This window comes from Oxyura jamaicensis, chromosome 3 (assembly GCF_011077185.1).
Source record: "Oxyura jamaicensis isolate SHBP4307 breed ruddy duck chromosome 3, BPBGC_Ojam_1.0, whole genome shotgun sequence".
Taxonomy (NCBI): Eukaryota; Metazoa; Chordata; class Aves; order Anseriformes; family Anatidae; genus Oxyura; species Oxyura jamaicensis.
In genome coordinates this window covers 70,613,385-70,901,742 of record NC_048895.1, presented here as the reverse complement: position 1 = coordinate 70,901,742, position 288,358 = coordinate 70,613,385, and the positions used below count along the sequence as shown (strand labels likewise).

Sequence of the window (288,358 nt, the reverse complement as noted above, 5' to 3'; positions counted from 1 at the left end):
CAAAACACATACATGCTTTTCTTAACGGTATTTAAACTATTTCCAAGGATGCTTTATAGATGACCACATTCCTTATACGTTTATTGCTTGTAGATACTGGAATTTTATAAAAGCTGTCCTTGAAAATGTGCCACTTAACCACAGATAGGTGAAAGGTGCATCCTTTTTCTACAGCTAAAGTTGCTGCAAAATACAGGAATTGTAATGATTTCACAGCTCTAAGAGAAAATATGTTCAGGCTTTAGCAATTCAAACACTGCTTAGCAAAAAGGGATTGATTTTGTTTTGGTTTTACAGTCTTGAGAGATGAATGGTATCTCAGCCCATTATCTGTAATACAGTGCCATGCTTTTCAGTGTCTCTTTGTGCCGTAACAGTCCTATGGCAGCATCCCCTTGAATCTTAGTATATATAGCTGCTTCTTGTTTCTCCTTCCAATTAGAAAAAAAATTTAAAAAGAAAAAACAAACACAAAAACACTGGTTTTCACTGTGGTTTAAGCCATGTTCATTACTTTATATGATAAAATGATTGGGCATTAATTTTCAGGTGCCTGCTTGATCTACCACGAGTGTACTGCAGCTGCTAAGAACACTTCATGGTGCTGGTGTCAACTATTTACTAGGCTTGTTTAAAAAAATATAACAACACACAAACAAGGACTCCTAGCTTAACGCTGATTGAATTACAAATTTTCAACTGTCTGAATATATCTGCAGCCTAATGTATGTAAAGCAGTAATTTAAAAGGAGAATATGTTCATTGCCCACCCAAGTTCAGTTGCACAAAGGATTCCAGAGATGCTGGTGTGCGTGTACTTCTGTTCTTGTGATATAAAGTTCCAGTTGTCAGCTATGTGAGAAGTTCTGAATCTGGTTACCTTGCAGAAGCTGAGGAAGGGGTGTGTGAAGTAATAAATATCCTTGTTTATAAAACTAAGAGTGGGCTGTGTTGGCAATGAAGACTAACATGGTGCTTTTTTGACTCAAAGTGCTAATGATCTTTAACATCCAAATGTTATAAATCTATATGGACAAGAGAAGTATCTCTTGGAGAAAAGTGTGTTTTTCCCCCAGAATTTATTTCAGTTGTTTCAGTGTGTTTGAAGACTACATTGAAATAAAATACCAAAATATACACGTGGAGATAATGACTTCAGTTTCTTTTCTTGTCTGTTAGGAGGTACGGCCACAGGTTTAGGACTGTCATTTCTGAGCCAGTGTTTCCTTGAGGCCAGTCCAAAAGCTTGAGCTGTGTTCTGTGACCCTGTTCAGACTGATGCTCATGCCCTTAGGAGCAATAACTCCCAGCACTTCTGTTGATACTTTCACCTCCTTGAGAGTTTTGCTCTCACTTGCAAAGCCCACTGTCTTTGTTCTCTCACTCAAATTCCTTTCCAAAAAGACTCAGACATGATCCTGAAATACAATCTTTGTAATGTGCACGCCACTGCAGCTACAAGAGGGAAGAAGGTGAAAGAGCTGTACGTCTGAGATAACATGTAAGGTAGCTCCTCATTTTGGTGTTGAGTTTTGGAGATTTTTGCACGGGGTCCTAGGAGGGTTACATTGGCCTTCACAGCCTGGCCAGTCATTACTAGAATAAACCCCAAAGCGTGTGACCTGTCAGATCATAGTATTTTACAGTAAGGTGAAACAGCAGCTTCTCTCAAAAGGTATTTCATTCTCCATGTGCGTTTCACCCTGTCAGTACTCCATGAATAACCACACACCCAAGTACAGCTCATTGAAGAGAAAGTGGTGTGATTTAATAGTTGCATGAGTATTGCATTATGTATGAAGTTCCATTTGCTGGCATGTTTTGAATCTGAGTGATCACCTGGAGACCGATGTGGAAAAGAGAAAATGTGCTTGGCTCCCACATGCCTCCCTCTGTCTTTTATATACTTAAAAAATCTAATTGAGCTTGTCACTTCTGGGGGTGATTTAAAAGTAACGTGAAACTCGTGCAATATGTTACGAAGTATTTATGAAAAAAAAAAAAAGGTGCATTAAAATTGCAACCCTTGCAAATATTGATATTCAGCAGTTACCTAATGGAGCTTAAATTTGTGGTACAAAGAAAACCCTAATCAGTCTACTAGAGTCAAGTAAAAGAGCACTGACAAAAGGCTGGAAAAACAAACGTTTCATGAATTACTGTATTTCTGGAGGAGTGATACCTGCTTCTTGCCATATCTGACCAAGGCTTCACTGTAACACTTAAATTCCCTTACTTTGAATATACTCATCTGTGCAGAATTAAGGGGGGGGGGGGAGCGGTAATAAGGGTAGGACGGACAAGTGTATGTAATTAACTGGCTTGGACAGCCCTTAGGTGTTTTCCCATTCTATGAGCAGCTGTGCAGCTGGGGCTAAGCCCAGCATGGTTTTTAGGCACTACAGCAGCAGCAGAGTGTGCATTTGTGGTCTTCCTGTTGTAGTACACAGCACATAGGAGATAGTATGCATACTGCAACCTCCAAATCCCCTCTGAAACCCTAGGATGCAAGAGAGCGCTTCACTTTTGTATTCCTTGCCAGTTTAAGTGCTCCTTTTTCATAAGGGTTGCCTATTGCTATCCTATTTTCCCTATGTTTCTTCTGATTTTTAGTTCATTTCTTTTTTATATTTATTTATTTATTATTTCTCTTCCCCTTTTTTCACCAGCTATGGTTCGGAATCCTTTTTCTTACTCAGAACCGTGACACAAGTTGCAGTTCTCCCTCTATATCCATCTCCTCCTTTTGGAACTTTCATTTCTTGAAAAAACTCCCTAAATCCTATTCTCTTACTGAAAAAAAACTTATACTGAAAAACCTTGAATCCTTCTTCAGCAATCCATCTCTCTCCTGTTTTAAAGGCCGGCTGTGCCATCATCTGCCCTGCCTGTTTCCCTGCCTCCCGTGGTGGTGCCAGACGTGCATGTTGTCTCTCTTGGGTTCTCCGTGTCTCGGTAACACGTTCGAGAGAAGTGCTCAGCTTGGGTACAGGATGTTAGTGCTTGAACAAATTGCAGACATCACTTAAATCTTTTCCTCCAGAGGAAGATGAGAGCTGCTCTGAGAAAGTAAGACAGCATTTCAAGTAGTGCCCTTCAGTTGCCTCTGGCCCTGCCATAGCAGTGTGCTGCATCCCACTGCACGGAGACATCCAAGGGGGAAGGAGGCAGTTTTTGGCTCGTACTCCCAAGCAAGTGGATCCTGCCTTTTTCAGCGAGCTGCTGTCAGCACATCTCGAAGCTCACTGCCATGTCCAGTGAGGGACAGTGCAGTGACAAGCCTGGCTGAGGTCCCTCAGGGGGTTTGATCCATTCAGCTTGGATGCCTCTGTTCCCTTCCAGAGCCTCTTCTTTAGCAGTGGGATCAGCACAAGGCTGGGGCTCACATTGCCACCTTCTGTGGCTGTTATCTGTGCTAAAACCAACACTAACCATGTCACAGGCTTGAGCTGGACTATGATTCCCACTCCGTCATGGCTGTGTCTCCTCTCAGTCCCCAGCACAAGTGGGGAATTCCCCTTGCTGGGTCTGTCGTGCAGGGACATGCTCACACACACTACATCTGATGGCCTTTCTGGCTGCTCCGGTTCCACAGGGGAGGGTTCTGTTCTTTCCCAATGACGGAAAAAATGTGGATTTTGCTATTGCCTAAGTATATCAGTACTCTAAACCCTGGAATACATTCAGAGTCCCTTTCACCGAATTCAGGAGGAGATTGGTACACGTCGACTTGTGTGAGCAAAGGTCAGATTTAAAAGCAACTTAGCATGCTTAAAATCAGCCCAATAACCCATTCCTTAAAGCACATATTACCGTATCCTGGATATCTTGACTGAATGGGGTTAAAAGGTGAGCTTTTGCATGTCTCTAAGCTACAATAAAATGCAGCTTCCATTATCCTCTCCCATGTGGGGAGATCAAGCCGAGGGCAGGACAGTGGTGGCTGCTGTCTGCAACCTGCCCAGCTCGGACTCTGCAGGCTTGTGAGTAGCTGCACTGCTGCTCACCAGTGCTGGTAGAGACCTGTGGGGTGGTTAGTGCTTTAGTTTCCCTACGGTTAGTGGAAGCAGCCAACGTGAAGGTAAATTTATGCTTTTGTCTAAACCTGCCATCCTGATTTCACTCCAGGGTTTTTGTTTGCCTGTTACTAATACATTCAAAATTACTGTATATGAGTCACTATTTGCATATTTAATTTCAGGATTTTCTGCCTCAGTAATGGTAAATTGAGAGAGCAAAGTTCCTAAATTGCACTGAAACCACCGATGATGCCTATGGAAAGTAGTGTGACCGTGCACATTTTGAAGGTAGGTCCCATCGGTAGGTATATAGCAGCTGGCTGGGCTACACCTACACAGCACCACCTCAGGATGCTGCACAGGAAGATCTGGGAGCAGACCTGCTTCTTTATGTCACCAGTCTGTGGCATCTGACGGCATCCGATGTTCCAGACAGGTCCTGTCCACTTTTCCAGGGATTTCTGATTCAGGTGGCCCAAGGTAATAATTTACCGTGGTAAAAAACATTACTCAGAATTGTTCTAATAGCATGATAAAGATGCTAAGAGAGCAGTGTATGCACTTTTTTTTTTAGGTCTAATCTGTATTACTAATACTTTGCTTTGCTTGTTTTATTACTAATATATTCAGAGTTGACGTCAATGAGTCACTTGTTTAATTTTTTTAAAAATTTATTTTTCTCCATACTTCCCTGGAAATACAATGTACATCATAAGAGGAGAAAGGAAATGAAGAAACCAAGAAAAATAGTAAGATTTCTACTCTCATTCAAACTTAAACCCATCTCATCATAAGCATACATTCTCCACAGCCCAGAAATCCTGTAATAGCTTCTCCCATAGCAGGAATAAATGTTCTGTGCCTCTCTCTTCCCGTGTTTTTGCCTGTTCAAGTTATTGGATAGCAGACTCAGGATGTTCAGTCGTGGCTGTGAAGCTGAAAGCTCATTTGGGAATTCTTGTTTTCCTTCTCCCCAGCACAGAAGGTTGTTTTGTGGGACCATGTGCTCCTGCTCATCAAGAGAGGGACAACTCAGTGAAACCTTTCATATCAGAAGCAGAATTTTAAGGAGCTAGTAGTCCTTTACAGTGGGCTTCACACCAGGGGTGAGCAAGAGCCAGTGTGCATCCCAGTGAGGCAAGGGGAAAAGCAAAAAGGGCAGACAAGGGAAGAGCTAGAGCTGTCTGGGCTGGACCTCAGCGAGGTGTGCTGAACGAGCAAGACGATGCACAAGGAAGTGCAGCTGGGAAGGCCATAATTCAGTTGCTAGGAGCTGCAGAAAGGCACTGAGTGACTAGCCCTACATGAGCTAGCACACAAGTCTGCTTTCATGTTGTCAGGCAAGCGGGCAGGCTGGCGGTACAAAGCCTTGCGGAGCCCCAGCTGAGCGCGCGAGCATGGGCCCACCACGCGCGGGCCCACGTGGGGCCGAGGCCTTGCTGGGCCGCAGCACGTGTACAGCTCGCAGAGAGCCTGCAGTTGAGACATGCCCAGCACCCACATGAACTCTGACAGGAGTCACAGCAGTCGTTTGGGAGATACATGTGCTCAGCCTGATTTGAATTTCCAAAGGTCACATTTGTCACTCTGGCGTACCGCGGTTCTCATTAACAAGCGTCTCCAGCTGGCCCTGTGCGATGGCCTCAGAGCGGGCTGTTGTACGCAAGCAGGGTGGCACAGGGCTGCCACTGAGGCTGAGCCACTCTGGACAGAGGCAGGCACACCTCTGGAACAGCACCTCTCTAAAGTAAGGGCACAGGACACATCAGGGCAAGACCACATTGCCAGGAGTACGTGGCACTTGTGCTCTATTACCAGCCAGTGCAAAAAAAATTGGGCTGCTGAGGGTCAGCAGAGCTAGTCGGTGACCAGTGTCTTGAACCAAAAATGTGTCTTCGCTGCTGATGGGTGGGGGTTGCTTCTCTACCCATGCCAACAGCCTTGTTCAGGGACCAGCTCTCCCCGACCCCTCTGAGACTCACAGAGCTTGGCTCAGCTTCCCCTCTGCCTGCTGACAGCAGATTCTCCTTCTGCTGCCTTGGCTTGGGTTTCAGATGAGCATTATGTTATGAAATGGCTTTTCCAGTAACACTTATACCCTTAGAGAGTTCAGAGACCCATCCACTTCCCACTCATTAGATGTTTTACCTTCAAAGATTGGGTTTGAATAGAGTGTTAGTTTTCCCTGCGGCCTCTGAGCACAAGCCCCTCGATTGTGTGGGAGCATCGCTTTGCCACAGGAAAGCATCCATGGCCTGAAGACAAGTCTACCTTCATTTTTTATCAGAAGTAATTGGTCACAACTGGAGAATCTTCACTTCTCTGCCATGTAAATGCTGTGTGACCCCTCATCTACCTAGCATATCCTGCTTTCAGATGTTCAGTGCTATGAGTGCCTGACAGATCACTGAATCTCTTCATCTGTTTTAATCATCAGTGCATGCCTGCTCCATGCTCCCATTTATTAAATGCTGGATGCAGAGCATACTGTGGATACCACAAATATCTTATTGGATCAGGTTTTTTCCTAGATGGGCTCTTTACATCTTATTTCATTTTATTTTATTTACAACTTCCAATTCACAGCCATCTTTCCATCATTGCTGATTTTGTGAATTAATCTCCATGTCTCTGGTATCATGGGTTCAGGCCACCATACCTGCTCTGAGAGTTCACAGAATTGCCCTTCACCTTCTCAGCTCTGTAGTTGCAGATGTGAAGCTGGGAAGTTTAGTCAAGGGTGCATTCCTTTCTGATTCTTCCTGTAGGCATTAGTTTGCTTATTCGTTGTCATTTCTGGGCTGCAGATTTGAGCTGACTTGCAACTAGATGTCTCAGTGTATTTCCCCGTATATTTTCCTTCTGTTTAATTTTTTCTTTTCCTCAGCAGAGGCTCAGTGATTTTGCCATTAACTTTGTCTGGCAGAAATAGAGGCTGCAGGTAATAAAGGCAGTTAAGACCCTTTCCACATTCTCAAAGGTTGTGACTGACTCAAATTGCAGCTTGGCCTGAGTGCTCCAGGTGCAGTCCTGAAGTATCATTTTAGGGACACTTCATTACATCCTTGTAAGGGAACAGGCTATTCAGAAAAAGGCCTAGAAGACATAAATGTAAAACAGCTGTTCTCTTCCTGTAATTTCATCAAAGACCCATCTCCTGCAAATGTCTCTGCTTTCTCATACTGCCACCTGAAATCATCAATACATGGTCACCCCCCATGCACCAGGAGGTAGGCCCACGTGCCTGGTGCAGCAGAAGATTAGAAATGGTCACAAAATCCATTCTTCTTCTTCTTAACTGTATGAACATACTTCAGACTAAGCATTGCTGTGTCTGTGCATGAGCACAGCCAGTGGAGATGGGTACTTTCAGTGCAACAGCAGCTTGTGTTGGGTTGTGGGTCAATAACAGCAGGAGAGGGGAGGTGATTTTAAAGAGAAAAACTTTTTTCCCAATCCTTGAAAGTGATGCCCCATCCCTGGAAATGTTCAAGGCCAGGTTGGATGGGGTTAGGGGAACCTGGTCCAGTGGGAGGTGCCCCTGCCGATGGCAGGGGGTAGGAAGTAGATGGTCTTTAAGGTCCCTCCCAACCCAGACCATTCTGTGATTCTGTGATTCTACAGAATCCCCTGTAGTTGAATGTTTTTATCTTCCATTGGAGGATGGTTTTCCAATACAAAACAAAAACATCAATACGCCATCAACACTACAGAGAGTTTGATACAGTATGATTTTTTTCAAAGGAACCATTTAACTTGAGCTAATTATTATATCCATCTGTAAATCCTCAAAAAAAAAATCCTCAATGTAAGTGGCTTCTTCATAAGCTCAATATGTTCTTCAGTTTCTAACTATGGAACAATCGCAAGCACCCCTATAAAGAAATTACAAGGCTTTAATATTTGGACATAATGAACACACATTTCTCTATTTCTCAGTTCCTTTCTTTTTGCTGGCAGAAAGAGATTTTCCAGGACTCTAAGTGCTGAGGCTTTAGAGCACGTTTCCACTCAGCTCGGCATCATTTTGCACATTGACCTGTTGTAACTCAAAACATATATGGAAGGGATCATAAGTGGGAAGTTTCCAGTTTTCATCCTTGCTGAGAATTGGTCCCAGGGTTTTATGTCATTCTAAGCTTGCTTCACAGTGCCACAGCACACACTCTTGACGGGCTCTCCGTAGCACTTATTCTTTGAGTCCCAGCTGAAGGCTGCAGCCCTCCTCTTTGCTGACTGTGCTTTTTGCCCATGTGGCTGGAAAGCCTCCTCACACTCACGTTCTCTCTCTCTCCTTCCTTTCTTCCTCCTCTCTTTTACAGTAGCTTAATCCTGTAGGCATGCCATGCTTCACAGACTCCGTCTCAGATATTCTTCCGCAAGGGTTTTCTGGAGATTTGTCACTCACTTTAATGTGCCTAAAAGCTGTTGCTCACAGTTCAGTCCTGACAGAGCATCCTTCATGTGAAATGACACTAACATGAAGGGGGCTGCCTGTTGCTTCAGCTACAAAGACTACCATGGAGCTTCAGCTTCAGAAAAAGGACAGTAGAGAGAAAGCATGAGAGTAATTTCATCTTTGGTTCATAGATAAAAATTCATTTTTAAAGACATGGATATCTAGGGCCAGCTCTTTCTCACATTGAGCATTGTGGGAATATTGCTTTGAGTTCAGTAAGAATAACATAAAACCCTAGGATGTTCGCATAAAAGACTTATAAAACGTTGGTAGAATTATGTAATACTGTATGTGTGTAGTACTTGCCTCATGTTGTCCAGCAGCACTGCTTTGAACAGCAGCAGCAAGGTTATTGTTTAACCACGGGCATCATTCCAGCAACACCCTGGAAATCTCCAGAACCATAGACGTCTCTTGCCTGCTGTGAAAGCATTGATTTTTCAATATATTTTAGGTAAGAATAACTGAAAGGATACATTGTGAATCCTGTCTTCCATTTACTTAGTGCTCTAGAAAGCACAACCAACAAAATCAATTTCCCTAAGATCTTTGTAAAAGAAATGGTCTCTTTCCTGGCCAGATCCCAGGCTTTCTGGTAGTTGCTCTCTGTGCACTTCTGTTTTCCACCTGGTTCCTACCTTGACATCTGAAAACAATGACTGTGTGATGGTCACCTGCGGACAGAGCAAGGTGGCTAGACAGCAAAGCAGTCATCTCTAGGTGTTGATACAGAATGTGAAGAAAACCAGTGTAGGAAACAGAATGATCAGAAACTTTGCATCAGTTTCCACATTTGTAAATAGTAGTTTGGCATATGGAAAAAAAAAAAATCAATGTAAATGCTTACATGTTTTTTACAAAGAGGCTGTGAGTGACCTAGAAAAGTAAAATCTCTTGGTATCAGATACGGATTCTGACCTGTACACACTTACAGAGCAGCTCTCTGAAAGCTGCCTTTCATGCTAACAGTTGTTACACAGCATCAAGCCTGCAACAATGCTGGTCAAAATGAGGAGCACTTTACTGTGAAATAAATAGCATTTTACTGTGCTCCCAGCCATACGGAAACCCCAGCTCGACAGCCACTCTATAAAGACTCTGTCTGTGGGAGGGGATTAATGCATGTACGTACAAGGAGGCTGATGAGTTCTGCATACCCTGGGTTACTGCACAGGGACCTGCAAGGGTCAGGAGGTATGTGGTGTGCATGGAGTTAGACATTGGCCAAGTCCCATCTGTTGCTTCTCTTGCAGACACCTCAAATTTTTCTCTGTGCTTCTGCTCGTACTCTCTCCCAGTTGACCAGGCAATTTTGGCCAGCAGTTTAGGTGGTCCAAAACCAGAACCGAGTGAGTGGAGTCATGGCCTCCATCACCACTGCTTCAGACCACACAGCAACCCATGGTGCTGCAAGCTGTGCCCTTCTGCACCAACCATCCACAAGGACAACATGAAATTTTGCTGATATCCTCTGGTACAAGGCACCAGGTCTGGAGAACACTTCATTTACTTCAGGTTCTGCTGGGAATGGGGTGTAATTGTTCTCCCTATCTTATTTTTTCTTATTTTATCCCACCTGACCCTTAACAGGCACATTGGAGGGACAGTTTTTTGAGTTGAAAGAGTTGAGACTCAGTCTTATCAGGCATGAAATAACTTTCTGCTTAGGCAATAAAGAACTTCACTTTCTCTCAAACCAGTGAGCTCAATAAACCATACATTGATCTGAGAAGAGAATCATTAACTTCCAAAAAAGAGGGAGTATATTTCTCTGAAATGGAGTTAGTCCCATTATTGCTGAAGGCCAGTCTGCTTAGATAAATTGACTTCTAGTGACTTAGAAATCACAGTGAAAATAGTGTCTGGTCGATAGTTTAACAATTAGTTTCAAGGAATACAGGCACTGTTGACCTAGCCAGAACCAGACAAAGGCCATTGTGGAAAATGTCAGTAAAACCCAGTATGAAATAGCCCAGGTTAAGTATGAATCATCAAGAGTTAATGACAGAAATGACATTTTCTTTTTAATGTTACTCAATAGGAAAGCACAGGCTTGCATTCGTTTTGCATTTTGAATGGTTTGACTTACCTTTCACTTATTTTGAGCTGAAAATTGAGAACAGCCCTGATGAGAAGGACCTGGGGGTGTTGGTTGATGAGAAGCTCCACATGAGCCAGCAATGTGCACTTGCAGCCCAGAAAGCTAACAGTACCCTGGGCTGCATCAGAACAGCGTGGCCAGCAGGGTGAGGGAGGTGATTGTCCCCCTCTGCTCTGCAGAGAAACCACACCTGGAGAGATGTGTTCAGCTCTGGGGCCCTAGCACAAGAAGGACATGGAAGTATTAGAATGAGTCTAGAGGAAGGCCCCAAGGATCATCAAGGGTCTGGAGCACCTCTACTATGAGGACAGGGTGAGGGAGTTGGGGTTGTTCAGCCTGGAGAAGAGAAGGCTCTGGGGAGACCTTACAGCAGCAGCTTTCCAGTGCCTAAAGGGGGCCTACAGGAAAGATGGGGAGGGACTCTTCGTCAGGGAGTGCAGTGATAGGACAAGGGTGAATGGTTTTAAATGAAAAGAGGGTAGATTTAGATTAGATATTTGAAATAAATTCTTCACTCAGAGGGTGGAGAGGCCCTGGCACACGTTGCCCAGAGAAGCTGTGGATGCCCCTTCCCTGGAGGTGCTCAAGGCCAGGCTGGATGGGGCTTTGGGCAGCCTGGTCTGGTGGGAGGTGTCCCTGTCCATGGCAGGGTATCGGAATTAGGTGATCTTTAAAGTCCCTTCCAACCCAAAACATTCTGTGATTCTGGGATTTTATGAAAATGTGCTTAATTTAGAGTCTTTATCCTGTGACATCTTATCTATCATCTGTCATATATGGTGCACAGAGGCATAATAATTACCAGAGTATTCAACCCATCACAGCCCCTATGCATTAGCATTTTGCTCTGAAATATACACCAGAAATTGTGCACATTTATGAAACACTTCCAGGCATGCAGTTGTATTTCCAACTTTGATTCTCAGTGGCAACAGAGGCAGCAGTGGCCACCAGTATGTTTCCTGATGGTTTCCAGAACACTGGTTTTGGTTGCTACAATTTTTCATGGCAGGGCAGCAAGAAATTTAGAGCTGTTGTTTTCATGCCAGATCTTCAAAGTATATTGCTGCCTGCTATAGAGAAGGCATGGTCCACCCTTCAGTATAATTATAACCCAAACTGGGTAAGTCACTGTTCTTCTGTGTCCCAGAAAAACTCATTCATTCAACAAGCCAACTTTGTTTATTTGGGCAATTCTTGTATCATTGCTGGGAAGAAATAACAGCATTTTTAGATCTCACACGCGTTGTTTAGCCTTGATTAGGATCCTGAGGGCTTAGTGTCAAGCTCTGTCTGCTCTGGGCTTTCTGTCAATGACAATACTGAAATACTTGTGAGCAAGCATGTGCCTGAGTGCTTTGCTGATGGAGGGCTGGGCCAAGCCCTCTCCCTCTTCCTGCTGCCACCAAGTGCTGGGAGTGAAGGAGATCAGCCATGTTCATCAGTAAAAAATATTTTAATTAATTAATTAATTGGAGGGTGACTGATATCACCTCCGTGCTCCCCAGGCCATCTTTACATCCCAGCAATTACATTGATTTCAACGGAGGCAGTGTCTGTTCAGCAGATATTTAGCAGACTGTGGCCATGACTCAAAACACTGTATAGCCTCATAGGTTGCTCATAGGGCAGGTAAAGAAAGAGTTATGGTACAAACTGACAGAGGGTAACTTGAAAGTGGTTATTGAGAAGTTCACAACCCATCCGAACCACAAAGCTGCAAACAGCAGGGCTGGCTGCCAGGTGAATGGGTTCCTCCTTTTCTCTATGCTCTGCCTTGAATCTTGTTGAGATGGAAGAATCTTACTATCTGGCCATCTGTTGTGGTTTAACCCGGCCGGCAGCTAAACACCACACAGCCGTTCGCTCACCCTCCCCCCTCCCTCTCTGGGATGGGGGAGAGAAACGAGAAAAAACTGAAACCTATGGATTGAGATAGAGACAGTTTCTTAGGACAGAAAAATAAAATAATAATAATAATACGTACAAACAAGTGATGCACAATGCAATTGCTCACCACCCGCTGACCGATGCCCAGCCCAACCCTGAGCAGCTGCCCCCCGACCCTGGCTAGCCACCCCTAGATATTGTTCAGCATGACGTCAGATGGTATGGAATACCCCTTTGGCCAGTTTGGGTCAGCTGTCCTGGGTCTGTCCCCTCCCAGCTCTTGCTGCACCCCCAGCCTGCCCGTTGGCAGGACAGAGCGAGAAGCTGAAAAGTCCTTGGCTTAGTGTAAGCATTGCTCTGCAACAAGTAAAACATCAGTGTGTTATCAACATTAGTCTCACCCTAAATCCAAAACATAGCACCCTACCAGCTACTGGGAGGAAAATTAACTCTCTCCTAGCTAAAACCAAGACACCATCACAAAAAATGCCCAGGCCACCCAGCAGCTGTGTTTGGCCCATGCTGGACTACCTGTACACCACGCACGTGTTTGTGGGGATGATTTCCCAGCTAGAGAGACAAGAGCACTGCCACGTGCAGACCTCAGTGGCGTTTCATACAATGTGCAGTTTATACCAATAGCTTGAAATGACAGGAACATGAAAAAAACTCGGCAGCTGCTTCTGACTGCAGTGAATACACAATACCAGGACTTCTTTTTATTTATTTATTGTTTTTCTTTCCTAGTGGGATCAAGCAGTTCATCATTTCCTGCACTAAAGGGGGAGGCTGGACCACAATAGCCTGATTTCTCTGAGTTACGTAAATGCGTTTCAAATCTGCGTGCTTCAGGCTCGTACTCATGCTATAAGCAGAGAGCGGGGTGCCTGCAGCAGGATGGGGCAAGGTTTCCCCTGGGGGAAATCTAAGAGCAGGGAGCAAATGACTGGAATCAGCATTTACTAAGTTTGTTCAGCGTCTTTCGAACACAGCTGCCCTATTGCTGCATTTTTTTTCCACAGACCTGGAAATAATAACCTTTATTTAAGTGTTTATATTGAGCCATATCAGCACCGCATGTTCCAGCATCAAGGTTTTGAAAGGGTATTTGATATGAGATGATTATTTGCTAAGCCATCGGGTTCGAAAGTAGATTTTTGGAAATAGGCATGACCAGGGCTGATTTTTTATTTTTATTTTTTTATTATTTTTTTTTTTTTGACCTGCAAACAGCCAAACAGCTTTTTAATACTCAGCAGTTTTGCCTCTTCCCTCTATGGTGTCTCTTTGTAATCAAAGTTGGGACCAGAGTGCATTTCTGAGCACCGGGGTACTCAAATCTTGCTGTCCTTTCTCAGCACAGCAATTCCTTCCGAGCAATATTTTTGGTTTTCCAGGTGTCCCATCTGTTACCTTGTGAGGCCCAACTGCATTTGTGAAAGATTATGTCATAATCCATGTCATTATGGTTACACCTTGGTCTCCCTTTTCAATGCTGTACTTACTAAAAGAGTCAAGTACTCAAAAATAAATGAACGTCTATTTTGTTGCATTTTGGTGCTAAAAATAAATGGCCATGTAATTAAAGGCATTGCAGGTAGCATTAAATTATTGCTATGCATAATTAAAATGCATTCTCAAACTCTTCAGCTTGGATTTCTGGTGACTCATCCAGTGTTTTTCCCTCTGTATCTGGATATTTTTGGAGCATGGATGCATTCCAAGTATTAAATCTCAATTTAGGCAGGATGAAAGAGATAACAGTATGTTGGGGCAGTGTCCAAAATAAAGCCAGATTTGTATCAGCTGCTTTGGTGGAGATGGCCCCTTCTTTTCTGCCTCAGCATCTTGCCTCCTGGTTCTCACGAGCAGTGGCTGGGACAGTGTAGTGGGTTTATGTGGCAAGGTTTTGGTAGCAGGGGGCCATAGGGGTGGCTTCTGTGAGAAGGATCTAGAAGCTGCCCCATGTTTGGTAAGGGCCCCACTGCTGACCAGAGCTGAGCCAATAAGTGATGTTGTTTGCGCCTCTGTGAGAGCAGATTTAAGACAGGGAAAAAACGCTGCACCACACAGCAGCTGAGAGAGTGAGAGGAGTGAGGAACAGCCTTGCAGGCGCCAAGGTCAGTGAAGAAGGAGGGGGAGAGGTGCTCCAGGCGCCAGCGCAGAAGTCTCCTGCGGCCTGTGGTGAGGACCATGGTGAAGCAGGATGTCCCCCTGCAGCCCATGGAGTACCACGGTGGAGCAGGGTTCCACGCTGCAGCCCGTGGAGGAGACCACGGTGGAGCAGGTGGACCTGCACCGATGGAGACTGCGGCCTGTGGAAGACCCCTGCCGGAGCAGATTCTGGGCCGGACCTGCAGCCTGTGGAGAGGAGACCACGCAGGAGCAGGTGACCTGGCAGGAGCTGCTGCCCGTGGGGGACCCAGGTTGGAGCAGTGTGCTCCCAAGGGATGGACCCCGTGGTACGGACCCATATCTGGAGCAGTTCTGGAAGAGCTGCTGCCTGTGGGCAGCCCACGCCGGATCAGTTCAGCAAGGACTGCATCCCGTGGGTGGGACCCCACAGCACAGGGGACGAGAGTGACCGAGAAGGAGTGGCAGAGAAGAATTGCTATAGACTGACCATAACCCCCACTCCCTTGTTCCCCTGCGCCGCTCGGGGGGAGGAGGTGGAAGAGGGTGGATGGGGGGGGAAGGTGCTTTTGGTTTCTTTCCTTTGTTTCTCACTTCTCTAGCTCGTTAGTAATAGGCAATAAATCTTACTGTCTCCCTATGCTGAGTCTGTTTTGCCCATCACAATAATTACTGCGCGATCTCCTTGTCCTTATCTCAACCCTTGAGCCCCTTTCATCGTATTTTCTCCCTGTTCCTCTTTGAGGAGGAGGAGTGAGAGAGCAGTTGTGGTGGAGCTCGGTCGCCCACCCGACTAAAACGATCACAGACAGGCTGGGTTTTCTCATGTGCTTCTGAGTCAGGATTTGCAGCTCCCTTTCCGGGTCTGCCTTGCTGCCCTGCTCAGGGACCAGGCCTTGCAGCGAGCCCAGTGAAGTATCCACAGGACAGCTGCATCCCCACATCTCTGTTCCCAGCCTGTCCCTTCCTGTGGGAATGGCGAGCATCAGTCCTCTGTTTACCCCACCCAGGAAAAACCTGTCTGTGAGATTGTGTCCTGCAAATCAAACCCCAAGCTTATTAATGTCAAATCAGCTCATGAAGTAACTGTGATCGCTACTAAAGAAAACACTGAGTCTAGCAGTGACACACAAAAGAAAACGATTGTGATTGATTTGGTGCACACCTGTGGTCACATGTGAGTGCCCAGCAGTGCCTGAAAGCTCGAGTGCAAACCATGCCCATAAAGCAAGCACCCCCTGCACGTGGTTAAGTTCATCTCCAGAATTGCACTGGGTGTTTTCAGGTAAATTAACTAAAAAATATTTTTCACCACAGGAGTGCAAAATAATTTAGAAAGATGTCTGCTCTTGATGGTCTACAAAATGTCTTTAACAAGAGGTGAACTCTTCTGACTTTCTGGACATTTTAAGATAAACATTTTAATTCCCTGAGATAATAAACAGAAACTCATCTATGTTAGCATTTTAAATGTCAAAAGGCAGGTGAGTGTCATTTTTGGATGGCTACCTCAGTGATAAGGGAGCTGTTTATCGCGTCTTTTGACTCCCACTAGGAATTCACAACAAGATTTCCTGAGCAGTTTAGTTTAGATGCCAAAGATGCTAAACAACTTGACCAGGGGGTGATTCCTGAGAGTAAGTGGTGTTGTCCTTGATGGTGCTGAATGGATCTTTGTGAGATCCAGGTTTAAGGTATAAAGGTATAGTATCAGTGTTTGAACGTGCAGAAAGAGGCTGGGCTCTACCTGAAGCTTTTTTGGCTAATGTAAAATTCAGATGGGGAATAGCAGAAGGGCAATAAACAAGAAATGGTTCAGGTCTTATGGAAATCTCCAACGTGCAGTTGATGAGTTCTTTGATGAGACAAAGGATGTCCAAAAGATGCCAGCAGTGGGATGAAGTAGACGAAACATTAAGGAGTCCAGCGCTCAGCATCCTTCAAGAGCAAGACAGAGCAAGGGGAACACCTTGTGAATCCCCCCTGTGTGTATAGAACAGGCAGAGCAGAGCGGCAAACTGTGGGTTGGGGTCTCCTCCAGCTTCCCACTGGTGTCTTCCCGCTCCCAACCACAGTGCCTCCAAAGCATAGTGATGTGCTGCTCTGGTGCTGTGGTGCTGAATTTGTTTTGGCTTATCAGCTTTGGCTTTTGCACCTCGAAGGTGAAAATCAGGGTCTGATGGTCATGATGAAACTCATGCATATGATTAAGACCTCATAGGGGTCTTGTTGAAGAGCAGGACATGTTCTTTTTCTTTTATGAGTGTATGTGCATATAAATAGGGCCTAATAACATGATTAAATTAATTCCTCTTGTTGTTATGGTAACACACATCTCCACACTGAGTGTATGCAACAGAGGTAGACTGTAACGCTTCCACGGGAGCAGATTATCATGCACGCATTTTCCTTTTCAAAACAGATTGTGGAAAAACTGGCCCAGAGCAGCTTGCAGACTAAGCAGTGTTCACATCTGAGATGTGAAGCCCCTGCTTGGCACGCAAGCTTGCAGCTCAGGCTGGTTTCCAGGGCAGGCGAGGAGGGCATCAGGAGCGTGACGCAAAGCCCGTGCCCTTTGGACACATCTCTGTAACAAGGGTTCATCAGCATCAGGGTGGGCTTTTTTTTTTTTTTTTTTTTTTTTTTTCCTCAAAAAAGGCTCCCCAGACTTCCTGAGGAGCAGAAGCTTGCAGGGTGGCCAAGGACCCCAAAGAAATGCTGTTGCTTCAGCCTGGGGACAGCTGGCAGGAGGCTTCTTCTGGGCTCTGGTTGCTCCCACATCCATGTCCCCAGGCTAGGTGTTGGCCATGCAACCAACCAGCTCCGCTGATGGGAGCTCTTTTGGAGGCAACTTGGCCCAAAGAGTATGGTCGTGAGGACATATGCCTTTTTACATTTTTTTTTAGCCTTTATTTTAATTTCCAGCCCAAATCTGAGCACATTGATACAGAAAAGTTTTTAGGGGAGGGTTTTTAGGGAAGCAAGTGGAAACTGATGAACTTGACAAGCGTCCCATTGGAAGCCCGAGCTGTGTTTAAGCAATTAGCTATTTATAAAAACATATATTCATAGAATAAAATCAGCTCAACAGCTTAAAAAATAAAAAACAAACAAACAAAAAAAACCAGAAGTGTAATTGACCTATTGGACCCATTGCAAAACATATTATTTATCACTTGCTTTTCTAAGTCACATTTTGCTCCACTTTGGGTTTGCTGATCTCTTTACACTCACAAAGATCCTTGCATTGCAAACCTCTAGGGAGCATGCTTCGTGAGTAAACGCAGAAGTAACATCAAGGAAGCACTACTGTGCACAAAGGAGCAGCTCTGCCATGTTTCTGTCTGCCTTGTGCTTGGGGGGAGCTGCAGGCAGGGTGTGATCTGGCTGGGATGTACCATAGCCTTCAAAATGTTGAGGGCATGCAGGGGAATGAGCTGGAGGAACTTGTGCATTTTGTTACTTGCAGGCAATTGGCAAGCAAGCAGTCATCCGTTTACAGACCCCATAAAATGCAATTAACCCCTGGTGTCAGCTACCCCCGGGTAATGGCAGGGGATTGACACAGGGAGGTAGCAATCAGCTAGACAGCCGCACCTTCACCATGGGGTACCATAGGTGACCACTAGGTCATCTCAGAGGACACAGCTGGCACCTCAATAATAATTATAGAAATAACAGAACAAAAATAAAATTAAACCAGCTGTGCAGAAAGAAAGAAAGAAAGAAAGAAAGAAAGAAAGAAAGAAAGAAAGAAAGAAAGAAAGAAAGAAAGAAAGAAAGAAAGAAAATTCTTTAAGACTGTTCTGGAGGAAAAATAAATAAATAAAAAGAAAAGAACCACCTGTTTGCTGGCAAGCAGCTTAAGCACTGAAGCATGAATTCTGAAGACCATTCCCCTAAAACAGAAATGCAGCTAAGCATCCTGTGGCATTGCTGAAGGCATTGCAGAGCCTGGTAGGAAAGGTGTGAAGTAACTCAGAATCACAGAAAGGCTGAGGTGGGCAGGGACCTCCGGAGGCCATCTACTCCAACCCCTGCTCAAGCAGGGACACCCAGAGCTGCTTGCCCAGGACCATCTCCAGGTGGCTTTTGAGGTTATCCAGGGAACCTAAGAGCTGGAAAGACCCTCCACCCCAATGCTCTCATTCAGTTTAATCCTACTGATTCCTCCATGCTCCTCAGAGCCTGGCTTATCATGCATCTTTAAAATGACCGCTAATTTCCATTTTAACAAAACAGTCTGTGCTCCGTAACTTAGACATAAGTGTGACTATCTGTGGTGACTCCCCATTCCTCTGAGTTGCAGCTTCCATAGACGAGGCTTCCCTCTCTAGGCTGAGCTTCCGTGAGTTGCTCCCAAATGGCTCACTTAGCCTTTAATTGTAATTGAAGTGCATTTTATTACCTTGCAACCTTTCAACCAGATGATCCCTCTCCTCCTAGGGCAGTACTTTGTCTTCTTGCTCATTACAACATCACTAATCTTTGTGCTACCTATGAACTTTACCAGTTGTGGTTTTGATTTTTTCTTATCATTTTCTTTCTTGTTAATATTACATGATTCAAAAAATAATAACAATATCAGTGTTAAAATCAGTGACAACAAGGGTCTTGACTCTCCCTTCACCCCTATCTGCACTACTTGCTGCCACCTGACAGCGAGTCCCATTTTCACCCCTCCACTCTTTGCCTGGTTAACACCACATCACACAAATATCTAACATCAGCAGTATGAGGTCAAACGCTTCGGAGAAATCCAAGTGTATGAAATCCAAGTGTGTTTTTCTGCATAGGGGTGTTTATCTGTCTAATCTCACCAAAAGGGGAAAGAAAAAAAATGTTTCTGTGATGTGATCTATCTTCTGAGAAACCATGCTACTCACATCGGGTAGTTTTCAGCATGCCACACTCACTGAGAGAGCTGCCTTAGCATCTTCCTTTAACCAGGATGTTTTCTCCCCAGTGAAATACGTTGTGGAGGGTTTTTTTGACCTTTTTACAATATTTTTAGAGGCGAATCCTCAATGTCACCCACAGAACACATCTGAATGATATTCATGTGGCATCAACATCTCCACCAGTAAATTTATGTTCCCAGTCATTGCTTTACCTTTTGGAAAACTGGCCATTTTAAAGCCCTAAATATACATATGACTGGTTGGTATCGCATTCTGTTTGCACAACATAAATGTCAACAGAGCCTGACCAGGGGTACCTAGGCAACAGCTAATTTTTAGGTCAGTGATTAACTCTTCTTTGTCAGAATGTAATTTACCATCAAATCATCTCTTGCTGAACATAGCAATTTCTGGATTATAAAAAGGACTTATTGTTATTTTTAGACACTCAAAGTCAATTTTTACCACTGGCTGCAGGTGAGGTTTGCTATATTTTCTCCTGGTTGCACTGGTGATCTCCACAAGGGGAGCAGTCTCTTGGGGAGGCTTCCCCATGCTCAGGGGTTCCCAAGAAGAAGTGCCAGAGGAGCAGCTCCCTACCACAATGCTGTCATTGTAGTGATACCAGGAAGCAACTGATTTGTACTTTTTATGGCACATATTCACACTTCCTTGATTAGATAAAAAGTAGATGTTACCAATTAGCACATATATGAAGAGAATAGTAAAGTATTGATGCTCAGCTTGCATTTTGCCCCTTCCCTGCCTCTCCAGAACACATTGTTTCTTTCAGATCTCTACATTTTTTTTCTCTCTCTCTTTGGTGAACTTCTAGTGACTCAACCCATAATTTTATTTTAAAGCTCTCTATATTACAGCACTGTGCTTCAAACTCATTTTGCCATCATATAGACATTTTTGGAAATAACAGTAAAATCTGACCCCTAATGGCATATGGTAAAAAAAAAAAAAAAAATCATTCTTGTGGTCATCCCAGGAAATAGGCCCCTCTGCGGGGATACAGGGATTAAGCAGTCACCCTTCTTCCTGGAAAATTTGTGATCTATATCAGTAGAAGGCTGTGGTTTCTTTTTCAGTGAAGGCATATAGATGTTACCACAGTAGAGCTCTGTCATTGTGTTTGCTGAGCCAACCGAGTGCATGCTCACTCCTGAGCGTTGCTCTGACTATGGATTTTTCCCAGCTGATCCTGCTGCCTTGGGAAATGCAGCCATCCAGGCCCCCAGCCTCTGCCCTGTAAGCACTCTGCAACATGAAGAACTTCAACCTTGTCACCTGTACGTTTGACTTACTTCTGTATTAAAACTGGCACCACCAACCAACCACCAACCAACCAACAACCAACCAAAATAACAAACAAAGAATATACACACAAGAAAAAATCAACACTCACTGAGAATTTACAATTCTCCTTTACTGCCTCAGCTAAATAATCATCAACTTGTTTCTTGCTGGCAAGGACCCAGGCTGCTGAGCAATAACAGACTTGTTTTGAAGTTGCTTTAATTTGTTCTCTCAGAAGAAATGTCTTTGCTAAGTGTTGCCAAGCAGGCATATAAAGACATAAGAAGCTGTATTTCTTTAAAGAAACAGAAAACTATATTCATATTTGGAAAAGTCAAAATATGTAGAGCATGAAACATAAAATCATATATAATATTGGTTTAAACACGAGTCATTAATATCTCTAAGTAAAGTCTAATTTGACATTTGATACATTGGACTGGGATGTATGGATCTGTGCTTGTGATGCCCAAATCCCAGGCCAAGCACCCAGAACTACATTTCCCACTGGCCAGCAGGGAGCTTTCTCTCTGCCCCACCACCGTCCCCCACCACTTCTCTTCAGCAGCTCTGCACCCATTTTCCTGTCACTAAAATCCAAGATCCTATGTTTTCTTTGGAGTTTTTTTAGTACACAGTCTTCTACAATGTCTGTGGTTTTGTACATTGTAGTGAGTCAAACCCATCCAGTGTTTCTTGGCTATAACCTTGCAGTCTGGGAGTTTGGCTGATCCTTAGAACAAGTTGCCTATGGAGGTGAGGCAAATCGGTCACTGAAGGCTTTTAAGGGCAGACTGGACACCCATCTGGCAGGGATAGCTTAGGTATGGCTGATTTTGTATTGAGGCTGTGTGGAGATGGACCGGGGCAAGCACATGGAAGAGAGCATTCCTGCAGCCTCATAAGATGAGGGAAGGTGTGGATTTTGGTCCCATCTCAAAGTGTTGTTTCTATATTACATACACAAACTATTTAATGTTGTACAGTTGTTGATCCAAATATTTGGTAGGTTGTGTGGTAGTTTATTTGGGAGCTGTGATGTAGGAGAACTGGACCTCCATCTCCATTTCCAGGGGGAATAGTTTAGTCAGTAGGTGAGTACATAGAGACGGTCAAACATACAGAGCTAGTCCAACATTCAGAGGTGGCCAAACATTCTCTCCTAGCTTTAAAAATAAAAATAAAAATGGATGAATAAGGCTCTAGTCCTTAAAAGCAAGGACAGTTCTACCAGTTTTGGGAAGAGAGCTCTGACGCAGCTCCTGCTCAGTCAGAGGTCTCTTCTGCATTGAGACATCGCTGCCTCCTTTAACACATCCCTCTGACCAGTGCCACAGAGGTCAAAGTTGATGCTGAGCTTGGTCCTTTTCCAGTTTGGATCCTATTCTGAGCTTTACCCATGCAACGGATCCTCAGCAGGTGGATTTCTGGCTTAAAAATACATTTTCTTCTATTTAGTCGGGGGCACTCATCTGTTTTTTTTTTTTTTTCCCAAATTTTTTTATAGAAACTAGCCCACAGAGCTGATTTTGGCCTGCAGGAGGAGAAATTGCAGGCTGCTGACAATGGGACTGTCTTCTAGCAATTTCTGAAAGAGCAATTTCCCTGAAGATCTATATAAGGGAAGATGGGCACATTGCTTTTTCCGCAATTAAATTTATTTTTAGATTGCATTCTAAGATCTGGAAAATTGTTCTCAAACTTGTTATTAATTTTAAGGCAAAAATATATACACCCTTCCACTCGGTAACTAATCAGGAGTTTACAGGATCATGTGAAACAACACATATTTTAGTGAGATTGTGAGAAAAATCTCAAATAATTTTCTTCAGACAGGATCTTCTGTGGAACTATTTTATTCGTGATTGCAATGGCGGGCATCCTGTCAATCAGGAGCACATTTTAGAAAACAACTCATAACCTTTTATTCCCTATTACCTGATGTCTGATCACCTCCCCTGTTTCCTTATTGGCTGAGTACTACAGGTTCACAAGCTACTCGAAGCTCCTCTATACCATATATGTACAATTTTTCTTTTTTTCAACCCTTTAATTTCTTCTTTCTTGTTTTGAGAACTTGTGATCTTTGTTTTACTGTTCTCACACTGCTCACTCTCTTTTTCTCAAGCTTCTACCTTATTTTGGAAAAGGGAGGCTTTTTACTGTCCACTTATCTGCTTAGCATTTCTCCTTATTATGACTACACAACTACCTTGGAATAAAGAAAAATAATTCTCTACTGCAAAAACACAATTTTGTTTCTCACAAGATAAAAGCTGCATCTTCTTTTTACAAAGTTACAGTCAGCTTAGCTAAACTCACGACTTCCTCAGATGTGTAGAAAAGCCCCATAACAATTTAAAGGCTGGTTTGAAGCCATCTAAAAGCTTGGAAAGAAAGTTTCTGGAAAAGTTTAAAAGAATGTAAACAATGAAAAAAGTTCCTTCCCCATTCTGCTTGTTCTGATGGTGGAAAGAAATAATCTGCAACCAAGGTTATTCATTGCTGGATGTATCATCAAGTGCAGTGGAAGGAAAGCTGTAAAATATGTGTATTTGGCTTTAGTACTTTCGTCACTAATCTGCAGAAATAAACAGAGTGGACCAGAGGCTATTTTTTTTTAATAAAGGTAAGCAACAACCATGCCTTTCTTAATGACCTATATACAAACCTGTGTGCAGCACTTTAAGCATGCACGTGTTGCTTCCAAATGTTACTCCTTTGGAAACTAAGCCAGCTCCTCCAAAAACTGTCAGAAGGTAGACTGACAGATGTGTCAGTTGTTACTCAGAAGTGTAGAATGCTTTCATATTCACTGGGTCCCAAAGACTATACGATTGTCCAAGCCCCCCTGTCCCCCAAATAAATGATGTCTCCAGGTGGTGAGCACTCCAAAGTGTCTCCCAGGGGAGAGGCCCCACCTGACTAAGCTCGAGAGCTCAAAGCTGCTTCAAAACCTCATCACATCTGAAGTGACAGTGGGCAGGAGGAGAAGGGTGCACAGCCTGGGACTGTGCCACCACCAGCTACAGGAAGAACCAGCAGCTGCAAAAACCAGTGGGGCAGGGAGAGGGGAGGCTGGGGGGGATCATACCCCAGGATACAAGGAGGTTTGCAGGCAGAACTGTGGCTGGTGGGCTAGCAGAAGTAGGAGTGAGTGAGAGAGAGACCTTTTCTACTGCAGTGTTTACCCTCTGTCCAAGATAAAACAGAAAGTGAATTTGTGAGCTTTCAAAATGTGTACAGCTCACATAAGATAAAGGAAAAAGTCAAGAGATATTTGACAGTCATGTTTGTTTGAGAACTTTCAGAGCTTCAATAAAGTGTCCATTGGGAAGAATTAATGAGAATTCATAAGTCTGACCTTTCTCTTTTCCTCCAGTGCTACCTAGATCTTAAAACCACCATTTCTAATCCTCTGTGACAGTGTCTTAAACTGGAGACTAACTTGCTGAAGAGTAAATTTAAGAGATTAATATTTTTTCTTCCTGGAAACTTCAGTGGGGATTTATGATGCTTCCAGGACACTACTGCTGTCACAGGTTGACCTCTCTCTTTATTTAGCTTTAAATTGTAGTAAAGCCCTTTGAGAACCATAAATGAAATCTCCTAACAGTGTTAGCTATGCTTCTGTCTTTTTTTTCTGCAAATATCCACAGTTATATTTTCTTCTCAATGAAAAAGAAATGCATGATAGTTCAAAAATTCTTCAGGTTTCAACCAAAGTTTCAGTCTGAATTTGTTCCTGACATTAGGCAATTATTAGACTAATTATTTCACCTGTATACATGACATTTGTACTTTTACTTTCTGCTGGCAATTCAGAGACTGAACCAGCTGTAGTAGTACTTCCTAAAGCACCCATAAAATCCATCTGAGAAATGCAATTTTGTAAATGCAGCATAGTAAGATGGGATTTTTTCACCCCAGGCATGTGCTAGAAAAAGTGTGACAGTTGTGTTTCTGTGCTAACACTACTGTGCAAGTAAAAACAGTTTTAAAGACTTGCTAGCAGACTGACTTTTGTGGACATTATCTGGGTAAGAGCCTGAGAAGATGAGCAGAGGATACCTGGTCAAAAAGGACTGAAGACAAGGTGCATGCTCAGCAAGAAGCATGGTCAAGAACTGCATGGGAAACATGAAGTGTGGTGGAGAAATGGGACTGCGTAGGATACAATTTAAATTCTAAATGGCACCTGACTCCCTCTGAGGTTTATTTCATCAGTAGCTTTTGTAATGCAGTATGTTTGCAGGTGGACATCTGTCTAAATCCAAACAGTCAGCTGGGAGTAATGCTAATGAGGAAGTGGTCATCAGTGACACTAGGTGATGTGGCTGAGTTCACCAAGTTGGGAAAATGATAAACTTGAAGAGGTGCCTAAATGGATTCCTAAGTGTTTAAAACATCTTTTTGCACCAGCTGCATAGAAAGCTCTGAAATGTCAGCACTGCTTAGCTCACCATCTGTGTTATCCCTACTCTCTCTTCCCCTCCTCCCTCTTTTATTTTAAGGTTTCTTTATATTGCCAGAAGAAAAATGACTCTCAAATATTTTCCGCATGTTATTGGAAAGATAAATTTTTGAAGTGCTTTTTTTGTTCCAACTCATGCTATGTAAAGCACATTTAATAATACTTAACATTTAGTCAGCCTACTTATTAATCATTAAAGAATACCAGCTATCAAAATAATCCATAGTTAACTGAAATTAAGTAATCACATATTAAAATTACACTGCAGTGTTGCTCAGCTTTCAGAACAGATGGAAGAATTCAAGCAAAGACTTTTAGGTCATTTATTTCAGCAACTTTTTAATTTTATTGCTGTTTAATTTTCAGAAATTTGCTAAGATAATTCCTTAGCTATTTTATACATTCTGCTTAGGCATGTGCTGTTGTACCACAGCTTTTTATTTTTAAATTATTCCATGACATCTGTGGATCCAGTCTCAGATAGGAAGCCAAGATGAAAACATCTTGATGGTTTTGTCTGGCCAGGCTCCTCTCTCCACTGCTCCCGATGTTGCTGTGCTAAATGAACATGACTGCTGGAGCAACCAGGTGGAGAACCCCACTTGGCCTCATTTACACCCAATGCATGCTCACCTTCCATGTGTGTATGGGACAGCCCAAGGAGAAAAAAAAATGTTTTGTCTCTGGACTCTTTCTGTAGACTGTTACCCTGAATGACTGCGTGCTGCAGCTTTATGAAGTTTTAAGTAAAGAAGCACATCTGTCTCAAAACCCAGATGTTTTATGCCAGGTTTATCTACTCTTTGAATGCTTATCTCACCAAAATCAGTTAAAATTAAGGCTACTCCAGATGGCTTACCTTTAGTTGGAATGACTGATGCAAGAAGCTGCGCTAAGAAGATAAAAGATCTTTAGCAATTATTCTGGAAATATGCACTGGAAATATACTCTGGAGACTCAGAGCAGTGTTTGCAAAGCACAGTGTCTAAGAACCTGACACAGACCGTAAGAACACCCTCTTCCTGAAATCTAGAGAAATACACAGGACTAAAGAGCCAGAACTCAGAACACACTTGACAATAAGGAGCAAAGTCAAGCTGGACATATGAATCTCCTTTTGGAGGTACCCTATTATGCTTGACCAATTCTTTTATCTTGTAATTCAAATTTATAAATCACATCTCAATAAATAACTAATAGGCAGATGCTTGTGTTAGTGCTATAGCAACCAGCTTGTCAGGAAGACAGAACAAAATACAAGGCAAAAGTCATGTGGATGTGTAGACTATTCTTAAACCTTCTTATAGCCAATTTACTGCAGTTGTAAATGATGTAAAGCCTGGGTGGGCACAGTAGAATATATGGAGCACTATACAAAAAAGAGGCTGTGTGTGCAAGTTGCAATGAAGGAAATCCCAATTAGAAAAAAATGAAAAACAAATCTTTATAGCGAGGGTGAAGCCCTGGCACAGGTTGCCCAGGGAGGCTGTGCAATCTTCCTTGAAGATATTTAGACTTGACTGAATGAAACCCTTAGAAATGACACAGAACTGACCCCCACTAATCCCTTGTAAACTAAATTATCTGAAATTCAGTGTTTCAGAAATCCTTGGACACAATGTCTTGGTTTGTTTGTAGAGAAACAAAGTGTCCACGGGTTGTCTGGATAATAGTATTTATCTTTCAGGATGTGGATCAGGATGGATGTAATGAATACTGACATTCTAATTCCCTTTAAATGTGTCCACCTTTAATGTGGCATGGCCTATGCGTCTTGCTCATTTGGACTGTTGAAGACAGTAAACACATTTTCTTTAATGAATTTTTTGAAATTGTGTCTAAGTGGCTTACATGCTGTTCCCATAACTGAGATGTAATTCTATTTCCACATTCTTTTGATCAGCAGTTATAGAACAAACATGTTCTTCCAGACTTTGGTACCTTTTGGCTTGTTCCCTTAATAACTAGAAAAGCCATTCTGCTGCAGATGGAACTACCTGCTGCCTGTGTTTGATACTGGCTTGGGTAGTGATTGGCACGACACAGTTATACTCAGTTTCATCAATTAATATGCTTTAGAGAAGGTACCTTAGAAAGCAGTGTGGGTGCTTGCACTGGTAAACAGTCTGTTAACTCTAAAGTAGGCATTCTTCTGAGAGGATAAATGTGAGACAGGCTTTTTCACGGCAATTTCTAGTACTATTTTTAAACATTTACATTCAGTGGTATACAAAGCTCACAGCTAGGTTCAGAGCCATTATAGTAAGTGCTGTACAAACATAAAACTTAGCCTATTCTTCCTATAAACACACTGCAGCTAGCATTGAGAGCACAAAAACATACTGATAAAGAAGTAGTGAAGAATGAAAGAGGGGAGGAATGTTATTCTCTCCAACAAGCTGTAACAACAAGCATTCATTCCTGTGCTTCTCCAGCTCATGTCTTCTGAACAAACCTCCTCAGTCCGGTTCTGTGCAAAACCATTCGGAGTGCAGGGCTGAGAGCAGGCACCAGCACTCGCCACTCGTACCCCGGGACAGTGAAAAAGAAGGAGCTGCAAGCAAAACGCGAGGGGATGCTGAGAGGAGCCCTCTCCTGCCTGGGGGGTTGTTCAGCAGCCTGCTCCGCACCTTCACGAGAGGACAGAACGGGAGCTGAAGTGTGACTGAGCTCAGCTCATTTTCACTCCGAAAACAAAAGCCTCCGACCGCGGGGAGCACGACCGACACCCTCTCTGCCCCTTCCCCCGTGCACACCCCGCCACCAGGGGACCGATCCCCCCCCGGGGGCTGTCCAGTGCTGCCGGAGGGTGCCCGACCCACTCTCCCCGCCCCCCCCGGAGCCCTCCTGCACCCCCCGTTCTCTCCTCCAGCCCCGACGGCGGAGCCGCGCTCCCCGCCCCGCCTCTCCCTCCCCCGCCGGCTGCTTCCCCCGCCCCCTCCGGAGCCCGGCGGCGGGCCCGGTGTCTCGGGCCCTGCCCCCGGCGGCGGGCCGACATTGACGTCAGCCCAACGCTGCCCGGCCCGCCCCCGGTGCGGCCGCCCGCTCCCGCCAAAGCCAAAGCCGAAGCCGCAGCGAGCGGGAGGGCAGGGGGAGGCGGCGGCCGGGACAGCGGCAAACTTCGGGCAGCGCCTTCAGCACCACGGACAGCGCCTTCAACACCATGGACAGCTCCCATTGAAGTCAACGGGGCGGGTGGTTTCAGCACCACGGACAGCGCCCATTGACCCCCAACGGGGCGGTTTCAGCACCACGGACAGCGCCCATCGACCCCAACTGGGCGGTTTCAGCACCACGGACAGCGCCGTCCAGCCCCGCGGGCAGCGCCGCTGACCACAGCGGTGAGGGGGCGGCCCCGCCCGGCATGCGCGCCCCCCGCCCCGCCGTGCTGCCGCTCGCTGCCCCTGCCCCGCACAGGCGGACCCCGAGGAGATGGAGCCAGAGCCGGCCCTGAACGACAGCCTGGCGGCGGTCCCCTGGATGCCCGCCCGCGGTGGGAACGCCTCGCTGGAGCTGGCGTCGCGGCCCCCTGCGCCCACCACTATCAACCCCTGGGATGTGATGCTGTGCGTCTCCGGCACCGCCATTGCCTGCGAGAATGCCATCGTGGTGGCCATCATCTGTTACTCGCCCACCCTGCGCACCCCCATGTTCGTGCTTGTTGGGAGCCTGGCCACCGCTGACCTGTTGGCCGGGCTCGGCCTCATCCTCAACTTTGTTTTCCAGTACGTGATCCGCTCTGAGACCGTCAGCCTCCTCACGGTGGGCTTCCTCGTCGCCTCCTTCGCTGCCTCTGTGAGTAGCTTGCTGGCCATCACGGTTGATCGCTACCTCTCCCTCTACAACGCCCTTACCTACTACTCAGAGAGGACAGTGCTGTGCATCCACACCATGCTGGTGGGCACCTGGGGGGTGTCCCTCTGCCTGGGGCTGCTGCCGGTCCTGGGCTGGAACTGCCTCCATGACCGCTCTGCCTGCAGTGTTGTCAGACCCTTGACCAAGAGCAATGTGACTCTGCTGTCCGCCTCTTTCTTTCTCATTTTTATCATCATGCTCCATCTCTACATTGAAATCTGTAAAATAGTTTGCAGACATGCCCATCAGATAGCTCTTCAGCAACATTTTCTGACTGCATCGCACTATGTTGCTACCAAAAAGGGAGTGTCTACTCTTGCTATAATTCTTGGGACTTTTGGAGCAAGCTGGCTACCTTTTGCCATATACTGTGTGGTCGGGGATCCCAACTACCCTTCTGTGTACACTTACGCCACACTTCTACCTGCTACCTACAACTCCATGATCAATCCTATCATTTACGCCTACAGAAACCAAGAAATTCAGAGGTCCATGTGGGTTCTCTTCTGTGGCTGCTTTCAGTCTAAAGTGTCCTTTCGCTCCCGATCCCCTAGCGATGTCTGAGTGACTTTTCTCTTTGTAGTACTGCACCAAGTGACAATCTACTTAGTGAATTATTACAGTGCCTGTTATAAACTTCAAACTATGTCGTGAAGTCATTGGAAACATGCTTAAATATTAGCACTTTATACAAGTTTGTATTTTTGAGAGTGTTCAGGGTATGGAATTTTCAGTTCTGTGAAAAAATGTGGTTGTATATTAATTTTCACATCACATTTGTAAGGTGAAGACATTCCGATACTGCTTAATTATAGCACCTTATTTCTAGCTGCTGACCTGCCAAAACAGTGTTGCCTTTCTGAAGGGCAGAGAGAAAGAAAGTTGGGTTTTGTGTTGTATTAGTGTGTGTGTGTGTGTTGGGGGAGAGGGGGTGTATGTATGTATGTGTGTAACAATACATTGCTGCACAATGTTGATAAATTATAACATTTTGTACACAAATAAAAGCATTTAAGATGTAAAAATATTGTGTGTTCATATGATTTTAGAAATGAGAGAGCTTGAAAATTTTCCATTTAAGCAAAGTCCATTTGTTTACTTTTGAAACTTTACCAGGTAATTCCATCTAAAGAGATCATCATTTACTATGGAGATGAAATATTGCACCAAGAAAGGAACCTTTCTCTTTGCTTGCTTGTTTATTCTCTTCTTTTTCTCGGGCAAATGGAGAGCAAAGAAGAGAACAAACTCCTTTTTATTCTCCAGTGAACAAAGAAACAAAAAGCCCAGGCAAATAGGCTGCTAATTACAATAATTCTCCAGGTTTCCAGTAGCTTTCATCTCCAAGTTGTAAGTTAGCCCTTTATGACAACGCCATTTTTAAAAGTTATTAAACTGTGGGGAAAAATCAAACTCTAAGCTGTGCTCTTTTTTTCCTCTTATAACTTAACATTACAGTGGGGAACAAAAGAAATAAAGGCAACAGTCTCCTTTCCTAAAAGCCTGCACAGGGCCATAATAAATTGACTTTTCTTATCACCCACAGTTCTGTGGATAACATGAATTGTTCCACCCCCTCCTTTTTTTTTTTTTTGATTGTGTGCTGCAGAAAAATCATTTAAGTGCATCTTTGCTGTCTCCCTGTCTCAGAGCAGTATGCAGTTTTCTGATAATCCCATAGCTAGCGGCTTCAAAGAGCCCATCAGAGGTCAATGCTGTTCAGATTTTGGAAACACTTCTTCACTCAGGTTCAAATTCACAGGCAACAGATTTGTTTAGAGCAATAACATGCACATAAGATTTCAAAAGTGATGTTGCTGCTTATATATTTATAGTTATGCTACATTTTTACTATTGTTATAGTATAGTTTGTTACTCATTTAAATTTGTATTCAAGGGCTAAAACAGATTAATCTTATGTGCATAGTGCTATATAAAGAGTTTGGATTGATGTGTTTCCCAGCTTATGAGTTGGTACCACACCAGGCACTTGCCTGATGAAGCAGCCAGGGCCACCGAGAAGCTGTAAATCAGTAATACTGTTCTTACATGAAAATAGTTATTATGAAAAAACAGTATAATTTCACTCATAATAGAAAGACATTTCATTTGAAGTGTGATCTGATTGGAAAACTATGTTCCAGACTCAGGTAGCTCCATTATTTTTATCAGTTCTAATAATCACAAATATGACATTGTAATTGATAAATACATTCAGGCAAGTAATTCTTCAGGGCACCCTTGTGGTGATGTTACAGATGTGATATGAAGCAGATCTTATGAGAGGTCAAAATGCTGATCAGATTAAGAATTCTAAAGTTGCTACTGAGAATTTTTTTTCCTCTCTTTAAGCCATGAAAAAGAGCAAGACCCCAGACCCCAGAATTTTCGTCTTATACATCTAAACCACTGGATAAAACAGAGAAAAGAATGACCACTAGCCCTGTGGTGAGGTGTCACAGAGCATACCTAAACTCTTTTCCCTCTGCAAAATCAGGAAAATTGTGACCAAACTGTTGGCTGGAAGTAGATACTGGTATTTGACATGCTTCTAACAGTGCCCCAGTGCCCCAGGAGAGTGCCAGTTGCTGTCAGCCAGAGATCTGCACTGGCAACTTGACCAAGTGGTGATCAAGTGATGGTGATGGTAGAAAACACTTGAGCCTTCATCCTGGTCCTGCTCAAGCAACGTGCATAGAGCATAGAGTAGGTCAAAGATGCTCCATCACCCATGTTAACTGCCAAGAGGTAAGACCACCAAGTGCCTTCGACTGGTGAAATCTGGTAAAACTTTCTGGTAAAACTGGAAAACTTACCATCTGCTAGGCTTTAGTTTCCTAAATATTTGGAAAGAAAGAAAATGCCACTGGGGGAAGTTTTCTTGTGTCTACTTTTAGATGCCAAACTTAGGGAGACAGAATCTGCTAGAGACCATCACCAATACCCATTTCCCTCTATTAATTTTATCAGAAACTTATTTTCACCACTAATTCATTAAGTAGCTATAACTTGTGTGAAAATTAGTTGTAGAAAATTTAGATGGATAGAATCTTATTTCACTAGTAAACCACTTAATGGAGGAGTGAGAAGGACTTGAAACCTTATATGAGGTATGTTGCTATTTTTTTGTCCAACATGTATTTGTTCTGTGTTTTATTTTGTTCTGTTTGTTTGTTTTCACTATATGACCATGCTTTTACTTTAGCATTTCTCCCAATGATTTGCTGTGTCTACAAAATAAAGCCGAAGCCCTCCTGCCAAAAGCACAACACTTTCAATGCATTATTCCCCTCTACTAGGAAGTGAATTTGTGTTCAGCAAGGATAATCATTTTGCTCGGAGGATCATTTACAAATGTTCTTCTACATATCATCTTCAGAAAGCTTTTGCTGACTCTTAATTTCTGAAAAAGACTAATACAAAAAGGCAGAGAGGATTTTGGTGTTTTTGGGTTATCCCTGAGAGCGGAACTGACATCAACCTAGCTGCAGTAAAATATGGCCTTACATTTCCAAAGAGCATCCTCATCTGCAGGGATACATGGGCAGAATAACAGAAAGCAGGCTACATGATCTCTGTCTCCTCACATTACATCTCACTTCAGATAAAAAGGACCTGCAACCCCTGGTTGTATTCACAATTCCTGATAGAGCAAGTCCAGAAATTTTGGATAGCATGGCACCTATAGTTTTCTTGCTGAGTTTTTTATTGAAAAGGAAAACATGGAACAGCAAATGCGTATTTGACAAATGGTGTTACATTTGCAGTACCTGGGTCCCCAACATCTCATGTTGTCAGACCAACGACATTTTTACCTTGGTCATGAAATGATTTTTTGAAGAAAAAAAGAGAATTCCTGGAATCCCCATTGCTGGTCCATTGCAAAACATATCCTCTTAATCCCCACACAGACCTGACAAGGAACCAGCTGCCCTTCTGCCATCACTGTCTGTAATGCTGCTGAGGACAATCACATACTGTGTGTCTGATCTTGTATTTCCACAAGTCAATGGGCAATTTGGTCTGCATAAGGACTGCACAATTGCAACAGTAATTGCCAATCTTTCCTTGTACATGTGGGCCCATGTGCTCACTATTTTTCAAGTTCTTACATCAGTGGAGCTGTCTTTCAGGGGAGAAAATATATGCCTAGTTAGGTGCAAGGATCAGGCGAACATTTAATAATGATATATTATACGCAGCCTTAACTGGACATGAAAATGAAATTCCAGTGTTGACACACTTAAGATTGTTTCTTTGTGGGTTTTTGTTTGTTTGTTTATTATATATATATAAGTAGATTGTATATATGTATTGAAGTATATATATATATTTATAAGTAGATAACATCAACCTTCATCTAAAAGCTACTACTCTGCCCCCACTAAAAGCAGTGTTTCTATCTATTACACAAGAACTAAGACGATGACAGTATCTCATTAAAAGCTTCCAATTTTGAGGCAGGAAGGTCTCAGCTCTGATTTTCATTATAATCTAATAGTTTATTACTAACCCTGAAAATCATACAAGACTTGCAGTGCCTCTAAAAGGCCAGATTCTGGAAACTACTTGTGTGAAGTGCCTCTCCCTGTGCCCAGCTCCATCACTGCAGTAGGGGTAATTAGAGAGAACAGCACAGCTCCTGTGAGCAGGAACTGGTCAGGAGCTGGTCCAAAAGCAGCAAGCAGTGCTTGGTTTTCAGTAGGGTTTCTGCTGCAGTCAGTGGTGTAACACCACCACGAGCGGAATGAGAACGGCTCCGCAGGCTGCTGTGTGTGAATCACTGTATATTAAAAAGCCAGCTGGATTCAAAATCACGGGTCAAACAAAAACCCTTTATTTAGCTAACCAAAGAAAAGGACAAAACACTTTAAAACCTGAAAAGTGAGTATGTACATATTCTTATGAATGTAATGAACCACAGGTACTAAGTAACACAGCATGGCAATAGAAGCTCTCATCTCCATTCTGCTGCTATAATTTTAAAAGGATATATTTTTTTTTTTTTTTACAAGAGGTACAAATAATTTCTGATAGTGCAGCTGCTCCTAAGCTCTTCAGCCATCTTTTGTGATATTCATTTGAAAAGAGGAACGGAGGATAAAAAGGACCATGTTTTCTCTTTCCAGCTGCTTCACGGCACAGCAGAGGGAAATCTGCGACCGAGTGGGTGCGCCTCAGCTCCGCAGGGAGGCAAAGCACATCAGGAGCACACCACAGTCCCAGAATTGCTTGGTTGCAGGGCTGATGCTCTGTGGGACACCGAGTTGCAGGGTGTCTGCCCATCGCTGGTTCCTAGTCAGGGTGATACGAGTAGACACCTTCCTGGGAGCTGCTGTGGCAGGGACAGCTGGAAGCTCAGGAATCAGCCCCTGGATTGCTGCATGGCAATGATGCACAAAACTCCCCTGGGTGGAAATCCAGCTTGCATTCCAGTGCCCTCTCCGTGTTCAAACCCTTTCCTCTGAACACACAGCGCTCTTTCCCAATGCTCCCAGGGGAAACATCCCCCCAGGGGCAGTTTCATTTACTGAGGGCAGCAACCCGGCATCGAAATAATCAAGCTGCTGCTGCAGCGCCTGGGGAGCTGGAAGCACTAAGCCGGCAGTGACATTCGATGTGGCAGCCCGTCCAGGCGAGGCAGGTCTGCCTGCCCGTGTCAAAGACTCTGCTGCAAAAACATAAAAAGAGGAGGGAGCCGAAGCCATGGCGTGGTCTCTGTGCAGGGCCCACATTAAAAGCTGTTGGAGAAGAGCTGTGTGTGGTCCCTTCCAGCTGTGTGTTGGTGCTGCACAAGAGAAACAAGACCAAAAGTAGTCCTTCACTGCGGCATCATTTGTGTTATCATTAATCCTAGACACCTTGAGTGGACAACTGCAAGTGCAGGCAGAACCCTTGAGCCGCCCAACTTAACATAGAGCCTTGACGAGGAATAATACACTTTTCTCTCTGTCTTTGAGTGCAATGAAGTTACAATTTGCAAGACCCAGACTTGGTAATGTTACCAGAAGCACAATAAGCCTTGTCTGTCCCTTCCTGCCTCTCTGTGCCCCTGACAAGAGGTGTGGGGCAGAACAGGGCCATTTCCCCCACAACCCAGCACAGCCCACTGGGGTTAGTCCATGTTCCTTTCACTTCTCATTAAGGAACAGACATTTTCCTTTGTTTTCAAGCAAGGGAGTCTGTGTTTTTATGATGGATATTTATGTCTCAGGCAGGAACATTTGGCATCCAATCATGGAGCATCAAACTCAGGAAAAAGATAAAACCAATTTTAAAAAAGTAACAAAAATTTGAATGTCTCAATGGAACACAAAGCAGGAGGTGTCCTCAGTGTCTTGGACAAATTCCATCTATATTTGTTGTTTTTTTTCCATGTCTCTCCACGTGCTTTATCTCATCCACACTGATGGATTGCTGCTCTGCTGCTTGACATGACCCAAGCTCTGGTTCTTGTCTCTACATCTCCACAAAGCTGCATGTCGTAATGGATATTTTTGTTATTGGAGCATTTCCTGGAGGTGTTTGCTTCCTGCAGAAGTGTGATCCAATACGAGCTTGCGTTTGACCTCACTCACAGCTGTGCAGGTCTTCATAATGTGGCTGATGGTCACAGCAGGAAAATATCTGGGAAAATATCTGCCAATATTTGCATGCACTTTGCTTCACAGCTTTTGCCCGTTGCTAGTGCACACAGGTATGAGAAGAGTTGTTGAGTGGAAACAGCAAATTTGAATGAGTGCTAGGGGAACTTTTTTCCGAGTTGAGCTTTCTCTCTCCATAGAGAGATCTCTTTATAGTTAAGCTGTATCCTTGTATTTCTTCATAAATATGTAAATAAGAGTTACAGTTATGCAATCTAGAAAAAGAAACAGTGCTATGTAAATTGAGTTCCTGATTCTGAAAATATCTACATGTTTAGCTTCACTCAGAAGGGAAAGAGGATTATTCTTTTTCCTTGGTTTTCATGTAAAATTTGTAGGATGGCAGCCCCAAGGGGTAGATTTTTAAAGAGCAGTATCAGTGCTTAAAAGTGTGAATAAGAGACTTAGGAGCAGAATTACAAAAAGAAAGCAAACACTTCTATTCCTAAAGGTGGGCTCCTCAGAAATCTTTCTTTCTGGCTATAAGAACAAGTATCAATTGCTTGCTCTTCACTTTTATCCTCCAAGCACTTAGAGATGGGCACCAGCCTGCAGGCTGCCCCTCTCTGGGTTCGAGGGATGCTGGCAGCAGCCCAGGTGCTCCTGAGGCCTGACAGGGCAGCTCAAGGGGAAGGAAAGAAAATCTGAGCTGGGGGAGCATCTTCCTGCTCTTTTCCTACTGCTCACTCTATCTCTGGGCTCTTTTAAAACATTTCTTCCTGGGAAGGAGTTTCTCCAAGTGGCCTGCTTGCTTCAGTTTGATGCTGAATTGGAAGAGAGGTCCTTCAGGATAAGTTTGGAAAAAGCTTTTAAAAATTAGCTTGAACTTTCTGTCCTTCTTGAGAAATGGCTCATCCTGTATGGACCAACTCTCATTTTCTCACTGACAGGGTGATGGCATGCAGGTAAATAATTACATTTAAAACTGAGGAAGAAGGAGAGATTCTCCAAAATGAAGATTGTTTGAATAAAGGTTGAGTCTTCTATAAAATGTAATTAGATCTATGACACTCTTTGAGTGACTGATTTTTTTTTAATCATCACCTTCAGTGACACGTTATCCTTTGCATCACAGTGAGATGTGATTGTATACCTGCAGGCAGATATAATTTGTCACTTCTAGTTGGTGTTGCTTTTTATAGAAAGAAGTGCATCTAGGTAATATCAGGCTCTTGTCAAAAGAAGTTTCTTCTGTTGGAAATTGAATACAAGTGTATCAGTAAATATGGGGACCTTGCTGCTTCCCCAAAACAATCTCTGATTTTTGACATCGTGCTACTTCTTCTTAATGAGTAGGAAGTTAGGTTTTCCTTTTTTTTTTTTTTTTTTTTTTTTTCATGATTTCTCTAAACAGTTGAGTATTCTGTTAGATGTACTTGTGCAGTGGCAAATAAGGAAAGCGGGAGACAAATAACTTAAGGTTTTAACCTTTCTGTACACTTGCTGTTCTATAAATGGGCCATGGAAAATAATAAAATTGATTGAATTATGCTGCCAAAATAGACACTTCAGAAAGCCTTTAGCAGGGAGAGTTTGGGGACTAAATGTGATCAGTGAGCCAAGGACGAGCCCAAGACCTTGAGTGGCTCCTCAGCTTGACGTGGCTGAAGATGGACTCCTTTCTCCTTTCCCCCCACAACCTGAGCTGCTCCTTGCAGTCAAAGGCAGTCTCATGGGAGACAGGTATGAGCAGAGCAACCCATCGCACAAGGTCTCGGTCATGCTGCTCGAATAGTGAGCCATAAGGTAATCAGAGGCTGCCTATTTGTGAACTGGAACAGCTAATTGCATTATTTTCATCTGAAATGGAACTGGAGAAATTACCCAACTTTGCTGCAGTTGCTGTGTTGTCAAGCAGCATCAGTTCTGCAGGCTCCCTCAGCCAGGAGACAATAGGAAAATACTGTAGGAAATTGTGTGTAGGAAATAAAGACCCGGCAGCTCTGCGAAGCATCACCTCCCTCCCACCTTATTTAGGTGAGTGCCCCGGCCACCCACCTCTGTGCTGAAAGCCACCCCTACACTAGCAGCACGTGGCAGCCATTGTGCCAGCAGGAACGTCTCCAATTTTCTTCTTTCATGAGGTATTTTTAGAATTTAGGAAAGGTTCTGGCTCTGCCTTCGCAGTCATTAAATCTGGGATCTGTTGCCTAACCCCTAGGATGTCTGTTGTATCGGTAAAAGCTTCCTAATAATGCACTGCCATCCTGCCCTGCTTGGCCTAAAATGACCACTGGCTGCTTTGTCAGAAGCACGCTGAGTGTGCCCGATGCTTGGTGATGTCTGTGCAGCTCCTCTGTCATGCAAGCAGCAAAGGTCTCCTTCCAACAAACTAGTCTCTTACCCAGGTCACCTGCCAAGCTACGTGGCTGTGTTGGCACCTCTCTTGCCATCCCCTGGTGCCTCAGGTGGTGCTGAGCAGAGCAAAGCCCCCTGTGCCCACCTCCCACTTTCATCCCCTCTGCAAACTGAGGAGCGCATAGGTCATGCTTGGTGGTGCCAGTCCCTGTGCACCACTGTGCATTGGTTTGCTGGCCTCAAGAAACAGAAAAGGTTTTATCCTGCTATGTGGAGCATCTCTAACAGGTCAGAGCTGGGCACCTGCATGACAGCCTGTGCTCTGTTATTCTCCTCTTCAGTAGGGGAGGAGATGATGGTGTGAGAAGATGAGGCAGCAGTGAAACTTGTTTGGGAGCTAGCAAAAAAACATTAGTAGAGTTATTTTGCTCTTGGAGCAAGATATTTGTATAGGAAGCACAGGTAGGATGCATTTCTTCATGTCTTCTTTTAGGGAAGCTCCATGTGTGTCTGTTCCTCTTTCTCTCTCTTCTTGCCCTGACAGCCCCTTGGTCTTCACTTCTGCAGTTCTTCCCTGAAAACACTGGGAAAATGTTGGGTTTCCTGCCCTTGGTGTGAACTGCCTGTGCTCAAACACATCTCCAGGTTTCCCTCTTTTTGGATGGTGCTACTGCTTCTCTTGGAGGGCTTTCACTTGTGAGGAGTTGTGTAGACGTCAGCTCAGAGGGGACTGCTCCCCCTAACACTTCTGTTCCATTCAGCCCTTGCTGCAACTGGAAAAACCATAAATAAGAGGGATGCATGGGCCAATCTGGCAGAGACAGAAGCAAAAATAACTGGGTTTATCATAGCTGCAGTTTTTTTTGTCTCCTGGTACTAAGGAAAATCAGCACGTTATGTCCCTAATGTCTTGGGTTCTGTCACCCAGCCTCAGGCCAGCCTGCACCACTGCTGGGATCACAGCCAGTGAGCATCTCACATGGATAGACAGCTCTCTTGCAGATATGGGGGTGATGCTTTGTGCATCCTCACTCTTACACATTGATTTGTGGCCAGGATAACCCTAAAGTGCCTGCCGTGCTGCTGGGCCTCCTGAAGGACAAAGTCAAGACCAGCCTTTGTGGTGTGATGGGCAGTGCAGTGCCCTGTGAATCATTTTCCTCAGGGAGGGGAAGGGCAGGTTGATGCATGCGTGGTGATGAAGCCCCACCTGTTTTTATGTTGGTCTAAAAGTACACCACAAGCTGCTTTCCCATGTACCAAAGAAGTCAGAAAGATTTTGCTAGAGGTGAGCACTCTTCCCCTTCAGCCGTACTCCCACCGGTGGCTCCCTTGTCATGAGGACACACACCTGACCAATCAGGTCATGCACACCCCGAATCTGAGCAGGTTGTGTCACTCAGGGCTGCCTTCCTGAAAGAGACATCAGTGCCCAAGGCACACCAAGGTGAATCACCCTCAGAGAGCCTCCAGTCAGGGTCTGCACTGTTCTGACTTTCTTAATCAGAAACAGAGAATGAGATATCCACGTTTATCTCCTTAAATGTCTTGCCCCCAGGCAATAGAAATATCTTTTACGTGGTCTAAGACAGCTTTTGCATCATCTTGCCTTCGCCCCGTTCCCAAATACCCTACAATGGCACTTATGACTTCTTCTGTCCTGGCATCACCTCTGTTTTTGCTTCCACACAGAGGAAAAGTTGCTGTTCCTGCTTCCCGAGATTACTCTCAGAGGGCCTCACTTTAAAATTTATAGCCTTATATAAAGCCATCTCTACAATTTCTCGGCTGTTCCAGCACTCTGGGGTATCGATTGGCTGCACTGCACTCGGTGCCATGGTTAACCTGCTCTGTTCCCCCTGTTCACCCTGGCCAAAGGAGGCAGAAGGGCTGTTACTCAGCACAGTTTGCTGTCAAGCTGTGTTTCTCAAGAGCTACATACACACTTCATTCATCACGTAAATATCGGCCTTCCTTCTGCAAGCTCCTTTATGCTGGGACCCTGTAGTAGCCACTTCTAAGTTTCAAAAAATGTTCTTTTGTAGAGAGATGTGGTGGGAACATTTATGTGTTTTCTGTTATTCTTCCGGCTTTAATTGCTAAAGTCCAAATAAAGTGCTTGGAGCTGGAGTAGACACCTTGACCAGTGAATCTTTTTTATTTTTTTTCCTGCTTGTTTTTTCTCTTCTGCCATCACTGAGCTGGTTTTCTTTCTTCTTTTTCCTTTGAAATCATGTTATGGTGAAGTAACATGCTTCAGCTATAAACTGTTTGTCTTTTTCCCTGTTTTGCACCGAGGTTAACTAGTTGTGTGCTCAGGCCATGGTGTGGGTTCCTCAGCCCTTCACTGACACAACTAATCAAAAGAGCAGCTACAAATCTGACCACAGCTTTGTGCAAGCATCTTTTGTAACTGCAATAAAGAAAAAAATTGTGACACCACCCCAACTCTTCTTCATTCCCTCTCAGAGGTGTTGAGTCAGCGTCACAAGCAAGCAAAGGAGGAGAATTTGGTCTGGGTAAAGATTCAGTAGCTCTTTGCAAAAGTGCCTGTAAAACCCCAGTGAGGGTGGTCTCTGGGGTGTGCTGCCTGAGTGGCGGGACATCCTGGGTCATATTTCATGGGTCTTGGGCTTGGATGGGGGGTGGTTTGGCTTCTTTGTATCTGCCTTGGGTAGTGGAGCTCATACAGCATCTACACACCAGAATGGATTCCACACAAGCAAAATTGCCTATGGATAAATATGGTGAGGTGGTTTGTTCATTTGTTTGTTTGTTTTGTTTGTTTGTTTTTCTTTTTTCTTTTTTCTTTTTTTTTCCCAAACATTTCCTGCAGGGTAACAGCATCTTCTTAATCAAATACTGATCTCTGAGTTTCTGTGTGTATATATACACATCTTTTTTTAAATCAAGTTTTCTTTTGTTGGATTGCCTTGCATGAGAGCCCACTGCTAGGACAGAGTGCTACCAATCATCTATCACACCAGGAGGTGCTTTGTCACATTTCCTATTAACGACTGCACCCAGCTGAACTCCAGGCTCTTGTAGAGAAATGACCAAAGTTGTCTGAGGACAGCTGTGTCTGCAGCACTGCTGGTCAAGCTGAAGGGCTCATCTTCTTGGAGACACCGCACAAAAAGACAAGGGAATAAACCACCTTTCCTCTTCAGCTAAGGCTGGGTTTGGAAGCTGGTGATGAACAGATAGGAAAAATGTCACAAGTGAAGTGATTTCTGTGGAGGTGCTCTTTATTCCAAGTTATCTACTACCGGTGGGAGGGAAGGGATTCTGAACCAACGTGGGCTCCTAGGAGCAGCCCACTGGACCCTGCTCACCACTGCTTGTCTGAACGCTTCCCATCAATACGGTGTGAACAACTGCTTGTGGGACAGGAGAAAGGCCTCCAGCAAGCAGGGGCTGATGCTGGAAAAAACAGTGGGATGTGGAAGGAAATCTCCTTGAGATGCTACGGTCTGATCAGCTGTACGTGCTCTGTTCCTGCTGGCATAGCACTATAGAGACTGCAAATTAAATCATAAATGATGTGGATAAACAAATGGGGTCAAATTCTAGTCCCCGACGTTAGGACACTCCCATTAATTTTAAGTAATGGTAATTGTAATGTAATGATGTCTGGCAGCAGAATTAAGGTGGGTGTGCACGTGCATATGCACACAAGTCAGCGTCTGTAAACTCAAGAGGACAGAGCTTGTGGTTTTGAGAGAAAGGTCAGGGTAGGAGGGATTTTAAGAGATCATCTGGGTCCCTTTCTGCTCAGGTCATTCAGGGAACCTATGGAATCTAACAGAAGATATTGTCATCTCTCTGGGAAATTTTGGTAACGCTTCGTTGTGAGAAAACTGGGGTAAAGAGTCTTCATGAAGGTTGATCCCCCAAACTGGCAAACAACTCAGCTAACTTTTACAGCTGGCAAATACAGAGCAAATAAGGAAATCAATATGTAATAATGCAGCAGGTAACAAGCTGATGAGTGAGAAGCTGCGTGTGTTCATACAGGACAGATCACATCTGACAAAATCGATAGCTGTCTTTGTCAAAGCTATAGGCTTGATGAAGGCAGTAGGCATTTATCTAAATTATAGTAACTTTCGACAAGGAGCCTCGCAGAAAATCTGTGGGGATGCAACCTGTTTAGACGCTCATGCTACTGAGCTCAAATTAGTCAAACTGAGGTAGTTTTTTTTTTTTAAAAAAAAAAAAAAAAATGTATTCAGTTTTCTGGAGCCTGAGGGACTCTGACAGGCTGTGTTCTGAGTAAATGTTGTTGTGGGCCAGGTGCTGGCTGATACCTATGGAGCTGCACAACACAAGGGACTGCAAGATCTTCCTTGCCTTATACACTGTTTTACTGTCTGAATTTATTTAACCTTATGGGCTTTTACTGTCATCAACAAAGGCCTTGAATGACCTTGTGTTAACGACAGTTCATAGATGTTCAGGTGCTGAGGATGAGATGTTCAGGCTCTTATAGGAGGAGCCCCACGCAGAAATCATACCCATTCTCTACCCTTATTTGAGTGGAAGCCTGTGTGTGGCATTAGAGCTGGGTGGCAGAGCAGTTTCACTGAGGCAAGTGTCACTTGGCTTTGCCTTTCCGAGCACACGTGAGCTCCATCCCATGGACAAAATGTGCAAAGCAATGCAAGAGCTGAAGGAAGGAAGGAAAGGGGGAAGGCTTCTTCAGGAGGGTGGAAATGGTGTGAGGGACTTCATGGAGATGCTGGTTTCTGGGGCAGGATGCCTCAGGGTGTGCCTGCACACAGGTTGTTGATACAGAAAAAGGAGATTTCTGCCTGGTGTGGCTGGATGCAAAATTCACTGCACTGACTTTGCTGCAGGACTCAAAGTATTGTGTCCACAGCAAAGAGTAGGTTGCTCACATCCTTAGTACATGGCCCTGGTCCATGGCCAGGGCTGGAATAAGGGCTACAGACCTGACTCATTGATCTTTCAGTTTTGGCAGTTCACGTCTGTTCACAAACCTTTGCTGTGGATGCACCTGACTGCTGTGCCCACAAGCGCATGTGGTGCGTGACCACCTGCCAAATAAAATGTAGTGCCTTTAGTGATATTTACTTCTCGTGTCTCTCTGTGAACATCAGGTTAATAAAGATGGTTGGCACAGTCATGTGCTTGGCCATGAGATCATGTTGGTTTATGGCTGGCTCTTCATAGCTTTTCCTCGAAGAGAAGTGGAGGGGAGATTCTTACAGCATTTTCTTTTCATACTGTTATGATTACTCCTGTTAGGAAGGTATGTGGCATGGTAACATGCAGTTATCAGCAACAATAAAAGTCTAATCCACAGACAACTAGTCAAAAGAAAACTAGCAATTTAATCAACACCATCAGCCTGATTTATTGCAGCCTGTAAAAGGACAATCTGTGCTTAAACAAGCTGAGGAAATCACAGGCACTGATATCTCAATATCCGGTTGCTGATGGAGGCACAGCTTCCACTGTTTACCAGAAAAAGTTTACAGAACGGGGATCAGGTATTTAATTTAACGGGAACCAGTGGACTCTTTGTCTCCTCATTTGTGCAGTCGCTGAGGGGTTTCCTTGTCCAGATTTGCCCCACGCACAGAGGTATCCCCAAGCCCCTGGCATGGGGCTGCACAAATGCTGGGGTGGGAGAGGTGTGTCTCCAGATCCTGCTGGCAGTGAGGATGAGAGGTTTGGGCTCCATCCTGCCCTCCCTGGGGCAGCGGGCTACTGTCAGGTCTTGCTCCTTGTATAACTGTGAGGAAGAAGGTGGCACACCCAGCTTTCCACTAATTCACCCCCATCAATCTGACTTCAGCCCAAGCAGGTCTTCCACACAGCTAAAATGCTCCCTTCCAGAGAAAATAAGCAATATTTGTTCCTTTTGCTTGCCTGTCCAGGCCCACGTTGGGCATCTCTGCTGAGGCAAGCCAGTTCCTGGAGCCCCTGGAAAGGACAGGCCTTCCAGGCGGTGGGCCAGGCGCGTGGCTGCTCTCTGCTGTGGGACACGAGGTGGCAGAGAAGTAAGGACCTGCCCCAGGAGAAGGTTTGGAAGGTGCTGCAGGTCTGGAGGGCGTGGAGAAGCACCCCAGCACCCCAAAAATGTGTCCCTGCAGCAGCAAGTCCTGCCAAGGCTTCACCTTCGGCCTGAGGATGTGGTGAAAGGGTGCAGACCTGCGCAGCATTCACAGATGCACGGCTGGCCACCATGACACCTGCTGGGAGTAAGTGAAGCTGTATGAAAGATGATAGCAACAGATTAGGAATGACACCTTCTGTAGCATCCCTGCACACTGAGGGCAAGGCAAATTTGGTTTTTAGGAGCATTTTCTGCAGCTAGGACCCTGGGCTGGTCGACTGAAGCCCACAGAGGGATTGAAGCCTACAGAGAGACTAAATCCTCCCCTAAAACTCTGCTGCCTCCTCTAAAGGAAGGCATGGCAGAGATCTTGCTACAGGAACCAGCTCAGCCCTATGCTTTTCCCGGGCTGCAGCCTCTCCCAGCCTGTGCTGTGTCAGGTACAGGGCTGGGGAGGGAGCCTCACCATGGCCCCATGGGGAGGCTTCCAGCCCTGTCCCCTTGAGCATCACCATGGGTGACACCAGCTCCATGGGAGCCCTCTCCTTGGGGCTGCCTGTCCTTGCTGGGGACTGCGGAGACAGAGCTTGGGGGGTCCTGGACTCCATAGGCCCCATGGGGGGAAAAGGTGCTGCCTGGTGAGCCCCTGGGGGTGCTGCTCCGACTGCTGCAGCCTTTTGTTTGTGAGAAGGAAAAGGAAAAGGAAAAGGAAAAGGAAAAGGAAAAGGAAAAGGAAAAGGAAAAGGAAAAGGAAAAGGAAAAGGAAAAGGAAAAGGAAAAGGAGGGATAGAAGGAGGAAAGAAAAGAAAAAGAAAAAGAGAAAGAAAAAGAAAAAGAAAAGGAAAAGGAAAAAGAAAAAGAAAAAGAAAAAGAAAAAGAAAAAGAAAAAGAAAAGAAAAAGAAAAAAAAAGAAAAAGAAGGGCAGACGGCAGGCAGCGGCAGCCACCAGCAGGGTGATGCTGCCCCCTCACGGGCCGCAGCCCTGCTCCACCCCCTGGCCTTGTGTTTTTTTTTTTTTTTTAATTATTTTTTATATATTTTTATTATTTTTTTATTTTCCAGAGGTTTACCAAGCAAACAGCGGGAGACAGAAGAATTAAAGCTATAAGTAATCTGCATACAAGCAGTAATTACCATGAATCAAAATCTCCTTCACTTCGGCTGGTTATTGTTTCCCCGATGATGCAGTGCTCTGCGCTGACAGTGCCAGGCAGTGCTCGTTTTCACCAGAATGGTAAATAATTTCCTGCTGCGAATACAGCACTGTATCAAGCAGTTTAGTGACCGCATAAATCCAGCTAATGAAGCTGGAGTAGAAGGAGAGGGCTGCCGGAGCAAAGCACCTCGAGGGCATGTGCTGGAGGGGACGAAGCTCTCCCTGCCCACTCCCACTGAGTGCCAATTCCCAGTGTAAAAGGGTGCTTGGGGCTCTCTGTGCAGCCCAGAGGGGGGTGGTGGCCACCTGTGGCTGCAGCTACACAAACCCACACAAAGTGGGGCAGGACTGTGGGCCCCATATGCCCCAAAATGCCTCCTTGCTGCAGAGAGCACAATGGTGATGCAAATGGGGCCGGCAGGGTCCTCCGGAGACCCTCACGTCCTGGCATTTTGCAAGCTCTGGAGCTGTGGCATCTCAGTGGACAGCTGCAAAAAGCAATTAGGCAGCCAAGCCTGGCCTGAAAATACTCAGGGTTTAGGGCTGTAACCCTGCTGCATTAGCCTGGCCTGTGCGCTGCTTTTGTTTAGGTCAGGGATCATGGGGTGGGGGTGGGGGGGTGTTGCTAGAGTTATTTCTGGCTAGTTGGGAAGTGCAAAAGGTGTAGCAAAGCAAGGTGTAGGCAATGCAGTACCAGGGGAGGCCATGTGCTCAACAGGAGCAATATGGGGAGCCCAGAGGAGCCCTGTTCTGGTACTTTAAAATTGTGATGGGGAAAATGGCTCACAAAGGAGTGAAAGTGGCTAAAATACAGTATAAAATAACTTGAAGGGAAATTTTAGGAAGTTTTTCTTTTAGTGATACTGCTATGATGCTGCGTTAAAGTACCTTGGTTCCAGCAACAGCAAACACTGGGGCTGCTGAGCTCATGTAAGTGGTCTGCTAAAAGACAACACTGTGTCTCTTCTTCACCTGCCAACGCACAGATGAGGGTGTGCAGCACAGTAAAAGCCGCCCAGAAGATAGCACTCTAACATAGCACATCAGAACACCAGTGCAAGGAAGACGTGGGAACAGACTGGAAGAGGTGGCACAGCTGACCGGTCAGGCTGGCCACACACCTCTGGCTCCATCTCACCTTGCAGAAGCCCTTGGACTTTCTGTGCACCCCTGGCCCATAGCAGCACCCCGGGCTGGTCCTGTCCTTGCTGAGCCTGCCAGGGCTGCACGGTGGCTGCATGAAACTGCGGGGACATTTCAAGCTTCCTTACTGATTTTGAAGTCTTAACTCGAGGGAGACAGCTGGAAAGAGCAGGCAATAAGTGAGGGGGTGGGAAATGGAAACAACATGTCTGTAGGGGGCCCCCGGCTCCCGAAAGCGAAGCTATTTAGCTACCAAGGATAGAAATGAGAGAGGGGAATATTCAGCCCTGGTTGGCAAGAGATGCTTGATGCCTGCTCACAGCGCAGCCCATCACGGGCTGGTGGGACTGAGGTGTGAGAGCCCGCTGCAGAGCCCACGCTTCCATTTGCAGCCTCGGAGCAGCCCGAGGGTTCACCCGGCAGAGCAAGCAGGGATGTGCTTCAGGGCTGGGAGCCGCTTCCAAGCTGAGGTGATCCCGGTGGGGCAGAGGATACCAGTCGCAATGAAACCGGGGCCAGAGGTGCGTCTGGGTGCTCCAGCCCCATGGCACCTTCCAAAGCCAGCCCCAGATTACTCCGTGAACTCATCAGGCTGGCGCCGGTGTGTCAGCATCCACCTGAGTGCTAAGCAGTGCACTCTGCCACAGGCTCAGAGGGATGGTTTTATTGACTAAAGTTCTTTTAAAAAATGCCTCCTGCTTGTTTAGCACCAGTTTCATGGGAGATTACATAATCCCTTAATGATACTTCATATTTAAAGGCTGCTGTTCATGCTGTAATGCTAGAAAAGAACCAGAATTACGTCTCTTTGTCATTTCGGCTTCTTCAGTACTTGTTCCTGCCCATTTATCTATTTATTTTCAGTCTGTGAATGATGGCTGCTTCATTGTTACTACTTTACCTTTTGATAAAAATCCTAAATAACCACTTTCGTAACTCCTTAGTCTTCCGTTCCAGTTCTGTTCCCCACTATCTTACGCTTCTTCTTTCAATGCTTTTACTTTGTTCTTTTTTTCCCAATTTTGCAGGAGAGGAAGGTCATTTTTGACAATCACAGACTACAGTTCAAGAAAGGTGAGAAGTTTAACAAAGGTTTCTCTTCACTTATATTGAACAACATTACCAAGGCATTATTTCTGTGGCAGACTTCGAGTCTTTGATTTTAACCAACTGCTGTAAATGTACAGAAGTAAACAGCAGAATCTATAAACAATTCAATACAGGAGACTTGATTTAGTAGCTCGCAAGACAAAGCAATCAATAATCTATTATGCAGCTAATCACTGGCATTAACAGCCTCGTGGCCCTCTGAGCAGCATTCCACCAAACGAGAAGGGCAGAGAGAAACCCCAGTAAGAGGGCTACAAATCACGGGGACTACAAAAAGAAACCAGTTTGAGTAGGTCCATACATGCAAATACTCACATTCAACCCTCACCTCTCACTACTAGTGAATCACGCTATTGCTATCTGGAGACTAGTTGCTATGGCAGGAAGCTGTAGAGATGGCAGAAGGCCAAGAATCCTGTCTTCGAAATCTTGACTGAACTTAACTCTTGACTTTTCTCCGACAAGGTTCATTACTTTGTGCGACTCTGTCATATTAAATGTGTGCTTTGTCTGCCCTGGGTACCAGTCTGGAATGATACCATTAATCACCGGGACAGCAAAGCCAGTCAATAATAACCATTTGTCAATAAGGACCTTTTTTTATACCTCCTAGTCCGTTACATGATAGCTGCCGTCATGTAAGGCTCCCCCCTGCAACCCCTCCGTGTGCTTTATGCTACAAATACACCCCGTCCACAGAGCCTGGGTGCACTCGGAGCATAACTACCGGCAGATGTGACAGTGCAACGAGAGCAACTGCTGGAACAGTCACAGCTGAGGCACTGAGGAGATGCTGCTCCAATTCAAGAGACAATGCAGGCTGCCATTTATAATATCCACCAGGAAAATCAGGAGTTCAGAGACCTTGGACAAAACCAGGTACAAATATCAACTAAAAAGTATTTTCACAACTGGCAGAAGTTACCTAAACATGGTACGTAGGCAATGAGCTCCCTAAAACATAGATCTGGATCCCTACAGCATGTACATAGCACTTTTGCTTGAAGATATCAACCCTTTTCAGCTGTGCAAATGACATCTCACATTTATTTATTGGGCCAGATTTGGTAATTTAGGATTGAGAACCAACACTATCCAATAATCACGCAGTGGTGCTTCAGACATCTTTTCTTTAAGAATTATGAGGAATTATTAAGGACACGCATGTTGCAAGTTAACTGAGAATGGCAGAATAAACCAGATGGCATTATTGCCTCAACAACTATCAAAGAAAACAGTGTATGGAGAAGAACTGCATCGATCATCATAAACACAGACTCACAAATTGTGAGGATGCTTTTTCTCCTGCAAACACAACAAGGGCATTACTGTTGCAGTGGAAAAAGTCTTCAATATAGGAGGCTGTGTAGAAAATTGCAGTGGAGCCTGAGATGGTGACAGCAAAGTTTGGAGGGCTGCTGTAATGTATTCCTACTCGTCTGAGCTTCTGGAGTTTTGCCCAGTCCCAAGAGCAGGTTAATAACCACATGCCTCTGCAAATCGCTCCTACAGAACATTTCATGTCCCACCTTCAGAAATCTTGTTCCAACTTTCAACACTATTTTCTCTCTACTGTGTAATTCCATTTTCCAGGAGCAAGCAAAGCAGAGTGCTCTTGCAGTCTCTCACACTTCCGTTATCAAAAGGTTTTTGACTCTGTGTTCGGGTTTGAAGGAGTTAGTACAGAGAACAGAAGGAAAAACAAAAGCCTTGTAACTATTCAACATGCAGTCAGTATACTCCTGGGTAGCACTTAAAAATGACTTTGCAGTATTATCCATGTTCTTTGCAGTCTTTCACTGACCATGATTTTGACTGCTGCACCTCCCCTTCTCTCAAGATACATCGATGGTAAAGCTTTAAAAAAACACTTAATATAGCTCACAAGTTCCCACTTTTTTTATTTTTAAACTAATGGATCACAGTAAGATTTCATCTTCTTGTAGATATGCATATACTTTTATCGTCAGATGATGCATTTTCTTGTTTAACACAGGCCCTTTGATAAAGTATACGGTACTCACAGTAACTTTGCAGACCCCAGATTAAATCTGTGAAATCCAAGTATCTCTCTGTTATAGCAGTGAAAAGCAGGTTTCACTGAAAAAGCAACTACCAGGAACATTTAAAATGAACCATTTATTAAATCAAACTGTTATTTTAACAGTTACATAAGTTACACAGCATGTTTAAGTCAGAAGATTTCACAAAGAAAAAAAAATTAAACTTTTATTATGCAGGCAAAAATCGTACCACACAATATGTACCTGGGAGGGAAGAAGGGAAAGGGAATCTCTAAACATTCAAATAAGGCCATAATTATTTAAAAACAACAATAAAACAATAATAACCCCCCCCCCCCCAAATCCATTTTCCTTTCAGTGTGTTCAGTGCTGCTAACTATATGTACTTTTAGTGTACAGATGTAATTGAGGCAGTGATAGCTTGATAGCTAGGTTTAATGTTTTTAAAACATTCTAGAAGTGGAATAAGGCTCATTAGTACATACAGCTGCCCTTGGAATGTCAATCTCAGTTGCCTTCATTAACTTAAAATTCACAAAGTGCACAGTTAAGATATGCCAAAAAATTGAAACTGCTACTCTAACAACAGCTGCCCATGCTTAATACTTAGTGGTCTATTGGAACAAAGTATGTTCCTTCAAAAAAAAAAAAAAAAGATGTGTAACAAAAGCCACTGTAAAACATTTAGTTTCAAAGATGCACTAGGAGTTTTTTGTAAACTGAAAAGTAGAAAAACATGGATTAATTATGTAAAGAAAAGAATACAAAAAACACTAGAAATGACCATCAAACCTTCAAAGAACAAGCACCACAATGGACATTAGCATTCGATTTTGTAGTGTACAGCAATGTATTAGTTTTACTCTAACCAATCCACTTCATCAAATTCTGAATCATCTTCTGAATCACTGTATTCCACAGCAATGCGACGAGAAAGTATAGTAGCAACATCATTCTCAATACGCTCATGTTTAGCTTCTTGTTCACGTTGCTCTTCAACTTTGCGCAGCTGAATACCTGAAGAACATCAAAACACAAAAGCATTACCGTCCTCCTTTATCATTAAACAGGGCGTTTAGCTCCTGACTCACAAAATGCTTTGCAAGCAAAAATGAAAGATGAGGACATTGTCCTCCTCAGCTGGACGTTCTGTCAGAACTGCTGTTGCAGACATGACCATCAGTCTTTCTACTGCTTCAGATGCCCCATTAAAAATACACCCATGCTCTTTAGTACCATTCTAAGTGATTAAGCTGTTTTACTATTTGCTTTTCAAAACATTTTTGTACTCTCTTCGTGGTTTCAATTGAAAGTTACAGCTATCTGAGTATCCTAACAAGACAGGATTCCTTGTAACTCAGTTTTGACCACGTAATGGCCTATTTTGAGATAAATCATTACTTAAGGGTGAAACGCAAAGCAGAAATAACATAATGATACAGCAAAAATGCCAGTAACTTAGTTAAAAACATGACAGATATTATATATTTTGGGATTTCTGTTCACAACACTATAGATTGACACCATCTAAATATGACCTAAATCCTGTACTTAATACTCCCTGTTGTCAGCCAATAGTACTTAGGTGGAATTTAAGCTATGGTAACTTAAGCCTCTGTTCCTTGTGCAAGACTTGGTCTAAAGCCTTTTCAGGGATCAACTGTGTCAGAAGGCACTTTTTAAAAATTATTTTTGCTCATATTTTCTACTACTGTTGTATTTAAATATTATTGGTTGGAAACGATCCTTCTTTACTCAAACGTTATCAACTCAGGTGCATATAGAGGCTTTCAAAATTATTCTGAATTAGTGATATAGTCTACCTACAGACATGGCAGTACAATACTGATTCTGTACTGTGGTGTAGATGCATGAGAAAAACAGAACAATGCAGTATGAGAAACGTTTGAGAAAGATTTACCACTCAAAGATACCACAGTCAAACAACAGCACTCACAGTACAGCAGGGATTTTTCTGGCCACAGGCTGAAATGTACGGCTTGTACATCCAGCTCCTTCCCTAGATGATCAGGAAAACGTTGCCCTGCATCTCTCACTTGTGCTTGCCAGCAGGGGACTGTGCAACTGTTCCACTACTGTGCTGAGACATGTCAAAATTAGATTCTTAACAGCTCAAGTCTTCAGCAACAATTTCTGATTGTCATTTAGATGTCGCTGTAATATGCTGATAATATCAAAACTGAAATGTCCATTATCTGTTCTGCTTTTATCTAGCAGTCTGTGAAAAAACAATGTTTTTGCTTTCGTCGCAATCTGTAGGCTATCAGAAATAGGTACATTTCCAGGTAAACAGAAATGAAGAGATAATCTTCATAGATCATCTATAAACACATGTACAGCTTTTTAACCTAACATTAACAGAAAACCAGTTTTGCCAACCAAACTAAAGATCTGTTAAGTGCTGTTACAAGCTGAAAAAGTATGTCTGCTTGGCAGTGTACACACTGCAGAGAACAGAAAACAGAAAGAGTTAAGATGTGCTCCTGAAAATTAACTTCTTACAGGTGAAATGTTCAATCTTTCAAAGCTAATGCATATTTAGTACATTTCCGAGACCATTCTTTTTGTTGCTTATTAGCCAAAGATTACCTTTTCGTATTGCTTCCAGCAGAACGCTTCTAGCATCACTGATTACAGGAAGAGTTGAAGGATGGCGTTTGGGTTCAGGAGCAGGAATCACTTGGGCTGGTGGAGATGGAGGCATCAGGGGGGCATGAGGGCCAGGGACAATGGTTGTGGGAGGAGGGTGCAGAACAGGGGGAGGGTGAGAAAGGGCTGCAACTGTGACAGGAGAGGAGGGTCGAATACCAGGAGGAGGCAAGGGAGGAGGTGGGGGTGGTGGAGGAAGTCCTTGTACTTCACCTTGGGGAGCAACTGGGTGAACTGGTACAGCTTCACAGACTTGTGCAGCTCTAGTGACAGGGGGAGAGGGTTGTGCTAGGGGAGGAGCAATTGGAGGTGGAGCTGGATGTAGGACTCCAGGAGCTATCTGGAGAGGAGCTGGTGGAGGTGGCACGGCTGGAGCCTGCAGAGCAGCGGCGGGAGGGGGTGGAGGAGGTGGGACTGGGGGGGGAGGAGTGGAGGTCATTGCAGCTCTTAATGACGAAGTGGACAAAGCAGATGGAAGAGGTGGCGGTGGTGGAGGAGGAGGAGTGGGGCTCACAAACACGGGTGTTCTGCCTGTTGCTGGTGATTGAGGCCGGTTTTCTACCAAGCCAGGTGTGGAACTGAAATAGCCAATAACAGACCAAAAGTTATTAAAGCTGGAAAGAACAGTTAGAGATTCATTTCTGCAACTTAAGAATATTGAACACTGCCCATTAAAGAGTGTTATGTACTAAAATTCAAGGTATTTGTACCTCACATACAAAGAAACCTAATTCTCAATACAGAGTATGCATCAGTCTTCCAATGGACCTTTGCTCACATCCAGCTATTAACTAAGTTTATACAAAACTGTATCTTTATCAGATGTTTCCTGTGCCAAGTATTACTCTCCCCTTCCATCCCTAAATTAATCCAAGTTATTTACCTGAGGTAAGGGAACTAGCAGTTGATTAACTGCTTCAATCCACACACCTTAAACCAAATCAACCAACCAAAACCAAATTTTAAAAAAATCTTCAAAGCAGTGAGGAAGAGTTGAAATACATATTTAAGATTTGATGACAGGGAGAGTGAGGCTTATATCAAAGGTCATCAGCTGTATCTACAGAGAGGTATATTTACATGCTACGTAGTCATTAGTGTTCAATGAATAGGCAAATCAAAGAAAACAAATGGGAACAGTACAACTGCTTTCCTGAAAAATTACTAGAGTATTTCTTTCATCTGCTGTGGTAGAACTAATCTAAAGAGTGTTGCATTTCTGTGTATACTATCCTGAGCAGTAAAAAGACATTATTTTCAAGAGATTAACATCTCGCTGATGATAACTGTCCTGTATTCCAAGTTGTATGTACCTGACCCTACACTAAGATTTTGAGTATAAAAAACAGGGGAGTGAAACATTCTAAGTAGGTATCCAGTTTTGTAAAAGCATAGAGAAAGAGAAAATTAAAACAATTGAGAAAAAATGTCGTTGGAATTTAGCAAATGTAATGTATGTAATAATGAATATATAATTTCATCAGGTGACCTTCTTACCACAACATTTTCTTCCTTTCATATATGCTGAAACACAGCTCAGTAATACAAATGTTAGATTTCCAAATTTTCAAAATTCCAGTGCTAAATCCAGAGTTTCCATCATCGTTCAGAAAAATATTTTCCAAATAGTTTCCCTCAGAATGTAACATAGTCAAAATATTGATGGTTAGGTGGAGCCTGTCTCCAAAATGCCACACTATGAGATTTAGATTTAGAACTCCTCTCTCCCAACTCCTACGTGGCCCTGCAGCTGTGGAGATGTAAGGACTATGGACTGACACAGAATGTGTGTACTGCCTGGGCTGCATACAAGTAACATAAATAACTGTTAGTGGGGTGGTGGGATACTAAACCTCTCCAGTAAATTTGCATGTGGCTTGATCACTCCTTTCACTCCTTACCTAACACAAGGAGGCACAGGTTTCACATCTCCTGCTCCATGCATGGGAGGTGGTGGTGGTGGTTCATGTGGCCGGACCAACACGCGCTCCTCGGCTCTGTTCAGAAGTTCAGACATCTGGCTATAGGGTAATGCAGAAAGAGAATACGATCCATCCATATGGTCCACATATGCTTGAGATCTGTAGGAAAATAGCAAAAAATGGTCCAACGTAAGTTTTATTAAATCTAAATATTATTGCCCTTAGCTACTATTTTATATTTCAGTTTTGGTTCTGAATTCAAGGATCTTCTCTTCACCAATGCTGTGTATTATACTCTGGCTTTTTATAACATATCCCACCTTCCATGCCATTGCTTCTAGCAGCTCAAACAGGCTAGAACAGATATATCAGATAATTCTGATATCTGAAATCTGGCTTTTGACAGATATATCAGACAATTTCTAAGAGTGTGATCTTACTGTTGATTAGTCACATTATTTTGAGTTAGGTAAACATACTGATACAATCAGGAATATATATATAACAGACTACTATGCAACAGGCATCACACTTGGTAATGGTTTCAGCTCCTCAATCCCTACATATGAACAACCACATTCTTTTACAACATTCATGAACCATCCATTAAGTGGTGGAATTTACAACTGAATAATTCAGTTGAACTCGTCAGAGGTTCTATAATCCAATAAATACGAAGAACATACTACTTCAGACCTAATATTTTGTAGCTATGCAACAGATATAAAGAAGATAATCTAAAGGCCTACTATTGGGTAGCAGAAGTAAATACAGGTATAAAAAAGGCAGCTTAAAATGATTCAACTTACTTGTTAATGACAACTTTTGACACTCCTTAAGGATCTGATCAGTTAGGAAATTTTAATCAACTACTCAATTAAAAATATTAGTATCAGTTCAAATTTCTCTATTAAATTTAAATGACATGTTTATGAACACTGTCCAACATTTATAGTGGTGTACTCTGTTTCCACGTACCGCAACCACTGTAGTATCTATGCCCATGAAGTCCTCAGGGGGCAAAGCTCTTACTGTGTTGAAAAGCACTGTGCTGTTCTGTATCTGAACAATATCTTCTGCACTGGGAGTGCTCCCAAGCACTACAGCATTATTCATAATTTCATTATTGTTAGTGAGATAATGGTCCTGGACATAAAAGGACTCCTGCAACAAGTGTCTAATATGGAATTTGGTGTACAACACAAAAAAAAATGACAGCAGGCAAGTGTTTCTGTCAACTACTTGACACATCAGTTTACAAAAATAAGATACTACAAAGCTGTTCCCAGAAAAATGCTCATTGCCATAACTTAAGTAGTACCCTACTGCCTGGCCTGAGACCATTTTTACTTTATGAACTCAAAGAGATACATTTTCTACAAGCAGGTTTTTCCATTTTTCAGACACAGAACACTGTCACCTACAGCTGTTACAATCATCTACTACTACGCTTAGGTTTGTTTGAAAGCTTTATGGAGTTAAACAGAATACTCCCTTGGCTGGTGAAGGAAAGGGGATTATTTTTTTAAATAAAATTTTTTTTTGGAGAACAACAAATCAATTTTAACTAATAATAATAATAATAATAATAAAACACGCTAACATTACTTGTCAGCCTTCTTTTTTTCTCAGAATGGACTTGCTATTTGATAAGCACCACAAGAGGAAACAATGGAGGTGTACCATGTAAAATGCTGCTTCTAGCCACCTGCAAATACGTGCTGTGAAATGAGAATCCAACGGGTTGGATTTCATACTAGACTGTAACCAGAAACATCAATCAAATCTTGGATTTGCTCAGCAATTGCATCCGAGTTCCAGGTGGACATTCGTTCACATCACACCCACCATACAGTCTTGGCAATGTCTGCTATAAGAAAGATCAAGAGACTGGAATAACAGGGATTTTGTAGGTCAGGGCTGGAATGTAGGGACTACACTTCCTTCAAGTCACAGATGGATGACTTCAGTAACACGATAACAACATTTCTTTAAAAGATATACCGGCTGAGAATTTTAAAATTGGTTTTTGATAGAGCTAAATCAATGATTTTTAGTGCATTTCAAGAACAGCAGTAGTATCTCATAATCTACCATTCCTCAAGCATGTTTGCTATATAGTACAAATATCTATACTTAATATAGGATAGAAAAAATAAAGAGTAACCTTGATTCAAAATGTGAAGCTGGGCCATTAGCAACTTCAATATGCTTATGTAAGAGGTTAGCATCATCTTCTGCGAGCTCTGGACCTTGGGCTAACTTCTGCCACTCTCTCCGTCTGTCATGAGGTGCCCTTGGCACTTTTTCTGGTTCATGAGGACGGTCCAGATTTTTCTGCTGTAGGAGAGTTGTGCAAAAAAAAAATAAAGACAACTAAGACAGTGTTTTTAAATTAGTTGCATTTAAACATCAGCCACAAAATAATGAAAAAAAATCCCAATTCGAGTGCAAGAAAAAAATATAATTTCAGTCTAATTTCAGGATGTGTAACCAAACAGCATTCTAAGAGGCAGAAGCTTCAACCTAATATATAATTTGCTCAATAACACACTGAAAAATAATTGTGCAAATAGCTTCTTATACTGTCTGAAATGAAATTCCAGATCAGTTATATTTGTTGTCTCTGTGTTGAAATATACAGAATAATGGTGAAACAGAAAGTAGCATTGCCGTTTCAGGATTATTTGATTTTAAGAAAATATACACCAATTACTCAATTCCCACCAATTTATTCCTAGTTTAGAGTAAACATATTTATAAGGATTTCATTTTTTCTCCGTCTGTGAGGCTGTCAGAAGTTTGCAGTATTAAAAAGTGGCCTAGTGGAATCCCTTATTCTTGCTGTAGTCCTCCTTTTGCTCTTTGTTAAGGCATTGCTAGAAGACTTACACATTCTGACCAACATGCTGTTGGTTACATTAAGACAGCATAAAAGCTCTAGGCCCTTCCATATTATTTTATTATTAAATATTTATTTGTTAAACTTGATGGCACTGAATGAACACAAGTAATTTTGGTTGAATGAAGAGAACCGTAATTATCTCTGTAAAGTCTGAGTTGCTGTTCATAGCATAACCAAAAATGTACCACATGCTACATGTGCAAGTAAACCCTTTACAGGAAGAAAAAAAAAAAAAAACAAACAGGACCTCTACAAAGATAACATATATACCTTCTGCTTCCTCTTTTCCTTTCTTTTGTCCTCAGTGTCCTGCAACATTTTTTCCTTCCACAAGTCAAAGAAGTATGAAGGATTGGTATAAAACTTCAAACCCTCTTTTCCATCATCCCTGTAATACAGTCACCCGAACAGGACATGCTGTTTACTTGACAACACATGAATTCAAACATTAAGGCAAAATAAAGGCATATTATGGAACACCTAGTATCCCAGGCATATATCAGTATCTCTGACATATTTCGCTGATGATGAACATTAAAAAGATGAACATCGACCTCCTATGCCATCAGTCTTTACCATCGTAATTTGTGTTCAAGGTCCCAATTTTAGACAAGTAACTAATACAAACTGTAGTTAAAAAAAAGTATCCTAAATAAGTGAACTCCCAGTTCAATAACTTAAATCTTGCCCTACAAATTTTAAGTAAATTTGAGTGCTAGTGTTGCACCTACTGATTTAAATTAGCTTTGGATCAGCAGACAACATCAACTTCCACTAAACCCCTTTCTTTCTACATATTTAACCAATTGTTTTCTTCACTTCTCATCCATCATCATTTACACGGTTTAATGTATACAAATCAAAAAGGCTTTTTATTACCATTGTTAGATTAGGATAAAATCTGACTAAATCTGAGTAAGGTTTTAACACTGAAAATGTCTTCTGCTGCTTGTATTCCTCAAGCAGCTTCATAGTTTTCTAGTGTGGCTCCTCAGATATTGAAGTGCTACTCAACATGAGCAAAGTGACTGAATATAGCATAGGTATTACAAAAAAATCAGCTAGAAATTGGCTTTGATTTTTTATATTTTTTTTACACTAACCTGTAAGGGGTGAGAATGTTAAGTGGAGGAGGCTGCTCACAAATGTCGTAAGTTTCTTGCAAAGGAATAGGCAGAGTTTTGCGGTCAAACAGCTGCTGATCTTGAATTGTGGAACTGCGGAAAGCTTTCCTCATTGTAATGTCCTGCAATGACACTGAAAGGGGATAATGCCATTTAAAAAAAAAAGCCATACATAGTTTATTTGGTTTAATCTGGAATTGCTTAATGACAGTTAGAATATAAATATTAAGCATTATGACTATTATCTTATGCACAGCACAAATGCACGTTCAGCAATATAAATTCTTCTAGCACTATCGCCAGGGCAAGATACTGTCAGATTATGTGAAAAACATACTTATAATGTTCTAGTTCATTACCCTTTATTTAGCTTCCTAGAAAACTTTTGCTCACCTGGACAGATTATCAGAACTCTCTCTCTCTTCAAAGCAGTTCAACAACTAGCTTAACATAGCTGTGAAATACAATTCTGTAGTTCAGAAATACCCGATAGCATCTACCAGCTACATTTCATAATCCTTTTAGCATTAAAACATCTCTCTCTATTTTGAGGTGATTTTACCTTTGCCTGTCATTAACATTTCTGTTCCTTGCATGTAGGCAGCAGCTCGTCCAAAGGCCCATGGAGATGCCAAACCAGCAAATCACTTTAACTTCTACTGATATCAGTGAGTTTTAACGGGAGGTGACACTTTGTTCCAACACATAAAAGTAGTCAAATGCTGGTTTTCTAATCAGACTGTTTAACTGAGATGAGACCACTCTGTTTAATTCAGGTGAGACACCTTGAGTTTTTAAGTACACTAAATGAGGAATAATCAATGATCATTATGGAAGATTCAAAAGAAAAATAAAACTAGATGAATTCAATAGATTAAACAGGGACTTGAAACATATTGACTTTCTGTTGCTAAAGCCTGCCTATATTTTTCTATCTCACAATCACTGAAATTTAGAAAAGGATCAATGGAAAAGTGGCTACTTGATGAAACCTACACCTTCAATTCCTGGAACAGTGTACCTGTTCAGTCTCTTGTTACTGTTTCTCCTTGATGGTCATATACTACTACTGTGAAGCCCAGCTGTGTCTCAAGACTTACATTGTAGCCTCTGTCAAATAAGCTAAATAAATCAGCAGCCCTTTTCACTGGCTCAGATATTTTAAAAAGTAACATAAAATCATAAACCACTGATTCTGAAAACAAGCAGATTTAGAACATGATACAGAGAGACCATTTTCATTACGGTCATTTCATTTATTAAGAAACATACGTATGTGTGTGTGTGTATATAAAATAAACATATATATATTTATGCTGACAGTAGTGCCCTTTTACCCAAGATGAGAGGATGCCTCCCCCACTTCACTTCTTCAGAGAAAATCACTAGGGTCTTTTCCAACATTTTTTTAAAGACTGCATTAGCTTAAGCTGAAAGCTGTGTTTACTCTGCTTCCTAGAACACATACAAGTGTATGTGCATAAAGACACAGACAGAGCTGGATTTCTATTGTATAATCACAAAGGGGCAGAAGGCAGTATTTTTTTCCAGAGGGCTTGCAATTCATGGAATGTTCTCTCTTCTTAACCTAAAAGTATTGGCAGCACCCTTTGTGAGGTTAAAGATAGGATTTATGTGATTTTCAGTTTGGCTTTTGAAGTTTATTGAGTTGGCAAGGTTGTGTGTGCTGGAGAAGTTTGCTCCTCTTTACCCTTAGATTATATTTCATTACAGTATCTTTTATCCTTTTAATACCTTTAATTAGCTGCTCTGAAGCCTTTTTAAGTGTGTGAAAGAAGTATTATAATGTACAAATACCAGCTAGGACTCTCAGTTTCTACAGGTATTTTTGCACTCATAAATAACCATACATATTTTGTACCTGTCATGAAGTACATGTTTTTTTGCCGGCAAAAGTTCACAATTGAAATAAAAGAACTAGGGTTTGCCTAATCTAAAAACCCATTTTTATTATTATTATTATTTTTTTTTTAGAATCTTTTATGTTTTAGCTGTTTTTCAGGTTGCTAGTTTTGCAAATCTCAAAGATACTTGTTCAGAGTTGCCTGGCAATCTTGCAAGTCTTTAACTGCCTGTTATTTATTGGAGACTATGCCAGTAAAAAAAGCAAGTTAGTATACTTCACTTTGAACCTGTCAACATTCTGAAAGCAATTAAATGAATTTATTGTACTAAATATGAAGTCAGTTCTTTGTTTTAATACTAAAATATTCACAGGGTATGTGACACCATATTATTGAGACATACATTATTCTATAAACTCTTTATTTGCATTCCATACTTGATCTCTAGTGAGCAAATACAGCTGGGCTTGTTCATAATCTCCATTTTCTTATTTTAATTTCTACTTTTTAGAAACATGTACAAGGGAACATCACACCCGAGGATAATCCATCAATAGCCAGTAAGTGTAGATTACTTCCTCTCTACTAGGCTAAAGAGAAAAGATCTTCAGAGAAAACACACACTGCTGAATTCCAAACAGCCAAAAGCATTTCCAGCATTGATATTCAAAGAAAGGTATTCAATGAAAAGCATGCCATTATTCAAAACAACTGCCTAAATTATGATATTATTAAGGAAATGAAAGGGCACAGAACACAAAATACTGAGAATTATGACAAAATACTGATATAACTAGCCTACAGAAAGGGACTGGGTAAATGGCACGTTGCAAACAAAGGATATAACCCTGGGCACAGTATATAACCACAGTTTGGCTCACAAAGACACTTGTTTAGCTTGCCAGCTGGCTAGGAAACTGCAGCACCGTTTGTGTGGCTTCCCACCTCCAGGGTGGGAAAAACGTGAGAAGCTGGCTGGTCATCTGGCCACTTAGCTTCGTCTGAGTGACAAATTAGAACAGCAAGAGAGCAAATGAGTTGTATATATGATATCAGGTGTGGGGAGATGGGGGACACTGAAGGAGGAGTTGGAAATACTGCAGGGATTTAACTTGATGCTGATAAATTTAAGCCTCCAGTTGCCTAACTCCTAATCAGTGGCAAAGTCTTTGTACGGCCCAAAATCTTACATTTTGTATGGCTACATTTCTCGAAAAGTCCACCTGTTACACCACTTGTGTTTACTGCTATGTACAAAAAGCAGGTTCTATTATTTCCTTAAAAGTTGAGGTGCTCACAATTTAGTTAAACACCCGTTCAAGAATTTGAATAAATGCCAGTTTATCTGTTCTTGGGACAGTATGAAAAGACCTATTCTACCATCCAGTCTGTCTCTAACCACAATATTTTCCATGTAATTAAGAATTATTTGTCTCAGAAAGCTAAACCACCAGGATTTTGTACACCTGGTTTTGAAAAAGATCTAAGTCCATTTTTATTCGTAAACGAAAGCAAACTGGAAAAAAACAGGTATTTAAATTGTGCTTGAATAATACACAATAAAAAGCTTTCTTCTGGGCTGATCTACAATGAAATATGAATATGTACTACTGATGTGGCTTTTAATAATGTTTTACCTCCCATTAAGCCTCTCTTCAGATTTCTCTCCTCTTAGTATCATTAAAATGCAATCCCCAATTTGTAGTAGAAGTTAGGTACAGAGCACATCAGCGTACTGACAGAAAGTAGCTACTTTTACATTTCAAAGATATTTAATATTACATTTTATCTCACCATAAGAAAAAAAACTGTTAAGACACCAGATGTTTTATTCATTTAAACTCACTCCAACATACAAAATAATATATGTTCCTTTTGGAGTTTACACTTTCTGCAGAATTTCATCCTGAAAACTTCTTTTTAAAGACCATGACCTTCTGAACGTCACATCTATAATTCCTTGCAGAATTGAACGACTGTGAGAACTTACATACAAATCAATGGATTCAGTTGTCTACAATTCCCTTCCTCCATTCAAAATTTTACCCAGTGATTTGAAAAGTGCATGGAAGAAGGTATGACAATATAAACATCTAATGGACAACATGGTCTTAAGAACCCAATTAAAAGTAATTAATGGGGGTAGGTGTCTTTGTGTTTTACTTGTTTGTGTGATTCAGTTCCTGAATACAGTGCAATCCTGAAGTCTGATTTTCACTTCATAAATATATATAACTAATGATTACATGCTTCCTCAAAGCCCAGAACCTCACACCTACCAGGTTTCTCGCCCATCAGAATACTTCTGACTAGTCACTGCAGATCTAACGCTTGCTAAGCAGAGAGATTGCTTCTCCAGGATAGAAACAACTTTCCTATGGGCTTGTCCCCAAGACAAGCAATCAAAATGTTCTATCATAGTCGTAAAAACAACAGCAGCTCAAGCACTTTTTGGTAGGGAATTTATGTAGCTTAACTACCACAGGTAAACAAAGAGAAGACACAAATGCTAGAGCAATCGTTTTAGGAGGGCTGAGAAGTTGCTTTAAATGCAGCACGTGGCACTAGGAAGCCCAGAGCAGCACGTGAGGGAACTGAATCACCCAGCTGCATCAAGCAGTGAATCTGCTGGTGGGTCTCAACAAAGCCGCTACATTATTCAACAAATGACATTTTGTCCACATCCCTCTTTAAAAACAAAGACCAAATTATGCAATATCATGGCTTTGACACTGATCTATTGAGCCTTGGACACACGAATTTAGAACTGATTTACTTACTAAATAACCCCCAAATTGAATCGAGGGCTAAGAAAACCGGAAGAAAAAGCAGAGAAGCAAAAGAAAGCAGCTGGAGCTCAGCCATCTGCCAGGATCTTTGAGAGGGGCACGCGCTCAAATCCAACGTTCAGTTGCACGGAGAAGTGCCAAGAAAAGGATCCTACTACACAGCTTAATTGAACAGTCTTTTTCTTTAGTTGACTTTGGTGGTAAATTTGTTTATCAATTCATTGACAACAGTGTTATTCTCCATGTTAATGTGTTATATGTAGAGCTCTTGACCCAATTTTCATGTGCTCCCTGTTCTGAACTTTTATTACATTTATATACAATTCACCAAATTCCTCTTCAGGAGGCTAGAGATGGTGAGCGAGCTGCCTCTTACAATTGGATTTACTATCCTTTGCCCTGAGTCTCACAATGGGCTGACTACACTGATCTGAAAGTTAACTGAGTCTCCCATTTTCCTAAGTACACAGACTACAGTTACTTTGTAGATGCCAAGCAATTCTTCTGTGACAGAAGGATTGTGTGCCAGGAGTCAAGTTCTTCAGTACACAATCTTAATCTTGGTTTCCTTGGGTTTTATTCTTTCAGATATTGTAATAATTCCAATAATTCCAAAACACAAACTATTCAAAAATTCTATAGCTTTCTTCTACTTTGACTCTTACCAGAAACACCATGTCAAGTATCTGAACCTTGTTCAGTGAATCTGACTTGCGCTGGTTTTCCTCGTGCTGCTTAGCTTTAAATGAATCTTAATTTTTTTCCTCTTGTGTAATAGCATTGGGCCCAAAGGAACACATTACATCTTCTATTACTGCCTGATGGCAAAGAACTGTCAAATGAGACTCATTTTGCAAGCATAGCCCATTTTACACAGGCTGTTAGCTCAATAGAAGTACTGAAATTTGCTTAATCCTTGCAGATTGGGTTAAGGAAAGGTAAGAAAGGTAAATCCAAATGTCTTCCACAAACCTTCGTGCATTACCAGTCTCCAGCTATTTTAGCTCTGACCAAGACTAAAACAAGATCGTTTGTGATAAACTACTAAATTTCAAACCCCAAAGAGGATACTGAAGGTGAAAAGGTTTCCCAGTCCCTCATTTTTACAGAAATAGAATGTCAGGTTTCCTCTCATCTCTTTTGCTCTCATCTGGTGACTCATTCTGGGCAGACTTTTGTGAATAAGGAACGCTGGGGATGGCTCAAGGACTGGATATTCTTAGTTAATAAAAGCAGTCATATAATAGCTCCTGATGCTGAGGAGTGCATGTGTTCCTCCAGAGTACTAGCAGTCATTGCTCTTTTCGCAGAATCATAGAATCTACGATTCTATCTCTTATGGAATGAGAGACAAATCCAGGGTATCAGATTCACGTCACAATCAGCCACTCTGGACTCGATCAAGTAGACCTCTTTGTAGCCCTGTTTCCTTTAATTGTAATGTATCAGTCTCTTTTCTTACATATGCAGCTTAGCAAACACATATGCAGTTCTGTGACAAGATATTGATCTGGTGCATTCAGTACTACAGACTATTTAAAAATAATTCTGGCAATTCTCTAACATCAAATAGGCATGAATATGTAGTTCTGAAACCTATAACCAAACTTGTCAAAGGCCACTTACACTGTAAATTACAAATTTCCATCTCACTATCCTGTAACATCCTTAAGACGTTTCTGTATGATGGTCTCTTTATTTTCCTGGAACGTGAATGCCTGCCGTGCCAGATGTGCTGTATCACCATAAATCCCACTCTGATCTAAAAGAGTAACTAAGTTCTCTAGGGTAAACGTGGAAATGACATTAACACTCCGGAGTATTGCAGCTGTTAAAAGATTACAATTGCTGACAATTTGTTACTGTACACTAACAGACTTGTGTCATTATCCGATCATAGTAAACATGGTATTTTATTGGAAAAAGAGGTGTATGCTTATGATTTATGTTCAGTTGTCAAGAGACTTGGAAAATCCCATTAATGTAAGAATTCCCCTAGGCAAGTCATGGTTTTCTGGAAAATCTGCCACAAGCTGTGAACAGCTGTCTTTCAAAACCTTGTGATGGTTTCGCTCGGGTGGGTGACCGAGCTCCACCACAACCGCTCTCTCACTCCCCCTCCTCAAAGAGGAACAGGGAGAAAATACGATGAAAGGGGCTCAAGGGTTGAGATAAGGACGAGGAGATTACGCAGTAATTATTGTGATGGGCAAAACAGACTCAGCATAGGGAGATAGTAAGATTTATTGCCTATTACGAACGAGCTAGAGAAGTGAGAAACAAAGGAAAGAAACCAAAAGCACCTTCCCCCCCATCCCCCCTCTTCCACCTCCTCCCCCCGAGCGGCGCAGGGGAACAGGGGAATGGGGGTTATGGTCAGTCTATAGAAATTCTTCTCTGCCGCTCCTTCTTGGTCACTCTCGTCCCCTGTGCTGTGGGGTCCCACCCACGGGATGCAGTCCTTGCTGAACTGATCCAGCGTGGGCTTCCCACAGGCAGCAGCTCTTCAAGAACTGCTCCAGATATGGGTCCGTACCACGGGGTCCATCCCTCGGGAGCAAACTGCTCCAACCTGGGTCCCCCACGGGCAGCAGCTCCTGCCAGGTCACCTGCTCCTGCGTGGTCTCCTCTCCACGGGCTGCAGGTCCGGCCTGGAATCTGCTCCGGCAGGGGTCTTCCACAGGCCGCAGTCTCCGTCGGTGCAGGGCCACCTGCTCCACCGTGGTCTCCTCCACGGGCTGCAGCGTGGAACCCTGCTCCACCGTGGTACTCCATGGGCTGCAGGGGGACATCCTGCTTCACCATGGTCCTCACCACAGGCCGCAGGGGACTTCTGCTCCGGCGCCTGGAGCACCTCTCCCCCTCCTTCTTCACTGACCTTGGCGCCTGCAAGGCTGTTCCTCACTCCTCTCACTCTCCCAGCTGCTGTGTGGCGCAGCGTTTTTTTTTCCCTGTCTTAAATATGCTCTCACAGAGGCGCAAACAACATCACTTATTGGCTCAGTTCTGGTCAGCAGTGGGGCCCTTACCAAACATGGGGCAGCTTCTAGATCCTTCTCACAGAAGCCACCCCTATGGCCCCCTGCTACCAAAACCTTGTCACATAAACCCACTACAGCTCTGAAATAAATGTCACCCAAACTACAGAATCTAAACTTCCTTAGCTTGATTTTGCTAATAGTGAAACTTCAACATAGGTAACAAAACACAGCCTGAGAACATGCTTCTGGCTCGATGCTTTGTTGTTCCTGTATGACATGCCACCATCATACCTAGACATTTAGAACTGAAACAGCTTTCTGTATTTTAAAATTGGAACCCATAAACAGTCTGAAGTTGTTTTTCATGACAGGATGTTGCTCATCTTCCCAGATCTTAGCCATAGATCTAGAACACCCTAAAACTGGGGTTACAGGACCTTTCATAGTTTTATCTGTAACCAGCAGATATCCAAGGAAGGTAAAAAGGTGTCATGATATTTGCACATTAGCTGGTCATTGTTCTTATAGCAATCACAAAGTCCACACATCATTTCAATCCCGTAAAAAATCTATTTTATAAGCACAAGCCATATCCTACTGACTGTTAGAAGTACTTGTTTTCTCAAAGCTACCAATGTTTATATTGCTGAAAGCTATTTAGGAAGAATCCAAGGGAGTATATATCATTGTAAATGGAGCTATATAAGTTCATACAAAACATTAGATGGTATCAAGTTAAGTGCAAAAACCCTATCTGGACAAATGGTTACATTCCATGGGAATGAGTAGGAAAGTTACTATGGAAAAGAATAAAGATGCATTCCCAGGAATTCCCATAATATTGCAATTTATTAATACTACTAACACTAATACGTAATGCTACTGAAGTGACACGTACTCCTATAGCAATTTTTATGTAAAGTTGTTGGTAACAGTAGTGTTCAGTAACCATGAAAATTTTGAGCTCAGAAAGCTGCTCAAGGCTATAAAAACAGCCAGTAGCAGAAACAGAAATGAACCTCACTTTCAAGATGCTCTGCTCTGTGTTCATTTAGATACAATTTAAGCTATTCTTATTTCTATTTCATGTATCAGTGATTTTAGGGGGATGAAATAAGAAGTCTTCAATGCAGACATTAACTTACGTTCTTCTTCCTTTGGATCAAGTTGCGTAACACTGACAGATAGGCGATCCACACGTTCTTGTAGGGAGTTGACTCTAAATGAGAAACTGTGTGCTTCATTGAAAAGTTCACCAAATATATCTTCAGCATATTTACCTGAAATAGGCAGGAAAATACCACAGGATGAGTTCGCCTTTAGAAAGATTTCTGATAATTATTCTCCTTAAATAAGTAAAGGTAAGGTGCGTGAGTATCAGCAGTAACAATCTGTACTTACTAAGGTATTTAAGAATGCTTGAAAAGAATAAATAAAAGTTAAATATTTATCATAAACAACATTTTATACTTTACAGAACAGACATAATGTTGGGTAAAACTGACTGAACTATGCCAATACCCAAAGAACTAGATTATTAATTTCTTGGATATGTATTAAAGGACAACCTATAGCTTCTGTATGAGCATTTACTCATCTTTCCAAGTGAAGTTTATCTCAATGTTTCTCAAAATGGTGTACAGCTTCCACTCCTACAGTTCAAAAGACCTTTCAAAAATGAAAGAGCAGATGTCTACATCTAGGTTACCTAGAACCAGCCTATTCAAAAATATTCATTAAATACTCATTAAAAGAATGGCTTCTACTTTGAAAGGTTAAAATTCTAGTAACTGACTAATTTATACTGAAGAAAAATAGTCTCCTTTGTTCACTTTGATGGACATCACAAATTTAGCCCAACAGACCAGGAGATTCAGGTGTCATGAGAAAAGGCTCAGTAACAATTTTTCTTCTACAGATGGAATGCTCTACAGAGTGCTTCTAATGCACCCTGAACTCAGCTTGAGTAGTCTGAAAAAGCCACTGAAAAATGCACCAGGCTGTCTATCAAAATCTGTATCCACATTATTGAAACAACATGTGATAGCTTTTAAAACATCCTATCATGATGTACATATGTTATTTGTGTGCTGTTTGTGCACTTGCGTTGGTTTTGGAAGTATAACTCTCACAAATTTCTAACTACCTGGTCTGCACACAAGTTCTCACAAGTACAGCAGGAAAAGCTATTTATGAAATCTCTGCCTTCACTGCACAATAACTGTGAAGTATACATAAAAATGAGGACACTTAAAGACATCAAAAGGACAACAATTAAATCCCTCCAGGTAGTGTGGAAACTACTTAAGGATACCATGTGATGGGTACAAGGCCAGTATACAACCATTTTATTAAGACTTAGGTAATGGCAATAAAAAACAGCACAAACACAACAGAATATAAAGGGAGAAATTCGAAGACATGTACAAATGAAGAAAATAGAAAACATCACAAATTGTGGCATATTAAATGAAAAAAAGAACAACAACAACAACAACAACCAAAACTAGCCTGAGGAACAACTAGCAAACTACTAATAAATATTCCTTCAAACACATGAGGAACAAGAAAGCCTGCAAAGGATGCAAAGGAGTCTGTAGAGCCAACTGATAATGAAGGTATAAGAGGAGAACTCAGAGAAGACAAGATCACTGGAGACAAGCTAACTTCACACCTTCCACTGGTGTGGAAAGGAACTGCTGAGATCCTCATGCTAGAACTCTTCTTTGTGGGAGACTTGTCAAAGAAAACAAAGTGACTATATAAAAAGTAAAGAAAATATATTGACTAAATGAACAGGAACAATTTGTAAATCTCCTTATAACTCACTGGAAGGTGGCAAGTACAACATTAAGTTCCAAAAAATTTTTAATAGAATACATACCTTGAGAGCTTCAAGCCGGTAAGCCTGATATCTGGACAATTTTGTATAAATCATTATGAAGAACTGAATTAGGAGCCACCTGGATGACTTGAGAAGAGTCAATGCAGCTTTTGTAAAGGGAAACCTCTGTAGGTTTACAAGCACACAGATGGAGTGCAATGATCTAGTTAGATTTCCAAGAGTTTTTAAAGTCCCTAGTCAAAGCTTTTTAAGAAAGCTTAACAGCCAGTTAAGTAAAAGACATGGCACAGATAAGTAATTCCTCAAAAGGTATAAAACAGAGGATAGGAGTAAATAACTGGGTCTTCACAGTTGAGAAAGGGGAGGTTTCATAGCTTTCTGTACTGGGATCTATGCTATTCTAGATAACTGCAGATGACCTAAAAAAAGAGAGATTAAAGTTTGGCAGTGATACTAAGGCATGGAAAAGAAACAGAGCATTAGCAAACACATAGAAATCCAGCTGGTTGAAGAGGCTTCCAAACTGGAAGCAGTTGAAGGCTGAGAGATTAGTAGGAGGGAAGTATCACACATGCTTATCTTGTTCTTATTCTTCTTGAGGCATCTGTTACTAGCCACAGTGAGAAGCAGATGAAAGGTACAGCCGGTCTTAGAACCGTATGTCTGAGGACTAGGCCACAGTAAAAGAGATGGAAAGTTAATAAAGGCCATTTAGCTGGCAACTCACCTAACACAAGACTTTCTAATATACGTCTTGAAACTCTGAAAAGTTTATGTTCTTTAACCTGTATCTGAAGCAAGAGAAATTACTTAAAAATGAGATCCACTCAAGAGCAAGATTACTAAATTTTTAATATACATTTACTATAAACAGATTTAATCTATTTCTGATAACATATTCAGATATATTCTAATTATTCAATTTAATTAGACAACTCATGTAATATTCAGAGACATACAAATTAAAATCAAGCATAAAATTTCACATATAGATGTATTTGAAGGCTAGTTTGTTTTATCTATATCATTTAATCAGGGTTACAATTCATCTACCTCATTAATGAGCTCCAATTGCAAATAATCTGTCTCAAGATCTTTTTAAAATTTTGCATACAGCCACAAACATATTGCACAGAATAATTTGCCTGTGCTTATGAACATTAATCCTCGAATGGGAAATACATTAAAAACAACCTGTCGTGTTTGAAGTGGTATGCAACCACAATGTTGTCTCTACCTACATGCCTGTTGGCAGTCTTCTTTGTTTTTCGCTTGAAGCATATTGAACTAAATGAGTTTTCAAGCCAAACAAAACATTTGCTTTTAGTGAAATGTATAACTTCCATTCAAATGAATACTATGCATGAATGTATGTACACAAGACTTTTAATCCAGTATTTATTTTGACGTCTTTGTGTGTATTACATACAAATGTAGCTGCAATTTTGAATGGTTTACAAAAATATATGATGACAGGTGATAACAGTGAACAACACAAGGTGTCACAAAAACTCAAGTAACTTACAACAAAAACTTTCAAGAAAAAAAAAATCCAAACTTATTGGCAGGATGCTCAGTATTCAACAAACACAGTTGCTCACGTTCCAATGAATGAAGAGGTTAGAATGGTAAGAATCAAGATTAATGTCATTATATAAAATTAGTCATTACCAAAGTATTATTAGCAGTGTAGATCACTTACATCATTATGAGACTGTTTGATCAAAAGCTCTACTCGTGTTTCACGCAGTACAATAGAGAATGACAGATAATTACCACAATAAAAATAATAATGCTTTAGGATTTTGGTCATAGCTGGATACACAATACCAGATTAAAAAAATCAGTGATTTGTTTACCTATTAAATGGTAATATAGTCTTCTGCAAATGATAATATAGTTTTCTTCAACATCTGTGAAAATCTTATTTTACTGTATTTGCAAACTTGCTTAATTGACCAGAAATATACCTAAATTTGCCATTTTCAAAAGGCATATTCCCTCAAATATTACCAGCTGTCCTTCTCAGTCCATCATTCTTTTATTAACAAAGCACAAAGTTCTTTTTGCTTTAATAAGAGGACACACTAGCATTTATTTTAAATTCAGGAATGCATTTATCAGCTCATTCTCTTTGCAGCTTCTTGTCTCAAAGGGCTCTATTCATGGTAACTTTCAGTAAGAAAGTGACACCAGGATGCAGCTCCCTCTGGTGTCAACGTCCTTTTTTTGTGACAGGCAAATATGTCCTGGAAGTGACAAATAGTCTTTTCCCCAAGAATGTATGCATGATAGGCTTTTTTGGACAACTCTTCTCCTGACATTTAAAACACCTACAAGCTGAAAATGGAATAATAGCTAGTAGCGATTAGGTGAAAATAGAATAAAAATAATACTGCTTATTGCGTTCCTCATTTTTTTAATTTAAACACACCAAAACATGTATCATCCATTCCTGTTCATCACCATGGCAATTTAGCATACAATGGCTTATAAAATCTGAAAAAACTATGGATCAGTTTTACAGTTTTCAATCTTTCACCATTTTTCCTCTTCATTTAATTTTTATCACCTAGTTTTTCCCTAAAATTTATTAAACATTTGCCCAGCACTGACTTCTGTGCAAAAATTAATCTCTAACTATCCAATACAGTAATAGGCAGGGATACTAAGGTATAAGAAACACCATTTTTGATTTGTTCTCAGGGCTGGGGACATATCAGATGAACTGAAATCAACTACAATCCCTACACAGTGTTTTGAACCCTATTTGAAACTAACTGAAGTGTGGCAAAAGAGAGGCCTTGTAAGTCTTAATACATTGAGTTGTACGAATTTATGGAATCACACGTATACGCTGCAAGATTGGGTACAAATTAATGGTCCTTCTCAAAACTCCAGTCCTTAAATTCACCTCAATTACTGCATTCTCTATGCTGTATCCATCTCCAAAACTTAAGGAACAGGTGTTTGGAGTACCATGTCCAGTTCTGGGCTCCCCGGTACAAAAAAGACAGGGACCTCCTGGAAAGAGTCCAGCGGAGGGCCACAAAGATGATACGGGGCCTGAAGCATCTTCCCTATGAAGAAAGGCTGAGAGACCTGGGTCTGTTCAGCCTGGAGGAGACTGAGAGGGGATCTCATCAACGTGTATAAATACCTGAGAGGGTATATTTATATTTATGTGGGAGACAGAAGGATGTAGCCAACCTCTTCTCAGCTTTTTCTTTTCTTTAAAAATGCAAAAGTCCCAAGCCCTTTGACTGCACCTAAAGCTGAAACAGCATCCCTCAGATCTGTTATGGTATCAGCAGCCTCTAGGAACTATGGTCTAAATTTTAAGTAACTATCTGAATAAATAAACTCATCACTTGAAGTGCTCAATGCCACAAAACACCATCAATCTGCAAATTCAAGAAGATGACCAATGTGAGATGCAATGAGTGGGACAAACAAAACCAAGACAACTGTTAAGTGTTGCCAAAAATATTACTCTTTATTAATTTAGTCTTAACTTCTTCATCAGACTTCTGGAACTCAGCATAGGGACAGAAAATTAACATGTACACAAGCAAAATCGAATCCACCTATCATTAAAAAGTATTGATATGCGTTCATAAAATGCACATATAATATATAAAATATTTAATATGCATTTAATAATGTTTTGACATATTTAACAATGTATAATGTATTTACCATAATAAATTGGAAAGATGTTAATATATAAAATTTAAAAACCTCAGAATATTATTACAGTTTAAAAATATAGGCTTAGTAATTTGCCTTTTCAAACACCTGTGGAAATTTATCAACTATCAGACAGAATAAGCTAAGCATTGGGTCTGTTACCCGTTTATATGCTATCATTCTTTGATTTCTATTATTTCAATTCCACTCTCATACGAAACAATATTTTTGTCCAGTACATTTTGTAAAAAGAAAAGCATAGAACAAAGGCAGCAGTAAAACCCACCCCCATGTCCTACTTCATTCTTTTCCCAACATTCTACATTATGCAGATTTACACTACTAGCTACAGAATAGTTTCTTCCTTCATCATATAGCAAATATATTAGAAAATAATCTTTCAGGATAATTACCACATAAGCCAGTATGAATATATAACCAGGGTTCCTTTATGCAGAAAAAAAAGAAAGCTATTCTTTCTATTAATATATTTTTTCATCCTCAGTTAATTTTGACATATAACTTAATATATCCGGTGCCTGTTGATTCAGCTTCTCATCTTCACTACATTAATTTCATTTAATTAAATGCTTTAGCAAAAAGGCAAGGTATATCAGAGTTTCACTGAAAACCCTAGGCTTGATTCTCAATGGATTATTTCAACCTCACTGTTCAGTGAGGTTGCTCTGTGGCTAGGACTAAAGTTAAGAGACTGAACTGTCTTCCAGGCTTGGAGATAAGATTCTTGGTAGATCCTTGAAACCGTTAGTGGCTGTGGATGAGCAAGCTCTGGACAATCATGTAACTAAATATAGTTCATCTATGCTAATTAGGAATCTATCATTATGAAGGTGTAAGAGCAATCCATGAGGACTGGCTGTGAGGATTGTAACAGTACAATTGTACTATTGAAGAGACAACCTGGTTCCTTTAGCTGGCAAAGATGAACCAGGAATTTATCAGACAACCCGACCAGGATATCAAAAACTCTGGGGCAGGTCTTATGCTTTTTGTTGACATCTAAGCAGAAAAAGGCATCCTTCAAAAACCTTTAGTCACAGAGGTCTGAGATAACATTTCTCATCTCCCACCAAGGATACCATGAAGTAAACTGGCTGAGCTTATCCATTCAGTGCTCAGAAAAACTGGGAAAGACTGCTGGGAGCTGACTCTGGTGTTGAAGGCACTGGTCTTAACAATCACTTCACAGAGAAGTCTAGCTGTTCCTTCAGTGCTTTATGTAGGCAAGGAATTAATGACTTGTATGACTTCACACTACTCTGATTTCTAACACAGCTGTTTTCAATGAGAAATTATTGACCATTTGCTCACTCCCTCATTATCATTTGAAATGGAGATGAATCAGCATCATATTGCTGACACTGTTACTACTGGAGAGACAATATCAAGAAATCACACAGAATTCTTTGAGAGGATGGGGTTCTCTGAAAAGCACTCTAAGCCTTCAGTTTTTGAGCCCACCAGTTCCCTCATCCCATCTGCATAAAGACATTTTCTCCAGTATTCTCTGGTAATCATAGTAAAACAAAGAAAGAGGGGCAAGAGAAAATTCACAGAGAACACTAAATATTCTTGCAAGCACAGTGAGGAGGAGGATTCCCATAGCAGGAACGTGCTGTAAGGATTCTGCTAGTTCTGAAATACTGACTGAAGTCCTAGCTGCAGGTCTGCAGAGACCTGCTTCTCATCATGCAACATGTGGGGGCCTCACCACGTGAAGATCGTGTCCAGACATAATGGTGAGAGAGAGGCTGGTCTTGAGATGAAGAGGCTTGGTTCTAAAGATTCATTGCAGTCCAGACACCTTGATGGTAAGTATTTCTAGAGAAACATTTCCCATTTATTGAACAACACAAAGCTTTGGCAAACTGAAGGTTTTCTGAAGTTAGAAAATGTCTCTTACAAGACCAGCAGTGTTTAAAACCCTCTATAGGATGGCATGGTAAGCAAAAAATAAGGAACAAAACTTAAAGAGTTGGAGCAGAAAAAAAGGGGTATGAATAATATATTCAAAAGTAAGCATTTTACTCCTGAAAAGTTACAAATAAGGTGTGAGGAAAAGAAGTAACTAACTAGGACAACAAGGTAAATAGTACCGAGAAAAGAAAGGAAGGGAGGAAAGGTTACTGAAGTTCAATGTTAATTGAAAATTATTTTCACTAACATTAAATGCACTCCAGCTTAGCAAACAGTGTTATTCAGCATCCTCTTTCTTTATAGAAATGTAAAAGGAAAAAAAAAAAGGAACTGACATCTTGCTACAATTCAATAAAAGCTCTGGTCTGAATGCTTGCAATATAAATATTCATAAAAGGAACATACACACAGAAAAAATACTCAAAAGGAGAAATTTTCTCCTCCTCATATGGGAGTGTCAGAGACTGGGAACAAGAATGAGCACCATCAGTTAGGTTTCTTATGTGATAGATTTCATTTACAAGGAACAGCTGAATAAAAGGAAAAACAAGATTGGTTGATAGTTGTGAACAAAGAAGGAGGTTGTTCCCAGACAAGAGAACTATTTATCCATCATCTAACAATGGCACAGCTGCGCAGTGCTCTCGGTCATGTTTCATATATGATGGAGGATGCTATAGCCTAACATACACTAACACAAACCAACACAGGCAGTACTGGAGTAAAAATGCATCTGCAACATTGCTGAAAAAATAGGTACGCACTTCTATAAAGCAGATATAATCACAAAGCAAGAAATAAAGGGAAGAATGACTAGGAAATAAACAGTTACTGCTGCTGTCCAGAGAGTTTCTGTTGCCACAGCGCTAAGAAACGCTGTCAGAAAGCAGGTCCTTTTATCAAGTTAGAGAAAGCTGGGAATAGACAGGGGGGAAAAAAATAAAATACTTACTGGCAATTTTGTATGTAGCGTAAAGACAGACCGATATGTTTTCATGTTCCAGAGAGAAAGGCAAGGCCTATCACTCAGAGTAGATATAAGTATTTCTGTCCTTTTATCTCTATTTCTTTTAAAGGTCAATGTTTTTTTTCAGCTTGAACAATTAAAAGCAACACATCAAATAAACTAGGAAAGGACTCAGAATTTGTATGAAGACACATAGCAACTATTGCTGACATACTGATGTAAAGCTCTTCATTTTATATTAAAACATTAAAAACCCACAGAATTCCTATCACTTTAGAGGTATAGTTTCTGCAGATATGCTCTGCTTGCACACAGCATCCAAGACCACAGAATGGTTGAGGTGGTAGGGGACCACTAGAGGTCATCCAGTTCAACACCTGGCTCAGAGCAGGTCCCAGTAGATCCAGTTGCTGGATTAATCCCATCAAATTATTATGAAGAGCTCCAAGAATGGAGATCTGTGTACATGATAAAACTCTACACTAAGCTTTTCTAAATAATGTTTTTCAGTATCATTTGAAGTACTGGAAGCTCTAATTTCATCATAGCGCTATTTGTCCAGATCATTATCAGAAGAAAGGTTAAAAGAATGCTTGGTCTCGAGAGTCATAATGGCAGGAGATTAGTCCTCTATTTGAGGGCTGGTAACATAAAAATCTTACAGGCAGAAATGAAAGAGTGCTAATCAGGTTAAAGAACATTCATTTCAATTTGCATAACTTTACTGTCAGAAGCAAAAGCAGCTTTAGTTTAAAGGAAATTAAGCCCTACCAGAACACTAAGTTTCAGCTCTCGGAGAGAAATCTAGCTCTGTCTACAACTTGAAGGCTGATTCTCAAGCACACCCATTTATCCACAGAAAACAAGAAGGGAAGGACTGCAGAGAAGCTGGTTGCCAGGGGACTGCTGCAAAGCTATGCCTGCTGGCTGTGACTCACAGATGACTACTAAAATTTATCTGCATGTCAGCAGGCTTCCCTGTATACTGGTAACAGTGAAACACGAGGTGCAGACTGGTTACTTGGGTTCAAGCATACAGGAGACAACATTCCTGTGCCGGAAGAACTCCCGAATCTTTTCAAATCTGTACTGCTATAGGTCCAAACAGAAAGAAAAAAATAAAACAATAAATCAAAATACTTTCAAAAGGTACTCATATTTTTATAACAAGACCTCTGTTTTTATAGAGCAATCCTCAGTATTGCTGAGAAATAAAGACTAATTTGCAAAATGCTTGCTATTTAATTCCAGATTAAATGTTTTTGTTAAAAACACACAGAATAAAACAAATGCATACAGGTTGAAAAACTAAATCAGTTGATTGTATTAAACTCCAAAATGGAACATTAGTTATTCAGTAATTCAGTTGGTATAAGCACTGTCCACAGAAAACTGCAAACACCATGATGCTGTTTGGAAAGAAGAACAAAAGACTGAAATAACAGGTCCTGGTAATCAGTGTTCTACTTATTAAAAAAACAGCTCTGAGTGACCTATTCTGTGCTTGCTGCTGCAGAGTAAACTGGTACCTTTTCTCTCCTCTTTTGCCTTCCTTGTTATCTCCAACATTTTGTGCCTTCCTGACCACTACTGAGTCACAAGCTCATGACAAACTCCTCCCATGTGAAAACAGCTAATTTAGGGCTCATCATTGTGTATGCACGGTTCATGTAGCACCACACTCCTCTTACAGAAGAGGAGTTTACATAATTACTGTTACATTTCCTTGAAAGTGTCTCTCTATCAGTGCGATACGTTAGGCAAGCTATACAACAAATGCAGGACCATTCAACAGGTATTCTTTTATTCTTATTTTTATCCCCTGAGTTCTTTCTGTTCTAATATTGCATCCTGTGAGGAACACCAAAGGACGGTGGGTTTGTTAAGCTTGGAGAAAAGGAGGTTGAGGCATGACCTCATTGCTCTCCACATCATCCTGGGGGGGGGGAGATGCAGAGGGAGGTGCTCATCTTTTCTCCCTGGTATCCAGTAACAAGACACATGGGAATGGCTGAAAACTGTGCCAGGGGAGGTTCAGACTAGACATTAGAAACAACTTCTTTACCAAGAGGGTAGTTAAGACACTGGAACAGGCTTCCTAGAGAGGTGGTTGGTGCCCCACGCCTGCCTAAGAGGCATTTAGGTAATACTCCTAATGATATGTTTAAACTTTTAGTCAACCCTGAAATAGTCCAACAGCTGGACTCAATGATCTGTGAAGGTCCCTTCCAACTGAAACTATTCTATTCTATTCATCCTGCACTCTTCCTGAACAGTTGTAGAAACGTCAGGCATGAGGTAGGTATAATCAAGAAAACACAGCAAATACTGCTGAATCTCAAAAAAATAAGCACTGACACCATGCTGTTGGGTTGGAAGTTGGTGTTCTTTAAAACTGAAAAGCCAAGTGATTGGTTAAGACCTCGGATGGTGATCATCTATTGCACCCTGACCCTACATGTTCTTGGTTCACTGAAAAGAATTTAAACAGTTAAATTATTTTCCTCCCTTTTGCAGCACCTATATTAATAATGTTCATATTTATGTGCTGTAAGCATTCCTGTCTCAATTGCATAATTCAGTGTCCTCAATTAGGGTGCTACTAGGCTGAAGACACTAACAGCTTTGAAAGGCTGCCAAAGCACAGCACTGTACAGTATACCCTCAAACCAATAACTAAATCAATCTAATTAACAAATTAGGCTGCATCACCTATGGCCATAAGATACTGAGGAGCTGAAAGGCTTTTCACTTTCTGGATTTATATGCATGCACACTTTAATATTTAATGTGCTGGTAGTCTGGAAAATACTAGTATCCTAGTGGTTAAAAAACAACCGCAGTATTGGAAATTCAAAATACTACCGTGCTGGTGCATCTGACAACTTTTTAAAGTTGCTGTAACTTCAAGAAAAACAAACAAGTGAGCAAACAAAAAACAACAACAGAAGCCAGCTTTTGCAGAAAAACTCCTTCAGAGTTCTAGAGCTTGTGAAATATTCACTCCTTTAAAACGCACCAAGGGAAAAATTGTTGACAACAGAAGGAAGAAAAATCTTTAATCTTTAACTGTTTGAAAACCTATGTAACAACTACATTTCTGGATTTATTATTTAAAAAAAATACCTTTATTCTTAATGACCACCACAGGATGAAGGGTTTAAGTTAAGAGAATTAAAACAATCCAGTGATATATATTCCCCATTATGTCATGTTCCTTACTCAAAAATTGCTCTAAGGTTAGCAATTACTGACTTCGTTAGCTACCAGATATCCTATTATGTCATATTCCACTGGTAGCAGAAATATACAGCTGAACAGTTTTGAGATGTGCTACTGGAGAAATTCAGTTTGAAGCCTAAGCTTACTTTCACAGAAACTGATGCTATTCACTAGTCAGAAAAGGAGTAGATTGAAGACTCAGCCACAATTTTCAGAGAATGTGAAAAGGTGTTCCTACTTCAACCACAGAAACAGCGAATGTAAAATACATCAGTTCAAAATACAGCTGTTAGGACAAAGTACTTACTTAGGCTACTCAGCTGTCTGATTATATTTGCCAAGGAGATGTTGGTGACACATTCCAGCTCATTCTTGATACCTCGGGGCAGAGCTGTGTGGCACAGATGCCTGGGGTCTATGTTTCTTTTTACCAGCGGCATTTTGAAATGTATCAGTGGACCAGGAAACCTGTAAAGAAAGGACAGAAAATACTGTAATAAGTTAAATTATATTTTAAATTCAGATTACGTCTAAATTAAATAGACTCATCCTAACAAGATAAAAATACCTCCACAATACTGACGGAATTCATTACTCAGTAAATACATAAATCTTGTCTTCTTTGCCCAATGAAAGACTATTTCATTCTCTATCTTTAAACCTTTACCCAAGTCAGATGCCAGTGAAGTGACAAAGACAATTCATGCTTCCCTGAACCCTTCCCCCCCAAAAAAAACACACACAGAAAAATCTTCTCACTATAAAAACATTAAATAATTTCCTTCTTGATAGATTGCTTCCTTATTCAGGCCAAACAAAGTCCAGCAACAAATTCCCTTTAATATGTGATTAGTTTCCTATTCCACCTGCAAGGCACATATGATCCATCCGTTATGTAATGTTATATTACTAGCAGGAATCATCCTCTTGTCTAAGCATCAGTAACAAATCATACCTAACCAAGGTAAGAAAAGAGATTTCCCTTCCACCTGTACTGCTACTGTCAACAAATTTAGCTGAGCTAGGGATGCCTCTTCCAAATACAAAAGTCTCCTTGGTAAATTTATGGTACAAAATCCTCCATGACGCAGAAATCCTACCCCTCCACACCTTTTCAAATCCACATATGTTACATTAATCAAAAGCCTTCACGAGCTCTGCAGACAGTGTAAGAATCATCTCCGGCTGTGAATCCCAGACTTGTGATTTTCTGCTCCCACGGCACCGACTGGAAGGAGTTTCCCAGTGGGCAAGTTGTATCTGCAGTATCATCCTGTCTTATTAATGCTTTTTTTAAAGTTCATTTACTAAAATTTTTCTTTATTAAAAATGGATTTCCTAGAACTCTGTACGATTTATGTTTTCTGCCTTGTAAAACCCTGAATGACCAACAGAAAGCCCCTACTTGATATCCAGAGAACAGTTATATGTGGTGTTGGGATAATTTAGCCTCCCTTCCCACTGTGGAAAAGATTGCTCTTTCTCAAGACAGCAAGGCAGACGTGTTTTCCACAATGCTCCCTGCAGACTGATTTCCTCCATAGGACAGTCTGGCAATGCTTTGTCTGTCCTCTGCTTCAAAGCTTCAGCCCCAAATGTTCCCAGGATGCAGCTGCACCTTCATGCTGCGCCACAAAACACGTTTTCCCTATAGTATTTATTTAGCCATGGGTATCTTTACTCCTCATAATGGAGGTTTTTTGGGGGGAGGAGTAAGAATCCCATAAGGCCAGTGGTAGTAGAGCTGAAATTCTGTTGCCCTAGAAAGCAATAGTGAATTAAGAGTCAATGAAGATGGTAACGGGGCACCTTCCCCTTGCAGACTGCTTAGATTTCTCCTTGCCATTCTTTCTGGGAGGCTATTCTTTCTCTGAAAGCTGCACTTGTAACTGAGGAACCCAGGAAGGATCATTAATTCTACTTGAGAAACTCCCCTGGGCTTCCAGGATCTGACTAGACATCATTCAGTGCCTTTCAACAACATGTCTACTCCCCTTATTTTCTTCAGAAGACAAAAATATTTTACTCCTGATTAAAAACAAAATAATTTCTGTAGTCACTGCTTAAGATGATACAGTTCTGAAGGTTTTGGAATTTAGTTTCAATATTAAAAGTTTAAATACATGAAAGCATGCATAGGGCAGGGGTAAATTACAGGATCAGATTTTTATTTTCCAGGAATATCCCAAGTCTTTCTAGTACATGAATGCCAAAATACCAAAACGCCAGCTGTTACATATGAGCTAAATGAAGAAAAAAAAAGTGCAAACAAGAACATTGTCTCAGACAGAGGCATTGAGAAAGTGCTGACAGTGAGAAGCAAGGCAGATCAAGCAGGACCCCACCAGAAGAGCTTCTGCAGTCTTAGGAAGATACAACGCCCATAGGAGCAACAAGCATGTGAACAACCCTGGTTCGTTACTGCGGTTCCCCAGCAGAAAATAAAGGAACTATTCTGTCACTGTAAAAGTAACACAACAAATGACATGCGAGCAATGTTCTACAGAAACAATTAAATATTAATTCCAGACTTAAGCTCTTTCTTGATTACTACTTTAATGATACTGACAAAGAAGGTTAGTCTTTGAAAGAGAGAACCAAATGCATATGAAAAGAAACTTAATAAAAGTAAAAAATCTACATTAAAAGAAACTGAAATAGTTATTATTTCTATCTAATACAGATATGGGTTATAAAAAATATCATTAAGAATAAAAAGATGATGGTAGTGCCCTTTTTCTAGGGTTACTTAATTGAGACAATACTAAGTGATAATATTGCTCTCCCCCTTGATTTTATATCCTGCATGAAAAAACTTGCCCAGTTTATAGCATGTACAGATCATAAAGTTTCAGATGCTTAAGTGACAGATTCTCTATAAAACTGTGTGTAATAGCAATAACAAAATCTTAAAGAAATTTTAGCCCACTGCTGGAGAGATTTTAAGTAATAGCATTTGTGTAGTGCCCCTTACCTTCCTCACTTGCCTCTATGACAGGATATTTGACAAAATAGCTGAAAAGACACAATATTGGCCCACATGTTTTCTCCAATGGGCATAAAAAAGCTGGATAAGCAAAGATTTGGCCAGAACTCCCTGGATCTCAAAACGTACAACTGAACCTGAATAAAAGTCCACTTAGGACAATAGAATTTTTTGACCTCTCTGGACTTGTCAAAAAATCCACTCTGCCCTTTTTTCCTCCCCAAACCACAAATATCATTTTCTAATAATATCTGACTAAGGCAGTTTGTTCTACCCACAAATGTAGAGGAAAAAGAAAAGGTAACACAGGGAACAGTAAGTATGGTATAAGGTAGAGTTTTAAGTACAAACAAACTTGGAAAAGAAATAAATGCCAGAAGATAAATGACACCTTCCAAATCATGCATCACGTTTGAAAACTACACAAAAACCGAACAGAGAATATTTCCCCATTTCCTACAGAAACAAGAACAAGGAGGCAGCAGGGAAAATATCACTCCAACATGCTTCAAAGGGAAACACATTTCACACGATGTTTGGAACCCACTGCTACAGGAGCTGTATACAGCAGAAGTACCTGTTGGTAATTTGTCCACAACAGACCACATAGTCTTCGCAGTTTGTGGCAACCACTAGCAGGTCTTGATGATTCCTCCCCAGCTGTATTTAGTGATCCCAGCACTGGGAGCCCTCGCTCACGACACAGGTGTGGGACAGCAAAAAGAGCTTTACCATACCCAAGCAAAGTCTAAAGCTGGCTTTCCTAATGCAGATCTTATCAAGAAAGCTGGCAAATTCTGAAATCCCTGAATGTATCGTGCAGCTTTAGAGCTATGAAAAAGGAAAAAAATAAAAAATAAGGAGCATCACAACCCGATATATCCTGTAGGTGAAAAGCAAAAATTGCAACCCTTCCCCTCCCAAACCATACGTTACCCAAGCCACTCTAGCTGCAAAGGAAAAAAATCCTTCTTAGATCATAACATCTTGTTAGCGTGTTGCTCTCAATTAAGCCCCGGGAACTATAGATAAGGGTGACCAAGCAGAGGAGAGGAAGAAGCCTGTCAGTGCATGAGAGCATCCCTCGCTTTGAGAACGGTGACCCAACACCAACCCAGAGGCGCGGTTCTCGCCCTGCCTGCCAGGTGACACCTCCAGGCAGGGACACAGTTCCCTCCTCCCCACTCTCCCCTACAAATCTCCGGACAACTCCTACGCAGTGGCACTAGTTTACACTCGATAAACTGCAAATGCTCTGCTTTAAAGGGATCTTAACAGGAAACTTGTCTTTACAAAGAGAGACGGATCTCTTTCGCAGAGCCATTATTGAAAACTCCCTCCCTCACTTCCTATGCATCCTTTGAAGCACTCTGACTCCACTTGAGAAGCCAACTCCAATCTTTATAATGCTCTCTGCTACTCCAACACTTGTACAACAGCTGGCACAGTCTGCCCCCCCATGCTGAGAGGACAAACGAGCACAGAGTATGAGCACCAAGTGTGCATACACACTCGGCACCTATGTGTTTTGTTTATCTATCATGCTTTCCTATGTGATTTTTACAAGTTGGTAAAATGCTCCCGTTGCCTATGGCTTAAAGAACTGCAAAGCAATGTCAGTAATGAAAGGCAATTAATATCTTCTTAGAAGAACAGCCTTAATGAGATTTGACTGCCCTTCTTTTCAAAGGGCAAGTTGTTTCGTGTCCTTGAAGCACCGGCCGTGACACCATGTGTGATGACTGCCCTGCCACCTCTACTGCTGAGAGCACCGTGGTGTCGGACACTGCTGTCACTGCCCCTTAACACTGTCCTGGAGAAGCACCTCAGAAGTGCAAGATGCATGGAGAAATGTTGGATTACTAGAAGCTTGCGAGGAGCTGGAAATGTCATTTGTCACAACTCCAACTCCGGTTTTCTAGCAAGTAGCAGTACTTTAAGTAGGAAAGCACACCATTAAGGTGGAGAAAACTAACTAATCTGCCCAACATTGTAACTGGTAGTGAAACCATACTTCAATTTTACTTTCAGAAGACTAATAAAATTTCACAGCCACAGCATCTTTTTAATGAAAGTTTACTTCTGATTAGGTTACACTTTGTCAATACTAAACTCAGTTTAGTTTCTTAGCATTAATGAAAGACATTCATCTATAATTTTTATGTAAATCAATAATGCAGCACTGGAATGTCCTTGCTTTAATGGGTTTAAATTTAATTCCAACCATTTTTATAATGTATCTTTATGGCTGAGTATTACCATACTTGTAATTTCTCTAGCAATGTACAACAGCAATGCCTTTCATATGCCTCATTTAATGGATCACATTCTAGCTGCTGGCACAATAGATCACAGTCTGAAAAGTAATAACCGATTTAACACTTCCCTGCCCCACCTTCCCCTTAGAAGCAGAAATAAAGTATGCAATAGCTTTTATATTTGCCTATATAATCATGCACTAACCACATCTATGCTAAACAGACTTAGGGACAGAATGAAAGTAGTTAATAATCCTCATACTTCTCACATGAAAAATCTTTCATTTAATACAAAGTTCTATCAACTTTATCACCAGAATTTCCAAAACTAAGTTTCTGCAAAAATAATTCTACATACAAGTACCAATAACATCCTCAGTTACCACTGGATTTGCATAACTGAAAACTCATTTTGTAAATGTTAATCAAGCAGCCTTTAATTATCATCAAATTCCTCTATCTTTGCTTATGACATATACCTTAATCTTCAATTACCTTCTTCAATTCAGACACGTGGTTTTCCTTGAATTTGGTCTCTTAACATCATTCCACATACTAGTAAAAAAAAAATACAACACTTCATACAGCTGTAAAATTTCATTACAATTTTGGTCTGAATATATCTCACTGCCCGTGACACAATTGTTTGGGTGTACTAACCTCAGACATTCTAATAATGAATATCAAGAAGACCAACGAACACCAAAATGAACTGCAAAAATGTTAATTAATCTGGTAAAGTATCAAGACTGTACCAGTTAAACAAATCAAACTCATTCTCTTGTCTGTCAAACTTTTAATTATACCAATTATACCACCACATATCCCGTTATATTATTTGCAGGGAAAAAAAAATGAATTTATAATATACACCACTATTACTGTTGTAATTACTGAAACCAGAACAATTACGGAAAGGCAGATGTACAAAGACTTCATTCACCCAGGTAACATCCTGAAAAGAACCGATGCCAGCCGCGTGGGGTCCTGCAGTAAAGTAGGCCATTACCTGCTACTCCCCGGTCGATGCCATGATATTAAAACTCCAAAGGTAATCCATGTCTCTTACAGATTACATCTTGGAACTGATGACAACTGACAACTTAACTTGACGATTTAACAGGAACCTGTTAAAACTAGAGTTCTGCAACCTTTCTACAATGAACCATGTCCCAGAATGAAAGACTTCTCTTTGGAACTCTTCCCTCAAATCTCACTCACCTACAACTTGCTCTCAAAAAGACTTTGAACTGCAGATGACTAGGAAAGGATGACTTTATTGTAACTAAAAATCAGCGCCAAAGAAAATAAATGGAAAATATGTTACTAGAACACAAAGTTGACATCACTGCCATTTACACAAATGAGTAAATGTAAACTATTCATTTTGCATCTTGATACCTCCAGTACAGGATTGTTCAAAATGGTTGCCTCATATTTGGTCAATGTAAAGTCCAACTGCTATGCAGGGTATATAAAACAAGTTGATCCTTTTATTTATCTTTTTTTAAACCACAGAAAATCAATAACAACATTATTTCTTATTTTATTTGTAGTCGTGAATATAAATGATATTGTTCCCGAACTAATACCAATAAAAGAGTCTCAAACTGTTCTCTTAATAGTCTGTTGCCATATTGAAGGTAAGATTGTGCAGGGCTGGATTAATATGTTTATGGGCCGCTGAGCTCTCTCAGTAGTGTTGTACAGGAAAGTATTTGATTTGCAAAATAATAAAGAACAGACTGTAAAGAAACAAACCTAACTCATAAAAATGGAAAATGTATTTTAAAATTCATTTGCAATTTTTATTCTATAATACTAACTGATGTTTGTACTGTTTTAATTAATGTGTCTTTGACAATTACTGTTTTCTTCCTATAGAACAACCTTTAACCATCTCAGTACATCTTTCACATGAGATGAGGAGAAACTGACAAGGCAGTCGCAAAAATGGGTAGGACTTGAGTTCTACTAAATATCTAAGGCATAATCACAGAGTGCTTACATGTGACTTTTCAGCTTCTACCATCCAGCCAATTTCCTCCCAGGTGTGTATCGTAAGACCGCAATCTTTCTCATGCATGCTTACACACCTCAACACAGACATATATACTCATATTTACAGCACATGAAAAAATATTGAAAATTATGGCTTTGATTATAGACACAAACCACAGCTACGTCCACTTGCTTGCCAAAATTTACAAGTTTCACCTTTACTCAGCCAGACAAATGAAAGAAAATTGCAATAATTTTTAATACCAGAAAAAAAAAATGTATTTTCAGCTCTATTGATTGTGACTATCATGAAATAATTTATCAAAAATGAAGGTGATTTTTGGAAGCTATGGGTGAGAACAAATGGAGTTATTTGTATGTTGACTTAAGAGCTTTTATATGTGATAAATTTGTTTTTCAATAAGTCTTAAAGAGTTACTGTTGCTGAGATAACTCCAGTGATGGCAGTATGTCCTGGAGTAAATAACACCGGAAAATACACCACCACTTGTAACAGTACAGTACCACTGCTGATGTGGCAAGCGCAACTTCGTTAATAGAAACAGCTGTAAGCTTCCAGGGGAGGAAGCAGACATACCACCTCAGAACTTTGGCTACCTCAAGGTTTAGAGGAGGCAAAGGTACATTTTCATGGAGTGACATGCTGCAGTTTGGGTCAAGTCAACCAGCCACGTGTCACAAAACAGCACAACATCAAGCAGCAAAACATTTCTACTGAAAGAATGATTCCAGGAGAGAAAGTCCCTTAGGACTCCCAAACCACATCCACTTTTGTTGGGTTAGATCTGTAAAGCTCAAATCCAGCTACAACCCACTGGATGGGTTTGGGCATTCTCAAGGCTGGACTGGGCCCAACCACAGGACTGAGTGTATGCAACGGAAGGGAGGGAGGCTTCTTGCACTCTTGTCTGCAATTCTTCCCACCCTTGTTTTGGTTGGGCTGTCACTGGCCACAGTTGTCTTGATACACTGGTGACAACAGCAGTTACCATCTCTTTTAGACATTTATCTCTTCTCTTCTCCTCAAGCTCTTACGGAAGATTTCACTCTGATCATCTGTAAAGACCAAAAACCTAAGGGATCCTAAATACAAGGAGAGACTATTCAGCTCAACATGTGCTACTTTTTCCCAACACAGGTGCAAAATACAACAGGGTTACATGAACAGCACACCAATAGTGCAAGTCTCTTCCCTTTTGTTAAAAAGAATTCATATTAATGAGGTTTAATTCAATCACAAACAATTCAGAGCACAGCAGTTTCCAAACTGTGGCTTTTTTAAGATAGCTTCTTTCTACAAAGTTAAACTTGGCATGATTTCACATAACTGAAACTTTTTCTTTTGCCTTCACCTCTGATTTTCTGTACTGTAATATAAACAAGTACCTACCAATTAGACAATTTGTTAGGCATTGATTGTTTTTAACCATGTTGCTTTCATCATGTTTTCCATCACCAGAAGTATCCATCTTCCTATGGTAAATGTCTTTCAAATGTAATTTGATTATATTAAACCTAACAAATCACAGTAAAAGTACAAAAAAAAAAAAAGCACACCATAAGAGCACATTTATTTGATGTCTCTTGCTAATAATTGCAAAAACATTTTTGCTCATCTTAATAAAGAAACTATTAAAATTAAATGCTATTGCAAAAGTATCAAGTTCAACACTTACTACCCTGAACCATACGGCTGCTGGGGGCTATGATGAACTAAGCCAGTTGCATTTCTTGCTCATAGACAAAATTCAGTATACTGTTAGATGTGACACTATTTAGCAGGTGTACAGCAAGAAACATTTACGTTTACTTTCCATTAAATATTTTAAGCAAAAATCAAATCAAAAGTGTACTTTTTTTAGTGCAACAATTTACTTCCTATATATATATATATAACAAAAAACACATAACACATGAAGAAAAAAAAATCTGATTTAAAAAAAGCCTACATATATTAAATAAAAATAATAAAAATATGTTTTTCAGGTGTTAGAGTGGAATGTAATTTTATATATTGTTTTATAAATTGTTTTTCTCTTACAATTCTACTTCCAAGTATCTTTAAAATAAAACCTTTAAAAATACCTTCCAATATTGAAACTACAGTATTAAACTACAATGAAGACTCACAAAACCAACCTTGTGAATAGTTCACAGATGAGAAGGATTGTCCCCAAGCAGACGCAAGCTCTAATATCTTACTACAGAAAAAAGGATAAATGAAATCCAATATGTGTGTCTATATATTAATGCAGAAACATTGAAGTCATGGGGTACCATATTGCATTTTATTGTTAGGATATTAATCAAGGCAAAAAATGGACTCCCTACACTTGTATTTCTATTAAGCTTTTTGAACAATTAATTTAAAAAATATAAAGTATATGCACAATTAAAGATTTATTTGCATTGTATATATGCATAAACATGCTGCTAACACTAAATAGTAATCTTTCAAATTATTACATGCAAAATTTGAAAAAAAAAAAAAAAAGAGCTGCAAAATTTGCTATCAGCATTACTAAATATAATTCATATTATCCTGAACTCATTAATTTTTCTCCTAGTGAGCCTCTGTCAGGTCATTTGATTAAAAACAATTTTGGAAGTATCCTGGGCTCTAATTTAGGTACAGCCAAGAATGCCCAAATTAATTTTTGATTACAACTTTTCCTCCATTCCCCAAACGCTAAAACTGTATTAATGCATAACATACTCTGCGATTTGAAATTGCTTTTTGAGACCTGCATTTTATCTGATGACATTTTTTCTCTCGGCATTAATCTCGTCTTCCTGTTAACAGCTTCTACGCATGGTGTACAGCACAAAAGCCCTGTGATGGATTGCAACAAAAGCTCTTTATAGTCTTGACAGAGACAGATCGCTAATCCAGTGTTAATTTAAAACCCGAATCTTAATGCCAGAACTAAAAGCATAGCTTCTGTGGTTTCAGTGTATCTATCTTAAGATATGCTTTCCAGAAAAACTGTAAAAAGGTGGTATATTTAACATATTCACAGTTACCTTTCTCACCAGCTCAGGATAACACCTACCATGAACACAGGTGTCAGTTTTATAACCTAATTTTCCCAAATCAACGCGAAAGCCAATCTGCTCATACTGCTTTCAAAGGGACGGCATTCTGTGATAAATATTTAAGGAGCTGGTACCCGAACAAAGCTGCTACAAGAGGTACCCGGAGCTGCCCGGCACCGGGCAGACAAGCAGCACCCACTTGGGCCCGGCTCCTAAGCGGCACGGCACCTTGCGGCCCTGTGGGGCAGGGGGAGCGGAGCCCACCTCACAGACAGCGGCTGTGGCCCCGTGGGCAGCCCCCACGGGCCCTGGGGCACACCAGTCCTCACACAGAGGTATTAGGATTCCAGGCGTGCAGCCCTGCCTTAACAACAGCGCTGGCGCTACGGAGGAAACCGAGCGCTCGCCCCCGGTGACCAAAGCCTTCCCTTTCCTGCTGGCGCGAGAGGAGAACCCCCCAAGGCAGAGCCATTAGGAAATAATTATTCCTTTGGCACCAGGCTGCAACTGGTAAATATTAAATTGAAAGAAACAAGTGGTTGTGCATGGGTGAGGAAAGAAAGGACGGGGAAATACGACGGTCTGTGCCTTTCATTGTGTTGACCTTGCTGTTGAATCCGAGAAGGAAATTGGATGCTAATGAAATAATAAATAATGTCAGGAATCTACACTGGCACCACAGGAGCCAGTTATGCAGATGCAGCACATTAATTCAGCATTGATAAACAGCACCCTAACTAGTACTCTTAGTACTAACTACTCATTAGTCCTAACTAGTACTAAGCTGGTAGCATGTGCCTACAACAACTATCGGAAGCTTTCTGTGCCTCAAAATGTTACTAGAGGTTTGAAGATTGTCTGTGAGCACTGCAAGAGCCAGAGATAAGCCATGTATTTAAAACACAAAGATTGTTAATGCGTTTCAGACCATTGCACCAAAACCAAGAATGACAGATTATTGGGTTTGATTTTCTTTTTCACGGTTTTAAAGGAGGAATTAAGATACACCAAGTATCAAGTAGGATGCACAGATGTGAAATAATCACCTATTATTACTGCCTGAGCTTCTTTGTAGATTAATTTTTCCTTTTTGTGAATGATAAAACTCATAGGGATGGATTTGTTGCTAAAAATGTGAACATGCATAAACAACACTGCGCTGTGTACTGCCATTTATGCTACTTAATGTGTTTGAACAGACATGCTACTGGAAAAAGGTATGAACATTCACAGTGTTGTTTACTTTTGAACAGGAATGTTATTAAATATTCAGCAGTCCAGATACACTGACAATTCATATTGTTTAAGGCTAGAAACTGATCATTTGATCCTTCACTCTTTATCATGTCAAAATTCTCCACTTAAGTCAGTACTGGATTTGCTAAGTAAAGAATGGAGAACTCAAGCGTGCTTCCTTCCCATGCACTGCAGAGCTCCTTGTGACAACGCATTTTCTAGTACTTTTCCCATTCAGTTATCATCATTTTAGATATTAATTTCCAGTAACTTCTTGGGTAATCTCTTCTACAATCAAGTAGACAGGAAGATATGTCAATTTTCGTTTTCTCTCTTAGATTTGTTCCCCTGTGCTTTCAGATTACTCATATTGGTTCTTCATAATTCCAAAAGCATTTAAATACCTCATAATTAGGTATGTAATTTCCCCTAAATTTAAATACAAAAATTAGTCCTAGCCAGCATTTACTTTCACTGTTCATGACCGAATTAGAAAAGCAACCTTGCCAGGAAAGGAAAAACTATTACAGAGAAAACTAACATTTTTGTGAACACTGGAACTAATTAAAGCTGGTCCTCTCAAGGTTTGTGTGTCATGGTTGATTGTGAGCTTTAACTAAAGCTGTTCCCATAATCGGGATATCTGTAAGATGTCTTTCTTCTCTGGTTTCCTGTATCTATTTACATGTAAACTAACACCATCACCTTTCCATTGCCATTAACATTTGCAAAGATGCACATTTTCATAGTATGGGCAGGAGTTTAACCAACAATCTTCCAAATATCTGTTTTCATATAAAATTTGGGTCAAATCAGACAGTGGTTGACAAATCATTGGGATGAAACGGGGATCACAAACAGATAAGGAATGACTGCATTTACCTCCTATTCTTGAGCCACAATACTTCAGAGGGTTTAGAAACTTAACTTTTAAAGTAACTTGATTTTGTACTATGCTTCAAACAGCACTTTCTGAAGTTACAAGCTTAAGTGACAGGAGTCACTAATGTGAAATAAGAACATTTCTATATTCATGCATTCTTGTACTTCCTGATTTAAACTGGATTTGGGGTTGGAAATCCATGGGAATGAAAACTACAGTCACTAATCTGGAAGAGTCACCTCAGTTTCAAGCAGAGACAAACTATTCACATTTGGAGGCTTTGTGAGGGAACTCATCTTTACAGGGTCAGAAGACTGTTTTCAGTTATGCGCTCTTCCGGAGGCATTCTTAATAGAGAGACAATAATCACATATCTACAAGGCTTACTTGAACCAGCAAATGGCACACGGCTTTTTTGGTCACATTTACTTAATTTGTTGAGTGGCCCAAAATCTGTGTGCATATATTTATCAGGGAAAATAAGGTGTTCTCCGTCTGCAATGAAAACAGTTCTCAGGATCATTACGTGTGACCATCACAAGTCTGCCGAGGAGCAGCTGAGGGAACTGGGGTTGTTTAGTCTGGAGAAGAGAAGGCTCAGGGGAGACCACAGTGCTCTCTATAACTACCTGAAAGTGATTTCCAGGAAGCCTTTAACAAGCAAACAGAAAAGAGATATGCTTTTTATACCACTGAAGACATACTTTCTGAGTAAGAACATAACAGCCACAACACCATACCCTGATAATGGCCAGATCACTACAGGCTAGAATCTGTTTCCTGCCAGACAGAAGAAATAGGAATATGTCCTGAAAACCAAGAGGTATGGGCCAGTATCTCTATTGATGAGATAACATCATCACATCTTGCACATTAGCTTGAACCAGCAAATACAGGCATTCAGATTTTGCTGATCCATGGTGAGTCTTTTTCTCTTTGGCTTGAGAAAATAATTGCAGTAAAGTCTTTTCCTGAAAAGGGCAGGATTAATTCCATCTCTCACTGGTTAGAAGAGTAGATTCTTGCTATTTCAGTCTTTTGGTTAAAAAAAAAAAAAAAAAGAGAGAGAGAGAGAGAGAGATGGTAAGACTAGAGGATGCTGGGGAACCACCCCTCAAGGTGAAATTGCTGATACCAAGGTGAAAATGCTGATCCCAAAGAGGTGGCAGGAGGAAGAAGTGAAATTATCTCCTAAGGAAATATCCAAGACGATGTTTGAGGTGCAATGAACACTGAGCACAAAATCGTTGCAGTGGAAATGCTGTCTTCACCACTGATGGTTATGAAGTCTTAATAAAATAACCTCCTTTGAAACTCAGGAGAGATTGAAGAAAATGTTCAGAAAAATACATCTCAGAACCAGGGGAAATAATCCAGAAAGAATACCAAGGTAGCCACTGAGTCCTTAGGAGAAAGTTAAAAGAGCACCCATTCTGGCACTAACTATCCTCCACCAAAAAAAAAAAGGACATGTAAAAAGAAGACCTTGTGTTAGAGGAAAATTATGCTTGTGCTGGGAAACATAACTGCTCCATTTTTTTGCCAAAAGCAAACATTCATAATAGGCAATCAGCACTATTTTGTAATTTACAAATTAGCATGTTTTCATTAGCGTGCTTCGTGAGTGAATACCACCACAGGCAAAGAAGTCAGCTATAGATGTGGAACCTGCTATTTTTTATGGCTGTGTTCTGCCCAATGTATCCCAGATAGTTCAAAATCCTTAACTAATAGGGAGTACAAACCAGAGAATACATGAGAAGGACTTCGAATACACGTAAGGGCTTGAGATGATTTGGTAGGTATCCTTGGGCTGAATCTATAGAACATCAGGAACTCTACATAGTCAATGAAGGTTAAAGAGTTGCCGTTTGGTGACACAAAAGTGAGGCAAAATACAATAATCAGACAAAAACAGATATTGGGAAGGAATCCCCCTATTTCCCAATTTAAGCATTTGTGAAAACAGATGATTGAAGTACATGTGAAGCCAAAGAAGCTGAAGGAAGGGTGTCGTCTTCACTTACAGCAGGTCTCATAACCCTGAGGTGAGACAGAGGCCACTTCCCATGCCAGAACAGCATAGGTGCCATTTGAGCCAATTCACCGGGTGGAATCACTCCTACAGTGCTGTAGTCTTATGCTGCAAGATTCCCTTCACACTGTGACAACGGCTTAGACTACGGCTTTCAAGAGGTTTGAAAACAAATGCCATTTGAGGAGGAGACAGGGAATTTGGGTAGCTACACAAGTCCTTCAAGTGTCCTTACCTTAATACCACTAGGGAATGAAATGTACCATGTCTCAGATTTACAGATGTCTGAGACAACCAGCCTACAGCATTCTGCAGTCTGGCACTGAGGCTTTAAAGTTCCAGCAGGAAAGCATCTCTCTGAATTCTGGGTTACCACTGAACTTGAAGATGCATGAGCAACTAATAAAGCAGCTCCAAGAACATTATGGCACCAAGGGCTGTAAAGCACTGAGATGCAATACAAAGACGTTTAAAGCAAATGACAGCCTAAGCATATCCATGGCGTATTTTTGAAGGGGAAATACAAATGCCTATGTGAATATGACTTCATCTACTGTATCACAGGTAGGAGAACTCCACTGATCAATGCCAGGAGATTAATAAAAATAAAACAAGAAGTTTTATTCCTCCTTAAAATAAAACTTCAACCTACAGGATCTGAGGCACTGGGGCTAGGGAGTATAAAAGGCACCACTGTGACTAGCATCTCCAGGGAAGTTTCACAAACATTCACACACAGTGGAAGCATTCATACAAAGATCAGTGGGAAGACTTTACAGCAAATTCAGACAGTCGTCTTTTTGTCAGTAAAAGCTAACAAAACTAATTAAAATATTCCTCTGTAGTAAATTGTTGATTTCAAGGAGATACCAGTTTTGTGCTGCTAAAATTATTGGCAGCTAATTTACAATGATCTAAAAAGATGCTAAAAACAGACTTCTATTTTTTCCCAATCAGAATAAGAAATAAAAGCTGTAAAAGAAATAAAAGCTGTAAATAAAATCCTTGCCTTACCCTATATACTAAAATGACAGACACAGTGAAACAACAACTGCTTGGCTCTTCTGCAAGATCTTTAATCAAAACCTCAATCAAAAGAGCAGAAAATAACCAAGAATGAAAGCAAAAAGCTTGCTCAAAAAATACTTGCTTTAGTGCAATCTGAAAAGAAAATAATGCTGCTGATTGCAACAAGTAAAAGCTCAAGCAGCCACCAAATGCCACTTGCATTACTTGGAGATCAACAGTACAAAAGAAAATAGAGATGGTCATGCATGTAACAGAGTACGTAAGAAGTTTCTACTAATGGCCTGGAGATATTTTGCAACAGCAAGCAGCAGAGAATATCACACTGGTGACAAGACTGACACTGCTGTTTGTTCACTAAACAAATGTGTATTTTTACAGTTACATGTAAATACTGTGATAGGACCCAATGATGAGCTCTAAAGCATGTGTTTAAAAAACTGTGGTTAATGTGGTTTGGCATAATATTATTTCTGCACATTTCACAAAAAAATACGCAACCTTCATCAATGCTTTTATAACCACAACCTCAACTTAGTAGTGCTCCCAAAGGGCTAGACTCTCAGATGGGTAAAAATACTACCCAAATTGACACCTGAACCGATGACTAGAAAGACTAATAAAATTATCTACTCTGACTCACTGCAGCACACTAGGCACAGAAACACTTCCCTTTTTTTTTTTTTCAGCAATACCAGAACTTTTGCTTTGAACTACATGCAGAAAAAAAAAAAAAAAAAAAAAAAAAAACACTCAAATAATGGCAGAGATTCACATGCTAATTCATTTTTGGGGTTGGGGGGAAGCCATATGCAAACAATTAAAAATAAACTTATTGTGGTAACATCATTCTTTAACACAGTGTTTCGACTCTATTTTCTTTTCCAATTGATGTTCCCGGCTATAATTGAAGACGGCTACCAGCTTAGATAATATTTAACTCAAATGGCAACTCCTACGTACTTGGAGTTACTCTATTAGTACTGAGATGATCCGTGCCATGTGCATGTTTAGATGAACTAAGATTTAACTCACATAGCAACTCCTACATACCTGGAGTTATTCTATTAATGCTGAGATGATCCGTGCTATGTCTATGAGTCGGTGGGAGGAAGGGGCACAGTAATTTGACTTTCAAAATTTACAACCCAATCATACATGGAACCGCTTTCCTCCCAAGAATTAACCAGAAAGAAGGTAACTAAAAGGAAGACAATTGGAAGAACAAAACTCTTCTGTTCTGGTATTGAACTATATTGCAAGCTCAAACCATCTTCCAATACACAGCTTGTATCAGACACCACAACAGGGAGAGTATTCTGCTAATAAAAAAGGAAAGGAAGAAAAAAAATAAAGCAACCATATACAAGACTTTGAAGTAACAAAATTAAACTGTTATTTTGCAAATATTTAGAGAATTTTAACGGTAAATAAAAAGGCTCAAAGTGATTGCCCAGCACTTGCAGTCATACAGCTACTCATAATGTAAGTTCTAAGTTTACTGAGCCATACTTATTGTCTATAAAGCATTTATTCCGTACTATTGCTGAAACTCAAAAACATTACCACTTTTTGATGACAGAGAAGCATTTTGTCACACAACAAGATAAAGTATAGTAGTATATTTGTGGATAAGTAACAAAATTATTACAGAACACTTACAATAAAAGTGTAACTTTCAGTGCAAGGATAAGGAGATAATTGTTCTCTGTTACCAGTCAAGGTAACAGAAGTACCAACTAAACTGAAACAAAAGGAAACAAACTTTAGGAACAGGCTTTTGTGACTACAAAAGCAGGTATCTTCCCTTCAGAGGTACTTTGCTTTGAAGTACAAAGCTACTTTGCTTTGCTTTGAAAGGCAAGTCCGTAAATGTTTCATTTACTACTAAGCTTTCAATCACTACCATAATTTTCTAGTGATTTCTAATAGCCAGCATTTGCTTCACATTTTGCTCAGTCAGTAAGTTTCCACAGGTCTCAGAAGTCTGCATGAGACTGATGTATTCTGTCTTCAAGAGGCCCCAGTTTCCTACCTGCCACTTCAGACTTCCTCAGCAGCCACACATCTTGTCTAAGTGTAACTGTCGATGGGAACACCAGCTTGAAAAATCTTTTGACTTCTCATCAGGCTTGCTGAAATAGTACTGACAATAACATATTAGGTACACTGCAGGAATCCACAATGAGCTCATCCCAAGAGTGCTCTCATGGAAGTTTTAAAAGACTCCAACAATCACAAGGCTGAGTACACAAGCAGGGAAAGCTTCAGGTCATCAGCCCATCCCCTCATTCTAAGGAAGGATCAGTCAGTCATATGAGTTAAGTTATTGCTAACAAATGATCGGTCAAACCTGTCCTTGAAAACATCCACTGGTGTCTCGGAGAGTTTGGCAAAATCCCAAAGAAAGCTGTTATAATATTTCATAGAGCCACAGGTCAGCCGCACACTTGAGAACAAGTATCCTTCATTTTAGCTGGGTATTAATCTTATTCATACCAAATAAAACTACTGGGAAAACACAGGAGAAAAGGTGGTGAGGAGGGGAAAGTTCTCATGGCAAAAAATAGCTCATTTAGGAAGAGAGAATTGTTTTTAGCTACAGGCTAAGGACACTGCTCAGAAACTTGTCTTGTCTGAGTCTCTTCTGTGCTGGTGCAACAGCCATGGGGCAGTGAGGACGACAAACTATAAAGATGCTTGCCTCCACCAACTACTGTGCCCCTTAACCACCTCTTACGTGGAAATACTAGCCTTACTCTGAAATACAAATCCTGCCTGCAAAGAAAGGCAACCAGATGAGCAAACCCAGCTGTCTTTTCACGGCCAGGATTTCTGAACTTTGAACACAACAAGCTCCATTTCTGAGACCACTTCCTGCGCTTGTGATACCACTGTTGGTACAAGTTTCCAGTTGTGCACTACCCGCGGACACCAGCGTCAAAGGATGATCTAATGCCCCCTCATTCATCACATTAAAGGTGAATGTTTTGAAGACAGAACTAAGAAGAGCTGCCTGCGATCATCACGCCCTGTACCAAGATGCATTTTATTCACCTCTCTAAACCGAAATGGGGAGAGAAAGAGATTATTGTCAAGTGTAAATACGCACTGCACAGTGTCCTGTTAAGTGGAAATCGGCTTGTTTCTGGCCGAGTGTACTGGTGCTGCCTGGCACTGGTGCCTTGACGACTACTGCTGCAGCAGCAGCTCGAGCTACCCAGTCAGGGCGAGTCTGCTACAGCGACTCTTCAGCATCTTGGAAATGCATATGGAGAATTAGGAGTCCTAATAATTCCCAAATAAAGAACCTCACGAGGGAGGGCAGGGAGCAATCAGAAGCTTATGAGACTGCAAAGCCACCTCTAGACTCTTCCAGAGAAGGCCTGGGTAGTTCTTACAAGTGCATTGGGGCCAATTCAAAGTAATAAGCAGTGATGGTAAAAACATTCGAAGGAACTTCCAGGGATTAATTAAAATAACTCAATGCAGAGAAATCGGTACCAACACATTTAAGTTTTGCATCTGCTAAACTCTTTCAAAAATTAACAATATCTGGGAGGCAAATTTCAATAACTACAAATACTGCATGCACATGCACACAGACGTAATTCTTACCTTGCACTGGTAATGCTACTGGATTCATCAGTAGCATTTCCTTGTTGATAAAAGCAAAGAATGAGCAAATTTTGCAGTAAAACTATGTGCAAGTAACTGCTAAAGCTGTATAAATGTTCTGAGAAATTGAAGCTAAAGTTGTTACCAGAAACTATATGAAGTAAACACTGTTTAGTATTTAATACATTTTAAATAGTCATCTTTAGCTGGGCACATACTACATTTACCACATTTCTGTGTTAAAGGAAGCATTTTGTTTTTTTAGTAACAAAAAGGACTCTTCCAATATGCAATACAAAATAAGCATTAAGTAACTCCTTGCTCCTATGTGCTACAGAAGACTTCCTCATGCATTAATAGAACAGAAACTGATAGTAACAAACTTAATTGACTTATTTTATATTCATTTGCTACATTCACAATTTTATTTTTAATTCATTCTGGCAAGACAGAAACAAAGAAAATGGAAGGACTTAATAGAACAGCTCTGAAGGGTTGCTGAATTTCAAACAAAAAAAATGAGAGGACAGTGAAGGGACACATTCCTCAGCTATATTATCCACACTATTTAAGCTGCAAGCTTCCTGGAGCTTGATCACTGAAGTGAGGATAGTTGCTCTTAAGTATTCATGAAATTCATAGAATCATATAATGGTTTGGGTTGGAAGGGACCTTAGAGACCACCTAATTCCAGCCCCTGCCATGGGCAGGGACACCTCCCACCAGACCAGGTTGCCCAAAGCCCCATCCAGCCTGGCCTTGAACACCTCCAGGGATGGGGCATCCACAGCTTCTCTGGGCAGCCTGTGTCGGGGCCTCAGCACCCTCTGAGTGAATTCCTCATAGTAAATTCCACAGATCAACTGATAAGTATTCTGAGGCACAGACTAGAGAAGTTTCATCTCGCATTGCTGGTTCATGGAGGAACTGCCACATAGCACCACGTACTAAATCTCTATTTGTTGGCAAAGACCGCTCACTACAAATTCTACTAGTATGATTCTTACAATATATAATTGTTCAGGGTGTTAAATTTTCATAAAATTAAACTGAAAACAGGTCAAATAGTTTTAGTTTGTGTGGGTTCTTGTTCTAGAACACATGGAAAAAGGACAAAGAAGTGATCATGAAAATTGAAAAGGTCCTTTTTTTGTATTATATTGAAGGTGGTATCATTGATACTCCAGTGCTAGATGCTGCATAAAGATGCTACTGTTCTGAAAATCTGTATTAGTTTTAGAGGTCAGATCCCAAATAACAGTGGAATTGTGACCTACAGGTATCAGACCCATCTAATACTAGAAATCAGAAGGGATGACATGCTGATTATATGACTTTTTTCCCCTCACTAATTAAGAGAAAATGCCTTTTCCCTTTTTTGAATAAAATAAATTATTTTCTCCCTTAAAACGAGAGGGATATAAATTTAGCACAAAATCATTCTGTAAAGTATGTAATTCTAATGTTACTGTTCTGGCTGATCTGTTCAACATTTTGTTCCATTTTATTATTCTGTGCTTTCAACAGAATAGCTGGAGAAAGCACACATTTGCATATTTCTACATAACCAGCATTCCTACATTGACAGCGTGTTCTATACAGCTCACACTTTTAGTGCATAGCACTTCAGACATTTCATTTTGTTCTTTTCAGTGCCATATTTTCTTTTCTAACTTTCATTTTATATACAATTACACTTTAAAACGTGTTTAAAATGCTTAATTTTACCAAATTATTAATACGTCTATGTCTCAATATTTATGGAATGCATTAATAATTAAGAATGGATTACTTGTACTTTAAGCATTAGAACAGGCATTGAAAATTCAAAGGACCATTTTAGATCCATTTCTTGTCCTAAATTAAAAAAATATACCAGGCATATTGGAAACTTTCTGAAAGGAAGACTTGTACACAGAATATATAGTTAATAAAGCGTAGGTACACAGCAAAACTGTGTATTAAAAAAAGTTTTTAATCAAGTTTAAGTAACAAATGATCCATTTCAGCAGAAAAACTGTATGGATTGAAATTTCAGGTAGAAACAAGAAGCTTGCAGCACACTGTTACCTTTCCAAGCATGACAGCAACACCAATCACAACAGAGGCATCACCTGCTAACGGACAGCAGAGAGCAAGGGCAGAACATTCAATTGCAACAGACACGTAGATGGAACAAATATCCTAAATACGGTATGTCTAGAGCCTATCAGTGATTGCTTCATGGTTAGCAAGCACGTAACAGGAAATACAACCCCTGACTTGCTTGCACTGAATCATGCCCAGAGCCAGTCCAAAGCCTCACAGTGAAAAAGGCACTCCAGCAGTGACTAACATCAGCAGCGACTAACATCAGCAGCACTACCTGAGCAACAAAAGCCAAGAAAGAGCACCACAGCTTCAGAAGACGAAACTATGTGAAAATGGGGCTGACTTCAAAAAGCCAAAAGGGGCACCCAGAACAACCGAATCCTCACAGGCAGCAGCAGAGACTCCTGAAGGACACCGGGTGGTCAAGCATAGGAAGGGACTGAGCAGGGAGCTTGGTGGAGTCCCCATCCCTTGAGGCATTAAGAGGTGTGTGGATGTGGCACTGAGGGATGTGGTTTAGTGACAGGACTCAGCACGTCAGGCTGATGGTTGGACTTGATCTCGAGGGGCTTTTCCAACTTCGATGATTCTGTGATTCTGTATCAGAAGCACCATGTCAATGCACACAACTTACAAAAACAAATGCTGGCACAGGGTAAAGTGAAATGAGACAACTGAACAACAAAGCTAAAGGGACTACTACAACTAAGCCATTAAGTCACTAAGTAGAGGTTCTCTTTAAAATGGAAGTAGCTGTAGAAGGAGCTCTGAGACAACCACACACACACACTAATACACTGCCTGGGCCCTGTGGTGTTCACCCCAGGCTTCTGAGGAAACACAGGATGAGGGAGCTGCAGGACAACTTGTTTGGTACCTAAACACTGGAGCTGACAAATATGATGCTGAACATAAGAAACATAAAAGTTATTCTTCAAGAAGTTAGACATCTTGCTAAATATGCTCCATGTGCAAAAAGTCAATACGGCTTCTGTACAGGCAGGTGCCACCTTACAGACCTGCAGGTGCTATCGGCAGGGGTTGCAACCACATGCACGAGGGTGATCCAGCTCAAGCTGCCTGATCACTTTTTCAAAAGGCTTTAAACAAAATTCCTCAGAAAAGGCTTTTAAGGAAACTAAACTGCCAAGAGAAACACGAAGTCTGTAGTATGGAAAAATAACTGATTAAAATAGGGGAAACAGAAGACAGGCATTCAGACTCTGTTCTCACAGCAGAGGGAAGTCACTTGTACAGGGGTATGTACTAGGAAGTCTCCTGTTTAATATACACATAAATAACACGGCGAAGGAGGGGGGAAAAAGATGGCTGGACGTCAGTGAGGTGAGAAAATCTACTGACGGTACAAATTTATTCGAAGTAGTAGGGATGAGCAGCTTTAAAGAACAGCAAAACCACGTTATCAGTCTGAATAATCAGGTAATAAAAGGGCTGGTGAAATTCAATTTAGATACACGTAAAGTGATACACGTGTGGAAAACCAATCCTAGCTTCATATATAAAACAACAGGCTCTGAGTGGACCAGTAACACCAAGGTGCCGAAGAGTGGGGTTATGCTAGATAATGCCATGAAAGCAGTGCTCGGCTGTGCTGAAAAAGCAAATTAGGTAACTTTAGGAACATTAGGAAAATGAGGAAATACCAGGAAAGGAAAACAGAGTGAAACAGAAAAAGGTCATCCAGTATCATTCTATAAATCTATGTTTACTCCATACTCTAAATATTGCTTGAAGCTTTTGCCTGTTGCTCTCCACAAAACAGCATAGAAGTGGAAAAGGTTGCACACAAGGACAGGAATGACCTATGGCATGAATTGCTCCCATGCAAGGGATGCTCAAAGAGATTGCCACTCTTCCATTTGTAAAGGAAAAGGAGTTTGGGGGCTTTGGTAGCACTTCGAATGCTGAGCAGCGGTGCCCTAGAATCTGTGCCAAGGGACACTGGATGCAAGTGGCTCCCATTTGGTCATGGATAACGAGGGAAGCACTCTGGGGGATCCACTGCAGAGTAATCCTAATGAGTTTACAAAACCCTCAAGCTGAATATGGACAACAACATCCTGTTCTGAGAAGGTTATGTTTTAACTAGAACTTGAACTTCCTTCAGGTTATACACAGAGAGTCTGCTTACTTTAGAGCAGACCTCTCGGATGGAAGAATTTACAGAACAAGGAAGATGCTCATCACTCTTGCTGTTACTGGTGCTTAGGAGCCACAGCTGCAGACCACAGCTCTGCTGCGCTGCTCTGTGTTGCTCAAACAGCAACGTACAGCTGGACGTGGGTGAGGAAGTCCAACACGGCCAATTATGCCATAGTTTTTCTTTAACCAGGTTCTATTTGATATCTACTGCAGGGCTAAAAGCAAACTTTAACTGAAAGCTATACGAGAACCATACAACACTCTATGGTTAAACACTCCTTCCACTTTCCATCCTAAATGTATTCATGCCCCACTATATAGACATTTGTTCTTTTGCCAGCACCGTGGTTTATGTTAAGTAACATTTCCTCCTTCAGTGTTTGCTCTTTGATGTACTTACAGGCAATGGGGAAAAAAATCACAACTCCTTTAACTTTAATTTAGGTTGTCAAATAAAGTGCTTTCCTAGTCCTTAGCTGCATCTATTACTATCATAATATATTGTTCATGCATGCAAAGTCTCATGTTCAATCTTTCCAGCGCTTTGTAAAATGTCACTATTATATTTCTAGCTATTTCAGAAATGCTTCATTTAATACAACCTTATATGAAATATGCCTTTTACAGAATTTATATTCATTTTTGGTTGTCAATTTATCATCTGGTCAGCTGGTACTTCTCATTTTTTCTCATACACTCTTCTATTGACAAATGCAACATCTCTTTTTTGACTTTTCAGCTTTCTATTACATTTCACCCTAATCCACTGAGTCTTCAGAACTATTTAATTCTTCTGCTGTAATATCACGATCTCTCACTATTTAACAATGCTTTCCCGTTGCCTCACCTACAGGCTTTATCAACATCTTCCTGCTTTCTGCGTACTGATTAAGATAGGTATCTCCTTCAAGAGACTTGAAATTTAAATCTAAAACAGGAGACAAAAATATAAAAGATAGGAACATACAGAAAAATGTTGCCATTTGTATTGCCCAAACAGGTTCATGTAGTTATTTGAAAGATAAGGAAGACTTTAATGGATTATAATGAAGTTTTGTTCTTGTTGTTTTTGTTTTGTTTTAAAAACAGATGTTAAACAGAGAACTCCATTAGCACAAGAATGGTAAGAAGCACAGTTCAGTATGAATATACATGCAGCTTGCACCAGGAAAGTTTTCTTCACATACCCACTAACCATTTTGTAATGTACTATGCACCGAAACCCTTTAAAAATATTTTTTTCATAGCTGGTGTTTCTTTTCTATTAATGATACACTCATTAGAAATTAAAGATAAGTTTGCTTTCAGAAAGTTTATAGTTATTTTTTATTACGTGTAAAATGCAATCTTCTATTCTCTATGCACAGAACCATCAAAAACAATAAATGTGCCCTAAGCGATCTCACTGAATTAACTCTGCCAGTTTTAACTGTTCTTGTTCAAGTGGATACAAGGGAGTCAGACACAGCGCTCAAGGCCAGAGCAGAAGAATTAAGGTGGTTGGCTCCAGGGATGGAAACCCCATGCTCCATTAAGCTCCTTCATTCTCTATACACTGAATTCACAGCCTCAGGTTCAGAAAAACAGTGTTCACAATACTGAGTATCCTGAATACAAGAAATACCTTCACCAAGCAAAAGGAAAATGCACAAGAGAGGAAGCATTTCGGAAATGTTACCTCTTTTATGGATTTATCTACCTAAGCTACACTTGAAGCAAGCACCTCAGACCATTTTAAACACTCCCACTTGTAGTTTTTCCACCACGGTATCTGGATCCAGACAAGTGGATTAATTGATGTTATTTCCCATTTCTCACATAGCTGCTCGGGCATTAAGGGGAAACACTGATTCACTAAGCAGAAACTCCCCGTCTATTCAGATCCATCCGTCTCACTTTCAAGAATGCCTTAATCACCGGGATACAAGCATCAGTACACTCTCATTCTGAAAACTGGCAAAGAAAAAAAGAGCAGCGGTTTGGTCTTAATTCCCTATTGTCTAGGTGCATGCAAAGCGCAGCTTACCCCTACTGGTTTGCATCCCTGAAAGAGAGCAGCAAGACCGTCCCCCCGTGGTTTCCAAGCAGCCTTTGCTGGAAGTCAGACACCTAAGCGTGCTGACGCCTGCACCCTCAGGCTTGGGCTCAGCACAGACCTGAAAGTTTACAACAGCTTTTGCTCGAAACCTTATACACTGGTGACAGTGAAGTAGGATTTTTTTTTTCAGATCACCCCCTTGACCTTGGAAATCTGAATCCCATGCAAAGCGTGCAGTACTGAAAGCTGGGAAGGTGTTTTGGAGAAGAGCTGTACGCACGCCTTCCCTGTGTACAGGCAAAGTATGAGATTTGTTTCCTCCACTTGGCTTCGCTCTGCACATCAGCTCTGAAGTGTGTGCACTTCACACAACCGTGCCTTTCTGGTAACTCTATCTGTATCTCTGCGAGTTTAATTAATGTTAGGAAAAGTAGATGGTGAGATATCCAAGTTACTGTTATTTCTCCCAACATGGGTGTTACTCTACATTAATGACCTTCAAAATTAATGTTTTGTCTGGAGAGGGGGTATTTTCCAGTTAAGGAAGCATTTCAAGTATAAAAGACTTATCTATTTAGGACCTCAGAAACCAGCTGTCACTTGCCAGGATAATTAAGTGTGTGTGTAATGCAGCAATGACAAGAAATGTCAGTAAGTTTGTTCAGCACCAAGCTTTCCTGAATACTCTTTTTTACACACGTGATGATGACCATTTTTACACACCTGTGCTCTAACAGAATCTCTAAAATTTTAGAAAGTGCCATTTATTTTTAATATACTTAATTCTCTCATCTCCCCTGCCATAGTGGATTGTCCCACTGTAAGGCATATCTCAACAAAATCACATGCTTTCAGGGCTTCCGACAGTTCCTGTGACTACTTCTATTTTAAGTCAAGGCTGTACATTTCTGTGTACAGCTGCATATAAAAAGATTTCTTCCCTTCTTCTTCCTTCGCGTGGAGAGAAATATATGGAGCTTACTATCAACAGGCAAATTTACACCATAAAGGAGTTTTAAGGCTTAGGAAAATAAATTACTGCAGGATAATGTTATTGTATAAAACCTGCTCCTTTACAACTACAGGGCATTCGTCAGTTCTGCAACACAGAATATATATGAGCACAGAGATGCAAGTGTACACGCACACCTGTGATGGTTTCGCTCGGGTGGGTGACCGAGCTCCACCACAACTGCTCTCTCACTCCCCCTCCTCAAAGAGGAACAGGGAGAAAATACGATGAAAGGGGCTCAAGGGTTGAGATAAGGACGAGGAGATCGCGCAGTAATTATTGTGATGGGCAAAACAGACTCAGCATAGGGAGACAGTAAGATTTATTGCCTATTATGAACGAGCTAGAGAAGTGAGAAACAAAGGAAAGAAACCAAAAGCACCTTCCCCCCCCCCATCCACCCTCCTCCACCTCCTCCCCCCGAGCGGCGCAGAGGAACGGGGGAATGGGGGTTATGGTCAGTCTATAGAAATTCTTCTCTGCCGCTCCTTCTTGGTCACTCTCGTCCCCTGTGCTGTGGGGTCCCACCCACGGGATGCAGTCCTTGCTGAACTGATCCAGCGTGGGCTGCCCACAGGCAGCAGCTCTTCAAGAACCGCTCCAGATATGGGTCCGTACCACGGGGTCCATCCCTCGGGAGCAAACTGCTCCAACCTGGGTCCCCCACGGGCAGCAGCTCCTGCCAGGTCACCTGCTCCTGCGTGGTCTCCTCTCCACGGGCTGCAGGTCCGGCCTGGAATCTGCTCTGGCAGGGGTCTTCCACAGGCCGCAGTCTCCGTCGGTGCAGGGCCACCTGCTCCACCGTGGTCTCCTCCACGGGCTGCAGCGTGGAACCCTGCTCCACCGTGGTACTCCATGGGCTGCAGGGGGACATCCTGCTTCACCATGGTCCTCACCACAGGCCGCAGGGGACTTCTGCTCCGGCGCCTGGAGCACCTCTCCCCCTCCTTCTTCACTGACCTTGGCGCCTGCAAGGCTGTTCCTCACTCCTCTCACTCTCCCAGCTGCTGTGTGGTGCAGCGTTTTTTTTTCCTGTCTTAAATCTGCTCTCACAGAGGCGCAAACAACATCACTTATTGGCTCAGTTCTGGTCAGCAGTGGGGCCCTTACCTAACATGGGGCAGCTTCTAGATCCTTCTCACAGAAGCCACCCCTATGGCCCCCTGCTACCAAAACCTTGTCACATAAACCCACTACAACACCCCAACAGGCAAAATCAGATGAAAGACAGCCTTCTTGTCGTAACACAGTAACGTGCTTGCGAATCAAAGCCCGTAAGATACATGGTTGGTCTGAAATACTTTTTGAAAATGCAAGAGCCTCCTAAATTTGAATTATTAAAAAATAATAATAAAAAAAAAAAGGCAAGCAAGCCACAGATTATTCATCACTTTACATCCCAACGTGCTGCTCTGTTAGTGATTAGGAGGTTTCCTACAGGTGACTGCCAAAGCAATCTATTTACTGTTTGGAAGTAAAAGTAGCTCCTATCGTTCACTTTTATCAGTCTATTAACACCATTCCTTGGTAGTAATGGGTTTGAAGAAAACATGTAGACCATAGCATAGAGAAAATATTAAAATGTTTTTGATTTGTGACTTGTGCAGAAGCAAGAGCATACCCTGTGAAAATAAATCTGGCTTAATCCTCTTCCCTGAAAAATCTGAAAGTTCTTTTCAAGTACGTTTAAAATGCATCTTCTCCTTAATCAGTATTAGAGGAGAAAGCAGCACTATGGAATAAACATTTCAACCAATCTGGCTTAAATATTCATTGTGTATCTACTAGACTAATGACACAGGAATAGATAGTTGCATCTGGTAAGAAGTTTCCACTAATAAAATCAACAGCTTAGGATGCAGTGCTACTCCTTCCACAAACATATTGGAAAACTTCTGTGGAGCAAGTTTCTCAACAGTTTGGGCAAAGAAGCACCAGCTGACTTTTAGGAAGAAAAAAAAAAATTATGAAGCTTGTCTTCCGTAGAATAGAGATCCAAGGGACACAGTTTGCAATAGAACTGTTAGTTAATGTAAGACTATGAAGGCAGCATTTTGTCATACCTGTAAACAACTGAGAATACAGAATGGCTGTATGGTGAACAAAAAGTGAATTTATCTTTACTTCAGACAAATTCAGAATCCTTAAACAATACATTACAAGAAATCCTAGACAACATATGTATTTGGAAAGTGTTTTACCAATATTCTGGACAATGGCAGATAGCTCTGTATCAAATGAAACCAAAAATAAAGTAGAGTACCTATTGAACTAGGGATGATAATGGTTATTAATTCAGACCACTGTAGGTTTTGCTAGGTGCTCTTCAACCTGCCTCCTGCTTCCAGTGGAAGGAGTCTCTTCTAGAACAGGGAATCCCAAATAATGGTACACACAGGCAGCTCTTAGAGCACATTCAGTCCTTGAGAGCTGTATACAGTCCAACACAGAGCTGTAGTTCAGACAGCGGTTTCCACTCCCACAGAGATGTACTCAACAACAAAATAGCTTGAAAAACAGGACTTTGAAATGGATTCTGACAACGCTTACAGAAAGATCAGCCACCCCACCTTAATGAGTTTACTACAGGCAGATGGAGCTAACAAAAAAGGATCCATACTGTTCTTCTTCCATGTAGATCATAATATATCTAATTATAAAATGCCATTTCATCCTTTCCTTGGCTGATATTACCAAGATAGAAAAAACATTACAAACCAACCCTAAAGAACAGAGTTGCATTTACCTCATCTTGAAAGCAAAGATAAGAATTTGTGAAGAAAAGGAAACGCTACTGCTTCTAAGCCTTTCAGAAACGAAAAGGTTTAGGAAAAGTAACGTTCACTTTCCTTTGAAAATTATTCCCTTTAGTAGACGGCACCAGCATTAATGTGGCACTCCAATTGCTCTTTTGTCAGTGACGTGCATGCTTAATTTTTTTTCTAGAAAGCCAGTATTTGCTGGCATAATTTGGAGGGCAGGCTCACAGGATGTTTTGTGGCCTGGATGTCAATTCTGCTAACCGAAACCAGAAAAATGACATGCACACCAGAACTGTCATCATAAATACGTATATGGAGTCCTCAGTGTTATATGAGATGGCTGTGATCGTGCCACACAGCCAGATTAAGGACATGTAAAATGACTTCCTCATAATTTTTAAAAAGGCAAGGAAACCTATAATATATATTTAAAAAGTCAGAACTGAACTGCAGACATAAAAGTGCTGTTAAAATTACTCCTTTAAAAGTTTTCTGTTGAAAAATTAGATATAACATACAAAGAAAAAAAGACGTGAAGGCTGCATGTACCCTTTTTGAAATCACTACCTAGCAGTTATTCAGTGTTACAACACAGACAAAACTGGTCTAGGACAAGGTTATCAGCTGAATTCCATTACGACAAAGACACAATGAAAGTCATAATTAAACAAAAACATATGTTGTATTTTATTTTATAGGGTGGAGTTTTTAAAACCGTACATTTACTATGTCACATAAAAATAGGAAATACTTATTCCAGGAAATAAATGCTAAGCGTTGCTGTTGGTACATTAGTAGGTGATTTCCTACCTTTTTCTTCCTACTCTCCTCTTTCTTCCTACCCTCCTCTTAGCAAAGAAGCGTTGAAGACTGCAGATAGATAATTCAGTTATTATTTAAATAAGAAAGAAATGCATGTGATCCCAACTGTCATATTAAAAATACTACTAAAATTTCTGAAAGGAAGCCTCTAGTTTAGAAACAAGAGAATAGAGTCCCTGTCCCAAAAGCCTGGTTAAGTCCCAATCCTACAAACTGACCTATAAAGAATCTTTTTGTAGTTCCACTCAGTCAAAATAATTCCTAAAAATAAGGCCAAACGTGAAACTGATATAAATATATTAAAGACAGAAAGAATCTTAAAATAACTGATATTGTGGTCAAGACGGACAGAATCTTTATTTAGTACATACTAGACATTAATAATAATGGGTTTTGTTTTGGTTACAAAAAGGAAAAGAAGTAATATTATTTTTAGTTTCTCAGAGTTCCTCTGAGAGATGTAGGCAGTACTTACTTTTTTTTTATCAGCAGGAAGAGTAGTTTGCATTTTTGCTGTGTTCTATCACAAGTATGGCAAGCCTCAAGACATTTTTCAAAAAACAAAAGCAAAAAAACACCACCACCAAAATAACCTATCTAATCTTATTCCTCTTACCTATGTTTTTTGATAGTTATCCATCATTCAGAATCTATCTTTCCATTATGTTAAAGCCTTTTAGAGAAGATCAGTCAAACCAACTCAAAATAGCCAGCTCAAGATCGTTTTTGTGAGAGTGGCTACCTATGGATGTCTGAAGACTTCTGAGAACAGTGAAAGTAAAAACACATTTTCCTGGTACAATTTTGAAAATTAGGTATTCCCTAAATCATAAGTTGTATCCACTTTCATGTTTCCTAACCGTTTTTCCATCTAGCCATTTTCCTAGCCTAATTAAATCATACTGTTGGCATACACATCCAGTACTAATGCCACAACTTAAATTACATAAAAACCTACTCTTGTTTTAAAACTTATGTGTCATAGTTTCATTACACTGTATGTTAACCTACTTCAAAACCAACTTGTCATTATTCTTCTTCATCTTTCAAATTACTTTTTTTCCAAGCTGAAAAATCCCAGTCTTTTCTGTTGAAACCAAGGCAAAAGCTGTTCAGATCTAATAGAATTACATTGGAAAAATTAAAAGTCAGAGATACAATCCCTTAATTGTGAAGTCTATCAATACTGTAATCTCTTCACTACTCACTTGTATGCACAACACTATAACCTACTCAGAACAGACAGAATATATAACTACATCACATGCTTAGCCTGAAATCTCTTGTTTTCACTAAAATACACTTGGAGAGGTGGATTTTTATTTTGTGCTTAATGGACTATCCTCACTTCTTTACTCCATTACTGCTTAGTAAGTCTGAACATTTCTGTGTATAAGCTTATTAAAGTACCAGAAGCAAGATGAAATGGAAGCATGCCATGTTTTTCACAAGTGGTCAAAACTGAAACATGGGTAATTCTAATGGGGAATGATGTCATTTTCTTCCTTCTATATATAGCTCCTACCTGCTCATCTCTCCTTTACAACTTTATTCTAACAGTCTTCGAGAACAGTAATTTGAAAATCAAAGAAGAAACAATACTAAACCCAACCCTCTGAAAGCAAAGACAAAATGCATGTTCATTATGCCTCCCTAAAGATTTTCAGTTGACTAAGAATCTAGCTATTCAACTAGAATTAAGTAACTAACTCATGCTGAACATCATGGTATTTCACAAATTGTTTCTACCGCTTTGTGAGTACAAAAATCTGAATCAGAATCTTCAGTCTATGCAGGAGTTCAATTATTTCATATCAAGTTATTAGGTCTTAAAAATCTTAAACCTTGCCAGTAGAAAAGCATAATAAAGATTTTTAGTTTCCATATTAGTGCCTCTTTTAAAGAGATCAAAAACGTACCTGCATGTTACATATGTGCCTACATAAGTTACATACAACTAATCATGTTTTGTTATGCTCAAGTATGCAAGTCATACTCTTCCTCTGCCTACCAGTTCTACTATTGAATGCAAATGCAACTGCAGAGCTTTGTGCAACCCAAACAATAGTTTCCTTGTGTGTGCAATTTTGTCCACTTCGGGTCTTCAATTATGCAACTAATTTGCTGATTTTCAAAATAACTCAAGAAACATTGACTTAAAAGTTAATTCAATTCCCTGACTCTTCGGTTACTATAATTTATGAAGATGAAAGTGAAACAATTTTTACTAGACCATAAACTATGCTTTAAGCACCCTTAACAAGCTTTCCTCACTTTATGGCCCTGGAAGACATCAAACCAGTAACTAAGTATTTTATCTGACATTATCAAAAGGAGATAAAGAGGAGAGAGTGTACTTACAATTGTTTTTAACAATAGTTTGGGGGGATTTTTTGCATTTTAAAGAAGTTATATAACCTGTGGGTAGAATGAGATGTATCAGTGAATTTTTGTAACAACAGAATACAAGGAGGGAAGAGGATTTTATTTTATTTATATCCAACAACTGAAAATGACAAATCTGCTTGAGATCAGATATCTTGTTTTCCTTTGTCCATATCCTTATCCTTATTTCTGCCATCTTATTTCCTTCACTTTTATTTAGTTGAATAACTGTGTCTCCCCTGCATTTCAATTCTGTTTTGGCAGCTCGGATCTCTGACTGTTCCTTCTTCCAGCCACCACAAAGCTACACGTTGCTGGGTGAAGAGAATGCATTACCTCACTCAGCCAGACGAACAGAAAGGAGGCTTAGGTCTGTGACCTCTTCTTTAAGCTTCGGCAGCCAACATTAGAACTAATAAAAAAAAGTGGAAAAGAAAGGGGGATTTTTTATTTAAGACACCTGTTGCTTTCTTACTGGCGACACTTTCTCTCTGTATATACACACATAGATCTCAACTTTCTAAAATAATCAAATTTACCTTTTTTTCCCTCATGTCCCGGATCTGTTTAAACTAGTCTGATAACTTTAAGATGAAGAAACTTTGTGCACAATGTAAGTAGCCCAAAGTTCCATTTACTTAAAGTACTTTATACATTTAGATGTTCGTCTTTTATTGTACTGAACATACATTATGGTGCCCTTTTTGTTTGTGGAAATAAAGGAAAAGATGGATGACTACTAAAGTCTTTCCAAATAAGTTAAGAAAAAAATACAAACCCTGCTTTTCAAGTTTCCAATCAAGCCACTGAGAACAAGTTATTGTCTAAAGCTAGGCAGTTAGCTATAATTAGCTGTAAAACATGAAAAGCATGTTTTAAGTCTTTTGCCTCAGAATCATGTGTTCTCATGAGATACGCTTATTACAGAAGAACAGGTAAAGGTAGATTAACATGCCAGTACTTGCACAACTAGGCAACTAGATCTTTCAATGAAGTAATCATAATTTCATTGGCTGTACGGTTTTATGTCAACTTCAGAAAACATCTCTCATGAGATGCACACAACCTCAAGGAGCCCACCATTCCAGAAGATGACATGCTACAACATGGTTTTCAGTGATGCCTCATTCCTCCATCCTTTCCCCACCTCCCGCCCCTTTCCTAAGAAAAAAGTACGAGAAAATGCAGAGAAGAGTGACAACAGTCTTCTAGTTGATAATCAACATTAAAAACAATCATACAAAGCCCTGTAACTAGCCTAAGTATGAAAAGGTAGGACAATTTATCACAATCGAATAGCTAATGTGACAGTAGCTAGAACAGAAGCTAGTTAGCGGCTAGAATGAAAGGATTTGGTTATTCAGTATGATTCATTTATTGCAGAATAATCAAAATGGATCAACAGAGAGGCAAACTATCCTTACCCCAACAAAAATCTCTCTGTGTGATTGCTGAGGAGAGAGAGAAAGAGACGAGCAGTGGAAGTTATGGACTTTTGTTGCACAAACTCCACCTATTTCATGAACAGGAAGCAGTTATGTATACAGAAACAAGCACAGTCACTCAGATGAGCTGACCACAGATCTTTCATTGCTCATTTGCAAGCACTTCACAGGTAAAGCTGGGATTCTTTTTAACCAGAAGTATGTCTTTTGCTGCACTGTCTCTATGTTACGATCCTTGTAGGTGCAACAGATGAAGTTATTCTTCACGTGCGTGGTGGCAGGAACCCTCAGCTGTACTAATTCCAAATACAAGGGGCAGAAGGCAACGACACTTTCTCCTTTGTTGTGGGGAACCCACAATTGGACCCAGCACTTGTCTTACCAGTGCTGAGGGAGGATAACTTCCCTTGACTCGTTGGACCTTCACGCACTGGTGCCTGGGGTTAATCCACACCACCTGTAGGATTTCGCATGTCCCACTGTGGAAATTTATGAGGTTTCCATCAGCCTGTTTCTTCAGATTGTCCAAGTTCCTCTGAACAGCAGCACTACTACCTGGTCTACCAGCCACCCTCCTAGCTTTGTAAATTTTGTTAATATAATGAAATGTTTTGTCATGAACTTCTGGAGCATACACATCCAACTCTGTACGAATCACAGTGAACACAAAAATAAAATACTAAGCAGTAACACTGTGGCATTTATATCAGCATTTGGCTAAGCTTTCTGACTATGATTTCTTTCCATCCATTAAATAATGATGCAAATGATTAATGAAAATGATAACCAACATTAGATAACACATTGACTTTAGACCATATGTTTGAGTACAGATTAGGAATGTTTTTACACATTGTATCAATGAATCACGTGATCTCTTTTTTTTTCTTAATCCCCTATTATTTATCCTTCAATAAATTGCTCCAGACTGCTGGACAGATGTGTAACACTCTGGTATTTGCTCTGTTTAGACGTAGAGTCAGCACTAAGCCACAAGACAGCAACTAATGGAGCTGTGTCTATTTCTACCTAAATTTTATTAAGAGACTAGCATAAAATAGCTTTTGTTCTCCCTAAAAATCCATCAGGTGTTCCCCAGACCCAGTTAAAGATGCTGACTTTAATCTTTAAAATCTCTAGCACTGTGGACTCCAAATACCTCAGTGGCCTTGTTATGGATGAAAAGATAAGGCTCTTAAATTAACATTTGCTCAGTTGAAGGGAGTTGAAAAAGCAGGGATGCTTCTAGAAAGCTTCTTGTTTGAGCAGAATGGTTCATTTCTCTGCAGGTGCTCAGTGCCCCTCCCTATTCTCCTCACTGCCCAGGAAAAAATGCAAAAAAAACCAATACAGGTAACAGAAATGCATACACCTTTATTTCATGTATTTTTTGTTCTGGTGGTTTTGTTTGTTTGTTTGTTTGAACAAAAAAAAATATTTTAAAGTTATTTGGGAGCCACTTTCTTTCTGAGCATAAAACATTCAGGCACCAAGTGTTTTGTTAAACTAAAATATACTTGATCCTTATATTCACCTTCACAAAGCTCACTACGCCTATAGTAATGTTTATGCCGAACAGTAACACAACAACTGATCAAATGCTACTAAAGTTTGTTTTTGAAAATTTTTATCTTTTTAATATATGAAAATTAGGCAGTATGAGTACATTAAGTGCTTTTTTCTGTAATTATACTACAGCATTTTAGTCATTACAAAACCTTGAAACACTAGAATAGAGCTTTTAGTAGTTTTCACGAGAAGTGTGAAAAAGCTGAGGTAGTTAACAAGAACAGTTAAAAGCCTTTTATTTGCATTTTCTAAAGATTAAGATAAGATCCTCGAGACAACAGATTTAACTTTCTGTGTTTCTCCTGTTGCATACATCTACCATAAAGCTCTCTGGTTCTTAGAATGTATATATCCTCTAATTTGCATCTGGCACTTATAAGTAGCCTGGTTCTTGTTCCAAAAAGCTTCAAATGTCTCAGGAAATGAACAAAATAAAACCATACAACATCTGATCAATTTATTCAGCTATAGATAGCTTCACAGAGGTGATACTTCAATATAGACATGTTTGTAGATGTCATCTCTGGAAATTGGAGAGAATATTGCTATCTCAAAAATAAAGAAAGAAATAAAATGAGTGATAAAAGAGATGCTGGTAATAAGAGATGCTGGATTAACAGCCCAATCCTGCAAGGCAATGTCAACTTCAAATGCATTTCAATGTAAACCAAGATAGAACAATTCTTCACAAGGCTTTGTTTCAAATAATCACCGCCTGCATGAAAGAAACCCACAAATCCCAGCTCTCTGCCCTGACCACAGGCTTGAAAACAAGAGTCAGCATGGTCTGCACCTACTTATTTTCAACTCTTCAATAGGAAGTTGGTGCTTTTGCACATCATTTCTGATGATTTCACTGCTAATTTGTAGGCTGCCTCCCTCAAGGCCTCTCTTGGTAAACAAACTGTCCATGAGGTGCCCACTGTTGACTTGTAACATTATTTTGAATTTCATCAGTGACACAAAGTGATGCTCCTTGCATCCTTTTCAGCCTTTTTTTTTTTTTTTTCATAGAAAATGTAGACTATAACAACAGAACCTAGTTCTGTCAAAACAAACAAACACACAGTAGGAGCCCCTTGCCTCAATTACAACTAAACTACACTGTCACTTTCCGTTGTTAGCATCCAAGTATCTTCTGCGAAACACGATGTTTAAGTCAGCATTGTTCTGTAACCTACCATTTTGTGACTGTCTAAAACTAAGTTTTGAAAATAAATTCAGGATGCCAAGAAATGAGAAAAAAATAGTTTTGAGATTAAGGCAAAAGGAGTTTGGGGACTTGCCTCTTCTGCCAAGCTTCTCACACTGCGTTAAGTTTTAAGCAATCCACAAAGATCCTCTATTCATTTAGCTTTCTAATATGAAAGAAAACAGATAGTAGAACATGTGAGAAGCACGGGAACTAAATCCAATTAAGGCTTGACATACATAAATTACTTTAAACAAAATATGCTGCATAAAAAGGGAATTCTTGGAAGACCATATGAACAGCAGAAATATTTCATAATAAAGAAGAAACTAAACTTTTGTGTTGTACTGTGCTTTTTTTCCTTCGTAAAATTAATATCTGCAATAAAAATTGTTAGCTTTTTCTATATCCTATCAAAAAGCATACATTTCCCACTCTGTGCTAGGGTAACAAGTGTTCTGCTCAGTTTAAAATATCTTCCATAAATATCCAGTATCTCGCTGCAGCAGTTACCTATGCAATAAAAGCCACCTTCAAAGTGATGCTGCCCACACATAACGATTATTCATTTAAACCAGAAAGAGAAATGGTAAAAGAGCACGGAGCACTATTTTTATACCAAAAGGAATAAAAAATAAAAAATGCCCGAGGAGTAAGAGGCAGCCAAAGTCAAAATCACACCTGTGGTTGGTATCTCCTTACCAACAAGCAAGGAAAACAAATGGCCTGCCTGATGGGTAACAAAAGGAGCAAGATTATTGTACGCCAACTATCCAACCAAAAGGATTTTCCTTTCCAAACAGTTCTAAGTTTCTATGAAAAATCATTCACAATGGCAACAGGTTTGGAACACAAAGCATATATTCAAAACTTGCCTAGTTTCAAGCTTTAATCTTCAGAATTCCCTCTACTGACTCACAGTGAGTTAAAAAGAAAAAATAATCCAAATCTATTATATTTTCTATTTTATTCTGTATTTATGTACATATTCTACTGCTGAATCAATCTGGAGGCACTTTTAACTTTGACTATACGTTCTACTTCCCCAACCCCTGAACACCACTTCTTAGTAATTCCTTCAGGCACAAAATATTGGAGGCAGAAAATCATTGAAAGAATCGTGTGTGCTCAGAGCTTTTCTTTGTTTTTGCTACGGTAATTACTATCCTTTGTATCTAACTATACACAGTAAAATTAATTAAGACCAAATGATGAAACTTCCAAATGTAACATAGCTTCCTCCATGCACAGTGTGGAACTGATTCACCTGTACCTTCAAAATAACAAAGATCAGTTAAGTGTCTTTTCCACCTACTTGAACTTCCATGGTGATATAACTTGTAAATTAAATTGGCATCACGGGAATTCCCTAAACATCCAGACTAGGGATACGTTACATTTTCTCATCAATGTACCTAATTAAAGCATTCATCTGATGAGACTTCAAAATGCAGAGTTGTTTCTTCCCCCCCCCCCCCCCCCTCTTTTTTTTCTCTACCCCTTTTTTGTTTTAATACTCACTTTTGTTTTTCTCTTGATGCCATTTCAGGTTTCCTCAAAATGATTTTGGCTAATGAGAACACTGAGTCACTGGGAGAAGACAACCCCCCAGATCTGAACTTCGGTGGAACATTAAACAACATCAGTGTACTAACTGATCTAAAATCCCTTTACTAAGGCAGTATTTGATCTGTCTCTGAGATTTCCATAATTTGCTTTGGCTGCTAAGCAACAAATTAAATATGATTTGGTATACCTAAAGAATTATTCCTCCTAATGCTCTTCTGACTGAGAAAATACAGTTATAAAAATGCTCTTGTCACAGAGCAATTGTGTTGAGGAAAGGTCCTGCGCTTCAGCAGATACACTAGTTGTTAGCAAAAAAAAAAAAAAAAGAAAAGAAAAAAAACCAAACCACGTTCGTTTGCCCTGCAGTAAAACTGGGGAAGTGCAGACATCCCAGTGTCCTACAGTCTATTCCCATGGTCAATATTGTCTGGATTGTCATGATAACTACAAGGATTACAATTTTGTCTAAACTGGCCAGCTTGTGGCAAAATAATAGGCAAGACAAATACAGGATGGATAAGTAACTCCACCTGAGGTTCTCTGTTTGAAATCTAGCAGCATACCGGGAACTCATTGCTCTGTTCCAAGACTTCAGACAAGTGGACACTATATTTCCGGCTGAGAAGCAGCACCAAAAGAAAACAACTTTCAGTATTGATCAGAAATGCTCCCTGCCCAGAAATCAGGAGCATCACTCTTCCTAGCCCTTCAGCTTCGATATACTACCATCATACCAAAGCAAAAAGAAACCTAAAATTTAATGCAGATTTCAAGTAGAAGTGCAGAAAAATCACAATAAGCCTCTGTCTTCCAACTTGTATGTGCTACAGACTCAGAAATACAGTTTTTCAGAACGCAAAAAGAGATCATGCTTATTCATTCACCTTCAGCTTAAAACACAAAATAAAGTGCTGCCAAAGGTGTGAAATAGCCCTCGAGTTTAGAGAAGGATCACCCAGCTTCCTTTCATATCCTTAAAGCAACTATGCTAGGTATGAATTTAAAGAAAAAAATAGCATCTGGTGTGTGGGCAGGAGGCTCGCATTGCTACTACCAGTGTTCGTCACGTATCTACTGAATATAAGCATTTTAGGGCTTAATCCTGCAGTCTTAATTGGTAAACCAGTAACAAAACCATCAGAATTAAATAACACAGGAAAGTTATATTTGTGTACACCTTAATATCTGTTTTCCACACAGAAATAGTTAAATACCTTAATATCTATTTTCCACACAGAAATAGTTGTGTTCTTCATCTCAGTCTCATTAATATCAACTTTCTATGAACTCACAGTTCAAATTATTAGCTATTCACTGTTACCGATAGATGAACATGCCTGTAATGACAGCTCTGTAAGGAATAATTTCTTGATTTGTTCATGACACTATGATGGATACTTTTAATTTCAGCTGCAGTATGAAAAACAACCTACTAGATTAGGCTGTCAGACAAACTTTTTTCTCTTTACATTTTTAACATACAACAGGTTAACAAAAATGAATTCCTTCATACACAAATATATCAGACCTTATTCCTGTTCAAATTATATCTTCAAAAAAAAGACTTCAATATAATAGTGGTAGGAAAGAGGCTTAATTTCACCTCTTTATTTATACTAAAAAATTCCAGTATTAACTGTATTGATCAACATATGTCAATAATTGTATTTGAAATACACAGATGTACAGCAGGTTTCACTGCAGGTACTCACATTCTGACTGTACCATTGTTTTTCAAATATCTGTGTTTTTTTCTTGTCCTCTGAGTACAAGCAGCCCCTGTGAAAGCTGCTGATATTTGCATCCCTAAAACAGACGTATTAATTCATCTATAAAACAGATTCAGTACACGTAGTACAGACTGACAGTCTACTGGGATGGCAACCTTGAACATCAGCACAAGCTAACACCATGCAAGTGACTGACTACTGCTAGTGCTACTGCTAAGAAATTTCAGGCACGCTGCTATACAACTATTCAGTAGCAGTAACTTCTCATCATTATAAAGATAAAAAAATTAAAAAATAGAAATGATCCTCTTCTCTTAGAATAATAAGCCAAATTTCTAAGCCAAAAATAAAATGAAAAAAGCTTTTTGGGGGGACTGGGTGGGGGGAGGGGGAGGGGAAGACTTCAAGAGGTTCAGGGCCATTTTTCACTCTGCTGAGTCCTTGATTCCTGAGTCTTCTTTAGATTACCCCAGATTGTAGGTGTGGTTAGATCTAGCTCTGATCCTTTGTTTTGATACGGTAAAAACAAATAAACAAAATCCAATCACACAGCTAAACTCATTTAATAACAGCAAAAAGAAGGACATTGAGAACCTTGAGGAGCAAGTCATCTGAACCAGTGAGGCTCAGTAAGAAGCTCATGGAAGTAGACTAGCCCCACACATCAGCACACCTTCAAAAGGTTCAAGGCTGGAACAGGTCACAGAGGAGCCTGTAGAAGATCCACCCTTGCAAGCATTCAGGAGTCACCCAGACAAAGATGGCTGGGCTGGCTTCATGCTGGCCAGAGCTCTGACTTAAGCAAGAGGCTAGACTTGATAAACAGCGGTCCCTAGTCATCATGCCTATGATTTTATTATATGAAAAGTCATTAAAACTGCTAAGAGGCTAAAAGAAGAACAGGTGGAGGCAGATATAGAAAAGCGAGTCTAATTTTCTTCCTGCTATGATAATTATCTTTGAATTGCAGGGCTATCTCCCCTTAAACAGTGGTATTCAATACAAAATGAAATAGGAAGGAAGCTTAGAATTACCACTAAAACAAAACGCATCCTTTCACCTGAAGCATATAACTAAACCAGTGCTGATGTTGTATTAAAGGATTGCTTTGCGAGAACATCATGCAAAAAAAAACAACTCCCCCGCCCACTTCAACTTTTTAATATAAACTTTGTATTTTGTTCTGGAAAAATAAACAACTAAATAAGTCTGTCTGACATTGCATCAGATTACTGATAATAACTAACATGCATGCAAACTGCTTATTTGGTTTTAGAACCATCTCCTCCTACTGCCTCGCAGAGCTGACAGCATAGAGTCTCATTTCATTTTAACCGCCACCCTTACTGCCTGTTTTATTCCAAACTCCCTCATATCCATTAATAAAGCTTCCTCATCCATAAAGCTGCACTTACAATTAAGAAGTTAATTTAAGGGATTCCTGGAATAGGCTGTCTCTAGCTTGGAAAAACATTATTTGCCAGAATTATTTTCTTCTGAATAAAAAATCTGAGTTTAAGAATAAGATAGTCTGACTCTACAAAGAATGTTACAGCTGTGTAGAATACTCACTCTAATTATTTCTAACAAAAGTCCAAGTGATATGCAAAGTCATCCAATTCCAAACCTACACGGATGCCTTATTTTCCTACTCTTCTCGTTTAAAACTTCGCAATCTGTGATGAAAAAATGAACAGGGAAAAAAAAAAAAAAAAAAAAGAGCTGTGTCTTGAAAGAGAAACCTCAGGAATGTCCTCTAAACACCCCAGTCCACTCGTTTTCATAAGAAGCCTAATTTTATTGAAATTAGTTGCAATGCTCCCATGATTTTAGAAGTGCAGAAATACATTTGAAGAGAATTCTTGGCAAAGTTTTGCATAGATCAAGAACGATTACTTAGGCAACAATTTGACAACCACTTTTGAGCAGCACAGACAAAAATCCTGCAGTTTCTTCCTCCATCTTCCTACACCTGCCATACAGGTAAAAATGACAAACAAGAAGAGCAGAAAATTGATCCCGGTTAAAAGCAATCCAGCAAATAAAAAGACCTTGAATGAGTACCCAATCCATTTTATCCTATGACCATACAACTGCAGGGTAATGTGAATGCCAGAACCATCAGCAGGTGCTTCCTAATGAAATTGGTACCACAAGACTTTCTCAACGACCTATTATTCTTACAAGCACATTTCTGAAACTCAACTTACTCAAAAATGTATATATTTAGCCCATATAAGATCTATTCCTTTTAGAATATAGACATAGAAGAGATACAGAGACACGGTTCCTGCCTCAAGTTCAGAGTATCAGCAAGGCATGAATTGTATGCAACATGATATTAGCCTAAGCCAGTCACGGAGTTTCAGATTGTACATTCCCAAAACCAGACACTGCTGAAGCCTTGTGCAGATTGTTAGCTTGTTCAGCCAAGCATAATATAAGGCACTGAAGCTTCATGCCCACACTTAAATAACTGGCTCTGCGGAATCTCGTGTTGCTGTCTTTAAGGAAAAGAGCATCTCCCAGAAGGCAAAATGAAAGCCTGACTGATTTTCAAAGATTATAGGATGAATGACAATGGCTAACAAGATATTGGTCTGTCTGTCTAGTTGTTCCTGTGAACAAAATGACTATGGCCCATCAAGATGCTCTAAGTAATGCCTACACACCTTTCAGATCTGCACAGGATTTTTAAACTCGAGTTGTAGTTTAACCTAGTTTTGTATTCCATATCCCTCTTTCCCCCTCATATTTTTATAAGACTGTTTAAATTAAGCTGTTTTTTCTTTTCTTAAATGACCCCCCTAGTTTAGGATGGATATGCACTCTGATCCTCTGCATGAATGTCTTATCTTTCTCTGCTTACTTTTTCCCTCCATCTTCTGTTTTCAGTCACAGTTTCTCCCAGTTATACTTGTATACCGGTCTTTGTTTACTGCAAGGTATTTTCCTTTCCCTTACTACTTTACTCTATTTCTTCTCAATTGTACTTATCAGCATGTTGGAGCTTTCTCCCAGAACTCCTTCACCTTTTCCTTTTTTTCAAGCTGTTTTCCTACACACCAGACTTACCTTCCTTTTCTCTCCTGCAGCTCCCACATTCACTTCCTCCTCCTAGTACACCTTCTAGCCTTTAATCCCTCTGCACTGTCCCATTCACTTAGTCTCTTCCCAGTGCACAGCAACCTATGTAATAAAAGCACTCCATGAATATTCCATACATCATTGCAGAAAACCTTGAGAATGCTACTACCAACTTCAAGGGGGTTACAGCCTTAAATGAATAATTTAAGAGAAAATGGTGGTGTTTGATTTACCTTTTACAGCTACAAGTTTTCATCTGTCCCTTTTTTTTTTTCCTCCCCTCTTTAGCAGTCAGTAATGTGCTTTCTTCCCAAAGACCTGTCACAGCCAGGCTCAGGAAAAGAACTCTGAAATCTCCATTTTCCATCCCCACCCAAAGCCCACCTACGCTAGCAAGCTGAATGGTTGTGGTAGCACAAGGAGGCCCTGAAAACCACGTGTGTCATCTTGTGTCAAAACTGGAAAGAAAAGGAAAATAAGAAGGTTTAGAGTTTGATTTTTCCACTCTGAAATTGTCTAATAAGGGAAAAGAAAAACAACAGCACTGGCAAGCAACTATTAAGTTGCATTTGACTGGAAGAATTACATAGTCTGTAATGCGCACAAATACTTTGAGCAACAGACAACATTTTACTCAGAACATGTCAGCCGACATGTACGGTAAACGAAAATGTGAGTAAAGAGCTTATATTGCATACCACCTTAGCAGATTTCAAGAGCATATTTTACTTTGCCAAATCTAGTTCCTTCCAAAAAGCTGTAATACTTGAAAATTTGTATCCTGTGATACCCACATAAATTATATGTTATATAGTGGTGATTTAGCAATACCCAGAAATAATATTATTGCACACAACAACAATATTCAAAGTTTCCTTTAATCTGGTGACAGAATTTTAAGACTCACCTGGGAGCCTGAAAAACTCCTTCCAGACCATAACTGCCTCATATGACTCTGACTCCTCTCTGATCATGCTAGCAATTCCCTCTACGTTTCCACATCCTCTTTTTCAGCTGTTAAACCTCAGTCCTATCAGTCCTACTTACCTGTTTGTTCTACATTTAAGATGATACTAGGATGAAACCCAATAGATTCCTACAGTAGCACTACTGCTCAGACACGGAACAGCGAAAAAAAAAAGCTCTAAAAATTCTGTTTTGCTTGCAATATATTGGCAGAAGGTATGAGCAGGTACATACTCGTAAAATCCATTCCTTTGTAAAATCACAAGTTTCTCTAAATCTGTGCATATTTAATACACTGGTACAATAAAAAAATCCACTCTCTATATCCTGGATTATAGCTTTATTATGTTCTCACTACACACAATTGTAATTCTGCACAGAATTATAATGAAAGCTCAAGCAAAGTTTAAAAGTAACCGTAGTTTTGTTTAGAAAGGTATTTTCTCAAGTCCTAGGTATACACAAATGCCCTTAGTTAATTTCTCTCCTGAGCAAGCTTTACATAGCATAATGTAAAAAGTACAAGCACAAAGAAACAAAATACAACAAAAATAAACAAAAAAATAAGAATAAATAGCATAAGGAATTCAAAATCCCTTCAGTAAAGTTTACTTTCTCTTCATATCCCTATATCTTCAAGTTATACCAGTTACTTCAAATAAAATTATATGTTTATTATCTCTACATTCTAGAATGTACCGGTCAAAACATGATTCCTTTGCTATCCTCTTGATCTTGCTGCAAATTACTAGCCTGACCAGGTCCCTCTGGAAACTGTATAACTCGTTATATAGTCTGTTAAAATGATTAAGCCTTGTTCTACACGCTCACGTTAAAGTGACCTGCCAACGTAAATAAGCAGCACTTGACACCTGCGGCAAGTTAGTCATCGGAATACACCGACTTGCCTAGCCACGTGCATGAAATCCGCACGCTGAAACGAGTCCTGCATTCTGCTTCACCACACGTGGAAGGATTGCCTCCACCATCAGAAGAGAACAGAGCATTTTACTTACAAGTTCACTTATCAAGCAGTGAAAAGGCAAGAACTGTCAACAGAGATTTACTCCACGACTTAGGCTATTGTCTGCTGCTCAGACCAGGTACTTTCTCAGCAAGTAAAGTACAGCAATTTGGTGGAAAAGTGATGAGGAGAATGGTGAAAGGAGGAAAAATCAGAAGACAAATGAAATAAGGACAGTGTAAGATAGTAGCAACAACTACTAAGAAGAGTTTACGTTATTGTGTTGCTTATTTTTTTCATCTAAAAACTCAGAAAAGCAGAAATCAACACGTCATCAGTGTCTGCTAAAACATGCTGTCAACTTACATCAATTTTTACTGTTTGGAGGGGAGTTATTTTTGGAAGAATCTAGAATTATATTCAGGAGCAAGTTAAAGTAGCCTGTTCACATTGCACGCTACTTCTTAATACTTCTGACAGCAGCTATTGTCTTTCTTTTATAGCCACCTTCTAAAAATCCCATTAAGAAAACTGCACTCTTGAGATCAGAGTGGAGCTTTAGAACGTGTTTAAAGAGCAAATGAATGCAACTGCTGTCCCGAGAAGTAGTATGTACTGCAGAGATGGGCAGAGATGCTTGCTCCAGTTAGTTTGTAATACCTGAAGTTCAAAATGTTCTGACACAGAGTGATTTCTGAATTTTACAGAATAACCATTAAAAACGTGTCACAGCAGAAGGCTGAAGTGACTGCAGGAAGAGACCTTAAAGCCTACCCACTTCCAGCCCCTTCCATGGGCAGGGACACCTCCCACCAGACCAGGTTGCCCAAAGCCCCATCCAGCCTGGCCTTGAACACCTCCAGGGATGGGGCACCCACAGCTTCTCTGAGCAACTGTCAATGTGAGGGGCTTTTAATGTTGGACAGAAGTCTACTGTCGGGGTGACCCTCTGCAGATAAGACTCTGTTCACAGAAGTTTCTGCACTGTCTGGGGCACCCTTGGCTGGCACGACAGATGACGGGATGGATAGCAAAGCTCTGAAGTGAGGAGAAGAAAGGCATTTGGTGCCTGCCTTAGAGGATGCACATCACTGTCCTTCAGAAAAGCAGCAACCTGAGGTACCTTTCTTTCTTTCTCCACCATAGGCAGACTATGAGCCCATTGCTTCTCTGCATTCCTCACTTTCATCTGGGCTCTGCAGGTAGGCACAGAGGTACAACAGAGCAGGAATGTGCAAACCAAGTCATTGTTTCTCAAGCTGCAGTCAGGAGCTTCAAGGAAAAAGGACTGAAAATGCTTCTTTTTATAAAGGTTCAGTTTATATTCTCATATGCTACCTTACAGCAATGGAGGTTTGCAGCATGCCACCAGATTCAGGGAGAAAAGATTGTGGACATCAAGGCACTGAAAGAGACCGAGCATCACTGAGAGGCACTGAATTTTCCACTCAAAGTTTTTCTGTTGCCTACAGAAACAAACCACCTTCATAAATTCATGCTCCACTGCAATAAAATAAAAAAGCTGAGAGCAAATCAGCACTTACAGAGGTGCCGTATTTAACAGACTGAAAAGGGTGAAACTTGAAGCCTCGCACATCCAAGAACGCACATACTCTTCATCAGACTGGAGTTTGGGTGAAATTAGAAGTTTTTAATCACATGTGAAACATGATTCCCCATTCTAACAGTTTTTATTTCCCTACCAAGCCATGATACTGCAGTTACTGTTCAACTTCATTTTTATTGTTTGTCCCTAAACAGCATTCAAGATTACTAATATACTGTAAAACAAATTACCCAAAATGCATCTAACAACTTTGCTTCGCTCAGTACAGAAATGTTGTGAGAGGGAAAAAATATCAGTGTCTATTTTCAGATAGCAGAAATACTTTGCTCTGCTAAAAAATGCGCTAAGACACGCTATGACTCCATTTACACAGATAAAACTGTGTCACCTTTCATTTGACAGAGAATTTTTCTGTACTGCATAGGCAGCTTTATTCTCACACGCACACAAAAAAAAAAAAGATACCAACCAAGTTTGCATTAGATACCACACCATTAAAACCTAGATCTAACAGAACATTTAGGTTGTATCTACCTGGGCAACTGGAGACAGACTGAACTCAGTAGGCTCAGCCCCATCCTGCGCACACAGCCGCACGGACTGCCTTTCAGGGAAGAATCCTCATTCAGCCTTCCAGACTCTCTAAATACAGTATATGAGCATGCAATCTGAAATCTATGGAGGCCAGTAAAGACAGGTGAATCTTATATTCCACCCCCTTCCTAGATTTCATCTCTCAGATTCAAACTATAGGCAAGTTTGCTTATCCACTAAAGATGAACACAACTGTGTTTACAACTAAACTCTCATTCCTTCAACAAACGAAGCAAATGTCCTTATTTTCTCCTAGAAAATGTGCCCAGGAGATACGGTTACCCATCATTGATGTTAAATCTGTCTCCTTCAAAGCAGAAGCCTCTTTCTTGGCTTTCTGGTTGTTCAAAAGCATATCCCCCACATCTGGGGTTGGGTTAAAATGCATAGATATACTATATGCAAACACAAATTTGACTACTATTCACCTTCCATTTGCAGTTATTCCACTGACCACGAAACAATTCAAGACTCACAATAGCGGAAAAAGACCAAGCATTACTGTATGACTCAGTGGTTGGGACGCACAATACATCCTCCAGAGAGCCTTTCTGTATTTCATTCAATAACTGTCTAAAATTCTCTGTTACTACCAAAAAACTACTCAGACACACTCAGAACACAAGCAACATCTTCAAAGACTAGATAAAGAAGAAACTGACATTCTCAGGATGTTTGACACTGTTATTTTCATTTTATTTGTTAGAAGAAAGAAGTAGGTAGATGCTGAACAGGACAGAATACCAAGGACCAGTGATTTACCTGACAAGTTTTAGCCAGAATCTAAAGCAGCAAGCAGTTGGCACCTTTTCAAACCAGTAAGGTACACTGCCAGTCACACTTGGGTACAGTTGGCTGATTATAGACTAGCAATCCGTCACCTTCTTCTTGAAAACAAGGTCCCTGAAGTTTTCTTCTCCAAGGTGTCATATACTGAAAACCTCGTTATCTCGATTAGCACTAAAACAACACCAAACCACTTGCCATTTGCCCTCATTTTCATGCACGTTACACAGAAGAAAGGAGAAAGTACCTAACAGCCTTGGCCAAGGGGACAGGCATTAATTTCACTCCACAACTCCCTGACAAAACCCAAGCTGCAGCAGAGGGACTGAAATGCACCAGGTATTAAATAGGACAACAAAACAATTGTTTTCTATTCCTATTGGCTAAATTATAGCTACTAAATTAGAGAATAAATTCTAAACTTATTGAGCTTTACATTTTCATAGTCAGTAAGGGAAACTTCCTAGCTATTTACTGACAAGTAAAGCATCACCCAATTACTGCTGGTTGTACTAAGGATTCAGTACATGAGTTTCTCCCAACTTACCACAAATGATTTTTCCATGTAATACGTACCAGACATATATGATTATCTGTTCATTGCCGCATCAGAGATGGTGGCAGAGCCAGATCATTTCCCTTCTTAACCACAAGATAACCAAATTATGTAACTCAACTCTCCAAGCTACACACCACCAACGGGATTTATGTACCAAAGAACATACATCTATGCCACAGTAACATTATCACCTCTAACACATATTCCTAGATGAATACACTGGCAAGTTGTAGAGACGGGCTAAAGTAGATTCACCTCCCCAGATGAAACAGATCAACATACAAGTCTCCTGAGATTTTGGAGCAATAGCTTTTGGATCTTTAAGGAAGCCTGAAAGTGGCATTATTTCGTCCAGAAGCAGCATACCAAAATTATTACGCAGGAGTCCTGTAACACGATCTAATTTGTTAACAAAGACGGCTCACCATGTAACTGACAGACGGAAATTGAAGAAGAAATAATAGTGTATGTAGAGGGAGAATTGTTAAAAGCCCATTCTTTTCTAAATGGGTTTTAATGCTGATATCCTTCAAAATACACTTCCATAATAAGCTTGGTATGCTAAAAATAAATGCAGTTTCAAGAAAAAAATGACACTCAAGACCTAGCAAGAGTATGACTCAATTTTGTGCTTTTGAAATAGGAAGCTTAGAACACAAAGTGGGTTTACAGATGACCTAAACAACATCACATAAGAAACGAGTATACATCTAGATCCATTTACTCCCTGTTTCTCTGTGGTGGTAATTACTGTTAGTTCTGATGATGATGGAACTACCCCAAACTTCACTCTTTACTAACAAACTGTCACTAACATTGGATAACAAGCGAACGGATTTACTAGATTGTAACTACATCTATATAAAAAATCTGAGCATTTGTAACAAAAAGAACTTGATTACTTATCAGTAATTAACATTCTCTTGTTCAATTAAATCAAGAAATCAAGTTAGTGTTATACTTTTTCAATAGATCTGCATGTCACATGTTAAATCTTACCTCAAAAGTCTGCATAATTCCAACAAAAATTAACACATCCACTACGGCAGGACCACACCATGTAGCAATTTTGAATTTTCATTAGGTTAAAAAGCAAAAAACAAAAACAAAACAAAAAAACTAAAATATTGTGAAAAAAATAAAATAAAACCAACCCTCTGATCAACAACATGATTATTGTCATACTCAGATGTGCTATTACCTGTTTTCTTGACCCCAGAACGCCTGAACTTTCTAAAGGGCTGGAACTGTGTGCTGGACATGCATTTCTTTCTGTAAGACTCCAGATATTTCAACATTACAACAGTCTTATAGAAATAAGGTCCTGACACAATATATTTTTCTAAAGTGTTGCTTTTGAATTAAAGCACTGTTCCCAAGTACAGGTGAATCAGGCTTCTCCAGAGTCCTTTCAACAATGTCCAAAGGGTTCCTCATGTTTCAACATGAAATCAAAACCATCTATCAATTCGTCTGCAATTCAAGCTTAGAGCTAGCTGAGTACGCTAAAAATAAGGCAAAGAGACGTGCCTTGGGATTTAAATGGCCATTAATGTCTTGAAAATTAATATAAATGCTATCCTGTACAAATAGTGTATGGGCAAGCTGCAAGTCAGAAAAAAAAAAAACATAGGAAAAGCGTAATGTTACAAGGAAGAGTTTTGAGGAAGGAGTGAAACCAAGATTAAAAACTCTTGCAATGCATGTTTTGATAGCAGTACATTGTGAGCTTATGAATTCCTGAAAAGGGAGGGATAAAAGGGGGTAGAGAAGAATCTGTCCAAGATCTTTCTCAGCCTCCTGGAAGCTTGCATCAAGCAGAGCTTAGTTCTCTCTAGCTAAGATGCTTCAGAATAAAAAGTAACCAACAGCCAGAACTGTATATTAACGAATACGTTTTTAGACTGCATCACAGAGCTTTCATGGTTTTCTTTTCTAGTTGCTTCCACTTTAAAATCATGTCCTTATCCACTTGCTTAAGAAAGTTAATCTTTTTTTTTATGAGATATTATTTCTCTAACGATACTGAAGGTTTCAAAGGAAAAATGACTAACTATGAGTAATGGAGCTCACTATAACCATGAATGGACTGGAACACCTAAAACAAGCATATGGTTTGGGATTGTCAAAAACTGAAACGCTTCCTTCCTGCCGCATAAAAAGGACTGGGTGCTACATTCATGCTCAGAAATCAGCTTTAGTTACCAGTGCCCCATATGGCAAGCACTGAGCTAGGAAAGGGCTTACGTTTCCGAAAATGCTCGGATACGGAAGATGACCCGTTTAGATCGCCTCTGTACCTAAATGGCTTTGCTTTTCAATGCATTCCCACAAACAGTGAAAAGATAAGATTAAGGGACAAGGGCAAGAGTCTGAAAGTATTCAAAGCAAAAAGGGTTTTCTCTATCAAGAGATTATTCCACATGAAGCCTCTTACTAAGTTTCACTTTAGGACGATGCTAATTATTAAGTTGCTTATTTCCTACCAAAATACTCTACAGTCTAGGAAGTGAGTTCAATTGCTGTCGGGTTCAGCATTAAGAAAAATTTTAGCTCTACAGAAGTTCATACTTTTGTCAAGATGTCCCATCATTGGGCCACACTGATCCACCACAAGAAAGCTGTTCCAAGTATAACATGCTATGCAACATCAAACAACTCAGACACTAAAAAAGGTGGTCCACAAGTTTCAACAGAATAATATTCTGGTAATTGATCAGATCTCTAGTGAATAAGCATAGAGTAAATTTGTGAGGAACCCTAATGTTCACCAGAAAGCCACTGGTAAAATGTTAGTGCTTCAAGAATCTACCAAATGAAGTAGATGTTCAGAACATTTATCTCAATTGCAGCAGAGAGTTTGGTATATAAAGCATCAGGTAAGGAGTAATAAGACCTCCTTTTCTCCTTCAACCTAACATTGCCACTATCATTTTTCATAAATACTGCCAGCACTCATAAAGAGTTATGTAGTGAAGCCCCACTCTTAACTTTCAAGTAGATTGCAAAGATAACTGTACAGAAGGAACCCAAACCTGTCCAGAGTTTAAAGACATACACATTCATCATCCTGAAATTAAAAGATGTTTTTATCTGCAAAGTAGCCTCAGGTATGGAAAAGAGCTCCAGTTGTCCTCCAACAAGAGGAAAAAGAGAGCGGAAATCTCTCTCTTTGCTAATAAACCTTTTTCTCCCTTCCTAGACAAAGAAATAAAAACTGTTTAATAGTGAGAAGTAGAATGGATGAAAATACAGCTAGACAGGCTAGCCACAGATAATCCCCTGTGTCTGACTTCTGTTACTGGAAACATCCTAGCCAGCAGAATGTACACACTTTTGGGACTGAACTGTACAGAACCTCTTCCCCTATTAAGAAACTTGCTGAAGGTAGATTTCCTGGAAGTTCATTCCCATGGAAAAAGAAAACCTAACTCCCTTAAAACTCAGATTTTTTTGTTGTTTTAAATAGACCACTCAGGCTAGCTAAAGCCACAGAATATCTTCCATTGTCTTGACTGGAGACGTAGACAGTATTGTTTCAACTGAGTAGCCACATCTGAAGTTTCCAGAGAGCAACAAACAGTCCTGAATATACAAGACTATATGGAATAACATCAGCTAATTCTGTAGATAATGTCATTCTGATGCTGCAGTCTAGCCTACAATCCAACAATACCTAATACTTGCAGCAGCATCTTTGATGCATTTTCATAAGAGCAAATTCAGCTCAGGCTGCAACACCAGAGTCATTTGTTACCATCTGCACAGCAGTCTGGGCTACCTCTTACTTCTCCTGAAGTATTTTTCTGATATTTTTTCACCTGCTATGAAGATTGTATAATCATGGAACTTTGGGGGTTGAAGGGACTTCTGGAGATCCTCCAGTCCACCCTTCACCACCTGTACTGGGTCTGGCTGGGATGTTAACTTTCCCTGCAGCAGCCCATACAGTGCTGCACTCTGCACTTGTAGCTAGAACAGCAGTGGTATCACACCAGTGTTGTGTCTGCTGCTGAGAAGTGCTGGCACAGCATCAGGACTCTCTCTGACCCTCCTAGGGGGTGGGCAAAAAGTGAGAAAGAAACATCAGCAGGGCAGCTGACATAAACCAACCAAAGGGATATTCCATACCATATGATGTCACACTCAGCAATAAAAGGTGGAAAAAGGAAGAAGAGGGGAGGGGTGGGCTCTCGTTGCGAAAACGTCTGTCCTCCTCCCGAACACCGGCTACGTGCGTTGAGGCCCTGCTTCAAGGACGTGGTCAAGCATCGCTCATTTGTGGGAAGTAGAGAGTAATTTCTTTCCTCTGCACTTCCACATAGCCTTTACTTGTTTTGTTTAGTTATTCCCTTTCCCCCTCCCTTTTCCCCTTTCCCTTTTTTCCCTTTAGTTGAATTGTTTAATTAATAATAATATTTCCTTAATTATATATATATATATATATATATATTTCCCCTTTTTAATTAAATCATCCTTATCTCAACCCGTGAGTTGTTCTTTCCTTTACTTCTTCCCCTCCTCATCTGAGGAGGGGGAGGGAGAGAGCGGTTGTGGTGTTCAACTGCCTAGCACGGTAAAACCACCACACCACCCCCCATCCCACTCCCCATCAAAGCAGGATCAAACTCAGCTTGTATTTTTGTAAATTTTTGTTTGTTTGTTAGTCACAGCCTTCTCCTTCGATATCAACAAAAAGTCAGAACCAGCTGGGGATAAAAGACCTCTCTAAGCATTTCTGCACGCATATTCAACGGCTAGTGGCTGAACAAGATTTAACAAGTTAAGCATTTCCTTTTTACTGAACAGCTGAGTCTGCTTGCCATTTTTACAAAAGCTGCTTGAACTAAGTTCACACATATTATCAAATTATAAATTACTTGTCATTTTCCTAAAAAGTGCCTGGAATTTCTCGAAGGTCTATGCCAGAATGACTGCAGAGGGTGCTGTTCTGTCTTATGATAATGAGAATCTCTTGCAGAAAACCATTCTGTGCTACCAGCAGTGGCTCTTCGGTAGCGACACTGCCTGTCTGGTTCAGCAATCTGGCTGAACCCACGTCAACATCATGAAAGGGCACGAATGAAAAAGGTCACGGACACTCAAAACACAAACAGTATCACACTGCAGAAATATTGTTGACAACCCTGATTTTGGCTAGTCCATAGGCATTACTTTGGAGGTGGCAACCTGGTGCTGCTAGACAAGCTGCTGTAATGCATCAGTTAGCATGAGTGCTACCAGTAAAAGTACCGCAGCATCAATCAATCTTCCCGTTTTCAATAACCTGTCCACCTATCTTGCAGTGCTGATGCTAAATAAAAAATTAACATGAAAGAATACCCTCACAAAAGGACCTTTGTGCTCCTTTGCCGTATGCCTTCAATGTTCTTCGAGCTTGCTGGATTGACCTAAGAAAGTTTCCCTTCAAACATCAGTTTTCATCCGTGGTTTGTGTTCAAACTACCCATCCCCGTGCAACAAGTCAGTTCCACGGTCAACGTATTGATTTAAGGATTTCTCTCATTATCCCACTGATTTGAGCAGTTTCATTTTGCATAAAACACTTCATTACATCAAACAGTCAGACAATGACTCCAAAGCCCAGAAATGACAACATTCATTGCAGATGCAGAAGACTGAGAATACCTTCCTCCAATGAATATTCATTTATTTGAGCAGTCATCTCTGATGGGAAAAAGCAAAGTTCAAATTATTGGTTTGAAGCAAATAAAGCAAGGATGTTAAGCTGGTTCTGTGTATTCAAGAGCATTAGTCTAACACCGGGTGACAGACAGGTACCTATACGGAGACAAATGCTTGTACATTGAGTGGAAGCAGGGAAAAATTCTCAGTTCCCCTCTCCCCGTAAAAAGGTATGAATTCAATAAATTGTCATTTTCTGAATGCAGCTTTTTTTTTTCTTTCACATCAGCTGTTGGACAGCATAAATTCATATCTATTTTATAGCTTTCCACCCCTCACTTGTTTCATCTGCTCTTCATTTCCGGAGATAAATAATTCTGATCTTTTTGATCCCTTGAAAATCTCTGCCATATCCTTCACATCAAACTCTCCACAGTCCTGTGATTTTATTTTTTTCAAAACCAATTGATGGTTGATAACACACTTCGAATAGTAGAAATGAATTACGGAATTTGTGTAGAATGATGCTTCCTTCTCAATGCTTTTTCCCTGCTTCTGATTGCAGCTATAAACTGGGGACTTGGATACCTCGGCAATCTGCAATGATGTCCAAATTTTCTTTTTACATTAATACTGTTAATGCGAATGGTTTCTGCCTCCAAAACAGTTTTGCACATACCAACATTCAGTTTTACCTGTCAGCATGCTGTCCTTTCACCCAGCTTACTGAGACTTCTCCAGTGACCTTCCCACTATTCCTGAATTTGATTAAACAATGTTAAAACTCAGCATAAATTGCCACTTTATAATTCAACTTCTACAGACGATCAACAGCAAATACTAAACAGCTCCTGAATTAAGATACAACTTGAAGCCTCTAGAAATTAATTTATTTCTGTTATTTCCTCTCAGAGACTGTGACTCGTGACAATATTTCACCTCACAGCTTCTTTATTTAATAGCCCGGCATGAGGAACCTTCACATACACCTTTAAAATCATAACACGGGCACGAGAACGATAATAAAACTGAACTAGAACAGCATCCGCTATGCCATTACGGCAAACAAAACCCCTAGTAGGTCAGTGAGGCACACCTGCCTCTGCGGCAGCAGCTGTGACTACGTTAGCACTGCTGAGCCTGCCGCCAGTCCTTGCTGCCCCCCCAGCTACAGGTATTTGCAGCTGTAAGGGGCAAGAATCGTGTGTGCAATGATTTTTCTTTCAGAGCTCCCAGCAATTTGCAGATCTAAGCAATCGCTTGCAGAGTATTTCTTGGAAGCTGCCCTTTGGTAACTTCAAAACCTACTGACTCATTTCCATCATCTATTGATTTGGTTCTACTAACCAAGCACGCTGAGGTTCTCCAAATCTGTGAGAACAAGAGCCAGAGAGAGAACAGAGACTTTATTAATATTCCCCATAAATAAATGCAGCTTACCACACAGCTTACCAAAAAAGGGGGGAGGGAACAGTACAAATGCCCTAACTTTAAGAAGTGCATTAACAGAATGTAATGCCTTTTATTAGATGCCAAGAAAATCCACCTGGATTTAGAACTGTTTTCTACTAGGTTTTAAGTGTCAGATAGTTTTGGCATTCCTAATAACCTACTTCTTCATGGAGCCTGCTGTCTGAAGACTAAAATTCATGGCGCAACCATAGCATCTAATTAAAAAGTCAATCAATGGCCAGATAGAAACTCATTGAAAACTATCCATCGTTTCTGCTAAATACTTTATGAAGTATTTAGTTAAAATGTAGCTATGTTTGTTATTCTGTAGTTCTCTGGTATAATAAATTACCTTAAACACACAACAACCTAGTGTAACTAAGCTAGGACTTAATTCAGCTTCCACCCCCAAGCACCTAAATTAATAGTAATATTTTTAGAAATGTATACACTTCTGATGACATTTTCTGTTTCAACCCATTAAAAAAAAATACATTTCAACGGATTAAGAAATCCAATACTAAAGATATGAGAATTTCTAATGGTGCTAATTAGTTTATTTTCCTGGAAGCCTACAATTAACGTCTTGCTGCCTCTCGGAGACATTCTTTGTTCAGCTTGTGTTATAAGATGCAGGACACAGCGCTGTGTAAGCACTACCCAGCAGGCTTCCAACCTCTATGGAGGAGGCTCTGCTAGGAGATTTTTTGTTTGCAAAGTCATTTGAAATGACAGTCTAAGCTGTTCTGTTTTCCAGTCCTATCCTGCATTTTTTCTTCTTTGAAACCAAGTCTTGTAAACATGAAATTTATAGCCTGTAATCTGTGTCAGACGACCTCGAGATCCCTCCCCAAAAACTTAAGAGACTGATTCACAGATGTACTGGAACACAGAACTCCTATTGCAATCTGGCGCCTTGGTATCTTTGAGAATCCGGGCCACAGTCCAAAAAAACAAAAACGGGAACGGAGGTATTGTCACCCTTGCAGCAGTCAGAGGCTCCAAGGTGGCAGAAAAAGCAGAGCATGACTTATAAAGGGTGCTTTGCTTTCCTAGTGGTAGAATTATATGAAGTACATTAAGATACCTCAGACGTGCCAGCAGGAGGTTACAGAAAGCCCCAGTAAGAATGCAAGAACAAGAACCCGATAAGACTTCCATCATGGCTCTTCTCAGCAGCCAAAAAGCATAGGAACAGAGGAAAAAAACATTGTCTTCATTCAAACTGTATTTCCCTTGGACAATGGAGCCTCATACTTTAGTTCAGTCCTCTGTCTCATAAGTATCTGCCACGTCGTTGGTTTTTTTCCCCAAACTGCAGACCTACATCTTGGTGGATGAGAAGCAAGTGTACACGCAAGTGGGCTGACAGCATTTTAAGAGTGTTAAAAAAATATATATAGAAAAAAAAAATAGCACAAGCAGGATTACAGGCAGCATCTTCTGTGGGGAAGAAAAGCCAGCAGAAAACACAGGGTATGAGATAAAACATGTCCATCATGGAAAAGACACTATGAAAAAGCAAGTAAAGGGAAAAGAAAGTAGGACAAAACATATTAAGAACACTGAGAAACAGATTTTGTTGTCTACTATAGGGAAGAAAGGACTGATGTGAAGGAAAAATTGTGACATGTTAAGATGTAATTTTACCCCAGCTTTTTTAAGGAAATGAGTCCCATGCAGGAAGCGTTGGTGAGGGCTAGGGGTTTCCATGCGTTCCATAGAGCCTGGAAGCCGGCTGGCTGAATTCAACCAAGTTTGACAGAAGGATAGAGGTCTCAAAGATAATTGCCTAAGAAAACTTTAAGTTTGTAAAATTGAGATGCTACGAGCGTTCTGACTGAAGGAAAGGCTGCAGCATGCAGTAAGACTTTATTAGATGTTGGATGATTCATAAAAGCATGAGTCTATAAATGTTTCAAACTGGGGGGGGGGAATTCATTAGGGCTTACATTCATCTATCAGATTAAAAAAAAAGAAAGGGTAAGATTTTTTCTATCTCTCAAGGAAATATTTTTAAATACTTCTTTCTCTTTCACCTAAGGGAAAAAGGAAGACTTGGTAGCACTTGGTACGTTCACCACCACGGGTAGAAACAACCAAGTGCCAAACAGCCCCTTTTACATGCAGGAACGCTGCAGAAAGCAGGACATTTTCAATCTTCCTTTGGAAGAAACTGAAACAAGAGAGGCAAAGCGACCGCAAGGAGAAACAGAAGGGGGAAACCTGGAACGAAAGAGAAGGCAGGTATCCCGATTCACCCACCTCCCACCCACTGCTGCAGGCTGGCTTCGTTCAGAGCCGGCAGCATCCTCACCCAACGCTTTCCAGAAGGCAGCTGGCACACAGGATGCTCGCAGCATTCGGGAACCAGCGAAGGGACTTTTTTAACACGCTCTATGTGCCGCTCGCGGTTTGTTTGGTGCTGACCGAGCCCTTCCCGAACCCACAGACGTTCATTCGCGAGCCGCCGAGTGTAAATAGGTTATAATAGGAATAGAAGAGGAAGAATTACCGCTTGCTTCGATAAAACTCGATTTCGGAGGAGCCATGCGCGTTGTCCTTCTACACTATTTTCCCTGGAATTAAAGCGGAGACAGGTCGGGGTTTCGCATTCCGAGACGGCATCTGAACGCTCGCTACAAATCCACCTTCCCCGCGATTTAAGCGAACGGAAACTTTACCCGGCGAGCCGCCGCCACCTGCCTCCTCACGGCACCAGCGCGGCGCCTCCTGTAACCGGGGGCTGATCTGCGGGCTCGGTGGGGCACAGCCCCCAGCCCCAGCCCCGTGGCTGACAGGATCTCCGCACGGGCAGCCCCCAAGACGCCTGCCCACGACCCCCTGACGCGGCTGAGGCGCTCCCCGCCGGCTGGAGCACAACAAAGCCGCCTCCCACCCACCCACAAGCCACCCCCCGGCTGCCCCGGGCGGCACAAAGGCTGCCTGCGGGCGCCCCGGCCCCGAAGCCCTCACACAAAGGCGAGGCGTCGCCCCCCACCCTCAGCGCCCGCCCCCCCCCACTAACGGCACTCACCGGCTCGCGCCCCTCCCGCGGCCGTTGGCTTCAAACGGCCGCCGCCGCCATTCCGCGCGCGCGGAGCCCCGGGCGCACGCCGAGGGGCGGGGGCGCGGAGGCTGCACAATGGGCGCGGGCACCGTGTGCGGGAGGGCGGGGGGGGAGGGGCCGCCGGCGGGGGGCGGCGCTGTTCGCACGGACAGCCCCGCTCCTCTCCGCTCCCCGCCCCCCCCCCCCTGCGGGGGGCAGGTGGTACGGTCCGGCCCCCTCTCACTCCCCTCCCCTCCCACCAGAGAGAGAAAGGAGGGGCTCGCCATTGTGACGTAACAAAGCCGGCTCGCTGGCGGCCAATCGAAAGGAAGGGGCGTCGCGGTGCATGCTGGGGTTTGTAGTCCCTCGCCGCGATCCTGGAAGGTTAGACGCTAACAACAACAGAGAGAGATGAAGCTCGCCTCCAACGCCTGCAGAACCCATAAGACTCCACATTTTATTTTTTAAAACGCATTTTAAGTTTTAATCAGCTACCTTGAGCCGCGCAGCCCCACCCCGCTCACCCCTCCGGGAGAGCCCCACGGCGGGAGCCTTGGCGCTGCCAGGACCTGCCCGTCCCGTCGTCCCCTGCGCCAAGATGTCGGCGGCTATCGCCGCGCTCGCCTCCTACGGCGGCTCGGACTCGGAACCCGACTCGGAGCCCGAGTCCGAGCCCGGGGCCGGCCCCCGGCCCGCCGCCGTGCTGGCCAGCCGCGACGCCGTGCTGCACCTCCGCCCGCCACCCGCCGCGCCCCCGGCGCTGCCTGTCGACTCGGCCCCGGAAGTGGCCGTGAAGGTACGGAGGAGCCGGGACCCCGGGGAGAGGGGGGGGCGGTTGGTTCGGCTCCGCTCGGGTCCGTTCGGGTCCGCTCGGCTGGGCTCGGTCCCGTTCGGCTCCGTTCGGGTCGTGGCGCCCACAGCGGCCCCTGGGGGCTCGGGGCGCTGAGGTGAAGCGGTGGCGGCCGCCCGCTGCTCCGTGCCCGCTCCGTGCCGCTGTGAGGGCTCGGGGTCGCTGAGCTCCGGCAAAGAGGGAGCAGGGAATCTCCCCCCGTGTTGTCATTAGCTAGTTCATGTGCTGTCACTGCTGATCATGTATGCACGTTACATCATATCTTCGCACTACACAAGCACCACCACGCTCCTTGAACTCTGCAAATATTTTCTCGCCTTGCAGCCCCTGACAGACTGCCTTGCGCAGGCTTTGAATAAAAACTGATTAACACCTTTAATGTCTGTTGAATATGAATTATAGTAATGGCAATTAGCCCTGGCTGTGCTCTCTGCCCCTCTGAGGCTGTGGCAACAGGTCTTCCCTTTGTCGCACCAGCACGAACGCTTGTGAAGTTCCTTTGTGGGTGACATCAGGGAGCTGATCTGCATTGAAAAACAAAATGCTGCTGGAGTTACTTTCCTTGGATCAGCCCCTCTGAGCTGCGCAAGGGCTGTGCCAGCCCTGTGAAATGCCCAGCGCCAGACTGGGACCGAGCAGCTGGAAGGAGTGAGGTGTCAGTAGCAGGTGCCATTCAGAGCTGTTCCCCAAACTGTGCCCTGAAGGGGGTATCCACCAGCTCATCAAGGACCGTCTCTGCCACAAGCATGCTGCTAACCAAAACATAAAAGTATCAGTAGACAGCATGCTTTCAACACCTTGTGTGTCTAAAAATGATAGCAGCCCACCAACCAGCAGGGAAAGCTTGCCAGTCACCCCTTCAGGAATTTGCCCTAATTCTTTAGGGTTAGAAAGCCCTTACTGAACACATATAAAAGAAATGATCAAATCGCAATCATTCTGTAAGTACAGTTTTAGAAAAAACAAGGAGTTGAGTGAGGAGAAAAGTGGAATTATGGTTCATTAGTATCACTTGTGCAAGTGCTGTTTTGACACGAATGAGAATCAAGTACTCTTAAGTGCAGGGATGTGTCATGCACAAGGGACCAGAAATGCGTAAGAAAAGATGGTGGAAAGAGGGGATGCTAGGCAGGTTAGTCGTATAATATGAATGACAGCCACACACAAGTGCATTTCTGGAAATTGAGAATGTAATTCGTATGTATCTGGTGTTCTGTGCACTGATTGTAAGCGTTGTAGCTGTTGCTGGTGAAGAGTTCTATCTTAACCTGCACAGACTTTAGATTTGAATGTACTTTAAAGAGGGATAGGTTCCTTGCTCTCTATTAGCAGGGCATAATTCTTAGCTCGTTCACCCACAGCATTTATGGGTGTGGTTGTTGTTTTTTTTTTAGTTGGGCACCACAGCATAAGAAGGACATGAAACTATGAGATATTGTCCAGAGGATGGCTACAAAGATGATGAAGGGTCTGAAGGGCAAGATGCGTCAAGGGAGGCTGAGGCCCCTTGGTGTGTTCAGCCCAGAGCAGAGCAGGCTGAGGGGAGGCCTCATGGCGGCCTGCAGCTCCCTCACGAGGGGAGCGGAGGGGCAGGCGCTGAGCTCTGCTCTCTGGGGACAGCGACAGGACCCGAGGGAACGGCGTGGAGCTCAGCACTTCTGCTTGGCCGAATGTGGCACAAGGGGCCTTCTTCAGGGAAGAAGTCCTGTGACTTCTGCAAAAGCGTGTGTTAGTTCGTTGGCCTGTTGACATAAGTTCAGTTCGTGTCAGCTTCCCACTGGTAATGTTGGACTGCGCAGGCTCTTCATCTCTTGCATTTTTAAAGCAACTAGTTCTGTGAACTGGGCTTCTTTAAAATGTTACAGTTAATACAGGGAGGGAAAACATGGAATATGTTTAACTGATGGCAGACTGGTGATCTAGAACCCCTTTGCTGTTAGGTATCCAGAAACTGGCTAAGAAAGGTGTCTGTGTTGTTTTTTCTATGGATAGTGGTAAATTAAGAATGTAATGTGAAACAGTCAAATGCAGAGGCTCATTTCCTTTGTCCATAACACCAGCGTGTTATGAATGTTTGTTCAGTGTCTCAGTAACACTGGCTTTAATTTGAATGTAGAGTTCAGTTTGCGATTCAAGATCTATAGCAGTTCCCTTTTTTCACTCTGAAGTCCCTTATTTTAGTTTTATTTCTAAGTTATGTTTTGCTAGACTTTGCCAAAAGCAATTATATTTTTTTCATACAGCTTCTACTGGTACAAAAGTCACCTTAAGGTTGCTCACAAACCTGTGAATTAAACTCAGTGAATTAAAAATGCTGAAGGAAATTTAGGAAATGGAACATACTGTGAAGAAACCAGATTCACACGAAATGTTGCAGCTACAACTGTTGCTCTGGGAGAGAATATTTATTCTTTGTCTGTTCTGGGTGAGACTTGGGTGGGAGCAGATGGTCCCTTATTCATCTACAGTGTCTCATTCACTGTTTTTGAGGAGAGGATGTTCAGCTGGACTGGGCTAGTACAGGAAATGGAAATTGTGTATTTAATGTGGGAAGGGGCTGGAAGTCTCAGGTTTATTTTTTTTCTGTTGGAACTAGTTTACCTTTGGCAGTGTGTAGGTGTCCAGATAAATATTACTTCAGGGAATAAAAATAGACTTCAGTCGCATTTCTTAATGTTCTTTAAAATCTAATTCTTGCTCATCTGTGGAGAGGAAAGGTACAAAGTCATTGTGAGACCGTTAGGAAGCAATAATGAACATTGGTGACTTCTGGGATGACTTGTTAAGAGTGTCTTGGCTTCTTTTTAATTTGATTTCTTTTCTGCTTTCTGTTGACACAAAATATCTTCTATAGATGTTTAGAACTTGTCATCATGCACAATGATGGATATTTAGCATAGTTCAACAAAAACATAAAACATATACGTTTCTTGTCAGTTTATTTTTATTCTTTTCATAGAATCACAGAATGGTTTCGGTTGGAAGGGACCTTAAAGCCCACCCAGTTCCAACCCCCTGCCATGGGCAGGGACACCTCCCACCAGACCAGGTTGCCCAAAGCCCCATCCAGCCTGGCCTTCAACATCTCCAGGGGTGGGGCATCCACAGCTGCTCTGGGCAACCTGTGCCAGGGCCTTACCACCTTTAGAAGTCAGTGGGATGGACATTTACTTTTAGAGTACTCGAATAGATAGAATGACTAAAAGCTGGTAAGAATCAAATGTTACTGCTGGTACCTCACCGTAAATGCCACTCATTTCTTGGTAATAAATCTGGAAAATCTATAGAATAAGAGAATATTGCTTGTTTGACAACCCAAGCGATTTATGCAAGAATGGGTAAGTGACAGACGGCTTAAGCCATCACAGCTCGTGGGATGCGGTCTTAATTTAGTGTATTTTTTTAATGGATAATTAAAACTAATTAAATCTTATGCAAAGCCAGCTGTATGCTTTAGCTATTTGGCTAATTAGCAATGAATTTACTTGGGGAAAAGGAAACATTGTAAGTTTATTATCTAAAATGTCCAAGGGGAAAAAAAATACAGATACCTTGCAACTCCTTGCTTGCATGATGTGAAACTGAAAAGCCATGACCTTTGCTTTGTGCCATTAAGCCTCAGTTTTGGAGAAACAGTTGAAATTTCATGTGTCAAATTCTGTTTCTAAGTACATCAACAACTCTCATTAAACTTGAAGGCAGCCACATGCTAGCACAATGGGTGTTGCAGAGTTTGGCTGAAATTTAAAAAATATTGTGGATTAAAAGGATTGAGAGTTGCACTAATGTAGGCAACATTATTATCCTCTTATGAAGGAACAGAATTAGCTGCACCCATACTGGAGCTTGTTGCTTTTGTTTAGAAGTTTTCTTTATTGTGTGTTTTAGGGATTTGACCTGTGTTTAAGTCAAGGATGTTTTTGTCTTGTCTTTCCAAGATATCAAAGAAAACTTCCAGCAGGCTTTTTCCAGAAATATATATATATATACATATATATATATATATATATATATATATATATATATATATATATATGTATAAATTTTTATTGAACTGTCTTGCATTCTACAAATCAAGTGCTTTTCATAAATTGTAATGTTTTTGTTTTATGGCATTCAAGTAGGGTTTTTTCTAAAGAAGAAAAGGACTGTGGTGCATGTGAAGAATCCATAAAAAGGAAAGCTAATCTAGTTTACTGTATTAATAGTCTAAAATCCCTTTTGCTTCCTGTGCTCTTGCCTTTGCTGACTTTTAAGTGGCCAGAGGGACTTTATGGCAGGGCTGAAGGAGGACACCTTGGCAGCAGCCAGGCCTTCTGCAATCTCTGGGGAGTTGCAGTGAAGCACTTGTCTATGCTTGGCTTCTTTGTGCCTTGAGGTAGATTCCTTGGGAAACACTAGTACACCAAGGTACAGCCCCGGGTGCCCTTCCTGTGTGACACCGTGTGATACAGGATGAAGCACAACAGAGAGGAGGTGAAAGGAGAGCATTTAAGAATGGAATAATTTTGTGTATACCTAAACAAATACCATCTGAACTATATATCAACCTGATATTCCAAGTAAGCAGATGATCATGTTACTGGGGAGGGAGAGAGAGAACAAATACCCCAAGTGCTTTGCTGATAAAATGTCATCTTTTTCTCCTTGCATCAAGGGTGATAGCTCTGCCATTCTGGACAGACACATGTTTATCCTGTAATTACGAAACCTCAGTGGATCAACAAAGCGCAATTTCAGTGCTTTGCAGTCCTTGTTTCTGTTTATATACTCTTAATGTTTTAGTCTAAATTATTTTTTTTTCATTTATTTTATTTTTTTTTTCTTCACAGGTCATATTTCCTTAGACCTTGGATCCTTCTTGATTTTTCTCTTTTGGACCCTTTTCAGTAGCTTGTATGTGTTGTCCTATGTTGCCACTGTACACAGCTGAGCTGTTGTTACCAGTGCTGAGGAAATCAGAGAGGTAACATAGGAAGCTGAAGTTTGCAGCTCCATTGCGTTACATCCTTCGAGAAAGCCATATTCAGTAAAACATTACTTCCTAAAACCTTAATTCTTCTTTTGCAGGCTATGTGGGCTGTAGCACCTTTAATAATACTGGAACATGCCATAAAGCCCTTATTTGTGCAGTCTCCAAGCTGTGGCAAATGCAAGCTGCCTCTGCCAGTCCTACAGCTGAACTTCTGGCTTTCTCCAAAGGAACCCTGCGTCTGTTTAAATTGACAACTTTCTGACCCCATTTTTGTGATCTCTGAGCAGGAAGTCACCTAAAGTAATACTCAGCCCATGGCTAAAGTCGCAGATCCTTCCTCTTTCAGCTAGCTACTGATAGCCTTCCATCCCACAGAGCCACTTGTGTCACACTTAAGGCATAAGCTGCACGATGAATTGCTCATCTTAAGCTTTTAGATGAATCAAGATATGTCCTGTGAGACCAGAGGGGGGAAAAACCCTACAGCACAGCAGAGGGAAGTGGTCCCTTAGATTACCTTATCTCTGTCGCAGCCGGCCTGGCTGCTGCTCCTGTAATCTCCCCCCTGTTCACGGCAGCGATGGCAAACGCACCCCGAGTGCCTGCGGTGACAGTCTGCTGCCTGGTGCCAGCATAAGGGACAGTGGTAGTCAGGCAGCCTGGGTGTTTGCTTTTCTCGCTTCCTCCGTCTCAGAAGGACGAGTGCTGCTGAAATGATCTGCTGATACCTTTTCACTCTTCCATTTCACTTGAAATTAAGCGATGTGCTTCAGCAGTGCATTAGCAGATCGTCGTTTGATGCTCAGACGGAGGAAAGCGTGAATAAGGCTGGAGGTCTTGGAGTGTAGCTCTGATAAATCTAACACATGGTTCCATTACAAGGCTCGGTGGTTTTCACATAGAAGGAATGTGCCTGTGGTGGGCCCGGAGCAAACCTATCGCCTGGCTTCCAAATGGCTCTGCGCTGGTCCACCAGCAGCAGAGGAGAACCAGAACTGCTGCAGTCCTCCAGTAGAGGGTCAGCCGTCGTGGCACAATCTGTTTCTTTTCTCAATTACCAAATGGTGTATGATAGGAATTAACAGGGAGAAAAGAGGAGGAAGAACTGAACAATTCCTGGTAATCTTGCAAAAACAGATTTCTCTGACTTTCTCCATATAAAGAGCAGGAAAAAAAAAACTCTGCCTTAATTTCAAGTGAACTAGTGACTATTTAAGTATCACTGAGGGCCAGATAGATTTTGCCATATTACCAACAATATGAATTTATATTTCTTCAGTGATAAGGTTGGTGGATAAGATGTGACATCCAGCTGGCAGAGCAAGCCCTATGTTGCAACTTGAAAAAGTCACCTATGGAAAACGTCCTCAAGTTGTGGATATGTGCAAGAAAACACAAATGCATAGGTCATAGAGGAGGGGAAATGGTTTTGATGTGCTCCTGTCTAGCTGGGGATGGTGTGGTGTCTATCTTATTGCTGAGTGACTGGATCAGGCCTGCTGTGCTCTTTGCGGGTGAGTTCATGGTGTACGAAGGTCAGGGCTGTGCCTGCACCAGCAGCCGCTGCCCTCCAAGCCCAGCGAGACGGAAGGGTGGCGTGAGGAGAGAAATGAGGGCAGTCGGAGGACTGGCAGGAGCTGGGCAATGGCTGGGCTGCCTGCTAAAATAATTGATACACCGTGAGTATAAAGCGCTCTAGTGGAACTTAAAACTCTGCTAAGACAGTAGTCTTAGTACAAAAAACAATTGGTAGGGTTGCTTTTTAAAAAATAAACACATTTTTGGAGCAATTTTAACCAAATGCAATCAGTGATCATTACGGACCGTGTCACTTTGCTCTTTCAAGATGCTGTAATACATGGGAACGCTGAGTTTGTTCCAGGTGATTCCCTGATAAACAAAACACTGCTATCATTTGAGCTGCTGCCGTTCTGCTTCCTCCTGTGAGTTGCAGATGCTTTTGGGATCCCGTTGTAGATGAGCACTGATTAAATATTGATGCCGGATACCTTTCGGTATGATTGTTAGGAATGTTCTCAATATACAAGCACGTTATAAATCCCTTTCAGATGTCTTCTTTCTCAAATAAAGCTGCAGGAAGCAATGCTGGTAGAAGTACCGCAAAATAACGTTCTCCTTTGTGGGACTGAGTTTCCACTTTGTTGAACACCAATTTAGGCACAAAGTAAAATGAACCTTTGTAGACCTCCTCGAAACCAGCTCTTTTGGAGCGCCGCCACCTCATCAGAGTTTTTCTTTCCCGTCTTGTCTGTCTTCCACTTTGGGTGCATGTGCCCTTCTGAGGTTTTCCCTTTGAGTTGTTTGAGGAGTTATGCTTTATTTTCAGCTCCTCTTTCTTGTTCCTTCATCTATCAAGTTAAATTTTTGTCACTACAAGCTTGGGAACATGCTTTAAAACTGAAGCTGAATTCATGCCTTTTGGTAAAACTTGGAGGTGAGGGGTCACTGGATTCTCTGAAGCTCATTGTTATATGTATGTTTGCTCAGATGTCTTCTGTTTCCAACTCTCTTTCAAAGCAGTTACTTGTGACTTCTGCATTTTGTAGAAATTTAGCTTTCACTCTTCAGTATTGATGACCATTTAGTTGACTCTCCTGTAGATCTGCTTTTCAAACATCTTGTGGAGAGAAAGAAAAAAAAAAACCTTCTAATCCTGGTACTGTTTTTAGAGTGTGTACATGAAATCTTTTAATAATACTACACATGCAAAACACCACATGCGGTTTAGACTGAATTTCTTCTTTAAAGCGTTATTTTTTTTTTTTTTTTTAAGTGGGAACTTTGGCCAAGGTGCTTTTCTCTTTCATCGTGCTAAAAGTGTCATCCTGAAATCCAGCATTGATTTGGTCTAAAATGGAGCAATGTCATCTATTTAAAAGTCTGGATGTAAAAATGGTGTTTTAATCTGTTTTATTTCAGGAAGATGTGGAAACAGGAGTCCACCTCGATCCTGCTGTCAAGGAAGTTCAGTACAATCCCACTTATGATACCATGTTTGCACCTGAGGTAAGAAACAATATTGATATTTAGAGCAGAAACCTACTTGGCTCAGAGGGCAGAGGTTCTGTAAATCTCACCCAGAAGTCAAATAAGACATACCTCACAAGCATATAGATACTTGCTATACTTAAGAATCTAATTTGGGCAAACTGAAAAAAAAGATTATATACAGGTATGTAGGTGGTACTTTTAAGACTTGAATTTTAATATTCTGCATAAAACTTCTGAGAATAATCTTACAGTGGTGGTCAGAATTGGAGCCATGGAAATTAAAAATGAGGCTTGGAAAATAGCATTATAAGTAAAACAAAGAGTTTTAAAGTGGTCTCTTACTTTTTTTGCATCTTTTCCTATTTACTCATCAAGCTACTTAGGAAAATAAATTGTTGGAAGTCTTGAAGATGTATTGTTTTTAATTAAAATCCAAGCACTTTCAGTATAACTATTCACATCGGTGTTGTTTTTTTATCTTAAGCTATTCTAATGTGTATAGTGAAAAATCCTGTGAGGCTCAAATTGGACTGGATGGTGCAATGTGAGCCACTTTCTATTTTATAGCTGACAGGCTATCTGAAAGTTAAAAATAGCTGTTCAAGCATTTACATTTTTTCACTATTTAACTTCTTTGCACAGATTTTATGTTGTGAGATGAGGGGTTGGAATTCCAGGTAGATAAAAGCTGATCAGTTCCTTGAATTATTCAAACGAAGATGTCCCTACATCAATCTGAAATTTCTACATCAGTTGTACTTTATGTTTAGAAAATGTTTTGGGAAATACATAAAGTGGTATTTACTGATATTACTGTGTGTATTGTATGTGTTTTCATTCACTGTTCAAATACTTCTCGATGTCCGTGGTATGTTCAGGAAGGCTTCGGCATTTGTCGTCTTGCAAAAAGAAAAGCAAGGCAGGGTTTCCAAAGTGTTTCTTCTGGAATACTGCAGCAAGTCCCTAGGTGCTTTTTAGATGCATGAAAGTGGTGTTGGCAGTGTAATTTCCATATTAACAACAAGAGTTTTATAAGACTTGATATCTCCCGCTTCTAAGGGACAATACACTGTGATCACTGTGATTTTGTCTTCTGAACATACTTGTACTGATCACATACTGAATAGAAGTCTTTTGTCAAACAGTTGATATTGATTTGTCTTCTGTACCAGTAATACAGTCTAGAAAGTTCAATCGTGAAATGAGCTGTTCAAAGCAACTGTGTTAGTGATCACTGTGTAAAATAACAGACTAAGATGCTTATTCAGTAGTTGGAGAGAAACAGAAAGTTGAAGTGACTTTGTGTTACCATTTTTGAAAGACGAACCATTCTTTTCCTGGTTTTGTTGCCTTGTTTTGTTTTGTTTTCCCAAAAGTACGTGCCTATAAGTAAGAAACTAGTAATTCTGATATACCTTCTTTTAACATTTTTAATGTAGTTTGGACCAGAAAACCCATTTAGGACTCAGCAGATGGCTGCACCTAGAAATATGCTTTCTGGATATGCAGAACCAGCTCACATCAATGATTTCATGTTTGAGCAACAAAGAAGAACATTTGTAACCTACGGTAAGTCCTTAACAGTGGAACCTGTACGGGGAAAAGTCTTTGAATGAGAATCCATCCAGCTGTAGATCGTAGTATTTATTTGGGTAATCTCATTTTGAAGCTGTAATCAAGTGTGTGACCTACCAAATTGTTTTTAATTAATTCCTCCATTAGCTGCATCAGTGTAGAAAACACAAATCAAAATTTCACGCTCTTAATATAATGAATAACTGAAGATCTTTTATGCAAATAGGCTATTTCACGTGATTCTGACTGAAGTTTCGTGAATGTAGAATGTTAGAATGTAGAACATAAGTAAATTGCAGATATTAAGAAATGGATGTCTGGTTGTGTAGCATAAATTTAAGTTACTGGACTGCAATTCTGATGTTAGAATTGACAGGTAATGCAGGTAGGAGCCTGAACAGGCAGTTTGGGTTTTGGTCACTGAAATTATATGTTGTGCTGTGTGGATTGTGCATTTTGTAACTGTGTTAAATACATATTGGAAAAAAGTGTCTGTGGGCATATAGTGTTTAGTTTTTTGGATTTTTTGGGGGTAAAATTTAGTTTGGGGGAGGATAGAACTAGTAAGTCTCCTCCTGCTGTTGATTTATATTATCAGTACATAGCAACTACCCTAAAAGCTTTACTACAAGAGAGTATAAAAATATATTTTAAGACTGATAACACTGGCAACTGTGCAACTATCATGTTCAGCTTTCTAGAAATGTTCAGTAGATAATGATCTGGGTACAGCAAAAACAGAGCTACAAAAAGGCTGAGATAGGCAGATTAAACTGCAAGAGCTGGCACTGAGAAGCTTGAGTACAAGCTAGAAGGCGCAGTAAATGAGCACTAGAAGGTCTATTGTGAGCTGTTTAACGACAGCACTTGTTTAAGTTGTCAAAAGGTTGTCTATGTAAAACATCAATATTCTCTCTTCCTTTTGGACGGAGGTCATGAATATCTTCTTGAAAAAGAGCAGCAAGTATAAAACCACAAGTATAATTGCTAGGCATAAATCTGATTCTGATGTGTTTTTAATGACAAAGCCTTTGTATATTGGAAGAACAGAAAGTAAACTTGTTAGTTGAAAGCTGCAGATCTTGAGAGCTCTGGCCCTTTCTAGGCTGCTTGACAGCACTGTGTGAAAGAACGCAGGAGGTCTCAAATCTGCAGTGGCTCGCATGTAGATAACCTGTGACTAAATGAAGGACAAGTGTGGTACAAGACAAAGGTTGGTAAATGAGATCACATATCCTGAACAGGTCAGTGCTGCAGTCTCTGCACCTTCATATGGGAATTTGTTCTTAACTTTTTTTTGTCATTATTTTAAGGTAGGGATTTTTCTTTTTTCTTTTTTTTTTTAATGGTAGTTTTATGTGTTGTTTTGAAAGTTAATATGTATTCAGTAAGGAAACCTATATATTAACTACAAACAAAACCAATCTATCTTTTGGCACAGTCTTTGCCATGTGCTTCTCTTGCAGTAAATATTTCCTGTCAAAGTACTTTTTCTTCCTGATGCTTGGCTGGATCAGAACATCTGTGCTGTAGTTGAAAAAGGGCTGGAATGTTCCCCAGTCCTCTTAGACAAGAGGGCAGTAGCGGATACCTAACGAGGAGCAGGAGAAATAGGCAAACAAATAATAACATGGCTGAATATTTTTCTAATATGCCGTCTCTCAGCTGGGCCAATGTCTCTGTATTTATTGATTTTCAGTTAATTTGTTTTGGCTTTGATTTTTTGACAAGTTTATCCATTTACTTCTTGAACAGGCATATGTGCATGGGTTCTGTATACATTGTAACCTACTGCAGGCAGGCCTGCAGCTCACCAGCACCTTGGAGGAGGAAGGAGTTCTGTTTGGATTGCACCTGTGGAATTTAACAGCCTTCTATTCTAACTTGATATCTCCTGATCTCTCATGTTGGAAAACAAATCAGTCATTTTTTTACTCACGATTTTGTTATCACTCTTTACGTTAGAGATCTCAGCCATAACTTTGTTTCAGTCAGCTTTTTTTTCCATCAGAGATCTTCGTCAGTCTTCTTGTTTGTCTGCTGCAGCTTTTCCATGCTTGTGGCCATGCTTGTTCCTCTTGTTTTTCTGTGTTTGTTCCACCGTACCGTTACTGAGATGAAGAGCAAGGCTGTATACAGCATTATACATGTAATCTCACAATGGATTTGTTCTATGGCTTAATAAAGTGGGAGTTGTTTTTTTCCCTTCAGTTTCTAAGAAATAACATTGGATTTTTCATTACAACTTTGAATAACTTCATACAAGCAATTTGTTCCCTTTACCCAGATTGTTTATCACTACGTTGAACAGCATGGCCCTGAGTATGGACCTGCCAGTGACTTTCCTGCACTGTGGAAACCAACCATTTATTCCTGTTTTAATATTTTTGTAATCAATTCACCTTGTAAAGATGTGGGTTTTCTGAAAATGTCCTTGAGGTACCCTGTAATCAATCTAACTGTGTTTCATAAAGGTATCCAACATCAACCAATTTTCTTTCATTCTCACAATTGTCACCTCATAAATTCTCTGGAGTTTTCGTCACTCTACTTTATCTGTATAGAAACCTGTGTGTTCAGTTCTGCTGTGGTATTTAACACCCAAGTGCCTACTCATTTTCTTTATTTTAGTTTTTACTGCTTGAAACTTCTACCCATACAAATATCTGACTGATTGACTTGTAGTTTCCCAGATCCTCTCTAAATCGTCTTTTAAAAATAGATTTTGTATTTGATACATTCCCTTTGTCATATAGAGTCAATATTGGATGAGAGATTTTATACTGTGATTTGGCTTTAGATCACTTGGGTGAAACACCATCTGCTCCTGATGATTTGTTACTGCTCATCTGGCTCTGTAGTATCTTGATATGCCGCTTTGAGGTAGATGCTTCGTCATGTTGCCCATAAAGAAAGGTTCTAGCACAAGAGCATCCCCCAGCTCCTCCATAATGATCATGTATTTAAAAAAAAAAAAAAAAAAAACTCTTTTCTTGTAATACTCTTTTTTGTTTTCATTCCTTGATCATCTGTTGGTCTACACACTGTCTGATGTGCTTTCTGCTCCTGCAGTTTTTGACAAAGGGTGATGTGTTAGGTTTTTATGCCTTATGTGATTTGTTTCTCACTTAGGTGTGGGAGAGGCTACTTTACTGTAGTTTTTACTTCTATTCTGCTAGAGGTTGGTTCTCTGTATTTTACACATTTGGATGCAACTTTGGCTCGTTGAAGAATATTTTCTCATTTCTAATTGTTTCTCTTTACATAATGTTCAGCTGTGTTCACTTCCTTCTGGTCTCTTTTATGTCTTTTAATAGCTGGCAGGCATAAGTTTTTTTTCTCCAACATGCTCTCTTTGAAATATCCCTGTGTTCAGAAAAGGCTTTACTGTTTGGTGCTTACTTTCTGTTCCTTTTAAAAATCTTTTCTGTTTTGTGTAACCTTCCTGGTTTGAGATTTAGATCACTGTAGTAAGTCTATGGCTGTCTTTGCTTCCTCAAGAACGTTAATTTATTCCCTGTTATGGTCACAGATAAAATGTGTATCCTTAGGAAAAATGTCTTAAAATCAAGGTTCCTGCACTGCTCAGTTGGCTTTTTTTCCTTGTGAATTTCTCACATGACTGCTTCATGGAGTAGGTACATTTTATAAAAATGCTGTTTTCAGCCTATCTCGATGTGACGTTTGCACAGTCTACTCCAAGGAGGTGGCTCAAGTATCTCATTATGACTATGCTTCTTTTCCTAGCACCTCTGTTACCATCTCATGGTTATCGCCTCTTCTGGCTGAGCAGTCAGTAATGGATTCCTGGTAACTTTACATTGCCACTACTTAAACCTGAAATTTCAATCCAAAGGATTCTCTACTGCTTGTTAACACTATTAAATTGCTAATCTGATTTGGTTTTAAGCTTTCTTTAACATACACCAGTGGGGAAAAAACATGCTATGACCATCTTACTTGTACATGGCAAAGAGTGCTTTCTGTCTAATTACGGCAGTGTTGTCCTACCAATTTTGTTAGCTTCTGAATTTAAAACAAGATGGTCAAATTTCACTATGTATTACTTCACTGAGTGTGTAGGACAAGAGGAAATGGCCTTAAGTTGCACCAGGGGAGGCTGGATTTCTTCACTGAAAGCGTTGTGAGGCATTGGAATAGGCTGCCCAGGGAAGTGGTTGAGTCACCATCCCTGGAGGTCTTCAAAAGACATGTAGATGTGGTGCTCAGGGACATGGTTTAGTGGTAGGCTTGGCAGTGCTAGGTTAATGGTTGGACTCTGATCTTAGAGGTCTTTTCCAACCTAAATGATTCTGTGATTTTTAGCTTCTGCTATTTTGTATGTGTGCTCAGGCCCTCAGTTTAAATAGGATTCCATGCTTGTTGCTGTCCTTCTTATCTCTGTTTTCAAATTTCTGTGCTACCTTTTGCTTGAGGATATGTATGTTTTTTTAAGTATGTGTGTTCTTCCAGATCACTTATTTTTCCTTAACTATTGTCTTTCCCCAGCTGTTTAAGCAAAAAGCTCTCTTGGAACTTTTTCACTACCAATAACCTACTCATCCTACTAAGGTCCCCTTCATTCCAGAAACTTGGAGAGGTGGTGTTGACACAAGCACAGGAGATGTTTTAGATTGCAAAGAGAAGCTGCAGATCTTTAATGCCACTGAACAACCTCTTGAGAACTGTCTGCCCTTCCTGCACATATTTTATACAAATTCAAAAATACTGTAACCTTAATCCAGTCACTTTTGTACAGTCCCTCCGTTCATGGAGAACAGGAAGAACATTCTAAATGCAAACCTCAGATCTCTGATAGATCAAGCAGACCTCAGCTTCTTTATCAAGAACATCTTTGATACCAGCACTTAGTAGTCATATAGCTGCTACTGTCTTTTATCCTTTGTCTGGGATTCAAACCACTGTAATTCAGGCATATCATATGCAAAAAGAAACATCAAGTCTTAAACTGGCGTAGTGGTTCTCCATTTTTCTCTTCTAGGCCTTCCTCCAGCCCCCAGCATTTTATCATTCTTGTTACTCTGAATTTTTATCCAAATTTTTCTTTAAAATACCTTGCCTAAAGGTGGATATGCTATTCTAGACTAGGTCTTAACAGCTCTGTTCCATGTTTTACGTAGTTTTTCAACAAATTGCAGATTACTTTTTTCCTCAAGTGTCAGATTGACTTGTTGAGTGTAAAACCACCACTACCCTTGCACAGTCTGTATCATTGTTTCCCTGTATCTAACCATTTATTTATTTATTCCCCTGAAGTGAAATATTTCACACCTGGTTTTGTTGCCAGCTGCTAGTTGTACAGGAGTATGATTCTTTGATGGCATAATCCATAAAAATATTGAATAAAATGGCCTGGGCAGGTCAGTCTGTAATCTTAGATGAGATCCTCTCCCAATTTGATGGAAAGCTATTCACAGTCGGTCTGTGAGAGTCTGACCTTTTTTTAGTTGGTTACCCGTGACTGTAGATGCAACACCGGTTATCCACCCTTTTTAGAATCCACTGATGTAAGGCAATCTCTTTACATCATTTTATCTATTCAAGAGAAGTCTTTCTCTTGGCGGGGTATTTTCAAAGTCATCATGATGTAAATGGCCAACCCCCAAACTGGCATTATTTTTCCAGGGTTGTAGTAAACTTCCAGTGTAAAGGGGCATTATGGATCTTTTTTACATGTTGCACACACACTGTTCATGAATACGAGTGTGCATGGCAGGCATGCGCTATGAGGAGAGGCAGAGGACACTTGGGTTGGCCATGCCTGGAGAAGAGGAGGCTCAGAGAGGACCTCCCTGCTCTCTGCAACCTCTAGAGGAGGGCAAGTGCCTCCCGAGGAGATGCCAGCCTCTGCTCCCTGGTCATTGATGTCAGGATGGGTGGGGCTGGCCCAAAGCTGTGCCAGGGAGGTTCAGGCTAGACATTGGGAAAAATGTCTGTACCCTGAGGGTGGTCAAACACTGGAACCGGCTTCCTGGAGAGGTGGTTTTGGACAACGCTCTCAATAGTATGCTGTAACATTTGGTTAGCCCTAACGTGGCCAGTTATTTGGACTCAATGATCTTTGCAGTTTCCTTCCAACTGAACTATTCCACTCTTAATGTGGTTTAAAAATAATTTCATACCTGGTTCAGCCTCAGTACTTATGCTGGAAGTGGACTGCTTCACTCATGCAGCATTTAGTGTTTTGATGCCTCTCCTTCCAAGGTATTAAGGTCTTAACCAAATAATAAAGACTTCTGCCCAGAAATTTCAAAGCCCTTTATTGAGTATCCAGTAACTTGGGTAAAACAGGATTACTGTATCAGTAAGGCTGATACTTTAAAGCTTAAAATGACTCTGACTTGGAAATTAAACTGCTGTGTTTTTTACGTTACATGCAAGGCCTGCAGTCGCTGTTACCTCTTACAATAGTAGACGCTTCACTGCTTTGATTCTGTGGAGGGGCCCCTTCGGTCAGCATCAGTCCAGCGATGTTGTTTCGCATACAGAAGCTACCGTGGGTTCCTGCGTGCTGCATTGCACGGAGCAGTGTAAATGTGTTTGAAGTAGCTGTCATTCTGGAATCTGCATCAAAGTCTGATTATTTAACCAACCATTTCCAAATGCACAGGAGTTACGGATGTAGGTGTAATTGTACCGTTGCTTGCTAAAATTCAGTATGAAATATCTACCTCCTAAATAAAACTGAAGGAGACGTAGGAGTCAGGGCACTTTATGTGGCATACCAGCTGAGTAGGATAAAAGCAAGCTGTCTATTGCAGCTGCGTTTAGGAGCCTCAGCCAGAAAGAAAAGATTCTCTTTCACAAACCCACTAGAAAGTAGAAATTGTTCAGAGCTTTTCTATGACAATGATGCTGGACCAAATTCAGTCCAGCTATAAGAAGCCTTCGCTTCCACGGGAAGCTGTGCTTGGCCCAGGGGCCCTATTCATTCGAATACTGTCCCTCTTACAAGTACTGAGCAAATAGAGTCCCAGAGACTGTGTCAATACAGTTGGAGGACAAGAAAACCACTGTATTGATTTTGACATAAATCCAAAGTAATATCTCTCTGCTGTTAACAGAAGCCATATAGCTTGGGAAAGAGCTCGCTGAAATACTGCCTTAATAAAAGCAGGCAGTTAAATTAGTGAAAGTCTGATTGCAGTGTCTGCTCAATTTGGTTATCCACGGAAGTAAAAAATCTTCTAGGACAGCAGTGTTCCCAAGAAACAGCTGGGGATTAACTCCTTTGGCTATTGAGATGGTGTTGATAGGTTCTCAAGTCGTGTTCTTGCAAGTGCTTGCATAGGCTATTGGTCTCTGGGGGTGACTGGGTGATCTCCCACTGATTTTCATGATGGCTTGTGTGAACCAGCATACAAACTAATTCTTCTGTTTTTGTTATAAGATTTCTTTAGTTTTGTGTGTGTGATTACGTTTACCAGGGGGTTGATATCTTCATCGTTGTTGTTTTTCCTGATAGAGAAATTCTCGTTGGGTTCTCAAGGTACAGTTTGTCATTTGGGTAATGTTTAATAAGAAATGGCGATGTGTCCACCAGGGTGCACTCTTACCCAAAAAAAAAAAAAAAAAAAAGGAATGGTCAGTAACTGTTCAGTGCACCTGTTCCTTGGAAATTAGATGAGATTATTTGTCTGTTTTATTCTTGTAAGATCATCGTATCCACTTCAGGACAAATGGAGAGAAACTGTAGAATATGCATATTAAAATGAGAAACCTCAGTACCAAAAATTGTGAAAATCCTGAATATCTACAAAATGATGATACATTTTATAAATTATTTATAAGAGTAAATGCAGCTTTTTTTTTTAATGGGACTCAATAGCTGCAATCAAGAAATGAAGATGTGAATACTTAATTATTTAAAAAAATAAAGGCTGTTGCTACTGCTTCAGGCACCTTCTAAGCTACTTAAAACAACTGCTTTCAAGTTGAGGGAGCGAGCTCTCCCAGCCTTGACAGGAGGAGGCTGAAATTATTTCTGCTGGGGGAGACAGAATATGCACAAAGCCCCCCAAAACTTGAGTTGCTTCCATTCCTCTTTCCCATCAGTGTTCCTCCTGGCTGCCACAGCAGACCTGATGGAGGGTCTTACTGCCTTTGCCATGAACTAAAGCAGTATCTGTTTAAAATCACATTCCACTAACGTTAAATCTAGAGATGAGTCTTTCCCTTACACCACATTACAACACGAGAACATTGTTGTGACATTCCAAAAAGTAATGTGTCAGATTACAGCAAGCTGGGCTGAATTCAGTGTTGACCTTGCTTGGAGCAGGGTGTTGGGCTAGAGGCCTCTTAGGAGACCACAAAGATTCCGTGGCTTTGCTCCTGTGATACCCGCTCTTTGTGTCTTACCTGAATTGTTGCTTGTTGTACATATTTTCTTCTGTTGTGCAGATTTAAGCATTCTGGTAGCAATGCATACACAAGCCCCTCATGGCAGGGGGGCTGGACTAGGTGATCTCTACAGGTCCCTTCCAACACAGACCATTCTACGATTCTGTGGTAATAACTTGTAGTAACCCCGATACCCCGGTCAAGTGAATGACATTTCAAAGTATTTATCATCCTGAGCTACTTGAGCACCAACTGGAAATAATTTCATGGAGCATAGGGGGAGAGAGTACAGAAAGATGTATATCAAAAAGAGGAAATAACATTATTTTGTTTTTCTTTTTGTTCCAGGTTATGCATTAGATCCCTCTATAGATAACCCTGAAGTTGCTACCAAGTATATTGGTTCTGTAGAAGAAGCTGAAAAAAATCAAGGTAAATAATTCAGAATCTCATATAAATTGATGTCTATTTCCATTTCTTCCTTAGTAAGAAATGGAATTGGTATTAGCAGAGGAAGGGATTATGAGACTTACCAATGAAGATGTGTTGCAATTGTAATGTTACGAGCGAAGGGAGGTACTGGGGAGCTTTGTTTTCTTGAAGGAGCAAATGTATCAGGCTATCACTTGTCAAATTCCAAATCTGGAATTGGAACTCATGCATAATTGCGTGGATAGCATTGATCTGTGTATTTGAGCAGAGCTTTTTGGTCCTCTGAAATTCTGTCATAGGTAAGTTGTCACATATTTGCATTAGGATTCTCGTGTGTCATGATAGCCACTTAAACTGTGCTGCTCAGTAGCAAGCTGATCATTCTGTAAGCAACCTCTAGCACTCCTGTTGGGAATTGCATGTTATCTCTGCTTAGCAGAGTTAAGCTGTTTGGGTTATTTGGAAAAGAAAAAATGCTGGGAATTTGCCAAATGGTAAAGGCATAGCGTGCCACTGAGAGGATTGACTACCAGAAGCATGGGGATTGTAATTAATACATTGATGCAAGATATTTATCACTGAAAGTGACTTGTTAGCATATGAAATTGTAGTGTAGTGTAAAGTAAATCTAGTAAGGATGTTATCAAACTGTAGCCCAATATGAAGTACTGAATTTGTAAAGTAAAAATGCATAAACTTCAGTTATGCTTTCCCTTGCATGATTTTTTAAACATTTTATTTGCACGCATGTATAGAGGTTCTCTATTTTTGTGTTCTCTTCCATGGAATATATATGAGGTTATCTCACTCTTTCCTTTCAAAGTAAGAAAAATAAAATAGACTTATTTTGACATAGCAACTACGTTGGACAGAAATGACTAAGATTAAATAATTTCAGAAGTAAAATATCCTTTTGAAACTACAGTTTTAGCAGGATTATTTTAAGAAACCTCGTGCCTTTAATATACCATTCTTCCATGTGACCATTATTTTAGCTTTTACATTGCCTGTGTTTCCCTTTGTTTACACAAAAATCTTTTTGTTTCCCTTTCCCTAGAGGAGTACTACTGATGCTGTAGGAAAGCATTATTTGAAAACTGCACACTGGTTTTGACAGATGAAGTTCAAGGGCACAGTATTTGTGATAAGCTAGCATTTATGAGAAGGAATAAGCTAGTGTTCAGAAATAGATGACCCGGATTTATTTTCTTTCTGCATTAAAATGCACAGTTGTAATTGGGGTTTGGGAAGTTTTTGTTTTTTTTTCTTTGTTTGCTTTGACCTGCTTAGTTGTGGTTTTTATTTGAAATAGGGGTAGGCGGGTCAGAAGCTAAATGTTAGGACTCTACTTCTTTGAACTTTGCGCTATTTGAGGTATGAAAATTGATGTGTTCATACAATCTGCAGACTTATTGTTAAAAACACAAGGGAACATGTATGGTTAAATACTCTCCCATTACTGTACGTACCTAGCAGTGTTCATAATTAGAAAAGTTAGCAATGCTTTGGCACCAAAATCTGTTTTCCATTTTCCTGTGTGTGTTGGAGGGGGTGGTGGTGGTAGTGTCATTTTTTGTTTCAGACTGCTGTGATGTGTTGTATTCTGTGTTAGCAGCTAGGCAGTGCGTTGTTTCTTTCTGCAGGTTTAACAGTGTTTGAAACAGGACAAAAGAAAATTGAAAAAAGGAAGAAATTCAAGGAGAACGATGCATCTAACATTGATGGTTTTCTGGGACCATGGGCGAAGTATGTTGATGAAAAAGAAGTAGCCAAGCCATCAGAAGTAAGTACTACTTTAACTCAGCAGATACAAATTGTTAGTACATTGTGGTGCAATAATACATAATGTGGTGGTTTTAGTAGGGATACAACTGCACTAGTAGTTTGTCTCAAGCAGAAGCTGCATGCTGAGCTTTAGGGTAATAGAAATGTTTCAGGTGATTTGTTTGAGTGAGGGGTTCTGAATATTCTGCGTTCAATTATTTGAAAGACTGTTTGGAAATAAAATAAAATAAAATGAATTGTATTTATGTGCCATGTGTAGAGTCCGATAAAAGATGCTTATAAATAGGAGCAGCTTGAAAAAGACCTGAAAGTAAAACTGTAAAATAATAAAAAGGGGTGTGGGATCAACTACTCAACCCTCCAACCAACAAATGTCCTTCACATTTAGTCAGTGATGCTTAGCTGTAGTCTTTAAATAAAAAGACTACATTTAATTATGTTCAGTGTACACAGCTTTTCAAATGAATCTGATTTTGATAGAAGTATTCTCTTTATTGAGGCGTAGAAATATTTCTGATCTCATTTAGCAAGTAAACGTGTTTTTATTAGTAAGTAAACAGCAACACAATTTTGGAATTTGTTACGTCATTCTGAATGTTTAATTTTTTAAAAATCATGATCATGTTTTATTTTTCCAGGAAGAACAGAAAGAGTTGGATGAAATAACAGCTAAGAGGCAGAAGAGAGGAAAGCTGGAAGATGATAAACCTGGAGAGGAGAAGACTATATTACATGGTAATGGCATCTTCCTGCCTGTTCTCATTTTCTTGCTCGCTGTGTTTTCTTGCCTGCTGTGTTAATTAGTAAGGATGGCAGACAGCCTCAGCAGTTTTGCCGAGGCACCTTGATGTTTCTGTTTTGGAGATAATAGCGCTCAGAGGCATAAGCATAAAGGACAGAGAAAGAGATAAACTTGGACCAATTCCACTTCATACTGTGAAGAGCAGCACAGAAATGTCATCTTTCAGGCTACTGGTTTTATTCATTTTTCATGTTACTGGGCATGCGTATCTCTTTCTTATTTTACAAAGCAAAAAAAATTAGGTTATGAGTTTGGCTTAGTTTGAGCTTCAGAATTACTGCAGTTTTTTGTCTCAGTACTTTCATCAGCAAATAGTGCTTTGAGTTGTGGCTTACCTACACGCAATTTAGAAAATCACTTGGACTCAGTACTTCCTCATTTCTTAATGTAAAGGCTCTTGCTGTCATACTATGAATAATTATGTATGAAATAATTACCCTATAGCATATGGTATCTTCAAAGAAAATTGTCAAGAAAGTAAAAGTAAGTGATTTTTGGAAACTATTATTTCAACTGTCCGTATGCAAAACAGCCTTACATTGCTTGCCACAGTTAGCCCAAACTGAATCTCTCTTTTTGTGTGCTGCTTCCTGCAGCCAGGTTCCTACACACAAGCTGGAGCATCTTCTTAGATGCATTAAACAGGAGTGGATGAGAGAGAGATGTCAGTGATATTAGTGCTTCATTGTATTTATATGCAGTAGGTTATGACAATATTTGTTGAATAGTGACAAACGTAAACTTGAAATTTTAGCCATTGAGCATCCTGTGGAATAACTCTTTGTATCCAGTTTTCCTTGGTCTCTGAAGCTTCATAGTGAAAGTCCTTACAAGACAAACATTAATCTTCTTGAACACAAGACTTCCCCAAGCCATTTTGTAGACACCTTTAATCATTAATACCAAGCAGGAGGTCACATATACAAACAAAACTGCCATGGTAATATCCCAGAAACTGAGAAATTGATTTAGTCAGTGCACAGCTTAATGTCATCGCTATCCAGCACAAGTCTACTTTGAAATAATCCTTTCAGGCACAATGCATCCCTGCATGTCTGACTGTCCAATCTTTTCTGTTAAATTTAGTTCAACAGCAGGTGTTGGCTGCTGACCAGTATTGGTTGACCAATATTCATTCATGTTGGCTAAATGGATTTTTTTCTCTGCTTTGCAATTCTGACATGACTGATACAGCACAGAGCTGGCTGGAATGTAAATTGCAAGCAAATGCCAGGGTTAGGGCTGCACATTATAATCTATGTAGGGTGAGTGTAAGCAGACCATCACTGGCCTCTCTTGCATTTTGATAATGAGTCAGATCTGTAGGGGGTTAGATTGTTCTATTGTTCAGATTTTCAGATTCCAAGCAGACTTTGCTTTGTTTCAGACTTAATCTGAGCCCAACTGATGTCAAATAAGTTTCCGCATCCATATCCTATGAAGCGGATTTTTTTTTCTTTCCCCCCCAGTTCAGAGCAGAACAGCTGTGTTGAGAAAAACCTTAACCATGTGCAGCACTGAGTCTTTCTAAGTTTATTACCTCTTCAAATACAATCTATTGGATTCTCAGATTTCTCTGTTTACCTTTTTAGTTAAGGAAATGTATGACTATCAGGGGAGATCTTACCTTCATGTTCCTCAAGATGTTGGAGTTAATCTCCGCTCTACAGTGCCACCTGAGAAGTGCTATCTTCCAAAGAAACAAATCCATGTATGGTCTGGCCATACCAAGGTAGGAAGTTTGTGAGTGTACTTTTTTATTTTTATTTGAGAAACACTTCGCTTTGTGTCTGAAGCTAGTAACTTCTATAAAACTGAAGTATCAGTAGACGAAGGAATATTTTTCTCATTTATGGTGCGTAGCTTGTGGCATTGTATGCCCCACACAAGATTTTTGCATGGTCAGATTGTTTCTGATATCTTCATATACTTTTACATAAACATACTGACTTCCTGACATCCTGTAAAGGGACAAATACTCTTCATTCACCTCTGTGGGATTTGGAGTTATTTTCAGAACTATCATGCGCATAAGAACAAGGCTAATTCTGGACATCACTGAAAATGCATTTGTATGGTAAAAGTGCTGAAGAGCTATTTTATTCCTTAAACTTAAGAAAATCGGTTTTGTGATTATAGTGCATCAGAAGTGCAAGATTCCCAAATATGTCTTTTAACTTATTACCAGTTTGATTTGTTCTTACTTCATGTTTACAGTTTCTTGTTGCCAGAGCCTGTAACTGTATACATACCTTCAATATTAAAAGCATTTCACTGATCAGGTTCATAAAAGCCTATACTCAACTTGCTGCTTCTTTTGTCTCTAATTTTCAGTATTCCTTCAGGGAATATACTGTGCTGCAATGGACAGCACCTTAATGGTAGCCAAAAGATGGAAGGAAGTATCTGGTACCCTCACCCACAACTTGTATTTCTTTGCTGTGATTTCCACAGTAATGTTGTGGATGTTGAAGGGGGGTATATGTACAACTGTTGAACTGAATCGATTTGGTGCCAATAACGATGCTCAAAATGCACTGCTGTTTTTAAAATGGAATGTTAGGTTATTTCTTTTCAAGATGCAGTTTAATTTTTTGCCTACAAAAGGAAAAGAGGGCAAGTGAACTGAGGAAATACCTAGATGCTCCACTTACTGCTTAATTGTCCTTATTTTCAGGGTGTCAGTGCAGTTAGATTGTTTCCTCTGTCTGGGCATTTGCTGTTGTCTTGCTCTATGGATTGCAAAATTAAGGTGAGTTATTTTTTAATTTTTATTTTTGTATTTTATACCATCATTGAATACAGACCCTGCATTTAGAGGATTTAAACACTACGTAATTCTACCAAGGACCATTTTTTTTTTGTCTGTTACTTTTATTTTCTCACTTGATTTTTAGATTACAAGTTCTCTGGAACAAAGAATAATACACAAGATGATGTGGGTGTTAGAACAGTGTTAATCATTTACTAATAGCATCTAGAAGGTCACAAGTTGTTCAGGTTATTGTCCTTGCCATCATCATAATTAATTTTCTGTGAAGCTTAGCTTTACAGCTTTAGCGGAAGTAGTTTACTGAAGCATTTGTGGCTTTGAACTAACGTAATTTTAGTCTGTCATATGTCATATTAGGAAACTTATTTTTTTGACTAGCAAAATCTTAGGGGTTCTAAAGTTTAAATTTGGTATGTTTTTTAATTATTTTAAGTTTTTTTTTTGCTAATAAGATGACAGCATTCTTGTGAACTTCTGCATAGGTAGTTGTGATTAATCAGTTGATGTCTTACGTTTGTAATTAATTTCTTAAAAGATGTTGTCATAGATATTTGCACTTAATTTCAGCATCATTTTTTTAACAATTGACATGCTGTCTCCCCCATCCTTTTTTTTTTCTTTCAAGCTATGGGAAGTATACGGTGATCGAAGATGTCTACGAACATTTATTGGTAATAGCATTTTTTTTAAACTAAGTTCATAAAGTGTGTGTGTGTGTATGTAAGTGTATATATATATATATACATATATATATATATAAAACAACTACATGGAAGGACATGATTTAGGTTAGCTTATCATCTTAGAAAAGATCTGGAGGCATCCAAGGTAAATGGTACTCAGTGTAATGTTGACAATAAGAATTTTTAAAAGTACAGGTTTTTAGTGAACCTTTGGCATTATTCCAGGCAATACTCCTTTCCAAAGCCAAAATTATGAAATGGAATTGCCCCATCTTTGTAGTGAGAACAGCATCCCTCTGTATTTATGCAGGGAGGGCATCTCACCTTAACCATGTCATCTATTATGTACTCAGTTTCTAGTGCAAAAGCATGAGTGGTTTTTGTTTTTTGTTTTTTCTTCCCCTAGTTCAGGTGCAGTCTTTGTTCATGTAACAGGTGCTTTTTAAAGCATATGGTTGAGAGAGAAAAATACAAACTTCATAGCAGCCTTGAATGTGGAACAAAAGCAGCTCATTCTCCTTTTGAGATGGGAACATTTCTAGAACACTGCTTGAGTGAATATATGTTGAATAACAACAAAAAAAGTCTTTTTATCTGATATTCTGATGACAGCAATGTGGCAAAAGAGTGTTCAAAAAGGGTTCTCTGTCAATAGACTACTCTTTCTGAATGGTTTGACTCTTTTTCTTCAAAAGTCCTTATTATCAACCAGATTTGCTTACTATTTTAATATATATGAAAATTTCCTTGCTTTTTTATATGTATATAAATGTTATATATGATATTATGTATATTATATATAACGTAAATATATATAGCTATATATATTTATATGATTACATATAGCTATATATTAGATTTTTTTAATACATATAGTTCCAGTGCCAACATTTTAATAAAAGACTTCTACAAGTCTGGTTCAATTCTTAGCTGAAAGTATTGGGCTGAGGAGTAGCAGGGCTTAACGCCAGATTCATTCTTAATTTTCTAACCCAGCATTTTCCATGTTTTCCATATTTTCCATTGATTTTTTTCATTTTAAATGTTTCTCCTTTAAATGCATCTCCTGTAGTATTTGTCCTTCCTCTTTTTTCCTTTGTCATTTTCCATTGTCATTTATTACAATGTTTTAAACTTCTCTTGCAGTTCTTAACTGATCAGAACAGTCTTTGAACCCAATAGTACTGAAAGTTTTGCTTGCATATCAATTTATGAATGATGCACAGTGCATGTTGCTGTGCAACGCTGTTGTTTCTCTCTCCAGTGCTTAAGTTGTGTTTTTGTTGTTGTTCTTTAAATAATCATCAGTCTTTAGGATTTACTTGTTCTTTGCCGCTTGAATGAATCACTGTGCTGAAACTGTTTACTAGCGCTCATGAAGAATTTCAAGCCATTTCCTTGTTCTTTTTGCTTTGCTGAAGATGGTAGCAGTTAACTGGAATGTTTTCCCAACAAAATGGAATTCTAAGCATGAATGACTAAAAGTTTATTACATCTTTTTTGTAGGACATGGTAAAGCTGTTCGAGACATCTGCTTTAATAACGCTGGCACTCGGTTTCTTAGTGCTGCATATGACCGCTATATTAAACTCTGGGACACTGAAACAGGTAGGCTTGTAATTCTACACACTCTTACGTGGCACTGTGGTAAATAAATACCAAGACATATTGTCAGTCAGGTTGTAAAACGTTTTTACGACATCGATTAGTTGCATGTTTATGTTTACAGGCACAACTTAGGTAATGAAATGGCACTTTAAACCTAAATTCAATTTAGAAGAATTATTTCACTTGATCTTTCAGCTAACCTGAACATGAAGAGCATTCTGAATAGGAATCGACAGTAGAAATCAAGCTGCTGGCTTAGGGAGTGAAGGGATAGGTGTGATGCTCTCACAGAACTGGCTGGAAGATGCTCTGTAACATTCTGCTGCATATTGTTTCTTCAGTTAAAAAGATTCAAAGTAAATTTTGTCAGTATTCTTTTAAACTAAGGGTGTTTGAAAGGAAGGACGTTTCCATATTTGAAAAAAAATGTTGGCTTCCTTGGTTAGCAGTGGCACAAGTCTCATACAAGTGGCAGCCAGAAGGTAGGTCAGATCCTCCAGTCTTGAGTCAGAGCTCAGTTATTTGGACCACCTTAAAAAAAGCACTGTGCTTTTGAACTAAACCAGCCTCCTGGGAGTTACGAATAATGCACAGTCAGGATATTTATGGCTGAGGCTGTGAGAGAAGGGCAGTGGTTTGTTTTCTAGCTGGATTACTGTTACCCTTTTTAGTCGTGGCAATAAGGAATTCTTGCCTGACTTCAAGACTTTTGTTGGGGATAACTTGGATCCCAGTCAGGTGATGCTTTGCAAAGACACTGGTCAGCTTGCGATGTCTTGACTAGTCTTGATGTCCTTGATTATGTCCTGATGATATGTAGGCTAAAGAGCCGTTACGTTGTTTGGAAAGCTGTAGTAATGGTATTGGGTGAGTGTATTTGTATGTCTTTTTGCAGATGCATGCTTACAAACACGTGAAAGAATGTCTAACCAAAGTGTAGGGTAAATTCTACCCTCTGATCGTTTCAGGGCCTTTACAAAAGGTGATTTCTGCTGTTAGTGAGGTAAAAGTAGAATGAATGTCTCTTTATCAATACCTGTAATGAACTCATCAGCCCTTAGAACTTCCGAATTGACCCAATATGAATGGTTTGTCTGTTTCAGGACAATGTATTTCAAGATTCACAAACAGGAAGGTTCCTTATTGTGTCAAGTTCAATCCTGATGAAGATAAACAAAACCTCTTTGTTGCAGGAATGTCAGACAAGAAAATTGTGCAGGTATGTCTACTTAATACCTTATTTTCCCCTGATTCTGTCTTAAATGCTCCACCTACAGCTCAAGAAATGGTTGCTTTTACTTGTTTTTTCTGATACAACTAGAATTTCTCAACCAGTTATTAAATCTTTCCTCGTCTTTTTCTTTCTTTTTGCTAGACTTTCAAAGATTGTTGCTAGAGAATTTGCTTTCTTTCTGAAATTATTTTAAAACTTGAAATAATAATAATAATAATAAAAATGTTATTTAGTGTAAAAAGAAAAAAAATCTTATTCTGACTTCTTTAATTGTAGTGGGATATCCGGAGTGGTGAGATTGTGCAAGAGTATGATAGGCATTTGGGAGCTGTCAACACCATTGTATTTGTGGATGAAAATAGAAGGTTTGTGAGTACATCAGATGACAAGAGTTTAAGAGTCTGGGAATGGTAAGTTTCTTAAATATTGTATTTTTTTTTTTTAACATTAAGTATATTGTAAGCAAACTGAAAACGTAGTTTATTTTTACAAGTATACGTAGTACATAGAGTGCTGAAGCATACTGAGTTCTAGCTAAATGAGGAAGAGTTTAATTTAAATCACTTCTATATAATTATACAAAAAAAAATTAAAAAATCTTCCACAAGAAAGTAGAACCAGAATGATCTCAGATATCCTTGTTGCAAATTTCTGATACTGTTGAAGTTGGACATATACTCTGCATATTTCTTTGTTCTGCCACTCAGTCTAGCGTGGGTCCTAGTTCTTCAACATTTTTGTGCAGAAGAAAACATTCCTTCCAAAATCTAAGTATAATGCTTACAATGTCTAGACATTATTAATGTTTAATAGCGAATTACTGTCCCGAGCTTACTGCCCTATTGTACTGCGGTATTTGAAAACTGCTTTTAAAGTCTGTAAAGTGAAATGGCTTAAATCGCCTCCGTTTTATTGGTGTCAATCTTATAAGGGCATCAGGCTATGTTTATTATTTGCATTAATTATTAATAATGTATTTTAATGTTGTATCTTATTATGATCTCTTATAATTATTTTAATCATTTAAAACTAGTTGCTTCCTATCCCACTGCTGAATACTAACGAACCAATACTGTCTTAATGCTCAAGAGATTTCATAGATTTCCCTTCCTCCAAAGAAAGCACAAGACAGCCTTATCTGCCTGTAGCATGCTGCACTCTATTAGTGATCTCTGTTATCTCTCCATTCCCCAAGGGTGTATTAGCCCTTAAATTAGCCTTTTAAAGAAAAGCTTGCTATGTTATGTTAGCGTGTGTAGTTTCTGAATGCTTTGGACTTGGATATGTTATAATATTATTTAATATTTGACCAACACATGAAATAACTATCTTAGTTTAGCTTCATTTCTGTTTTTCTGCTAGTCTGCTTTTTGGGCAATCATCGATACACACAGTGTGAATACAACAGATGACAGGAAAAATGAAAGTCCATCCAAGAAAATTCACATGAAACATCATTTTCAATGGCTTCCAATTTTTCACATATCTGGGGAGAAAACAAATCCCTCCTGTTCCTAAAATGTTTTCCACAAGGTTCTAGGTCTTAAGACTTTCTGCTTAGGACTTGAAGGTTTCTCTAGGACTTCAAACTTCTTTTGGAAATTATTAATTCTGTATCTTCACATATCCATTTCTTTTTGCTGTTCACACATGAAAAGCTGTTGCACAATACAGACGTTAGTTTGACAGCTCTGTGACTAATCAGTTCCTTCCCAGCATTTTTTATTTATTTTTAAATCTAGACAAGAGACTCCAGTCTGTAGTATTTAAATGTTACCCAAGCAGCCAGCAAAACCCACAGAGTGTCTGTGACCTGCTACCATTGCCAGTAGCAGCGGTGGTAATGACCAAAGTCTGGGAACCCGGGCTTAGGCTAGACATAGAATACTGTCAGCAGATGTTTCTCCGAGAGCCCCTGCTCAGCTTTTCATGATTAGACCCTTTACTGAGCTCCTTAAAGAAAAAACCTTTACAGTATCATATCTGGTAGGGAATGTCTCCTCTCTGGTGAGTAGGAGGAGGATCTCACTTGCACAAATCTGTTACTTCCTTGAGATTGGATTGCCCTTCTTCTCTGAGCTTTGTGTTGATGGCTGAAATAAATAGAGAAGTGGGTGGATTTAGTCACTCTGTGGAGAAGAGCAGGAAAGGCAAAAAGGTTCTGGTATGGGAACATCACAACCTGATTGTTCCAGTAGCAGAAGTTTCTTCCTTCTGATGAAAATAATATGTACTGAGCTTCCTGTACAATGAAGAAAGAGCTTCCTTGTTCAGATAACGGGGAGGAATTGTCAACAGCAGACAGTATTCTGTGATTCAGTTGTTGGGATTTTTTTTATTTTATATAAAGTGAATGCAGTGCTGTGTTCCTAGCAACACCTTGAAAAAATATTTGTCCGTAACCTGCTATGATACATGGTTATTGGTCTGCAGACATACTTAACTTCAATATCCAGATTTTTACAACATGTGGAAACTAAGCCAATCTATTCAACACATCAGATTTGGAGTTTGAAAGATTCCATGTCAAACTATTTTGTGCTGCAGCTCAAATCCTTTTTTTCCTTAAGTTCATAAGGACTTACTCCTGAGCTTAGGGTGACTTGCTTACTCCACATTTTGATGTATTTCTTTGCGTTCCCCAGCCCAGTTTTTCTTCAATATTCTACAGAAACAAAGCAGCCTTCAAAGTAATTTTGACCTGAGCATGGCCTCAAAAGCCAGTAATTAAAGCCAGTTTAATTGCTCAGTCTCAGTTGTCTAGAGGAATTTTGCAGTCTATTTTGTACACACTTTGACTTGGCCAGAGCTGGTAATGGGATTTCATGTCAGACTTCATCACAGTCAGCAGCTTCTCCCCTGAGACTCTAAATCTCCTTTCCCCAGGAGTTCATGGCATGCACGTAGATGTCACTGGTAGCGTGCACTGAAGTGCAGTTGCCCGGCTGCTGAAAGTTCAGCCTGCACACACAGGACAGGCTTACAGACCAAGGGGGTTGGTCAGGAGTCCTAATGGGAGTACTTTAGCATTTGCCTGCTTTTGCTTTTCATTTGATTGTATCTTCACAGCAGCGATATTACAGTTAAAGCATGGGTATTATATTCTGTGTTTTCTGTTTGAAATGCAAAATATTTTGTCTTGTCTGCTTCCCATGCTTCTGACCCTACTTGGATAAACACTGAAATAATTCAGGCAACTGACCTTGGAAGCTTTTATTTCCTTTTACCTTCGAGTCAGCTAGCAAAGCAAGAGCAGTACAGCGGTAGCTTAGTGCTTATTTTGCCAGGCTTAGGAGGCTTGTCGTGTCTAGAAAGCTATACCCCCCAGCAGGCCTTTTCTCTCCATAATTCCTTGTAAAGATGCTGTAGTCTCCTGAGAGAGCTCTTCATGGTGTACAGATCCCACAAGGGGGTTGTTTTGCTTTTGTGTTGTTTTTTTTTTTTTTTTTCATTCTTTGAAAGGCTTTTTCTCTCTCCTGCTTGGGGAAGAAGTGGTATGAGAACCACAGATTATCACGTTTCCAGATCTTGACAGACAGAAGCTACTTTTGATATTTAAACATTTTCAGCCTTTAGAATGTTATGAAGTGGGGAAAAATATATAAGGATTCGAAGATCTTTAAATTTAAAAATTTGAACAAACGATGTATCACATGATTTTTTAGGTCTGCCAACCATGACAGCATCTTTTTCGGTAATTTTTTAACTTTCATTTTATTTTACGTTGGGAGGGCATGTGCAGAACAGGCTGATATTACTACTTACTTAGCAATTTGACTGGAAGCAAATGGGGAAACGTAAATGTCTGTATTTTTCTTATCAGACTAAGGCATTGTATTCTGCACCTGTCCTTACTGTGTCTGCTAGTTTTCAACATAAAACAGATCTGTCCTGAATAAATTCTAGTAGATGAGCCTGCATTCATTTGTAAAGGGAGAGAAGGTGGAAAACCTACACTGCATTTAAATTCCTCACTGCGGTAGCATTCAGCATCGGAGATGTATCTTCTGTGATTTTATTTTAAAAAATAAGACTTTTTTTAAACATAGCTTCTGATGAGATTGTTTTTACCTAGAACTGAGGAGTCCAGGCGCCTGGTGGGCTGAGGGGGTGTTGGATTAGGTTTGCACACTAGGGAGGAAGTTATCCCTGCACATGCTCTTCTCCACAGTGGGTTCCCCCTCTGATGCTGAGGGGTAAATGATCTTACATTTACCTCACGGGAGTATTGGTGTTGCTTCCTGACAACAGGGCAGCTTCGCACCCTGCTGCCCGTGTACACGTTGCTTAACACAAGATGACAGGAAATAACTTACTCCCCAATAAACCAGAATTGTAATTACCTTGCTAATGCTGTTAGCATTTCCCTTGACCGTACTGCCATCCAGCAAGGCTCGGTCAGTGAGTACAAGGCAGCCAGTCACGCTCTCTGCCCTGGGAGTGTCCCAGAGGCATCTCTAATGTGTCAAATAAAGACAATGAGGCCAGAACCATCCCCTTTGTATTAACTGGTGTTGCTACAGAACATTTTGCATGTCTTCTAATGAATACACTAATCAAATCTATTTTCTGCTGGAGATTTCATTGTTTAAAGAGAAAGCTGTCTGCTTGTCTTCCCTTTTTACCAGCCTTCTAGCACAGGGTGTGAGGAATGCTGTGGATATGCACAGCTCGTTAATAATTCACTGTATGCAGTGAAAACCAAATGACTATTCTGAGGAGTAAGGATTAGCCTGTAGGTTTTTTTTTTCCACGTGCCTTTGTACTGAACAGTGTCTATGTTTAACATATACTGGCACAGTCCTGTACAGAATTGAGACTGAGGAGTTCACAGCTCAGTTCAGCTATGAACATTCAGAATTGGTTTTGGCATCCCATTTGTGGAAATGAGGAGGAAAAGGTCATTGTCAGAGAGAAATGAAGAAGACTCCTGACTTCTTTTTCTTTCAGAAGGAGACACAGAAAAAGGCAGAGAAGTATTATAGTTAAAACCAAACTTAAGTCCTTAAGATGTTGCAGTGAGATACGTGCATATATCAGTCCATTCTTGTTACCTACATAAACATTTGGCAAGAGTTGCAGTTAAACTGGAGGCAATCGAGTATCTTTGTGTTCAGGTTTTACAGCTGGAATCCGGATTGTGCTGTAGTCTATGGGTAACTTGGTTTGGAGTTAATTCATGCTACCAGATAATAAAACCACAAATGGTTCCACAACTGGAGTTCTCTCGGTGGGCATTCGTAATTTTGCCCTTTTCCACATCCTCGCTGTGGACAGCACCGCTACATTCTCCGTGATTCAGTGGCTGAGAAAATCAGCTGACTCAAGGCCGCCCTTTGGAGTGTCTCCATGTCTTCCTAAAACACATACTTCTTCCTTTTGCAGGGACATTCCTGTAGACTTCAAGTACATTGCTGAGCCAAGTATGCATTCGATGCCAGCCGTGACTTTGTCTCCAAATGGTAGGTTAACACTTTACTGCCTTCTTAGGCAGCTTGCATAGGCATGTCTTACTGATTATATCTGTAATTCTGCAATGCTGCACTTCCCTGGTGCCCCACACAACCCTACCTTCCCAAAGGAGTGTGTATACATTTATTCCGAGATTGGACTGAATAAGGTTTTGATTTAAATGTTCTGAGAAGACCTCAAAATGAGGGGTTATATTAGGATAACCGTTGGTTTAAATTTAGACCTTCATCTAGAGTAAAAGGATTCTCCTTTTTTGTAGAGCTATAATGTGTTCTTTGCAATATTTAAAATATTAAGAGAAACAATGGTGGTAATTGACGGTGGCTGCAAACTACTAAGCAAGTTCATCGGTCCTTGTGGTGCCACTGATAAAGCAAAGAGTGATGTTGTACGTGTTCCTGTTAATGCTGTTGCTTTCTCTCCTGAGTATAGCCCAAATAACACTTCCACAAAAGACATTCTAAATTATCTCAGTGTTTCTCTACGTTAATGTTGCACTGGTGTTTATATTCTTCTATAAGAATCAAACTGAAGGAGGATAAAGAGTTAGTGCCTCCAGTAAGAAGTGAAAAATCCCTTTAATAGGACAAAATCTCCTTATGTGTTTTGGCCAAAATTAAATAGCTTTATTGCCAACGTTATTGAAGTGTTACTGGATTTACAGTTAACAGTCTCATTTGTTGAGCATTGGCCGATGAACTTGTTGCACAGTTAGCATTTTCAGCCAGCTATCAGCATCAAATTACATTTGCTTTACAGTGTAAATATTTTATTCTTAACAATTGAAGTAGAGTTTTAATATAAAAAGGAAGATTCTGGAGAAAGAACGCTGCATCTTAAAAACGTTAGCTTCCCAAGCTGGGCTAATTCAGCCCCTATTTCTGACGTGGCATGACTTGCTGTGTTCTGATCCAGTTTTTCAGCTCATCTCATTCTTCCACAGTTGTATGAAATCTGGTATTTACCAGATTTCTCATTCTTTTTCCTGACTGGTCATTTGAGTATTTGATTTCAGTGATGAGACAGTAAATGATGTTAGGAATGAAGTAGGGTCATTTCTTCAGCTCCAGATATATCACATTAGCTAACATTATCTTGACCTACAGCAGTCCAACATCACACAGCACAAGGGCTTTCAGAATAATTACACTACAGATTGTGCCAGACACATAGTGCATCATTTTGGAGTTAAATGAGTCCTTTAAAGAAAATTAAAGGGAAAATTTTACAGAAGAAAACTTCCAGTTTCATAGAATCACAGAATGGTTTGGGTTGGAAGGGACCTTAAAGATCACCTAATTCCAACCCCCCGACCATTAGCAGGGACACCCTCCCTTCTGAAGGGTGCAGGAGATGGAAACAGACCTTTTAAAAATGAGAAGAGAATAACACATTTGGGGTACACGTGTTTATATTTCTTTGGGAGTCTTAAGAAAAACCTCTAATTCCAAGCCAGTAGCTGGATCAGAGTTACAGATAGGTCGACACATTTTGTTACTGCTGTTCAAATAGGACACTGTGAAGACAGTCATGATATACAAAGTTCAGGACAGAAGTCTCTGTTCTGTACTGATCTGTAGTGCATCATCTTCATTGGATTCTCAGGCAGGAGTTAATGCGCTGCCAAGAAGCAGAGTGAAACAGAGTTAAGATTAGAAAAGCCTGTTCATTTTTCCTTAAATGTCTTCAGTAAATCATATTCAGTTAAGGCACAGAATATGAAATAATTCCAAAAACTTTAGGATTTTCAAACTCCAGAGTCCACCTTAGATCTGCTTTTCTCATAAAGAAAAAGAAGAGGTGATGATCTTAAGAGTACCCACAAAGGAGGCAATCAAACAGATTGCAGCTAGATGGTTTTTTCTCCTCATCTGAATTACTTGATTGAGTGTTTAGAATATGTGCACCAGCAAGCTTTCTCAGTAGCTTAACAACAGATCAGTAAGTCAGTGGGGTTAATGCAGCATATTGTTATAACAGGCAGGGCTTTTTTACAGTTTTGAGAGGTTTTTGTGGGCATGGGCTTCCCAGCTCCTGTCAAGCACAAGGTTTTGCCTCTTGTGGCAATTATAACAAGCAGAAGTAAGGTCTAGGTAGAAGTTGATACTGATACATAATAAAAATCTGGATTAATATAGTGCAGGAAAAGTTATGTGTCTCAAACTTCTCAGCCAAGTCTGTTTTTTTCACACGTGGCACTCTGATATCTTTGTTTATTGCATTTACAGGGAAATGGTTGGCTTGCCAGTCAATGGATAACCAAATTCTGATTTTTGGGGCTCAGAACAGATTCAGATTAAACAAAAAGAAAATCTTCAAAGGTCACATGGTAGCTGGCTACGCTTGTCAAGTGGATTTTTCACCCGATATGAGGTGAGTTCTGTGGGAGTTTGATAGTAAACTTGCTAGCACAGACACTAGATTTATTTTTGAATTTGATTTGATTTTGAACATTGATTGATGCACAGCCGTTCAATTAACCCAGCATCAGACAGCTTTCTAGCCAAGCAGCAGAATGGAAAGTTTGCTCTTGTGGCTTAATTAGACTAAGTTATACTCAACAGTTGGTCCAAACAACAGTAGAAAACAGTCAGTGTATTGCAGGTTCCCCATTCTGCAAAGATGGCTTATGTTTCTGTGTCAGAGCATCCGGAGATTCCCCTTGTTTTGTCCAGCCCTGGTGCAGCACGGGAGGCTTCCACATCTGACTTGCCTCTGGCTCTTTACTGTAGACCAGCTGCAAAGTCTTCCCAGAAACCTTAAGGCTTTATTCCTGCGATATGTATTTGTCTAGAATACCTGGGATTCAGACGTACTCACTCTTTCTAATCTGTGGGTCTGCTGTGGTGAATCCTGACTGTTGCTCAGAGAACTACCTTTTCTTCATCCTGTTTGCTCAGGAATACGCCGATACATTTATCACTGCATGTACAAAAGATATTCATGACTATGAAAACAGGAGAATAACCTCAGCAAACCTAGAGGAAATAGTGAAGAAAAGTGTCTGTAACTTGCAGATAAACTTCTAGCACTTTATCTTTGCCCGATGTATTCTCTTTAGTTCCAGTAACACTGTGTATGGTATAATCACGTTGCTTAGCACATTTACCTCACAGCTGATGAATCACTTTCTGCAGGACTTGGGTGCTTTAGAGCACAGCATGAATGCTAATTCTTTGGCAGATACGTTTTCAGACTGTCAGATGGGAAACTCGCTGGGCGAAGCTCTATTCCATTGCTCAATGTAAACTGTTAAAATACCAGCCGTCTTTGCACTTAATGCAGCTTTTATTTTAATCCCTTTAATACAGCTATGTGATATCTGGAGATGCAGATGGAAAACTTAACATCTGGGACTGGAAGACAACAAAACTCTACAGCAGAGTAAAAGCACACGATAAAGTCTGTATCGGTGCAGTCTGGCATCCACACGAAACATCCAAAGTCATTACATGCGGCTGGGATGGTCTTATTAAACTCTGGGACTAACGAGGCTGCTGCAAGGATCTAAAGGTGTAAGCCCTGCAGACATCGGAGACTGGAGTGAATTCAGCTGTGAGGATAGGTAGACATTTTGTAGTACAGCTGTTCTCAGCTAGCTGTACATATGCTCTAAGAAATGGGGAATTTCAGAAGACTTGACTCAAAGGATATTGTTCGAAATAGGACATCTGGGCATGAGAATCTGAGGTCATCTGGAGCATGCAGAATCGAGTGTTAGTTTGTCCTGTCACTTTTTGTGCAAGATACTCTTGTAAAATAAAATAATTTTAAGAAAAACTATTTTTGTGGTTCTGGCTGTCAGAGATGTGGGGACTTAAAGAAGAAAACCAGCAATTGTGTAATTCTCTTCCTAAGAAGAAATCTTTGATACCTGCTGCGGTAGAGCTGGAAAAGATGCATTTGTTTGTGGCTTTTGGCAGTATTTTGTTCTCCCCAAAGTACTTCTACCTTTATAGAACACAATCATTTGCTAATATCTGTTAATTCACAGTAGGAATGAACTGATAAGAAGCTTGCAGCTCTCGATTAAACTGTGTCAACAGAAAACCGCGTTCATAAAAACCTTGTTTTGTCTGTATTTAACAATTGTATCATGCTGATCACCAAGTCGTCTTTACAAGTGCTCCTCAGTTTGAAGATTTTGCCTGTAATGGTCGTGTGCTAGGTGTTTTTCTCTTCTCTTAATGTTGTTAAGTTCCAGTAAGCATGACACATGAAAAAAAGAACACCAACAAAGTGAATACATTGTATTATAAGCTCCATAAAGTTTCTGACAATTTAATGTATATACATGCCACACTTTTTCTCGTTAAGAGAACTTATTTTTAATAAATCTTTTTATAAAAAAAAAAAATCTGCTTATCTTCATTCAGTTCTTCCATCTAGCAGTGTCCATATGAAATAATTCTTACCATTTGGTGTTTTAATTCTCAGTTGTATCAGAGTTCGGATAAACTCAATTTCTTGCACTATTCATACAAAACTAATGTAAATTTGAAGGATTTTTCCCCCTCCTTCTAATTCTCTATCTGCTCTTGTTTTTAGGCCGTAACAGAAATAAAAACATGTAACAAATTTATCCCGTTTAATTACAGTTTTGCACTACACTGTGTTGTTTACTGTAAGTCCAACCACTGCTCATCAATTAAACAATAGTAAAAGAGTAATAGCTATAATTAGCAGGAGGATAGGAGATAAAGCATCTCAATGTCTGAGATGCAAAGAATCCAAGTTGTGTAGGCAGAAGGACAATTTTTTAATTATTATTTTTAAATCTGCTAGTTTGGAAGGCTTGATTAGGAAGACTGTTCTTTCAAAGAAGACTTGAAACAAAAGTTTCAAGCTAGGTCTTTTTGAGTGACCATGGGACTTAGGGATTTTAGACCAGCTGTCTGAAGCTGAGTTTCAGTCTTCTCTGTTTGTTTTTGCCATCACATAACTGTACCCAATTTACATGTTTTCCCTTTACTTTCCCATCTCAGTAGTCCTGTGTACCAGGCAAACTCTGCAGACCGCTTTCACGAGCAGAGCACTGGTACTACTTGTAAATTTTTGATGTGGTTCTTTTCACAGGGAAGACTTGATTCCTCAGCTGGGTATTGAGCTCTGGTGTGCAGTGTGCCCTGTATGCTGCTGAAGGAGAAAATGGGCTGAAATAACTTAGAATGGCTTTTTTTTTCCTCTTCAAATATATTTCCTAAATGGATACGTAGCAGTGTGCCTGACCATTAACAGCTTGTAAGTATAGGGAAATGGGGAGGAGGAAATACAGCAGATAAAAAAAGATTTTATATTATCTTCCCTATCAGAAACATCTTTCCCAAATGCTTAAAAGCATGTAAATTATAGTGCACAAAATGTTTGGCTCGTAGTTGGTACTGCATTGTTCCATGCATCACTTTGTTCATCAGAACTTTGTGTATACGCATATCGAAGCGTGTAAGCTTATGTTGTAATACACGGGCTGTTGGCTTTGGGGAAGAAAACCAAGAAGCGTTGACTCAGTAAACCCTGGAGATGATGAATTAGGATTAAATGTGTGCAACAAGCCCTGAATCAAAATCCTGCTAGAAACTTTCAGATAAAATCCTTTGTCCTTCGCTGCTGGTCACCCTGTTAATCCCTTGTGGAATTTCTCACATCTGCATTGAAGCCCGCAGGGGGAATTTTTATGAGGATAATTCCCTCTTGTCAGCCTGAGAGGTATGAACTCCAAGGCTCACGTTGTCAGCTGTTTTCCTGCGCCTGAGAATAGGCGGTGGGTGTCTGTGTGGCTTGAGTCTAGACTTGTCTCACCAGCAGCCACCTGGGAACAGACTTCTTGCTGGGCTAATTAACTCTAATCATGTTGTTCTCTTATCTTCCCAGTTCCGTGTTTTGCCAGAAATTGGTCTGCTACAAATATCGGTCAGAACAAGTCTAGACTGAGACCTCTGGGCTGAACTTAGCATGTGAGCAGACAGCCACGGAAAAGCAGCTCTGTGAGGAAAGGAAGCAGCTTGTTTCAAGTTCCCCAGTTCCTTGTCCTCTAACATGGGGCAGAGAACACAGTGAAGTGATTCAGGCTGGAAGGAGCTCCTTGTGAGGGCTGGAGGCAAGCCTGTCGCCCTATCTGGAAGGAATACTTACAAGTTGGCACAAAAGGCTGCTGTGGCAGCACGATAATTTTGTTCTCCTTGACCGTGCATCTCTAACTTTAAGACATGATGTGGCTGTGTGCCGCCACTTTTATTAATACCAATTACTTTTGCAGCGGGGGGTTTACGGGTAAGTGAGCTATCTCCATCATCCTTGGAGCTCTGCCTCGGGAACTTGATCGTTCTTTTGGCCTTGTGCCATCTCCTTCTTGGACTCTTCATATGTGAGAGGGGGAAATATCCCACATATCCTCCCGCAACTTGCTGGTAAGAAGGCTGTCATTCTTCAAGCAGATGGTCTTGGCATCTGTCTTGCACAGAGTTTATAACAGTCCCCAGTAAGATGGGATGCTCAGTCTTTGCCCTCATTACAAGGAACAAATATCTAAATTACTGTACATCCAGAAAACTCCAACGTTGCCTTGTAAAAAGCCAATTTGTAGCAACAGGCAGATGTTCAATACCATTTAACAGTGCGGTCTTCAAAGACAGTAAGCCCTGCAAAGCTGAGAGCCCAGGAACACAATGTACTTTCCTTCTTTTTACCAGCTGGTCATCACAAGATCTTGCTCCAGTTGCTAGAAAGACTCCATATGACGAGCAGCCTGCATGAGGAGGAACGAGCAGGAGAGCAGGGCAGGGAGGGGAGGTTTGCCTGCAAGACTTGAAACAGTAGAACCTATACACCAAAAATATCAGCTGATGGGCACCTGTTCCTCTGGAGACTACTTAAAGACTTGCTACTGTAGGTTGACTTCACTAACATATACTAAAAATTTGAGTCTTTTTTTTTTTTTCAGTAAAATATGTCTTTACTGCCAGGCAGGCTGATTAAATATATATATATATATATATATATATATAGCATGGCTGTCTTGCAGCACTTGGAGAAAACTGCTTGTGGCAGAGTTATGTTTACAGAAGCTCCCTGGAGTTCAAAGCTTTTAGAAACAAGCTCCAGTGATGGTCAACTGGGCATGGAATTGTGCATTTGTGAGGTGCACTGGAAGTTTGGCCTCAGACCTGCTTGTTGTCTGGTTACGTGGCAGAACATTTAGAATGTTAAAGCACTGAGCCTTTCCGAGTCTCCTTTTAACTTGCTGCACTTTATGCCACTGGGAGACTGCTAAAATCAAGCGGTACTGCAGATCTATTGGGTTTGCCATTCAGAATAAGAAGCTATGACTAGTCCTTGAGGGTTTTTCTGGTTAATCTGAAAGATGTCAAGGTTAGATGAGCCTGTTTGCCCTCTGATTTGGAAAGGAAGAAAACAACACAAGTCTTCTAGTGAGTAATTTCAGTCATATGACCTTTATAGAGCTTTAGGACCATTGACAGGTATACAGCCACATCTCTGGGAGCTGCCCACCTTTCCAGTTCTCCCAGCATAATTACCCTGCAATTGGTGTGTTGCTGTAATTTCCTCAAGTTTTATATTGTGTATACTGCAGAACTTACTTTCAGGAAACGGCTGAAAAATAAGCATGTATGGTAGTAATTCACTGAAAAGAGGGCTATTTCATTTTTATTCACATTCGAGTCATTTTTTCTACACAGTGCAAAGCAAGCTCCTGTTTTCCCCTTGTGCAAGGTCAGCATAAGGGCTGTAGCACAGACCATCTCTGCAAAGATTTCCTTCTGAACCAGCTGAGATACTTGACAGCAGGCAGGTCACTTTTTGCCAGGAGCAGGGACTTCTATTTAAGGGAAGAGGTCCATTCATGACCATGGGAGGTTCTCTTCAAGTGCTGGCCTTATTTTTTGGATGCTCCCCATGAAAGCCAGCAGAGAGAGGGAAGTATAAATAGGTCTCTGAATGTAGGTCAGCTCTGAACTTCCACCACCTCTTAAACAGGTTTCTACTGACTGCAATTAAACGTCACATTGTGTTAACATGCAGGAAGAAATCAGGAATGATTTCTTACTGAGTAACCCTGAGGATCCTTCCAAGAGCAAGGAAGTTGCTAATGAAGCTCACAAAATCAAGGGTTTTGAATTAACCAGTTGGTCTCAGCTATTGAATAATTCAGACAGAACAAGTGCATTTTCTTTAGGTGTGCTACCAGGCGATATGTCTTGTTGGTATCTGCCAAGAAAGACCAGCTATACGTTCCCTTTAAACTTTCTCTCATCTTTCAGAGTTGAGAGGTACTCATGAAGAACAACTCCTCACAAGTCACTGATGGGGTCAAGGACCAGGGCCATAAAAGCATGCAATAAACTCCAGGTCTTGGAGTGGGGCAGGAAGTGAGGCCTTTTCCTGGTCAAATCTGGAAACCTCCAAAGAAGCCAGCATGGCATTTAGTAAGGGACTGGTTCCCCAGGGGAAGCGTGTTAGTATCCTCACACATCCTTGTCGGTGCTGCATCAATCCTTTATGGAAGAAGGCCTGTGACACCATATTATCTCTTAACTATGATGGAACTGAAACACATCCTGGCATGGCAAGACTTTTCCTAGGTGTCAAATTAATGTAGTAACAACTCCACTGCAGGAACAGGACTTGGACATTGTGTCCTAGGGGCTGGCGCTGGCTGTGGCCACCACAAATGACTGCCCCAGTATATCAGCATGATCATATTTTCCTCGCACACCCCGAAAGCAGGCAGGTAACTGAGTCTCCCTCCTGTCCTTTCAGTGGGGGCCAAGCAGGGTACAGACTCCTTCAGCTGCTCCTCAGCCTGGGAGGACGGGGAGGCAGGAGGCCGCCATCTCCTCCCTGCACAGGTCTGGTCCGGGAAGAGATAAAGCACACAGTGGCTGCTGGGCTCTCTAGAGGGGGATCCACCAGGCTGGCTGAGGGATCTTCAGCTCAGGCTGAAGGAGCATTGGACTTCAGGTGCGAGCAGTCCAGGATCTCTTTTCCTTTTCTGTCAGCTCAGTCCCTGAAGGGCAGGAGATGCCTCCTGAGCAGGGCGTGTGGCAGGGCCCTGTGGCACATGGGGGCCGATCGTGCCTCGATGGCAGCGGGTGGACACTCACTCACCCCAAGCAGCACCACCAACACAGTGCCAACCATATTTCTTTGACAAACGGCCCAGTTGCTGGGAGATGGGAACTGGCTTTGTGTGAGATTTGCTCCTTTAGGTAAAGGAGGTCAGGAAAAGAGAAGGGGTAGGGGCACAAAAGCAGGAGCTTAGAAAGGAAGGCTGTAACTGCTTTAAGAGGCACTAAGTAGAAAGGCAGAGTGCATAAAATAAGAGCCATTCCCTTTCTCCCATAATATCATATAACTGCCTCTGGAATGATAAATGGCTTTTATCTATCCTGCATCTTAGGAGAGGTTTCTTTAAAAATTAACATAGTTATTGGACTCTTTTTTTGCAGAAGATGTATTTACTACAGCCTAAATGGCTCCTGACACTACCTAGCAATCCTGAGCAAGAAATGTGATGAGGGTACACTAAACTCTGAGTCTTGGGCATCAGGATGGCCCTCCAGTCCTTTTCTATAATTTACATATACATGTAATTTACATTTTTTTCTTCAGGGCAATAAATGATGAAAGATTCTCATCCCTTTTGAATTTTAACACCTGAAAAAGAACGTCGCTTGTTTTTTCACCTCTATCTTTTGGTTTCTTAAACAAATGATAATAAGCTACCAGTCTAGGTACTCCAACGCTCTTCAGAATGAAAAGCCTGTGTAGTGCTAGTGTCTATATTTCTATGGTTTATTAATAAAGCCTGGCCTTCTGCCATCCCATTATTTGAAAAATGGAAGCGAAGCCACTCTCTGATGAACAAAGTGTGACTGTTCCAGCCAGCTTTGTAGCAGCTTAGGAAACCTGGCACCCTCTCGCATTTTAATGGTTCTCCTTCTGGCCCTGTGTTGTTGAACAGCCTTAGCACTTAATGCATGAGGGTTTGCACAGAGCACGGCTGTCACAAAGAAGGCATTTCCTACTCATTTTCGGAGGTCACAGCTCTCTCGGGTTACCCCAGGGGTGGAAATATGTGGGCTATATATATTATATGGAGAGTGCTTTGCCCAAGACCCGGGGCTCAGGGGATCCAACCGAGTAGCAGCACAGTGCCTGGGTTTCAAGGGCCGCAGTGCTGAGGAGGTGGAAGCCCCTCAGAGCCCTCCTCACATGGCTCCGCTCCGCCAAGCTGCAAAGCCCTCGCACCCTGGCCCAGGCAGGGTGTGCAGGAGCAGGCCCAAGCTACATTTGTACCAGAAACAGACAAACAAGCAAACAAGGATATGTCCTGCTCTGGGTGTCCCTGCGTGAGCAGGGGGTTGGGCCAGATGGCCTCCAGCAGCCCCTCCACACCTCAGCCATCCTGTGACTCTGCTCCCAGCCCTGTGGCAGGGGCTGGCCATGCCTATTTATCATACTCTGAACTTGTATCCCAGCTGTCCTTGGCTTGGGCTGACTCCCAGTCTGTGGCTAGGAACTGTCAGGGAGGGTCCTAGATGGCCTGAACCGAAACTGTGCCAGGGAGCTCATTAATTTAACCAGGCAGCCATGGCCAGGGCCTGTGATCGCTGCCTGCCACTGCTCCACTTACCAGCAGTCCCGGGCTTCCTCATTCTTCCCCAGCTGAGGTGTTTAATGTGTGAAACCCACGTGGAGTTCCCTTAGAATTAAACCGCACTTCAGAAAATCCCAGTGCACCCGAAGAAGTAGATGTGTTTGTTTTTAAAAGAAGATAAAAATGGGATTAGAGAGGCAGTAACTCACTTCACACAACACAACAAGGTGCTGTTATCAGGACTGAAAGGAAGCAGATTGAAAACCAGTGTGCCTTTGTTAGAACAGGAAGGGTTTGACATTTATCACAAGTTAAGATTTCAGATGTGACTTGGAAGGCTGATATGCACCTGAGTGCATGAGGGCACAGAGCTGGCTTTCACTGAAGAGATTAAAATCCCCTCCACTTCCACGAGCCCCGCACCACCTAGGCCATCAGAGAAGGGTGTTTTTGAAGCATCTTCCAAAGAAACCCAAGGTATGTGGCCTCCACAGCCAATGCGGATGCACAAGGTCTGATTCACTCAGGCAATTTCAAGCCCCACAAAGGGCTCTGAAGGTCCAGGTGGGGAGCTGGGACCAGGGGACAGGGCATGTGGCTCCCTGCAGCCACAGAGCAAGAGAAGTGGAAGGAGGGCTGCCACCACAGCTTGCTGGCCTCTTCTGGGAGAACGGGAGCTGAGCTGAAGGACTGAAGCTGCTCCTGCTGGGGAAAGCAGACCTTGGCCGCACTGGGGTAGCAGAAGCTCTCAGAGAGGTGGGAGAGGAGGAAAGCAGATGGTGGGGAGAATGGCTTGATGTGTTTACTTGGCAAAGCATTGGCTCTGGGAGAGAGCTGTCTCACCTGGCTGGAAGGATGAGCTCCTACAGCTTTTTTCCCCTCCGGAAGCTTGCTGAGGTCTTGTGGGCATGGTGGAAACAATGCTCTGGGAAGAAACAAGCCAGGGAGATGAGGCAGCAAAGAGGGTAAAAGACGAAAGAAGGGTATGAAAAGGAGAAGGAAATAACAAGATTACAAGGGAATGCACAATAGAGGGACGAGAGAGACTTCTTGAAACACAATGACAGACTGAGAAACACCAAGGGGAAGAACACTGAGCCCCATGGAAGTTTGAAATCAAAGGTAGTTACAAAGCACATATATCAAAGACCCAGAAATGGTGTGATCTTGTATTTCAATGCAAAGTTTAATGTCAAAAAATCTTTAGAAAAGAAACAATTTGCTATAGACTTTTTAGCTCCCTGCATTGCTTAGCTTCTCAGGGAATGGCCAAGCCTGGCTGCTGGAAGCACCCTGCAGGCAATGTGCATGCCAGCGCACGGTGCCCAGTATGCCTGCAGAGCAGGGCACGTCCCTGCACCTCTGAGGGCAGGTGGCCACTGCCTCTGTGAGTGCCCGTGCAGCCCTGGGGTCTGTCCTGCCCATGTCGGGGAGAGGCAGGCTGGGCCAGGGAAGCTATGTGCTGAGAAGCAGCCAGGTGCAGCACTGGAAAAGGCACACTGCAGAATGTTCACCCGAACCCAAAAACAAGCTAAAAAAGACCAGGCTTCACTTTTAAATAAGCATCTCACTAGATGCGAAACCATTTGTCACATCCATTGCAAGAGCAATTTAAGACAAGCTGTTCTTTGAGCGGATAAATTATTGAAGCCCTGCCTTCTGTGGCTGGCATGACATGGCAGAGGTCTCTGAAGGGCGAGGAGAGGGGCTCTGGTGACAGCTCCTCCTGCAGCTGAGTATCTGTGTCCCACTGCCAGGTGTGTGAGAAAAGCTGAATTCAAAAAGCCGCTCTCTTAACTTCCCCAGACAAACCTTTGCAGAATGCCCGTCCTCTAAGAAAGCATACTTGCTGGCAAATATACTGCTATACCTAAAGATTTACAACAGGCATAGTCTCCTAGTGCCAGGTCTTTTGACAATGCACAAAAATAAAAGCCATCCCGTTTAATCAGCAATTGCTGTATGCATATTTAGCAATTTTAGCCAGTGACTCCAAGGTCCTCTTCAGTAATGGACAGATGGCTCGCAGTCACACATTGTAAATTCCTTCCTGCTATTGCCATCTTGTATTCACCCAGCTCAGTGTGTAACAGCTACTGGCATTGAAGGCTTCCTTTTTCAAGAACATCTGTGGTTTTGATAAGTCTTTGTAGGTATGGAAAAGCCTGAAGTCCTTCAGCTCCAGTTCTCGGAGCAGACTGTACCAGTACCGCACCACGGTGCTGTCATTGCCACTGACCTCAAAGCCAGGCCAGTGGATGTGCACCTCAAAGACCAACTGTCCTATCTGCTCAACAACATCTTCCAGGATCAGGTTTTCCAGAATTTTCCACTCTGCGCTCTCCACGTCTGCCTTGAGGACATCAATCTGCAACAGAAACATAACTGCTAGGTGAAAATGACAGGCTTTGCAATTACTGGCAGCAACGTCTGAGGCCAGGCGTTCCCATTATACAATATACATAATTACTCATATACAGTGGCTTTGGGGTTTAAAAATAACAATCTCAGAGCATCCTAGGGCTAATACTGACAGGACAGTACGTGAAGTTTCACAGCCCTTCTCCTCCTGTCTCCGACTCCTGGTCTGAAAAGCTCTGTACTCTGAGCTGCTCTTAGAGCCAAGATCTGTTCCTTCACAGATCTTGTGGCTGCGGCAAAGCTATGGAGAAAATTCACCCATCTCACTAAGCAAAGACACTAACTCATTGCTGTTCCTTGTTTCTTCATCACAAAATCCTGTGACAGAAAAAGATGAATTAATAGTGGTTACTACAGTGGTTACCACAGAAGTTACCACAGCAGAGTGGAGGCCTCACTGCCAGACGCCACGCACCCAAGAGGATGGCTCCAGTCCCAAGGACCTGACAAGGAGGTGAGAGCTGTACACGAGCAGCACACGAGCGCAAGAGGAGGCTGAAGTGAAATGAATGCTCTAAGCCGCACAGGTCACGAGCCCCCCGCTGCCACGCTGCTGTCTGAAGTTGTTGCAGGCATCAGTACTCGTGCTGAGCAAGGAGAACAAAACCAAAGGAAAATTATGCAAAGACTGTCCAGAGTTTGATGGGCAGCTCCTCCAAACAGTAAGAGATGGCAGGAAAGAAGCCATTAATTTATTTGAAAGGAAAACATTATGATAAAGTACAAAATACAACAAGTGCTTCATTTTGATTTTAGGCCATTATTTAACGTTGCACTTGGATATTCAGAAAACCAATCTCTCGCAGCCCAACACAACTGCAGGCTGGCTTTGCTTTGAGGTGAGTTGGAGGAGGGGAGCTGTGCCTTTTGAAAACAAAGAAAGAGCATTTCATCAGAATTTCACACCTGGTAAAAAGCGATGACCTGCCGTGGTGCACAGATGCTGCCAGGCTGAAGTGCGCTTCTTCCCTAGAGCGGGACAGGGGAAACTCCCGGGGGAGCGTGGTTTTCCTGCAATGTTCCACCTGAGCTGCTGCTTGTGCCCATCTGTTCGCACAAGGGATGTGTTTGAAGTGAAAAGTGAAGACTTTATTTAGAGTCAAGAACAGCAAAAAAAAAAAAAAAGAAAAAAGAAAAAAAAAAAAAGAAAAACCTGCAGAAATGTTGCAAGTCAGCAGGCAGGCCCCGTTACAGCTGATGAAGTGCCATTAGCAAGCTGAGGCAGACCCTGAAGAGCCTGAATTTAAGGGCACAACAACGCAGCTGTAAGCAGAAACATCAAAGTTTCAAGAGGTCACGCTTGCTGTGCTTCTTTGGGGCACTACCAGGGGACAAGAAGGCAAACTGGTCTCATGATAAGGTGCTCTGGTCAAATCCAAAACCAGCCATAGCATGGCTAGATGCTTAGTCTGGATGGGTCCTGTCTATCCAACACGACAGGCTCCTTCCCCACCTTACCCTACCCTAAAATTCAAATTCAACCCTAAATAAGGGTTTGAATTCAACCCTAAGTCAAGGGTTTGTTTCTGTCACTAATGGGGACGATGAAGCAAGGCAACCCACTGCATCGGGAGTCTCAGTCTGCATCAGAACAAACCCAGTGAGCAATAGGCCGGTGGTGGGGCTGGACACAAAACCTAACGCCAACCCCACACAGCAAAAGTTGATGCCAGTAACTGCGTGGGCTTCCCACACAGGAGCTCTCACTTCATGGCAAAGGCCCTTCCAGCCTGCCTGGACCTGCATCGATCCCACCTGGATGCCCAAAAGTCTACGGCCTGTGCTCCCCAATTGCCTGAGGGACAGACAGAGGCTGGCAGGGCTGGCAGTAGAGGGAAGAAGAAACATTGAGGACGAAAGGTGCAGAGGATGAAGAGGCAGGGAGAGCCTGGGGTTCATCTTTTTTGAAGGGTTGTTTTTGTTCCCAATGAAGTAAGGCCTGGACATCACAGGGCTTACACCACCTCTGCCTCACTGCGCTGTGGGGATGATAACACTGCTGCCAGAGGGAAATGGAGGCCAAATGGGATGAAGCATCAGAAGGGGACTGGCTTGGAGGAGAGGACCGAGAGCTGAGGACTCCATCTACAAGATGAGGTTTTTAATCCCTGAACCCTCTGCAGGATGCAAGGGTTGTGTCTGTGAGGCCCTGTGAGACCTCAGTGGGACAAGCTGTAAAACAGCTGAAAAAACTCCATGTTTTCAGAGCAGGACCTGGAGGGGGCGACTTGATTAATGCCCTGGTCACATACACAGCATCAGCAAGCCAGGCTGCTGCGGATCTGCTCATCAAGGCATCACTGTGCCTCCTCCGTGCTGAGGGAGGCAGGGGGCAGTGGAAAATGACCACAGGATTAGGGAATTAAAGCCTGTATTGTGGCACGTCTGCACAGGGAGGGGAGGCGAAGGTTGCACAGCCAGCCTTAGCTCTGAGATTTCCTAGCTCGAAGCTGCGACAAAGAGCCCGTCAGTCTGTCCACACGTGGGGCAGCGAAATAGTTTCATGCAGTGCTCCTCTGGGTTCACGAGCAGGCTGAATGTAAATGATCCTGCTCATGAAACTCAGCTAGGAACTGCTTCATGGTTGAGCTCACCTGTTTCCCTGTATATATTTAAATGGGTTACTTATTTTTCAGACAGCGACTCGCAGCTCTACCTGCAATGCAATTCTGCAGGTGGTTTTGATTCTGCGTGGGTGCAAGTGCCGTAGGACTGTTCAGGAACCACACATTTCAGTCTCGGTGAGATTTCTGCAAGTTTGAAAGGAGAGAAATTATTCAAAACCTCTTTCTAGGGGAGGGACTGGAAAGAAATGTTTCAAGTATTTGCTTTTGTTTTCCCATGATCTGGCTTTCTGGTAACAGCGTGACATTGTTTTTCTCATGGTAATGTTCCCATTCCTCATCTTCCAGGTCTGTTTGTTTTCTCTCCCGTGACACCAGCAGCCTGGGAGCTGCTGGGGCTGATCAGCAGGCACCCTGCACGAGCTGTGCTGTATTTGCAAAATGGATCTGAAAAGCAGCTGCTAACCAACATGTGTGCAGGATAGAGCGAGTTGCCACGCTGACTGCTTAAACACACTGAAACGATCAGAAAGGCAATAGAGCACTGGTGGGGACGTGCTGAATGCACAAACCAGAGGCTCTTTGTGGCTCTGAGAGCTCTGCACTGCTCAGGGACCTGGAGGAAGGTCCCTGCCTGTACCACGAGCACCTGTGACTGCCTTCCAGACCCGTTGTCCACCTCACCGCAGTCTCCATTTCTGTGCCACAGACTGGGTAAAATGAACGCCAAAACAGCTTTGTGTCAGTGTCTGAGTGCCTGACAAGCCTCCTGCTAACACTGAACACAGTTTTGTGAAGATCGGGCTTCTCAGGAGGTATTTATTTACCCTCAGTGATAAGAAATGCACTACCAACAAGAGACGCACTGCCGTCACCAGGGTGCTTTGATTCAAAGTGCCAGGGAAAGGATTACTAAACCAATGCATAAACTCACAGCTCCAGCTCACCCGGGAGCACAGCCGGAGCCAGCTCTGAGGGTAAGTCCCAGGGGCACGCTAGAAAGAGAGCAAAGCCCTACAGTGCCTTAAGGCAAAGGATGGCAGTTGGAAGCTTGCTGGCTTTGAGTACTAACAGACTATGACTGGTTCCTCTTATCTTCCACAAACGCTCTTTCACAGATAAAGAGGCTTGCTTGGCATTTTCCAACAGAAACGAGCTGTCCCCAGATGAGCAGAAATGTCACTGTCAGGAGGAGATTAAGTTAGGCTAGCAGCCTTTAGGGCCGTACTCTCCTCACCTACATTTCCCCCTTTCAGAAAGGGTGGATATCAGACCTCACAGGAATGAGCCCTGTCCCCGCGTGGTGTGAGATCTCACCTGCCAGCCTGGAGAACAAAGCAGCCATCTCCACAGCTGGTGGCTTTGAGGCTGGATGGCTTCCAGGGGCACGTGCCGTGAAGCCCTGATCCCTCGTTTCAAGCTGTTTCCATTCAGCACCCAGCCACAGAGCCCACACAAAAGAACCACGTGCTGACTTGCTAAAGAATACCAAGAAACTACAGACAACAAATCAAGCTAAAGGCCACGGAGACTGTACTGTGGTCCTGGTTAAAGGAAGCCCTTTAGCAGCAAAGGATGTGATCCTGCAAAAAGAAGACTTTCATCTCCATCCCAAACACACGGGAAGATGGCCACGGCTCTTCTCCTGCCCAGAAGTCCCAGAAGGAGACGTGGCTCTGTGAGGATCTCACGTTCCCTTGTCCCCCGGACCTCCCCTATGGGCATCTCCTTCCCCAGGGATGAAGGACACAAGGCAGGGGCCAAGGCAGGCCCCACGAGGGCTGGGATCTTTCTCTCTGAACAACCCAGCACAGCTGAATTAAGGGCCAAGAGAAGCAAAAGCTAGAGGACCGAAACAACATTGTTCTGCTAGCAAAATGCCATCTCACAGTCAGATGACAAATTTCAGGGGCAGGAAGCCTGCTCTATCTGCGCTCTTACGAGCTGTGTGGTTTGTCATGCACACTGTAAGTAATCATTACAGAGCCTGAAACATCAAACTACAACTCGCAAGAGTGATTACAAGACCTTTATTCTCTTTTTCTCTTCCAAATGTAAAAATGTGAGCAATTAGAACTAACTAGGTTATCATAGAAGAAGTAGAAAAATGTGGCTTTTTTAAGGTTTTCTCTGCGCTTTGCTACTCTGAAAAGCCTTGTACCAGTCACACTTGGGGAAAAAAATTAAGGCCCTTCCTCATGCACAACCAAGCATACAAAACAGCTGAGAAAGAATGGGTTTCAATTAGTGGGAGTTAGCACGTGCAGCATGAACACTCATTTCTCCTCTTCAGGGTAATGACTTGTTACTGAGCATGCCTCCCAAAGCAGAGCCCGGAGCTCCGTCTGCCTTGATCGCTCTCGAAGCACTGGGGTTAACGGGGATCTCACCATGGGCTGCCCCGTGGGCACTGTTCAAAGCTCCTGGTGGAGCAGAGCGGATTGAGAGCGAGCAGCCGGGAAGCAATTTAGCCACGTTACCTCCAGCACAAGCTCAGCACGGCGAAACAGCAGCCAGGAAACCAACACGGTGCAGGTCAGGCAGCCGGGGTCCCTCCTTGCTGCGGGAGCCAGCTGGGAGCAGCGAGAGGAGACGTGGAGGTGGCTGCAAAGCAGAGGGGAGCTCCCAAGTGCCCCATCCTTCTGCATCGCAGCCCTAGGGAATTTACCAGCAAAGAGGCACCTGGTTTGCCCCTTTTGCTAAGAGCAATTCTATATTTTCAGCAGATAAAACTAGGAAAAAAAAAAAAAAAAAGGCTGTTTAATATGTATTTTGATAGCATGCAGCTTTGCAGGTAATGAGCAGGTTTTTGAGTGGTGTTTATTTTTTTGAACGTAGCTTCCTTCTTGTCCCATCCGCAGCCTTCCAGCATGATACTCCTCTCTCTTTCCTTGCCTTTTCTTTCAAAATGCACCCAGCCCCTCCTCACCAGCAGGCAGTGGCTTGGATTTTAAGTCCCCTTTCATCCCCTTTTATTCTGAGCTGGGGCTGTGACTGATGACAGATGTAGCCTTACATTAAATTGTGTTCCCAGCTGCCTGGGAATGCCTCTTCCTGCCCCCTGAGACCTGTGGGAGCAGGACCCATCCCTGCATTCCCTGAGCCCCCCATCAGGGAGATGGGGACAGCTGTGGCCGTGGTCTGAGCACTATGGGTACTGAAACCAAGGACAAAATCAGTCACTACTGGTCAGTGGTGTTCAGCTCCTTCAAATGACCTCCCGTCCTTCCTACTCACATTTACAACCCCCTCCATGAAGGTCTGTATGGGCGACTGTCTCGCTCACTACCCAGCAAGACCAAGGCTCCTAAAAAAGTGGACCAGAGAGTAGGATCTACAAACCCTTAGCATGGAGCAAGCCAGCATTGTATTTAGGTGATGCTGAGGCAGAGGACCTTCCTGTCACAAAAACCTTGAGCAACTTGCTCCTCCATCTCTTTAAACAGAGACCAATCTCCAGAACAGGCAATGGGCAGCTCACCGCCAGCTGGGAGCTCAAAGTGATGCCAACTCAGAGGAAACAGGGTGAGGAGCCCCTGTGAGGACATGGGGGCTCTTTAACACTTCCCCCAACAGCAAGCTCCTGGCCTGCACAGAGCATCAGCAGCTGACTAGTGCACATCCCTGCTCAAGAGCACTCTGCCCCGGCTCCCGCGTGCACTCTGCTACGCTTTCTGCTTTGTGCAGCTCTTCCACCGCAGAGGAAAAATCAAAACTGCTACTAATGTCAAAAAGATGTTGGAGCACAGAGCTCTGCTGGGGACTGAACACAGCCTGTGCAGTCTCTAGTAAAGCTGGGGGAAACAGACTCTGAATACCTGATTTTTCTGAGTGGCCTTCCTTACCAACAGCAAAGGCAACAAAGAAAGAAAATGAAAACCTTACCAAATCCTCCTCCCTTTCTAATTTTTAGCAAATAATACTATGCCTTGAGAGTTGTGGGCTTCTTTTCAGAGCAGACCTACCTAATTTCCATTTCAGCAGTGGAACACTTTCATTACAATCCAGGCACCACACCAGCTTTTTTCCTAGGGGAAGCAAAGGCTACAGGTTGTGCCTCACCCAGCCAATGTTAGCATTTAAAAGATCTTCTCTCCGTGCTTGATAATTGCATACAAAACACCACCTGTTCCCCAGAAACACCACTGTTCTTATCGATACCTTGAGGACTGGTGGAGAGAATTTAAAGGAGGTGAAAGGAGATGCAGGAGACGAAGAGACGACCCTGCACAAGAAGGCACATGGCGCATTTCTAGTGCACGATACAGGTGGTGGGAGAGGTGGCGAGCAGTAAATCACTGACCAAAGACCTCCGCTCCCAAAAACATGAGGTGCTCAGGCCCACTCCTGCTCACAGCCAGATTTCACTCCAGTTACGATGGAAACACTGTACACGCAGCAGCAGCCTCAGCTGACTAAGCAAATAAGGAGCAATTTCCGCTTTGACTTCATTATCACTGAAATTGAAAACTGCCCGCAGCCGGGATAGTGTCAGGAGCAGCTTGTGGATTACCCAGGGGAAACCACGACGAAGCTGCAGAAGGCAGAAGCTCCACCTGCAGCTGGAAATGGCTGTGCCAGCTCGATTGCCACTTAGGTTTCAGCAGCAGGACTAAAAATTCACTAACTCCCTGGCACATCCACAAACAGAAGGTCGAGGCACACACAGCAGCTAGCTCTCCAATTGCAGCTCCAGTGTAACTCCAAGGAAATTAGTCCCATTACACTGCCAGTGAATTGGGCCCAGCATGTACAAACATAACCTCAAAGGGACTGAGTGTGTGTGTTACGGGTAATAAGTCTTGCCTGAACTCATAAATCAATTTACAGAGCCCGGGGCAGACGCTTATTGTTGAATAACACGCTCTCCAGCACTCTGAGCCTTTGCTTTAATGGCATGACTTAAAAAAAGATACTGCTTTACATTTTCTAGCTACCTTGACTGAAGTTATTATCTCTGGTGCTCTCCCTTTCAGCACAACCAGCACAGAAATTAGGCGTGTGAGACATCTGCAGAACTTGGGACTTGTAAGACAGCTGCTGAGCACACAGCTGGGTTTGGAGGCATTGCCACAGCTCCCCACATCCTACGGTTCTTCCTCTCTGCAACACCTTGAGGTTGCCGTACACCTTGCCTAATCCCTCTTGCTTTCATCCATATCTTTCTGGTTTCACACTGAAATCTGAGGCTGGAGAAAAAAAAAAAAAAAAAAAGGTGGGCGTGGAATTAAGGCAGAGAATTTTTAAGGATGCACTCACTCCCCGTGGTCTTCTCAGGTCCCCTTCCCGGCCCCAGTGCACCTGCCTGTAGCACTGCTCACCGCCCGCACCGCTCTCAGCACACAGTAGCAAGTCTCCCTTTCTTATCCCCTCTGTTTTTCCTGCATCACTTACACGTGCACACATTATCAGCGTGGCACAGGTCACATCTGGTAGTATTTTCCCACTACTTGCTCAAAACACACCAAAGGCCCCAAAATACACTCACGCTGTGTGTGACACTACGGCAGAGCTGGGCTGTTCACGGCCACGTTAAGCTCTGACTTTCTGCAATTACCATCCTGTAGTGAGCACGGAACTGCAAATCATTTTCTTAATTAAAAATGATTCCGACTATCACATCTGAGAGCTGCTGAAATAATTCCCTGCCAGGAAAAATGAGACAGAAAAGAGAGTTCTCTGGATACCTCAGTAATTTCATCTGACTCTGATGAGAGAGGAAGTGATTCTTGCGGGTCTGAGGAATTTGTTTCTCATTGTGTTCGTCGCTAATGGAACTTTCTCACGCTTCAGCACTTACCCTGCTTTTTGGTGACGTTCTGAAGTGTTATTATTTAAGAAAAAGAGAAGGATAGGATGAGGCAGCTGCCTGACTCAGCTGGACTGTGCCTCTGTGCTACTAGAGCAAACCACTCAAGGTGGGATGCACCTCACCCAGCCTTAGACACGTCAACCCAAACCAGCTGTCCGATTCTGTAATGACCAAAGAGAATAAAAGGAGGAAACTTAGAGGGCAGTATGACAACCCTACCAAAACAAAGGCTGTTCTTCACAAATCCATCTGGGGAGTAAATGGCAGCTGCAGAAAAGGGGCTACTTAAGCCCAAGGTTCTGAAAATAGTGATGCCATCATCAGGTGAAGGGTGTCTTTCTTCCTTCTAGAACTAAGATTCTGGAAAAGCCCCAGATAAGCACCGCACAGCAAAGAAAAAATAAATAAGCCCTTTCAACAGAACTCCAAACATTTACTGAAGGATTTGTGCAACACAGCAACTCAAGAGATCCGGTCTCCTTTGGCCGCTCTGACGCCGGGCCAAATGGAGCAGCATGGGGATGTGAACTCATGCTCCCACCTTGGCAGGCTGAGCGGAGCTGTCCTCCGGCTGCAACAGCAGAGGCCACAAGGACACAGCTCCCTGCAGAAGCTCCTGGGCTTCCGAGCTGCTGGGTCCTCATCCCGAGCTTAGGGCAGGATCAAAAACTCAAAAGACAGCCTGCAGTCCCACAGTGCACAGTGATGAGTAGTTGCATGGATTTGGTTGCTCCAGAAGCTGAAGGTGGGCTTTTCCCAATCCGGAGAGTTATTTTTTTGTTTTGTTAATCCAATCTCCACGCACAACTAACTTGTTAAACATTTTTTTCCTGGGCTTTTATTTTGTGTTTTATTTATGTACTACCAACATCAAGTTGATTTTAAATCAAAAAGGTAAATGGATCTTCTTTAATCTTTGCTCTTCCACACCACTCTTCATAAAGCTAAAAGTGCGGCATGAAATGGAGTCTGCAGTATCTGCTTTAGGAGATGAGGCAAGGGATAGATCACTTGCTGAGGAGGAGATGAGGTTATTAATCAAACTGGCTGCAGGGTGTAGGGCTTTGGGGTAGTGTTGTATTAAGTAACAGGTGAAAGGGAGGAGTCTTTTTTTTTCTCTTAGCCAGGTTGTCAAACAAATGATTCTTCAAGCAGCTGCCAGCGTAAATTAAAGCCTTCTAATCAAAACTGGGACTTAAAGATCTCTTTGCATTTCTTTTAATAATAAACAATGGCACAGTTTGGTCTCTTATGATTTGTTCAAGATGACTTGAGTGGAAGGAGTTGAACGCAGCTCTGCCATCCCCCAGAAGATATGCTATGAGCACTTCCTGATTGAATGAAGATGATACTTTGCATGCTCAGATTCTCCTTTCTAGTTTAATTTGTTTTCCTTATCCCCTGCTGCCTTGTGCCACCAAAGAATGCAAATTCGTAGCCCTTACTGATGGCAGCACATGAGGTTTGACCTGCAGAGCTCGAGAAGAAGGCAAACTACTTCTTTCTGTCAAAGGTTTTAAATTTTGCTTTATAGCGCAATCTTTGGAGTGTAGAATACATGTAGCAGCCTGATTTGAATTTCTGGGTAAAGGTGGTGACTCTTTGTGGAGGGGATAACGTTGGAGTGGGAGGGTGGAGTTTGCATTTCAGCACAGTCTTTTCTTTCCTGTCTTCCTGCATACTGAAGTCTGGGCTCCATGGAACGTAGCAACCTTCTGAGGATGCCACCAATACTAGCTACAAAGCAAATCTCTGCCGGGACTTAGGTGAACATTTTTTTTAGCCAGCTGAATTGCCCCCGTCATAATGATTGCAATCCAGGCTGAAGAACTCCTTGCAAGGCCATGGAACTGGTTGTGACAAATCTGGATTTGATGAAATTCAACAAGGACAACACCAAGTCCTGCAGCTGGGGAGGAAGAACAGACACACTACAACGAGAGGGGCTGGGTATCTGCCTGGCTGGCTGGAGAGCAGCTCTGGAGAAAGGCCCTGGGGGTTCACGGTACAAAGAAGGTCAACAGCATCCTGGGATGCATTAGCAGGAGCACGACCCATTGACCAAGGGACGCGATTATCTCCTTGTATTCAGCACTTGTGATAGTACATCTAGATACTGCGTCCAGTTTTGGATCCCCAGATATAAGGAAAAACCTTTTTTTCCATGACGAGGACCACCAAGCAGGACAGCAGATGGCCCGGAGAAGCTGCGTAGTCTTCACTTTGGAGAAAACTCGGTGTTTTTCAAGATTGGAGTGGAAAAAGCTTTGAACAACCTGGTCTGACTTCATAGCTGGCCTTGCATTGAGCTGGGGATTGAACTACAGCACTCCCAAAATCTCTTCTGACTTCAATTATCCAGAGATCCTATATGAATGAAGTTCCCCATCCAGCTATCAATGATCCATGGGGAACACCAGTACCTTAGCACCCTCACCCCAGCAGTCTGTGAGAGAAAATGAAAAAGCTAGCTTTCACAAAGCTGAACCGTGACGAAATAAGAAGGAAAATCTTAAGCATTCAGTGTCTTTCTCCCTTTTCTACACTATTCATCAGCAGTGCACTGGAGAGTACCCATACTCAGAAAAAAAAAAAAGGAAAAAAAAATATGAGAAAGATCGAATCTTACATCTTTATCCCCTCCGGTGGCTGATAAAATACTGAAGATACAGGTATATGAAGATACTGCAAATATTGATATATCTCAGAAGATATACCAGCAATTTTTCGGTCTAGATCTGTGTGCCAGGAAACACAACTCTCACAACATCCTTTGGAGATTATTCCAGCACTTAAAAGATTTCTCTCTCTCATAGTTCCCCAAAATAGTCTGACTGCATGTCTCCTTTTTCAGTCTCATCCTATTATAGAATTAGATGTTTCCTCTACCTCCAGGCTATTTACACTCCTCAGAGAACAGAGGACTGTTATGTCACGCAGCCTTTTAGAAAGACCAAGTTCATTTAATGCTTCCTCAAATCCACTCTAACAGCAAAAGAACTGTTTGTGTTTCTTGTCGTAACAACAGAATGGGTCTCCACTTCTGTGGGAGGGCTCCCAGTACCGACTACAGAATAGCAGGTGTGCTCTCATTCGAGCCAGAGAGAGAAATAAGCCCGTCAAGTTCTTTGATGTCTTTGCACACAAACCCCCCAGATTGCATGGTTTCCTTTCAAGACTGCAGTGGTAAGATCTACAGGAGGCCTTGTCTGTCCCCGCTTCAACAGCCTGATCCAAAGTCCCTGACGTCAGTGGAAATATTCTCATTCACTTGGAGGGTCTTGGATCGAGTCCCAAATCTTTAAGAACAAAAGCAAGGAGAAAATGAGGCATTAACTTCAAATGATGTTGCTCGGAATTCCTCCCTTGAAGTGGGAAAAGAGCAGCTTTGAGGGTAAGGCGTCAGGATTTTTAAAATTAAATAGAATGGGACCAAGAGCATGTTTCAAATTTCTAACTGAAAAAGTGCTTTGGAAAATATGGAAACTGTTTTGAATTAACTTATTTATTCAGTCAAGGGAACATTCCACTTGCATTCACCGGAAAAACGAAAATGTGAGTGTCACAGCAGTTACTTTGATGTCCTTCTCATAAACTGGAGCTTACCAGTGTCTTACTGCAACACACAACTCTTCAGGTTGCCTTCCAAGCAGGAAAAAACTAAGTAGAACAATGTAAGTAGAATAGTTTTTTTTTTTTTTTTTTTTTTTTTTCAGGTATTTCCCAAATAGGAAGTTTCAGAGGACTGCAAAGTATGTAATGGCTGTACACTGACTGGCTACGCTCCTCTAATTCTCAGCAGGTCTCACGAGTGCTCCACACCATTCCATGACAACCAACTGACTGTTCCCAGCAGGTCTCGTGTGTCACAACATTCGTGTGCCTTTTTCTGGATCAGGTCATTAATCATTTGCTCTGTGAGTAATTCATCTAAAATCAAAACAATCGATGTGAGGCACACGTCAAAGGAAAGCCATCTCTGTCTCTCCCCAGATGTTTCACTAATGCACAACCTAGGACGATTACAGTATGACTAAGAAGCTGGAAAAAGATGCTTTTTCTGCTCTTCTCTTCAAAATGGTTCAATCAGGAGAGCTGAACCAAAAGAAAATGCTAAAGAAAAGCAAGAAATTAACTGAAAAGGACATCTTGAGTTTTATAATAACAAACCGAACAAATGTTGCACTGCTTGCTTGCTTTGTAAATCCTACAGAAAAGCTCCTCCTTAGCTCAGGCTGTCTATTTCTTAAAAAAAAAAAAAAAAAAAAAAAAAAAGGAAACCAAGACATGCAGAACTAGCTGCAGGCAATGACGTATATTAGCATTTCAATTCATGCTAGTACATCCTCTGAGGGAAAATCTCTCTTGAAAGCAACCTAATCCTGTGTGTCAGGAACTTCCTCAAATGTCTTTTGGCAACAGTTAGTTGAGAATTGAAGATTTCTGATGTATTTACAGTTCCTTAAAAAAGGAAATGTTAAAAAACCAGAGCACTGCCAATTTCAAAACAGGATGTTTTTGTTGACGAAGACTGTGGTTAGGACTAGTAACCCTGAAAATGTAAACAACCCATCCGTTACCTCTTCTCTTCTAATTGTTGATGCAAATATTTCTGTCTTTGTAAACTGTGCTGCTGGAGTAGTTTAGGACTCTTACCCAAGCAAGCAATGACCAGAACTTCCACAGGGCTGAAAACACAAATGCCCAGTGTCACCAGCTAGCTGAAGGGAAAAAGAAGGGAGAAGGAGGAAAACATCTGGCTTCTGATTTAAAATCAAAGTGGCTGTTATCAGCGCACAGGAAAAGTGAGATAGAAGAGACACCCTTACAAGGAATGCCTTCCACATGTTTCTGAAGAAAAAAATGTTGTCAGGAGATAACCTTGGAAAGTGCCCAAGCTCCTGAGACAGCAAGAATTACAGAATCACAGAATGGTTGCAGTTGGAAGGGATCTCTGGGGGTCATCTGGTCCAACCCCCCTGCTCTACAAGTTCTGCAGCCTTCCCAACACTTAACCTTGCAGTCAGAAACCTGCCACCCAGGTCCTTACCTTCTGATGTCCAAAATCATTCAGTATCGTGCCCAGCTTCTTCGTGTTGCTGTGAAGTCTATGAGCAGCAATGGCGGGATTGGGATCCCTCCAGTCAACAGAGAGGCGATGGTACCAGAGGTGCCGACCCTCCTGGATGTGCGCTGACCTGATGCTGGGGTCGAAGCGATGCACCTCGCAGCCGCTGTTAGCCATGCTGATCTCAAACTGGTTGTCATCGTTGCCCAACCTACGAAAGAAACAAGATGCAAATATTAATGCTGCAAAAAGACCTACGGGTGAGGAGAATACCCTGGGGACTGTGGCATGTAAGGAGTGAAAATCCAACCTGTTAGTTTCTGAAGCAAAGCGGAGGAGCTGTCATGCTGCTTCTTGGCATTTTATCCACCGTGCTGCGTACAACCTAACCCTAATTCTGATGAGATAACCAGAAATAAGGCTGAAGGACAATCATGCCCACTGAAGATTTGGAAGAAGTACTTAGATAAAGAAAATTTAGAGGAACAGATGCAGAAGAACAAAAATCTTTAAAATGCATACAACACTGTTTTGTAAGAATCAGGCATATTTCCTACCATGTCTACACAACGATGACCCGCAAGGGCCATCAATGGGGATAAGATGCAGAAAACAAATTGCTCTCCTAATCTGTGTACAGGAAGACACAGGTTAAAATGCAAATTTAAAAACACCTCCTTCCCAACAGCAGCAGTGTTTTTACACCTAGGGAAAGATTGATGCTAATTTGAAAAAGACCCCAAAGAAGGACAAACAGCCCCATTGTACAGAAAACAGTGCCATCACAGTCCTTGTCTCTGTGAAGAGAAGATGTGCTTTACGAGGCTGGGCCACACTCCCACCTCCTATAGCCAACTGATTCAGACAGGATACAACAAAACTAAAAACTCTGGTATTTTCCATTGCAATCACATATCTGGACCTCAGGCCTTTCCTGCTGTGTAAAATATGATGTCCTCTTCACCTCTTCCCCTCCAAGCTTGTTCCAAGTGTGGTTCGAATCATAAACTAAACCTGAAACTTAATCAAAATCATGCTGTTGGATACACACATGTAGCACTGGGAAGGGAATCAAGGTTTTTTAATTCAGCACTTCAACCAGTTGCACAAATTGAAAATACCCACTCCGTACTAACAGGATGGCCTTTATCTACCACAGACAAACCGTAGTAGGGCAGCACTCTTAGAGGTACCGACAGAGCACCTGCTACATGGCAACACAATTATGCTTAAGCATATTTAAAATGGTGTGAGTCTGAACTAATTCTGGCTATTTGCATCAACGTGTAAAATGTAAATTTTACATCATGCTAAACTGGGATAAAACATTAAGGCAGCACTAAACATTTTACATAGATGACATACTGGTAAACTACAGTGAATCCAACTCCTGATACAAAGTTTGGAAGAGCATATATTTGGGGAGTTACCAATATGGTATCACACCTGCCAAGCCCAAGGTAACAGTGCCCTGCCATAAGGTCCTCCACTGAACCATCTTCCCCTTCAGGAGTCCTGGGTGAGTAGAAGGATACAGGGATTGCAAGAACAGCCCAGCATGCTTTTAAGAGCGATTGTATTTCACACGACTCCAGCCCATCGAGATGTGTAGGACGGAAAGAGGGCAGTTTTCTTTCACTACATTCAGTAGACACCAGGAAAAAAAGTTCAGAAGTTAACCAAGTGAATCGGCGTGTTTGTTTGCATATGGCATTCTACAGAAGGGGCGCAGATGAACAAAGACCAGCGTAATCCCTTTGGAATGGGAAGCTGGCTGAAAACGAACAAAATACAAATTGTCTGGGACAAATGCAGCATTAGAGCAATGAGCCTACCAGCGACCCATGGACACATGCATCCGTGACACACTTCTAACAGTTCCAGCTGGTGCAATCCAGATGCTTTGGATGTAGCCAGGCTTCAGGCTGCCTTCAAGCAGATTGTTACTCGTACGTGGACTGCAAAGGGAGGCTTGCAGTGGTGCAAAACAGAACAAAAAATAGTTGAGGGTGAAGAAGGGGCTGGTGTATTTTCTGACAGCTCAAATTTATGCCTGAAGAGAGATCTAATCAATCACAAGTATTTACAAGACAAAATAAGGTTGCTATCGAACTGCAAACTGGTTTGAAAAATGCCAGGCTCACATGTGATCATGCCAAATGAGAATGCAGCACAAGAGAAGTAAACAAACGAGATTTCTCAAGAAAGGTTTTATGTTACTTAAAAAGGATTTAAAAAAGAAGAAAAAAGGCAACCTTAAGAAGTATGTTGAGGTCACAGAAAAATAGCAAGGCCATCAGGAGAGACCAGCTGCTGCCTCCAGTAACAGCAAAATAAAAAATGCTAGGAACACCAACCTATTTATCCCGCAGAGGAGAAGACAAAGCTTGGCTGCAGACACGGGGGTTGCACGTGGTCCCCTGCAGCAAGGGTAAAGGTGAGCCTTAAAAGCAGCAGCAAACACATCCTGCAGATGGGCCGAGTGCAAGAGGAGCAGAAACACTCGCTGGCTCCACTGCCAGCTCTCATGGACAACTGCAGCTGCTCCAGCATGGGGTGCTCCAGCTTCCAAAGGGGCCACAGGTCAGAGGTGTAAAAGAACGTATATTAAGGTCCAGCTCTCCCTTTCTGGCCTCTTTTTCTTCCCCCCTCTTTTCTTTCTCAAAAGCAGATAGCCATTTCCTGCATCTCAGGAAAAAAAAAAGGGAGCATCTCCTGCCTGGATCCTAAAGCTCCTACAATTTAAGATCCTCCTAAAATCGGCTTTTACATGGTGTTGTTGCAGTGGGACTCTTCAAACCTCAACTGTTAAGTTTCTGAAATCCTATTAATTTATATTATCCCAGCTTGAGTGCCTGCCTGTTGTGTTTGTAACAGACTTAGCTTAATCTAAGCAGATTTAGCACTAATAACTACAGCTCACTAATGCACACTGCAATTACACATCACACTGGGAAATCCTACCCCCAAGCACAAACATTGCTGCCTCCCAGTAGTGGAAGTCACTAATGCTCATCTAAAAAGACCTCCAGACATTTCAGACAGTGCTTACTCCCATTCAAAAGCAACCTCTTCTATAGCATTCATGAGTGCAAAGTCTAAGCAGCATGCTTTCTTCAATTTTTAATGATTTATGGATTTAATTCAAGATTCCCAGTAACACTCACACTGAACTTTCACATTTGTCCTCCATCCATCCCCTCCGTGGAGAATGTTCTTTGTTGAAAGCAGATGCTTCCCATTTGCTCTTTATGAAGTGTATGAGATAAAGAAAAAATGTTTAAAGGGGATTTTTGTCTTACTTGGAACAAAATTATTTTTCTGCCTGTCTTAAACTAAAGGAAGCGAGTCTGACAGAAAAATCATGCAGCAACCAGCTCTGAAAGCAGCGGAAGGAATCTGAAGGATTAAAAACTGCTCCTCCTTAACCTCAAATATTTCTCTTTTATATTTTAGCTGTTTCGTTAGAGGCATCACGGCTGGGTATTTACTGCACATGTGTATCTGATGATTGATGGAAGAGCCAACATCAGTTTCAATCTCTGCTAAGCCCTACTGTCCTGTCACTACAGAAAATCTGGCATTCAGGCTCCCTGCACCGTATCAAAAGCAGCACCACACAAAGCACCAGAGTACATGCACTAGTTGAGATTTGTTCAAAACCATCTGCAAGTTACCTTCGTGCTGCTCACCTTTGTGCCCAATCTGTTTCCCAGCACAGACAAAATCAACTCTGTAGTGTGTCTACTTGCTCATTCAAAAAACAATTCATTCAAAATATTGAAAATACCAAAAGGCAAGAGGCACATTAATAACAGAGCCCGGGTCTAATATTAAAGATCACGTAACTTGAAGGTTAAGGTCTATATTAGTTCCACTGAGCTACAGGTACTTTGCCAAGACACCTAAAGTCAGCAGCCATGTTATCCTCGACTTCCTCTATAATCAAGTGAAGGCTGCAGCTACCTCCAGAAGGTTACTCAGTTTACCTGGTTTTCCACCCAAACGTGCCCATCTCTCCCTGCAGACAACCCGAGGCAATGAGCCAGTACTGCAGCTGAGCAGGTACAGACTGTACCTCCGTGTGGGATAACACAGCATCTCTCCTAACTTCCACGGGAAAGTGAAAAACTGAGTAAAAACCTTCATGTAAACCTACAGCTTGCATTAAAACGAAGTAAGCATCATTTGAAAAGGGTTCTAAAAAAACATGAGCAAGTAAGAGCAGTGCTCAGGAGGAGTTTGCTCTCTGTAGGTATGATTCATCCCTGAAGGGCTCAGTATTGTAGTTCTGCCACAGCAATATTCAACAGCATAGCTGAACAAGACCCGAGAGCTCCTCGCTCTCTGAGGAGCTTGTTCTTTACAGCTCAGTACAAAACTGATCCACATAAAAGCCCACACAAATTAATAGAAAGCACTCCCTGTGAAAGCAGCGTACCCTGGATCCACTTTATTTTAATTGCTGGTGTTAACTGCCATGTGCTCATCACTGAGAAATGCCACCCAGACGCAGTGCCTTGCCATGGACCATTTCTGAACCCGCAGCAGCAAAATCACAGAAACAGCCTGTGCTGCTTCAAGGGAGATGAAGCCCTCCAACACAACCCCAACCTAAAGCTGGCTCACGGGACCCCAAAGTTGCAATGGGCAGCAGTCACCTGTGTGAAATGAGGTCCAGATGCACCCTCCTGATGCAACTGCACACTTAGGGACAATGTAAAGGGCCAGTGGCTTGACAAATTCTGAAGACTGAATTCCCTCGTCCTCGCAAGAGGCAGAGGCATTATCAGCAGGGAAACAGGCTGCAGTTGTGGTTTTGCTACCTGCAAAACCACTTGTACTGTCGAGAGCGAAGACTTCAATCTCAAGTGTTGTAAGCATCATACACACTACAAATGTTTTAAAATAAGGCCACAATCACCTTCATTACCATCACTTCGGCACGCATCACCCCTGAAGTGCTCAGCAACCACGTTCTCGTATGGAAATGTACAATTTCATCCCAGGGGTAGTTAATGAAGTTTTAGAAGTAATGCTGCTGAAGTACCTGGCAATTATGCAAGTCACTTCTGCTCAGGAAGACACTGCACTGCTCCCCAGTTTATCTCACTAATTTCCATCTTCCTGTGCTGGAACTACCACTCATGGCTCACCGTGAGGCAATTTATTTTCATACTGACAGAAAAGTGAAGGAAAATGAAGACCCTCCTGCAGAAAGGTTTCTCCCTAAAAAACAAGTTTGCACATCAGCACACACTAAACACACCTGAACGAAGCCAGAATTTTAAAAGACAGCTTTGTTGCAGTCTGTGCTGCATTTAGAAGGCTCTTTGATGCTCGAATGCACCACGGAAAAATCTGCTGTCTTTTAAATGGAGCACTTACCCAAGGGAATAGAGACGGCACTGCTTGCTTCTGATCCGATGAATGAGGCCAAACCTCTCATCAAGGCAGACTGGCCAGGGCTTCTTTGGGGTTTTGGAGTTCCCTCCTAGGCTGCTCAGGTTCATGTGTTCACACGAAATCTGTTGAAATCAAAGCATGGTTTATTTTAAGACATAACTTTAAATTTGTTTTTAATTTGCCTTCTGGGAAAAGAGTGGAAAGAAGTTGCATTTAAATCTGCTTGTCAATCTGATCTGCAGCTATGGAAATTGGATCACTTTTTTCCTTGTTTGTCTGTTCTGCTTGGTGAAATTTACGGCTTATGTAATCCCCCAGAGAGCAACACAGTTTAAAAAGCAAATAATTAAACATTAATATTATACCCTGAAATCAATTTTCCTGAGAACATGTTATTGCAGCATTAAAATGCTTATTATTTTTTCTTCCTTTCAAACCTTGGGGTAGGTTCCGCATCCTGAACCATGCTCAAATCATGTCCCAGTTCAATGTTTTAATCACAAATTGCAGTGTCACCGCAATGTATGCTCTACGCTACACCTGTAGTGTCCTGGATCTCCCTGAGATTTAATCGTGACCTTACAATACCCCCTACTCAATAACAAAGGGATTTAAGCAAGTGTTTAACTAAACAGAGGAATCATAGCACGTGTCTGTGCTCTGCTGGTTTATATTTTGAGAGCCTCACGTCAGGATAAAAGCATTGCAGAAGGAGAAGGGATACGGACACTGCAGGAGCCCTGCTGAGCCATCACAATGAGAAGTTGTTCTCTGAACCCAGTACCAAATGTGGCTGCAGGGATGGGAGCTGGCACTGCCAGACAGTCAAAAAAAAAAAAAAAAAAAGGTGGAAAGATGACAACAGAGACAAAATCAGAGGTGAGAATGACAACTGGAATACAGCCTTTGCTGTGGTAGGCACTCTCCAGCATGTTCCTCAAAATAAGTAAATAAACCTCTAATTTTTAAAATTGTTTAAGCTTTGAAAAGATCATTATGCAGAGCATTGCATCCACAGAGCTGCAAGCTGCTTCACCACCTCCCTACTCCTGCTTAGCTCCTAATTCTCATGGAAAATTCATAAAAGCTAATACAGCATCTCTTTATGCCGCTCTCGGGATTTACTAAGTTTTAAGTGCTGATTTGCACTGCACCCCACTACCCATTTCCCCATCAGTCACTTAACAGTCAAGGAATAAATGGCATTGTGATAACAAGCACTAATTTTAAGCTACAGAAGAATAATGTGCTCTCTACAGAAAAATAAAAGATTCTGCAATGCTGCCACTTAATAGACTCACGGTATTATGAGCAATTCCAACCCTCAGAATTTGGAGCAATTTAGCTACCAATAGCTCTTGCTATTAAAATAAAACCCCAAATCAAAACACCTGAGCCCTACCTTTAGCACCATCACCCGTCTGTTTACAGACACTGCTATGCTGAGCTCGCGTCCTGCTCTGGGCTTCCACTCACTGCTGTCTCACAAATAACAGCACGTGTAAGGTGGTTCTTCTGGTCGCCAGACACTGGCAAGAAAAAAGCTTTCTCTGGCCATACCCTGACCCACTGACATGGCATCTCCTGCCTCCAGCAGTGTGAGCTGCTCCCCGCTATGGCAGGGAGCTGAACTCCAGAAGAGCAAGTAGCTGACACTTGCTCAGCCAGCAAAGATAACGAGAGTCCATGCTCATCTGCATAAGCAGGATCCCATTTCCAGAAGTGCTCCTACTAGGCACGGTGTAACCCCATCAGCTCTTAATCTCGTAACAGCTGCCAGGTCAGAAACTAAATTTTCTCTTTTTTTTTTTTTTTTTTGTTTTCACCTAGGCTTGTCCCCAGGGTCAGTTACTCTGGGATCAAAACTTCTTGATAAGTGTGTCAGAAGCGATAAACTCTCTGCTAATGGATGTCCTTGTAGGTTTTGACGCAACTAGCGGAGTTTAGCAGCATCTGCCATTGTTTATTAAGTCAATGAGATGAGGGATGTTCTCAGCTTAGCATGTTGCCTCAGCCTAAACTTGTGCACTGTAAACCAAGCAGCTCTACACACATCCCTTGCTGTGTTGTCTTGCCTCCTGCCCTCTCAGTGCCAGCATCAGGGCAGGCAGACACTGTCTTCGAGTTTCTGAGCATTTAGCCAGGGGTACCATGAGCGGGAGGATTACTGACTGCTCTGTTGCCCTCCCGGCTACCAAACTGTAGGCACAGCAGCATATTTGCAGATGTGCTTCAGGTGAGTCCTCTGTTTCAGCCCTGAAAGCACCGCACTGACAAAAAACTTCTTATGTGAATGACACTTTTTGCTGCTTTTCAGCATAAGCAAATGGTGCAGTTAAATCTGCAGTCAAGGGCCAATTCCTGATAGACGTGGGTACCTAAAGCACCCACCCCACCAGAACTGTACCTTTTCTGTTCTTTATTACAGGAAATACATGCATAAATGCTGTTGTGCAGAAGTGGTGTCTCTGTGAGGACCCCACAGCCCAATTTCCACACAGGCTGAGCCCTGGAACTATCTGTCAGTGCACGCTGGATTTGGAGATGTCACCTTTGAAAAAACAAAAAAAAATACTATTTTTCCAGGTCATCATCCCCTTTTTTGCCCTCAGGTAATCAGAGTTCTCTCGGCACTATCTGGAAAATTCATCCAAGGTAGGAGGGACTGATGCACTGCTCTCATTTTGCTGTGAACCTCAAATGCATCCTTTTTTAATGAATGGGACTAGGGTTATTGCATTATTATTGAGAAGTGAAGTGGCTAAGCACACAGCCCTCTCACTACAGACTGCTCAGTATTTTTCTGTCCGAGAAAGAGTGAGGAAGAGATAGCAGCTGGGAGAGGAACCACTGCTGGGGTTTCAGCCCTTTTGTACTTCTGTTAGGACACAAATAGGTCTGGAAATAAAAAGCAAGGATATAATGCATGCTTCTACCCTGCATTTTGACATTTATGTTCATGTTGACCATCACTGCAACGCTGAGCAGCTTTAGAAACAAAGCATATATCCAAAAGCAATTGCAAGAACAGTTTGGTGTGAGATTAATTCCTTATCTGAGAGGGCACAGACTGCCTGACAAGGCAGAACCATTTTCTGAATGGAGGCTGAAATGAAAACCTACCTGAGAAGTGCTAATGTACTTCAGGAACCTCAAGGCCTCAAAGTTCAGGGAAGGAGTTGGACTTGCCCATGGCTGCAGATCAATGTGCCACCTTACGGTCTGCAAAGAAAAATGAAATAAAATAAAACAAACCACTTAAAGGAACAGCATTCATTTCTCAGCACAAGCATAAAGTGCAAGGGGTAATAAATTGAGATTTCCTTTCAAACAGAAAGAGTTTCCTAGGGGCTTGTCTGCACATGAAAGTTATTTCAGAACAAAGTAGGGTTTGAGCTACAGTGAAAGAGCATCTAAGTATGATTTATCATGATCAACTTCAAAAGCAGATGCAGCTACTTCAGAAAAGAGGGTTCTTTATCCAGAATACAAGTGTCAACACAGTTATTCTGGGACACCCAGGTAAGCCTCGGCTTATATAAATGCAGGAAGAAAAACAAACTCTGAATATCTAAACCCTCTAGCAGGACATCTGAAGACAGCGAAATCATTTTTACCTCTATTGCATCTTCTAACACATCTCTCTGCTCCAGCGTCCACTAAAAGAAGGATTTGTACTGCAAACACTAATCACCAAAGGAAACTTCTGCAAACAATCTCTTTCCTTTTTTTAAATCTATAAGATTTTAATCTCAGTAGAAAAGATAGCTTCCTGCATTCTTTGAGAAAAGCCCCCTTCGCCCCCACGCTTGCCTGACAAGATACACCAGAATCCTTTGTTTTCCCAGAAAAATGCCAGTGTGCCTCCCCTTGGCCCTACAAATCCTCATTTTCATAACCACAGGGAACTAGCTGCAGTGGATGCTCTCTGTACTCTCCGTGAGGCCCATCAGCTTTGAACCTTGGGGACCCCATCGCTTTTTCAAACAGCACTTCCCATGCAGACAAAGTGGGACAGGAAAGGTCTTCCAGGCGTGTGCTCACATAGCAACAGGGCTCTGCGCTCCCATCTGCGGTACCTTCCCCAAATTCTGCCTGCTTTTGTCATGATAGGAAATTTAGACGTGTTATCTCTTGCCCTCAAGTAGATATAAATACAAGCACAGTGTTAAGTTGAACTGAATTAAGATTGATTCCTCATGACTCTTCATCCTCAGGTGTGAGAATTCACTGCTGTGGCTGGGTAAGTAGTTTCAAGCTTCCCTTTAATCAGTTGTGATTAACTGGGCTTCCATAATGAGTGTTTTCTTTTTCCATAAATTAATTTCAACATTCAATAAACTACAAACCAAGCCACCTGGACGTGGTCCTGGGCAAGCAGCTCTGGGTGTCCCTGCTTGAGCAGGGGTTGGAGCAGACGGCCTCCAGGGGTCCCTGCCCACCTCAGCCATCCTGTGATGCTGTGAAAAAAAAAAAACATTTGGAATTCCTACAGGACCTTATTGCCAAAGAAGCCCTGGAAAACATACAGGATGTAACAATCAACAGGCCTGGATGGAGTCAGATGATGGAGGTGAGCAGCTCAGCCCCAAGGCCTGGGCTGGTGGGGAGGCAGCAGCCAGCCCTGCTGGGGACCACCAGCCTGCGTGGTGACAGCAGGACCCCTCTGACCCCGGGGAGAAAATGAGAGGGCAAAACCAGAAAACAGAGGTGATGAAAGAGGACCGTCAGACCAGACAGAGCTTGCCTTGAGCTGATATTATGAACTGGTATTTTTTCAGCCAAAGTAAACAGGCTGGAGTGAATGGGAACCAGGAGGTCTGTATGAGGTTTATTGTTCCTTTAGGGTTTGCTTTTTGTTATTTTTTGTTTGTTTGTTTCTGTAAAGAGATGCTGAAAAAGACATTCGATATTTTTCAGAAATAGACAGAAGTAGCATCTCCCACCCTGAAGCTTGCTGTCTGCAGTAGCAGGGGACCGCTATATCCTGCGCAGCACAAGGCTGAACACCAGCCAGCCAAAAAGCTCTGCAGCAGCATGTACCCCAGCACGGCGGCTTCAGACAGCAGCCTGCAAGCAGCTAACACAGCAGGAGGATAGGTGCACACTCGGGAGGGAAAAGTGTGTAATCTTTCAGAATGAGTCACAGTTCACACGGCTGAACAATGCTTGCAATGGCAGGAATGCCGTTGTTTCAACGGGCTTGAAAGCTGAAATGAAAATGAAGACTGACAATCATTTTCAAGCAGAAGAAACCCCAGACACCTAAACATCTGTGCCCATTTGTTCTGCAAACTATTTGTATGAGAAGGATCTCATTAAGTAGTGGAATTACAGGGCAGCCATTGTGGGGACAGGGAAGAAAGAAAAAAAGAAGAAAAAAAAAACACACAACTATAATTAATCACATGAATGAGGCTCTTTTTCAGAAGAGTGGGTATCAAAGAGCTACCACAGTTTACTCTCAGCTCCTTAAAGTTTTAAAGATGACAAACTGTCTTCCCACTGATAGGTCTCCAAAATTTAACAATAAACACACAAAAAGGAGGTTAAAAACATGGTGGCTTAATAAGTCAGATTCTCTAAAAAGAAAAGAAAGAGATCAACCTTTTCTACAGCCCTTTACATCTAAGAGCACCACACAAATGCTACTTTTGTGACAGAGCTCGGGATTCACGGCAATGCTTTTGAATAGCTTCTCAAACGTCACCTTTGGTCCCTGGTCCCTTCCAACGAAGAAGCCCACTTCCACTCGCTAATGAACACATTTGAGGGGTCTGCTCTGACACCTGCTGAACACCCACACTGGGCAGATCAGTAGTTACAATACAATGAGATCCACAAACGATGAACAGGGATGAAAACAGAGTACGGCTCTTCCATCAGGTTGCCTGCGGGGGGTAACCCGCTGATGTCGGTGACGCAGTGCGGGTATGTTCAGGATGGACAAAAAGCCCTCCTGAAGCATTCCCTTTGCCCATCGGCAGACTTTGTTTACAGTTTTCCAGATATTTTTCAGCCTGCTCCATAGAATTCATACCCATGGAAGCCTTCTCAAATGAAATCTGCAAATAACGTGTACCCAGTCCCTGCAAACCAGCTGCCTTGGGAAAATTAGGTTTATTCCTGATAAATGTATGCTCCTTATTTCCTAGAAGTTCTTTCTCTATAGATTTTGTGACTGTTTCCTCAAAGCAGACCCGGCAGAGGCATCATGATGTGGCTTTCCTTGCTTGTAGACAGCAGCTGTGAGCAGGTCCCTGTGGCCGCCGCACACACCGTGCATTCATTCATCCAGGAGGACCCAGAACACCAATTCAGATTTTCTGCATCTCTGTCCACTGCTGTCACCACCAGCAGGCTACCTCCTGATCGTCAGGACTCATCCAACAAGGCACCATGACACCTGAACACGAGGAAATCCTGATTCTTCAGCAGTCCCGGAATTATAATGGATATCAAGAAAATGCTGCCCAGAGTGATGCCTAGGTTTTCAAGAGATTAGATAACCAGAGAGCACAGAAAAACTTAAGTTAATGCCATTGCTTTCTTATGAAAACTAGAATCCATTTGAAGGTCTGACTTTTTTTCCACATATTTCACACATATGGACTGATGTTTCCTCCAGATCAATCTGGCAGAAATCTGTAGTGACTTTTCCCCACAGACCATTTATTTCTAGTTTTTTTCCTCACCAGCCATCTGCGATAATCATCTGATAATCCCTTAATAATCCATGGCATACATATGGCATCATTTGTCATAAAAAAATCTGAAATTATAATAAAAAGTTTAAATAAGCATGTGTGAAAGGCTCACGATCTATCAGGTGTAAAATTGTAGGTTTGCAGAATTTCTGGCTTTTCTAGGATTAGCTTGGGCACAAAAGTGTAAATCATGAAGTTTTTCCCAGATCAACTGTAAAGTTTCAGTCCAGTAATTCAAACAGCTCAACACTTCGCTTCCCTTCTGCTTAAATTTGAAAGGGAATTAGTCAAGAAGTTTTCCTTGTTTCCATCTTTTTAACTCAGCAACTGATTTTTCCCTCATTTAAGTTTTCTTCTTATTTGGCAGCCTATTAAAATAACAGCCATGTTTATAGACAAAAATGTTGGAATCCCATTGCCCTGCCATGAAGTCTGTGGCTTCCAGTGATGAAACAAAATACTTGTCAATGCACACACTGGTGTCTTAAACCAGGGGAAAATATAAAATCCTCTGGTTAAACTGTGCAACAGTATTTTTTTATATTTGAGGCAGAAACAAATATGAGTGGAAAGTGCTTGTGGCAATAAACTCCATCAATAACCGTAAATATTTGCTAGCCATAGAAACAAATGACATACACATCTTCAGCTTCAGCTGTTCTGGCTTTACCCTGCACATCCTTTTGGAAGGGTACAGCTGAACAGATCTTGCTCTTGGGTAAATTTCTGCAGAGTTCTTCTCCTTTTAAAATGCAATGGGTGGGATTCAAATTGCAAAATTTCAGACATCTACAAAGCAAACATGTAATTACTGGGTCATGCTCTTGAAGTCTAAAGGCTACACCTGGTCATGATGGACAGGGCTTGGTCATCTTATCTGTCCTGCCTCTGGAGCCCTTGAGCATATTATCTTTGTGGGTTTTGGTGGTGCTGTGGTGGTTTTTTCAGTTCAAAAGTTCTTTGAACACTGAAATTATTGCGTGGCAGCCCACCAGAGTAGTGCTTTATAGCACGTGCCAGCATGCCTTGCAGGGGACACGTACCCAGCGTGAAGCCTGCTGTGATGCGTGGGAGGCCTTCTGAGGACGGAGGCAGCCAAACCCGGTACACCGCTCCTCATGCTGCCAACAGAGCAGCTCTTGCAGCAAGTGATCCCTCCTACGTCTGGTTTCAGAGGCAATTAGCTGGTTGACTCCCAGGGAGAGCCAGGAGTGAAGGAACATTCATGCAACGAGGACAACCAGGGACCAGGCTCCTGCAGGCGGCTGGGAAGCCAAGATGCGTGACAGGACAGATGAGGCAGACGGGCTCTTTGAGGGTGTGATTCATCTCACTACAGAGTAGACATCTAAAATAAGTAAGATGAATCACGTACTGGAAAACTCCATTTCTCTCCATTAACTGCAAAGGCAGCCTAGAGGACTGGCTCAGATGCCTCGACACTGTAGACATTTAACTCAGGAGACGAGGAAGCCCAGACCAGAACCTCAGACACGCCACGCTGCACAAAAGCTACAGCCTTGTGTTTTATAGGGCTGAGTCTACTCGTCAGCTGAGAGCCCAACCTAATGCTTCACTGCACTTTATTCTTCAGCAGGGCCAAATAACTCCAAATGTTTTACATTTGGAACAGCAAGATGTGGCACAAGTAAAAAAACTCCACCTCAAAGCAGAGGTGTCAATAAGAAAGAATAAGCACGGCTCAGCCTCAGCACAGACCTTTAGTAAAACCCTTGAGAAAGTTCCCCTTTAGCTAAACATAATCAGCATTACAGAATACAACATAGAGAATTACAGCTCACAGAAGGCTCACAAGAGGTACGACTACAAAAATATACTACTCCACATCATTAATGTCGAAGTAGCTGGGACAAGCACAGGTTTAGTAGGCTGTAACTTAAAATACAGGCTTCCACTGTGACTCATATTTAAAGATCTGAGTGAATTAATTTCTAACATGGCTACTTTTATAGGTATCCCACCTCTATATGCCTGAGCTGTTTCTTTTTCCCTTTTTTTTAATTATTATTTTCTATTTTTCTTTGCGATCTGGCTTCTTCAAACATGAGTTTTGCACCTAAGAAACCATACTGCAGAAATCTCATCTGAAGCATAAGGTATGGAGAGTGTCACAGGGCAAGCACAGCTAGCGTCTGATCTTGCAGCCACCAAAACTGAGAATTTCCACTCCAGCAGTGAAACTTTCATGAGCTGCAAGAGGTCTATAATGAACTGGGAAAAATGTATAGGAAATATTTTTATTTCTCTATTTTAATCTTTATTTTTTTGGAGTCTATCTAAAGCAGAGGCATCTCTGACAACACTGCAGACAAGCACACAGCCGTCTCTATCCAGCCACCAAAGACTTGCTCTGTTCCCTTTAGGTACCAGTTGCGTGCAGTGGAACAAGCTGACCACGTATGGGGTCCCTCCCAGACAGACCCCAGTGCCATCACACTGCCGTGCATTATCCTGAGGTTTGACCATGGAGCATTAGGCTGAGGAACAAAAGTCCTGTGCCAAGACAAGCAAGCAAAATAATTAATGCAGGCAGGTTCTCCCCTGCAGCAAGGCTATTTACCAAATCAAATCCCGCCGATGGAAAGCGGTGCTGCAATAAAAATGCCTTCTGCATTAATAAGGGAATGTCTTCAATTTAAATGAGGTTTCAACGTGACTTGCGCTTGGAGAATTTCAATGGCCAGAGGTGTATAGAAGCCTGGGTGGGTGTGTTGTATTTGACTGAAGAGGGAACCCATAGGATGCACCTTGCTCCTGGGCACTATCTCCTCCTCCAGGACGCTACAGGGCAGCTAACATTGCTTGCCCAGGGCCAGAGCCCATGCACACAGCTCTCAGCATCACCCCCAGGGCTTTGCTCGAGAGCCTGTCAGCATCCATCGCTTCCCGAGGCTGAGGCTTGCACCTGAACTCAAACTCTCCTGCTTAGCAGGGGAAAGGAAAGAAGCGACGCTTCTTGAATGCAAAGTTTTGCAATGAAATGAATAAAAGGTTCATTTCCTGCTCCCCATTTCCCAGCTGACTTCATGAAACACAGCCACGCGTACACAGCTGACGGCCCCCATCTGCCACGGCCACCCGCCTTGCTGGCAGGCCAGGGGACGCAGCATGTCCCTCGCCACCGCGGCCTAGGCCCCATGCTGGGAGGAGCGCCATGGCCGTGCCCAGGGGCCTGACTGGTGCGGAGGCCTGGGCCTGGCTGGGCCCAGCACGCATGGGGAAAAAAATACAGGCTGCTTGGCACCCCCCACAAAGTGGCAGAACGTATGCCACTCGAGGAATATGACGTGGCTTTGGGGAAGTTAGGAATCCTTTCCCAAACTAACACAACAGGGCCAGATAGGCGGAGGATTTGGGGTGACTAATGCTCTGATAAATTCAATGTGAATCCCTGGCTTCAGTAGGACATGGGTGTTAGGAACCAGCTTTCCAGCCTTAAATTGGCTGCTGTGGACACCCCCTTTGTAAAGCCACCCACGGACCTGGGCTCTGCTTACTCACCTGCAGCAGCCTGGGTGCAGGCTCCTGGCTTACAGAAAACACCTGTATCAGAGCACCAGCCAAAACGTTATTTTGTAGATGCTTACAAATTCTGAAAGCATTGCATCTAATTTATTCTTCATGTAGCACAGCGATTGGGATTTCTTTGTTACGGTTTAAAAAAAAAAAAAAAAAGAAAAAACACTAACAAATCGGGCAGCAGAATTCCAGCACTATCCAGAGGCTGACAGGGTGATAATTCATCTGATGGAGATAAAACCAGGAGCTAGAACAGACTGAAATTTATGGAGGCAAATTCTCCAAACAGATTAAGCAGTGTAATACTCAATCGGCTGAATTATTTGCAGTACCTGCTTGCCAACACGTAAGGATAACAGCCAGAAACAGGCAGAGCAACCACTGGCATTCGTTGCTTGTCAAATTTAGACTTTTGCTAAGCAGAGTCAAGACCAGGGTTTCAATCAGTATGCCTACCTGCTTTAAATGAAGTTGAGATTCCTTGTTTGAGAGAATAAGGGAAATGTCATAATCCACACAACAGGGTAAAAAAAAAAAAAAAAAAAAAAGCTGTCTTCCCCTTCCCCTAGGTTGGCTTCATCTCAATATTCAAACCACAGGCTACAACAAACAGAATTCATCAGTAAATACTCAGCTAGCCAGATAAGCTGAGTTTATTTTGTGCAAATTCCAGCACTCTAATCACGATCTACAGATAGGGATGTTTCTGGCAGCCCATTCACTGGCTCTGCCTGAAGCTAAGATCCTGCCAAAAAAAAAAAAAAGTGCTTTAAAGTAAAAATGCTTCCACAGAAATAAGAGTGTTTCACACTTGCACAGCTTTCTCTCTTCCAAGTGGAGTGCAAGTGTCTAAAAGTAAATGATCCCAACACACTTCTTAGCCCACAGAGCAATCTGAAGCATCAGAAAACCCCTTCACCACCAGCCTGTACTAGTGATACATCCACACCAGTGGAAGATCAGTAGATCTGTATAGCCCCAAACACGCCAGCTCATCCCTGGATTTCATCCAACAACAAAATAAAAAAGATGCCACAGCCATAAGCAGAAGATCAGCTCCAGCAAGCCTGCTATAAATCACATGAATGGTCCTGCTCCTACTGGTAACAAGGGCCTTCTGCGCCTTTGGGGGGGAAGGCGCTATTTCCAATTGAACTTCTGTAATATCACAAAGGAAGAAAACATTAATTCTTACCAGTGGGTATACTAAAAGGCTGCAGGACTTCTACAGGTATTTAGCTTTGACAGCATAAAACCTCAAGTGAGACAGACAGATAAATCACAACAGGGACCTCAGGGCTTCTGTCCCTCACCCCACCACCAGCTCACCTGCTCATACTGTGTTTTGCTGGGCAGCCAGGGATGACTCTAACAGCCAAACTTCACTTACTTCTTCAATGACTTCTTATCTCATGTACATGGTAGTTAATAAAACAAGGCAATGGAGCTCCGAAGAATGAAATGTATACTAGCTTTAAATGTATATATATCACCTTCCTTGTTTTTAATATAATTATAGATTACTGCCCATCATCTAGAGCTATGTAGAAGTACTTCAAACAAAGCAAGACTACCCATCTACTGGGCAATTATTTCCTTCCTTCTAGAAAAGGAACAAGAACTGGCGTACAGGTCGCTAAGTGTTTAAATGTAAGATTGCACATTGTTGTGGTTTAACCCCGTCAGGGAGCTCAGCCCCACATGGCCACTTGCCTACCACCCCCAGGTGGGATGGGGGAGAGAACTGGAGAGATAGAAGTGCCAGACCTCGTGGGCTGAGACCAAGACAGCTCACTAGGCAAAGCAAAAGCCGCACAGAAGCACAGCAGAACAAGGAATCTATCTGTTGCTTCCCATCGGCAGGCAGGGGTTCAGCCACCTCCAGGAGAGCAGGACTCACCCCGCGGCACGGCTCCTTGGGAAGACAAATGCCATCACCCCAACATCCCCCCTGCCTCCTCCTTTCCCCCCAGCTGCTATCGCTGAGCACGGTGCCACACAGTGTGGGACATCCCTTTGGGCAGCCTGGGCCAGCTGTCTTGGCCTTGTCCTCTTCAGTGAAGGACATTTTCCAACGTTTGATCACCAATCCTAAACATTACACAGAATATAGCACTAGCCAGCTACGTGGATTGACCTTGAGCTCCTGATGTACCCAGAATTCCCACAGACATCATAGTGAATAACAACCACAAGATCAAGCTATTCATCAAGACATCTAACTAAGGAGAAACACAGCAGCTCGGCAGCAGCCAATTGACACATAATTGCTTCTTGCTTAATTTTCTCAAAAGAGTGAGGGAAAATGAACAAGACACTATTACTGTGCCCTATTCAGGATGAAACAAAGTTCACTTTTTTTTGAAATTTCCAGTGCTGCAGAACATAAATGAGCAAAGTCCAAAATGAGACTCATTGGTATTAATAAATTTTATCATTCCTTTGTTGTTGTTCTTTTTTCAGAAAGTCTCTACAACTTCCTACCCTGCAGCATTCATCTCTGGGATAAATCTCCATCCTCCACTAGTGCTGCCGACTCTGCAGGGGGCAGGAAGGATTTCAGACCAATTCTTATCATTTTTAGGCTTTTAAGTGGTAAGCAATATTTAAAGTTACATGCTGTATCAAGAGACACTGCCATCTCTTTCCCCTACCATTTCAAACACTGTCTCTTTGTGAAATACAGAAGAGGATGCTAAACAAAAGGCACCCTACTTTGAACTCCCCGTTAATCAGCAGCAGAGGTGACCCCAGAGTGCTCATGCTCACTGGCCCTAACATCAGCACAAAGTGTGTCCATTTCCCAGCCACTTCCAGGCCCAGGTATGTCATCGATACATGCTTCTTTGCTTCCTTTTTGCCCAGGCTAATTTTTCCCAGCAGACTGGCCTGTCAGGAAAGGAAACACAGTGACTTCTTACTTTGTCAAAACCGTTACCAAGAGCACTGAGCATCCCCTATGTCAGCAATATCCCCAGGAGATGTGCTGCCTAACTGGCTCTCCGCAGGCCTTTCCTTGTTAGGCACGCCAGGTTTGTTTTCCACACCCCAAGATGGGCAGAGCGTTCAATTTCTTTTGTCTGCGGGAGCCACAGATCAGTCCTGGAAACCATCCAGGATCCTGTCACTGCCAGCAAAACTACAGCAGTGCACCTGAAGCTGCACCTCAGACCTATCAGAGGGTGGAACATGAAACAAATGCCAGTGGGTCCCATGTTACGTGAGCTCTTGGTTAGCTCTTCCCACAACAAGCATATAAAACCAGAGATTTTGCATCTAAAATCCAAGGCAGTTGGATCCTCACAAGGGTCCCTCCGATCTGGGTTTCGTACAGACAAGGCAGCTCTATGCTACTGAATTTCAAAGAGCACCGCAAAGCCATTTTCTTCCCATCTGCAGAGCATATGGAGAAGGCTTTGGTAAGAAACAAGCTTTCTGTACACGTGGGAGCAGCTGCTGGAACGACAACGTTTATCATTACATAAAGAGACAAGGAAAGGTTTATTTACTGGATTTACAAGCGTGTCACAGAGGGCATAAATCACGGGGATGGTTTTTAAATATTGAAAATAAATAAATAAATAAAAGAAAGAAAGGAAAATAAATAAAGGGAGGGCCTCCTGCAGAGCCAGCGAGCTTTCCAGGCCCAGGCCTTGTGCTCTCCAGGAGGCCAGCAGACACCACGGACACCCTGTCACCCCCTCCCTGACACCACAGCTCCTCAGCAAGCAGCAGCCGGTGCCTTTCTCCAGCGTGCCCGAGGTGAGCAGCGCGTCTGAAACAAAGACAGACAGGGTCAGGACTGAAAGTGATCAGGCAGGGGAACGCACGTGTCATTTAACATCTGACATTCAGTACTGCATACGTGTCTGGAAGTGCCACAACCCTCTCCTGCTCAAGCGGACTGACGTATTACCCTGAGAGTGAATTCACTATCTTGGCTTTCACTTACCTCACCCAGATCATTTGCACACACAGTTTTCATCAGAAATCTGCTTACTCAAAATAGGCCAGCGTGTCGCACTGTCAATTCTGTATACTTGAGTGTGAACACCGCCATCAGGGTGAGCAACGCAACATAACAGATTCCAGAATATACATGCTTTACCACAATTAAAAATAAAAATTGATGAAACTTCTTTTTTTCCTTTTTACCTGCTCTGCCGAACAGAACTGTATTTGATCTTAGACTTCAACAGATCGAAAGGATTCTAGACAATGTTTCGTCATACTCAGAAGCATGTACCAGCTACGAAAACACGAGTTGGTAAAGTGACTCACATCCACTGCACGCAGCTCCGGACTGCTGAGCAGCCGTCCAAGACAAACAGATTTCTGAGTTAATATTAGAACAAGCAATAGATGGGCATGCTGTAGGTGCCATGAAGATGAGTGGTGGTTTGCACAGACTTTCTCACCTACGCGTTCAGCCTTTTATCTAGGCTGTGCTGTGAGTGACAGCCATCGCTGTCACGTGCTGGTGTCTCTGGAGCACAGCGCTGCCCCAGGTCCCACGCTGCACCACCTGCGTCGATGGAGACTCAGTGGAGATATCAAAGCACATGGAGGAAGTCCAGTGGGAGTCGCTGAAGTCTTTCCTTCAGCGTGACAGAGACGTCTGGCACACGAGCACCTACCATGCACAGCTCTAACAGATGGGTCAGTGCTGATGTGAACTGACTGAACATGCTGGGATGAAACCCTTACTGGCTACCAAGATAAATATTTACTCAATCCCCACCCCTTTGTGGGACCTACAGGCCATGCCCAGAGCTACTCAGCCATTCACTACGGCATCACTGCACAGGCTGGAGGACAGGAAAACCAGTCACTTCCCTTGGCAGCAGCCCAGTTCAATAGTTTGAGCTGAGGACAGCAAATGGAATCCGGTCAGCATGGTCTTCTTCCTCCATCATCTACCACAGTCATGAAGGACCCAGTTTCTGTATGAGGCTCGCAGACTGCCCAGCTCAGCTCAAGAAAAAGCTGGAACAACTGTCAAAACAGCCAGTTATGGAACAAGATACCAACAGGAGAACTTGCCACCTCCATCTCTGGGTTATGTCTTTAGATAGGGAAGCTCATATACCCTAAAAACAATTTTTCTGTGCCACAGCTATCTAAGAAAAGTTATTCTCTATACAGGAGAAGGAAAGTCTTGAGTAGGTATTTGAAAGAAATCTGTGTTGTTGGACATAATTACATCTCAATCAGCTGTAATGTTTCTAAAAGACAATAATCCACAGCCGCTTCTCAAAAATTCATGGAGGACAGACTTATTTTAGGAAATACAAAGCATGTAAGAATCAAGGTTATCCTGAGTGACCATTTGCCTCACACGCCTGCGAGTAGCATCGCTGTCAGAAACAAGACGACCATCTCCTCTTTGCCATCTACCATATACACACTTAACTGGTGGTTGAAATACAGCAAAAAGCCAGCAATGTTCTTTGTCAGAGGCAGTAGGAAGGATCCCTGTGCTCTCCCTGTACCTTTTGGTCCCTCAGCTGCCCCCACGCAGCAGCAGAGCTGGCCAGTGCTCCCGAGATGTGATGGTCAGCTGTTGAAAACTGCTATCAATAAAAGTTTGGTCTTTTCTTCCAAAGATAATAACCTCTCCCAGCCTGTGCTATTAGCCTGAACATCTGAGCAAAGACCAAGGCTCTCACAGCTGCTCCCCAAGTACCAATGGCCCGAAGCCTTAAGCTGCTACCTCGTGCGAATCTTACAAGCTTAGCAACTTCGGGTCAGTTTATCTTTGGTAAGAGACCTCCAAGCGCTAGAGGAAAAAAGTTGTCAAGTAATGTTCCTTCCTCCGGGGCCACTCAGTCAGCACAGGACAATTACGGAGGAGCCTGGTCTCTCCTGTGAGGTATTAAGCTACAGCAACGACCACTTAGAGCCTTTAAAGACCCCATTACCTCATTTTATTATGTTGACATTAGGTCATTGTTCAGGCTTAATTCCAGACTGGATAATCACACTCTGCCCGCCAGACTGCTTTGCTAATTGCGGGGCAGGGAAGTGTGGAAGTGACCTCAGGAGGCTGACTCAGCTCCCCCTCCGTGCCTTGCAGCACGGCTAAGAGCTTCGCCGGACGTCTCGCCAAAGTTCACACTTTTTCTGAGGGCCTTTCCATTGCTTACCCAACTGGAGAGTTAAAACATTTTCCAAACATCTTGCCTGAAAATGAAGCCAGTTACTTCCTGTCCCACTTACGGCGGACCTAGGGAACAATTGCTCATTATGTCCTCCAAAAAAAAAATTGTTTTGAGTTTAAAGAGCCTTGGCACACTCCTCTCATAACGTACTTTGTTCTACTTAAAACAAGAGGTCCACGTTAAAAGACCTCTAAGTTAAACCTTAGAGGTCTGGCTGCCTGTATCTCTTCAGATCTCTTCCCTCCCATTGACACTCTCCAGTCGGTCAGCTCGGAGGTGCCCAAGCTCAAGTGAAGTAATCCCCAGCTCTTCAGCGTTACACTCTTTTTCTGCAACCAAATCATAGCTGCAGCTCACGTTCGTAAAAGCTAAGGCATTATTCACTCTCCAACAGACATACGTACTTGACTTTACAGTGACCATGTTTTCTCCAAGAATTTTGGCTCTTGCTTATCAAGATGCAGAGTAACCCCCTGTCCAAGTAGTATCCAAAGCTTATCAGATTTTAAAGATGTGAAGTCAACTTAAAAACAATATACATACAAGTAGAATGAAAATTTCTAATACATTTGCTTACCAGATTCGCAGGACAATTCTAAAGGACTCTTTGCAGAAGCCCTACATATCACTGACATAAATGAAATCAGCATCACCATTTTCAAAGTAAAAAAAAAGCTTAAATTGTAAGTAAAATCTTAGCATTAATGCAGTGCTAAATTGCTTGAAATCATTTTGAACTTCCCATATTATTAACTGCCAAAAAAAACCTATAAAAGAGTTATTCCCCATTGCTTTGAAGATAACACTCCATTAAAGATGAGAATGCATCAGTCATTGCTGAAGAGAAGCAGCAGCCTTCTGGATGTAGTTCTTTCTTGGGGAGGGGGGAAAGAACAATCCAACAGACAGCGGAAAAACAATTAGTCTCTATTTATGAAGAACAAAAATGAGGATGTATACAAGTATAACTAATGCCTATAAAAATCTAATGCCACAAAACTGTTCTGTTTTAGGCAATGATGCTTCATGTTTCAGCATATGTTGTAATTGCAGACAAAATGCAAATGGACCCAAGCAGCAAAATCTTAGCTTTAAATCATGAAGGCAAATATTTTTATACCATAGATGTGAAAGAGCATCCAAAATGCCATCAGGTTATCTTGGGCAGTTGCCACACTCCTCGCCTTTTAATAGCCCTATCAGACAGAGAGGTTTACAGCTGATATTACTGTTTTAAAACAAAATGTCGTTTTGTTTTAAAACAGTAATATCGTTACGATACTACGATAACAGTAGTATCGTAATGTCGTTGTTTCCTTCTAGCCTTAAAGAAGGCATGCTTTCAGAAAGCCACCTGTGGCTACAGCCTCGCGATTTGAGGCATTACACCAAGTCAACCTCCCAGGAATCCTGGACTGCAAAACCCAGCCGAACCCATGCAGAAAGCAGGAACCTGAACCTCGGTTTTTAGGAGAGACGCAGTCACAGAGCTTGCCAGCATTGGCAAGGACAACTGCAGGAACTTAAAACATCTGCCCAGACTAAAATCTTTTTTTTTTTTTTTTTTTTCCTGTGCATAACTGTTCTGCACCATGTAAAACTTTATTTTTTTTCTCCTCCTCCTACATGGAAATAAATCTGCCTAGAAGTCAAGTAACTCCAACTTTTCCCAGGCAGGCTAATGGAAAAGGCTCCTCCCCATTTCAGAGCACAAGAGCCCAACATGGCTTTTTACTGCAATCGCTGTGATAAGATTTTGCTGTTATTTCAAATTCCAAATGCAGTATTTTATTTGGTTGTTCTTGTTGTTTTCCTGTCACACCCTGCAATAACATTTTAAAACTTGCCTCGGATGCCTGTGGTATTATTTGAGTGCAGATCTCACCGATACCTACTATAAGAGCAGGTACACGTGTCAGAATTTAAACCGTTTACATGTGGCTGGAGTTCTGTTATCTGCTCTGTACATTCCCGTACCAGTGCTCAACACAAGCGGAGTTTAGGGTCAGTTTATAAACATATTTGGTCATTTTATTATCAACAACACAGTTTTAAGCACTCCCACCAAACTGCAAATGGGATCACAAACTTCTGTTTGCTTTACATCTGCAGCACATCGCACAACTCTCCATGTTCTTCAGAAGACCATCAAGAAAGCCAAACTTTGACTATTATTTTCCAGCAAGAGCACCTACAGTGACTTTATTCCCCGTGGCTTTCCATGAGTGTTTTTCATACGTGCACCCTAGGTGCTAAGGCATGTACAGACACTTGTAATCTCGGTGGTAAAACCCTTCCATCAGCCATGCAGTCACCCTGTCCACTGACAGAGATTTATCGGTCATCAAGAAAAACACGTTTACACCAGCAGTTTCCTGCAGACAGAGGGGCAAATCTCCATCTTTCCCACCCTGAGTCTTTTTCTTTTCACCCTTTTGGTGCTGTTGTTTGCTTAACTGCAGCGCTGCTTGAGAAATAAATGACACAACTCTGCTTCAGGAAACATTAAAGTAATTCAAAGTAGCCATCAGATAATTCCCCTGGATGTTTTTGCAATTTCCTTTATAAGGCCGGAAAATAGGATATTCAGCTAGACCTATGGAAACTTTCTGTTCATCAGCCTTTTCCTTTAATTCTGTGATGTAAGCTGAGGCAGAGTTGTAACGAAACAACACTAAGGAAACAGAGCATGGCTCACCGTCGCTGATTTCTTACTACCACCGTCCTGCTGGCTCACAGATCACAATATATTCCAACAACAAAACCAGCAGTGAGGAAAAACATACCTGGAAACCTCTGCAGACTCCAGAAATGGACAGTGGTTTCTGGACAGATAGAAGATGCAAAAGCATACAAAACCCATGGCAAACAACCCTGGCACAGCACAGCAGAGCTGGCTGCATCCCTCTCCACCAGCCCAAACCTGCGCACACCAGCCAGCTGCTGGCAGCAGTCTGGTGCTGCCACCTTTCTCCAACGGGGCTGGAAGAAGCCGCAGACTGCTGGTGGGAGCAGCTGTGCCTGATAAGAGCTATCACCGTGTCTTAGAACAGTCTGAAGTGACCTAGGGAAGTAAAGGATTTCCTGGTAACAAGTCTGAAAATAAGAATAAAACCAAAATGAATCAGTCCTCTTCTTTAAGCTATCATACCTGAGCGCCACTTCAACAAGAAAAAATGGCAGTATTCAGACCACTTCCCCTACATCTTCGTTTACCAACTCTCTCCCCAAACCAGAAATTCCCAGAATTTCACTCCCACTATCTCGACAGCCTTATCTTCACTTCAAGGATTATCTTTTCTTAGCCTGAATCAACATGCTTCAGCCAAAGGGCTGAACATTAAGACAATTTTGTGGTCTCAGACTTAACCAGGCAACCTCACTCTTCTATATTTCCTAATATTTTTCACTTGAGTTAATTACTGGGATTCAGTCAAAGCCTCATTAGCAACGTGCCAAACACCATGACCCTGCAGCAGTAAGGTTTCAAGCACGTCACCTGGAAATGCACGGAAACGTACCGTGGGCTGTGAGAGCCTCGAGCTCTCCAACACCACAAAGCACTGCTAGGTCTCCAGTGCAATGAGTGCTCTCTCATGTTGTTGGTTCTCCCGTGATTTGCTCAAAAAGATCATGAAACAGGTTTAAGGCGTGCTTTACTTGTGTCTCACCTGTTTGATGCCATGCTTAGCACATGTCTTCAAGAAGCTATCTGAATCCACGTGATTATATATATTTTTTCCTATAAATGCTAAAATAATCCCATAATTACGATCATCCAAAAGCTGGGCTTTAGGAGAACACCAGGTAAGTCAACATTGACCAGAAAAGCCACAAAACTGACTCTGTGAGACCTAGACACCCCAACAAGGCACCGACGCCAGGATGCCACGTGGCTCTCGTGCTGAACAACGCCGCCCTGTGACAACATCATCCTCATTGCTGCCATGGCGGCGAAGGATGTAAGGCATCACCTCATTTCTCCTTCTAAAGCCTTCAGGAAAGCAGGGGCAGAAATCAGCGTTTTCCTTTTCCCATCACAGCTCCCCATGGAAGATGAGGCGAAACACGAGGAACTCTACAATTCACGCTACGCAAGAGCGCACTGACTATTTCTGCTGGACATAAACTACGTGGGGAATATGTGCAAAGAGAGGAGAGCGGATTGCACGCGGGCACAGCAGGGGACACCTGCCCAGGTGGTGTCTGGAGGGGACCGTGAGGTCTCTCCGTCCAGGCAGGCTCTGGTGGCATGTTCAAAGGCGTGCACCGGCACCTCGCTGTCCGACACGACACCCCCCGAGCTGCCACAGAGCCACCCCCCGGCTCCTGTCGCGACTCGGCTGCCCTCCCCCGGGCCCTACCTTCCTGCGGGGGCCGCCCGGGGGCTGCGGGGGGCAGCAGCCGGGCTCGGCGCCCCGCCGCCGGCCGCTCCGCACGTAGGTCACCCGCCGCCGGCCCGGGGTCGCCGCCGTGCCGCGGGACTGGGGAGGACCGCGGGGGGCAGCCCGGGGGGGACCCAGCCCCGCAGCCGCCCCCTGGGGCTTCTCCTCCGGGCACCAGGATCGCCGCATGCCCAGCTGGAGGCAGAGGAAGAGCGCGGCCGAGAGCAGGCAGAGGCGGAAGGCCGAGCCCCGCCGCAGCGGCCGCTCCTTGGGCATCGCGGCCCCGCCGCAGGGCTCATGCCGCCAGCGGGACGGGGCCCGGGCCCATGGGGCAGCGGCGAGACCCCGCCCCGAGCGGGGCCGGCCGGGGAGGGGCCGCCATGGGCCCGGGCACCGCGGCGGGAAGGGGCGGCGGGGCCGGACCCGGCCCTCAGCCTTCAGCCCCCACACCCCGGCCCTCAGAGCCCGGCCCCCCGTGGGTCCCAGCCCGTCAGTTTTGGAAGGGGAAGGCCCGGTGGCTGCGAGGAAGATCCCGCAGGGGTGTGAGGGGATCGAGCTCCCCAGAGCCGCTCGAAGTTTAAACTCTGAGGGAGTGAAGCTTTCCTAAAAGCTTCGTCAGAGCATATTGAAATAAATGAGGTCCATCAGGAAAAAAACAATGGGGTCTTTCCCATATTTAGCATCCAATGTCCGCTTGCTGTTGTGCTGTCATCGTACAGTTTCAATGGAAAGCCCCGACCTCACCACTCTTCTGGTCCTCACCAAACCCCAGCCCTAAACACGGATCTTGTGTGGGTCCCCGCCAGGCTGATCGGCCTCCCTCTGTTTGTGAGGATGTGGGGAGCGATCCCCATAAAGAACAGTCTGGGAGCTTGGTGTTTCCTTTATCCTTTGGGTTTTAACAAACGGCTGCATTTCTCATGCCTCTCCCCCGACTCTTTTAAATGTAAGCCTGCCTGTCTCAGACAGAACAGAGGGTTTCTAAAGACAGAGAAAAAGGCAACACTGAAACAAAGATCTCAGGAAACCTCAGGTACCTGGACTAGCACAAGAGTCAATGGGAATTAAGGTGGCACCTTCAAATTCTCACCTCCCCAGCAGCCAGCAACCTGGAGTGAGTTGCGAACTGATTTATTTCCCCAGGAATCAGCTGCAAAGGCACCTGCCTGCTTGTGAGCAGCTCCTGTTGTGAGGAAAAACAAATTAAAATTCCAGCATGGTGCATTCGGCTCCTGTTCGGCCGGGGGAATCATCTCAGCCTTTCTCAGGTGCCAGCAAATGCAGCCAGGTGGTTTCACAGCTTCTGCAAAGCGTGCTTGCTTTTTGAGACGGGCTGCAAGCGGCCTCCCCTACCTGCCATCCCCCAAGCAACATGGATAGTCTTAGCCAAAAATATATAGTGGAACATATATCAGGCTGGATCCACCGGAGCAAAAAGCACTGCCACATAATGCAAGGAGTAGCAAAAACACCGGCTTTGAGTATGAGCATGACATTCCTACTGAGAGCGGTGAGCGTTATGCCTTCATAACTGCAATCAAACATGAGTCCTCATGGGTCTACCACTATATGCCACAGATTTCTACAGCTCCTTTCATTTCTCCAGGAAAAAAAAAAAAAAAAAAAAAAAAAAAGTCTTTAAAAATATGAAATTCCACCAGTGTTCATGAATTTTCCCAGAAGAAGAGTGCTAGTCCATTGCTTCAGTCCTGTCTCTCTTGTTCATAAATTAGATCTTGCCTGGGATGCTGTAGTGTAGCAAAACCTCTCCTGACTCTGTTGGGCTTTCCAGTACACACACACCAGACTTCAACAGATCACATCCTAGTTCAAAGAATCCTAAAAGTCCATCTGAAGCAAATGCACACTGGGCTGACAGCACTAAGGGCAGCACCAACTTGCTGGGGTTGGTTGTGGGGCTCGTTTAAAGAAGGGGTCAAGGTGAGGCTCTCTGTTTGCTCCAGAGGACCTGCTGCTCCGTGGCCAGCTGAAGCCAGCCAGCTCAAGGAAAAGTTGATCTTGTGGATTTGAGAACATTACAGAAGAAGCAAGACAAGGACAAATTCCTTCAGTTTTCCATTGCCACCTGCTTTGCAGCAGTCACTTGATGCTGATCTCTCTCATGGCCAGTCTCAGCTGTAACGTTCTGCCTCCACCCAGTGTCATGACTTGTGTTCATCGTCTGCCTTGGCAAAATGTCTGCCCAGATCTCTGTGCAGAATTAAAGCCCAGGCAGGAAAAACACCACTGGGAATTTATTGGATTCTCCAAGGGCTGTTAATGGAAGTAAAGTGTCCCTCCTATAAAATGAGAGAATGATTAAAAACGCTCTTTTCTGCTCAGCTTAACAGCCCCATTTGCTATGAGCCACATGCTAAAACCTACAGGACAGAGCAAAGGACGACCTTTTTTCCTCTCCTCCCTCCTACACTCCTGGCTCGCGCCTTGAAAGCTGCAGTGACGTTGGTCCGCGTGCCTGAAAACAGAGAGCTTTTGTGCAGAAACTGCCACAAGGTCGCGTTAAAAGTGGCTACATAAAGCCAAGCACAGCGTCCCCCTGCAGAAGATGTGGAGCTGTGCGTGGGGACTCATCCTGAGCCTGGAGGAGGCAGAGCTCCAAGAAGGCTCTTCGGTAAGAGATGCTCTGCAGCTCTCTGCTGTCCCCAAGCCATTCTTTTGTTAATTCAGGCCTAATCCTCGTGGCAACTGCAATGAGCCTGTTGCCTCCAGCAGCTGCATCTCACTCCTAGGAAGGAGCAACAGTGATTTTGTATTCTGCATTCTGAACGAGCAAAACTCTGCCGGCTTTTTGCAGTAAAGGCTGACAGATTCATTGAACAGATTCCAGTCTACAAATTGAAAACAGGTACTGCTATTTTATATATATTTTTTTCTTTTTAAAAAAAGACATTCCAGTTTACAGGAATTAAGCAGATATATCCCAAATTCAGTTCAAGTGCTATCGCAGAAAGATTTTTGCAATATTAGTTTGTTGTCTCTATTCCCCCTGTATCTGCACTGCAATCCCAGACAGATGTCCAACTTTGCTTAAAAATTACCCTCAGTTCCTATTAGAAACCCCATTTTTCTGTATGTTTTACAGATTACCTTGGTCTTAATCTGGGTGCAGCTTTCTCCTTTTTTTTTTTTTCTGTTTTTTGTTTCTTCTTTTTTGGACGCAATCAGTCTTACAGGCATTTTTGCACTTCTGAGCCTGAGGATGAATATCTTTCATTAAAACACGTGATTTGGCAAAAGGATTCATCTATAATGCTCACAGTTCTGCCAAGCACCACAGCTGGGTTAGTAATCACGGCTTCAAGAAGTTACATAAGCCTTTATGCGACATGCTTTTAATGGGTTTACACAGTGCAGTCCAACGAGAGCATTTGTGCAGGGGATGGTGACAGTGCTGGAGTGACAGCAGATGTCAGGGTGACTTCCATCTGCAGGCGCCTGGGGAAGAGGACAGAAAGTGGTCACTGAGGTACAGCAGCAGGAGCTGTTACGGATCACAGCATCACAGGATGGCTGAGGTGGGCAGGGACCTCGGGAGGCCATCTGCTCCAACCCTTGCTCAAGCAGGGACACCCAGAGCTGCTTGCCCAGGACCACGTCCAGGTGGATTTTGAAGATCTCCGAGAAGACCCCACAGCCTCTGTGGGCAACCTGTGCCTGTGCTCCGTCACCCGCACAGCACAGAAGTGCTGCCTGGTGCTCAGAAGGAGCCTCCTCTGTTCCAGTTTTGCCCAATGCCTCATGAAATCAAGGGCTTCTTGCTCAGTCTTTGTGCCGGAGTGCTCAATCTTCCACTAAGACAAACAGCAGCAAGATTGCTCTCAGAAACCCAGACGAGAACATTTTAGGGCATGATTATGTATGAGATGCAAGGGAAAGAAAAAAAAAAAGGGGGGCGGGGGGGGGGGTAGAAAACATCTGCTCACATGGAGTTTATTGCCATTCACTTAAGAGGCCCATTAAATGCCACAAAAAGCTATTTATCCTTCTGTTTGAGGCAATTACCCTGCTGCAGATCTCCGTGGCAGTTCTCCCCGTGATTACTGCTGAAGTCTGACATTGTGCAGGCACACTCCCAACACGGCCAAAAGCCGCTGCGGGCCTTGGAGGGATTTTCAAAAGCGAGGTCGGCGGTGCTTCTCGACACGTCTCAGCCAGCACTTCACCTCTGGTGGGAAGGTAACCAAGACAAGTGTTTTCCAGGACACGGTCAGCAGCTGAAATCCAACAAGGAGGTAGTTTAGCACAGGGACGTGAGGACAGCACGTGATGCATGGGGCGCGCGTGGTGCACACCTATTAAAATGTGAGGAATACCTTGTCCCCTTGTGGGTAATGCACAGGAGCATGACCACAAACAGCGGAGAGCAAAGCATTTTAACAGCGCTCTCCTACTGCTGGCATGAGATGGAGGCTCACAGGAGAAAAAACAGAGAAGAGATTGCCTCAAAACTTCAGGTACATTTGGAAATAACATTTCTTTGAAGCTCACTTTCAAGAAGTTTCTTTCCACTTTCGTTTCACCTGCCTTTTTTCATATGGCTGAATTCCAACACGTGCCATGGTTTGGGCTGGGCTGGGGTTGATTTTGCAGAGGCTCACACAGTGCTGTGCTTTGGATCTGTGATGAGAATAGGGGTGATAACACGTTGACGTTTCAGTTGCTGCAGAGCAGTGCTTGCACAGAGCCAAGACCTTCCCTGCTCCTGGAGCAAACTGTCTTAGTCTCAACCCATGAGGTCTGGCACTTCTGCCTCTCCAGTTGGCTCCCCATCTGGGGGGAGTGAGTGAGTGGCCACGTGGGGCCGAGCTGCCTGCCAGGGTTAAACCACAATGCTGATCTCCAATTTTCCTCCTCCAAGAAACGTTGACTTTGACATCTTTATTGAGATAAACAGGCGTTTCGGGGGAGTTCTCAGAAAGGAAACAGGCTATTTCTGATCAGCCCTAAAACACTGATAGTCGCTAATACCTCAGCACCTGACTGCCGTGTGGGAGACAAGCTGCTCCTCAGGAGCTGGGCGAGGCTGGAGCCCCGTAGGGATAGACCCAGGGGATGTCCAACCCCATGACACGGGGAACCACAGATGCTTGGCTACCCACGGCAGGGATTTCCCCTGCAGCCTTTTGGTGGGAGAAAAGCTCCATGAGCCCCTGTAATAGCAATAGCTTGGTCTAGGACTATAATCTAGTATTTTTATTAACAGCAGCTTCTGGCGTGCTGCTCCCCTCACATTTCTGTTTCCTTGATGCTTTTTTTTTAATCTCTCCCCGGGCACCCACATCTCCACCATCTGAGTTCAGCATCACTTCGTTTGGGCTTTGTTGCCGAGCTTGTGGGGTTGTCTCGGTAACTGCTCGATCCAACACCTCCCTCTGGTGGAAAACGGGGAATAAAGCAGGACAAAACAAACCATCGTGCAGCGTCACACAATTCTTTAAAATAGCTGTGAAAACAACATAAATCTCGGTCCAGACCATGATTTTCCCTTTAATTACTACATTTACGACAAACCAAAGGAATTTGAATGTATCACGCTGAAGTTTATTTCAAGTTGTACTTGACTGGAAAAGAATTATAACGAATGGAGAACTCCAATTTTCCCATGTTTTTCAGAAATTTGGCAATTTGTCTTAAATATAGTCAAAAGCCTATACCAAGACAATACGTTTTTATGGCTTTGTTTCTGCAGAGAAACCCAACAAAACCCCCTCTTGCAGAAAACTATTATTTTGTGCTCAAGTTCTAAAATCCATCACGCAGCCCATCTGCTGTCTGCAAGTCGTAAGGACGGATAAAAACGTCTCAAAATATAATTGTTCCTTTTCTGTGCCATAATTATGCCTCTGAAGATCATTACGAGCGTGGCAGATTGGTTGCCATCTGCCAGGAGTGCCTAGTCAACGGCGATGAGAAAGTGCGGGTAGGAAGGCACGGCTCCGGTGTGGCCCCTTTAGCTCGTGTGTGGACACGCATGGGCTTAGGAGCAGCGCAAGGATGGAGTGCCTCCCGGGGCCAGGACGGTGTGGAAACCTAATTATCTCTCCCAGGGATTTCAGACAGGTGAGTGAAGGACCTGGGAGGGAAGGATGTTGTGCTGGGTAGGAGAAATTACCGTGCCTTGAGTGAGCCCTGGAGCTGACGTGGGCGAGGGAAGCATGAACAGCTCCTGCCTGTAGAGAGATGGCAGCTTTCCACAGGTGACAGCTACGTGACATTCTTTAATGGATCTTCCATCACCAAGGAAAGTCAAGGAGGCTTAACGACCTTCTAATTAACCCGTTCCCATGTGCGGGTGTTTCCCTGACACCTACTTGGTGTTTCCAGGTGAAAACTATGGAGCTGATGCAGGAGCACAGCCGGATCTAGAATTAAAACAGAGATTTGCAAGTTGCTTGGATGCCATCTTCAGCTGGAGCCAAGGAGTTCACAGTGGCCACATCATTGTTTCAGCTGCTGGCAACGACCTTGGGTGAGGAGCAGAGACTCAAGGATGCCTGATGAGATACCACCAGAGACTGGTGCTCAAGGCTTGGGCAAGGAAGGACTCATCTCAACAGACTTCAGGGGGGCAGTCTTTGCAGGGAAGAAAGCCTCAGTAAAAAAGAATATTTTTTAAAGGATTTTCAAACTAGAGACTGGGAGAAACCGACCAGGTAGAGAAGAGCAGGGGCTGATGATGGCATAGCCTTAAAGGTGCTGTTCTAACACCTTTATAACCACAAGTAAGCGGGAAGAGGCAAGGTGCAATCTGGACACATAAAGCCCCTTTACCAGGGCACAGGAACTGAAGCAGTCAGGCTGCACGTGAGCTTGCTTCTGTTTGTTGTAAGTCTAAAAATATGATGTGAGGCTAAAATGCTTGGATTTCTCACAAGGGCACTGACCCAACAGAAGTGTCAGAGCCTTTCCAGAAGAAAGACAGTTACTGGCTTATTGTAATGTCATGATAAAAATTACATGTTACATTACAAAATAAATCATGTCCAAAGGAGGAAATGGAAGAGAACACGAACTCTTTCAAATGAGAAGTCGAATCAGGCAGGATAAAAAAAAAGACTTTGAGGAAATAACTTGCTAATAGACCCAAAGCTTTCTCTGACCCATCAGTGGCAGGGGCCTGCCAGAGGGGCTGCAGGTGACCAGGGAGTGCAGTCAGCAGATGATCAGGGTATCAAAGGCGTTTGAGAGCAAATAAGCCCCAACAGAACAGCCAGACAGATCACTTGTGTCTGCATTCAGCACAGAAAAGCTCAGTGAAATTCCCACGGCACAACCATTTGTTAAGGGGATAATGCAGAGAATCTGCCTCAGATTGAAGGGCCATTAGATGAGGTTTTAGGCAAAACAGATGAAAGAGATAGTAACAAATTCATGAGAAGCAGATGTTGCTCACTCGTGGGTTTTAAATGAATGCTAACGCCAAGTTGTGGCGCTGTTAGGGATGGCGTGCAACCTTTTACTTACAACAGCCACGTCAAGGAGCATGGCTTTGTATGGGCGGCAACTGCATAAACCAGGAGTCTTCGAGATGGGAAAGAAGAGACTGAGAAGGAGCATGGTATAGATCTAGAAATTCATGGAGGGCCATGGAGAATAACCGCTGCTTATCCTAAGAGAGATGGGGGCATTAAATGATGTGTCCAGGTTCACGAGAGACACAAGGGCAAGGAGCTCTGTGCCTGGGTGAAGAAGTGCCTCCCTTTAAGGAACCTGTTGTCATGCGATGTTGGGGACTACAAAAGCACAGGATGGGATCCAGAAGCTATCCCATGAGCAGGATTAACCTCAACTTTTTTGTTACTTTTTAAGGTTAAAATTGAAACAAATAACCCCTTCTCCTGGTTTTTAACCATGTATTTTTTTTTGTTCTGTGTTATCCGAGGACAAAGCAGTGGTTCGACAAGCACCACACCAGCACCGCTGCCAAAAGCAGTGGCTCTGCCCGCTCTTACCACGAGAAAGGACAAATCATTGGGGGGCAAGCACAAAACTAGCATCTGGAGCCAAGGAGAAGAGGCCAAGACTGCTGAAGGCAGGGCTGGCTTAGGCTGATCCCAAGCACTAACTGACCTGTAATTTAATTTGATGATGCTCCTTTCGGCAGCTGTCCCTTGCGCAGGATAACCGTGCCCATTCCCTGCGAGTAGCAGGAGCCGGCAGCCACTTCTGAGCGTGGCAGTTACACAAGGGCCTTGCTTGGCCCTCTCAGGCCGCTCTGAGAGAGAAAACCCCTTGTTTATGGAAGAAAACCCTACAGAAGTGACCTCTGCTCTGCTGGTAGAATTTTATTTATCAGTTAATTCTAGTCATGTGACTTATTAAAAGATTTTGATTTGTTTTGTAATTGTAAGGGCAAAGAACTAGTCAAAAGTGGGTGCTAACAGTTAAACAAGCCATTTAAAGTCTAACCAGCAGTTTAATCACTAACAGATATTCATCTTGTACTTTGACAGCAAGCTCTAATTTGAAATGCTTCTGAACTTCAGGAAACACTTTTTTTTTTTTTTTTTTTTTTTTACTGTGAGGGGGACTGAGCACTGCCAGAGAGGCTGTGGGGTCTCCTCCTTGGAGATCCTCAAAGGCCTCCTGGAGATGGTCCTGGGCAAGCAGCTCTGGGTGTCCCTGCTTGAGCAGGGGTTGGAGCAGATGGCCTCTGGAGGTCCCTGCCCACCTCAGCCCTTCTGTGGTGCTGTGTGATCCTGTGAATTACGGGGAGTATCTTCAGACACATCAAAGGGCCTGAATCAGAGTGTAAAGTTCAGCTCAGCTTCTGCCAAGAAGTAGAAAAATACATATTTGCACTGCCAAGCCCACCCTGAAAAATTCTCTCTCTTCCTCAGGATACAGGGCATGTCAGTGCTGCTACTGGGGGGGAATGGCTGTGTCTGAGAGCAATATCTGAGGGACACGGAATAGAAGGGTCTTGCAAACAGGTGTGAAAGATGATATACTTCACATGAGCTCACCTGAGCAACTTCCTCTCAAAGACATGTCAAGATACAAAAGGCATTTAACCTGCTCTTGAAATCATGCTTGTCTGGTCGGTGGGCACGAGTGGCCTAGCATTGCTTTGTGTAGGAGCCGACCTGGGGCACTGCAATGCAGCTCTAGGCAGGGTTTCCTTTTTATTTTAAATCATACGGGTAATGGTAAAGTTTGTCAGCAAGGTGGCAGGAGAGAGGACAGTACTAGATTAGATTGGGTACAATAGGAGAGAACGACTTTTTACTGAATCTGAACCTAGTGCATCCAATAGCCTTTCCAGGCAGACGGAGAACTACTTAATTTATGTTATTTATGCTATACTGACGCGATCTGGTTCCTGCTGTATGAAGGATATTTACGTATCTCGCATCCTCCTCAGTACAAAGCTAGAAGAAATCCCCAGGGCAGGAACAACAGATGGAGGAGATGGACAGCTGGACTAATACTTTCCAAGGGAAGCCAGGTGAGATACCACCGAGCATCTGCAATGGCACAAGCTGTTGATGTAGGTTCCTTCTCTCCAGTGATGGAATAAAAGCCCAGAGGAGTAGGAAATGCTACCTTAGCCTGTCACCAATGGAAAAGGAGGCTCGGGGGTTCAAAGTTTGGCCCTCGATGAGGAGCCCTGCAGGGCAGCAATGCACTCTCCCACCAGGCGAGTGGCCTCTTTGGCTGTGCCTCTGTGCACTGAAAAGCCGCCTGCCCCATGCCCGTAGTTGTGGACCACCAGGAGCTTTGCTCCTCCCCGGCTCAGGACCTCTCTCTGCAGTCTCACAGACGACCTGGACGGCCTGAGGCCCACCTTCACCCTGACATCCTGAGCTCGCTGCAGGGAGGGCTCGAGAGAGCAGCATCTGCCAAAGATGTCCTTGGTAGTGCCAGGGTCAGGGGAGAGACTCCAGCTCCCCTTCTCCCTGGTTCCCCCCAGGGTTACGCTGTGTATCCCCGGGTAGACGTAAGTCGAGCCATCCCCGTCCCGGATGAAGTGTTTCACCCAAGGAGCATGCACCTTGAGAACCTGTCCCCTGGTGGGGGACAGCTCCTGGTCCCCCACGAGCTGGTGGGCTCCAATGCCCGTGCAGTTGACCACAATGTCGTACTCTCTGTGCAGCTCCCACAAGTCTGCAACTTTTCTGGTGTGCACCTGGACACCGTTTGCTCTCAGCCTGAAAAACAAACAAAAAACCAGAAGTGAGGTAGAAAGGAACCTCTGAGACCCGTGTGCGATTATTATGCACATTGAGTATGTGAGATTGCCTCTAACATACAGATCAAAACCAAGACGGGACAACAGATGGGTTAAAAAGTAAAGCAAACCACACGGGGCTTCTGTTTGTGATTTGACTGATTTGGCCTGATCCAAGCTAATTTTTTAACTTGTTTGGACAGGAGAAGGTCCAGCACGTCGATGGATATTACACAGCAGGGTCTGGTGTACAACCCTAGATAAACAGAGAGATCCTCATGGACTCAGCAACTCATTTCTGTAATGACCCCAAGCTTTAACAGCTCAAGTGAGCTGAGGTGCAGATCCAAGGCACACCTGGTGCTCTGGGGACAGGGACCTGGGTGCAGCGGGATGCTGCAAGAGCTGGTAAGACCTGGGGAGGTCTCACGCAGCCGCCCTGGCTCAGTAAATTGCTGGGAGAGCCCCTGAGCACTGTCACTGGGATGCAGCCATCACACCATTAAAAATACACCAATAAAAAGCTGCTGAAAACTCCTGAATTCAGGCAAGCGAGCAGGAAAAAATTCCTGAAGTTCATTTTTGGACCAGCAAGGTGGGCACAAAGACAATTTTCCTTGTGGATTGCCAAGAGAACAGTTTATAAATACAGCTCAGATCCCTGGGGTTTTGAGAATTAGTTACATGCATTAGCACGTTCTCATTTCTCGCCACCAGAGAGAAGAGAGAGAAAAGAAGCTCGATCATCTTATTAGACTGCGTCCTTTGAGGAATAAGGGGGCTATAACAGGAATAAGGCAAGACTGGATATCACGTGGCAGATCCTGAATGGGTTTAACAACTCGCTTGTGCTTCAGCAGAGGTTTCTGACTCGGTGGGCGATGAAACACGACAGAGCTGCGTGGCCCTGATGGCACTGCAGCACGCCCTCCCGGGCTGGCTGCTGGAGCAAAAACATTTTCTCCCATGTTGCAGGGGGATGAAAGGCATCCAAGCAATGAGCTCAGCTGGCAATTTGTACCGCGGTGTCGGTGCACGTCTCTTCACTTAATCTCAGATCAGCGTGCAGCCTGTCGCCTTCTCTCAAGTGGAGACAACCATTTGCTCATTTCAGAGGCGCTCCCACGGGCTAAATGCACGCTCCAACTCTGCATTTTCCCTAGTTAGAAATAGCCCTTCTCCAATTTTGCCCAAACCCAACAAGCCTCCGGGTCCCCCCAGCTCCCCTGGGCCTGGGCTTTTCTCCGCACACCCATCCTGCAGCAAACCGACCTCTTCTCCAGCCACAGCAGGTAGGGTGGGCAGTCGCACTTCAGCGTCGTGAAGGCCTGGCCGGATCTGTGCTGTGGGAACTTCTGCAGCTCTGCTGCGGACATCGGTCGAAACCCCAGGACGATGTCAGACCAGAAAGGCACCTCATCTTTGGGAGGGGTTTTAAAGACCTGCCAGCTGGAAGGACACAGAGAAAAAGCTGCAAAACTTAGCTGTTATAGCTCTGCCCCATCGCTGCAATTTCAGCACAAACCCGAGGATTCAGGAGTCTGTCCCCATTGACCGTACCCCGCCTGCTCTCCAGCCTTGGGGCTGAATTTAGGGAAATGCCCTGGAGGTGGGAGCTGCGGTCCAGGCTTCCTGAGAGCGGGGCTCTGTTTTTCAGACTGCCTGCACTGCAGTTTCCCAGCAGACCTGAATGGACAATGAAGTCCACTTGCAGTGTCTGCAAGTGGTGGATGGCAGCATGGAAATCCTCCACTAAAATAATGTATTTGAGGCAGGCCAGTCTTGAGTGGTTTCTCTACACACACCCATGCATGAACTTTACTTGAAAATATGTCCTATCTTACAGCTGCAATGCCATTTCTTGGGAATATACTCATGAGAGCTACTCCATGCGGGACATACACCTGAGCTCCAGCAGGGAAAGCCTCTGCCTGCTCCAGCACAAGGCATACGTGCCAAAGAGTGCCCTGGGGGCTGCTCTTACCCAGAGACCAGGTGAATGCCAGCCTCTGATGCCTCGGCTGAGTTGCTGATGGCAAAAAGGTATGTGAAGGTCTCTTTGAACCACTGCTTCTGCACGTGGATCGGCGTGCCTGCGTGCAAACACAACCAAACGCACAGGGGAGTGAAAATGCAAAGAGGAAAGGTATGCAAGCCAGTATCGAGGAGATAGGAGAGGTGGGGATGCAGGGAATGGTCCTTTTCCTCCCAAAACGCTGTGCGTTGCTGCACCCCGAGCACGCAGTCGCATCGGATTGCACGCACCTGGGTAAGTGTGCGGGATGAGCATCCCGGCCGCCACATCGCCCGTCGTGTTGGGGCTGAACTGCTCCGAAAGGACACTGAGGCGGCAGCCGGGGAAAGCCTCGGAGATGCAGAGTGCCGTGGACAGGCCGATGAGCCCCGCGCCCACCACTGCCACCTTGGGTGCTGCCATCTCCAGGGCGCAGAGCCGGCGGGGACAGGCGCCTACAAGGTGAGGAGCAAGGCTGTTTGAGCGTCAGCACCTGCAAGGCTCCCAAACCAAGGACTAGATGGGCCCAAAGGAGGCTGGACAAAGGCAGAGCTGATAAACCCTTCAGATTTATCTTTAATTAATTTACTAAATTAATTATTAAAGTTTTATTAAATAGAGAGTCAAGGGGCACCTGCTGGCTCGGGCATCCCATGGTGGATTCCTGCCAAAAGCTGAGGAGGCATCTAGGGGAGAATTCTCCTTTGCCTATGCCTCTCCTGTTCTTCTGGAGCATTAGCCAATATTGGCCCTTGGAAATGATGCTGGATGAGATAGACCTTTGGTCTTGCTCCTTTACAGTCCTACTCTCACCCTCCTTGCGCTTCCTACAGGACTTGCTCATCATTGACTGCAGAAATTCAGCCTCACTGACTGCTCTCTGGGAACCTTTTCTGGAAAATGGTGCATGCAGTTATAAGGGAGGGGCTGATTTCACATTTTCCTGTGGCTTTCAGCACCTTTGATGCAAGTTTGGGCAAGAAAACTGCAGGATCATGTTTATTTTCAGGATCCTTGCTCATAACACTTCATGGCTTCTCAGTTCCCCCTGCAGTTTTACTACTTAAAGTTTGATATTCCTGCTGTGTGGGAAGGGAGGGGGCCAGCACTGTTGCCCATCATCACATTCCTCCTGCACCGCAGCCCAGCAGTGTTACAACCCCTCTTCCTCTTCTTCGGTGGCGCTTAGGTCTCTTCCTGTTAATGATTACACCTCCTTTCACAAGACAACCGTGAAAGCGCCCACACAGCAGGGAGAGAGGGCACAACGCGGGGGTGAAGATGAACGCTGAACCACCACGAACCCAAGCTGAAGGAATTCAGCTCTGACCGCCAGCTGCACCCCTCAGCCCTACCAGCGCCCCAACGCTGACGGCCTTGCAGCCTCAGCCTCCTGCAACCGGGATCCTGTTTGTCAGAGCATCAGTGGTTTTTGTTCCCTAGCATAGCCACCAGAATGTTTTGTACCAGTAATTGTTATTAAAAAAGGAACAAAGTTAAGAAAAGAACCAGAAATGAGGGGATTTTTAATAATGCTGATGTTCCCAGCCTCCCAGCAGCCCACAGGTGAGCACAGCCCTCCTTCGGCCGCCCCTGGAGCACGTGCGACGGGTGCACCTGCCGGAGGCCTGCTCTCGGTTGCCCGTCCCCGTGCAGCCCTTGGACCACGCTGGGCTTGGGTTTCCCAACTGACCTCTCCGTGGCCGGGGGAGAAAGGGGAGCTGCAGCTCAGCGGCGGTTTGGGTTTCACTGCAAATCTTCCCGGTTCAGATGGGATTTTCGCAGGCGGCTTGCTGGCAGTCGGTCCCAGTGCTGCAAAATACGGCAGGAGGGCGAGCAGGAGGGTGCTGCTGCAGCCCGCAGGAGCCCAGCCCCAACGGGCAGCTGCCAAGCCGTGGTTCCAGCACTCACTGCTGCAAGACCCAAGCACAGCAGGCTTTAATGTGCTAACGTGCCAAAAATTAACCGAGTGCAAAGCAGAGGCTAAAGGCCGCCCCGCTCCTGTCGGCAAGGACAACCGGGGCTGTACAAAGCTCCTGAGGCCGCAGCGGTCTGGCTACCTGGGAGGGCTCCCGAGGACAGGCTATTTCGGTCTGAGGCAGCAGCTGGCGCTAAGCTGGCACTTCTCAGGGCCGTTTGTGCCGAGGGCTTTGCAAGAATAAGTGTTAAAAAGGCAAACCAGTTGCAGTGACTGCTGGAGCTGGCAGGGCTGAGGGAAAGCGGCTGCCCCTTCCATCCTCCCAGGCGGGCAGCCTCCGTGCCAGCCCGAGCGTGGTCCCACACACGTGGGCTGTTCAAGAAGCACGACAGCTGCTGAGCAGAAAATGGATGAAGGGGGAACTAAGGAAACCCGAAATGGTTACGCTTGCAGTCCCGCGATTGTTTTTAACCCCACTCCCCCCACACCCAAGTGCTGAAGCATTCCCTTAAGCCCCTGAGGCCTGCGGTGCCTGACGGGCAGGCTGGCTGCGCCTGCTGTGGGCTGAGCAGGCTGCTGGCTCCCTCCCTTTCCCTGCAGAGCAGGCTTTTTTTCTTCACACACCGCCTGGCTGACAAAACCCAAAACCCAGAGAAACAAGAGGAGAGGGAAATACCTGGAGGACAGAGGCTGGGCTGGCTGTGAGAGCTGCCCCCGCCCCGCTGCTGCTGGCGGAGCTGCGTGCGCCTGGCCCAGCATTGGCTCCCGTCCTGGGCAGCCGCCGAGCCCCGCTCTGCCCCAGAGAGGAGGCTCCCTGGGCCTGCCCGTCCCAATTTAACTCCTCTACAAGCAGTTCACTACGCACTGGGTGCTTCTAACATTGCCCTGAGGTTGCTGTAACACTCAAGCAATCCTGGCGGCAGCCCGGGTGGCGATAACACTCACGGCAATGTCAATCGTCAGGGTGGAAGGAGTCCTTGCAGGGGCCCAGCCAGCACGGCCAGCCAGGGCTGTTCGTGTTAACATCGTCATCAGAAAAACACAGCTTTGCCAGAAACGGAACCGGCTGTGGGATCAGGAGGATCCCGATAACATTGTGCAGCACAGTGTCTCAGCTCCGGGGCATGTGGCACTGGCACGGTGACACTTTGGCTGATAATTGACTGCCTGAGTGCTTGTCCCTGCAGGCACTACACAGCAGCATGTGGAGACGGCTCCCCTCCAGCCTTCTGCAAGAGTGTTTTGCCATGAATCCTCCAGGCAGAAGCCTTGTCCTCATAGCCACATACATATAGTATGGGCAGTCCCCCGAGGGTGTCTGGGCACCCACAGCAGTGGGGCGAACAGCGCACTGGCTGTGTGCACGGCACCCGACCTCACCTCCTGGTTGAGCTGCTCTTAAACAGTGAGACTAAAGACATTGACATAACACACGTACATAATCACCAACCTTTATAGATGCATTTTTCTTCCTTCAGTGGTGAAAGGAACAGGTAATAAGTTTGTGAAAATTATAGTACAGCCTGTTTTTTCTGAAAGTTTTGAGAAAATGAAAAACGGAGTTGTATAACACAGGGAAGGGGGCAGAGGAATGGAATTGCTTAATTTGAAATGAAAATGTTGATGGCTTGATGTATCTATCATAAAATATACACTATTTTAGGTCACTGATGGGTATGTACAGTTTTGGAGAGGAGCCTTTCAGATGTGGAAATCTCTCCCCCTTCAGATATCAACTGAGGTCACAGTGCTAAGATTAAAATTGCCCGTGATTTTTCATCCTGAGATTCTACCTCTAGTTGCTTATAACTTTGCCAAACTGAAATGACTTGGATGGAAATTTTCTGCATCAGATGTTTACGCATGGCTGAATGTTTCAGGGAATTCCCAGTGGGCCTTCTCCTGAGAATGAGATTCAGAAAATACATGCTGGTTTGTGATACCACCTCCTGCAGTAATCTCATTAAGTAACTCTCCTTCTCCCATGTATTTTGGAAGGATGAACACACCATGCTTTGCTAAAGTGCCCATAAGGAATGCACACCATATTTTAGGGTGCAGGAGAAGCTCTGTCATCTCTTTCTCTGTAATCTGAACGTGTGACTTCCCACCACAACTGTTTATCCCTTTAGTGCTGTTGTTTTTCTTACCTCTCCTCTTCACTGATACGAGCAGCACAATACAGAACATGTTTGCTCTAACTCCCAGAGCCCCAGCTCCCCAAAACTTAGCCATTCTGTTCTCAGGCCTTCAAGATATGAGAAGTTTTTGCTACTAATGTTGTTCCTTTCTCATGAAAGGTGGGAAAAATCACAAGAAGGGACAGGTCCTTTCCTACATAATAGCCCATCTGCTTAAGTCTCCCTGGATGTTTGTGTATATATTATTCTGTGCATTGCACGAAATGTGCGTTTTTCAACTAACAAACAATTGTCAAATAGTATTCCTGCAGCATTCACCCTACAAATTCCATGACAGTGGCTGCTGCTCCCTTTGGCTGAGTGCAGCTCGTGATTTGGTCACTCAGGAAGAGGGGGCCACGCTTCCAGAGTCAAGCAAGCACGACATGGTCATACCTGGGGCTGTTTCCAAACAACTGGCTGTGGTATCTCAGAGCACCGTCAGCCCAGCTCCAGTGATGCTCAAGAAATGTTGCCCTTTGTTTAACTGAGAAATCCCTTGGCTTTGTGTATGCTCTTGAAAACATCAGCAATGATAAACAGAACTGACCTCTGTGAACACAGCAGTGCTAACCTGCTTCTGATCTTATCAATGGTATGGATCCCTTCGCTACCACTTCTTTAACCAGTTCAAAGATCAAGTCAGCATCAATGCCTGTGGCAAGTTAGCCTTTCAGCACAGAGGCTACACTGCTCCTCATTTTACTGTTTCCACATGCTATTTACTCACTCCTAGTATTTACTCAATATGAGAGACACCAGCAATACTGGCTTACCTATTGAAATGCTTTGTGAAAATATTGCTCAGAGATCATCCATTTATCCCTGGTTCTGTTGCTATATCCATGATCATCTCAGAAAAAACTGCGTTCCATTCTCATCAGTGGCAACGAGACCATGGAGACAATCTTCTTAAGAACTGCCCCTTGGTGTTGGTTTTTCCTAGTCCTGTGCAAGGCAGCTCTATCCCCACAAGAAACATTAGGAGGCAACATGAATAACGAGATGCCTGTGAGCACTGTGAGCACTGTGTCCTACCCACAGTGCCTGCAGCTAGCACCCGAGCAGTATCCGAGCCTGGGTCAGAAGGAGAGTTATCTGTCACTAGGTGGGGAAGTGATTGCTCACTGCTTCTGGTTATTCCTAAACCTAGGCTTGTAATTTATTTGAAAGAGCTGGTTTTGTGTCCAAACCTCTTTGCAATCAGATTAATATATCAGACATAACAAGAAAAGGATACTTCCTCATTTTTAGCCTTGATTTTTCTCAGCATCATTGAACTCTGTTCTCTTGCAATCAGTATCAGAGATTATTCAGATGTCTCATCTTTAGCAAACAAATATTTGAACAGGCTTTCAGTGAGCTGTTCTTATTGTTTTTTCTCATCTCCTCCACAGCATTTCTCTTAACAGAATCATTCACTATGGTTACCTTCAGGGAAGAAACTAAATCACCTGGCAGGGACATACAAAGCCAGCGAAAGTATGAATGATGAAGCCAAGTGACAGGTGTAACTTGATCACAATAAATAAGATTAATAAAATATTGGCACAAATTGCATTAATTTAAGAGAACTGGAAAATAAATAGACTCCTGAGAAGGGCTAAAAGGACACATCACAAAGAGTAGGGCTACAGATTGCTGCAATTCTCATTTTCTGTATGCTGTCTGTCCACTCCAGCTCTTGCATGAAGAAGGTACACTTAGTTTTCACATCAGCTGGATACCAATTGTACTGTTTTGTCATTTCTACAACATCTGCAGCTCTTTTCATCACTATTGACTTTGTCCTAGAGCCTCCTGCCCCAGCCAGCTTGCACAAATACTGGCACAAAAAGAACCACACGTGTTTTGCTGCAGGAGGGATGTCCGTGAAACACCAGAGCACCAGCCCAGCTCCTGCCAGGAGTGTGCACCAAATGGAGAGCTGGTGAGTGTTGGAAGTTGATTAAATTACATAAGGGTGTAAAGATTAAATAGTGTGTTTGTCTTTATTATTGCATGTAACTGCAGATAATAAATGCACATTTAAAAAATCATTAGTCATGCATATTGTATTAAACCCACATATTCTAGGCAAATAAACTCTTTGCCAAGAATACCCACTTCTCCCGTGTTTCCAAAATGCACGCTTCATCTGGCAAACAATCTAGTACAAAATGGCCAGGTTACCAGCACACAGATGTGCTCTAATTCTTCTTCACGAGAGATGGAGCAATGCAGATACAGCCTGAATGCATTTCCCTTGATAGCGAAAAATTGTTCTTTTGTCTACACTCACCATTTTCTTCTTAATCTTTGAATTTAATTTGTTTTCTATGAATCTTCTGTGGGATTCAGGCAAGCATCTTTACAATATATTTGTGCAACTGTATAGGATGAATCCAGAGTCTCCTTTTAGCAGCCCCAAATGCCGTTCTGGCATCATGTCTCCACAGTACATGCGACCTTGCATTTTATAAGCCCTTGTGGCACACGCAAAGGCCTTGTATGTTGCTCAGCCCCCTGCTATGGAGGCTTCCTGAGTGACTGCACGTAAGGAGCTGGTAAAAATAAACTGTGAAAGCTGCAGAAGAATGCCAGTGAGACCTCCACCCCTTTTTGCCCAGAGCAGGAGTGACAGACCGTCCTCGGTTTCCACAGAGCTGTTACCCAAAACCCCTCAGCCCCCAGGCAGGGTTCACTCCCTTGTTCAGACACCCTGCACCACCCAAAGCGTTCAACACAGAGTGCACATAGTTTGCAGACGTTTTTTTTCTACATGGTTAAAATTGAAAATCATGTCAGCTCTTAAAGTAGAAAATGAATATTTTCACAAAGCTTTAAAATACAGACTCAAAATAGCAAATACATTTACTTAATCCTTTTCCTTAGTTATCATTAAATTAATGATAATTGCTCTTATTCCTATTTTTAACTCAGAAAGTATGTCCCTAACAAATTGCAAGACTGTTTAATAAAATATTGTATCAATTTTAGGATAAAACAAATTATTACTGTTCCAATAATGACCACCAATCAAGACAGATAAGAATTCTAATCCAATATCTCATAAAACCATTACGTATCTCCAGAGCCATTGACCAGCACAATAAATTCGTACTCAGATAGAGAGGGCAAATATAAACATAAAAGAACCAAAGGACTCAGATTAAAAAATATATATATATATATATATGAAAAGGAATTCTTTTCATGAGCCATGAGAAGAAAATATGCCCCAAAAGAACTTAGAAGCATTTGTTCTCAAACCCAGTGCTCTCCTTTGAGAGGATTTAGATCATCTGTGAATATTTAAGAGAAATATATCAACTCACTCTGCCTATGCTACATTTATAATGTATGACTAGTGTTAAACATATTCTTCTCCACATGGAAAAAAGCAAGCAACCAGAAATTCTACCGGTACATATAATACACGTATGCTATTTCCTTTCTTACAGTAAAATGCTTCCTCAGCTGAAAGAAAATGATACCCCAGAGCATCCTCAGAGCTAGTCATGCATAAAGTCACAAAAAGTGTACCAGTAGAACGATTAACATTTTATTTCCGGGAAATATATATATATATACATATACAGATATATATATATATCTATATATAGTATCATTGGGTTAGGGAAATTCAGGTCTCACTTAAAGATCAAATACCAACTGACTTCAGTGACAGGATAAACTGGCTTTAAGGGTTAAAAACTATCAAGCTGCACTGTGTTCTAGAGTCATAATTAAAATCATAGCCTGTAAGGATTACTCGGTGTCATCATACATTTAAGACTTTTTTTTTTTCCCCCTTATTTTCTCTACCTCACCCATACCAATTACAGATGACCTGGTCCTGAATCCCTCAGGTCACAAGAACACGTAACTGTACTTAGCAGTGTAACCCCGGATCAGTTATTCTACAGGTAACAGAGCAGACAGATTAGTTGTTCTTTAGTACCTTGTTAAAATGCCCTGTACTGTCCCCAGTACTCCAGACCGAGGAATTTAAGATAGGACCATGTATGAAAAAAAAAGAGGATCATATGAAAGAACCCCAAAATAATGCACTTGCTTGGAGCTCTGTGATGGGGACAGTGGTTGTAATGTCAGACGGTATCAGTTTCATTCCCTGTTAGGGCTATTGCATGACATTCTTTGGTGTGGTTAAGCCCTTGTCTAAGGCAGGGTTTGGCAACAGATCTTGCAGATAAGGACATTTGTTCTGCTCTGGGAACCGGGGCGGGGGATCTGGAAGCAGTGGAAGAGTACTGGGTCTGCTCCTCGGCAAAACAGAAAGCCACAGCGTGTGAGTAATCCTATCGGTAGTCATCAAAGTATGTTTTCAAGTGCTCCTCTGAATAATGATGGGATTACTCACATGGGTAAGGTTCAGCGCATACTTTTGCTGAGCAAAATATATCTGGACAGAAGCCACAGTATTCTATGCAGTTCTCTTCTGAAGTTTTCTCTGCACATACTGGGACACTCACACAACTGAAGGGAGAGTGAACACCCCTTTCTGCTTTTCTTATCACCCAGAAACGCCCTAAACTTAAACTGCCTGACTTTTGCTGGGCTTCCAAGTATGTTAGTCCTCACATGATCAAACCCTAAGTCCAGTACCAAAAATGCTACTTCCACTCCAGGACAGTGCAGTGAAGAAAAAATATTTTACAAGGGAATATAAATCATTATTTTGGTTTCAGAAGTCACTAAAACTAATATGCCTATGCAGATACAATAGAAAAACATGAACCATACAGCACAGAGAATATTTATCTACAGTAATTTAGATGTCTGATTTTAGGGTACATGTCCAAGAAGTAAAAATGACAAGATGTGCTTTGATGAGATCGTGCCAGCTAGCATATGAGCAGGTGCCTCAGATGAGAAGAGTTCTGTTTTCAAACCAGGCGTGGCAGGGCTCACACAACCCAAGCTGTCTGAACCCTGACGTGCAGAAGCTTCCTATGCCAACCCCCTCTGACAAGGGTGGCCAAGAGGATACAGACTCACAGGCAAAGAATAAACTCCCAGGTCTGGAGGTAGACCAAAAAAAGGAAAGCTGGGACAGGAAGCCATAAAACTACCAGCCAGAATGATGCTTTACTATCTATCAGTTTTCTATGGTCCACAGTAACAAGGCACGGTCTCTGCACCAGCAAGGGAGTGTTGACACACATGAGGTGTAACCACAGTGGGACATCTACAGGCACTTGGATGAAAACTGCCAGAGTAACTGGTAACTCGGGGTCCTCAAGCTACCATTTTTAAATTTGTATTTTCACTACTGATTTTGCGTATTGTAAGTTAAAAATGGAGCTACAGACTTAATACAAGACTCAATGCAGACTCAATACAAGTCTATGGAGTCTGATACAAATGGTGTGCAGATACCATGTCTACTCATCTTTCATCAATAATTAAGTCCACCTCTGTGCAGAGCGCCTGAATAAGGCCCATGTGCCACTTGCTCTGTTCCGCTGAGGACTAAGAAGGGCTAAGCCTTCACAGAGACGTGTGGCAAAGTTGCTGGTGTTGCTTTTAAACCTTAGGAAGAATCTGATGCTAGACATGAGCTGAACTAAGCGAGAAGGAGTGCACTGAAATAACTGTCTGGAATGAATAAGACTTTCAAGGGCATCAGGCATTTTAGTTTTACCTAAACTAAAAAGAATTTACTCAGACAGCAATAAATCCAGTGATTTTTTTTTTTTTAAGCCTAATAAAAATACATTTGCCATTCAACAGAATGAATAGTATACACACTATTTGCACATTTTGCAAACTTATTATTTTTTTCAGTCAGAAGTTGTTCCACAGAATACTTCTCTTTGTTAGAAATGGCAGCTTTTCTAGTAGCAAATTTGAAAAAATAATAATAATAAATTAGTTTAACTTTGGAATTACTGGTATGATTTGATGCAATGTTAAGGCTTCTCAGGATTATAACTGTGTTCGAGTTCACCATGTTTTGAAGTCTCAAGCCTGTAACTGTCAACTGCAAAAGGACAAGAGTGGACAAGGCACATTGTGGTGGGCTTACAAGTGTACCTGCAGAAAATGTGAAGCAAGGAATTGGCCTGTTTTTTACACATGGACAATCAGGTGGGTTCCAAAATTTAGAGTAATCATTCCAACTGGTCACAGCAAGTCAGATAGGTTTCCTAAGGTCTAGGTAAGTTTGAGAAGTGATCTAGAAATCTCATCAAATTTTCTGCAGCACCTCAGTCACGTAGAAAAGGTTTCATATATTTGCTCTACTGAAAAAGCAAGACTGGTTACAAATTAAAAGGCACAGATATTATAGAACAGTCACATTTCTTGAATAAAATGATCTTATAAGTTAACTGTTAAAATTGGGAACAGCCATTTTGTTCTTGTTTTATTTCTCAGTGCTGACTGTTTCTGGACCATACATCTCTATCTTTTCTAATGCTGCACCACTCTGTGTTGGAGGAGTCTTTTCTGAACAGCTTTTCTCATTTCTTCCTATTTCTGTAGCTTCCTCCAAAGTATTAGTCAATGGTTTTCCAAGTGTTTCTGGTAGCATTATTGTTAATATTCCACTCAGCAGAGCCATGATTCCGACGAGTAACTAGAAGAAACAAAAAGTAGCTGTAAGGGTAGAAACGTCTTTCAAGTTATGCACATATGTCTTTGCTTTTGCTTGAGGGTACACAATATAAAACTCAAGGAACATTAATGTAAAGATCATAAGTCTAATGCTGACTGTATACTGTATGAAATACAGTATACAGTGAAATATAGAATATAGCATACAGTGAAAATACTTTTTTTGCTGTCATTTTGCAAATGAAAGATATGCAGCAGAATTAACAAAGAGAAAGTGTTTTGTTCCATAAAGGATCAATACAGTGCAAGGAGGAATAATTTGGTTTGAGAAAAGAGAATACGTATATTTTCATTTCGTATTTCTACTACCAGGTATGTATTTATGAATGGATTCTAGGGTTGCAAACATTTATCTTTACATGCATGTTCACAGATAAATCCCTGAAATATCCCTGCCACCTGCAACCTCAATTTTTACTCTATATAGCTCCTGAACCTCTCCCCCTGTACTTGTGCACCCACTCCTCCTGTGCGCAGCCAGACCAGAATATCTCAGTACAGACTGGAGCTACAGAAGTGTACATCCCTGTTCAGGAGAGCACTTCAGCGGATAGTGTAGCTCTCAACAGGAATAATTTGCGGGATTGCCATCAAAGATCCAATAGGGGTGCAGGCATCTGGCACGTGCACTGTGGCTACCTCTTGGATTTGTCCATGGTGTACATGGACCTCAAAGACAGCATGCTTCAGCATGATGGAGCAAGGACCAGGACCATGTGGGGCAGATGCAGAAGCACGCACATGCTCCAGGACTTTCCTTCCTTGAATTTCTTTCCTTGAATTTCTGTGCCTTGTTCAGTGAGAACAATTTTCACTTTCCTCCTTTGAAGTACAGAACAGGCTTTAAAACCCTGACATTCTTCCAATCTTAGATGATAAATGACCCAAATGTCTCTTGATTCAAATGCTTCCACACAATACATCATGCCTGGCCTCAGTGTTTTTCCATTTTATGACTGTGTACTTTGATACTGTATTATCTTTATCTTGCCCTATGCTAATTCTCAGGGCTGTCCTGTTTTTTTAATACTTGCCTTTCAAGTGTGAGAGGAGACATTTGGAGTTACTGTGCCTATGTCCCTCACACAGTGCTTGAACTGCTTGAACCAGCCAGCTACCATCTGCATCTAAGTGGGATTTTCTCCTCAGGTCAGAAAGCAGCTTTAAAATTGGAGTTCTCCATTGTGACCTTGAACAGAGCTGTTTTCATGCAAATGCACCGTCCTGGTTTTCCTTCTCCCTGAGTTAAGGGGACAGCTTGTTTCAAGCAAGCTTTTGAGAAGCAGAATTCACACTGTTGCATACACTTTTTCTGCAAAATACTGTTGAATACTACAAGTGACAGTGAAAATAAAATACTTATTCCCTTACTATGAGAAATTACAAAAAATCCTAACAGTAATAGAACCAGAGGAAATGGTACCGAGTGACAAAGAGAGGGAAATCCTTGCAGACTGCAGACATATATACATGGCAGGAGTGATATTCATAAACATAGTTCAAACCATTAAAGTCTCACCTCTGAATGACAGAACTCTACTGTTCAGATTTATCTTCTGCCATGGTAAGACAGGATGAATTGCAACATGTCAGCTATTCCACACTAACCTCTCTTACCTACTTCCTTTAGGCTGTCATGAGATTATAATTGAGCATATTGAGGGATATGAAGGACACTGAAACTTAACCATTACTGATTTCTTTGGATACCCGTATATTTTGAGTTTATGAGAACGAGGTCATTACTGACACCCGACAGAACAAGATTAAAGCAACACTCTGTACTTTGGGTATGTGTCTTCTCTGTTCTAGTTAGCTTTTCAGACACTTTGCATTCTTCTCATGTTTCCCTTCCCCATGAAACTACTTCTTCCCCTGCGAACTCCCACTGTCCTGGATGACTGCACACTACCTTTCCTGCCTTTTAATCTCAGCTCTATTCTTTTCTGTATTCCACCACCATATGTTAGGTTGTTTTTTTTTTTTTTTTTTTTTCATTGTGAAAACTGCTGCACACAGACTTATTCCCTGTGTTTCCCTTCTCCCTGGCTTTATAAAGCATTTTCCAACACTTCCTATGAAAGACAGAATATGAAACGATTAAGTCACAGTTTGTTAATGAATGGGCTTTTCAAGCACCATTTATTTTTTTTTTTAGGAGCAGTATCCAAACTTATCCATGAAGTTACTTTCAGGTAAGTAGCAGACTTTAGATCTTTAGCAGACTTGGCATTCTTCTTCACAAGGCATTGGACAGAATTTAGCCCTTTGTTTGTTCATAACAAGTGTGTATGTTATGTATGTGTGTAACATTTTCCATATATAATTCAGCATCAGAAAAATGTTTTTCTGATATAGCTAAGGAGTTAAATGTTTATGGATTGAAGTGTACTATTGTGCAAAATATTCATTGAAGTTTATATGACAGCTATACCTATTTAATTCATTGTTTTTTTTCAGGGTCTTAATTTGAAATCTGACTTTCTGCTTTGTCAAACTCTCAAATTATTCCCAACACTTCAGTGTAGTCAGCAGCTTCTAACAACTATCATGAATAACTTCAAAAAAGTTTTGCCACCATTTTTTTATGTCTTCCACCCTGCCTGGAGCAACAATTTTAATTTCATACTGGTGTAAGGCCAGAACTTAACATACTTGGACTAGAAAGAGAGATAATTTGCATTAATTATTCCTACAAAATAACACTTTTACTTCTGAGAACAAATTATTTTTCTAGTCTGCCAATCAAATGTACTTATATCTACCACAACTGATTGCTCAGTACCAGTCTAAAAACATGATCTTATTTACAAAATCCCTACTTCAACAACAAAAAAGAAAAGGTTAAATTTTGTCCTGAAAACCATTCATATTAGACTTTGCATTCATGTAACTTTACTGACCTCGGTGGAGTTATTTTTTATTTATGTTCTGAACAGCCAATAAACACAAAGTTTATACATAGAGCAACTGTCTTTGTGTAAGTTTTCTAGAAAGCTGTCACATGGAAAACATATTTAGCAAGTTATTCAAGATTTATAGGCATTCAAATGAGATGCTTGCGTTACTCACAGGTGGCTCAGCTGTACGTGAGGCAGGCTGTCAAACAAATAGTAGTATTAATTGCTCAACAGTGTGCGGTGTATACAATAGGTCAACATGCTGCAGATCAGTTTACTCAGAAATGTAATCCATTTCATTTCACTTTCATTCCAAAACACTTACCTTACCTGAGACTTGGCAAGCTGTGCTCCAACCTAAGACAAGCCTATTTAATAAACTGACAAATGCTTTATAGTAGGAGCTAATAATGAAAATATATTCACAGTTAACTACTACACAGCTCTACAAATACTATGGACACTTTTTGTACACTGAGAGTTGCTCATAGCTGAAATAATTCCTCTGTTTATACTGCCATTTGCACTGTTCTCCGGCATGTTTGAACATTCATCATCTGTGGTTTGACTGCAGTTCTTCTGCAAAGATAAAGCTTATCTCAGCTAGCAAAGGAAAAACACTGACTAGAGAAAGAGAATGTTCTCCCATGGCTGCTCTGTTGTGCAAATGTTTTCTATGTCTTTTCTGGGATGCTATCTTGGCTAGTATGGAGTTGTTATTAAGAAAGAAAACAGTTTTTAGGAGCTTGAGGGAATAAGTAAATTTGTGGTCTGCTTCATCTTCATAATTTTCATCCAAAGCAACTGAAAGTAATTAATTTAAATAACAAAACAGGTTCCTAAGAATTCTCTCAGACTGATCTCTAGCATCTATAATTTAAGATTTTATAGTCGCAAAATCAAAAGGACAAAATGCCATTTTTTCAGGAAATTCCAAAGTGGTAGACAAAATTAGTGTAAGAATCTAAGCCAAAGACACGTTCCATTACATTTATACCTTCTGACACGTAGAATCTATATATAAAGTTGGTGTGCTAGTCACAGTGAATTCTAAGGGGTTTTGAAAGATCTCAGACTATTTTTAAATCATTAATAAGCTCTTCTCCACTTTGATCTTTAATGTAAGCTTTGTAACTATTTGTATTTTTGCATATATGGGCATAAATTATCCTTCAGGAAAAAAAAGTGATTGAATAGATGCAAGATTTCTAAGCAGCAAATGCCTCACAACGGGATTGTAATGAAGAAATACAATTCACTAATGAGCAGGAATATTATATTTGTGAGCAGGAAAAATATTTTGTCCAAAATGGATATAAAGCTACCTAATGCAGAAGAAATGCCCAAGATCCATGAAGAAATGGTCCCACCCGTCTTTTCCTGGGGCAATTGGAGATAAGGATCCAATAGTAATATGACCTGGAAATCATCTACGTTAGGGTGTGCTTAATGAATCCAAGGTTCTTTTCTTTGCCAAAGTCACCATGAATCTCATTAATATACCATTTCTCTCTCTTTTTCCATCTCATGTATCGTGTTCTTTGGTTCATGTAAATTAAAAATCCAAAAAAAGGAGCTGTGGGACAGATTTGAAGACCAAGCAGAGTAATTCTTGATCTTTTGGAAAGCTGCTCCAAAAGTGAAGTATTCCAGGGAAGCCAGGGAAAAGATTAAAGAAGAATATTAAGAAAAGATAGCCACCATAGTGAATTCCATCAATAGGAAAACCATGCCTTTGAAAAAGGTAAGAGTAAGTTATGAGCACGGCCAAGAACTGCTAGGCCTGCAGAGTAAAGAAGGATGGACTGAGACACCTCTCAAATATTATATGGGAAATAAAGTATAATTGCATGGAACATATTTCTGTCAAATTTATACTAGGATTCAGTGCATACATCTGTTTGTGCATCCTAGCAACTTTTCAGATTTCAGTGATTCAAAGTGTCCCTCCTGCTTCAGCTGCATTTTTTTAACAACAGGAAGTTACTAAACCTTGAGATCTAAAATTTAGAATAAGAATGGTTCATTCAATTTCAAAAGAAAAGTTCAGCTGCTTGTCCTGAAAAAAAAAAAAAGTAACATGTATACTTTTTCAAAATGAGAAACATTTACCATTGAAATAAATACTTACAAGTGGCATGAAAATCCAAACACTTCTCAAATACACACAGAAAGGAGCAACCACGCTGCCTACACGGCACATCATGCTCCCGCTTCCAACAGCAAGTGATCTACACATGAAACAAATATTTTGATAAGAATTCTGTCAGATACAGCAAAGTATTAGAAATGCATAGACACTTATCACATCAGTAGGATAATATGAAATTATACTAGGAAGCTATTGCTACGCCAATGTAAATTTAGGTTGTTTGTAGTGAATTTAAGCTACTTCTACAATGAAGATTAAAAACACAATCAGCATTCAGCATAGACTGGGATGAATGAGAACTTTTAAGAAAGGTATAACGAACATAAGAAAACACTGAGTATTCTCTTTCCTCAGTGAAACCAATCAATGCACATGCAAATGAAAAATCAATAAAAAATTCCAGTACAGCCAAATATTAGACAACTCTGAAGCAGCAAAGGAACTCATCCTATCCTGTCTTCTGGACCACTGCCATTAATGTCAAGAGCTGCTGGATACGGCCCTTGCAGGGCAAAAATGGAAATAACAACAAAACAATGAAAAATACCTGCCTGGCAAAAATTCTTACCTTACAATTGTTGGGTACAGTTCTGCCGTGTAGAGGTATATAAGGCCAAATGCCACACCTATTGAAAATTTTCCAGCCATATTTGCCAAGATAATTAATACATTAAAATCCTATTGAAAGAGATCACAAAGAAATAAATAACCAGAAAATATCAGTGTTGCAAATGTGAATTAAATCCTTCAAAAGATGTGTCTCTTCTTTAAACATAAGGCAATATTTATTGCTTGCTTTTTAAAAAAATGGTTTCAAAAAGTATCTCATGTCCATAAAACTTTACCAGTCCTGGTTCACTGAAGCCCTAGGAACATTTTACATCTGACTCCAGCAATGATAGCATGAAGTCTGTCTGAAAATATAGAAACCTATCCTTGACTGGCAGCCACATTATTAAAAAAGTCTTTAATCAGCCATATCATTCAGAAAAAGCAGCTGCATTTACAGACTTAGGGTTCTATAAAATAAATGTCTACTATAGGAACACTTTCAACAGTATGTGACTAACCTGAGGTATGAACATAATTAAAACACAGATCAGTGCACTTAAAATAAGGAACGGAATGAGTGTGTTTCTCCTTCCCAGTTTGTCCATCCCAATGCAAGCAATGATATAGCAAGGCAACTCCACAGCACCTGTCAGTATGAAATTATTTGGGTTTAAATCATGATTACACATATTCATTTTATATTCCCCATTCTTTATGGGGATTCATTTAATCTAGGAAGTTAGCTTGACCTTACATGTCATGAGTACATCAAATCTAGAGGTAATCGATGTGTTGGGCAGTTCATTTGGTCACAGAAATGGCAACAGGCATCAGAAAACATGGCCTAGGATATGGTAGTGAGGGCTGAAGGACAAGTGGAGCAGGTTTTATAGCACGGAGAAGCTCCAGGTCTCTTTGGGGTGGAAAATTACAGAAAACGGCAAGGCTCTCTTTGAAGAGCAGGCAGCTGCTTACAATATCCCACGTGTGCACAGATTTTCTCTTCCTTTTCTCCTTCTGTGGAAAAATTTCTGCAGCCATAAGGGAGTGGCATTTGGTGAGAACTGTTCACAAATGCTGTTTAAGCATGGTTTGCCCCTAGATAAATTATATTGAGCCTAAGTCTGTCTGGACATGTTTTAACCCAGCTTGCTCATGAAGAATGCTCCTATGTCTGGTGTAACGACAGGGAAGAATATAAGAACAAATATGCTGCATTCGTCTACTGAGCACATGTACCGTGTTGACGTACCTATAATATTGGGAAACAATCTTTGAGGTTCATATCAGTAAAAGAAGAGGCAGCTAGTCACTGTATGTCAATCTGCTAAAATATTTTTGGAAGAGGTGGGTACAGTGATTTATGCACTGCAGCCCATTGTAACAGTTTAGTTATCCACTCATCCACTCTTCTCCACACCAGTCTACCAATACACTACAAAACACGACAACCCAAACTGAAGTCAGGAAAGCCCCAGTCCTCCTGCGTGCTGATGTACCTGGACAGCCACATGCACTTCACTGAGAGCACTGGATCGCATAAAACAAAGCACATGACAATCCTCTGCTGACTCAGAGCTATGTGCCCTATCTGAAGTCTTCTGAAGTCAATGGGATATTTCCACTGATCTTAATGAGCTTCAGATCAGGCCTTGAATGCGCCGAGCAGCCTTTATAAACAACTTACATGCCACAGGACAATTACAGGCAGACCAACAAAAGAACACCCTGACTAAATTAAAAATGCATGTCTGAAAAAAACTGAAATTACTATTGCTTCTGAGCACTGTGAATCTATTTTCTGTACTGACTGAACATCACTGCACATGACTATAGCAGTAACTTTTTCTGTCTTTTCCTAGTTTGTGCTTTTAACAGAACAGTATGCATTTTTTGTTGCTGATCTGCTGCCCCTGGCTTTTGTGTGAATTTGTTACATGCTTGCAGTGCAAAGAGGAGAAAAATAGAACATGGTTTTACAATCACAAAGAGAGAGAGAAGAATTTTGTACACCAACACATTCTCAATTCTTTTCAGAAATAGTGAAATTTGGCATGAATGATATCTTTCCTGTGTTATTCAGCTTTATGAACAGTTAACATGAAAATTTTTGATCAAGGTCCATAACCGAATGAATAAAGTTTAAAAAATGGCCATCAAATCTCTAGACATTTCCGAATTTCATGTTCTAGTTCTGTCAGAAACAACATAAAGTACAAAAAATATTTACCTATGAGAAACAGATTTAAATACTCATTGCCTCCTAGATTGACAGAACTCAGGGAGAAGACGTAGTACCCCAGGCTCCCAGTGAACCAGACCAGCCAGACTGTGATGGTCCTTCTTGCAATGTACCAGTTACAAAATAGATCTAAGATGTTGTGCTTCTTGGCTGAGGGCGCGTCACTGTCACCTGTTCTGCCACTGACTGGACCATCGTGTTGGACTGAGTACAGTTCAGCCACTTTGCAGTGAGTGCTTACGTTGTTCCATCTTGCCATTGTATTTATTACTTTTTGTGCATCTTCGTATCTTTCCTCTGACAGGAGCCAAAAAGGTGTTTCTGGGAGCATCCAGCAGCACAAAACAAAGGGAAGAGTTGCTATGGAGAGAAATATCTGATAGACCCACCAGGTCCGAACCAAAAATCCCACGAGTGCCACAACCATAATTCCCATAGCAAAAAAAGCATGGACATGCATAGAAGCCCAGGTTCGTGCTTTAATGCCAACAAATTCAGTCACATAAACAAAAGCCACAACCAGATAGCCACTCGAAACCTGGGGAAGGGAGAGAGAGAAAAAAAAAAACAGTGTGAGGTTTGTATCTATTCTCCATGTGCAACAGCTTACAGGGTTCCCCATTTGTGTACATTTATTTGGGACTGCACTGGCATATTTGCTCACTGACAGAAAAAAAAAAAAAAAAAAAATCAACCCTAAAAACAAATCAGCTGGACAAAAAGCTTACTCAAATTTCCAGAATACCTGGCACTGTGTTTAAAGATGTGAAGGGCTTTTGGATGCTTTCCTTTAGTGGAGTAGAGCCAGCAAGAGATATCTGAAAAAGAGCCTAATTTGCTGGTGGCACTAAGTTCTTCACCTCCAAAAATCAGGTCCCTAATGACATCACAGGCTAGACACTCAGAAAAATGAGGTCCCCTGAAGTAAGTGCCATTTCTGAAATTGACCTTGGCTTTTAAGCTGACTATTAACAGTCTGCATGTTACAGAGCAACACATTTACTGAGAATCACCTTCCATACCACTTTAAATTATTTCATTAAATCATTTTTTTACAACGCTAGAAGAGAATCTCATTTACACAGTCGCAGGTTCTCATATATTACCTAACCATGCTCACAGAATGGAACTACTGGCATATTCTGCATTTAAGTATTTTTTCATTCAATGTATATATATTTGAATATATATTTCAATTTCTCTAGTAACACTCTAAACTCTTGGTAACTCAAAGCATTTCAAAACACAGCTAGAAAATCTATGCTAGAAAATACTCCGGTATATTACTTTGATTAATCAATTCAGAAATCAATTTTCTGGTTACAAGTCTTCCGGGTAAGAAACTCCGATTCTGAGCCCACCGATGCTGACAGGAAAGCTGCACTGATCTCAGTGGCACAGACCTTGAGCTTCACACCTTCACCTCTCAAATCTATCCTAGTGGGCAGTTAAAAAGCATCATTTTGGTCAGAGCTTTTTGCTTTTACAAACTACCATAGTCCCTAGCATCAACAGCCAGGGAGTCATTGGAGGGACTCCTATTGATCTCACTGATAAAGGCTGAAGTGACCATGCAGTTTTCCTGCTAGGAAATCATTCTGAGCTCTAACCAGGCAATTGACTACCCACCCACAGGAAAAAAAATAAACGATGTGATTATTTTCAACTTTCCAACCTCTTTTAAATAACTTATGTATTTTTTCTTGTGACAGTCTTCTAATTTCTTGATGTATTATATAGGGAGACTATAAATATACTTTAGAATGTAAGAATGTAATTTAAAGTTGTTTACCATACACGTATTATATAGATACTATATATATGTGTGTATAGATACACATACACACATACTGGAATACCCTTCAGTACAGTACAAACATCTAGGTGCTAAACACATCTACCTATATATTGAGTACTTCAGATGTAGTTTGAAAGAACAAAGAGATGCATGGAAGAGAAAAAGTGCATCTCTCCTCCATCTCTGAAAATGGCAGAGATAAAGATCATACTTATTATAGATTTATTACTTTCAGAAAAATAAACTCCATTTGGAACAACACGGAGAAATGCAATGCCAGCTGCAGTGCAGAAACCAGAATTCGCTGCTCACACTTGGTATTTAATTACCAGTCCAGCAGAGGTTGGGATGGAGGAGGTACCAAACATTGCTTCATACAGATGCTTTCTATTAATTCAAAGAGGAAAAGTGCTGTGGTCCAAGAATATTCAGACTCTCCCTGCTCTGCTGGAATAAGTGCAACAGAGGGGGCTTTAGAATAATGAAGTAAGGGAGGAAAGAAGGGAAAAAAGGGAGGTTTTCCTGAGAAGGGGTAGGAAATAACATGTAAAAGAGACAGGGTGAGCATCCTTTCTTACCATAGCAAGGAGAAAGCGCACAATCACAAAACTGTAGTAGTCAGATGTGAACGCCACTGCGATGCCAAATACAAACTGCCCAGCACTTGTGAACCATATAACACGCTGTCTTCCCAGCCTGCAAATCACAGCAGCAGTAAAATGATGAGCAACCATAAACATTCTGTCAAAATAAAACTGCACCTTCAGAGACCCTGTCTGGAAGTGAGCCTAAAAATACTGTACTTAAGACTTTCACTCACCACAGAACCTTTGGATTAGTTTCCTATATTTTCCTTACCACGTGAGAAAGAAAACTCTTAATTTTTCAGTAATTTTCCAACTAAACCAAAGAGAAAGGAAACTCCTATGGAAGGAGCTTTCATTCCAGAATTCTTGGCTGGAATCAAAGCACATATGCTCATGTCCAGTGTCAAGCTTAACTTCTGCGTAACTAATCTGCAAATTTACTCTGTCATATTTATGACGTCAGTATGTAAGAGTCACTTTTTCAGATATTTTATATTAGATAATATCTAGTTAGTAAATTGGTAATTTCTAACAGAAATTATCTGTGATGACATATGCTATATTTTGCCAAAGTAAAAACCAGTCTGGGTAGTACTTAGAGGCTTCTGTAATGTATCTTTGTCCTATTATTTTCAGTTAAATTCTCTAATTAATGACAGTTACATGGTTTCCCTGAATTTTCTGATGGCATCACAGCACACATGCATGCATGTACAAACATAGATGCTAGTATAGTAACAGAAAAAACAAACAAACAAAAAAAAAAAAACACAGAAACACAGGTTAAGTGTTAATTTCTCATCAACAGCATAGTACTTTCCAGTGCAAAAGAAGGGTGTTTATTAAAAATGAACTAATGTTTGTCTGTCTTATTCCCATACCTCAGGGAGAAAATATGCCTAGCACACTCACTTGTACCTAAACAAGTGAGTGTGTGCTATGAATGAGAAGGTCAACCAAGAAGACCTAGAAATCTGTAGTAGATACAACACCCTATTGAGGAATTATTTTATTCCATTTTGTCTACAAAATGTGCAGAATCATTTTTATCCCCTGATAATATTGTATCTTGGGCTCTTATTACCTACTCCAATGCAAACAGCTTTTCACAGATGTAGATATTACTTTTAGATGGAGAGTTTGAGGACTTGCAGGGGTGGGGGCCTGTTTATCTGTTCTTCTCTGTGAATATTTGGTAATGCAACAAATTGCATTTTGTTGCATTACCTGGGAAGTGACATTGTAAACAGGCAGTGTAGCCCAAACAACGACATGGCACACCTCTTTCCAGTGCCCTCCCGTTTTTCTCCAGCCCTGACCTGGAAGGTCTGGGAGGAAGGAGTCATTATTCACATTTGGTCTCTGATCCCTGCCAGAAGAGATCCCAGTGAGTCCCAGCTGTCCGGGCTCTTTTGTTGGGAAATCTGTTAATTGGGAATGGGAGGAACCCACAAACTTATTTCTCACCAGCCAGGATGTGTCAGAAAATAATAACTTTCAGCTGTAAATCCATGGTTGTAAATCTGCAATTCGGGATGTGTGTATTATCTCAACTGGCTGTCCATGGCTTGAATTAATGGAAATGAGAACAATATGATCGTAACCTCATAAATAATGTCTGGGTATTAATTAATAAAGCCATGAATGATTTAAAGGGACACAGAACAAATGTTGGCATTATATTCTGGTTTTGTATTAAATATGGTTTTACAAATCCTTGAAAAAGGAGGAAGGATTGATTCCATGTGTTCCAAAAGACAAATTAAAGGAAGATCATCTTTGATTTGCATTCCCATGTTGTCACACCACAGTGCTGTGCTAATGAACAATGTGCCTAGTCTCCTTTTCCTGCTCATACTTCTGGCTGTGGAATATATCTTCGCTGTCCACCGAACAGAGCTGTTAGTCAACAAGCTCCTTTATAGAACGAAATAAGTAACACTGAAGGAGTCTTCAAATCAAAACACAGCTATATAAACTGCCTAGGACAGTACAATGTACCTTTGGAATTAGAATGCCACATGGACAGACAGGTAAAACTAGGCGTTCTTCTGAGGCATTTATGCTGAGAGACGGAGGACGCAGACACACATCCTCACTGCTGCTTCCGAGTCTGTCAGTGAAGTTGGATTTCAGTACGTGACCTCAGAAAACAGCCCGGGAGGCAGAGCCAGAGGGGGCTGGCTGAAGGACAGCCTTGGCACCGCAACCACGGGACAGCTCTGATGGAGGCCCTGAACCGGCTGACGCTCCTCGGGCCCAAACAGAACTCTGGTCACACTAGTAAATAACTGGAACCACAGCAAAGCTTGCTGATGACCAATTTTCCTCCTGTCTGGACCAACCTTCAAGAAACTGATGTTTAACCTTTTAGGGAAAAACTGCAATTGAACAGCATGGAAATAAAGGGGCTTGATCAAACCCTCAAAGCCTTTGGATCAGTCCCACAGAGCTGTATGCATGACAGAAGTTGGGATGAAGCCCTTCAGCTGTTGATCATATCCAGAAATAAACATGTATGCTACCACCAGGAATCTTTCCTCAGGGAAAATGAGGTGGAAACCTACTCCCAGGTTTTACCGTTGCTAATACTACTATTACTATTCCTGCTAAAAAAATAATAACAAAAAAAAAAAAAAAAAAAAAAACTAAAGGCAAAACACCCTTTGCATAGGACAATTTAAGGGATTAACAATGGATGATACAAAGTAGGAAATAAATTCCAAAAACAAATGATTTGCAAACACATTTTAAAACTTATATTTACAATGGGAAAAAAAAAGAGTTAAGCATACCTGTGAATAAAACAATATCAAAACCTCCTAAATTCATACACAATAAATAAAACAGCAAAACAGACAGATACACATGGAGTTACTGCAGTCTGAGCCTACAATGTTCAGATGATGGAACTTTACCTGTCAGCAATATCACCAAAAATCACTGCTCCAATCAAGACTCCAAGCATGAATGTAGGCTGGATTAATTTTGCAAGCCATTCTCGGTCACAGACCAGATCCCACTGTGTAACAACAGTGCTCTTCCATTTTGTATCATCATAAAGAAATCCATCAGAACAAGAAAATACGGACTTGTTGCCTTTATAATCATATGCTAGATCCAAACTGACTTCTCGTTTGGCCTTGCTGCATTGACTAAGTTCCCAGATTTCTCCATTTTCCAGCTGGACTACAATGTAATTCTCTGTTGATGTCCATATTGTCCAGATGTCCTCTAGACTTGCTTCAGAGGAGTTGTAGAAGAGAACACTACTCACGTTCCCAGGGATCCCACAGACAAAGTTAGGAGTAACAGCCATAAACACAGACGCTAAGTAATGGATGCCACATGACATAGCTTGAAAGACAGATGCAAAATAAACACATGCTTGAAATCTGCAAAGGGAAAGAAAAGAGGTTTACTGAAGAAAAGCCCTCTATATACACAAAACCATTGACACAATCATTTTGCTAGGATCAGCCCAATCATTTTGGCAAAGTTGTAAATGGAGACATCATCTAGTGTCTAGTGGTTTGTTACAGTATGGCTTCAAAATTAGCTAAGCTCTGCAAGAGACCAAAGATGAGAAAAGATGCTCAGTGGAAGCCATCTATCCACAGGAAATACCAGGTGCCCTTTTGTCAAAAAAAATATATGCTGCTCTTAGACACATGTAGACGATTTAAAAAGAAACAATTCTGAACTTAAATACAGAATTTGAAGTAACTCCTCACCTTATGATCCCATCTAGTACATCCCTCAAAACAAGGCCTAAGATTACAGGAATGTTTAGAGAAACTGAAATGTCACAACCTCAGTTTCAGAGGGATGGAGATAAGCACATCAAATAAAACAGAGCAAACACATTATGCCCTTCATTTCACCTCATTGTATCCATGTACCTGTAATCGACCTATCTTCTACCTCACTTTATTGCCTCTGAAAGACAAAGAGAATACATGTAGACACATGTAAGAAGAAGACAGAATGTCAACAGTGTAAAATGCTTTGTACCAAAACATAGCTGTAATTTGGGCTGGGTTTTCTCTTAAGCAGGGTGTGCAGTTACGCATTAAAGATTGTATCATAAAACAAACATACTAAAAGAATGCTTTATACATAGCCTGAATTCTGGCATTTTAACAGCTTTTCAAATATGCTTGAGGTGCAAGCAAATCTTTACGTATAAAATGCACACATGTTCTGAATGTCAGAAGATTTGCAGTAAACTCTAGTATCACTGACTGCAAATTCCAGGATAGCTTCTGATAGTCTAAACATAAGGAATTTTTATTTATTTTTTTAATTAACTTATAATTATGTGCAGAATTAGTACATTTATTCAGGAAAAAAAAAAAAAAAAAGTAACTTTTTTTTTTTTTTTTTCCCTCCAGTTTACTGGAGGCCAATCAATTGTGCTAACTTGAAGAAGCATTCAGTGTGCTTCTATATACACATCTTTATCACAGCATGTGCTGGGCCTTGATAATAGGAAACAAAAAGATTTTTTGAACATGATCAGAGTCTCTGCTGAAGTTACAGGAAACGATGCCTAAAAAACAATTGCCATGTAATGTCTTTGTGTGCGTGTAACAAATGCAACCTCCAGATCACTCCTCTCTGATATGTATCCAATCAAGCCTTGAATTCCTCTAATAAAGTCTGCAACAGGACCTGGCCTAGGACCTTTAGTCAACTGTCACCACAGTTTCTGATGAATTTCTAAACTATCCAGAGCCAAGGTATTTAAATAGAATTTGCTGGATACATTGTCTTAACGTCCAAATAACATTTTCAATGCAACAGTTCTCTAGTGTAACCTAACTCCACTCACCATCCTCATCTCACACAGCACAGGATGGCTGAGGTGGGCAGGGCCCTCTGGAGGCCATCTGCTCCAACCCTTGCTCAAGCAGGGACACCCAGAGCTGCTTGCCCAGGACCTTGTCCAGGTGGATTTTGAGGATCTCCAAGGAGGAGACCCCACAGCCTCTGTGGGCAACCTGTGCCTATGCTCCATCACCCGCACAGCACAGAAGTGCTGCCTGGTGTTCAGAGGGAGCCTCCTGTGTTACACTTTGTGCCCACTGCCTCTGGTCCTGGCACTGGGCACCACTGAAAAGAGCCTGGTGCCGTCCTTTTTGCCTCCTCCCTTCAGGTATTTCTACACATTGATGAGATCTCCATGAGCCTCCTCTTCTCCAGGCTGAACAACCCCAGCTCCCTCACCCTTTTCTCATAGGAGAGGTGCTCCAGGCCCTTCATCATCTTGGTGGCCCTCCATTGGATTCTTTCCAGTATGTCCAGGTCTCTCCTGTACTGGGGGCCGCAGCACTGGACACAGCCATGAATTCCAGTTGTGTCCTCACCAATTCTGAGTAGAGCAGAAGGACCACCTCTCTTCCCTGCTGGCAATACTCTGCCTAACACAGCCAAGAATACCATCAGCCTTCATCTCCTCTGCCTTTTATCTCTTGATCCTTAATTCTTTCCTTGGTAAATGTAAACCCACTTGCATTTCCTGTCTTTCCAATGGCATTGCCGCTGTTTAGATGCAATGGTTTTTGCCCCACTTTCTCTTGACAACAGCTCTATTGACTTTTCAATAGCAGTCTGAGGAGAAGGCTGGATTGTTAAACCCACAGTGGCAGCTCAAAAAGCTGGTTCCAATTCCCTCCTGAAGAGTCTCACAGGTGCTGTGCTGCTCATCAAGCCTTGTGAGAGAAGTGGTCAAGAGAAATTGGACTTAACAACAGCAACCCCTAAGTCTATTGATACCCTGTCAGGAGAACAGCTTCTTGAGGACTAAGTACCTAGCCATAAACTAAAGCAAGGGTAAACCTGCTCTGAAAGGCTTTTGGACTATCTTGGCTCAGAAAAACAAAGGTTATTCTGAAATGTTACCTTTGTCCCCCTACTAATGCAGACAAATATGTTTAGCAACATTTTTTAGTTCTTCGGTGTCATTTTAATTGCAACAGTTCTCATCAAAAGACAAACTAAAAATAGCAGAGCAGGACCAAACTCAATAACTTGGGTTACTGTTGCAGCATGCAGGATTGGCTAAAATCAGGACTAGATGACCTCTAGCAGATTAGCAAATTAAATCCCTAGAAACTGTGCAGTTACATCTTCTACTAGCTAGTAAAGAGTAGCATGGCTGGAACCAGGATACCCAGTATTTGCAATATTTGTCATTATGCAACAAGACATTGTAGTGTCAGATAGCCCAGTTGATATTTCCCAGACACAGGAAGAATGAAATAATTTCAAACTCCCATACATTCATCTTGAGCTTAATAATTAGCTCTCCCAGCACAAGAAACATCAGGTTCATCATCTCTCTTCTGCCCAGTAAGAGCAAGCAAGAAAAATAAATTGATGCTCCTTCTTGTTGGAGAGGCTCAAAAAAAGATAACAACCTGTAAGGATACGAGCTGAGAAGATGGCATGTACCAATGCACTATATAATTTTTGTAAAACCCAAATCCCGAGAGCATCGCTAGGGCCATAATTTGGATCATTTCCAGCTAATCTCTGCACTAACTTCTCCCTTGAAAGTTTTACTTTTTTATCTTCATGAACACTGCTTGTGATCATGCTTCTGTAACCATTTTGACAGACTACTCTACTATCAAAGCTTTCTTTTGGAAAGTTTCTCATTAAATCTAATCTTGATGTCCCCTTTTTCAGTGTAAGACTATGAGCAGCTTATAAAACTTGTGCAACCTTGAATAAATCTTCCTTGTCTCCTATCATTTATTCATAAAGAATTATCAGTTTCCCTCCTCTAGTTGCTATCTAAAACTGTATGAATTGCAGTCCCTTACCTTTCCTCATTTTTCCTTTGTGTCCTATAGAGCAGTGTCCAACTCTATAAAAAGCAATGCAGGATTTCTTGTAGAGAAATATCTGTGCCATGCCATTTTTCACCCATCTTTCAAGGGTTTAACTTATAACTAGATATAACTGGTACTTGTAAAAGTGTTCTTCAGTTTCAATCTTACAAAAATCTTATTCAGCTCCAACAAAGAAATCCACTCTACAGGGTCATTGTTTTTCTTACTTCGTTTGTAGAACCTATGCTAAGCAAACACAAAAAGTCAAACAGTATGACAGATACATGGTGATAGACATAATTCATAGATACACAATGATAGGCATAATTCATACTGTTTCTGACTTAAGAACAGGAAAGTATGTTTTTACAACAGAACAGCCATGCTGTTGCTGAATCTTGCAGGATGGACTTCACTGTGGATTTTAACCTGTTCAATAAAGAAGCCAAGGAGCAGGCAAGGGAAGCAAGTATAGGAGAGAATAAGGCCAGATGTGAAGCTACAGAAGTGTCTGGCAGCACTGGTGGCTGAAGGCATCCCACAGCCCTGCCTCCACACTGAGCAGCTGCTTCCCTGCCTGTAAAAATGCCCTACTTCTCTCTCCAGTAAAATTCCACAATGGGCTGGCTAGGGCTCTCTCAGTAAGAACATACATAACGAAAACCTAAAAGCCCTCCTTTGCTGTGAAGGGAAATTGACTGCTGAGTACAGTAGTGTTGTGACAGCATCCATGACAATGCTGGATTGAAAAGCACAAGCTTATGAATTGCTGAGTATCTCCTGGGGGTAGGAAGAGCTTTTCTTCTAGAAAGGCTGGTTGCACAGAGGTCAGGAAATTCATTAACTTGCGTAGTTACCAAAAAGGAGTTAATTCGGCTGTCAGTGACAACATATAGAAAGCATGACAAGTATGTAAGGAGGATGATATGTGGGACGGGAGAGTACTATAGACGCATTGAGCTTTTCTTGCCAGAGCAGCTGCAGAATGGATACAGGACAGAGAGAGCCGCAGCAACAGCCTCATGGCAGACACCGGTTTGCCAGAATCGCAGATGGGGCAGCAGACAGTGCTGAGCAAGGAGGCACACGGATCTGCTCCCTGGCTAGCCGGGGACCCCTTCCTTTGCACAGCTGGGTGCACGAGTTGTCCCAGCCTCCTGGTGTGGCTGTGTCACTACCCTTGCCCAGCCTTAAAATCCTGGGGCTGCTTCCTGGCCATGCTCATGCAGCTTCTCCTCTTTGTGGGAGGACTGGCCCAGGGGGCAGTTCAGGGACCCTGGGCACCCCCCAGTGCAGCAGGCTGGGCTGTGGCAGTAGGTGACAGCAGAGCCTGTGCACTTCGCTGCCCATGAGGCCCGGGTTAAAGTCTGCACTGTCCTTGCTACCTGCTGTAAATGATTGACTTCCTCCCCTAATACTTGAGGGAAGAATGCTGGATTGATAAGAAATCCTCTACTACTAACCTTAAGGCTCTCAATTGCTGGCAACTGTGTAATATAACCCTTTTAGTAACCACACCTAACTCCATTTTAAAAGTTAAAATTCCCTGACACAAGAGAGTGTTGATCACATGTCAAAATGTTAAGAAAATCACATTGCCATAGGAATAAATACCACCAACATTCACCAAGAGAAGGCAAGGTTTCTCTCAGCAAAGTCTAAGATCTGTTTTCCTGGGCTGATTTCAAAAAAAGGCAGGTTTTGGAGAGGATATTTTATATGCCAGTTATCCTCACATACACATATCAGATTAAGTAATGCATATCATTGCAAGCAGTAATTTTTAATAACATTTTATATGTTATTTTTCTTTTAAAAACATATTCTTTTTGCCATTTTTAAGATCTGTGAACATGATGACTGTCCTAAAAAGTATGATAATCTCTGGCTCTTCACAGTATTTTTCCATCTCTTCAGTGACTTGCCATGGGAGATAATTATTTGGCAAGTACATTTTGTCACTCTTGCCAGGAGTGTCAAATATAGAAGTCAAGAAGACTTTGTAGGTTACTGCTTCAGTATAGAGGCGCTTAATGAATGCCAGAAGTCAAATGAGCGTAAAACTATCTTCATAAAAGCTTGAGCAAGACACAGCATGAAAATGTGCCAGTCCTTCCTAAAATATTTTTGTGAAATATCTCCCCAGTTAATTCTTTTTTCAGTTTACTGCTTTCAGAAAAAAAAAAAAAAAGAAAAAAAAAAGAAAAAAAAAACTTTTCCATTTTCTGTCTCTTCTGCACAGGTTTTATGATCTAAGAAAAGCAAATGTCAATACTGTAATTTCAGTACCTGAACTGAAAAAACAGTCTTGCATAAAGATAATGAACTGGATCTCAGACCACTGTCACTCAGGCTGTATTCTCATGACACAACATACCCTGTGGCACTGTCATTGTAAGACATTTCCTTCCCTCTCTTTTCCCACTGTTTATTTACTCCCTGAGACACAGTGATCCCCTGAGACTCCCCGCAGATGTGGTGGTACTTTTTCTGTGGCCCGGCTGTGGATTTTATCTGGAAAAGTGATCTCACTTGAAAAAATGTCAGAACAGATGATGATTAAAATAACAAAAACAAAACCAAGCCAGATAAGTTGCTTGATCTAATTTGTTTTCCATCCAGGCAAGCAAACTGCGGCAGTCTATTTGCAAGGTGGCACATCTGGGAGGCAACCGTATCTGAAGTGGACATTGACACGTAGATGTTAGAGGATAAAAAGATAGATTAGAGATAAAAAGATAATAGATTAAAAGCAAATATATTAGAGTCTCTTCAAAAGCTAATATAAAACTTCAAAAATCCTTTCAGTGCATGACAGAGTGACAAGGCTGTGCTGTGATTAGCAAGAGACTTGTACTATTCCACAGGTTTTACAAGAACTATGTTGACTGTTTGCCTTTTCAACCACCTTGTTGGCAAACCGCTTAGTCAGAAAACACAGCCTGTTTTTGCTGTGCAGTCTACACTCAACAGGATGCCTTCGGTGGAAAGAAGATTCCAGATATTTACTATTTCTGAAAGAATTTGTGTTCAGTGACCACTTTCAGCTCTGTATTCCACACCTTTTTTTTTAAAAAAAAAAAAAGTGAAAAAAGCCATTCAGCATTCTTTCCACTCTAAACCAAAAAAACTGTTATGCACTTACACATTTACGTACACTTACACATTTATTTTTTGAGAGGAAAGGAGCTGAATGAGACTCAGGAGCAGTATTTTTGCTATGGTACAGAGAGACAGATTAGGAAGCAGCCTTAAATATACAACTGACGCGGCCTTATTTGCCTGGCAGCATCAAGAGCAAACTGCCTTCCCTCCTAGGTAGGGGTGGTTTAAACTATGCAAAGACTTGGTCTCAGCCCACATCATCAAAATAGTCTTTTCCAGAATTGGTGTTCAGAGGAAGAAGATGCTGTGTTGGATGCAGATAAACACACCAACAGCACAGATGCAATGGGAATAAGAAAGCCTGTAGAAATCCAGAGTGCCCCAGGATCATCATCACTAGTGGAAATATGTGCATCAACATGCACTCACCATATAGCAGACACCAAAACATTCTTACAATCTTTTAGAACTGATTTTCTGAAGAACTCTAACACTTCTTTCCCAACTATCATTTCTTTATGGATCTGTATCTAGGCATCAGATGAGCAAACTCACTCAAAGTGAAGTGATGCCAGCATTTATTGCGTGGTATGAGGAAACACTTTCCATTTATCCAAACAGCCTTTTCCCATACACTTTTTATCCATATGCACCAATTTTACATTGTCTGGAAGCGTCATTAAAAAGACATTGTTGCCAGCTACCATAACAAAGTGGTATCTAAGCTAGGTTTCCTATGCTTGGGTTTCAAGGTTTTGCAAGAAGAGTACCATTAATTTTCATACTATCTTTTGGAAATGTTTACCTTTAACAGTGGCTATGGCAGGTCCTTTTTATTGCAGTGTCTATGTAAATGACTCTTGACATACACACAAACACGAGGAAAACTCTGCTTAAGTTACAGCAAACAACAAAAACTTGGTTTGTAAACTCCAGTGTAATGTCAAATAAAATTCATTCCACTTTATATACCCTAAGAAATGAGTACAAGGATGGGAAAGTAAAAATTTATTGTAAATCCTGGGAAAAAAAAAAAAAAAAAAAAAAAGATATTTTCAACTCAAAATCTTTACCAAAAAGAGGAGGTGAATTCTCTTGTTTTGCTGTATTATGAATGTATTGCTGATATTTCTGTTTTCCTCTTCCACTGCAGCAAATATAAATCAATCATCAGAAGATTCCAATAATTAATGCCTCTGAAAGTTTTTTGCTTCTCATGAAATCTCCTCCTGATTTTGTTTTTATATGTTTTTCTATGTAAGTCTGAAATTTAAAGAAAACCAAGATTACTTTCATTTGTTTTGTATTGCATTATTTGATTTGAGGTAACTGAATGCATCCCATTACTAATTACACAGTGCACCAAAACGTATTAGGAACTCCTTTTGGAACGTTGTTTCAAACAAATCACATTGATTTCTAACTTTCTTCAGGTCAACCTTATTTTTGATGATCAAAGTCAGCACGAAGCACCTTTTTGTAATTTTTGTGCACTGGCACCCATCCAGGTGCCAGCAAAGCAGCCCCCCAGCTGGCAGTTGTGGCTCCACGTGGGGCTGCAGCAGTTATCGGTGGAGAACCGATCGATCACAAGAAGAGCACGGCTGCAAGCAGGGACGGACTGCTATTGCAACAGCATGGCTAACGCCTTCCAGTGGCAATGCTGGAGGCTGCCAATTTCATTTTAGTTATCTACTTGTCCTTTCTGCTTTACATGTCTCAAGGACATGTACCAGGTAACTAAATTTAAAAAGAACATGACCATGCAGCTTTTAAGTTATTTCAGTTTGGTTTGGAATTATTTGGATTGGTGCTACACACAGTGGGTAACTGTTCAAGAGTAACTGCTTCCAGCTCTGTACTTTGACGCTTCCTTCCAGGAGCAGCATTTGTATAAACACCTACCATTTAGAAATTCAGCATGTACTCCGTCTGCATAATATATTAATAGTGTTACTTCTTACAGGGAAAACTGAACTCTAGTTTCTCCAGTAACACCGCTTTCTTTTGGTCAGCCTCTTTTTTTGGGGACAAAGCCAAACCATGTCTTTAATTCCCTTCTGCACTGTAGTGTTTCCATCAGCTTACGTAAGCAAATCATTTCATGCCACAATCTTTAAAGTGTTTACTAGAATTTAAATGTTTTTATTGAGATTCCACCCAATTATAGGCAGAGGCACTACTTCGCATATAAACTGTTAGCATGTTTCATTCCTCCTTTCCACTTCATGTGTTTTCAGATGTTTTCTGCTGTTTAACCTGATTACACATAGCACTAACTTCGTTCAAACTATGGAATTTTATTTGATCTGAATTTTTTCCATCTTTGGTCCTGAAATAAAACTCATCAGTTTTCATATGAATTCCATGCTTACTTATTTGTTTATGTATTTCTATTGAGAAACCAAGCCTGGTATAACTGAAGGTACAAATACACGGAATGAACACTTGCCATTGCAGTGATTAAAGGATGCTTCTTAAGAATTGTTTCTTTGGTCTGTATTCATAGCACGGCCTAAGAAAATCTGGATGGAGACGGCTCATTTTCAGTCTTAATTCTAAATAAATTCTCTTGCCATGCCACATATTGTTAAGCGATAAAGGCTATAAATTTCTGTATAGGAAATCTAATTCCTCCCCACTTGGAAAATGATTATAAAGTTTCTCATTCTTCACAGGTTTTTGAAAGATCTCATGGGAAAAGGTAAAACAAGTAAGAAATCTGCATAATCAGTTCAAGCATACTGGATGCCACTTTCCTAGAATATGTTTATAATCATTCTTGCATATACTAGAATATGCTGAGATTTCACTTAAAATAAGAAAGAGTATTAGCTCTGCAAATCAAATTATATTTAAACCATTTCTCTAAGTTTCTTTCTTCCTTCATATAAGCAAGAATTTTATCCATAGCATTACTTTTGCAGCCAAGAATATTATTAAGATAAGCTAGGCCATTTCTGTGGGCTACATAAAGCCTTGTATCACCTGGGTAATGGGGCATTTTACCGTCCCTGGCTCCCTTTGAAACTTGTACAGCATTACGGTGTTAATAGCGACTTGCAACACCGTAAGTCATCATCAAGAGCAAAACAGAAGAGCTAAAGCAAATACATTTAATGTCTAATATCTTTTTTGGAATATTTCACAAATAGAATCACTTCAGATGTTATTAGTTACACTGCAGAAATTAAGTGCTAGATAATACAGTGCCTTCTAAAATCTGAGACAACATTTAAATCAAAGTATTGCTTAAAGAAAAGCAACTCAATTTCAGCTGGAGATTCTTTGCTGCCAAAGACAACACAGCAAGTTGCAATTCTCCATGCATACAATTCTACATATGTAATTCTACAACTCGGAGAAAGGGAGTCAGAGCAATCTACCGTGTGATACGGTCTATGTTCTTTCTGTTAAGCTAGTCTCTTGGCTCTTCCAAGGTGAGGTGGTCAGTCCCACCCATGTTCCTACTTCTCAGCCAGGTTATCCCCAACGGGCTATCTTCTCCAAGACAAGCCAGGTTATCTCTACACCTACATTAAAAAAGGTTGCTGAGCTCGAGAGGACTTTCAGCTACTTTTGCAGGCTCACAGCTCACCTTCCCTCCAAACTGCCCCTACTCACTGTAAATGTGCAGCCCACTCTGATTGGAAGTCCTCAATCGCTTTTCCCTGAATGGTCATGGGAATCTGCCCCTTAAGAAGATGCGGTTAAATGATTAATTCCCGCTGGGGAGTTCTTCAGTTTGTTTTGTTTCTCCTAGCAGCCTGGTCATGAACTTCTGTCTAGTTCTTATTTCCTTAGACCCCTTCCAGTTTCACTGTTGGATATTGGTTCAGCGAACCTAACTGTGTCTTCACAGGACAAGAAATGTATTTCTGCTTTCTCTCTTCTGAGAGATTTACATTGTCGAGTATATACAATACTATGAAATGTCAGAAGTTGATTTAATAGATCTTGGATATTTGAAATACTACCTCTCATTTTAATTAGACAGAGAGCCTTTTCACAACCTCTTCAAAGAAGAAAAGTCAAAATCTTAACAGCATTATTGATCTTTCCAAATAAGAGATATTTTCATTAGTTTTATTGGTCATTTGTCTTTTCCGTCACCAACAGAGTAATTTATTCTTTATTGTTCTTGATTTCTTCATGGAAAGCAGACATTTCCATTTCTTGTCACTCGAGGAAAATGATTCTATCACCTTCCTCATTAAACTGTTAAAATTAATTTAACTTAAAAACAAAGAAATACAGATGACAGATTTCACTGTTTCCAAGGCCAAGAATGCACTTTAACATCTTACTAAACACGTTCTGTAATGTTCTTTAATCTGGTTATACCTCCACAATAAAGTCAGGTGCTTTCTTTGAGTCTTTCTCTTCTGGTAACATGGGAGTGATCTGGAATAATGCTGTTTTAAAACCTTACATAAATATTTACAAGAAATACACGGGGCTCCCATTCTCCAGAAGAATCCAATAAAAAAGATGTATTTTGCTCAGACCTGCCAGGACTCTTCTGCGCAGATCTGGTTTTGTACCATCTGCATCCATTCAGAACAGAGACCAAAGAGAGCTCACTCAGCTCCACTGATCTACAAAGGACTACGGTTCTTCAAGGAGCCTAAAACGCAAGTGTCAGCGACAGGAGGTTCCAATTGCTTTGACCCTGGACCAAACACAAATTCTCTCTCAGATGGGTGGAACTGAAACAAATTTCTTGGTATTTCCCAGCTCTGCTGACCTAAGCCAGTTCCAAAGATCTAAACAGCAGAAAAAAATCCAAATGGTGATTTGTTTTGGAGTCTGAGACATGAATAAAAGTTATTTTAATGAAATGTGGTCTCATCTGTATAATTCCACCATATATTCAGTAGCTTTGTGTCACAAAATGCTTTGGGATATTACTTATCTTATTGCTTATTTTCCACCTTTCATATTTGACTTTCTCTCTAGTACTAGACAGACATTCAAATGAAATACTACTTCACAGATATGGTATAGATAACATCTACTTCTTGAGCAAAGGCTAAATGAATACTATCTAGTATTTTCTAACTTTTTGCCAAGTACACAAAGATCTATACCTGCAATTTAAGGGTTAAAAGAATATATTTTTGCCTACTTTGTAAGTTCTAAATGACTGTATTCATCTTCCTTTTTTCCTTTTCATGAAGTCAGTTGCAGGTTTTGTTTCCTCACTTGCCATCTCTTCAGGACTCCCATGTTTTCAGAATTGGCTTGACCTCTTTGCTCTGATCTTAATGCTCTCAATTCAATCTCTGGCCAAAATCAATCTTTCCTGGAATTACCTGTATTCAAGGAACTGACAGCAGGTATTGCTGATGGAATGCCAACAAGGCGGCAAGCACTGTAGCAGCAGTACAGTTGCATACCTGATGGGTTTTCTGCTGACATACAGCAGAGCAATGCAAGGCTCAGGATACCCGCTTTGAGTTGTCTTGAGAGAAAGATGTTGACTAATGCTGTGATGCAGAAAGTGTGCTGCCAGAAGCATCTCCCACATCCCCACCTCCTAGCTAAGCCTTAGTCAGTTAATATAAGTTGGAAGTGAAGAAAGAATCTGGATGTATACTGTACACTTGGAGGCAATATACCGTATACAGTGTTCAATCCATATACATCTGTAATTCTCTAGATCCCCTTTTCACTCAATGAGGAAGCACAGACAAATCTAGGTGCAGCTTTCATCCTGTCCTAAAGCACTCATTGAAAATGAGACAGATGAATCATGCCCTTAAAGGGCATTCTCCCCCTTGACAAGGTGACTGATGCAGGTGTCTGAAGTTTACACTGTACACCTGTAAAGTCAGTGAGATGAGCTCACTAACTTTATTTTATTTACTTTATTGAGCCTTGATTTGAAAAGCTAACTTCCCTGTACAGCTAGCATAGACTTATACAGATGGATCTGGTGGGAACCTAGATCCTTCCAAATCTCCTTCACAGCTTAGAGAGGAGGAAGTTGCAACATGGCTGGAAAAAGGCTACATCCATCCATGGATACAGCACGCTGAAGTGACACTGAGCTTCATCCAAAGTGTGGTGCTGACTGTTACAGAGCAGCAAATTACTCCCAGCTTTTTGAGGCATCTTTTGTATTCTTCCTGCTGTCTTACCAGCCTTTTCCATCAGTTCTCCAGGATGCGGCCTCTACTCCTGTCCCAGTACCACTGCTGGGGCTGCAGCTCGGATGCTGCTCACTAATAGCAATGCCTACAAATAACAGGAAGAGGAATCCCAACTTCTCCTCTCAATGAAAACGTTTTCTTGAGGAAAGGGTTCAGTCTCTGATCCAACAGATGGTGCTTCTAGATTCCTGAAACCACCTTTTCATTGCATGTGAACTTCAGAAAACACCTGGTCTGACTGAGCTGAGCATTACAACCTGGCTGTCAATGCATGATGTGAAGGCATATGTTAGCTGTCTAACATAATTTCAGTATTTTTCAAGGAGATGAGATTTCTCCCCAGGTATGTGGACAACCTGTCAGATCAACCATCATTAGTACTTGTAAATCTGTCTCATTTGTCTTCACACTGTTTCTAGTTTTGCCCTTGTAATAGAGACCTCAGCTGATATTTTCTGTCTTGCTATTTTTTCAATATTTCTGAGAAATTGATAATCCCATGTTCTTGCTCAACCACTATAAGTTAATGCCTCAAGCCACCTGAAATGAAACATCAGTCGGGTACATATTTCAGTTCCATTCTTGTTGCATACAGCAACATGGTAGCACAGAAAATTTCATGGCATGTGCTGAAGCTTTCTGGGGCCTTAGACGAATTCTCTAAATACTCTACTTGAATCATTTCACTTCCCACAATAAACTGGTCAAACTTCTTGTGAGTAAGCCCTTTCATAAAACATGTCCTTCCCACTTTTGAAAACCTCTGTGCTGTTGAAAATCATGACAATTATGAGAAAATTACTGGTAGAGCTTTTATAGAAGCAATAGAGCTTTCGCAGGAGTGACATATCACGCACCAAATTACAGAGAACACACTGTGCAGTGCCTTGCATCTTTAATTTTCATTCATACCATAACGTTGGGGATGAAACAGCTGATCATCAGTTCCTTGATGCGTGTGATAATTGCCTCATGCTGTCATAACTCTGTCCATGCTACAAGTTTGTCCAGAAGCCACCCTGGCGGACTGCCGAGATTTCAGAGGTGCAATCTGAATCTCAGCAGCTGGCTTACAAATCTTAACTGACTTCCTATCTTTTGTGATTCTACGATTTTCTGTTATTGTGACCTACCTTTTAATTTACTGTTATAATCCCCTTTTTCACTCCAGACACTGGTGGGGTGAGGTTGCCAGCACACTCAGCTGCAGTACAGTTTTGTCTATGCAGATCCTGTGCTAGACTACCTCTGGCATGACCTGGATCCCAGCAAATGTTTTTAGCACCCCTTGCAGACAGCGCTGCTAGTGATCGTCACATCACCCAGGAGCACTTGCCAATATCCATCTTTGGTTCTGAGCTCTGAGAATATTTCTACTTTTGCCTAGTGAGGCATAGATAATAAGAGCTTTGTTTAAGCTGCTAGAGCCTGCTCTGTGAAAACACATGGCTCGTCTCACTTCTCCAAAGCTATTATGAGGCTATGCAACCAGGGGGATCGAGTACTCTTTGCAAAATATCCAGACACCAAAAAAAAAGTAAAAAAAAAAAAAAAAAAAAAAAAAGTTTTTACTGAAATTGAGGTAAGTCCACTTATGTTATCCTATGGGCACCTGAGACAAGCACAGGCCGATTCAGACATTATCATATAGTACAGTTCAATAAAGCTGAGGAACATTTATCAAGCATTTCTGACAAACACCACCCCTGACTAGGAGCCAAAGGAGGACTTAGATTTGAGATTCTTCTCTCTGGCACATTCCAGTAAACACAAACAGCTGTCCACTGACACACTTTGAAAACCGAATGACAGATATGTTGCTATAAATTTGTCCACTGCATAAAGTACCTAGCATATAGGGGAAAAAAGTAGTTTTTCCCAAAGCAGTATCTATACCACCAGTGTTTTGCTCACCTTTGGGGAAAATACTCAAAGTTTAAACTGGAATTCACATTGTTTACAAATATCAATTTTGTACAGGGTGCACTAAACACTAAATGTATTAGTATTCAGAAAATGCTTGTAATGTTTCTGTCTTTAAAGTAAAAGCAAATCATCTTTTCAAATGCTGAATATGATTACCTGCTTCTTCTCCACACCAGCTTGGAAAAGAAAGAGTGATATTTTTGCATGTGCAGCAAGAACACTTCTCAGCTTGAAAAATGTGTTTCCTTTCAAGAAATCTATAAAATATGTGAATTTGAAAAATCATTGTTTGAAAGTATTCGTATTTTCTTTTCCATGAAAAGAAGTGAGTGAGCATGTTCTCTGAGATACTTGGGACTCTGGTATTTGATACACACCCAAAAAGTCCCGGAAAATTCCTGAAAGTATCATGTACACACCACAATTTGCAGAAGACATAATCAGATCTCCACAAGAGCTGGAAGCTATGAAACAGGAGAGGGAATAAGGGTATCAGCCTGAAAATAGGAGCCTGGAAAAGTTCTGAGATGTGAAGACAGATGGTTTGGTGAAGGCCTTTAGAAATGAACCAAGAACTCTACAATGCGGAGAGATGAGAAATAGTGTTAGCACCAAGTGTTCAGACATTGCTTTTATGGCACTGACCACCAGGGACTGCATTGCAAACATCCATTGAAAGAACCTCTACAAAAGTCAAGTCAGTCTTTTACGAGCTAAGCATGGTCTACGATCTATTTATGCACACTACAAAAGTTCCAGGGCAATTAACAGAAAACACTGAAACTGTTGAAAAATGTGGTCATCTCTCCTGGATTCTGTGTGTGGATGGAACAGTTGGGTACCCTGTCCTGCTTCTCTCCTTTCCTCGGTGCTAATCCTGGTAGGGGTTGCTTCTGAAGTCCAAATTGTAGCAGCTCCACTGACCGGGCAACAAGCTCATATAAGGCAATGACGTGAAGGTGTTAAAGGCTGAAGAAATGCACAAACATTTCACTAAAGATGAAAAGCAGTCATTGCTAACTTGTTAAATAGCCTAACTGCTAGTACAATACTGCATTTATAAAGCCAATGTTTGAAAATCTGGCTAGCTTCATTTTGTAAAAAAAAAAAAAAAAATTGTTTGAAAGAAAATTATCTTTTAAAAGATTCTAGAAATACTTCATTACAAAACCTGGAAATAGTGTCAGTGACACCCAATTATCCCCTCTTTCCCTGACAGTTTCCACCCCCCATGTTTAGCTAAAGTAAAAGCTAAGATGTGAAAGCTGTAAATCACGGAGAATGCTCTTTGTACCATGTACACTGCACCTCACGGCTACTGGATGTACTGGTTGGTAAATCAAATCCTTGCCCTCTAGCAGTGAGAGGCACTTCACCAGATTTTTCCCTAGACTTCCGTTCCAGATTACGTTATGTCCCCACTCAGCACTTTGTGATGACATAGATGAGAGCTGCAAAATACGTAGCCTGTTGACCACAAGCAACCAGGTAAGTAAGGTCTGTGCCCTGCTGGTAGACTAAAGCCACTGAACTTCTTACAAGTCCTTTGGTTTACCCAGAAACACGATGTGCAAGCAGGTCCCCAGTTATCCACCAAGAGCGGCAGGCCCAGGAGGAGCATGCTTGCTGCAGGACACCGAGCAGATGCTGCCTCTGCAGAGCTAGCAGGGCACAAGTGTGCTGTGCCAGCAGCCCGAGGCCCGGCCACCAACTCTCACTGATGGCAGTCAGCACGGCTGGGCAGAGAGGGGCTGGGGAAAGTGTGGGGCAGTGAGGGAGAGCCCACAGGGATGGCCTGGCAGGAGGTGCTGCATGGCAGAAGGATGCAGTTTGATGCAGGTAAACCGGGAGCCTTGAGGTCTGGCAGCTCATTAGAAATGAGGCCTCTTGAGGCAGACAGGACTTTTTTTTTTTCATTCACCTCTCCAACTATGAGCAGGAATCTCATGCTCCAGAGACAGACTCAAGAACAACATTTAAAACAACTGTCCTAAATTTACGGGCCACAGATACTACTCATGCCCAAAATCAAAGACGGGCTGCAGGGGTGGCCTCTGTGAGCAGAGCCCAGGAGCTGCCCCAGGTCAGAGCAGAGCCAGCTCCAGCCAGCTCCAAAAGGACCCCCCTTTTTGTTTTTAGTTTTGTTTCTCACCATCACACTCTATTTTAACTAGCCATCAATTAAATTAATCTTCACCACGTGGAATCTGTTTTGCCTGTGACAGTAATCAGTGAGCAGCCTCCCTGCCTTCATCTCAACCCACGTTTTTTTTCATCAGATTTTCTCCCCCTGCCTTGCTGTGGAGTGGCAGTGAGAGAGCGGCCGGGTGGGCACCTGGCGGCCAGCCAAGGGCAGCCCTCCACGCAGGCATACGGTCTTCCTTTAATGGCAAAGGAAACGGGAGCTGTTCCACTTCCGTGTCTGTTCGTGCATGTCTCGAGACCCCTCTAGGAATTACAGCATCACTGAGACTTCTGCAGGAGAGTCTGATGGAAAGCAAGATGTTGTCACGTGTGAATGGCAATTCTGCAAAGTGGAAGGTTCATACGTTATATGTATGTGTAATTATGTACCTATAATATTATAGCTATATATATAATGCATACATGCTCTCTCCAAATATGTATTTATATTAACAGCTGGCCATTCTTCACTGCATCTGTCAGAGTTTAAGATAATCAGAACAGTCCCCAAATACTTGGACTGCTCAGAGGGCTTGGACTGCTCACAGTCTGACTGTGGCAGATCGACCGAATCTATGCGTAGTGCATGTCTTACGCAGGCCTTGTGAGAATTGCTGGAACTGAAGAAACCGTTGATGGCCTGTGACTGTCACAGTGATGCATAAATACAAACTCATCAGAACTTACTTCACTTACAAGTAGGAATATGTGCAGCAGACATTTCATATGTAGCACATTTATCTAGCAGTATTGAAGGACTAAACAGAATTTTTTACAGCATTTTAAAAATAAGTTCATCCACTATAAGGTCACGTTATGTTTACATTTAGCATGTTGTGTTTGAAATCTTGAACAGCCATGAGTAGAACATGGCTGTGTGCATTTCAATAGCTTGCAGTTCACTGAAAGGTCCTAAAGTGAGGTTATCATTGTAGAATTATTCTCCCTTTAATTGCAAAATGTAGTTTTATCAGTACTTTGGATAAAGTTTTCAAATGTTCTCAATTAGGAAAACTACTTCATTAGAAGTAGCTACTTCCATGTTATTTCAGCAGAGTATGATGCTTGTTTTCCACAAACAGCATGCAAGACAGAAGAGCAACAGCAAAATAAACTGTTTGCTAGGAATCCTCTCCTAGTTCACACAGAACAAAATATTTTTGTTGCTGACCCAGAACCGATCATGAATGAGATATTATTCAGATGGCTATGCATGTAAATCACAACTTGGCAGATTTCATTTTAAGCTGAGATCCCAGTTAAGCAAAGAACAAATCTTTCCATACTAAACAACTACAGAGGTTATCAATACCAACGACACTGCTTGCACGTGACGTTAGGAGCCTGCGCTGCTGCGGAGCACAGGTATGCACCTCTACCATGAACAGGAGCTCCAAGGCTTTGCTCAGAGTGCTGCTGCCTGCCCCTGATGGGGAGCAGATCTACACGGTGGTATGGGCTAGCCCACTGGTGACTGAGGCGGAAAGCACAACGCTGTAATTCAACTGCTTCAACTTGCAGGCAAATTGTGACACGGGGGTCTGCTCCAGCAGGACGCACCTGCGAAATCCACGCTGATCAGCGCATCAGGACAGCACACGACAGGACCCACGGAGGGTCATACGCCTTTTAGTTGTGTAAATCGTCTATCCTAAAGTGCCATTTCCGTGTCAAACACTTGTTTTCCATCACCTGCTCTACCCAGAGCCTCACCCCCACCTATCCCACACCAGCCCTGTCCGTGGCTGCACAAGTACACAGACACAGCCCCAACATCTGTGCACCCCACCTCCCAAACCTAGGCGTGTGTGTGCATCACACTATTTATCACACGAGCGTGTCTGTGTGTGTGTCTGCGTCCCCGTCCGCCCGCCCCGGTACCTGCCGAAGTGTCCCAGGGAGTCGAAGAGCCGCTCGGAGCCGGGAGCCATGGCGGGACAGCCGCAAGCCGGGAGCCTCAGCGCCGCTCTCCCCGCTGGTGCCCTGAGGAGACACCGGGAGCCGCTCGGCCCCGGCCCCCGCCCCCTGGATGGCCCCGGCCCCGGCCCCAGCCCCAGCCCCGGCGGGGACCCGCGTCCCGCCCCGCCCCGCCGCCGCCCCTGCCCCGGGCCCCCCGCACCCTCGCCCGGCTCGGCCCGGCCCGGCCAGGCGCAAGGTGGCGGCTGAGGGGCGCCCGCCTCAACGGTCGCGCCCCAACGGTCGCACCCCGCCGCCAACCGTCCGTCGGCCGCCCCCCCACCGCCGGTTCCTTTAACCCACAGTGAGGGAAAGGAAGCCATGAGGTGCCTAAAATAAGGTGCCTAAAATGAGGTGCCTAAACCCTCCCGGGGCGGCCAGAAACACGCACAGGATGTAAAACGCTGTTATTATTCAATAAAAGTGAAATATAGGTCCCATGTAACACGGCTGTCACTCGTAAGCCAATTTAGTAAGTTTTTTTTTTTTTTTTTTTTTTTTTTCTTTTTCTTTTTCTAACAGTAAGGTTTCACATTTTCAAATAGTAAGGCTTTTTTCTCCCCAGGGCACTTAATTTCCCTTCTCGGTTAGTCCCAGGTCCCTGTGCTGAGGGACCAGCCACGCTCCAAAGTCTCCTTCCAGGCAAAATGACCCTGCGGTTCTGGGATGAAAGACACATTTCCAGCAGGCTGCGTGAGCTCTGACTGGGCTGCTCTCCCGAAAAACAGGAAGAAAAGAAAGAAACGGCCAAATCAATTCCGTCTTACCGTATGCATATTTTATTTTATTTTTTTTTTTTAGGAAGAGCAGAAAAAGCTTCACAGAATAAACCCCAGAATGTTCTTATTAAGTCCCTGGGAGCCAACCTTCCTCTTCCAGAAGGTGCTCCAAATACTGCTGCTAGCACTGCCTGCCCGGACTCGGCTTCGTGGGGCTCTGGCACGCTGCAAGCACCACAACTGCTGCTCTGCACGGAGCAGATGTTCGTGCTACGTGGTGACAATCTGTCCCAGTGCAGACCTACAAAAAGCAGATGTTTGTCGGCCCCCTTGGCTCCGGGTGGCTCCTGAGCAGACCAGCGGCAAGCAAATGCCACATAATGTAGCCAGGAACCTGAGGAACAGCTCCAGGAGAGGATTACTCCTCACAGCTACTGTGGTATATGCCCTTCATCTCCCCCAAGTTTTGAAGCATCGCTGTTTGACAAAGCTATCCGTACATCTTTCTGCATCTGCAAAAGATGTTTTAAATACAGAGCTTGGAGTATGCTGCTGCTACTTCCTTAGGGTACGTGAGCCAGTAAGTCCAAGGACTGATTTGGTTGTTTGTGGTAAGATTTTTTGTATTTGTTGTTTTTTACCTTAAAAACATCAACATTGAATTTAATCGACCTTGTTTTTCTCTGGAGAATGTTTTTCAGGTCGAAGTGGTACGTGCTTGAGTGCAGCACTGGTACTTTCACAAAGTGTTTCTTTCTCCGAAGAGCCACACTAGTTAAATAGTTATTTGCAAAGCCAAACATCAACGAATAGTAAACACTCTGGCTAAATATTGCATTGCTGCTCTTCTGCCTGTTTCTAGTGTCTTGCCTCCTACAACAGGTAAATTCATTAGGTTTCAACAGGAAGATCTTTTTTAGGTGTAAAGGTCAAGCAGGAAAATAAGAGAGAAGTCCCTTTCAGCACCATTTTTAAACCTAAAAAGATCCAGAGTTCTCCCTTTGCAGAATCTCTTGTAGACATTTCCGCACGCATTTTTCTCTATGCCTATGTCTTTGAAAATATCATGACTTTATTGCCTGTATCGGCGTAAAGATAGGAAATTGGAAATCACTCCTATTGAAGTTAATACCAACTCCCACGTCTGCATTTTCAAAAGTTATTAATGTAATGTCTGCAATGCCAGCTCTCTTAAACACGTGGTGGTCACAGATTCACCTCCTTTCTTTCAAGCCTCAGAAGATGCTCAACATGCTTTAAGGCTGCCTTCCCACTATCCTATTACACCAGTGCTACACGAAGCAGTAACTGTGCTTTTAGCTGCTGTTACTCCTCACCGAGTTGTTTTTCACCAGAACCACCTAGAAACAGTTACAGAGGTCCTTCGCTGGCTTTGTTCACAGACAATACACGGCTTTTTTTCACTTTTTGCTGCATGACGAACTCTTGTGCTACAGAAAATACAGGGAACATCTGAGGAAGAAATGGAAGATGTCTGTAATTAATATGGTATCTAAACGAGAACATCCACATCCATGGTCTACTTAGAATTTTAGGGATTTTGTTATCAGAAGGAACTGAAGGGAGTTTGTGATCCCTTTCCTACAATATCTCTAGAAACCACTGGGATGGGATCATTGAGGGTGTTTGCAACACTATCCAGGATATTCCAGAGGTTTAAAGTGTTGGTTTTTTTAATCCCACAAAGGGAATATGCAGCGGCTCATCTCAAAAAAAGAACTTTAGTTACAGGTTTAACCTCATTTCTGGCACTTGCAAACAAGTTGATGTTCAACAGAGGCATTCAGTATTGCACAATCCTTGAGGAAGAAGTGATCTTAGCAACTCGTAATGGGAGAAGAGATGGCTTGCAAAATATTCTCCCTTGGTCTGTCATTCCCACTGGGAAAAATCCGGTGTCTGCTGGTACAGGCTGTTCCTGGCCTCCCCTTCTGCAAGTCAAATTTCAGTGTCACCAAAATATGGGAAGTGTATGAGCAACACGCCTCTGATGTGAATTTACTGTACGTGTTCCGATTCATTCATACATGCATGTCGAGCTTCATATTACAGCTGAACCCCAAATACCATAGTGGTGTGGTCAGTAGGCAACTGGTAGCATCACCAACACCTTTTGGTAGATACAGCTCTATTTAAGAACCGATTACACAATTTCTGACCCACCTGTTTCCCACTCCTTCTGACATGGCTTTTAACCCACAGATGAGGTGTTACAGGGAGCACAGGAACTTCAGCTGTGTTGAGCAAGAAACACAGGTGGTCTAACTACTGACATTAGCACTCAAGCACACAGGTAGAGTCCATCCCTGAGTGGTCTCTGATGCCTGTTTTTGTCACACTAATGAAAAACAAACAAAACCACTGAAATCAGCCTTATGGTAGCTTGAACATTACATTATTCCCTCCTGTTCTGAAGTTACCTACCTCTGTTCCCTTCCAAGGAAAGCCAAGCAAGTGACTCATAGTTGTGCTCGGACATCTGCAAGGATACGTTTATCTATGAACCTTCAGTGTGTGCTACTTCAGCTTCATATTTTCAAGAATTCTTCCTCCACAGTACTTTTTTTGTCTGGTGTCGTTTCAGCTGTACAGGTGATTAATGGATATGAACAAAATCACGGAAACTTTCTTTAGTGGTCCAACATGAGTATACAGTCTTCTTGAAAAATCAAAAATAAATCTGAAACTGAGAAAAGAAAGACTAACGTGCAGGAATGCAAGGAGAGAGCTTTGTGGGTCATTACTCCATCTAAACCCTTTGAGGTGACAGAAGCCCATTAGTCTAGAAGCAAGATGGCAATGAGAATTTATCTGAATATTGTTTCAGTACACGTAGACCTTGCCCACTATGGAAAGCCAAAACTAAACTCTGTGGTATCTTTAAGACAGAGTACTTCACGGGTTCCTTGTAAAAGTCAGAGAAGTCTGGTAGACATCTTAAGAAATACATCTTTTAGCAAAAGCTCAATCTAAAGAGAGTTCCAATTAAACATAACATGGTACGCTCAAAATCCCAAGTCTCTAATTATGTTTCAATTATTATTCTGTTAATATGTTTCCTCCCTTCCTGTGAGCAGAGGGATCACATATTAACTAGGACACAGCATCAGAAAGCTTCCACGGGACACAGGGCTTAGTGGCAAGGTCTGGGCAATATTTTCTCCAGCTCTGTGTGCTCTGAGGTTTTCAGCACAACTCCCAAGCACTAAAGTGAGACCAGAAGAGTGACAGCTCTGCCTTGTGAACTCCACAGAGCACTCCTGAGACAGCAGCACATTCGAAGGCAACAGCAGTGTTCTCAGGGTTATAAAATTGCTCCCTGCCAATCCATATTTAACTGGGGAACAAAAAAGGCGTCCTTAGAATATGCATCATCTAGAACATCCTACACTTTGCACTAGAGACATTTTGCTGGTTTGTACTTCTTGCAGATGTTTATCCCCAGGAGAACAGATATAAAAGGTATTGGGAGGAAAATGCTTCAGTGAGGGGAAAAGGAGCTCACAGTTTAATTCTGTAATCTTGTTAGAGGTTAAATAAGGAAGGGAGTAAAAATTATGCTGCATTAAACCTGAGTAAGGAAAACATACAAGTACCAAGAGGCTCTTTACACTATCAGAAACTGAGATAACATAAGCCAAAAGTTAAAAGTTAAAGACAGATTTATTGAAACAATGAAAACAGGTCCATGTCCATAGCAAAAAGTGTAAATAATAATTGGAACCACAAAGCAAAGGAAGTGGTGGATTGTCCAACCCTTGAAATTTTCTGTCAAACATCATCAAATGAGATGTTTTTCTCTTCTGCAAGTAGGCAGCTACTCTCATACATATAGACCTTCCCTTACATATGGATATTCCATTACACAGAGAGAGATGTGTCGAAACAACTAAGTACTAAAACAAACTGGAAGTCTATGCCCTTCCCTATGCAAGCGATCAGCCATGCAAGTAGAGCCTTCTAGCTTGTGAATATATTTAGTGAGAAAACTGAAGAGAGGAAAGCTTTGTTGCCACTGATTGATTACTTAAACTGATTGATTGGTAATGCTGGCAATGACCAAATTCCTGTTGCAGCTGCAATGCCAATATACGGAGCTAGCTCTGAGAGCTGGAGTTTCTCCGGGATCTCACAGGCAACCGCTGTGGTTTCTTAACAGCGCAGAGCAAACATGGCAACATATCATGTTAGCTTAAACTATTTAGCACAGATAACCAAGGACTCAGTCAAGAGAGATCTGACAGTTTTAGATGAAGTGACTGAAGATGATACCAATACCAGCTGTCTGCTTCGTGGCCCTCTACTTGATGCCTCAGCGAATATATGGTCTGTGAAACAGGCTGGCTGAGGCACAGATTTCATATTAGTTGGCCCTGTCTTTGCTGGCAGAAAGGTGGGTTGGACCCCGGTGCCAGTTATGTCTGAAACTGCTGCATTTTGGGCTCCCAGCTCCTGTCTGTTGGTGGTCTGCAATAATGAGGATGTGGCAGCACAGATTTCAGAGCAGGAAGGATGCCAAGCACAAGCGCCTCGGGGATCTGGAGTGCATACTGTGTGTGCTGTGTGCTGAGAAATAGCACCCAGGCTGACGAAGCAGGCAAGCAGAAATTACACTCTGCACATCAGTAGAAGCTACTTATTTCCTAATGTGAGATGACTTAAACACAGTCGTGAAGAGCAGCGAAGCATAATGGTTTGAGAAAAACACTTCCTTCTTACAGGAAAAGTACTTGAAACGAGGCATGTTTTGCATGTGTTTGACAAAAATCAGACAGAGGCTGTACGCAGATATGCAGCCAGGTAATGTCAGGTGCTCTCATGAATAATTTGCATTTAGAGGCAGAAATGTTAGGTAACTTTGCCAGCAGATTCAAAAGCTATTGCTACAGACAGTTAGTGAATCATTCCCCCCCTGCACACCAATTAGGGGTACAAAATGCTGCTGGTGAGTTTGTATTCACTGCACTGATTGCATTTAGACTATGAAGAGATGAAGGAAAAAGAGGCTTGCTCAGCTGAATCTCCAAAGACACATCCAGCCACCCCTCAAGCCTGAAAATCCAATCTCAGGCTGACATCGGCCATATAAACACCCTAAATCTTTAAAGATTACTGCAAAACTGAGGCAGGTAAAATCCACAAATGGCTAGAAAACAAATCCAAAATCTAAATATTGCCATTTTGTCCAAGCACAACCCCATAGAAAACCTCATACAAAGTCCTGTTGCAACAGCCATCACTTCTTAAGAGATACAGAGCAACCACTCTCATCAAGCAGTACTCCAGATGGGTTTTCCCACACAGAAGTAGTACAAGTAAAGCAGGAGCAGATGAAGACAGTGCCAAAGAGATGGAGCACAGATGGCAATGCTGCAGCACGGACTTTCCAGAAGTCCTACCAAGCAACAGTCTTGTCTCTCCTTGCAGGCACACCACCAGCCCTAGACAGCAGGGGCAGGAAAAATGGCACGCTTAACCACAGTTCGTTCTTCTTGGGACAAATGCCGCTGTGAAAGTGCTACATGAACTTTGACAACATGCTAGCAAACCAGTAAGCTTACAGCGTTTCTGCTGTCTTTATGAGGGTACTTTGCTTTCCCTTTGACACACTTGCCTCTTAAATCTTGCAGTGGAAACGAACTGGCTTACACTGATTTTTTTTGTAGTTGTTTTTCTCCCACTTGACCCAGTTTGTCTTTTACTGGATGTGCTGATGCCTGCTATGTGTTGCAAGACCACAGCGAGGCAGGTATGCTCAGAAAGCTCTTGCCAAACCTTTAGGATTAACAGTTTATTTAGTATTCCTCCTACAGCCCGCCACGCTGGCCTATGTGAGATTTCAAGCAGAAAGCAGCAATTACTTAGCATGCTGCCACTGTTACTTTTAAATTAGTTTGGCTGACTTGAGAGGGACTGAATTAGGTCTGCCCATGCTCAGGGACTTCCAGTCCTCCCAAGGCAATTATTTTAAGGTACTGAATATCGTTTCTGTTCAGAACAAATCACAGAGGGTACACAAGTGAATTTTTCAAAGGATATCATCAAAGCATGCAAGGCTTAACATAAGCACTTGATTTCAAAAACCAAACCAAACCACTTGGTATTTTGACAACTGTAATACAAGCAAGTCAGGAAACTAGGGAGTGACTGTGCACCAGTGATACATCTTACGCTTCTCTGAGATTCTCAAGTGTGCAAACACAAATCATCCCAGCTCCGTTACTCCTGACATAAACTTGGGTGGAAGAAACTTGAAGAATCAAGTCCCCCAGTCCTGTTGATGCTTCAATTCAGGTAGAGAAAATGGGCAGCATTCTGAAATGAAAGAAGCAAAATAATGAGGCTCTGGATTTTCTTTTTCTTTTTCTTTTTTTTTTTTTTTTTTTTTGAGAAATATAAAATTTCGCTTGATTTCAAGCACACAGAAAAGAGGGGGCAAACTCGGCTGGTTTTGGCTTTGGCTACGTTACTGAAGTCCCTGTTCCAGCAGGCTGTGCCCCTTCCCTGGCAAGGTGCCCTCTTCTTCTGTTTCCTTTTGTGTGTCCACATAATTTCCTGATTATGCAAGTGCACAGCAAAAACAATTCATCTGAAAATGAAAATCAAGACAAAACACAAGGCTGAGCTGGTATAGGAGGTTTTTGTGTCATCTGTCTGTCATTCCACAATGGAGAATTGGATAGTCTGAGTTAGAGAGGACAATATTTGAGCATGAGGGTGAGCAAATACCTGAGCAGTAGCAGCAGGTGAAGTTCCAGCGTTCTCCTGTACCCTTTTCCAGCCCAACTCTTGAAGGACTGCTAATGTTTCTGTAAGATTCCCCAAGGGTTTCCCATGTTTACCAGGTTTTGTTATTTTAAAATTCCAGTTTAAGCTATAAACTGTACAATGGTTTGTTTGAAAGATGGCAATCAACTGGCTGAGGGAAAACTTCCAGATGGCATCACTACATTCAGAGACCCTTCTCCTTCCCAATATGATTTTGAGCATCTTTCTCTTCTTTTCGTTCACCAAGAGCTGCGCTGAGCCTAAGTGCTTTATCAGAAACTTTGTAAGTCATTTGGAATGAAATTCTGGAATATGAAAAGTCTTCCCACTCTTGTGCCAATCCATAAGGTGCTTCTGTCTTGAGCATGCATAGTTTTGGCTCTGAAGGGTAAAGGCAGCCATTTTAGCCTCTGAGGGCACTAAAGCCCCTGAAGGGTTCAAGCCTGAGGGAGAAGGTACCTCTCTCCTGTGTGATAGCACTCTTCCCAGCCCAATATCTGTTTCTCTGTGGTCTTTCTGCGATTATCCTCTGAAAGGCTCAGATTCTCAAACTACAGTGGGGTGAATGGTGTCGTTCAATTGATGCACTCGAGGAAGGAGTCCAAAGGTTAAAACAGGACGAGAAGCTATCAGATATTTCATTTCAAGTGGAAAAGAGAGGTCGTTAAAGGGGCTTGGAGGTGCCCTGTCAATATTAAAGCAAACTGTTTGAGCATGGAGGCAGGAGGGCACCAAGATCCTCCCCAGAGCCTGGCTTCTCTGCCTAAACCAGGAGACATGCCTGCAAAGGAACTCTTCTCCTTCAGCTCTGTAGCATCTAAATGGAGCAGCAGAAAATGAGCTACCCCGAAAAAAAAAAATCTCTCTTCTGTTTGGAAAGCAAGTATGGTCAATTTTAATCACTAACAGGGTTATTAATTGCATGTTATTTTTAGTGCTTATGGTGATTTGTGGACAACTAAGAATCAGCATTCCCATACATTGCTTGAAATAAAATCTTCATCAGAATTTGCTAACACATTTGAAGGACCTGTCAAAATAACAGAAGCACTATTTGCATTTGCTGACAAGATTTCCCTCTTATGAAGATAGGGTTAATGTGCCTATCCATGGTTCTTGGCTGTCTTTTCAAGCACAGTCACTTCATAGGAAACGCTGGGGACATCTGATAGGAAACATATCTGGTGGCTGAGCTTACCAGTTTTCCCAGATGCCGTGAGGATGATAAAAAGAAGCAGTGAGTGTTGAAACATCTCAGTAATCCATTTTCTTGCTAAAACTGAGTAATGCCATTTTTTCCCCCTGTTAGAAAGGTAATGTCCCTTTCTGCCTCCAAGTTCTGGAGCAAATCCTTGTAAATAATTTAAAAGGAAGCCTGTTTCTACCAAGTTTCTAAAAATCTGCAAGGAAACACTAGGTAAGATAACCCTGATAACTCTTAATTACACTGTATGGAACTAGATCCCTCTTAGAAATCGAGTACATAATTAGAACCTAAACCATAGGAGGCACATTTTTAATCCTAGTTACCTGGTATAACAATATCAATGCTACTTACATGGATGTTACTAGCACAATAATATGAAATCACTCCTCTGCTAGCAGGAAAATCGTTTGGATTTGTAACAGTGCAGCTGAGAGCAAGTCAGAGCCTCATATTTATTGAGCTTATTCACATCCAGTGCAGCTGTTGACACCAGGGTAGCCATAAACTCTCGTGCTGTTGTTAACCAAATGAGCGAGACTTTCAAATGTATTTCTAGTCATAATTTTACAGCTGTTACAGCTTCCTGATTGAAATAGATAAATATTTATTTAAGGATTATTGCTGCAGGATTATAACATGTCTAGAGACAGATGTATTTTTTTTTTTTTTTAATATCAGACAAAATCCTTAAATCCTAAAATACTTCTGCCAGAGCGCAACTGGTAGTTTGCATTTTGATTTCACCACTGACTCAGCAGAAAGGTACTTCAGAGCTTTTCCAAAAGCTCTTTACTGTTTTGAGAAACAACATTGCATCAACGTTTAGTGAAGCTTGTATGTTCTGGAATGGCTGCATCATTTTTTACAATCAGGGCTTGGGTTCCTAAGCCACTGGGGAGCTGCCAAAAAGCAGCTCTTCCTGGGTTCATGTCCATGCACTGAGTGGGGTGGCTCCACATCTCCAAAACACCCAAGTTCTTGGGGCCTGAAAGCTTTCCCTGGTCTTGCAAAT

The 288,358-nt window shown here is 42.0% G+C and overlaps 6 protein-coding genes and 3 long non-coding RNA genes across 12 annotated transcripts in view; 2 read left to right on the top strand and 7 right to left on the bottom strand.

The window, feature by feature from the left end:
- The window catches only part of LOC118163939, a 22,098-nt gene extending 10,024 nt beyond the window's left edge, over window positions 1-12,074 (bottom strand). Inside the window, exon 1 of the long non-coding RNA XR_004749266.1 lies at window positions 12,064-12,074. This is a non-coding gene — a long non-coding RNA (uncharacterized LOC118163939). The remainder of the gene's footprint in view (window positions 1-12,063) is intronic.
- Window positions 12,075-28,573: 16,499 nt separating this feature from the next.
- Window positions 28,574-30,162, top strand: GPR6 (G protein-coupled receptor 6). The gene has a single exon (XM_035323162.1). It carries the CDS (start codon window positions 28,715-28,717, stop codon window positions 29,699-29,701), a length of 987 nt encoding a protein of 328 aa, XP_035179053.1. The 5' UTR covers window positions 28,574-28,714; the 3' UTR covers window positions 29,702-30,162.
- Window positions 30,163-49,693: 19,531 nt separating this feature from the next.
- On the bottom strand, window positions 49,694-137,199 carry WASF1 (WASP family member 1). Of its 4 annotated transcripts, none has more exons than XM_035321383.1 (10): window positions 137,052-137,124; window positions 82,079-82,332; window positions 78,823-78,983; window positions 66,999-67,133; window positions 58,198-58,351; window positions 57,365-57,482; window positions 56,357-56,529; window positions 54,169-54,348; window positions 52,208-52,845; window positions 49,694-50,614 (listed from the first exon to the last, which is right to left on the bottom strand). In XM_035321383.1, the coding sequence occupies exons 3-10, from the start codon at window positions 78,953-78,955 to the stop codon at window positions 50,457-50,459; spliced, it is 1,689 nt and encodes a 562-aa protein (XP_035177274.1). In that variant the 5' UTR covers window positions 78,956-78,983; window positions 82,079-82,332; window positions 137,052-137,124; the 3' UTR covers window positions 49,694-50,456. The 4 variants fall into 4 exon arrangements, with proteins under 4 accessions (XP_035177274.1, XP_035177275.1, XP_035177273.1 ...); XM_035321384.1 differs by lacking the exon at window positions 82,079-82,332 and adding an exon at window positions 111,225-111,300 and having other exon boundaries at window positions 137,052-137,093; XM_035321382.1 differs by lacking the exon at window positions 82,079-82,332 and having other exon boundaries at window positions 56,357-56,526; window positions 137,052-137,199.
- A 386-nt stretch (window positions 137,200-137,585) lies between these two features.
- CDC40 (cell division cycle 40) lies at window positions 137,586-174,985 on the top strand. The gene is made up of 15 exons (XM_035321385.1): window positions 137,586-137,859; window positions 145,829-145,915; window positions 147,340-147,469; window positions 156,188-156,271; window positions 157,915-158,054; window positions 158,695-158,791; window positions 160,451-160,590; window positions 161,536-161,610; window positions 162,257-162,302; window positions 163,821-163,922; window positions 165,026-165,141; window positions 165,433-165,566; window positions 170,542-170,618; window positions 172,857-173,001; window positions 173,940-174,985. Exons 1-15 carry the CDS (start codon window positions 137,662-137,664, stop codon window positions 174,115-174,117), a joined length of 1,749 nt encoding a protein of 582 aa, XP_035177276.1. The 5' UTR covers window positions 137,586-137,661; the 3' UTR covers window positions 174,118-174,985.
- Window positions 174,986-176,887: 1,902 nt separating this feature from the next.
- Window positions 176,888-178,972, bottom strand: LOC118164632. The gene is made up of 2 exons (XR_004749575.1): window positions 177,893-178,972; window positions 176,888-177,478 (listed from the first exon to the last, which is right to left on the bottom strand). It is a non-coding gene; the product is annotated as an uncharacterized LOC118164632 (long non-coding RNA).
- A 3,439-nt stretch (window positions 178,973-182,411) lies between these two features.
- On the bottom strand, window positions 182,412-223,663 carry METTL24 (methyltransferase like 24). The gene is made up of 5 exons (XM_035322312.1): window positions 223,290-223,663; window positions 205,641-205,739; window positions 202,500-202,639; window positions 197,094-197,322; window positions 182,412-183,614 (listed from the first exon to the last, which is right to left on the bottom strand). The coding sequence occupies exons 1-5, from the start codon at window positions 223,584-223,586 to the stop codon at window positions 183,300-183,302; spliced, it is 1,080 nt and encodes a 359-aa protein (XP_035178203.1). The 5' UTR covers window positions 223,587-223,663; the 3' UTR covers window positions 182,412-183,299.
- Window positions 223,664-232,911: 9,248 nt separating this feature from the next.
- Window positions 232,912-238,154, bottom strand: DDO (D-aspartate oxidase). The gene is made up of 5 exons (XM_035322790.1): window positions 238,109-238,154; window positions 235,768-235,958; window positions 235,487-235,595; window positions 234,775-234,951; window positions 232,912-233,482 (listed from the first exon to the last, which is right to left on the bottom strand). The coding sequence occupies exons 2-5, from the start codon at window positions 235,937-235,939 to the stop codon at window positions 232,915-232,917; spliced, it is 1,026 nt and encodes a 341-aa protein (XP_035178681.1). The 5' UTR covers window positions 235,940-235,958; window positions 238,109-238,154; the 3' UTR covers window positions 232,912-232,914.
- Window positions 238,155-241,580: 3,426 nt separating this feature from the next.
- SLC22A16 (solute carrier family 22 member 16) lies at window positions 241,581-278,742 on the bottom strand. Its single transcript, XM_035322223.1, has 8 exons — window positions 278,557-278,742; window positions 259,385-259,861; window positions 256,458-256,575; window positions 254,070-254,619; window positions 252,358-252,485; window positions 251,856-251,965; window positions 251,267-251,366; window positions 241,581-246,197 (listed from the first exon to the last, which is right to left on the bottom strand). The coding sequence occupies exons 1-8, from the start codon at window positions 278,604-278,606 to the stop codon at window positions 245,985-245,987; spliced, it is 1,746 nt and encodes a 581-aa protein (XP_035178114.1). The 5' UTR covers window positions 278,607-278,742; the 3' UTR covers window positions 241,581-245,984.
- An 8,069-nt stretch (window positions 278,743-286,811) lies between these two features.
- The window catches only part of LOC118163382, a 9,003-nt gene continuing 7,456 nt past the window's right edge, over window positions 286,812-288,358 (bottom strand). The window contains exon 5 of the long non-coding RNA XR_004749013.1: window positions 286,812-287,929. This is a non-coding gene — a long non-coding RNA (uncharacterized LOC118163382). The remainder of the gene's footprint in view (window positions 287,930-288,358) is intronic.

Bases quoted from the DNA above. Each gene is read 5' to 3' on its own strand.
- GPR6 (XM_035323162.1), top strand. From the start codon at position 28,715: ATGGAGCCAGAGCCGGCCCTGAACGACAGCCTGGCGGCGGTCCCCTGG.
- WASF1 (XM_035321381.1), bottom strand. From the start codon at position 78,955: ATGCCGCTGGTAAAAAGAAACATAGACCCCAGGCATCTGTGCCACACA. The intron at 57,483-58,197 runs GTTAGTGTAAAA...ACTGTATTACAG, and splicing joins AACATTCTCACCCCTTACAG to GGATGATGGAAAAGAGGGTT. The intron at 52,846-54,168 runs GTAAGGAGTGAA...TGGCTATTTCAG, and splicing joins CCTGTGCCTCCTTGTGTTAG to TTCCACACCTGGCTTGGTAG.
- CDC40 (XM_035321385.1), top strand. From the start codon at position 137,662: ATGTCGGCGGCTATCGCCGCGCTCGCCTCCTACGGCGGCTCGGACTCG. The intron at 158,792-160,450 runs GTAATGGCATCT...TTACCTTTTTAG, and splicing joins GGAGAAGACTATATTACATG to TTAAGGAAATGTATGACTAT. The intron at 162,303-163,820 runs GTAATAGCATTT...TCTTTTTTGTAG, and splicing joins ATGTCTACGAACATTTATTG to GACATGGTAAAGCTGTTCGA.
- METTL24 (XM_035322312.1), bottom strand. From the start codon at position 223,586: ATGCCCAAGGAGCGGCCGCTGCGGCGGGGCTCGGCCTTCCGCCTCTGC. The intron at 205,740-223,289 runs GTAGGGCCCGGG...TTTTCTTTGCAG, and splicing joins CGGGCGGCCCCCGCAGGAAG to ACCGTAAGGTGGCACATTGA. The intron at 202,640-205,640 runs GTAGGTTTTCAT...TGATTTCAACAG, and splicing joins AGTACATTAGCACTTCTCAG to ATTTCGTGTGAACACATGAA.
- DDO (XM_035322790.1), bottom strand. From the start codon at position 235,939: ATGGCAGCACCCAAGGTGGCAGTGGTGGGCGCGGGGCTCATCGGCCTG. The intron at 235,596-235,767 runs GTGCGTGCAATC...GTTTGCACGCAG, and splicing joins CATCCCGCACACTTACCCAG to GCACGCCGATCCACGTGCAG. The intron at 233,483-234,774 runs GTCGGTTTGCTG...TTTGTTTTTCAG, and splicing joins CTGCTGTGGCTGGAGAAGAG to GCTGAGAGCAAACGGTGTCC.
- SLC22A16 (XM_035322223.1), bottom strand. From the start codon at position 278,606: ATGGCTCCCGGCTCCGAGCGGCTCTTCGACTCCCTGGGACACTTCGGC. The intron at 256,576-259,384 runs GTAAAGTTCCAT...TGTGATTTGCAG, and splicing joins TTTGGTGATATTGCTGACAG to GCTGGGAAGACAGCGTGTTA. The intron at 251,367-251,855 runs GTAAGAATTTTT...TTTCATGTGTAG, and splicing joins CTGTACCCAACAATTGTAAG to ATCACTTGCTGTTGGAAGCG.